A 288,358-nucleotide genomic window follows, 5' to 3' on the forward strand; every position below is an offset into this window, starting at 1 on the left:
GCAGTATCTTCAAGAGGCAGGTAAGGATGTGAAAGGAACACGTTAATGAAGCAGTAATGCTTCCAGGTATCAGAACACAATATTAGCACTTGGGTTCCTATTTAGAAGCTCCAGGAGTCAGACTGTGTGACACCATTGCGGCTCAGACCTCTCACTCCTCAAACCTCAGGGTTATAAGGTATGATCTGAAGTGAACAAAGGCATTAAAGGCTGTCTGACACTTCGTAATGTGGCTATAAATAAGTTTGTTTTGGCTAATTGTTAGTGACAGTAAAGCTATTTACAAACTACTCTAAAGGTCAAGCAAGAGTTGCTTCCTTTTCTATATGGAAACATAGCAAAGAAAGAGGCAAAGGGAACATGTGATAATCGCTTTCTGAAATGGGAAAATATTAGTATTACATGTACTGAATACTCATCATGTTTTAATGCCATTTCACTCTCTTTTTGACCTCAGCATGACCTTAGTAATGATTCTATTCTGAACAGTTTTAATGTCTTCCACAAAGGCTGTGGCTCACTGTGGTTTTTGTAGCTGCTGCTTCTCACTGATTGCACCTTTTATTGTTGTAGCCTTGGGAGATGCTCCCGGCTGTCCCTGGGGCATTACACATCTAGTTACCTAGTGCATCTCCCATGCTTTTTAGTTACTTTTCTGCAACTTAATGAGATCATTTTTCTATCCCTTCCATTCTTAAAACATGTGGTGTCTCTGCACATCATTTGTTTGAATAAAACATCAGAAAGTGTTTAAGCTTGCACAGGAGGAAGTCTCCCAGACATCACTGTTAAGGTAACATTGTTCCACACTGACACGACTTCTTCCCTTTCATTTCAGAGCTTGCCAAGCTCAGATTTTGCCGACAGGCAGATGCTTGGCAGGAGCAGCCACCTCACCCAGCTCTGCTGCGGGATGCACTGCCAGGATGCTGCTGAGAGGTGGGAGCTGCAGACATTTCCCATGGATGTACAGAAAAAAACATAAATGAAATGAGAAGCTCAGCCAAGGCCTCAACCCTTTTTTCTGCTAAGCAGGGCAAGGTTAGAGGGCTTATCAATTACGCCTTTCAAGAAGCTTGCATTTGTTTTGATGATGAGGAAAAGAGCATTCCTTCTGTAGTCTTCTTCTACCACTCCCTTCTCTGACAGGTGAGACTGCAAATCAAGGGCTTTCACTTATCTCTGTTCTCTTTACCTTAAAGGAATGGTGCCTCTTACACTCCTCTGTGAGGCTGGGATCTCTTGATGACCAATGTCTGCCCACGCCTCTACAGATCACTGCAAGAGCTCCCACCTGCTGACATTGTAGCACTCACTCGAGTTTTGCCAGTGCAATGCAATGTTCTTCCAAATGTCACATCAGGGGACAACAGAGGAGGCTAGGGGCTGAACTATTGAGTGGAAGGGAACATATCATGCAGCAGCAATTCACTGGATTTGAATAAATGCTCTGATCCTGGGCTGCGCTCAGTCTGCAGCTAAGTGAGCTGCAGCACTGTGATTGCTGGGGCTGAATGCAAATGCATGTTCATAAGGACCAGGCTGAGACCAACTGCTTTCATCCCATTGAAACAAGATTCAGCATACAAGATCTCAGCTTCACCAGGCTTTACATGGAAGGAGCGGTCTAAGAGAATCAGTCTGTGTTCTCACTACACCCTTACCTCATGCTGCTAACACTGTAAAGTTAAAGTCCATTTCTACAGAGGAAAAATTGATTGTCAGGTCTAGTGCTTAAGCAGTCATTAATTCTTGTGTATAGCTCCTATTTTTGTGTTTTGCTTAAAGTCTCAGCCCCAGACAGTTAACTGAACCAGTATATTAGAAGACGTGTAACAGAGATGGCTGAGGTTCTGCTGGCATCTGCAGAGTTGATGGGCAGCTCAAGGGAAAATGGGAAGATTTCATGCAATGCTGACCCATCTCAGAAGAGACCAAATTCCTGTCTGTGACCTTTTCAGGCAAAGAAGGGAAGCAGTGGTGTGCCTGAGCCCCTATAACAAGAACAGGCTGCAACGGGCACACACAGCAGCACAGCTAGAGAGAATGAGCCGAGTTCTTGTCCAACTTGTAGAGACATAAACGAAGGCAATCGTGGGTCTATGGAAGAGAAATGAATCCTCAGTATGGAGACAAATAGTCAGGAGCCAATTTCCTCTAAACTGCTTTATGGTTGGCAAGATTAATCTCACTTCCATGTGAGTGTCTCATAAATACAGCAAAGTGTTTGTTCACATTTCCGTAATGGTCAGTAGAGAGGTCTGGGCCTCATCAAGAGGACAGTTCATCAACCTGACCTCAGGTGAGGAGGAGTCACTGAGGAATGGCATTTGTCTCTGTAGGAGGGAGAGACCCTTCGACATGCACAGCTGAGTGAGATAAACTCTACCCTAAATTCAGGTACCAATTTCTGGTAAGGAGGACAAGCAAACTGCTGCACATATGGTTTGTGCAGGGTCACTGCCATGTGCACATCATCACAATATCAACCATCCTTGACTTCAGAAGATCGCTGTGGTTTAACTGCTACCCACAGGTGATACTGCAATTACTTAACAGAGGTTCCGTGTTGATCAAGAGATTAAGTGCGATGTAAAACTGGCTGTAAAACTGGCTGCAGGTATCACTTGCTGCTGACTAGCAGCTGTGTAATCCAGGGATACAGCAAAGCAAAACAGAAGAGCAGGCAATGATATGCATCCAATGAGAGAGCAGCAGAACTGTTCCCCAGGCTGTAGTCACAGCCCAGCTTGCATTTTTCCTCTCAACAGTATTCTATTTCCTCGCTGCTCATTTTTCCATATTTCCATATTCCAATCCCTGCCTAAAGCAAAGGCCACGTCCTGGCTTGGCCTCAGACCCCACAGAAACCTGTGCCCACCCCCTCAGCTCTGCACAGTGCTGCTGCGTACAGCACAGGATTTTTTGGCTGGGACCTTCCTAAGGTGTCACACTGGACCATTCCTAATCCTCTACACAAAGAAAGCTGTCACATGAACAATTAATTGCTCATGCAAGGACTCCCATCCATTAATATGTTTCAATATTGGAAGATTTCTGGGGAGACAGAAATTTAATCACGGGAAGCAAAGCAGAATGAAGGCATGGAGATCAAGCAGGCTTCTTCGTGTGCTGTCACATAAGACAGACTCTGTTCTCCCCAGATCTTCCTACTTTTGCCTGCAAATGCATGTCTCACTGTTTCCATCTATTTCTGGCAAGGCCAGAAGTCCCCAAGAGCACTATAATTATATCCATCAGAGATGTCAGAAGAGTTTACAGCTGAAGTAGATGTTTGTTCCTAACAGGAAAATCAGGTACACACTCCTGTGCTGAGGAGGTGCAAAACCAAACTGCTGCACGCAGTGTTTTGTGGAAGATTGTGGAATCTGGCAGTAGCAGAGGGAGAGATTCGTGGGGAATCTCTGCTTTAGGAAATAAAATAAGTCGTATGATCCTTCTGGGCTTTAACTTTGAGCTATTAGGATTGAGTAGGACAAACTAACTTTAAATGACACCTTGTTGCTTCACCTGTTGGACAGGATGAAAGTGGATAAGCTCCTTAATGCTACTGCAATAATGAGGGCACCCCAGCGATTCTCTCCCTGTGTTTATTGCAAGTTTTCATTTCATGTACTACAACCTCTTTGCCTGCAAGTCTGAAATAAGTGAGTTGCTTGTAATGAGAAGTCTAATTTTCCTATGGCAGTGTTAAAATACAATTGCATTGGGTTGTACGTGTAACGGAGTATCCATGTTCATGAGTGAAGATATTTTCAACAATACACATTGTTAAAAAAATAAAAGAGAAACATTACTGAAGAGGATCAGCCTTGCAAAGATGTCTTATATCTTGCAGGGAGGTTAATGCCTAAGACCTAGGTTAGTGCCTAGTGAGTTTGGACTGGGGGAACACAGAGCACCAAGCGGCGCCAGGCTGCAGCAGGTCTTGTGGGCACAGAGTTCCTCTGGGCTGGGCAGGTGATGTTGGGCTGATACAATCTGCCAGCACCCACTCACAGCAGAAGCAGATTATCACCCTACAAGCTGCCAAATGGTTTCCATTGTGTACATAGGCAGCCACGTGAGCAAAATACCCACGTTTCATTGCACATTCTGCTACATATTATGCTCCATTATTTTTGAATACAATAGTTCTCTTGGCATTAGTACTAAATGAACGGCAAGTTCATCTCATTGCAAAGGCTAAACAAACAGGCAGCAACAATGGAAATAAATCAGATTGCTGCCGTGCTTTCAAGCAGCTGGTAAAAATAATATTTTAATCGAATAACTCAACTGTAACCACTGTGAACTACTGGGAAGGTTAAGGCTGTGGCTCAGAATCCTAGTGAGAATACACACAGCATTATTCAAAACAAGCAATTTCGTCCCCACTGCATAAAACGTAGGATAAAGTGTAGGAGATGGCAGTCTGAATTTCTTTCCCTACTGCCAGGCGGAATCCACCAACAGGATAACAGTTAATGCAGTATTCTGGAAGACAAGACTCCTAGCAGGAAAATACAGCGTTATATAAAAATAAAGGCAGCCAGGGTGGTCTGATTCACTCCAAAATAAAGCCAGTGAGAAGGAGAATAAGTCCATGTTTAAGACTCTGAACAGGTTAGTGAGAATGGAGAGCTTGGCATGGCCCGCCTGCCTCAGGTGCTTGCCCATTTCATGGCAGCACTGCCAGGCAAAAGGAATCAGACAGTGTGAGCTGCTCTGGTACTGTGATACTGAAAATCAATGGGAATGCTATGGGTAACGCTGTTCAGATGTGCTCCGGTGGCCCTGTGCCCCACCATTTGGGGTCTCACACAGCTCAAGAGGCACAGATTTGCTTAAAGAAAGGAGCAAAACCGAGGCGGAAGTTCACAGAGCTTTGCTCTCCCTTGGCACCAAATTTAAAACAACCGTGAGCACAAGAGATCCTCCCCTTAACCAGAGTACTCTCTATTTTATTGCAAGCTCTGTCCCCCCGAGCTGCCTTCACTGACCTCTGAAACACAGCATCACCAGCCAGGCATGGCTTCCATAGGGCTCCAGGACAAAGGCAAATCCCAAGCTTCTCTTGCTAGATAACAAAGCCTGGCACCACTGGGAAGGCAAATAATTAACAGTAACCTTTACAAAGAAGTTGCTGTTAACAATTCTTTTTCCAAAAAGTTGTCCCAACCTCTTGCCTACCAATGAATCAGCACACAATTTTCAGATATCAACCATGCTCTGCATTTAGGTACAAAACAGTCTAAACAGCCAAATAATCACGCTACTCTCTCAATACATATAAAATTTATGGATGCTGCAATATTTCAGCAAAGGCACTTTTCGAAGGAGGAACGGTCTGCAGAGCAATTAGGATGAAAAAGAGTTTTGGCTGCCTTTGGCTCAGCAGCTCTCATCTGTCACAGAGGGAAATTTATGCTGCTGCAGAAGCCTGCATTAAGAGGCTGGGAGGAGAGCACAGCCCCATGGCTCTTGGGTGCTGCAGCGGCCAGAAGCTTCTCTGCAGTGCCAAAAACACACCCATGGAAATGACAAGCTTTTGTCAGCACAGCCCTCAAACACCAATAAGAAAGTATGATTTTACTTTACCTTGCTTGCCACCACAACTGGTTCTTTCTGTCTCATGTCTCCTATTTATGGTTGTTGCCCCAGCTGTTCACAGGTATTAAGAAGTCCTTCTGCTCTGTCTCATATGGTTTCCTCCCTTCTGCAGCTCCTGCTCAAGACCTTCATTGCTAAAGGAGTTCAGAATCTGACTTATCAGCTGCAGCTCTGTCCTTTCAGGGACAGAAACTCCACTGTTCTAAGAAAGCATAGATATCAGCAGTAAAATTATAGCTTGTTAGTTGAGAACTGAAGTTACCTCCAGATTACTGTTTATTTTCCAGGTGAGATATGTACAATTCTCCCCTCAGGTGTTTTGCTTTGCATGATGAACAGCAAAGATAAATATAAGGACAGTAAGGTGAAACTCAATATCTGTTTTACAGGCATTAGGTAAACACAATAGGTTTAATTACATACTAGAAATGATAAGCACCTGTGGTTGCAGAGCTAGCACCTAATCTGGAGAGACAGTTCACCCCCAAGTGTCCCAGCTCAAGGCACACTTCTCAGCAGTGAAGAGTTGAGTCTTAATTGGCAGCTCTGTCCCACTATTTCCTACTACTTCTGGGATTTTTACAGTTTTATTTCCTCACTTCTGTCTTGCAGCATAATAAGCTGCTCACAACTGCAGGGTTTCCAGCAACACCCCCAGACTGCAGGCAGGATCTCTCAATGTTGAGCAGATGCTCCAAAACCACACAAGATGTGATTACCTGAGCCCTGAGCGAAGGGGGAAGCCCTTGGAGCATTAAAAAGGAAAAAAAAAAAAAAAATCATGCTGTGAGCCTGATCTGTTGCATTAGTGAAAAGACTGAAAGAGCAGAGAAGCTGCAGTGTGTTTTTCAGTGCTAGTAAGCAGGGCTTTACATAGCCTGTCTGTGCGTATCCACACTTTGTCTGTACATGTGTGTTCTTCCTTTGTTCAACACTTAATTGTCCTGAGTATTTAGTGCCCATATCTGCTACTTGCAAATGAGGTGCTTCTAACAAGTAGACTTTTTTGAGGGGGTGGGAAGGGGGAAAGGGGATCCTAAGATCAATAGATCAAGGAAAATAGTTCACAGCTATCCCCTTTCACAGAAAACAAGTCTATTCCCCCAGCTCTCCACGCCCCAGATTGTTGTTGTTTTATTATCTGTGTGAGCCAGACATTGGCAAGGGGATGAGAAAAGAAAAAAATGACAGGACATTGTAAGAGAATTTAATGAAGTGGCTCCAAATATTGTATCAAAATAAATGAAGTGAATAATGCAAGAGCTCATTCCAGCTCCTTTCTACAACAATAACTATTGTGTGAGCAGCACATCTGAGGAGATGGGGATGGATGGGTGAATACAAAGGTGCCACTCCAGAACATTACAGAGTAGGGAACAATGGGCAGCTTGAATTGCTAAATTTAATTTCAGTAATTCTTTGAGTCCAGATACTCAGGTAGAAAATAGCAGGTGATAAAAGAGGAGGAGGAGGAATTATTATCCTTTCTGGTCTCACTTAACTATTTTGATTCTGCTTAAGATGGAGGGAAATGGGCTGATTGCTCTCCTGCACCTTTGCACTCCCGTGTGAGCCATCTGCACCTCGAGCAGCTCACCTGCAGCCCTGTTCAAGCAAGCAGCCCACAAGAATCCTTTGCTCTTAGAGAAAAGGATCTGCACTGCTCTGTGCTGCCCATAGAGCCTCTCCTAACCCAATTGCATTTCACTGACAGCTTTTCTTGCAAATTCCCTCTCTGCACAGCTCACGCTAAGAACCTTAATATTCCTGCAGATTCAGAAAGGGGATTTCCAACAAGCATTAGGAAAATTAAACTTCTCAAGAGCCATCTCAATCTGACAAGCTATTCCTAGCTCTTCAAAGTACTGTAAGTGAAAATATTGAAGTGGGGGATGGGGAACTTGTAGTAAGAAAAAGATGAATTAAGGCTAGAAACGGGGACAGCTTAAGTCTGCTTTGCACATACATAAAGCACAGGTACACACAGATAGACATACATGTATTTTCATGCTCCCATTAGAGACGATGCTCTACCACGCTGTGCTTCTACCCAAAGCTAAAACAGCAGCTGTCACTAATGAGTGGGGCATTTCCCTCTGAGATTGGTGCTTTGCAGCAGCATGAAGCACAGGAGTGCCATCCCCTCTGGCAGTGCGTGGGGAGCTCGGGATTCAAGCAGCAGCTGACTCGGTACTACACCAAAACAATTAGAAGAGATGATTAATATCCTATTGCTCTTCAGGGATTTGCGTGGTTGTGTGAGGCTTGGGCGGAGCGATGAAAAAAATCTTCTGGAGCTTTCATTTGCAGCCTGCCAAAAATGCATCTTGAACTGCGTGAGTTGGCCTTGCAAAAGAAACACTACTGAGTGTTGTTCTGAAGATGTAGTCCAGCCTGGGGAGAGCTGGGTACAGGGCTAGATCAATAATTGGGATCTTTCAATATTGTAAAATATCTTGAGCTAATACATGACAGCTTGATGTTATTTAAGGGAGAAATACGGAAGGGGCAGACTCGACCTTGGCATCCTGACTAGCAGAAGAGAATGCAATGCCAAATGCTAAGAGCAAAGCTATCGATTAGGATTGAGAAGGGCGACTGATGAAAGAAAGCTGTAAAATGTTACGGAGGGCAGAGATGAGCACAGTGATTTGGATTCAGGGCCTGATGAGGAAAGAACGGATAATGGGTGACCTCTGTCAGTCAGCCAAAGTCTTTGCTGCAAAAACAGGGAAATGAGATGAGTACATGTGGGAGAACCCTTTTCCCTTTCCTGCTGTTACTTTACACAGTGAAAACTGTCCAAGGAATGCGACCAAATCTCCCTCTGCCCACGTGGCTCTGGGAAGCACTGTCATTTTGACATTAGAAAACACTGAATGCCTGCTTTGGAAGTGAAAGAAACTGTTCAGGACACATCTCCGGAGCAGCTGATACTTGCCAGTCCTGCAGAGGGGTCTGCAGGCACAGCACAGGGCTGCAAGAAGGGCTGATGTGCTCAGCAGAATGCCTGGGCTTGGTGGCACACCAGAAGATGCTCTGTGCTTGGCTGCTGAGCATCCCCATGCAGGGCAGCAGCTGGGGCCCCCAGAACCAGGTCCAGACACTGGTCCCTGTGTAACCAGGCTGAAACACAAATGTGCAGGAGCAGATGGGGGAATTAGCTACAGCAGAAAGCTGTAGCCATCATTCAACCTCTGTTTCTGCTGAAGGGGGCTGGAGACTGCCTCAGAGCTGCTAAGCTGAACCCTAATGGAGAGCACAGCCCCTTTACTACTATTTTTATTTCTCTTTCCCTCTTTCAGTTCATCCAAGGTTACTGAGCACTGTAAAATGTTGAAAATGAGAATCTCTGTCACATTTGCAGGCACCTACCCTCAAGAATGAACAATGGAGCTCTTCGGATTCGTTTCTGGATCATTAATATCTGACTTCAGGAACCACGAATTTAACTATTAGAAACAAAGATGCAAACATGAATAAACAAAGTCCCTGTTGCACTTCAAACTCACAGCTTTCTGGTGCTGGTATCAGTGGCTTGAGTTCTGCCACAAGCTCAGGCACCAGACTGCTGAGATCCAGCTCTGCCACCTCAGTGTGTGTTAAGAGAAGTGGCTGTGATTGCAGAAGGGAAATGCAACAAGAAGCCTCATTTGCACCTACCAAAACCAGGAGGGGATGAGCTCTGGTGGACGGTTCAGGCAGTGTGGGTCGGTGCTGAACATATCCCTCCAGGCTCACAGGGAGGTTTTAAGGAGACAGATGCAGGAACTTGTCGTATGCAATCTACCAGCCATCTTTAAAATGCAACGGGAATTTCTTAATGAGCATTGGCAGTACATAAAAACAGAGTAGCAGTGCTGCTATTCCAGCCATTAATATTACATAGGTGGGCTGCTTAATTTGCTGCTCCTCACAGAGCCTGAGCAGGAAGCCTGTATAATGGAGGATTTGTTGACAGAGGTTTCCCTATCAAATCAGCAAAGAGGTGGGAAGTGATCCCAGCTCAGGCATGTTAGTTAGACCTGGGCCTGTCTAGAGCTCCTGGTTACGGGCACAGTGTATATGGCTCTTTGTTCTTTTTAGGCCCTTATTGCTGCCACTTTTGAGCTTCACCCATGATAGCTTTCACCAAGAAGCCATGCAGAGCAGTAATGCTCACTAACTTCATGGAACAGAGACTTTACTTGCATGGGATGAAGAGGATGGCTGATGCAGACCTAGCAACCATTCAGGGTGTTAACCACAGGCTTAACCACACACCCTGTGCTAAGTGCAGAAGCAACCCCTCCAGAGTGTTTTCAAAGAGCGAGGAAACACCTGGAAGCAGAACACAAATCTCAGCACCTCACCAGCCATGCCCTGGCTTGCTAAAAGCTTGCAGGCCAAAAGAGTCTGCTGCTTTAAATAGGGACATTCTCTTCTACTCCTCACGGTATGGGCTGGCAGTAATACACAACTGGCTTTATATGGCAGCCATTGTACTGTAGGCAATGAGATGAATCACTAAATGCAGCACTGCAGTGCTCTGAAGCTGTGCATGGAAGGAAACACAGTGCTAGCAGTATACAGACAGAAATATGTGACATAGCTCTTGGATTTCCAAGCACTAAATAAATTAATCTCTGAGAGTATTTTGAAAGTGCTTGAGGCATTTTCTAAACACAACATTTGGTGACAATTGCTGCTTGCCTGAGTTAATTCCTCAGTGATGATTATCAGACTTAGCTTGATCGATACACATGTGAGTCCAGCCGAGTTCATCTCCTAAGTGACGTGAAGTCTCCTGTGTTGTAGCACATGGCTCCTTTACCTCTTGTTAAGGCTCCTCCACAAAGAAATGTCCCCACAGACGCAAGGGAATGCCAGCAGGCAGTCTTGGAGAAGCTGAGCATACCCAGAACTGAACTGAAGTGTCTCTAGTGTGCTCATTTCATTTATGTTTCATTCATTATGGAAACGAGGTGTGAAAGTAGTTTCTAGAGCTACTTAGCGCAGGCTGCACATCAATTTAATACCTCTTCTGGTTTTTCAAGTCATTTACCTCCATAGAACTCTTGTTCCAGAACAACTATTTACCTGCATTTCTCAGACCTTGAATTTGCTGGTGTACTAATGGAGCTCAGTCTAAACCACTATGTATATATATGACTGCTGAAGGGGAAGCCCTTAAAAAGAAGAAAGATAGTGAAGAACCAGCTTACCTGATTTATAGAACAACTGAGATTCTACTCCTCGTATTTATGCATAAAGCATCTAAAAAAAAAAAAAAAGCCAAACTGCATCAGACACGTTTCCTTTTGTTAAAATGCCTGTACCAGTCTATCAGTCTAGCTACTCACATACAAAGAGGCATCACATAAAAGGAGACTCAAATATGAAAACAAGGAAGCAACTGCAAAAAAAAAAATAATATCTCTCAGAGGAGACTGCTTGCTACAGTAGGGCTCTTCAGGCTTGAGAGGTTGCCAATGGGAGCCACAGCTGCAAAATGCTCACAAAGCACCAACATCCTACCACTGCTTTTATGACAGGGAGCAGAGTTTATCCCCCTTCACTCACCAAACAGGATTCTTGTCTGATTGCCTGAAACACAAGTTTTCATTCTTGATATGCTTCACGGTTCAGAAGTTTTCACCTGAAAGTGTTGTGAGAAAAGCAGATACATACATACACACACAGACAGCATGACAGACAGATACATACTTACATATGTACAAAAATCTCTACAGAAAGTTATTAACCTATTAGCAGATTAATTGAGTCTGCTTGCTTGCATGCTGACAGCCACAATCCACTCTGATTTCTCCTTGAGTTGAGCTCACAATCCTGATACATTGAAAAGCATGCGTAGGAACGATGTCTCCGTTTGGTTTTGCCACAGATTTCCTATGTTATTTTGGGCAAAACACTTAATCCCAGTTTTCTCCATGCCAATAAGGAATCCACCTTGCTCAGAGCACTTTGAGATCTACAGACAGAGCACTCTAGTACTAGGCATTATTTATAGTATTGCCCTATGGATAATAGCAAGCTGCAGCTGTTAAGAGACGTTAGGGATGTCTGAACAAGCAGAAAGGCATAAATCTGAATGTCAGTATCCTTAGCATCATTGCTAGTGGCTGTTTCATCCAAGGAGAACATTTCAGTGGTTTGTGCTACCAGATGAACTTGCTGCTAGTTCTCCACGTTCCCCAGAGGCAGCTAACACAGAAATCTGGATTTACCATTGCAGCTCATTGGTAAAGCAAGTCTGACAGCCTGCTCGCAGCATGGCTTGTACCTGCTCCTTCTGAAGGAGGAAGACTGGCCACAGAATGACGCTTTTGCAACGCAACCCTGCACGCATGCATGAATCTCATCTGCACAGACTGCTGGCTTGCTGAAATTCAGCCACCTTTACCCTGACCTCCACGTTACTGAGGGTGAGTTTCTGTGGTCACAATTAGTGATGTGTAAAAAGCACCCAAAATAGCTCAGGAAAGGGAAGCGAATCAGTGGGCTAGCAAACTGCTGAACTTGCTGGGAAGCTGCAGGGCTTTTCGGCAAGCCTGAAGCTGCTTCCAACATGTGAGCACTCATCCAGAGGCAGCCTGGACTCTGCCTCATGCTTTCCTCACTGCTGCAGCCAGTGTTAAGCTTACATAGGACTCAGTAATCCAGGCTTTTTTTTTTTCAAGATCTTGTGTGGAATTATACAACACACGTCTCCAAAACACAGGTATTGATCTCCGAAGTCTTCACCACATTCGCCCTTTTTACAACTACTTACTCTCTTAGTACTGTCTTCAAATGCATTTAGCCAAATATGGATCTTTCCAAATACATCCAAACTCACACATTAGACCCTCACACCAGGGATATGCATATGGATTTATTTGCATCTAGTCTCAAGCCTTGGAAGAGCGACTTGGTGCAAATACATTTGTTGTATAACATGCTGTTGATGTTATACCTTTTCCCACCAGCACTGCAGAAGAATGAAAAACTTTGTAATGAGATTGTGCCAAGAGTCATAATTCACCATTTCATCGGAGGACAAGTCTCCCTGCTGCTGCCAGTCTCTTTTAGGGTAAATGTTCTGACAGTGAAAGGAGAGAGGCGTTCAGAGTAGGAAAAAAGATGAAGCCACTAAAATGCAAATTTTATTCACAGTTGGCATATTTATAAATATATATATTACATTCTTACAATCTACAGTACATTCTAAATATAGAGGGATTCAATCTAAGTGTTTGTGGGAGGGTGGGTGTGTATTAAACAGAGCAACCTAGATTCAATGACAGAAAGAGACTTAATAATAAAAGAGGGGCAAGGACTCACTCTGGAAAGGAAAGGAAAACTTGAAATATAAGCCAGAATTTAGTTAATGCTTTGGCACTTTGCCAACGGTCACTGGAAACCGCTTTTGGACCTGACAATAAATGCTGTGGTTTTAGGGCTGAAGGGTATACCAGACTCAAAGGGAAACCACTGAAATCTTACCGTATGTACATCCTTATCAGAGGAAAACAAAAGATAACCATCACTTCTGGGAGAAACAAAACGTTATCTACCAAGTTTAGCTGTTCAGATTTCAACAGTGTTGGCTGTGCAGCTCTTCTCCGTGGCCTTTCAGTGCCCTCTAAACGTGCTGGGCAGGGGACTAAAGAAGCATGAGCAGAAGGAACCAAACAACCTGACCTCTCCCAGGGAAGGGGACGAACAAGGAGACAGCTGCTGTTTGTGTCTGAGTCTTGCACAAGTCATACTTACCCAAGAGAGAGCGGTCAACTTTGGTAAATGACAGCACATAAAGCAAGTACCAGCGTGGTACCAACCCTGCCTGTGCTTGGAGAGAGCACACCATAGAGAAGCGAGTGTGCATGGAAGGGGAGGGAGAATCCTCCATGCTTCCAGATATGACTGATGCTAGCAAGTGCCCTCAGGGTTCCTGGCTGGGAGTGCTCCAGGGAAATGGCAGGGAATATAAATTTGAAACAGGACAATCAAAGAAAGTGGGCTTTTAAAAATAGCTTGTTCCCTCAAACTTTCCAAAATGGACCTTCCTTTAAATGAGTGGTATTCTGAGTATAGATTCTATCTTCTTCTATTTTACAAATTAAGAAGTACTGAAAATTAGCTGGCAACATTTATTACCTTGGCATCTACTTAAAAAGACAGTTTCGGTTTTAACTGTATATGTGTATCCATTCTCAGTGCTCGGGAGGCAAACGTGCTGGTTTGTAAACAGCCCAGTTACTCCATTTTTCCCATCAGATTCTTTGGAAACTCATGACTTTGCATCACTGGGAGCTGCTCTGCTCACATTGTTGATTTTTCTCAACTTTAAACTAACATTCTCGGATGGATATGCCCTGCATGTGGCTTGAAAGACATGCTCTCTTCGTTGATCTATTCGTATTCACTCCTAGTCCAATTTTTTTGCTTTTAAACAAAGCTTGCAATATTGAACAGTAGAGCTGAACAAACTTTGTAATATCCAAACTGCACTGGAGTTTGTTATATTTATTGATTTCCTGGGGCAGCTCAGAGAAGGAGACCGTATTATTTTGCTAAGTTTTTTGTCATGTTACCATGAATCAAGAAATCTCACACATCTCTCACTCCCATCTCTGAGCACAGAGAAGACTTGTATTTGTATTTTAAGAGCTGCCCAGGATCTCTGGTCTCCCAGCTGCTTTTGGGTGGCTTTTAGGGGCTCCATGGAGTTATTATCCATCAGCTGATTCTTGTGATCAATACAGCATTTTGCCCCACTACCCAAAATTAAAGGCAGAAGGTGAGTGAAAAACAAATGAACAAACAAACCAAACCAAGTAGTCTTTTGTGTCTTATTACACATTTTCATGTAATCTCTCCATATAGTTTTTAAGTTCTTTGCACTCTCCCAGGTCCATATCCTGGCAAACCCATTTAATATCATCTTCACTGTTCATCAAGATTGAGTTGACAGTTGGACATCCATCATCAGAGGAGATGGTGGTAAATGTGGTGAATTTAACCCGTTTCCTCTTAGAGGTAGGAGAAGTAGTTGGTTCACTTTTCTGTTCTTTCCCTTCAGTGAATGTGGACTCAGCAGATCTAAAAGCTTGTCCATTAATATTCTGGGGGGCATTTGTGTTGAGGAGATATTTGCTTTCTTCATAGTCCACTCCTCTATCAATGGCTGTAATACGTTCGTCTTGTTGAGATGAGAAATTTATGTGATTCTCCAGAAGTTCTGTCCTGTTGCTCAGCCCAACCCAGTCATGAGAGTGGCTCAGGCCTTCTTGTTCTTCGAAGGGAACTTGTTTGTTTCTGTACTTCAAAGCAAAAGTGACACAGTTGATAAGGAAGACCAGAATTGCCAGGCAAAAGACTCCCAGCAGAGCATACATTCCTATCTCCAGATCACTGAGCCCCCTGGGGGTCTGTACCAGGTCATTCTCTTCCAAGTCATTGTTTCTTGGCAGATCCACCTGTGCAGGGAAGCTCGTGAAATCTATTGGGATGTTCTGCAGATGACTGTCATCATCCAGGAGGCTCTCTCTGTCTTCTTTTTTACTTAGAATAGACTTTTGAGTGGTGGTCCCTTTGCCTTGCTCTTGGCCCATGGAGGAGCTGTAATACTGGCCATCTGGCCCAGCTCTTTCCTGCAAAGTGGTTTTTTGACGCCGGTCGCCGGCATGATTTTCTAGGTGGACACCAGCACCTCTGTGTTTACTATCGCTGATATTAGGGTTGGCATCACTCTGCCCAAACTTCACTTTAATGCTACCACTTCCGACAGCCAAGATGCTCTTCCTTTTGGATTTCTGGCACGATTCACTGATCACCATCTCCACCTTCACCAGTGTCCCCTGGCCTTCCCTCTCAGCTGCAATCACAGGCCACTTGAACTTGGGGTCATGGTGAATGGAGACCACCTTCTCATCCAGAGATGTAGCTGATAAGGAGAAGTCTTTGGAGTCATAAATATCCAGGGGCATGACAGATCCATCACTGAACTGGATCCAGCAGCTGATGGCTGCTTCCTATTTTATACAAAACAAATATACACACACTCAGAATAAACATCGAGGGAAATACTTTCTGTCCTGGTCTATTTCCTCCTCCTCACAAGATCCATATACCATTTATAACCAGAAAAGAAATAAAAAAGCAGAGCAAGAAAATTAATGCTAGGAGAAATACTAGTTTAAAACACTCATTGATAATAAGATTTCTTTCCCCAAAGGTGCTTAAGGGAGCTGTATCCCCTGGGCTGCACAGAATCTACAGCACCATAATAAATTGCATGTCAGAAGGCATTACCAGCTACTGAGATCATTTACTGTTGTATATTTAAATGAAAAAATATATTGCATTATTTCTAAACTGCTTAAAATACAAAGTCTCCTCTTGTTACACGCAACACATGTTAAAACATATCTAATATAGCAAATAGACCCATACATGGCTTCAGACATCCAGTCCTTGATTTCTGTCTCTCCAATGAAATGTTTTGTAGAAGCAGAGGAAACAGACCAGTTACTTCTTGAGGAAATGGCCAGAGTAATTTTCACGCTTGTTAGCGATTAAAAGCCAGACAGTAATGAAATTTAATCCTGTGCAACACAAACTGTGTACTTCACAGTACACAGAAGTTTATGGAATAGTAACTGGGTCAGACCTGGGTACTAATTCTGTATTTGTGTGTGTAACGTCTTCTGGGAACCTTGGCTTTTAGCTTCTAACCAGGATATTCTAAAGAATTCTTACATTTCAGAAAACATGCTGTCACCCAATTCAGAAGGTCTGATCCTCTAAGGTCCTCTCGATTTTGATTGGTCATGCTGCCTGAGAAAATCTTGGTGTTCACATATATATCACTTGTGGGTAGAATTCAGATAGCTCCACTGGAATCCAACTCCTGCTCTGGACGGTTTGACTCACTCTGTTTCAGTCGGGATATCTGCACCTGCTTAAACACTGTAGGTACCATACCAGAAAAACTCCTGTCTTGATGAGTGGATTCTATGGTGTCCAAACTGATGGGACCTCTTGCCCGGAGCAGCTGGGCTCACCCTGCTCAGATGGACAGACAGACAGACAACCAACCAATCCACTAACCTGCGGATAACCCTACTTGCTGGAATGGCATTACTGGAGTCTTGTTTCTTTAAATAAACAGCTTTTCAGACAGACTGTATTTACATTTTAACTCAGCATACAGAAAGAGAATAAATATTTATCATTTCCTGTTAAATCATTTCCAGCACATAGTCGTTTACCTGTTCAAATCACAGAGGACAGGCTTCCAGTCTCTGGGGATTGTGTTGTGCATAATCTACTGGCCTGATTCCGAAATCCTTACAGCCATAAAGCTCCCTATGCTTCAATGGGAGATTTGCTTCTGTCTCTATTTCAGGACTGAGCCCTAAGACTTTGCTGACACTGTCATAAATCCCGGCTTTGTGTTTATTAATCTTTGGATGTTTCTTGAAGGCCGCATAGAATTTATATCATCGGCTCTCATCCTCCCACTGTGTTGCTTAAACCTGCATAATCATTTAATAATTTTGCATTGCTCTGCTTATAGGGATTGTTCTCTGGACATCGTGTACTAAGTGATGGAAGGAATCAGATGTCTTTCAAAGTGGAGTCAGTCCTTGGAGAGCAGAGGGTGCACGATTCCTTGCTGGTTTAGTACTGATCCAGCGCCGTTCTGTCTACAGTCCTATAGCAAGAGAAGCACTCATCTGGACTCCATTTCTGGGGGCTGAGCTGCATACTGGGACTAAATGCCATCAAACACAGCTTTTGGGTTGATTTCAAGGTAGTTTGTTTAACTCTCCATGTCAGCAATGGATTAGCTCAGTGGCCTTATTTCTAGCTGCCTGGCATTGATTTCTTAACTCCTGGAAGACTATGGGAGCCTGATTTTTATCACCCTATAAAGATGGCAGTTCTGCATTATTTCTCATCTTACATCCCAAGGATAAGACCCAGTGATGAATTAAAGCATCTCAACAGTTGGCCAGATTTCAAACGTGTATGCCGTGCTCATTTACCTTTAAAGCTCAGATCATGTTTAAGAGTTAAGAGCCAGGTGCATCTTTGACATTAGTCCCAGAGTGATGGATTTGGTTGAAAAAAAAGTTTGAATTTAAAATCTAGACAACAGCACAAGGACAACTGTTGAGCAGGACCTGATGGAGAGGTGATAAAGTCCAAAAGCCCTTAGTGTTTTTACCAGCATATGGATGGCTCAGTACAAGGATTTCAGATCTGCCGGAGCTTGAACAAGGCGAAGTTTGGTTGAACCATTCTTAGCGCCAGAAGAAAAAAGAGGGGAAGTCTGGTATTACTCACAGAATAACCCCATTGCAAAGGTAGGATCAAAGGTAATAGACACTGGAGAGAAAACTCTCCCATTCCCCTTTGTCACATGTCAAAATTGATCATGTCCACGAGAGCCTGTGAAGATCTGACTGAAGAAAAAGGGAACATCAGACAACAGTGATCACTGATACAGGGACTGAGAATAACTGGGAAAAAACGATTTATGTACGTATTTATGTTTAATCATGTATCATATTCTAGTAATGACTTAGAATGAAAAGGATGTTCCCCAGATACTTAACATGGTAAAAATATACATATATATATGGAAGAGTCTGGCACTATGCAAAATACCTTCTTTTTTAAAGATGGACTTTAGAACTGATTTAGCTGACTTCAACAGGAGGCTGAACTCAGCAATGCCACTGGCATCATCTCCACTGCTGTGACAGGAGCTGGATGGGACAGAAAGGGGTGTGTGTGTGTGTGAGGTGACTTCTGTTGCTTATTTATGACACATCATTGAGTTGCACGGGTTATGCAAGGGCTGCAGCCAAGACAGATGTGGCAGGCTTGTTTGCTGACTTGTGTTGTTTAGTCTTTGCTATTTTTGTGAGATCTTTGTTTTTCTACTAGGGCACCTGATGGTCTTTGTTAAGAAGTGCCCATAAAGAAAATGTTTTATTAGTATATTGTTAATAAAAATCTGCTCCATCACCTCAGCTTTAAGATTAAGTGTAGTGAATCAGAGCAGCATCCTTTCACAACAAAGTACATGTGAACAGTAGTACCTGTTTTGGAGACTGGAGCAGCTCTTGTGCTACTGCTGTAGCAAAGATGGCCTTATTGCTTCCTGGGCTGAGCTGCAGGGAGAGTGACAATCCAGTTACCAGCTGCACTCCCAGGTCAGTTATCGTCACCTTCTCATCCAGAACTGTCACTGTCTTCTCAGCCAAAATAGCATCTGAAAGTGGGGACAAGATCTGAAAAGAAAAGTCAAAATTAGCTACAGCCATTCTGCATAGCAGAAGAAAATGCAAAGTAAAATGGTGATGCAAAGCTATTGTTACACAGATAAATGCTATTAGCTTTTAACAGACACTACTAAAATATGATGAAAAATGAGCCAGTCACATTGTATAAGTCTTCTGCAATAATAGGGTGCTTATAACATCTTTTATTATAGTAATTATAATCAGCTATGCTATTCACATCTCTGATATGATAGCCACACCTGTTTCAGATACATTGAATATTTTAACTGCAATCTTTATGTGAAAAGCAATTTTTTTTTAACGATAATGTCATTGGATAGCATGTGAATAATGCAATCCATACATTTACATACAGTCCTTAGAATAAACAACACTATAATTATTCTGTTGCATATTGCTACAAGGAACAGTCACAGTACCATGTACAGAATTGACAAAGAAAACTAGTTTTAGTTAATAAAGCATTCATGGAGATCAGTGAACTGACATATGACACCCAAAGATGTCCATTAGCAAGTAAGTTTAATTTAATTATACAAGGTATTCATTAAATGGAACTTGCTCTCTGCTGTTTGCCATTGGACTTTTCTTTCCAAAATTTAATGTGCATTTGTGGAAGCCTTAGAAGTCCCAAATCTCTAGAAAGTCATTTAGAAAATCAACAGATTTTGCAGAAATTCATAATCTCAAATCCCATTTCTCCAAACCTGAAAACACGTGTTATCAACTACTGTGATGGCTGTTTTCTGGTTTGATAATGAATACATTTGGAGATGTAAGATTTTTCTTTTCTTTTTTTTTTTTTTTAAAACTGTTCCAGTGCTTCTTAACATGTTTTCTACTTCTTAGTAGCAATAAATTATCCTTCTCTTCTCTTCTCTTCTCTTCTCTTCTCTTCTCTTCTCTTCTCTTCTCTTCTCTTCTCTTCTCTTCTCTTCTCTTCTCTTCTCTTCTCTTCTCTTCTCTTCTCTTCTCTTCTCTTCTCTTCTCTTCTCTTCTCTTCTCTTCTCTTCTCTTCTCTTCTCTTTTCCTTTTCCTTTTCCTTTTCTTTCTTTCCCCCTCCTTTTTTTTTCTTTTTTTTCTTTTTCCCCTCTGGGACCCCCATTTCCTGGGCCAGTATTTCTCTGCACGTCAGGAAGAACATGTGAAAAGATATGTGAAAAGCTGCCAATGACCCAATGCATAGGTTTAGGTGAGTTGCTTTTGATGGGGAAACTGAGGCACAGTGGCATTTACTGGCCATATTGGCTGAAACTGATGAAACAAATTCTGTACCTCTGGAGAATACAGCTTAGTTGTCACTGATTGATCTTTTAACATCACCCTAGAAGTGCTTGTTATCATTACTGCTTTATGTGTATTTGGAAATGTACCCTAACGTTCATGTTTTGTAACACTGCTTGAGCTCAGGAGGCTTGTGGGGATTCATTGCCATGTGACTCAGCCTTGGTTCCTCAGCCAACACGAGTTAACTTTGCCTCTACCCTTTCCTCTGTCGCTGTAGGCTTTGATTAGACAGATGTTCCACCAGCTGCATGCCTCGTGCTAGCCCATATGTTGGCTCCATGTTCAGCAATGTCCTTAAACAAAAATAATCATAACCTGCACTTACACAGGCTGGGCTAGATTTCCTAGGACTGCAGTCTGCATATTTCATGGCAAAAGACATGCATAGAAAACAATCTCGTGTCCTCCAGACCATTGGTTCAGAGGCGATGGATTAACAGAGGAAAGGGAGTAAATAATTAATTTTTCCTACCTGAATTGTTGTCATTCCAAGCTCCTGCCCAATCAAAACCTGTCCATCCTGTAGCTTAGCAATTCTTGGCTCCTCTACCTGCATGAAGTCGCTCACCAGGTCGGTGATGTCAATTTGCCAGTCAGAACCCAGCAAATAGCTCAGCTGGCCACCAGGCTCCGGGGCTTCGGCCACAAACTGCGTGAGGACCCGGACCATTGCGTGCTGGTACTGAAGGGCACAGCCTCTTCCCTTCCGTTCGTCCTCTTCTTCATCATCGCTGTCCCTGGCTGGTCTGGTAGATCATCAAGAGCCAAAAATTAACAAAAATTGATGCTAGGGGAGTTTGGAAAAGGAAAGTTGTTGCTGACATCAGTCTGTAGCATGGGTGGTGGAATATAGAGCTGCTGCCCTTCCCCCCGACCCCTCCCCAACGTCTCTGTTGAAACTGCTTCTGTCTGCATTTCTGAAATCAGCCAGGCCACCCTGCTTTCATCCCATTTCCCTTGTTCACAGCTGAGGCCTCCATGTTACAGCATGGCCTCGAAAATCACCAACCTTCTAAGCTTCACTGCTACGTTGTCCTCTTTGAACCTCTCTCATGCTTTCCAAACTTAAGTCTTTACTTTCAGGACATCCGCACTTTTTTTGTTCTGGATCTGCCCATAAACATCTTGGTGTTGCCATGGAAATCTCCTCTGTTTACACCTACTTACATATCTTTTTCTGTATGGCATTCAGGCTGAAATCACTTTTCCACAAACGTCCTCACCTTTCTGCTTTGATATTAACAGAAGCCTGGTAATAAGTGATGTTCTCATCAGCAGGTGAGAATGGCAAGTTCCCACTTTATCCATTTGTTCTTCTGCTTTACAACACTGACAGCCTAGATCTGCCTGTATCCACTCACCATCCTGTCCTCACTATCTGTGGGTGCAGACAACAAACTTAAAGCCTTGCTCTAGCAGAACCCTGACTCTGGGACATGATCATTGTCACTGGATCCTACAACATGAGTGCAAAATAAGCATGCACCAACTGTTTGCCATTAAAAATGACCAAATTACCTGGCAGGAGCTGTGGACCAGGTGGGAGCCTGGCCAGAGCTGGTCAGTATGGGTGCCTCTTGCTGCTCCCATAGCCAACCCTGCAATTGACTCTTTTTGTTTCACTCCCTCACACTATAAACAGAAATTGATTTCCACTGAAGGATCATGCAACCTGCATCTTCCATTTCCCTTATAAGACCAGTGAAGTAGCCTATTGAATAAATGTCTGATGACCTTCAAATTTACACTGGAATTGCATTAAGGCCAAATGAGCATGTTCAGATCCACTGCCTCTGACAGGTCTTTGGCAAGTGCACAACCCAGAATGAACATCCTCTAATGAAACCTACCTCTTATTAGAGATGATGGGGACTCTCCATCCCTTGATCTGATTTAGTTCTGTGTCAGAGACCTCTATCTGCAGCGGGAGACGAGGAACCCAGACTGTCATTTCTAAAGGGGCACTCAGATGCTGGTAAGTAAAATTAACTATGACATTCACTTTGCCTTTCATTTCCTTCCCATTGACAAAGACGTAGTCACACCTGTCAGAAACCTGGAAAAAAAAAAAAAAAGAGGAAGAAAAAAAAAATTAATGAGTCTCCTCACAAATTATAAAGTACATCACAGAGTGAGTGGGAGGGAGAAAAAGAATGTAAGTTTAAACTAGCTCCAAGTTCAGAGGACAACTAGGAATAACAAGAAGGTTGCCTGGTGTGACCGTAAAAGGCTGGGTAATTTAGCATCATTTTAACAGGTAGGCTTTCTCTGTTATAAACATTTCTAGTATAACCTGAGATAAAAGAACATCTTTCTCTCCTTACTTCCCATTCCATACTACGACTGTCCTGAAACAATGGTTTTAAGAGAGGATTCTTCTTTGTCCTCTTTGACTTTGTGGGCTCCACAAGGAATTCCTTGTACCCTGGGGGAGGAGCAGGTGGATAATTGCCTGATTATGCAGATCAATAGGGGACAAATTTGTATAGTCACCTCTGAACTGGGACAAAGAGTTTTTTGCTATGGGTGGCAAGTGGGGTGATTGCATCAGCCCAGTGCTAATGGAAAGGGATTAGAAAAGGAAAGGGACTCACACTGGAAAGGGACTCACACTGATGTGCCCAGTGATGTTCATTGGGCCAAGCAGCTCCATCTCAACTGCAAGCCCAACAAAGGTCTTACACACCGTGCTGCTCAAGCTAGTCCTGATGTCACTTTATTTATAGCCTGCAGCTCTGGACATCAATATTGCTGAGAGTTACTAAATCTCACTCAAGCAATTTAGCAGCTATTGCAAGCATCTAGGTGAGCTGACAAGACCTGTTCATTACAGCTAGTTAAAATATACGAGTAAATGTACACGTCAAATAATTTATTAACTACCACTTTACCATGCTGATGATGTGAAGGAATGATCTATTAAATCCCTGAACTCTTTTCACAATCCATTACCAGCCAGGCCATCTATTCCATTCTGTGGATGTATTTAATACTTCTGACTCCAGAATGCAGTCTCATCCTCATCTGAATTTAATGCCATTTTCTACTTTTCTGTTTAAATGTTAAATAAATTTAAATCGTATTTAAATATCAACAGCTTTTGTGGGGTAATTTGCATTTCTAATATTATTATCTTTAAACAACAACAAACCCCCCTTGCAGACAGTCCATAGCAAATCCATTTCCATCCTTGCTTCTCTGATCCTAGGTAGTGTACAAAAAAGGTTATCACGACTCTACCAATACCTCCCTTGCAAGCAACAGCTGTCTTAAGGTCAAAAACTTGCAGCTGCTATTGGTTTCAGCAGGAGAATATTGAATTTATTTACAGCCAGAATTATGTTGTTAGGGATATTCTCATGTTAGCATGTTTTACAGGAGCTCTTAACAGCTCCTATCAGGATCCAATCTCATTGTGCTGTACAACAAGCAAAGCTAGTTGCTGCCACAAAAGCCTCAAGGCATGGGTGAATGCACCATAAGGGCCTCACAGAAGGCTGGAGCACAGAGTAACAGCCATAATGCTGATCCAACCTGGCTCAGCTGAGAATGAGAGTGCAGGGCTGTGAGAGAAGCCTCAAGTGAGCCTGCAGAAATGGCCATGGGAAAGGCTGGAGGCATGAGCATGTTTCCCTTCTGGGAAACGCAGGAGAACAGACATGATGCCCCTGCATCCTTACAGAACGCACACTAATGTGAGTGCAACACTCAGGGCAAGAACTACATCCTACTTCCCACCTGCAACATTACCAGAATGTCCAGCAGGCAGGCACAGAGCTTCAGGCAGTGCCTGGTACATCTGCTCCTTTTCTCACCCCATATTACCTTGCTTCTGCAAGTGAAAAACTTCAATTCCTTGCTGGTGTTGCAGTTATCCCTGTTGCCTTTTTCTATTTTAAATACTGCTCTCAGACCAGACAACTTTCCCATGTGCTATAAAGCAATGTCTGCTGCTTTTTATACCTTTCTTCTTTTCCCTAGGCTGCCAGCAAGAAATACTGGGCAGTCGCAATGTGCTGATTTCCACCTGTGAGGCAGCTGGGTAACCTAAAGAGGAGGTGGCCTTGAGGAAAGCACTGAGCCTGGGGCTGATTGCCCTGAGGTCCCTCACCCACCTTTGTGAGCAGCAGGTTGGACCACACTTGTAAGAGAATGGCCCGAAGACAAGGATTTTCTTCAGAGCAGCACAGAGCCAATAGGTTTCAGTGCCTTGCTCACCACTTCTGCTTCCAGCCAGCAACACCTTGTGTTTGTGAATCTTAGGGAGCTAATGCATTTGGCAATTAAATGTCCCCCTGGGTGATCAGCCTCTGGCTGAAACCATTTCCTGGTGATTTCAGATGCCTTGCAGCACAGAAATCCTCTGCAGAGCAGAGCCCCAGGACCCACAACCCTGCTGTCCAGCCCTCATGCAATAGGGCTTCTGGCAGGCCTCCTGCCAAAGAGTCGTCTCTCTGGAAAATGCTTCCCTGTAGGAGCAGCAGCCTTTGAAGCATTCCTGCACCACGCAGGTGGGGTTTGGCTGTTGCTTTCATTGGGCTGCCTGTGTGTGAAGAGCAGATCTGCACACAGGGGCTGCAGCAAGGCTGAGGCTCTCCCAGGCAATACAGGGAACTGCTGTATTACTCCAGTAAGTGATGGGAATCCAACTCGGATTTTAATTCATTAATGCTCAAGCAATAGCAAGAGAAAGAACATTTGTCAGACAAAGAGACTTCAGCTTCAACTTTATCAGAGGTTATTAGGAGTGAGTTAAAAAAAGAATCCAGCCCTAAAAACCTACTATATGAAAGATTAAATTAATACCCTGACCTTGTGCTTTCAAGATAATGATTTACAAAACAAACCGATGGTCAGAGAAAAAAAAAGACTGGGCTTGGGATACCCACTTACTCCCATTTCCCTTTCTGTAAGTGAAGACAGCAACAACTATGAGCTCATTCAGCTCCCAGCCAGCCCTTCACTGCTGGAATGAATAAGCATCACTGTTCTGCTGCAGTTTGCATGCAGTCCTAACAGAGCAGCATCAAAACATGGTGCAAAATACAGTACATTTTCATAACTCGGGCCAGGACATTCAGAAACAGGTCATCAATAGAAAGGCAGATTAGCTGTGCCTGTGTTGCTGCAGACACATCCGAACCATTCATCTTCCACCACAAGAGAAAGAGGAAAAAGATGTAGAGAAGGAAGAAACATCGAGCTCCTCTGTCTCTTTTGAGACCGAGTTTTCTAAGCTGTTTGTTAGAAATGAGTGCAGATTTTGTGGAACAAGCTGGACAGGGCTCAGCCGTGGCTCGGCAGGACAAACACTCACACGCAGAGCAGAGCAGAGAGCTGCAAGCACAGCCCAGCAGCTGGTAGCCCCAGGCAGCCCTGCAGCAGCATCCCCAGTGCCCTGCAGCCCCGGGCTGCCCCACGTCACACTGATGGGGGCACAAGGCAGCCCTGTTGCCACTGCCTTTCCCGAGCATGCTTGGCTCTTCAATCTGAACTGGATTTCCACCCGTCACTCCATCGAGCAGCTCCTTTCTTTTGCGTTAATTCACACAACCAGCCTTTAACCACCAACCCTTCCTGCACCGCAGCTCTCGCTTTGCACGCCTCACCACACACAGCAGTAATGGCTGTGGCTCAAGTTTATTAAACGCATGGATGGAGTGGCTGCACATACCCTCGGATGTGGGTGCACAAGCGTGTGAGCGAGTCTGCACTCTATCAACAGACAGCTCCCCAACAGCCTGCTATTAACTACAGAGGCTTTGCCCCCAAACAGAAGACTACTAAACACACTATAAAATGCAACGGGAGCTACAAAGGGGCTGGAGCAAGGTGCAGGGAAAAGCGACGTGCTGTGGTTCCAAAGTGCGGGGACTCTCACCATCAGTCTTTTCTCTTTCCCCTGCCTTTGAGTTCCTATCTCATGGGGATGGCCACTCCATGGTTCTCAGGAAAGGTGAAAAGGGCTCCTGAGGGAAGGAGTAGATTTTCTTTTCCTGCTAATGTAATGCTGGAATACATCTCTGCATGCTGTGGCTGTAATACAAGGACATTATAATGCCATTAAATTCTTCTGGTGCTGTGCTCCCTTGCTAAAGCCTTTCTGGGCTTTGTGTCACAGGGGCCTTTCACACATCTACGCTGAGCTGCCTGCTATTAATTAAGGGCAGCTGTACTCACAAGATGCTCTGCAAATTCTCTCAACACAAGGGGACTGTGGGGACTTTTATCTCTGAAGGGAGATGAGATCTGAATGGCTTTTTTGGGAACAAACTTGGTAGGATATTAAAGCACTTCGAGTTTTGCTGGGCTCCTGCAGCTCCACCTCTTTTCCTTACATCAGTGAACAACTCCACACACACATTTAATCTCCATCCACTGGGGCAGCAGAGGTCAGAGGTCCCTTATTGGCAGCATAGCACAGGATTAGGACTTAGATTGGTAGGTACGCCATGTCCATACCAAGCACGTGGCTCTGGCGAGCTGGATGTCAAGTTCAATCATCAGCACTATAAAATGTGCAGAGAGGATATTTCAGCTGTGCCCAGCACTGCATTCAGCTTCCCAGCCCTATTCTCTGAATGGGAGCAGAGCGAGGGCGCTGCCGATTCCTGCCACAAAATCCTCATCATAAGCATTCACTCCTCAGCCCCAAGTGTAGTTCTGTACACCCAAAGCTGTGCCCAAAACTCAACTAGCAGCCCTACAGCTGTGAAAGTGATGCTGCTGCATCACTTGAACACACAAACTCTGTTTCCTTGGCAAACAATCACTGACCAGAAAGGAGGGGTTCCTGCTGCACCAAGGCTCTTCTTTATTATGTTTACTTAAAACGTCTGTTTGTTTTATGTGTAAAGATGCCAGCTCTCTCTCCTTCAAAACACCCTACATTCTATACTCTTCAGGTGTGATCACAAGGAAGGGAAATGAGATTTTATTAATTTATCCTCATTTCACGGTTTGAGAGGCGATCTGTGGAAGAAAACACTCAGCCCTTTGAAGCAGAGCTGCAGCCAGTCCGGGAGAAACATGGAAAGAAGCAATAAGGTTGCTCAGAAATCACACATCCTCCCTACCCACTGCCTCCTGCAGTGTATATTGGTCCCATCCCTTCCCTAAAAGCATGTTAGTGCTCTTCCCATTACCCTTTTGAAAAAGGCATCTCTGGTAGGTAGGTATCTCTGTAGCTGACTATTCCTTCAAGACTGTATACTCTATGTGAGGTTTGGGCTGAATAGCAACTAAAAATCTAACCGTAACTCCCAGAAGAGGCACACAGTATTTCACCATTAGCTCTCAGAAATAACTGGAACTGTCTTCTCTCACTTCATTATCATTAGTAAATTCCCATGGGACAACAGTAAAATCCTTACAGGAAACTGCTTTTCTGACGCAGTAATTGTTGGACCCCTTACAAAGTCACAGCTAATAAGTCTTTGAAAATTAAACGCATCTGGAGCAGTTCTGGTTTAGCCATTTCAAGGGTGGCCAATTAGGAAAGCAAGTCTCTGTATTTTGGAAACACACTGGGACTCTGCCTCCAATCTGTGCTTCTGCAAGTGCTCCTTCCCCCATGCAAGCACTCTCCATTTCTAAAACATGCATCAAGTACAGCCTTGCCACCTTGGCAACCTCATGGGATCTCTTCTGATTTAGCGCTGCACACATTTTCCTTGGTCTACCAGCATAAATGGTGATATTTAGTAACGTAAGTTATGTTAATGAGTCCTGCCTAAATCACCACTGTCAGAAGAAGAATGGAGGAGTCTCTTATAACCATTAAAAATGAATGAGGAGGGAAATAAATAAGCAAAAGCAGCTCATTTGAGCTATAAAAGACTTCAGAACACAAGCTGTGTACCAAGGTACAAAAGGATGAGGCTGTTATTAGCTCCATAACTCACTTAGAAATGACTCAGGGGAGGCGGAGCCACATTTAATCACCTGTGCTGGAGGAGTGCGGTTACCGCGATAACCCACTGCAGCCTGAAATCAGGCAATGCAGATAAATGGCCGCAATGAAGCAGCAGCACGGGGCGTAGATCTGCCCTAAGCCCATTGTATGTCTAGAGATGGGAGATGTCCTGGTCTGGGATTTTGTGAGGACCCAGAGGATGTGAAATCACCATCCTGAGATTCAATGGCAGCAGATCTGTGAGCCACTCTGGATGTTGTTGGAAATAGGAACCACTGAACTGCTGCACTTAAGGAATAATCCCAGCAGCTCCTGTGATGAAGGGGCACACCTTCAAAGTATCCACACTTTTTTGCAGCAGTTTTCCTGTAGCAGCACAGCACCAGAAAGTGCTGCTATCCACAGCTGCATCCACTTTTATTACCCAAATGCCTTCCTAAGAGCTTGTTTTCTGCCACATCTCCATAGCATCATGCTGCAAGCATTCCTGACAATGCTTCAGAGGAAGTTCAGCAAAAAATAGACGTTAGCAATGAGATGTGCAATTGAAGAAACGTCTCTTTGATAGTTTTTTTTACTGCACTAATCCGCCTGAAGCACATTATAGGTGATATTGATGAAGAGAGCTCTGATGCTTATTTATTTCTAAGGAATTTTTAGTTTGTTCTACAGCTCTGTGGCAAATATCAATATATTATCCTCAGCAAAATATACCTGAGCAAAATGTAAAATAGCACATTTCAAAACGACTTACAATTCTGGGCAAACATCCAATTTTAGCTGCAAGTTTAATACTTCTTTTGTGAACATTATGGGTCTGACATAACGTTTGCAGCGTGTTGGTGTAACTAACTGAAAATCCCCTCATTAAAAGTGTCTCGGAAGAATCAACTTTAAAAAAAATAAATAAAGATTGAGATTTGGAGTATATAATTTTGGTGGATTTTTTCCCTCCAAAGCCCAAGCTTTGCACTCACTTTGAGTGCTAAGAGCCATCAGATAAATCTTTATGCAGTGGATTTGCACAGCCATGTGTTTTTCAAGGATGCAGTGAGAGAAGAGCAGCTTCTTCCTTGTCCCCACTGAGCTCTGGGTCTCTGGGGGATGTGAGGTGGTTCCTTTCCCCAGAGCTGGCAGTAAGGCTGCCTGCAGCACGAAGCCTCACTGTAACAAGCCTTTCAAGACACCTATATATGGTTTCATTTTTGGGTCATGAAATTCGGTTTCATTTTAATTTCAAATGATTAAAATTATGTAAAAATACCAGGAGATCAAGAAAGAAGTTATTTTAAAATGAAAAAAATCAAAACATTTCACTTTGCAAATGTCAAAACAAGATGTTTCTTTGACACAACAGGAACCTGTTATCGTGCTTTTTTTTTTTTCTTTTTTTCAGAGATGAAATTCCAGAGAAGTTTGCATAATTTCTTGAAACTGTTTTTACAGAACTACAAATTCTGAGAGAATATATCCTATCAAATTTTCCCCAATAAGCTTAATCAGCTGGGGCCACAACTCAAAGCAAAACCATCACAAGAAAACTCTGCTCAATTAAAATCCAATCACTTCATGCAATCTGGAGTATCTTTAGAGAAATGAATAGTGCTATTTTCATTTGCAGAAAGGAGTGCAAAGGCACAGGACAACCTCTCTGGAAGTCTGGGATTAATTCCCAACCCACGCTTACAAGATAGCTGCGTATAATTTATTGAGACTCGTACTCTCAAGGATATTGAAGTCTTTACTCCCATTGAACTCAGGGGAATTTGGTGGTTAAATCTCTTTAAGAATCTGGGCTTGAATCAGCTTGTGATGTATTTGTAAAATGAGGAATACTCTCCCCTTGTTTTACAAGGATTTTGCAAAGCTTAATTTATAAGAAACAAGGTGCCGGGGTTACACAAGTACATCTTTCCTCTGCTTAACATTTCTTCGTAGTTAGAGAACAGTCCTTCCCTTTTTCCACCCATTCTAGGAACCAGCAGCCAACGAGAGCCCTCCATCAGCACAGCACAGCTTGGTGGGATGCACCATAGGGTTCCTGGCAAGCAGGCAAAGCCAAGAGGAATCAAACAGCTTAATTCACTCCTGCTGTCCTCTGCTCCTTCTGTGGCTGCAGCCATCCCTATTGCTGTTGGCTGTGCTGCCGTCCCTGCTTTCCAGCTGGAAAAGGAAGGTGGTGCCTTCCTGCCCACCTGCTGCTCCTGGTGTTGGGAGAGCAGGGATCAGCAGGAGGATGCTCTGTTAAAAATCACTGCTGCCAGCACGCGGTCAGCAGGAGGATGGAGCGGCCTCAGCACCGGCTGCCCTACATCATGGGGACATGAGGATGTCAGTGCTGGCACACAGAAATGCCAACGTTCCATTAGACAAGTGCTGTCTGACTGCTCGCCAGTACTGTGGGCTCAACCCACCACCTTGTGCTCAGGTTTTAGAAGCCACAGTTGGCTGCAACAAATGTGACAATGCTTTCTTGCCAGTGTTAATGAAGTTACAGCTTCCTACCTCTCTCCTGATCTGAAAACCACATGAACTCCATATCACTCGCTGTGGTTGCCCAAGCAAAGCAGGAGAAGAACGATAAACACATCAAGTACCCTATGGTTTGTCACTACACTGAGAATGCCATTTCTTCCCTCCTTCCATGAAAGCTTAAAGAGGAATAATGGCAGTAGAACAACCATGCTTCACGCTCATGAAATAATGGAGATGCTCAGGCTGCAATTATGATAAATACTGGCTGCCCAGTGAAGGAGAGCCAATGCAGGGACAAACAGGACGGACCACACACTGACACAGAACCAGGGGACAGACAGTCTCCCATTGGTCAGCTCAGGTCAGTGAAGCAGCACAGGGGAGAGGAAGGAACTGCAGCACACAGAGCCTGAAATAGCCTACTGTAAGGTCTCTGTGTATCATGCATGAGAGTCCCCTTTGGGGGAGAGGAAAATGGGCAAAGCCACATGTGGCAGGGATCTGAGAATACACAGAGAGAGCAAAGTGCTTCAGGTTACTCCTACATTCTCCCGTGGCAGCTGAGGGAACAGAGGATATACTGAAACTCACCACATGCAGAAAGGGCAGGTGAAGGAGATCCGACATGCCTAAGGCATCACATAATATTTGTAAGCAAGTCAAGAAATGGACTATAAAATGCCAGGGCTCTTCTAGAACGATGTTATTCAGAACCAGAGCACCACTCTGCCAAGGCAAGCTCTGTCCTCGGGGCAGGTGTTTCCTGCCTGCTGCCTCCAGGAGCACTGCGCTGGTGCTACTGGCTCAGGCTGCTGCCACCTCCATGGCTTCTCAAGGCTTCAGCAGCCATGGGAACTTTTTCTTTTGGGGTGATACCCCTGCAGTGTAACAGCATGGGCAGTTGGAAAGATTGGGCTGTCTCAAACTCTGCAATTTATATAGTACAGTATTTCCATTGGCTATGTTGAGTTCTCTTTTTTGGCACTGCCATCACATATATTACAATTATGTTAACAAGCCTGTCCTAAGGAACTCCTATTTTTCTCTTCATTACCCTGAGACAAACTTCCAGTCATTTCTCATCTACCCTTATCCAGCCATTTTTGATAGACTGTACAAGTGTAGAAGCAGAACTCTACTTCATGAACAAATTCAAATGACTATTACATTGATGCTGCTCTTAGTGGCATAGGTAAAATGGAAACAAAGCATGCTTGCTGTGCTAAGCAGCGTGCATTGCAGCTCCCCCACACACCCAGCTGTGCAGTGCAGGATCCCACTGCCAGGCAAGACACGGGACTGAGCTTCCCTATTTCAGATGGAACTTCTAAATCAGGAGTTCCCGAAGTCCTGCCTAGATGACAGTGTTACAAACATATCTGTTAAGCAACACCTGTAGAGAAATCCCCTCCTCACCAGCTGACCAGTTTCCACCCTGAAACACGTGCAATGAAAGTCACTGTCCACCTACAAAATCTTCATATCGTATTCCAAAATTTGCATGTTACTCAGCACTGTGAACAAGCTATGATTCACCACTGACTCCAATTAAATTTATTTTTTCCCTTGAAAAAATAAGACTCTCTTTTAAAGAGTCTCCAAAACTAAAAAATGAATAACATCTAAAGATTTTTTTTGTATCAGCTGATGCAAAAGGAATTACCACTGTTACTGAGGCGTTAAGCATGGCTGCTATGGTTTAGTAAAAAGTGAGAAACAGAGAAACCATTAAAAAATAAATTTTGTTTAAGGCTACAAGAGAAATGTAAAACCTTCTAAACTAGTTAAGACTTCTAAACTGGTTAGCAAAAGGCACTGGGCTGATATATGCTCTGCCTCCTTGGAATCACTCATCATTCATCTCCATCACTGCATTGCAGACTAGAAGCGTTGCTATTTTTTTTTAGAACATTCTCATTTTTTCAGCTTCCAAAAAACCTCTAGACAGGGATTGTCAGCTCTAATTATGCAGCTCGTGCTGCGGCGACAGGTGGTTACCAAAAAATCAGAAATGACACTTTGACTTTTGCAAATGGATTCTGAAGTTTGGGCCATGTTCTTGACGAAAACAGCCATAAAGGAGGGAAGATAGAAGAATGCTAAGGGCAGTCATATGAAAAGGAGAAGACTCACTATCCTGGGCATTTCTGCACCTTGGCATGCCACAGGTGCCATGAGCAGGTCATGTGCCAGGCCCTCCAGCAACAGATTGAATAGGATGCTCAAAGAATCACTCTTCAGTAGAGTTTCAATCCATTAAGTGAGGACAACAGCACTTATTACCTCAGAGAATATCATTAGTGGTTGGAGCCCCAGGGACGTAATATTTCTGCCCAAGGATTTCATCCAGACCTCAGACTTCATTCTGACTCTGGTAGGCTTTGATCCTACCCTAAAGGGCAAGCACTTCTGCCCTTGAACAAGAAGAGTCCTGTTCAAATTTCTTTCCAAGAAGCAGTGGGTTATCCATAAATTTTAATGAGGTTCACCACCAAGAACTGGTCTGACCCAAGCCAAGCATGAAACCAGACCTCCACTGACTTAAAGGTGGTGAGAGCCATGCAGGAGAAGCAAATGAAAAGACCCTGCAGGGAGAAGAGAAGGCCATGATGAAAGCAGAGTAGAGAGTTTGAACTCTTCAGTGTTCTCAGACTTTAGTGTCCCATGAGCACAGATCTGCAGGCAGCTTCTTGAGTTAAGCCACAGCTCAGCTGGTGGTTAATAGAACAATGACCAAATGCTGCTGAAATTACTTTTGTAACTTAGACACCATCCTGAGCAAATGCACTGCACTTCAGTCACTTTAACACAGGGAAAAGAAGGGAAAAGAAGATGAAATGTGTTTAGCAATGGCAGCCTTTCGAGGTTAGTGTTACAAGGACAAAGATATTTCCATCTTGGTGATAGTATGGTTTCAAAATGTCTTGAAGATTCAGCCCTCCTCTGGCACTGAATTTGCACAGCCAAAGCCTAGTTCTCTTGCTCTGGGAAGCAGGCAGATATCCAACATTACCACTTAGAAGAAAAAGGAAAAATCTGTTGCTATATACATACACTCATGCATGCACGCCAAGCTCTGGAAAGCTGGCCAACACCTTGCAGTGACTGGAGAGAAACAACGCAACAGTAAAGCATGAAAAATTTCTCACAGAGACCTATGGCTTTTTAAGCCAAAAATCATTTGCAGAGGAACATATAAGCAAGGCAGTGCTTCAACAGCACAACTGTACCCATAACACGCAAGTATCAGACAAAAGCTGGCATCAGTCAGCATGGACAGACTGAAATGGCAGAGAGTGCTTTCCAAACCACATTCACTATAAATGTGACTGCAAAGTTTGTATTAGAATGGGAGAACACGTCCTTTCCCACCAGAGCTGTGGGCTAGGATGTGAGAGCAATGAAGAGATTTCTGTCCTTGCCTGACCTACTACCACAACCTTCTCTTATTAGGGATGCCTATTTCTGAACAACTGAAGATAAATCTCTTTCTTACTGGTTTGCAAAATGGCACATTGCTTTGAGCTTGCTGCCCCTCACACCAGTAAGGTGTGGCACACAGATGTCAGGCTGTGCTGATGGTTGGCCAGCTAGTGGCCATGGCTGGGGGTTCACTGCCTGATCCACCAGTTTTTAGCAAACTCCTCTCCAAAAAGCTGTCCTCAGCTTGCTTGTTATCAAGCAAACTCCATGCAGGCTGCCTGCTCTGCCTCTTCTACTGGGTGCATGCTCTCTTTGCAATAATTTCTGGAAGATGTCAAGTTCTCAGTGCCCAGTGGTTTTGTCATCATTCCACCATATCTCCAACCACCTGCAAACGTTGCTGCTGCTAATGTTCACTGCTCATTTTAATCCCCACAGAAGCCCCTTGCAATGGTGCTGAGCAAAACCCAGGCTCCTTCAGCATCCCTCTGGGGACAGAAACAATCTAAAGCCACTTGCTCCCCTTTGTGAACAAAGGTCATTATTTTGATAAATTAGTTAAATCTCTCTCAGTCAGCAACAATGACTCTGAATTATTCAGCATGCATCTGTCTTTTCCCTTACAAAAATGGCTTGTAAAGCAATAAGTGTATTTCATTTGAACCACTTCTAAAAGATGTAAGACAGTTTGGGTTCACTCCAGTGCCCCTTGAAGTCAATGGGAGTCTTTAGTTTAATTTCCATTTAATTAATTTCATTAAACTTGCAGATCATGCCAAGCGGGGAGGGGTATTAAGTAGTTCAGTGAACAGGATTAGCATTCAGAATGATGTGATAGTATAGAAAGTTTTCTGAAATAAATAGATGCAATTCAAGAAAGATAAGAGCAAAGAAAAAAGTTGGGTAAAAATAACAGAGTAGAGGAAGAGAAAAGAGAAAAGATGAGTGTTGTGACAGCAGTGGGGAAAAAAGGAATGGTTTCCACACCTGTGCCCCCCTCAGCCCATTTCAAAACCTTTAGCAATTTTTAAGCTATTTATTCAGGTATGAACCACATAATGTACAACTTCTCTGTCTGCAGTGTATTTTGGACACTAAAAGACGATGTGAAAGCCACCCCTTCGAGCTCTTCTGAACAGGAGCCAAATGTTCCCTTCCTGATGACTTAGAATGAAGTCTTTGCGGCAACATAATTAATGCTCCTCAAATGCAATTAAATAAGTTTGCAGCACATAGACAAAGCAAATGCTATTTCATAATCTCTTCTTTCCTAATAAGATGTGAAAAAACACTAAGCATATTACACTAACCTGTATTTATAGCAAAAGCGACAATAACGTACATTGCTTTTGTGTTCTGATGTGCAAGACAAGACATTGCCTGAAAATTGATTGCATTTCATTAAATCAAGAAAATTCAAACAAAAAACATATCAAAAAGACGGGAGCAAAGGCATCTTATTTTCCTCAGGCAGCTAAACAAAGACCTGATTTAGGATCAGTTAAATTGCTACAGATCAATATTATGTCATTTCCGCATCTCCTTCTTGGTGCACTCAAATAAAATAATAATAACAATGGTGATGATGATGAACATTCTACATTTGAACTATTCCTATTATCCAAGTGTCTCAACATTTTGCAGGAAAAAATTCTCCAATGCTTTGCAAATTACATTTGCAAAGTGAGAGTGAAATCTCAAAGCTTAGTGGACATAAGTGTGTGTGTATGTGTTTTTTCATACAAATATATGTTTATATGGCATAGATATTATTATCCTCAATGTGCAACTGAAGGAATGCAGTGTTTAAGTGGCTTCCCCTTGGTCACAAAGTGCTACATTGCAAATGCTCTCTGGGGCTGGAATTGAGGTCTTGTTTGTCAGAAATTTGAGAATGATCAAGCAAAACATGAAAGCACAAATAGGAAAGCCAAGCCAGAAACTGGTTCCTCTCACACAGATCCCAGAAAAATTTATGACACAAAAACACTGACAGAATGGACAGAAGGCCAGCTGAGGATTGGTGAAGCAATTTCTGTTTCTCCTCTGCTGTTTGACTTCAGAAAAGGTTCATTATCTGCTCATTTTGTTCCTTAATGTTTTACTTCCAGCTGTTTAGATTGTCACAGGACTATCAGCAACAGGGAACTGCAGTTCTTGGTCACTGAAGTTCAATACTGCTGGGAGACAGAGGTGCTATGTAATGTAAGCATACAGAAAGAGACAGTCATAGATGTGCTAAGAGCAAGTATCCGTGCCTCATGCCTATGGATCTTCCAGGGCAGGAAAGAACAGACCAGATACATGGGACATAGATTGTGATGTGCTTGGGGCTAACAGTCAGCAAAGCAACAACAGTTTTTAAAACACACAGGAGGTGGCTGTGAGATGAGAAAAACTTTGGCTTTTGTCACTATAACCAAAGAGAAAACCAAACTGTGCTCTAGCTCTTTCCCTGTCAGCCCTAATGTAACTAATGGGGTTACATGGCACTGCAGTCAAGGTGCATTTGGCCTTCAAGTTCAAAACAGTTGATCTTGCTGCTAACCTGAGCCTACAGCTGCTTTGAGCTTCCTTTCACTTTCAATGAAAGGACAATAGGGACACATTCAATAAAATGTACCAAGAGCTGGCCTCCACGAGGACAGGGAATGGAAGGTAAAGGACAATTTGTAAGCATTTTGTAAGATTTCAGTTGCTTGTTCCCCACTGACTTTGATAGGAGTCATGCTGCTTTGATCTTCCAGATGCTTTCACACGCTTTCCAACCTGACAAGCACTCACACATTGTATCTGTTCACTGTTAAATCAAGGTGAGTCCTGAATTTTGTTACCTGAACTATCTTCAAACAACCAAAAGGAAAAACAGCCAGGTTGTTGGCATCTGAAAGCACACTGCCCCGCTGCCCTGACACATCTTGCATGGTCTAAGTGTTTAGAAATGAATTATATTAATAGTTAAATTGAAAAACCTGATCAAGTTCTGCAGTGCCCTGGACAGACCTTCACCTCCTTTCAAAGACAGTTATATCCACCTCCAAAGAACCATTTATGAAAATATTCATGAAGACATTCCTGGGAAGGTAAGAGTGAGAGGAGCTGCTTTCACAAGGATCTTCAGGAATTTCACGTTCCAGATTCTGATGGACACGTGATGCCTTCACTCCTTTACAGAGCTCCCAACTCCAATGACAGAGCAGCCTGTCATATCTCTGGCATTGCAGATACTCTTGCTCTTTTACAAAGACCTCACGGCCAAAACCCAACAACATGCACGTATTTAGCGTTGATGTTGTGCCAGACATGCTCAGCTTCATCAGACTTTACTGCTTCACTTATGCTAATCCACAAGCGCCCTGCAGAAGCATACCCTGGCCTGAATGGCAGGCACCTGGAGCAGCTGGGCAGCTGTGCCTTCTCTTGATTTCCAAACAATGTGAACAAACTGGACAGCCCAACTATACGTAAAGCTCCCTGGAAAAATGCACATATTAATGCCAAGCTCTGAGCATGGCAAGCTGGCAGGAGGCTGCCCTGGTTTTATCCTTCACACTCATCAGTGGGCTGAGCAGACCACAGATGACAGGGCTAAATATTACTGCAACTGTACAGAGCCCAAACTGCTACTGCAATTCCAATTGATCGCAGACTTATCTTTTTCACTCAAGCAGAGCAGAAGCTGGGCTGATTTGGTATCACTGTGTTGGCTAAGCATACATTTGTCACTGGCAGAAGAGTAGAAATTTTGTTGGTGCCCTGCCAACTATCCTCTTGTGCCATTGCTCATTTACACTAAGCCTCAAGATCTGTTATGAAAGAAGTTGCATGCATTTGATGATTGCTGCTCATCAATTCATAGGGAGGGCAAGACTGACAAAGAGGGATCACCTCCTTACAGCAGGTGGTGTTCCACAGGCTCCACACAACCTTCTGAACGGCTCTGGGAATTCATTATGTGCTGTGAGATTTGTAGGTGAGCCATTTCACTTCCTATTTCATCCTCAGGTCAATGAGGGCTGTCTGCCCCAGGAAGATGATATGAGAGACTCGCTAAGGTTATTCAGATTTTATTTACTTTTTTTCAGAAGCAGAGGTGATCCTCAGCATGAAAAATCATAGAAAGAGAAAATTTCAGGATATGTACAGCTCCTCCCTGGGTTCCTCTGGGTTCTTCTGGCTGTGCTGCAGCCAGACTCTGTGCAGGTATACGGACTTTTCCTACTGGCACCCAGCTGTTAAAAGCCTTCCCAAGACTTTTGTTTCTGTTTGTTTGAAAAGCAGAATTCCATATAATGAAGGGAAAATTAAAGACGCAAAACTATCAACAGAACTATGACAGCTCCAAAATCTCAATGTGTAGTTACTCATGCCTGTAGGACTGATGAGAACCAAGCCACACTCCAATTTATTGGCTGCTATATTCTTTTTTACACAAACCAGTACCAAAAAAAGAGTTGTTCTGTCACTCTCAGCTACTGTGAGGAGAACTTAGCACAGTTACATCTGGAACTTTGAGCCTTCTTCCCTCAGACATGTGCAAACAAGGCAGATTTTAGCTTCTTTGCAGTGAGATAGATGGGTGTGTGTGAAGCCTAAAAGACTTTCACAAGTTAAAATAAATCTTTCCACATTAGCAGACACTTAAATGGAGACATCACTCACATGAAATCTGTGCCTGTCCTACCTGTTTTTATGTACAAAACACCAATCACAGATGTAGCCTGGCCAACTTACTTCTCTAAGATTGTTTTCTTCCAAATCTTTGTAACTAGCTAGCAGGGAAATGTTTGCTATTTAGACTTTCTGAATTAAAACAATTTCTCACTCCCATATCTACATTTAAGTCTTCTATCAATACAGGCAAGAAAAGATAATTTTCCAGTGGATCAATATATGCTTCTTCCTCTTCTGCACGACTTATTAATGAACTGTGTGTGGAGCAGAAGCATGTTTCCCCCAATACATTATTCCTCATACAATTTTAAAGCACGTTCATCTACTTCAAGCAGACCTGGCTCTTTCAGCTAGAAGTTCTGCAGCCTTAGGGATGCTTTACCAGATGAGCCAATGATCTTTTTAACACCTTGAGTTTCTGACATTCATATCTTGCATTAAATCAATCTCCCTTTCATGATTTTTATTTATACCAATGCTCAATTCTATTACAACCATCTCTTCTGCTTTCTCAATTTCCTCTATTATTCTTTTTTTGGGTCTATAATATCATTTCAGTGGCTAAGTCATAGCCTGTCACTTCACATTTATGAACTGAAACATGAATGTGCATTATTACTTTATTTTTATGAAAATCCATGATAACTAATGCACTGATTGAATTTCTACCCAGAGGCTTTATGTCTGGTTTCACGATATCTGGCCTCTAACCCCCATCCCTCCAAACAAACTTTACATCTATATTTACATACCGGGCTCATTATAGTTCTTTATCTCCCTGCTCCAATCACTTCAGAAGCTATAATGGATCTAGGCGGGAGCTTAATTAGAAACTGCTCTTTTCTCTATTTTGAGCTACATTTCACGTGAAAGGGAATAATATGACTCTAACAAATGAAAGACTTGATGCAACCCCACAAAAGCCCCAGGCAAGTTAGATAAGCGTTTAGTGGAACAGACAATTAGACAGTGGGAGATCATGGTGGTGCCCCATCCCCTATGAAAGTGGCATTCATTTTATTCCCATTTCCACCCTTATAACAGAACCACTCTCAGTAATCTGGCTCTGTTTTATGATTGTACCAATGCAGGCAGAATCACATTATGTTCAACACTCTCTTCCTTTGTTTCCCTTCCTAGCTAAGCAGGGAACATCTCAGACCTAGGAGATGTACTCAGTTGCTCTTGGTCCCATAGCTCTGGCTCACCTGCATTCCTGTCATTCTATAAAGAGTACAGAAAATATAAAAGGTGTTTTCACTTGTAAATAACTGGAGTGGTCACTGCAGTGTCAGCTTCTGACAGAAGAGCTTCGGGGGCATTCCCAGGAAGAGAAAAATGCCAAGATCCAGTGAGGCCTGCCTGAGTGATAGTCTCGTTAACATTTAGCTCATTAAAACTCATTAAAACCATAGGGCAGCCTTGAAGCACCCATAAAATCTGAAAGCAGACAACTGATCTATACAGACACCAGGCTCCAGAAAACATAAAAGTGTTCCTACTAATTCCATCCTGTGTGCTACAGATAACAGGTGGGGCTGAACAGAGGGTTTGCATCTGAATTATTTTGAAAAAGAAAAGAGTAATTATTACATATTATTATTATATTATTATGATAAATCTGAGGATTCAGTAGAACATCTTCAACTTATTGCAGCTGTTTGGGGAATGAGAGCTTTCCTGAGAGCTGGTGGGACATGGCACTCTTGCTGTCAGACTTTGCCAGGGAGAAGCACAGATTTCATCTTGATCTTGCACCTGAAATGATCTCTTGAATTATATTTGCCATAAAACCTGAAGCCCAGTGCTCAACTCCTGTTAAACGATGCAAGCTCAGTGACCTCACATCACAGACAAAACCTCAATATTATAATCCAAGTTGTTTTTCTAATTCTTCCTTGGATCATTTCACTAAAAAAAACAGAGTAAATGACAGAACAGACAAAGTCAATTACTACCAAATCCAGAGATATCCATGGGGGTAGTTTATGGCCTTAGAGGATTGTCATAGTCTTGACATATTACAGCAACCTCTGGCAAAAGTATCTGACTATACACAATTTTTTAAACTAGAAGTTTGCAAACAGCTGAGCATTTCACCCTTGACTGTATGTAAAGCATATGACTCATATTTTGCTGATGACAGAGTGGGAAAGAGACTCTTCCACTGCAGATAACTCTTATCCTCCCAGCACAAAAAACATTACCTCTTGATTTGCTTCCTGTGCTGCTAAGCAAAGGACGTCCTCTCTCAGTTCATCTGGAATCATCTTGATTCATGCCCTCTGGTAATTTCCACGTTCTCTTTTCTACATTTTTTCTGTGGTGGGCACACGTTTAATTTCAACATCTTGTTTTATGTCTCAGTTTTCTCAGAGTCTCAACAACAACAAGAAATCCAATCCAGCCAATGAAACAGGAAACTGTGAGATCAAATGATAACTGTTGGATCTGGATACTAAAAATGCAGGAAGAGGTTACTCAAACCTGTGCACAGCTTTCCCACAGCCTGAGATCCAAAGAAATAAATATCAATGAATGTAGCCCAGCTGAATCTACTTAGAAGAGTGAGAGTGGGAGATGGGATTCGACACATACATTGTTTAACCTGGCAACAAAGGGCACAATTTGGAAAACTAGTTGTCAAGGTGTCTTCAAAAATTAGCATAGTATGTACAGCAGTATTGCCAGAGGGACTGCTTCCTATCCTGTCTACAGAACTGTGTGAAATCCTCGTGATGAAATTCTCAGCCCTAGGGAAACAGCTGCTTTCAAGATTTCTTACAAGCTTGAAACTCAGCTCAGCATCATCGAAACGTGTGAAGAACTTTCAAGGAAACATGTGCTGACTTATGGCTATGGCACTGAAACAGCTAAAATTGGCTCGGGCTGATCTTTGCTTTCAGCATTAAGCTGATGCCAAACCCTCCAGTGATGGTGAGAGCTGTACACAGACACAAAAAATATTCTCTGCAAGGAACAGTCTCTTCTGATCATCAAATAAAGTCCAAAGCAATCTCATTAACTAAACTGCATTCACTTCGGATTTTTAGTGGCAGAAATAAGATCTAATCATCAGCAGAAATTGTATGTGTGTGTGAGACTGGGCCTGACTTCTTTCTTTGAGCGATAGTCAATTGCAATTAAATTGAGATTAAACAGAAAGAAGAGATTATATAAGTTGGGAGAAAATATAAACTTTCTCTGAAATCCCATCTGCTCACAATTCATGTTTGTACTTTAAATAAACTTGAATAACCATTAAGAACAGTTATGGTTAGTCTTTAGGTTTGTAATTTCTGGTAAAATCAATTGGATTTGGTGCTTAAATAGCTCCAATCCAACAATAAGTTAAAGTAATAATGCAAAATGTGGCTGAAATTGGAAAGTTGTTCAGCATTTCTATGGGTAGATGATATGAGATAAATAAAAGCATCATGTAAGCTCCTGCAAACAAATACAGCACGCATGCCACAACCTCAGAGTATGCAGGAGACCAGATCCTCTCATGTGTAAAGAATGAGACTGTTACAGATAATTATTTATTAAAAAAAACTGGACTCAGATAACCCCTTGTATTCTGACATCTAAAAGCATTTTTCAGATGTGCTTTACTTGTTTACCTTCTCCTGCTCCTGAAAGTCTTTCAGAAGCACTACATCAATGTTATAAATAACTGCAAAGAGAACAAGTAAGCAGGTAGCTGAATGTCAGAATGGGAAAGCAGTGAAGAGCTGAGCACGCAGGCCAGGACTGCACTGCACTTGATAGAAGAAAACCACTCCACAACATCTGCCTCTGAAACACAGGGCTGCTGAAGTACTTAAGGACAGCATTTGTTGTTTTTTTTAATTTGATTATTGTACAGCAAAAACATCTCAGAGAAAGGATGAATTGGCCCTTCACAGGATACCTTTGGACTCTGCCCAAGCTTACCTCGCTCTCTAAGCAAAAGTTGAGACCTTCTTGAATAAGAAACTGCATGAGCTATATATGGGCCTTAGGAGACATCAGGATACCACTGAATATTTCATTGTCTGGAAGTTTTCAGAAAAAGTTACCAACGGCACTGATACAAGAAGGCTAAAAGCTGACAACTCAAAGGGTAGGTAAGGACAGGAAAACAGAAACGTATTTAAGAAACAGCAAGGACCAAATAATAGACAGTATTGAACAACTGGATAGCTACTGCAGAACCACAAGAGGAGTGAAAGATGAGGCTGAGTTAAGGGCTGCATACTGCTAGCTGGGTGTTAGTCATGTTGTTAGCATCAACAGAGACTGGAGAGAGAAGTCTATCCCATCTTGCCTAAGACAAAGTTGTTTAGTTTGTGGCCTGATGTCCTTATCTGTTCAGCTCCACGAAAAGAGTTGCAAGATTACTCCTAGACATTAATGCAAAATGGCCCACATACTGGATAAAATGGAAGAAATTTTCAGTCAGCAGATCTGCATGTCCTCTGTTGTAAAAGAAATCTGAAAATGTTTCTAAATCCTTACTCAGCCAGTAATACTATGTCATGACACTTATTTTTATGTGCTGTGATTAAGTTAAGTTTAACAGGAGTGCTTCCTAAATAGCCTGTGCTCTGTCCTAGTTAGGGGTATGTATATTATTAACAAACATAATGATGATGCTTAGAGGGTACATTTTATTCAGAGATCTCAAAGCACTTTTCAAGGATTTAATCTTAATGCTCTTTATCTGTCAAGGTAATTCAAAACCATTATATATCTTTTGTATGTGTCTAGGCTAAGATAGATCAAATAAATGGCATGCCAAAGACCACAATAGCACACCGATGTCACATCTAAAAGCATATGCCAGAGCCTGCACTACAACCAGCACATTTCAATATAGCATCTGAAAACCCATCCAATGGGTTCTCCAATTGTTATCTAATCTTATTAAGGCACAGGCAAATGAAACGAAAATCAAAAGTCACACAATGTATGCAGACTGAGCCCTTATTAGGATCTGTAATGCTTAAAATCCCAACCCAAGATTAACCACTCGTGAGGACTCTTTATTCATTACCTATGAAGAGAGCACTAGAAATCATTATAAGTCCTGAGTTCATTATGTCCTTCTGATCTCAGCCTACCCAACACTTACAGGCAGTGGCTGTGTCCCCTCTGAACCCTGTGTGCACCCCCAGCTCCTGACTGCCAGGGTAGCACGAGGCGCTGAAGCATCCCTGGCTTTGTGCAGCACTGTTCAGCAGCAGCTACCAGAGTGCTATCAACATTTTTCTCATCCTCAATCCAAAACACAGCTACATAGCAGCTTCTAGGAAGAAAATTAACTCTATCCCAGCTGAAATCAGGACAATATGGCATCTTGTAACTATTTACTAGGTAGCAATAAAGCAGCACATGATCTGGAGGATGGCTTAGAGCAGGCACCAGGAGTTATAAAAAGCACATCTTCTAAAAGAAAGTGGCAGACAGGCACTGCAACTGAACAACACAATGAGTATTAAAGCTAAAGGGAACTTTTTAAAGAATCACAGGTTATAATGATTAATGTCAGGTTCAGTTTTGGAGATAGGTGCTGTTGGATGCTCTGAGCCCAATTTAGCTTTCATTTATATCAGTGCAACATCATGCGCCTCAGTAAGGCACTGCTGGCTTAGCCCAGTGGAATAGAGAAGAAAATAAATTTCTTTTCGCATTCAGCTTGTCTGCTCCCTACTTTGTCTTCACATCAGTCCTTCTAGAGGTCATCCAATCTCTTTTTATTGAGATGATGGAGCACTTCTCAGCGCTGGGATACAGCACACAATGAATTGAGTTTTGAAAGCAGCTGAAAAAAGTAAGACACATAATCCCCTTTGAAAAGGGAATTGATTTTGACATTTCTACATGGGTGTTGTTTTTTTTTTTTGCTGTACAAATCTGACTCTCAGAAATAGGCAAAACACTTGGAAGAACATATTCCCAAGAATCTTTACTGGAGGGATTCATAGGCACAGGACCAGGATAAGCCTTCCACATGGATGGCACCAGACTAACGATATGACAGCAGGGAAATGCCTATACAGTGCCAGCTCATTCCAATGCTCAAGCTATGAAATCGAACGCTTTCCAGAATTTCAAATCTTCGTACTCAAAAGCTACCTCTTCTCCACCAAGAAAAAATAGAAGAAGAAATTCGAAATTACCTTTCTGCAAAAAGAACAGCTCTACAAACCTGGTCATTATAGTTTCTTTCGAATCTCTCACAATCACTGCTGACTACTAGCTGTCTTCCTCTCATCATAAACTGTTCATATCAGTGACTAAGAAGTGAAGCCATGAAGCCATGATCCCCAACTCCGTATTCAACATAATTCCTCACTCAGATCCTCTTTGACAACTGTTTTGGTATTCTTTAATTTTGTCTTGTTCTTATGTATAAACACATTTGTCCCCACAATGTAACAGAAATACCACAGAAAGAAAGATTATCATCATGGCTTGAAAGGAACGCACATCCTTTCCCATTAAACAGACTTGTTGGTATCTTCTGCAGAATTTGGAAAAAGTTCCTTTTCAAGAATTACACACTCAACTGTCCCACTCATACTGGGATTTTCAATATGGGTGATGAGAAGAAGGCAAACAACTCCACCAATAAACCTTTGGGTGAGTTTTGGATGATTGCTGAAAGATGTGGGACTGTTACATCACTTCTACATTCAGAACTCATCTTTGCCATGACTGCTCTTCATACCAGAGAGATAATAGCATTGTTCCTTCTACCTTGAAAACCAACATCAGCAGCACTCAACTTTTATTTTGAGTACTGTGCATTTCTGAGTTTGTCCTGTATCCTCTTTACTAGATCAGACCAGGAAAAGTATTTTCTTTCTCACAATTGCTTCCTCCTAAGGTAAAGAGTTCAGAAAGATTTTGATGTCAGGAATACTGAAATTGAGCTGAAATGACAGGACATGATTTCATCATTTTCTATCAAAATGAAATGTTTAGACGTAGCAGAAAATAAAAACATCCATTTGCTGACTTAAATCAAATGTTTGTTTCAAGACAGATCAAAGTTATTTGGAATGAAATAAGGCAGTTCAGCTGGTGAGAAAAACCACATTATATTGTGGAAAACCATGGCAGATTGAACTTGATCTTCACCCAAACCTCCAGGCAAAGATTTATTTTTCCATAAATTCAGCCCTAAACAACCATATTCTGTGCAAGTGTTCAATCTAAACAAAATCCCATTTGCTGATGGGAAAGTATCTTCTTTCATATCACACAACAAACTACATTGACCACATCCACTTTTCCCTTCCACTTGGATGCTCTGAACCCTGAGCTATAAAACCTCTGTGACAACCTCTCCTGAATATTTCACATTGTGGTTAGCTAGTGGAATAGACTGTGACTTCTGAAACAGGGGCTTGCTCTTCTTTGCTGCTCTTCATCTTCTGCTCTGCTCTACCCCCATTGCAGGTTGCATTTCTCCATCTGTCCTCTCCTCCCAGTGACTCACTGGACAGACACAGGCCAGGATGAATACAGGCTTCTTGCTTTGGACCAGGTGAGCTATTAAACTCAATCAAGCTATAACACACAACTCAAACCACTCTTACTGTGGCTTAAACTTAAGAAATAGGAGGGAAACTGGGATTCTTCATACACTTGTTTCTAAATACTGGTGCATCTTCGCAACACCTCCATTTCTGTGGCCATGTCTTCACCTGCACACATGGTGGTTATCTTTTCCAGCTGAAAACTTGTGTGATGATGTGTCCAAAATTGTATTGCAGAAAGAATCTCAAATGAACTGCCCTCAGCGGTGTGCATGACATAAGCAACAGCACTGAGACTGCCAACGCTAAACCAGGGAGCAGATAAAATCCTGGACCTGACTACGTTCTCCTCTGATTTTGTACTCTGTCACTCCACCAATTTTAAAAGAACTCAACTTTCCCCTGTAGTGCACACAGAGTAAGGAAGAAGAGAAGCAGCTGCTGAAAGTTTAATGCTTTAAAACACTGTTTGCTTCAGGCTGTTTTAGGTGCTCTGATACTTCACGTTCTATTAAGTCTATCACTTGGTCAGAAAGATGTTATTTTGCCACAGATAGAACCAGGCTAAGCGTTACTGGAAGTTCTGTTTATCTGAAGTAATATCATAGAAATTGCCATGCGCTTTGTTACCTCCTTCATATATTCCAAAGCAATCAGAATAAAGCAGCTATTAAGCCTTCACCTGACTGGGAGTAGCTACCTACTACTACTACGTGGTTGGAACAGTTTTGTATCTCTATCTGAAAAGACTGAAAATGCAGAGCATTGAAAAGTGATGCTTTGGATATTTCTCTGCTTTGGTAAGGCTAAAAAAGGGTCCATTCTCATTTGTGAAGCAGTCTGTAATTTGCCTCCCTTACTTTGGAATGGTTACTCCATCAGTGTAGGCTAAATCATTTCACGCCATCTTTTGCCATTAGTGATATTGTTTAAGTGGACTAAATTCTGTTCTGACTTTTTCAACCAAGTTCAGGTAGATGCAATTTGGTAGAAGTGCTTTGAAATCCGCAGCGAAAGAAGTGAGTAATAAATGTGGCTCCTGTAACTAGAAGTGGAGATACTAACATCCAACAGGGAAAATGAGCTTAACGTCTTCATCAAACAACACGAAAAACAGAAGGAATAAAAGATGTTACGTGACAGATGTGTTGAAAATCCTGTAACAGTGAAGACATAGAAACCTAAGACTTTATATTTCAGTGGGCATTTAGAGCAGACATTTTCTCCCATTTTTTATTTCCTTTCTCTAATGCCCAGAGAATAGAAACTCTAATTACTGTTGCATGCTGAAGGCTGGCCACTAATTGTATAGCTTTATCTTCATTACATAAGATGTCTGTGAATAAGGCTTGGTCTGAAACAGAGCAGGTAAACTGAAAACTCAGACATTTTCAATTAAAAGCTCACTTTAAACTGGTGACTCATTTTAATGCTCTTGAAATCTGCCATTCTACTGCAGAAGAGTGAACTTTAGTGGGATGTTTGTAGAAGCCTGGAACATCTTTTCTCTGATTAGATTTTCTGTCTGCTGTAGGTCTTGTCATTAGCATCAGTGTGAAAGGGTATATATATCAAAAGCACATAAACCTTTATAGGTACATTAATGAATTTACAGATGACAGATACATACATAGGAATTACTACCACTTTAAGTTCTTTGCCAGGGTAAGAGATGAACATACTATATACCAAAACAGTTGGAGGTTTATATAGGCCAAAACAAAATGATTTGATAAACAAGAACTGCAGAAAATAAAATTTATGTTTAAAATATATTCCAGATGATATATTTGCTTTCAAATTATTTTTCCAGTTCTCTGAATAAATTGAAAAGTTAATTAATTTATGTGAGTGAAGACTTAGCTCATTAACTTCAACAACACAAGGCAAGAAAAACAAATTATTTCTTTATATTTTAAAACTTAGATTCAGTTCATCAATTTGCTGTATTTGGCAGATTTATCAGATTCTAAGGGGCTCCATAGAAGCAAAAAAGTTGTCTAGATTAAGACAGTCAGAAAGACATTTAATCAGAAAATGCCAGCATGGTGGCTATTCAGATAAATAGAAGACCTGAGTAGATTCTAAAATGAAAACATAAGTGAAGATGGACTTCTAAATTGCATGGGCTCATCTTGTGTAAAAGAAATTATCATGAAGAAATTGCTTAAAACAAGTCCAATAAGTATCAACCTTACAACATTTTGACAAAAAGCTAAATCTGCTTAGAAAAAATTCAAGGGAGATTATTTAAATCCATACCCAGCTCTATTCTTCAATTACCCTGCTCCAGGTTGTCATTCCCTCTGTGACATAAAGTTACACATCAAACTTCCAACAGTTCTCCCATATGACAGTAACAAATAAGCGCCTGCACTCTTCTTTTCCTTTAAAGACAACTACCTCCACCAGGAAGAGTCTTTTTCAGCTAATGGGGCCCAAAGAGGCCTGCTTGGAGATAAACAGTATCCTCAGCCATTTCAATCTAAAGTAAAATGAACGAAGGTAAGATGAAGAATGCTTAGCATTCCAGTCAGTTTTAGTCTAAGGCAAATTTCACAAAGGCCAAGTCCTCAATATGGTGCAGTTCACAAAAGTTAATGGGAAAACAGTGGTTTCCAGCAGCTGGAGGGGTGGCATGGAGTATTTTTAATCATTTTGTGACATGCTGGTTATGTTAAAAAAAGAAAGAACGTTTATTTGTAGCCACGTCTCTTATTTTGTCTTCTCATGTGACAGCCATGCATAAGTTTGCAAAAGCATATAAGCTGCTGTACATGAGCCAACGTTTCTGTCACCATGCTGGAATGCCTTCCACTATCTCCAATAATCATCATGGTCGACTGTGACTTCCACTGCAATTAATGTACATGAGCCATTAACTAACCTGAGCAGAAATATTCAGGGCTTCTTATAAACTTTCAATGTTTACTGGTACAAGATGAATGTCTTCATGAATCAGTACACCTCTTGAGGGTCCATCCTGACCCTAAGATTTCAACAAAAACGGTGGCTTAGAAATCTTCCTGCAAGATATCTCCTCATCATTTACTGAAGAAGCATACACTGAGAGTAAAAGGTACGAGTGCCATTATATTGTCTGCTGTTGCTGCTTATCTTTCAGAGATCAGCCTACATAGCTGTTGTACAGAGTAAATCCATTGGTCAAGTGTCTTATCAAGTAGTTTCCAGTCCATGACTGGCAGGCAACGTGCTTTCTGTGGGGCACTCTGTTAACTGCAGAGAATCACAATTTCAAAGCTAATGTTTGCAGTACATGACCGGCTTAGTACCAAGAAAAGACACGAGCTTTGAGACACACAATTCCTATACCAGTGTGGCAAACTAACTTCAGAGGAACTACTTCCTTTTCTAGAAGATCAGCTGCCAACTTTCCTGACCCCACACAACCCATATAACTGAAGAGTAAAAAGCAGAGGTAGAATGAACTCTGAAAATACTTTTCAAAGGTGGGAAGTGACAGGCAGTTCCAAGTATTTGACACGTAGATTGGAATATATGCAATTTCCTGTTTGTTTCATTGCTCCACCGAACCAATCTACACATAACAGTGATAATAAACCTTAGTTTCTTGGCAGTATAACAGTTAGAAAAAGAAAGAACTTGTCACATTAGAGAACATGACTGTTTTGTTGGGCCTCTCCCTTGGTGCAATGAAGCAGTATGAGCCTACCTTAATGACATCTTCATCTGATGATCTGCACTCCACAGATTCCAGAAGATCAGTCACAGTCCCATCATCTTCTACAGAGATCACTTTGACAGGGACAGCCACTGTTTTCCCAGTGAGGATAGCTGTGTTCAGGATCTCCGCTTCCTAAGAGACAAAAAAGCCCTTTTGATTAGCATATTTCACTATTACTTCATTAATACCACCTAGAATCAGCATTACATTAATTTCTAAAGACAATTCTAAGAATTATTCCCAACACGGTAGGCAGAAAGAAAAAATGTCCTCCCTTCAATCCTGGAACCAAATTTCCAGTTCTGACTTAGGACTGCTAAGACATTCATCATACACTCGTTACTCTTTCATGAATACTCATCAGGTGTCAGAGCAACCTGGCGCCCAAGGCATGATTCTGTGCCATACTAACAAGACATTTCTTGCTTCTAGCAACAGTGAAGACTCCATCCTGAGCACACTAGTGACCATGCTGATCACAAAAAAAAAATAACATACCTTAAGTTTGGCTGTTTTATCCAAAATACACATATAAAAAAGAAATTCTAGCCTTAAATGCAGGCTTTAGGCTGGTCTTGAAGATGCAAGTTGGCAGATCCAACTCATGTCCCCTAATTTACAGCTAGTGAGAATGGCTAGTGACAGTGCCTCTTGTGACAGGAAAGATCTGGGTTCTCTTGCTCTACTACCTAGGGAATTAGAATGCTGCCTTTCTGGCCTCATCCAAAGGACTTCATGCAATGCAGGGCAGTAGGGAATCAGACTCTAGCCAGGCTTTTTAGGATTTATCCTTGCTCATGTTGGGTAGTTATGGGCAAGAACTGCATGCAATTGTTTCTTGTCCATGGTAAGGGAGTTGGAACCAGATGAACTTTGAGGTCCCTTCCAACTCAAGTCATTATATAAATCTATGATTTATCTATTAATGAGGCTCATGCAAACCCATCCTCTCTCAAAAAGGAAGGATGCTGGGAAGGTTTAGGCTCCTTAAGCAAATTCTGCAGTGACGTGTTACAAGTATGCCATCACTGTGAGGATTATCACAAAATCTGCACCTTCCATTTGATTTATTACTTCTAGCACCAAGTTCTGATTATGCGAAGAGCCCAGGGCTAAGCAGCACCCTCAGTTACCTGGATGTTATGTCAGTCGTGCACAGCAGGAACTGCTGACTTGTGCCAAAATACACAGGAAGCCCAAATTGGTCCCTGAATTCTTCATCTCCTTTTTGTAGAATATTGCTCACTCCTGGAAAGGTCTTCGAGCTTTTCAGAATCATGCCTGCAAATCACAGACTATCCCATAGAACAAGAGGCTCTTGATTTCAGCTATCTCTTATGAAATAAATGCTTCCAAAGCCCCCCAAGTGCTAACTGCTCATTACCTAAATAGCTCACGCTATGAGCTTTGAGATTGACCTGATTTCACTCATGGAAGACAATAAAGTAAGAGACTGAAATTGAGTTACTGGGAGATGATGACTCCCCCTACTGCCTCTTGGGCTAAGGAGGAGAAGCTGAGACTTTTCTCATCTAAAGGGTTTGGATCAAAGAGACCTTTTCTTATCACTTAAAGAAATAGAGATACTTTATTCCGACTCAAAGCAATATGTAAAGAAAGAAAAAAGCTCACGTTCTTTTGATAGCTGCTTTGCTAAAGTTTTCCCATCTTCCCCGTGATCTTCAGGGGAGGGTGAAATAGGATTTCACAAAAAGAGAATTTATGAAAATCCTCTCCCTCCCTCAACACAAAAGCCCTTCAGATATTTTGAAATTATAATTTATATCAATATGAGAACTGTACTGTAAGGCCCATCTGTCATGAGTGCACATTTGTGCTCAGAAGAGGATATATTACTCAGGCAACCGAGATCTTGGGAAGATTTGCAATTAAGTTTCCAGATTCTCTTATTTATTTCAGATCTGAGCTTCGCAGCGAAGCTACCACATGCAGGTTATTTAGATCCAATTGCCACTCTCCTGTATGCTCCACTGAGCTAGAAATGGGGCAGTTTGACAGAACAAGTGCTATTAAGCATCCATGATAATTACAGAATCCAAGCATTAGGTTCCTACCTCACAAACATTTTGCACGAATTGCATTTCAGTGGGACTGTTTGAGGCCACAGCACATGCCTAGCTGCTTGCAACTAGTGCCAAGCTGAAAATACCTGCTCCCCCAAGCAGAAATGCCCTTCTTCCCCCAGTCAGTATGTTACAAAATGAACCTTGTAATTATTTTATAAAGTAAAGAGAGATTTAATAACTAACCCTCTGAAACAGTATGATTAATGAGGTCTGTTCACCAAAGGCAAATGTAATTTCCCATGGTAAGAACTAGTAACTGATAACGTTCCTCAAAAGCTTCATGAATTTGTGTTTCCAAATTCTAAGTCCTGGCTTTGGACATTCTGAATATGGACTACATCCTAATGTACACGATACCTGCTGCTCCCTGGAAATGCATGCAAAACCAAGTTACTCAGTACATCAGCTATGTCACTGTCACTAGCTTCTGTTCCTTCCCAGTCACTTTTGAAAAGCACATCTAACACACAGGGAATTTCTGCATGCCCAAAGTCTCAGCTGGCTTGAAAGCACCATAACATCTTGACATCTTGCCCCCAGAGCCACGGTCCAACTGAGCTGAACTTCAACCAATCATGGCAGTAATCCTGAAGACATTAATGGGAATGCTTAAATACCAGGGGATGAGTATGTACATTGCTGATTCTAAGAGAAGGAGGTAAATTCATGTTTTATTTCTAAAACCAAAGGTTCCAGAGTCGAGGTTTTATAGCTTTTGTCTGTATTCACATTCTAGATGTATGTTCGCAACCAAAGTGTTTATGGAACTGTGCACAGCCCCATGAGCACAGTGTTCAGCATGTGACAGTGCTGCTAATTCTTAGGCAGTCGTAATGATGTCCATGCCTTTCTTGTCCGAAAGAAAAGAGGGGTGAAAAAAATTATTGTCTGGAGTTCATGGAAATAAACACAGTGTTTTTCTATCAGTAAGTGCGTGCCCAGTCCCAGGAAAACAAATCACCCAGTACTTCTCTAAAGCAAAACAAACACAAAGCAAGCAGGCAATGTCTGCAGCTGTGCTGGACTAACTGAGCTGTACATTCTGTCTGCAGAGTCTTCAGTATGTCCACACGCAGGGGTCTGGCGGATGATTTCTTTAAGCACCTGGTTTGCATCTCTCCCTTCAACGTAGAGGCATAATAACAATTTACACCAATTTATGCAGCGGGGGCAGAGCAAAATGTTTTTTCAGTCATTTGTTTAATGGTAGAAAGGGCTTAATGTTCCCATGGTGAAAGCGTATGAAAATTATTTCATTTGAGGAAACAAACATGATGCTTATTTAGCTACATAGAGATTTATGGATCAGAGTCTCAGCATGTAAAAGCTATAAATCTAAATAGTTTCTAATTTAAAAGTGTTACTTTTTGCTGCTTAAGTGATAACAGAATATTCTGAAGAAATATTACTTTCTTTATCCATAACTAACACAGATTATGCGAGATATCATGTTAGGGCATTGCAAGATGGGAATACTTACAGGTTTTGCAAAGCTATAGAAAAGTACTCAGACCACATAAGGTTGCTTCCTTGAGCAGCTATTAAAAAGTTGCTGATCTTTCTCTAACCATTACATAGCATAGCTCACGTACACGGATCTCCTAAAATAACCAAAGGAAATAGGAAGAGCAATCAGGGAAAAACATTTTTCTCTCACAATCGAAATGGAAGACCAGGTAATCTTTATTCTGAAATTACTACTGCATTCAAAAATGGTAATACTGTCCAAGTAGATTCTGGAGTGAGCGTTCTTTGCCTGCTGAAGAGATTGATAATAAATAACTGAGCATATTAAGCCCTCCAGCAGAAGCACATTCAGAAGATGCACACAGTAAGTATCTATTTAAGTAGATACACAGAAGGGAACACCTATTAGTTTTTCAGTTTCAATTGGTAGCTTCTGTGCAATTTAATTACCTTTGGATATCTCCTACCTTATAATTCCTGGGGTGAAAGAAAGAACTTTAACAATATCTTTATAACTCATAAGGCATTTCTCTTCTTCCCTTTGTTCTCCCTCCATAAACATTGTTTCCTAATGTTTGTATTAATGATGATTGCTAAAATAAATAAATATACAACCGATTCACGCTCCTCTTTGAGTCTCCACATCAGCTTTGTCTCAGAAACATTTTGTCTAATAGTAAAACGCAAAGAAAAAGCTGGTAGTGATTGTCAGCATTCTTTTCCAAGAGCGTTTAGCAAGGTTCAGGAGGCTGTAATGCTGAATCCTTGTTAGCCCTCACAAGGCTCACAAGCAGCAGTAAGACACCAGCTTGCTTTCCAAACAGACCTCCAGACATATTTTTTCAGAACAACTTGGGCTGATGTGCAGCTCGTACCCTTCAGGAGGAGGAATATTTGTCCTATCATAGTAAACAGGGAAGAAGTATTATAAAGCCACTGCAGCTCTACGAATCACATTTCATAAGCACAGCAGATCTCCAGTTGCACTTCTGATTACAGTGGTAGAATACATTATTTCCAAGCTAAACATCTAGCTTCTAAAACGATGCTTGGTTCTTCTTTTTTTTTTCAATAGCTATCTTGGCTTTCGAGTTTGCCATCGACAGATTGCAATAGGGAAGAGATGAAAATGATCATGGAAATCTCCTGAAGCACAGGGCATGCCAGCAAGAGGGAATGAATGGCTGCCTGGAAATCTGCCCTGTTTGGACACAAGCACCTTCCATTTTCCTCACAGTGTTGCTGTTGCTGTTGTTTTCATTAATCAGACATTAGAGCATTAATCCAGGGTACCATCATGAATATATCCATTATTTATGTCTAAAGGCCCAGATTTTCCACCTCTTCAGCAAGCAGCCATCCTATTTGTATCAGAGGATCCACGCCTCAGTCATGCATAACTAATTTCAAATCTTATTTAGCATCAAGTCTCAGAATTAAGAAGCTAAGTGACAGCTGTTTAATTAACTCCTTAAGCTGATTAGAAAGCATTACCGAAATCCCCCCAAGGAAGAGTTTATAACTGTCAAGAGAGCCTAAGGCCATGCTAATGCTTCTGTTTAAATTTAGTAAGCTTCTAAACCAATAAAGTATAAATGCTTGACATCCTCATGGATGTGGTCAAACTCAGCTTTTTTTTCCTTATGCTACCACTGCAAGGGTAGAAAATAAGAACAACAAGATAGGAGGGATTTGAGAAGTCAGAAAGCAGCAGCTGAGCAATAAAGATGCACCTCTGAAGGAGCTGCTGAGAGGTCACAGCACCCAACACTTGGCTGCACTGGATTAGCAGCCGACACAGGAGTAAAGCTGAGCTTGCACCTTAAATGCAGAGTCATCTCCCAGCTTCTGGTCGCAAGTACAAAGGTTTGTTCATAGGTTCTTAAAACTTAAATCCACCTTTAATGATAAGATTATGGCAGCTGAAGTACAAGTTTTAGAAGCAGCTGGGGAGGCTAGATACACGGTGGTAAAGAGGAGCCGAAATGCTCCAAAGCAAATTTCCTTGGTTGTATTACATTATTGTCAGATCTGAGCTTGCAAACAGCTTGAGCTCAGGCCTAAAATGTCATTGTGTTTGGTCTAAAAGCTTGGAGTAAATGAAAGAACTCTGAATTCCTTACTTGCCTTGTGGTTCCTAATCTTTTAGGATGCAAAAAAATAAAAAGGAGAAATTGAAAAATTAGATGCAGTTCTCCTGTGCCCAAAGGAACTGTGGATAGAAAATAAAACACACACAAAATAATTTCTGAAGTCTGCAATATAAATGAAAGAGCTGACAGTGTTACCAGTACGAGAATGATGAAACCTGAATGCAGAAATGCGAGAATGCTGACACGAACATCAAAACCAACTGTTTTAATGTGTGCACTTCTCATTGTGAAGAGTGGAATCTGAAGTGGGAATGGAAGATCGGAGAGGAGCATATTAATTATGTTTTATTTAAGAAATTGCTACTTAAATGGTTTTTGCTTTTACTCAGTACCAGCAAGACAGCTCAGATGTGCTCAGCTTCAGGACACAGAGTAAAAAAGAACAGAAAATGAAACCCAGGTGTGTGCTTCTCTGGATACATCTACCTGCTGACTCTGAATCTTCAACACAGCTGCTAGACAGGGAAAAATGGATTTTTTTTAAAACAGCAAAATGTGATTGCAAAACCTTGGCTGATAAAGAAATGGGTGGCAGAATTTGTCTGAATATATTTTTTCTTCTTTTTTCAGGCTGTGATCCCTTGAAAAGTTCATAATGCCGTGCAACGGGGGGTGTCTCCTCCAGCCACTGTCTCACACCTCCTCCACTGGGGCAGAATCAATGCTTATACAGAGCCAGCAAGATTAAACAACCCATGTGGCCAAAAATCAATCTCTTCTGTTGCTTTGGGGGGTTCTGCCAGATCCATACCCTGTTCCGCTTCACAGCACCACTCCTCAGATGGAGTCTGGACATGGGGAAGGTCTGGGGAGGCACAGTTGGGGTGAGAGGTGGGGGACCAATTTCCAGGCTGTGTTTACATTGCCTGGGAACGTTATGAAACTTCAGCTTGAGCAAACAAACAAATTTCAGGTTGCTTGCAGTTGTTTCAAAGCCAAACAAAATCCATGTTTGATTAGCTGAATTATTTTTCCTACCTCGTTTACATATGATAATAAGCCTAAAATTGTTGGCATAGAGAGGAAGTAACACAAGAGTCACTTTCTTCCAAACATTACACCCGTTTAACCTCTTATTACTAATTAATCCTCTCATCCCCTTGGTTTGTAATCCTTGATCTCTGACACGATTCAGGGACTCAGGTAAGATTTTTGTCACATAGCTGAGATGTTGTGTTTTGCTGTCTGCAGAAGATGCAGCATGAGACCCAGCTCCTGGGGAAAAAGGACCATCTCATACTGCTGTTCTGAGAGGTGACATTCACACCATTTCAAATTTCAGGGCAGAATCTGAGAGTCAAGACTCAAGGGAGTTTTAGGAAGAGAATAACCAAAGACACAGTCTCCTGCAAAGGCAAGGGGAGGCTGCTGGCTTCATGACATATGTTGCATTAAAATGACCTCTCTTATTGATACATCTTATTCCAAAGTGAATTTCTCCTTTACTAATCCAAAAGTATACACAAAAAGAGGCAAGTGCTGAATTGTAAGAGCAATGCATGCACACACATCCTCCAGCCAGCCGTGCACAAATCATGCACAAACTTATTCCAAACATGAAAATAATTTCCAGCCCTGCTACCCTGTTTTATAATGCAATCCTCCCCAGACTTGTCAGCTAAAAGCATTCTTTCAAATTGCCTTTTCAGCTGAAAGTGTAAACAAAAATAATGAGCTTAACTAATAAATTCTTACTAAACAATATTAGCAATGAACTATTATGGACTAAATCCAATACAAACCGCAAGATTTGATTTCAATTTTCACAGAACCACGTATTTTCTGTAGTTCGAAAAAAATAACTTCCTTTAAACACCAGAGAAATCAGTGACATTAAAATCATAAGTCTCCTATCCAGGTTCTGCAAAGGCTGCTAAAAGTTAATGATGAAATATAGCTGCCTCTCCAGTAGGCCTGACAGATAATCATTTTCTTCTGAGAATCAATCACCACCTTTTCAGTGATTTACAGGTGCCAAGACAATTATACTACAGGCTAAATATTGTCTATTTAGTTCCTGTTTCTGAGAAATTGTGACTGCTGGGGTATTACAGTCTAGGAAATACCACAAACAAAGGAATTAGAGGGAAATTATAATAGCAGCCCAGAAGGTCCAGGAGGAGTGCATGTTTGTCTTTGAAGTTCAGTCAAATATCGATGGGCCAAAAAGGTCACACAGAAAACCAAGCTGGTGGGTTTCCAAGAGTCACCACGAAAATTCAGCAGAGCAGCTGCAGCCTGACCAAGATATGATGGTGGCTCAGCAAAGACATAGGGCCAATTTATTAATCTTGCAGGCAGGTGCATCCTCACTGAAGCCAACTTATCAATATTTGCTTTTCTCAGAATGAATTAGGCTCAGAGGCTGCAGTTCCACAGTGGGATTTCACAAAGAGCACAGCAGGCATACAACATGGGCAGCAGTTGTTTCCAAAGCTGAGTATTATAGGCTATATCTCACTTCCTAAATTAACATGAACAACTTCATTTCATGCCATATCTGACATACAAGTATTTCCAAACCGAGTTTGTAGCAGTCCTAGAAAAGTAAACCAATGGCCAGTTCTTTCCTGGCACAGCAGGTAGCCTCTTTGCAAGACAAAAATGAAAACACAAACTAAGAGCTCGACTGGCATATTTACTTTCCAAACTTTTTGATTTTGAAGCCTTCAAAATGTGGTCTTTCTTGAAGCTAAGAACATTACTGCATTGGAATGGGGTTATGATGGAGACAGAGGAGGTTCTGCTCCAGAAATGAACAATTTGGTGAGGACAAGCAGTGAAATGAAGCTGCATATAAATACAAAGCACAGCAATCACAGTGTTCCAGTTAAAAAGAGAGAACAGCCAACAGCTGGGTTGTGCTGTAGAGAAATAAGTAACATGGGATAATCACATAAGGCTGTCAGTCCTTCCAATTATCACACTGTTTGGTTTTTGTATTTATGCAGTGTCCAGCTCACACTTCTGCCCTGAGCTCCAGCTGCTGAGCCAACCAAAACAGGTAACTGCTGTCATGGGGGTGAGACATGGCAAGCACAGACTATCACTGCAAGAACAAAAAAGGGGTGATAGGACATGCTGCCTTTGGTGCTCTTACTTACAGCCTTGCTACTATTCAGGAATGGAACGGTTTGTAAGAGTACCAGGAGGCTGCCCAAGTCATACTGGATTCTCTTTGCTCTCAAGCAGATGAGGGGTCAAATTCTTCACATTGGAGGTCACTTTTTTTCCTATCTATAGAGTAAATGCAAATTTTAGTTTACTTGAAATGACATTTTGCTTTAATGTCTAGCATTTAGGAATTGTGTTAGCTTGCTTTTGGCAAGTCCTGCTTTGTTTTTTGATGGTTAGCAGTGCTACTACGATTGCAGGAAGCTGCCATGTATGTTGCCTGTTTATCAAAGTCAAGCAGCTACGAAGACTATGAATTGTCAGGCTGCAGTTCTTCAGAGAAATTGATAATTAATTCACAGGCTCCAAACTGTAACTCCATGAAGCTGTGTGTGCATACTTGATTTTGGTCTCTCAGCAGACCGCTTTAGCTGATAATCAAGGTTTCCTCAAAAAGAAAACCAACAAAATTGGGTAGGGATTCCTTGCTTTCCCTGAGCAGACATCTTTGCAGGGGGGACAGGGATGTCCTGTTGCCAAAGGAGGGTCTCTCAGAGGAGCAGGGCTGGGAGAGCTGGGCTGAAAGTATGCAATACACTGTGTGCGATGCTATTGAATTGCTGAGACTTGAGAGACTGGTAGGGACACGTCATGCAAAATTAGCTAAGCCCAATCAAAATTTCACACATAGGGTCAGCATCTCAGCTCCCAGATTGACGTGCCAGCATGAAGGCTTTTTTGATTCTCAGGCCTGCAGTGGAGGAGCCAAACGTCTAGGTTTGTGCCTGCAGGGGTCTGCAGCTCTGTCAGGGGCAGACGATGGGATATGATGTCAGGATTTCCAGCAACAAAATGAAAGCTCTAGGAGATCACTTCAAAGAAAAGATGTCAATAAGATTCTTGCAATGCAATTTAGCAGAGTAAATATTTGGTGCAATGTGTAGCAGAGCCAGAATAACTGGAGAGCGCTTTGCCTTCCTGGAGGGAAGTATTAAAAATCCCCAAACAAATCACAGCCCTTGTCTAATATATCTTCTCTTTCTTCTTTCACTTGCTTTTGTCATTCCTGGACTGGATTCAGAGCTGCACATCAACCCTTTCCCTCTTCCACGCAGCACTAACCCCCATGCATTTGGTGGGTTGAAGGGAATACAAAAGGGCACAGCCATGGAATCCTGCTCCCACCTGCCATACAGCTCCTTGGGGGCTGGCCAGCAAGAAACAGATTACAGCAACCATTGTGATGTGGACATATACAGCAGACAAGTCTGACAGCTCCTTTTTTTGTCACTCTCTTCTTTCCAGAGCCACACAGTGATGACATTTGTGTCCTTCCCTTGGCCCTTTCACCATGGCCGTCCCCAGAGCAGGGGCAGGGCCCTGGGACAATGAGGGCTCCTTGTTGTCTCAGCTCTCTGTTCTGGCCACAAACATATTTCTACACTGCTGCAGCTAGGAAAAGATAAGTGAAAGAGAGCTGAGGCTGGTACTAACAGGAGATGGGAAGGCAAGTAGGCAGGGATCTCCAACAAAATACCCTCACCTCCATGCCAACCCTTAAATGAGGTGTGGGAAGGGCTGGATCCTGGCTCCACCCCATCTGAACACTTAGGTGCACTGCTTGCACCTAAACTCCCCTGAGTTGGCCTTCCCTTCCCACCAGCTTCTTCATCACTGCTTCAGGTCATGACTTAGCATTTCCACTATGCTGCTATCTGTTTTCTTTCTCCCACATAACAATATTCGCCAGCTTCTGCACCAACTGGAAATATTGATACACAGATTAGGAAGGCATAGGTGAGTCAACAATCCCACCAGTTAAGTCAAAATATTTTTCTCAGAAAAAAATATTTCTGAGTGCTTATCACAGAGGTGTAAGTGATGGCTATATCATGTACAGCAAAGCAAGAAGCCTCCCTAGACGCAGGCCTTTTGGGAATCATGCCCAGCAGAGCCCTCTGAGATAGGCAAAACAGATGGAACAAAAGGAGATTTTGTTTTCTGAGCATGCTTAGACTTTTCGGCTGTTTTATCAACAAACGAATTCACACCTGAAAACAACTTCAATATCATCTTGTAATGTGGGATGATACATCTGCTGAGGTCCGTCTGTCAGTGCTTTATGCAGTTTTCTTTGTATTTTCAAGCCCTGCTGGGAGACATCTAATTATTTTCACATACCAGGTTACTGCCATGAGATTTGCCTTGGTGACTCATACGTCCTCCGTTAGCCGCATGTTTACAGTGACCCTTCTGAATCTGCATTCACATGGGCAGAGGTATCAGCAGACACACTGATGCAGCTGTCATGATGATGGATATCCACACAGGACTCCCCTTCGTGCTGCTTTGCCCAGCTCTGCCCAAAGCTCACACACCCAACATGCATCACCGATGAACTTGGCGTTTTGAGGAGCTTTGTAACCTCCGCGCACAAGGCAAGTGCCTCATGTTTAGCTCAAAGGTGACACTTTTGCCCCATCCCACCTAGCTGCTCTATCATCTTCTACAATTTTCCCTGCTTTTAATACCTACCAGTCATCTCTTTCACCTGCACATCCATGTTTTTACCCAGGACACGTGCAGAGCTACTTACGTAACAGTGCTCTTTAAAACTCATCTCTGCCATAGTGACTACAGAAAGTTTCAAGTCTCTAAAATACATTTGTTCCTCTCCTCTCATCTCTGACTATTGGTTTAACTCTGTGAAACCAAGCAAGATCTGCCAGCAAAACAATTAAATCAAAGTGCACATGTGGTGTTTTTAAATGCATACATAGATTCAGTTCCCTTGTCTACAGATCACTTCTCAGAGAGGAAAGAGTTTTATGAGGAGCAAGAGAATTCATGCTGTCCCGGTCACCCTGCAGAGGAGAAGTGACTAAGTTACCTATTTTGATGCTTCCTTACAGATTGGCTGTGTAATTTTAATAGCACATTCATTTTTAGGAATGTCAAGTAATAAACAAACAGAGCTAAACTGGGACCATCACAGGAGCCTTGGAAACCTGCCTCAAAACCAAAAATTCATTCATGAGCAGACTCACAGCAGGGATGCCTGCAGCCAGCCGGTTCGGTCAGTAATTAGCTCTTCATTTGAACTTTTAACAGAAACACAAAAATAAACAACAGGGACATTCAGAAGAAAAAAAAACAAAAAAACATATAATGTTCCAGCTCCCATATGGCAAATGGGGCCAAAGTCTGCTCTGGGACATGTGGCCATGACCTTCATAAGGACACAATGGTGCTCAGGGGCAGAATTTGGGTCACAGTATGTCCTTAGAAAAAATTCATGGCAGGGAACAAATAAGGACAGTGGTCTCTGCTTGGGCAAGATGGAGGACAGTGCAACTCATGCAACTGTGAGTGAACTCATGCATTCCCTGTGCCATACGTTGAGAAGGGCCCTGACATCTCTAGGAACAGAAGTAGGTGAATGCCATTTACCTCTGGAGTAACACCACCATCCCACAGTTGAAGAGCACTGTACCTCCCACCACTGCTATCCCCAGACCAGCAACACTGGTGACACAGGTGGATGTTAACCCACTGGACTGCAAATTCTAGCTTCACTGTCATCAGTTATAATGTCCTTCATCTGCCCTCAGAAACTTCCAGCATAGAGAACACCATGGAGGCTACAGGTCCTGATGTGGGGCTCAAAATTCCATCTTAGCACATTTGGTTTTGGTCAGGAAATTTGGAGACATACATATATATATTTGATATGGCTCAGAAACCAAAATCTTATTACCCCTAAAAGACTAGTTACAAGCCCCATGCCCATGAAGATGTTTCAATGCCTGGATTTTAGTGGCACTTCTGCGTCAGAACCTTTCGAGAATGATTAGCTTGTGACAACAACTACTGCCAGATCCTCTGTAGGTCTATTTGGATACAGCTTCGCTGATGTGCCAAGAAACTGACCATACATTCATTTCCCCAGTAATATGTGGAGAACGTTGCACAGGGCACTGTAAGACTTGAATGAAGACAGAATATTTTTAGATCTGGTGAAGAAAGAAGAGAAAAAAAGGAGTGAGCCCACAAGCTCTGCTTTGAAGGTTTAGCTTACGCAGATTTGTGACAAATTGTTTTTTCTGCATGAGTTTGAATTGATACAGATTTACATGAGTGGTTAAAAAGTAATACCAGTTGGGAAATAAAATCCCCAAAACCACCACAGCAAAGCAATAAACTTAAGAAGCAATTAGACAGACAGAAGAATGATCAGAAATGTTTTACAATAGAAAAAAAATATTAATAACAGAGAAAAAGAGAGCGGTTGGACACTTGTAATGCTGGTTGTGGCAGGCTGAAAGCAGAGAATCCAAAAAGCCATTAGAAAAAAGACATGAAGAGTCTTGTAATAATATCCTGGGGAACATGCCTGCTTCAGATTCAATGATTTTAAGACTATATTGTACATTCTGCAACAATTGTTTAAAGTCTAATCTGCCCAGAATGATTGGTAAAGAACTTATGTTAATGTCAGTCCAGCGTCCTTAAGGAAATACATTCTGGACTTGACATTAAATTACATATTCTGTAACCAGGACATTTGAAGTATTTTCCTAATCTGATGGATGCAGAGATCTCTATCCAATAATTCTCCCGATGTCGTGCAAGAGCAGCAGTTTCCTTCAGCTTCCTCTTATTTAAAATTAGAGAAACAATCACATATTAACCACTAGTCGTTCTGTAATAATTATGAAGTTGTGAACCAGGATAGTTTCAGTCTGTAACACAATAATAATTAATATTATAATCTGCAGTGTTCAGTGACTGCATAGGAGGCTGTTTCCAAGGTCAGACATATGGAAAGGAGTGGGACCCGCACTATGTCTGATGGCTTCAAAGCAAAAATTAGCATAAGCCTGAAAACTAAGATGACATTGCTGCAATATGATAAAGTGTAACTTTGATCAAATACAACTAAAAGTACCTCAACGTATTCGCCATTTTTGCAAATTTTGCAAATTAAGTACAAAACTCTTCAGGAAATCTTTCTTCCTTCCAATGTGTTCAGAAGAAAGCTTACATTTAGGAAGGAAAGGGAACCCACAAAGCCTTTCATGAAGAGTTTATAAAGCACTTGATCTGATAAATAACCATGCCAGATGCCAACATTGTGCCTGGTGTGCCTGTTTATCACCCTGTTACCAGCCATATAGACTGCCTGTAGACATTTGCTCCCGCAGGAGGCAAGTTGATAAACGGCTGCAGTAGGCTCAGCTCTGGTTTGTGACAAAATTATTTATTGGGTTAAAAAAGAAAAAAAAAAGAAGAAAATCTTTAGATGACAGCAATAAAAGCTTGGTTCTTCTTCAAGGTGCTGCCAGGCACATGGGACTGATACAATCTGACTTTGGCTTTTATTTGCTTAGGTTCTCCTGTTGGTTCAAAATCTATGAGGATTTAGAGGCCCTGCAGCTATAACTGCACACAACTTCTAACCTATGCCAATAAAATAACAGTTTTGCTCAACAAAAGGTTGTTTTCAAGAATCAAAGTTATTGTGATGGCTTGTGCTGGCTTCAGTAAGATCTGGTTAGAGCAGAATTTACTAGGCTGAGCTGGTAATTTATCAGTGGGTAAATGGTAACCACAATCTCCCCATCAATCAATGCTTCTTTTATGCCTTTCTGCTTTCTATATTAGAATTTCCTCTCCATGAAAAGCAGATTACCTTTTTTTGCTTTTCTTTTCGAACATGCTTTAAGTTTTTTGCTATTCACATTTAGAACAATTGAGAAGGGCCCCAAAAGAGCCAGGTATAAAATAAAGATGACTGAGAGAGGCTGAGAGAAGTCCATGGGATGGTCACTGGTCTGGAGATGGGGAACAGACAGCCTCCACCACATCCCAAAAGAGAAAAGAAAAGCTATGAGGTAGCAGGCCTCCAAACAAACAGAAGATGATTTTCCACATAACAGCTAAATCATGGAATTCATTGCTGCAGAGAACAGGAACGTTTGCATAGATTGACATAGATTGCATAAATTTAAAGAGCATTTAGATGAAATCATGAGGTAATAGAACAGATCACACTTCTGGATCACAAATATGCAGAGGTACATAGCCTTGAAAGCTGCTTTCCTTGCTCTTACATTATCACGATGGAATTTGCTCTCAGTCACTGTCAGACCTGAGGAACTGGATCTGAAATATTTTTAGCCTTAGCCCGTGCAATTCTCTTGATAGGAACAGTACTCTGTTTGCTGTAATTGTAGTTTAAAAGCAAAATTAAAACTGCTTCCCACAGAGTTGTCCATCGATTGTCCAGTTTTCAGTCTTTCATAGATAAATGTGAAGAACTGTATTAGCGGAATGGATTTTGGTACTATGGAAAATATAAGCCCTCAATATAAAATATTAAATTATTGCTGATTAATTCTTTTATGGGCTTGGATTGCCACTGATTTAATACTCTTGGATAATTACTTCTATTATAACTGTGTCTTTGATTTTTAATTAACCGTACAAAGTTTCTCATTCAAATCTAATATTACCTTTGTTAACACTGTTAACTCTCTGTTTAGATATTCTTCTCACATTAAACTATAATGCCCAGACCTTAAATTCTGCTTTTTTATAACTATGTGAACAGATTCCATATGAGGCTTATTTATTCTACATCATCACCTACCAAAAACCCCTTCTTCAGTAGCCTGAATACTGATGTCTGCCAAGTAAACCCATATTCTCAGCACTGCCATTCTCACATCACCTCATCAGACACATGTGGTTCCCCTGCTACTAATTTGGTTGGTCATTTCAGTAAATATATATATAAATGTATATATATATTCATACATATATGAAAAACTGAGAATCTGGGTGTCAATTCTCAGAAGTTTTGAAGACTTCCTCAGGACGTATGAAGATCTGGTAGAATTTCTGGAGATTCTGATGCTCTCAACTACTTCTCCATTGGGATTTCCAAATAAGTTCAACTAAGAATGAAAATCTTTGCAGCAAAACTTCAAAACAAAAACTAAAGAAAAAAACAGAAGAAGAAGAAGAAGAAAAGACACAAATGATGTGCTGCAGCTCTACTGCCACCGTTGGAAGCTCAGCTGTGTTTAGAAGCGTGAGGTCTCGGCTGTGCCCTGATTCTGCCTGGTCACTGAGCTGCCTCTGAACGCTGCTGAATCCCAGAGAAAGGGATGCCACAGCCTACACTGTGGTTAATGAAACCAAGAAAACGGAGCCTAAAAAATAATTATTTTGTGCTTGAGGAAACATGGAAATAATCATGAGCTGCTTCAGACTATCTGAAACTAAATTATTTGTATTCAAATATGTGCAAAACCAATGATCATTTTTGGTTTTGATCAGCTCAGCTTAGTCTGTACTTTAGGGAAATTAATTTGATGCTCTGGGTGTAAACATCCTTTCAAAATGCTTACCATAAAGCAATGTTTTCCTCCTGCTCTCCAGAGCACCAGAGCAATTTTCAAAGCATTCCCATTGATAATGCAAACAAAACACAGACCACTTCATCAGGAGGATGCAAAATTGCAATCAGAAAAGTAATACTCAAAATGAAATTTAATCTGTATTCACATTATCACCTGGTTCCTTCCAGGCCATGTGTGGGCAGTGTGCAGAGATTTCATGCAGGTTCAGTTGTGTTTATGGTTGCTAAAGGCTACAAGCAGACAGAAACTACCCACCCAGATCACACTGGAAGCAAAGAATGGTGTCAGGAGCACTTTTACAATGAACCAATATAATCTTTTTCTAATTAAGTTAGAGGGTCAAAGCATTTACAGACTCCTAATACTAGAGGCATTCTACCAGAACTCCATATCACATTTGGGTGTCAAGCTGACTGCAGTATCTTTAATGTCCTCTTACAGAGTGTTGTTCAAAGAGAAGGAGATGTCCTTATTGGAAATGGACATCTCTGAAAGCTGCCCATGAATAATGCTGGAGCTGAGCTTTGCCTCCCTGCAAATGTAATGAAGCTCACAAAACATTTCCATGTGCTGCAGTGTGCCGGAGTGACAGCAGCACCATGCTGGAGATCAGGTGGGATGGTTTGTGAGTTCAGCCCCAGCACCTTGAAAACTGGGCCCACAGCTGTTTAGAAGTGGAGGAGAGATTAAAGCCTCGTGTTTTGTGACAAGGAGACACGAATCTGAAATCCTTCCTGGGAAAGTAAGAAGCACAGACCAAGCTTGAAGGACAGCAAGCAGGCAGAGCTGAGGCCTCGGAGCACTTTCTCCTGCAGCAGCTAGCAGCACTGAATTTCATGTTACTGTGAAATAAGAATGTAAATCTTCCCCAAGGAAAGCAAAAGAGAACCACAGCCCCATCTCTATCCTAGTTCTCAGCCCCTGTGTGGATCAATTGTCCCTGCTGTACTAGCAGAGAGTGAAGCAGACTTTCTTGCATTAATTTTCTGTTGACTTAGCTGGAATGGCTCAGCTTTGGGTCTGATGAGGGCTGAACCCCTGGACAGGAAGTTATGGCAGGGAGACTGCTGACCATGCATCACAGGAGGACTCACTCTCTTTTCTTCGTGGTTGCTGATGTCCAGAGCTATTATTCATCTTCCTTCATTTTCCTTTCCGTCCTTCTGTAATTGCTTGGGGATATTAAGGGCTGCCAACTTTGGGGTCATTATTAACCCTAGGCAAAATGCGCATTGGAAGATGAAACTTGAACCCCACCTGGAAGCTCTAAGTAAATGAATGACCGATGAAGAAATAAAGAATCTCTAACAACAAAACAACAGCATTTGAAGAAGAAAAAGGCAAGAACACCCATGGTAGAAAATTAAAAATATGAGGCCAGACTATCGATTTCAATACACTGGTCATCACCCTGCCTATTCAAATCTCATGAGATTCCAGCCAGCTCTTGATCAGTGTCATGATGCTTCTCAATGACATATGGAGAAGTTCTGCCTTTGATCGCAGCTACTGCAGATGATGTACGCATTACACTCTGACTAGTTTTATTCTGATTTTGTTCTGGTTAAATGAACAGTTCTGAAACAGGCATCTAAAGAAAACTTTTCTACTATCACAGAGTAAGCAGAAAATGTACAAGAATCAATTTTAAATCTGACAGAATGATTAATTTATATCCCCAGATTTTTCCATCTGCCAAAATATCAGTTCAGTTCCTATATAATGCCGCAGGTGTGTGACTGCTGGAATTGAACACTGCTAAAAGTAACTTGGAAACTTCAGAGAGCAGTCCTGTGCAGGGATTCACTATTTGACAGCAGAAACTGTTACTCTCTTTGACAATAACTTTAAATGCACTGGCATTTTGGCATTTTTTTTAAATACACTTTCCATTTTTAACATGTTTTAAGGAAAAAAAGAAATGGTTGCTTGAAAGCAAGTGACCCTAGTCATTCCAGAGAGGTTCATCTATTAGACTGGCAGAGAATGTGACTCCTAGAAATTTCTACTCTGCACAGGTTTACATTCCATTAGAGAGTAGGTCTTCTACAACATAATTTCAGAGCAAGCATGGCTGCAAGAAATCCGAAAAGGCAACCTGTCAATCTAGACCCAGCAGGTTCTCCCTCCAGCCTCCCAGATAGCTTTCAAGGACATCTACTACAAGCCTGTGAAAAGAAAGCTACTTTAAGGCCTGGGATTTATAAAAAGTGCTGCCTATTTGTGCTCTATCTTTTGTCAATAGTATTAAGATTTACAGTTTGCACTGAATTATCCAATGACCTAAATCTTACCAAGTATCAAAATCTGCTTCCTAGATAAAGTCACGCTAATGTTTGATACATTTATCAGTTCCAGGAACACAGTAGTGCTTACAAGCATGGATATTTCTCAAGTCTTCTTCAATAGCAGACAAAAGGGAGGCTACAAATGAATTACAACTTATTCACACCAGTGCTTTAAAATAATTACCAACTGCTTATTGTCTGGAGACACAATAATACAATTCCTGCCTCCTGATTTCACACAGACTCCTGAATATAGTAAGGCACCGTTTATTTAGCTAATGTAAAGTATCCAACTCTAGTGCTGACACCTCCAGAATGATTTATTGTTCTTTCATTATGCTAAATACTTGGGATAGATCATGCCTCATTATACAAAATATAATCCACTGCCGTTCAACTGAAAGAGACTTGATATGGGAGAGGCAGGGGGTGCTAATTGTCAAAATAGCTTCATTGTGACATATTCTTTCAGTTTCAGAGTTCAAGCATTTGACGTGGTAAGATTGTCTGTCTTCACTTCTTTCTAACATCAAAAGAATGTTGCTGAAGCTCCAGGAAGTCAAATGGGAGTTGGAAGGAGAACATTAATTTTCAACTTTACCCATCTCCTTTTTTAACCCAAAATACACTATGGACTATAATCCTGATCCCATAGGGCACTTTCAGGAAAGCTCCTATGAGCTGTGTCTTACCAGGTAGGCTGCCTTGCCAAAATAAGAATATGAATTATGAATATAGCCAATAAATTGGGCATAGTGTTTTTCACACTCTGCAATTACAGTGTATTCTAAAATAAAATTTGCTTCCAGTTATTTCCTAAACTGGCAAAGAAATGTGTGCAAAGATTGCTAAAATAATCAACAAAATTGATGCCAAACAAAATCTTCCAAACTAAAACCTACAGCCATGTTCTCTACTATAAGCATCAACAGATTTATGTCACGTACAGCTCAGGCTCAGAAGGAGTCATCTGCTACTACACATCTACCAGTAGATTTCACATCTGGGAAGAAGACTTGGCTTACCACATAATACTGACAGGGGACAAAAAAAGTTTTCTGTCCTGAACCTCCAGTATCAAACTTCTCTAATTTCAACAGGAGCTTGATCACTTGGCCCAAGCTCCTTTAATGCCCAGTGCTGTGTCTTCCTCTGATACCCAGCTGCTCTCCCATCATCTGCCCTCAGCAGTGAAGACACCTTATTGGGGCAGCTGATCATGCCTTGGGATAGTGAGAAATGTACCAACTTCAGGGGTCAATTAGAAGTCACAGAAATGAAGAAACAATAATGGCTCCAATGTGCACAGAAAAGGGAAATCAAAATGAGAAAGATACATCCCTGTAGTGATATAAAACAACTCCTTTCATATTTTTCTCCTTCTGGGCAAATTTAATCTGTATTATAAAAGGCTCCAGCCATCTGAGGCACTGGGAAAGTCCATCTAGTAGCAATGAAGGCAATGCCGAGCAGATAGAGCACTATTAAAGCCTTCAGCAGACACAACCTATTAAAGCAAAGCTGCCACCATTCAGACATTTTGCTAGACATGAGCCTGAAGGCTGCTGGGCTCTTGGGGTTTTTCTCCAGGTTTTGATAGAGGTCGAAGAGCAAAGTCATAAAAATATCCCTCTCTCAGCCACCTCAGGGAAATACAGTCACCCAGGCAGATGAAATGGAAGAAAAGGAAGAGATTTCATTGAAAAAAACCCTCTACTGAGAATTTAAGCTTTTTAAGCACCTGTGAGAGATTGTGGACATCATTTGAAGCTTTCTAAACTCTAAAGTCTGTCTTAAGCTAGGTTTATGTTACATAAATGTTTGCTTTCAAATTCATGATTATTATGAAAGATACAACATGAACATAATAAATGATTGCGGTATTAAAGCACATTTGACAGCATCATCTTGAGTGCTGTTTCCCTTAATGCTCTACTTACATGGCATGGAGGGATTTGCACAGAAACTGCATTAGGATGAACAGAGTTCAACAGTACAGCCCATGACATCTTCTTCCCTTCTCACTGAACAATTCATAATAGCCAAAATACTGTGAAAAGTACAACTTCAGGTTTGAAATACGGAGATGCTAGTGCTGGCCTGCTGCTTGGCAGAAAGGTGATTAGGACTGGAGGCAATATGGCACTAAAGCTCCTGGCTTTAATTTTATTCCCACGGCCTTTGGCTCATGCTTGAAACTGCATTTACAAGCCAAAGCAGAAACACGGATTAAGCAAGAGAAAAGGCACTGAAGACAAGAGGTAGATATATATAGAGAAAGAGATGAATAAAATTTGATCTTGACTAGAATGATTCTTAGATCTAAGATTTCATGGCTCCTTTGCTGTTCACACTGCCAAGAGCATTTTATTGCATTCAAGTTATAGTCAAATGGATACCTTGTAGTTTTGGTTCCCATGTAATCTAGACATTTTGAACTACTTCTTGTATTCAAGCTTCAGTGTAAATGAGATGCCTAAAACCAGCACCCTCTATGTTACTTAGAAGAGAAAGGAAGAAGAAATTGAAGCTGAAATTCTCAGATCATTTTTATTAGTGCCTCATTGTTCATGGTGATCCATATCTAACCAGTGCTGCATCCCACTGCAAACTGAAATGATCAGAGAAGTTCAGAAGGTGACATAAAAGCAATCTGTGGCACTAATTCATTATTTGGAAGGTAAGTTTCAAAGTCCAGTTTGAAGGGATGTTTCAGAATAACTCTCATTCTTAAAAGTATCAAAAAAATACAAGCAGAATTTTGGTTTCCAAGATACTGATTTGTTTATGAATTTTGTTGCTCTTGCTTATTATGTTTTACTTTTTAAAAATGGAAAATAAAATGTAATTGTCCAGGAATGCAATTATGAAATTACCTAGCCTGCCTATAAAATTCAGTAATATTACACATCATCAAATAAAAGAAAGACTGAGTAGTATCCACTCATCTTCTAACAAATACATTTTAGATACTAGGCTACGTTCCCACAGACTCCTTGATTCCTCCTGCTCTTCCCCATATCTAAGCTACTTCTGATGGCTATAATGGTCCCTATAGATAGCAAATTGTTGTGATTAACTTGCAGCATTTACATTATTTTTTATTTCTGTTTCAGTTAGAGATGTCACCTATTTCTGAAGTGTTTTACTTTTAAACAATTAAGGCTTACTCAAGCAGTTAGCACAAAAAATATTTGAAATGTTAAACCAGCATCTCAGACAAAACTGTTGAACCCAATTTAAATCCTGTTGTTCCTTAATACTCTGTAAAATACGATAGTGTCCACAGCATACTGATATATGATATATGATATATATTCTTTCTGTGCAACAGAAAGAAAGAGGCCAATGTGTTACATGTGATGGTTATTAAATGGAAACGCTGACCGACCTTTAAACGTGCTGAGGCTGGGCACGCTGATTTAATGAGAGCAATAAGGGGCAGGTGGGTTTAGAATTCCTGCTGAGATTAGATCCTGAGCAGCCAATGGTCTTTGGAAAATGTTTTTTAACACAAGCTGTACACAGGGCCAGGTTTTGCACTACAGGAAGAAAAGCATCTTTTCATTTTAACTTTATCAGCCAGGCTTCTAACAGCCTCGTGACTAACATATATATACAGTCAATGCCTTAATGATTGGAGTTTTTTGAACATGTTTTTTTCTCTAACTACATTCAAATGCAGAAAAAAAGGAAAAAAATCTCTTGCTTTGTGTCTTATCTCTGGAGTTACATGCTTTTCCTTTTTTTTTTTCTTTTTCCTTAACAGATCTCATGCATTTGGGCCAAATTCAGTAAAACACATTCTCAGTACACAGCTACAACTACTCAAAATATGCTGAAATAAAGTAGCTGTGTTGTGTCTATGACACATTCCTAGTGCCTATTGTACTCTGCCAAAACTTCCATGAGCCATTCAACACTGAGCAAGCACATTTTCAAACCAATGTGCATATCACTGAAATGACAGGATGAATCTGGCTCTGCCTACCAGTGCCAAGCCGCTGAAGGAGCCGTCCTTAACTATGGCAGGGACCACACAGAAAGGGCAGAACCACTCAAGCATTCACACCCCTACCAACCTGACCAGTCTGCTGAAGAAAAGCATTGCATAAGCCATACTCTTTCTTACCTTCCCACATTTAGTTCAACTGCTATTCATTGCTGCACCGATTAACCCATGATGACCCATGTGCAGCAAAACAGCAATCTGAAATCAGACCCTTGGTTGAAGGCAAGCAGCTGGTCCAAGAATGATCACTTGCCCCAAATTAAAGTTAACTCCTACTGGAGCTACGAAATGCTTTTACTGGGGTAACTATCCAAGGCAAAACAGATTTGAAAGTATGTTGAGAAGGAAAAGTTTATCAGGAATGTGTATGTTTGCGTTCTCGATTGATTAATTCTGGCTTTCTCACCCTAGAAGCAGGTGATGGATGTAGAATTATTCCTAAATGCCAAGACCAAATGTACATTGTACATCACACGATGAAATACTGACCCATTTTACCCATGTTCTGTGGAAGCTAATGCCAAACCCTGTTCTCAAAGAATGGCAAGGCTCAAGATGACTAACTTTCCATAGGGCTAGAATCATTCCTGCAGCAGAGACACTCAGCCCTGAAAAAGCAAAGGGCTGGAAAGGGGACTGCTGGGGAACTTGCCTTACACTCCTCATTCTTGCTTCTGCAGCACTGGCAGAAGTTGAAGTTGCTGAGCTTTTCATTGCGGAAATGTCTGGATTTTTCTTAAAGGTACATTTTTCTATACGAAGCAGTATATTTTGCTGCCATGATGTACTACAATCTGAATTTATCTCCCTCCAAACACCTGGTATTCCATCCTCCCATCCACACGTGCTTTCTCAGTCTTACACAGAGAGGTTACTGCTAAAAATGGTGCTTCCAATAGAAGGCAAAGCAAAACTGCAACAACCTTGCAGTCTCTCTTCATCACCATGGTTAGTATTGTTTTAGAAAATGATCAAGATTTCAGAGGTCTGCTATGTCACCCTGATTTAACAGTGTGTTCTTGGGAATTGAAGGCAAAGAGAGGCTTATTATCCTGTACTACTATTCACAGTGAAACATGTTCAACAACTCAGGATGTGGGTAAACCACTGCGAATAGTGGCAGCAATGAGTAGAGTTGCTAAAAGAGTCTGTAACAGAAACACAACGGACCTGTTATTTGTATTTGCATCCTGGTATTTTTCATAGAAGGAAACCAGTCCCTAAGCCCTAATGCAAGTAAAGGGAAGGAAAAGAGATGCTGTTAAGGGCTGCAGATAGTGCTAGAGCTAGGAGTTTTAGGATTAAAATGGATAATGAAAATATACACTAAATGTTGGGAAATACTTCTTAACAAACACCTGGCTCCAAAATCCCTGTTCAAAAGCAGTGAAGTCCCAGTTGTCTCATACACATTAGTGTAGACTAGATATTTATGAACATTATGTAGATATTTATGAACACCTAGGGATATAACAACCATTGAAGATTTGGAACACTGCATACATTTCTGAAGCATTTTTGCTTCTTGAGCACTAAACTATGCCCTAAAACTTCCTGGAAACGATTCTGCAGTTCTGCTATGAGAACATAAGAAATATCATCAATATTTCTCAGGCATAAAAACTTAGAGATGATTGCAAGCTGTGGCCTTTGAAGAAAACATAGCTGATGGAGAAACATCCACCTAAAAATGGTTTTCTGGCTGCTGCTGACATGTGGATGCATGTCAGAGATGCAAACCTTGGCCAGTTTATGAACAGCAGCTGGCTTAGAAATACTTTTTACACCATATTTCTTTTCACAAGGTGCACACATCTAAATGCACTCACATTTATCAAGCACTCACACAACCAAACTACATGACTTCATAAAGGACACGTTAGAGTTATCTTCTGCCATCAGATCATTTCATCGTATTTGAAGTTAAGTACGTTAATGTATCTTGAATTAATTCTCCTGGTGTTAAAGTGCAAACTGGGCTAATAAAAGTGACACATTGGCTTTTTCAGAGAATGATGTTCAGCTTATGGAGAATGTCAGCATAAATGAAAATTAGCCTCAAGACAATGTTAATTACGTTTTATCCATTAGTAGGAGGGTAATTGAGCCACTCATTTTCACTGTAAAGAAAATCCTTCTGGCTTCATAAAGGGAAACTATTGTATTTAATGTGCTAATTAAAGTCTAACAATGTAAAAATATGCAAAAGAAAGAAAAGCAAAATGCAGGTAATCTATATCCACAATGTAGTGTAACGACCATCCTGGACATAAGTTTCAATGCCCTCATGTTCTTACAGGGACTTCAAAATGCATGCCAGAAAACTCAAACAATGGTGTCTGAAGAAGCAATCAAGACTTAATGACATGAACATGAAATACCCTTAGAAATATGTATTCAAAGTGAAACAAAGTCTGGATGTAAATTGGAATAGCCAAAAAATAAGTAAATAAACAGCCAAGAACAAACAAGTAAAGACTGGCCAATCACCTGTGATAAGTCGGGAATCCATTTCTTCAGTCACTACATCAAATGTTACTTTGACATCTGTGAATAGTTACGTTGATTATTGATAAAGGATACATTAATAAATACATGTTTGGACTGCTGCGCTGCTCCTGCTGTGCACACGTGCTCTGCCCATGGAATGCCCATAGATGATTAAGAAGATTCATATAGCCCTATTATCAATCTCTATTTTCTTTCCATTGCATTTTATTTGTGCTAGACTCACTCCACTGAGAAGTTACTGGCAGAAGAAATGTTTTTGTTTCTTTTTCTTGGATATTTTAAAGCAAAAGATGTACTTTGAAACTGTTCAGAGTCTGGAAAGACGGTAAGGTTGGGTAACGTGTTACAAGGAGAACTGACAGATAATGTTATCAAATGTCCATGCTAACAGCTAATTACACCATTTTATCAGGTATACAATCACTATAAACAGAAATGAATATTCCCTATCGGTTTTTAAAAAAAAATCAAACAACTGTATTATGGAATGCAGAAATCCAGTGTCAGTTTACCCTCACCACAGATGGACATATTCTGTACAGCCTAGGTCAGAATGACTGAGACGCTAAGTGAAAGTAAAAGATTAGACAGAATACTTGTTCAAGAGTCTCACTGCCATTTTGATATTATGTCCTTCCATCTGCCTTTGCTAATGTCAATAAATTAGACAAGTGCAACCAGTCCTGAAGTGACGAAATCTGCTTGTGAGCAAAGACAAGAAAAAAATCCTATAAATACCATCGAGTCATTTACATCAGCCAGAAAAAGTGTAGGGAAATGTCTGGGCCAAGATTCAGTTGCAGACAGCATTATGGGGTACCTGCTCACTGTGTTCAATAGAATCCAAATTAGATTCTTGAACTTACTGACACCAAGGGCAGCATCTAGGCAGAGGTACAGTGAATTCAGAGTTCTCGCTTCCATTTTATGAATTAAAAGCCAAAAAAATGTGCTCTATCCAAAAATAATAATTTTGAAATCAACCTTTATCACAATATTACCATGAGCATTGAAAAGGATTATCTTATTACAAAAATGAAATGACTTAAATTTATCCTCATTATTGTTTCCAAGGGAAAAAAAAGGTTGTTTTTTTTTTTATTTCATTGTGAATGAAGCTGCTATTTGCATTTAAATGAAGACATCTGAAGGAGAGGACTAACTAGAAAGTTAGGGTGGTTTTTTTTTCCTTTTGAGGAGGAGATTTCATTTCATTTCAGTATTATCCTATAATACAAACCTAACTCTACTTTCTACTTCATTAAATAGTCAATCACAAACTAATTTCCAAAAATTGCCATAGAGAGTGAGACTCTGATTATTCCCAGTTGAGGTTTTGTAACAACTGTTGGTATCACCTAAAATCTGACATCAGCAAACAAATGAGGCATTTCCACATTTTCCGTATAATATGAATTAAAAAAAATTTTTTTTGGCTGACTTATCGGAATGGATGCATTTTAACAATCTACTTTCTTAATGCTACAGCCAGAAACGGGCTTACAGCAAAACAAAGAGTTTACAAGCCATGCCAATATACTCAATCTGTCGTAGGGAGCGTCTCCGGTTACCCCATTATAACCTCAGTAGAAGGGAGTTCTGGCTGTCTCCTTTATCTGTCCACCTTACAAAGATAAAAAGATGGCTTGAGCAAGGCTCTAAACTGGCAGTAGCAGGGCAGTGGTTGTTGATCGAAACGTTCATCAAACAGAGCAAGCCTAACAAGGTCTCACGCCTTGCTGGAGGGAGTGGGTAACATGAAGTCACACCAGTGGGAGTCAGTGCTTTAAAACAAATCAATCTCTTCTAGTCCACCAGCTGGCTCCAGCTGATTTGCTTCACTTGTGAATTCAGCTAGTTCTTATTAGCTGAGTAGAATCCAATATACAGGTCTGTGATCTACCAAGGTATAAGGCTGATGCCCAAATTAATACATGGAGCTCCTCCTTAAAACTAGAGATGTTGGGCAGATTATCTGTGCTTCATTTCTATGTACGGAAAAGCACAATGTCCTTCTAATTGTAACTATACAGAGACACAATTTCTAAAGCTGTTGTATCAGCTATCTGCCAGGTACACACAGAATAAAATAGAGAAGATTTATTGCACCGTGGCAGGCATCTCACTTAAATGGTTTTCAAGAATAGTAACTTTAAAGAAAGCATTACATCAACTCAAGAACCTTTCTATCTAATGTAGCAGGAATATTCCAATCAGACATAATAAAGAAAATACAAACTTAACGTTAGAACCAAGCAGCAAGCTGCAGAGAAGGAACTCTAAGGCTGAAATCCTTCTGACATATGTATTCATGCACAGCCTATCAAAGTCAATGAGAATTCTGTGTGCATATTCAAGGACAGAATTTGGTCTGAAGGGATGAATTTTCAAAGGATGCCGATTTTTTTTCCCTCACACCCAGCATTTGCATAGGCTCATTAACATTTGCAAAATGGGTACCTGTGCCCTTAAAGAGGTATTTCAGAGTGCAATTACTCATTTTGCTGGCATAAATGTAGGATTCTTTTTGGTGCAATTTTTCAATGTGGTCCATATAAGAATACAGAGAAAGGATAGTGTATTTATTGATATAGTCAGAAAATGGATTTAATATGCGCTGAATCCTTCAATCTATTCTTCAGAAATGCCCAAGAGAAACATCCTACACCCAGGTCACAGTTCATGCTTTCCAAAAGCCTTCAAAGAAGAGCACTCACTTTTGTATATGCCTAACAGCACTGACCAGCTGAAATAAATACTGCATCACTTCACTAATCAAATTCCTTACAGCGAAAACCTATTTGTAACCCTTAAAGAACATCCCACAAGTACTGTTACAGAAGCCTCACCTACAGAAATGCTGATCCCAGAAGATCTGTTGCCAGTGCTGCACATCAGTACTTAGAAACATAACTAAGGCTGTTTATAGAAATAATGCATGAAGTAGGATTTGTTTTATAACTAATATCAGATATAATGATGAAAATGTTGAAGGAAATGAGAAGTGTGCTCTACAAATAACCTGTATCTATAGTTGACATCTGTAGCAGACAAGAACAGGAGCATTAAAATTCCAAGTCCTATGAGAGGAAGACTGCATTAAACATCTTACTAGCATATGATGGTGAATAAGCATTTTAATGGACAACAGACCAGCAACAGCTTTGCCTCCGGAGGGCAGTTACAGCTAGTTGCTACTGAGATGTAACTCATATATACGACTTTATTCTGCTTTTGACTCTCTAGCACAATCTGAGTATGTCTGGATGAAGCCAATAGGGGACTACGTGCCTTCTCTGTGCCCTGTACCCTCCAGGACTCTTGGGCTCACTACAGGTAAATGCTCTGTTTTTTCTTGGCCATCCCAACCCACTCATCACCTCACCTTTATCTTTTATATGAATCTAAAGACATTAGCAACAAATTTTCCACAAAGTAAGGTTGGAGTGGAGTTTCTCTGCTTTGCAGACCCATTCAGAGAAATCTAAGTATTATTGCTTGTCCAAACTGTGGTTTCGTCTTAGACATAGCAATAACCCACCCTACATACAAAATACACACACACTTTGGAAGCTCAGGTAATATGGAGAGCAACTGAGAAGCAGCAAAACAAATGATGCTCTCAGGAGAAAAAAAAAGAAAAAAAAAAATCAATCTTTTGGAATAGTTTTCTTCTTCCATCTAAAACATCCACCTACTAATTATATAGCTACAATTTTCTTGCACACTAGTAATGACTTTTTTACCCATTTGCTAAGTTGTACAGATAAAAGCAATGGAAAAGCTGTGGTCATTATGTTGCACTCAGATGTCCTTGGCAGCACTTTTCACTAAATACAGTAGTGCTCAATGCAGAGAAGTTAGCCATGGTTATAAAAATTAAGCATACGATACTCTCTGAGTGCTGAATAGAAAGAAAAAAAACCCAAAAACACTTATAAATAGACAAAAGTCAGATGTTTTATGAGTTCTAAATTCCATGGTAAATCCTTTAATTTCTTAGCATGCTTTCTGGTGCAGACAATTGATAGTTGGAAGAGTATTTTTAATATACCTTGAAGAACTTGTGATGATCTCTCAATTCCCTTCCACATCAGTACCCAGCAAAGGCAGGGCATCATTTTCATCATTTAAACACTCAGCTTACCTGAGTAAGCTGCCAGTCTGCCTATAGGTGTGTTCAGAAGTATCAAGAGGCTCGTGGCTTACAGCTCTGATAACGATATCTTTATTAACAAACTCATTTTCATCTCTTCCCAGCAAATTCTGAAAATCAATCCTTTTCCCCAGTACCTATGAGCAGTTTAGAGAAGGGCAGCTGCAAGTGATTTGTGCAGCCATAAAGAATTGTGGTCACATAGTAGTACAGCTCCTGTGGATCTCTTCTTACATAAATAATTGCATTTGCTCAGCATTGGGGATTTTCCAGCAATATGAACCATTTATACAAGCAAGGTGTGAAATGCTCGCTTTGGCTTTCTCTCCTGAGTTTCAACCAAAAGGCAGAAAATTTATGTGGAAAAAGAATCAGACAGACACAAAAAGGAGCAACAAAACAGAAACAGCTTCCTGACCACAGAGATCTATCTTGCTTTAAATAAAACCAATTGGAGCCCATTAACAGATAGTTTTTTCCTTCCTCCACAACCCTCAAGAATACAGTGAAAAGGTAAAGTGCTCGCAATTGCTGCAGCTGGATTAACCCTTGTTTTCCACAGCAGTTTTTCTTGGGTTGATGTTTAGGTTATTTGTCAAATGCCCCAAGTGAATCTCAAACTACAGCCAAAATCAAAGCCGCTGATCCTAAATTTTCCATGTTTTAGAGCAGCATCAGTCTGTATTTAACCACTGCTCACACCAATTTCTTTTCTTCCAAGATCCAGCAAATGGGAAGAAGTTTCTCAGGGGCTTTTTGGTGTTGAGCAGAAAAAAGGAACGTGGTTTCTTTTTAGGATCATCCCATCCTACAGGGGGCCATGGAGACACCAGTGCTACCAGCTCCTTCCCAAGGTGCCACTCTGTGCTCTCTGATTCACCTCTCAACCTGATGGGCACTCCCCTGGCATCTCAGTTGTATATACTCATGTTTTACAGAGCTCTACCAATATCCAGGTGGAAAGAAAGAAAGAGTCAGCATTTACCGTGCAGAGGAGCTCCATATAGCATGAGAGAGAATCTTTCACATTAAGTGCTCCATCTTGTGATACCATGGAAATACTGCTAGGGCAATCCTTGTGAAAAGTGGGCAGGTCTATCAAAGATCATAACATTGAGAGAGTTGGAGAGTTATTTAGTAAATGCAACATGAGCATTTGTTAGATTCTGCAGGCACTTACTGCAAGAACTCTTCAATATTACTTGGTATTAAGATTCTTAAAAATGGGAAATTAGTTAAACGCCTTCTTTGAACAATTTGTGCATAAAGCAACTCTTGATTAATCCAATTAAGACAAACTAAAAGAAAAGGCAATGAGAGCCGAGTGGCAGGTATTTCTAAATGTCAGTTTGTTAATGGAACACATCTTAGTTACAGTAATATTCCTGTCCTTCCTTTTCCTGGCTAATTCCAATCCTTCCTTTTATTACTATTGCCCCTCAGTCCCCTCTGTGCATTAATTAACACTACCAAAAGAATTAAGCAGATGTACAATTTTGAGTACATGTAGTGTCTTTTGAAGGGGAACAGACATTCTCTGTTCTTGTTACTTTGGGTGACCTTTCTGTTGGTCAGCAACAGTGCAAATCAGACAAGTAAGGAAAAGCAAATAGGAAGATATTCACGTGTGAACTGCACACAGTGAACTGCATGCAGTTATATCCGTGGGAAGGTGAGATAAGGCATCCAGTAGAGGGCAGTGGGAAGATAGGCATGAAGTTAAAACAGTTAGTGTATCCTGTTTATGAGAGTATCCAAACTCTTCCCCTCTGTCCTCAGCATTTCTAGAAGTTTCTGCTGGAGGAATACAGGTAGCTTGAGAAATATTATATAACCACAACTAGTACTTCTTCAAAAGAGAGGAACAGAACAAAACCCCATGGAATCCTTGTTAGACAGGTGAAGAAGTGGATGCATAGATGGGCCTGCTGGGTTTAGAAATGATAGAATTGCTTAAATGCACTTAGAGAACCAGGTTTTGGAGGAGGAACTGAAATACCTTCTATTGATTCTGCAACTGAAGTTTTCAAGATCTGCTTCCATATCAATACTTGAAATTATCTAATTGATCTTGTCTAAAAAATGACATCCAAAGTTTCAGATAGTTTCTCGGAGATTACATACTGCTCTTTTTTGGTTTGTTTTTTTTTATGCTATTAAATCCTTGTCTGTTGTAATTCAGATTTTATACGCTATAGCATAGCTTTGACTGCATATAAATATCCTCATTACATTAAGGATATATTTGTTCCTGTCCAACATTAGGATTGTGAAATACAAACCTACACAACAGCCTTCTACCAGATACACTGTTTGAGAGTCTGAAAACACCAAGACCACCCAAATGCAATGCTACCAGCAGAAACTACAGCTCTGTTTGTGCAGCCAAACTGCTTTCTAATGACACGGCGAAGTAAAGAGGCCTTTACTTTGTTAAGCTACGAGCATCTATGGGCATAAACAAGCAGCCCATGTATCTACAGACACTGTACCATGACATACAACAGCATTACTAACAGTTTGGCTAGTTATCAAATCTTTTTTTAGAAGATTCACATTTACTAACTGCTGTCAGACATCATCAGCAAGAAGTCTTATAATTAAGATCTGCTCCCTACTGGAAAGAGAGCAAAAATACTATTACAAACTCATTGACATTTAATATGCATCCAGGCTGGACACTTCAGAAAGTAACAAATAAAATCTGTGAATCCACAGAGAATATAAATAGAAAATCAGCAGATGATCAGAGCAACACCTCATGCTGCATGCAGGAGATAACAAAGCAGGTGATCTTGTTCTTGACAGTGCTGGATCGAACTCTGCTCACAAGGGAGCAAAAGCATTTCTTGGCCTGCCAGATGTTGCAGAGGTGATAACCACCCAGCTGTTTATTTGGGCATGCTAAACCATTCAGTGCCACAAGCACAGAAGGGGGTGCTTTGCTGGAATACAAAAGCAAAAAAAAAAACAACCAAACAAACAAACAAAAAAAACCTGGCTATCAGGTTGCGTGCTGCCCAGAGGGAATTTACTACAGTGATGAAATCAGGTCAACTCTCAAGGTCTCTGGAAGAGTATTGGCTTCCATTTTATTCAGATTCTGCTTGTAGCAGGGCAGGGAAAGGTGATAGCGTTCCACATAGAAACCTCAGTACCACTGATAAATGGGATTTGCAAGAAAAATGATTTCAGTTCTTTCTTTACTCTGAGATTTCTTTCTCAGCTTCTCAGCAGGGTACATTCTTCACTGATATCCCTGTGCAATTTCACCAAAATAAAGAGAAGCGCATACCTTCTGACCTTAATCTTTGAAGTCTTTTGGGCTACAAGAATCCATATGAGATGTGCAAAACAGTGAAATCTGCCTCCTCAATTTCCTAAAACAATCTCTGGTGGTGCTTCCTCCTATTCTTGTTAATCTGGATTATTGGGATGTATGGAAGTCAGAGAAAAATATTTTCTGCAGTGCTTCCCAATCTTTTCCAGTTATCCAGTATGTCCCAAACTTACAGAATCTTAGTTTCTGTGAGATCCAACCTCATCCTTAGCTGCTGGGATGCCAGAAATTGCCATCTCAGCCTGCACTGCAGAACCACTGCTTTCCTATGTCTCCAATAATTTGGCTGAATTCATCTTGAAAGAAGAATATCATCTTTCAGCTGGAAACCCTTTCTTTCTTTCTTTCTTTTTTTTTGTATCTTACTGCTCTTCTAAACAGAAATGTCATAAAAACAGGCTAACTTGGCAGATTTTCCTCCTGAAAAGAAAAAGGTAAAATTTATGCCTGATGACTAATCACGTTATATTTTCCTTTCATAGCACAGATGCCAGCAGACAATACAGAACAGCCTTGTGCTGGGCCAGAATAAGGGCAACCAGAGTGATCCGAGTACATGAATTTTTCAAAAGGAAAACAAACAAACATAATTGTCAGCCTGGATATTGTCACATTTGCATGTTAGACAACAGGAAAAAGCTGATGCTGCTGAGAAGTAATGAAGGTTTGGGGCTTTTTTTTTTTCCTTCTTATTTTTTCATCCAGATGAGTTTATTGCTCAGATTCCTAGTAAAAATTTCTGTTCACTGGGTCTCATAATCTCAGGGTCCCAAATTACTTCCTCAAGTCCTTCTGCAAAAAAAGCAGACAATCTCCATTACCTGAGCTTACTCACATATGGGAAACAAATAGGATGAATTACTTTCAGAATGACCAATGTTTATTGACATCCTGGTTGCATGGGGTCCTGGTCAATCTGATCCAGTACTTGATTAAGTGGTTGGGAACAATGCCTGTGGCAGGGAGTTGGAATCTGACGATCTTTGATGTCCCTTCCAACCCAAGCTGATATGATATCCAACCAAAATCAGAACCATACTGTTACATACACGGTTTACAAATATATAGATATATAAATATATATAGATATATAAATATATAGATACATAAATATATAGATATATAAATATATAAAGCAGTCTCCTTCCCAGAAAGCACACTGCTTGCTAAGAAAGCAGAGACACATCTAGATGAAAGTGGAAGCAAGGAATGGAAAGATCATCAGTCTCACAGAACAGCCCAGCTATACTCCCACAAAATACCAACAAAAATGCTCATTCTTTGTGCATCTCTTCCCATCTTAATAAGGAAAAGACAAACTAGAAGCAAAGAGCATTGGAACTGCACTTTTCCTTTCACCTAAAGACCTTCCATTCAATCTGTAGGCACAAGGAGAACAAAGTTGGGAGTTACAGAAATAAAGGTGAGAACCACTTCAGAAGTTTAAATTCAAAAGTAATTTTTTTACAATAAGAACTTAATGAATCATTTAACAGACCATGGAGTAAAACATGCCACTAAATTACAGAACATGACGGTAACTTTTACTACATCTGCTCAACCAAGTTCCCAGTGTAGGAGAGCTCTGGTTTTCTTGCCGTACCACCTGCAATACACATTTATTCAATTCTGATTTAGTTTATGACCAAATTAGATGCATACTTCAGAATTTTTTTTTACATATATTTTTTCTTCTCCCTGTTTTAAAAGTTGGAATGCTTGATTTTCCCCTCAAGTCTAAATGTCTGTTTTTGTTATTTTTTTAATGCTTTCTGTTATTACCAATTCAGCAGAGCTATATATTAGATTGCACCCAATTATGACTATGAAACTTAGCTCCATCTTCCTGTTTTTAAGATAAGAGAGAAAGCCCACACCTGAAAACAAAACACCTTTTTTCCATTATAACAGAAAGAATAGTTATCAAATTCAAAGATAATTTGCCTTACAAATTCATAAGCAGAAACTGGGATTTTTAGAAGGATTTACAATGAAAGTACTGTTGTGTACTTTATTTTAAAGTACACTTTATTTGTGTACTTCTTTTCTATATACATGTAAAATTTTATTTTAAGTACTACTGATTTTGAACATCTGAAAGTCCTGTAACCTATTTTCAATTTGTCAGGACTGATTTGCATACAAAATATAGTGGTTTAAATACTTCCTTTCACACTGTCTGGGGCTGACGGGTTTAAGAAACAGAAGTTTAGCACTGCAGAAAAAAGTCACTTTGAACTGTGACTACTGTATCTCCAGGGTAGTAATTTTGCAGAATCCTACTCCAGGGTAGTGATTCTGTTATGTTATGATAGAGCTGCAAGTAAGTGGTATGAAAAAGAATGTGATTTTTTTTTTTTAAATTTTGCATTTACATTTCTTACATGCCTACAATTTAGATTCTTTAAATGTCAAGGTTTTTTAAAAGAACACTTTTCACATTTTAAGATTTTCAGTTTCTGTATTCTCTTCACAATTACCAACGACATCAGCAATTACAAAACAACATGTTAGGTACTCTGAAATCTCTGCTAGAGAGGTTTAACATTTTACTTTGATTTTCCTCATCCCTTTTTGAAGGTCACAATAAAAATGAAGCAAACAACCTCTTACACATTCCTTTTCTTTGCATTCAGTAAACATGAAGAACTGAGATCTTGGTTCTGCATGGTTTGAGTCCATGCCATCTACCTTTAAGCCAAGTCCCCCTGGTCCTGGTTCAAGATGAGCAGAACCACTCCTGAATGCTATGGGTTTATACTGCTCCTTCTGATGCTGCTCAGCAGCACCTGAACAGATCCTTCTGCACAGTCCAGTAACTGAATTTCTCCCTAGGCAGTACAGTGCATGACTCAGGCATCCAGCTGGATCACAGTCTTCTGCTTTGCTTTATCCCTTCCTAAACAAATGTATTTCCCCTTCTGGGACTCTGCTGTCCCCTGCAGAAAGCCAGCGTGAAAGAAAGGAGAAAGGCAGTACAGGACCAGAGAGCTCCCTGAACATAAATTCTTAATTAGGAAGAGAAGGTTCAGACACACACTGCATATAAACTCAGTTTCTCAAATTCATTACACAAAGCAAAACAACAAAAATCACCACAAAGGCAACACCTCTGCTGGCTGCGTGCCACAGATCCTGCTCTGGGAGAGCAATGTCCAGAATAGATTCCTTTCCACGTGCTGCAACAACACATGCCCTGTCCATATCCAAATACCCATCCTTCTCAGAAAGAGCAGTCAGCACCAGCCCTGGAAGGTGATGGGGCCACTGTCCCTGGAGGTGCTCAGGAACCTTGGAGGTGCAGCACTGAGGGGCACAGTGAGCAGGCACGGCGGGAGCGAGTTGATAGTTGGAACTGGTGATCTCGGTGGTCTTTCCCAACCTTGATTCTATATATACAATTCTATATAACAGAGGTTGAAGTTACCCCAATCCTACAAGTTTTGCCCAAATTTTGCTCCTGAACCTGTCATTTCCAGAGTGGTACTGGCTGAAGTGGCATCTGCCACAGGTCAAGCTGTTGGTCTTGTATGGGTGGGTGACAAATCAAGGTGAGGAACCAAGCTGGGTTTAGAAAGATCCAGTGGAAAAGGGAGAGATTTTCAGCTAAGCTCAGCTCCTCAGCCCAGTCCTGCAGCAGCTGCTTGAGTGTTTGTAGTAACCCAACTGAGAGCCAGGTGGGGTGAGGAGTAAGCATTACTCAGTTTAGCAATGCTGCTGAAGTACATGATCCTCACCTGGTCAGGAGCCAGCATTCGCCTTGCTGTCTACCTCCCATGAAGCCAGCACCTCTCAGACCCAGCAAACAGTCAGCCCTCAGAACGAGAGCCAGTTACACACAGTGCCCACTGCTTCCATATCCTGGCCCAGTGTTTAATCCACTGTCCCTCACCTTCTTTGGCTGGACTGCTGCGTCTGAGGATATCCCACAGAGAGTAAAGAATTCTTAAAACCATTGGCTGACAATTAAAAGGAGGATGGAAGAGTCAGAGAGTAATTCTCTTAATTGACTACTCTTCTTGCTACTTGTAATCTAGAGGAAATCTAATTAATTCTGCATGAAGTACGACTATTCTGTAGTGAAGTGTAATTCCTGATCTCTGGGGCTTCGGCTTACCAGTTGTCAAATTATCCAATTACACACTTGTTAAAATCCATTTTGGGGAGATTTCCATGGCTTGTAAATAAATAATTTCAAAAGCTTTAATCCTCAAAGGAGAGGGGAAAAGGGGAAGCCCTAGCCCCTTAAAATCACAAAACAGATGAATACGATGTCAAGAAGCTGAAAAGTGTGGTGATATCTGCCTGCTTTGCTCTAGCAGCGGTGATGTGTGTATTTCAGCAGCAAGAAATTTGCTGCTCCTTTTTCAGCAATGTTTTATTCAAACCACTAATCTGAAGGGAACCAATTAAGGCAACATCCCTTTCACTATGCCAAAAGGGAAAAATCTTCTCATAACCACATAAATTAAGAGGTGGGAAACCGACAGGGGCTGCAGCTCAACTCAGGGATATTGATGGGCTGGAGCAAGGCCAGCATGGGGCCACCAAGCTGGCCCTGAGAGTACATGGTGCAAAGGAGGAAGCTGAGCCTGTTCAGCCCAAAGAGGAGAAGGCAAAGGGGAGATGTGTTGCTTTCTGTAGCCACCTAATCAGAGCATACAGAGAAGATGAAACCATCCAGCTGTGCAGGTAACATTTGGGGCTCCTTCAGCCTCAGTTACACTGCAAATCTCACTGCTTTTCGGAAAGGCTTGCTCCAAAGGGAGGGGATGGAGGTGTCATATGCATTCAAAGAAAATTTCTTAAAGCACTGTAACTCTGGATCCTGATGTGACCAAATTCACTGAATCTGAGCACAGAAGAAAAAGTGGTGATTTTTTTTCAGTGAAAGTAATTTATCAGTCAGAATTAAAGACTGTTTTGAATATTCACCGCTGCCTTGTATGGCAGCACTGCTAAAAATCCTGTGAGTGAAACCTGACGTGAAACAAGAGGAACAGAAGGCAGTAATCTGTCTTCCATAAACCGAATCTGACTACCTCTGTGACAGTAAGCAAACACCAGCCCTCATTTTAAAAATTAAATAAAATTTAAAATCTACAACTTTCAAAATTTCTTTAGTATTGAGTCTGATTATCTTACAGATATAAAGGTGTTCAAAAGTAATCCAGATTAGACGCTGTGAGGCTTTCAGTGCTTACCAGTGTTTATCATCCTGACTGCTCAGTGTGGGGCACTTTAGAACATCCTGACTTTAAAATCACCTGCCTACTGAAAATGAGGTGCCTTTCAGCTGTTGAAAGCAGACTGCTTAGAAACCTTCAAATACTTCTGAAACCTTCCTTCTGAAAACTCAATTCACCACCAAGCTGCATCTGTTTTAAACGCACAACACTTTAATGCCAATGGCTTTCCAGCAGTGTGACAAGACTGGGTCTGTGATGGACAGACCACTTCCTCTAAGTCTGTGTCCACCAAAGCAGAGACAAGCTCTGGATGGAACTTGCAGCATCTGCTGTTTTCCTGTACCTTCTACGTCTCACTCAGCCTCAGAGCAACACAGAACGACTGTCAAGAGCTGAAGGATTGAGCTTATTTCACCCCAAAACAATCGCACGCTTCTAATCAAGAAAAACATACGTAACTTGCACTTAAGAAAAAACAGCAGCTGTTATGCAAAGCCGTTTTTCTTAGGCTTTAATTCATAAGAAAAATATCCTATGTTTGTTTCTGTTACTCTAGGGAACCTAATTTTCGATGTTCCGCATCAAATTGTTTGGCTGTCAGCAGCTTTGCCAGCAGCCAGTCTGAATCCTCATTACTCATTCCCCCACTCAGACAAAACCAGGGTGACAGTTGCCTGCTATTATTACAGGTGATTACAGTATTAGTCAGCTAGCAACTGCAGCTCCAGATACAAAAACAAGATTTCTAACTTCTTGTCTTAAACAACATCATCCTTAAGATCTTTCTCCATGAACCCATAGTAACCTTTGGCAAAAGAAAAATGTTTGATGCTGGAAAACTTGCTTAATGGCTTTCTTTGCTCAGTAATTTATGTAGCAAAAACATTTGCAATGAACCAAAGTTACTATTTCATTGCGTGTTCAAGAGGTCGATGGAATATTTAATTGTAAAGGAAAATTGATAATGGTTGTTATTTCGAATATTAAGAGACCCAGTGTCATCAATAATTCTAGAAGGAAAAAAAAAATCAAAAGAATATGGCAATCATCGGGGAAGGAGATAAGAAACAACCACTTTATCAAGTGCTTGCATTGTTTTCTCATTCTCCTCTCTATGTAAACCAAAATTCTATGCTCTTGTGACATGTGCATCTGTTGCTGTGTTGGTAGTTAGGCAGAAGAAGGCTGCCAGAAGCAAGGCCAATGTTTAACATAATAGTAATAATAAGTAGAGGACTGAAGTTCTTAACAGGCAATTGTAATGGGAAAATAAACTCTATACATCACTCCCTTTGCAATTGAATATATTTTCTTCTTAAACAGTCATGGTGGAATACCAGGACTGTCACTCCAGATTGCACTGCTCAGCTCCCTGCTTTGTTGTTTGGATACAGATCAGTGCCGGTATCACAGGCTCCAACAAGACATAAAAAATTTAAATCTACATGAAGCAAAAATGTCTTGTAGTTTCCCATATCTATGATTCAATTAGTTTCTGAAGCATAACGGATTATTGTGTGTTTACTGGATAAAACATTTTTCCTATTAGCTGTACAGGCTCATTACAGTTATTAGAATATGAAATGGAAACTAAACGGACTCATGCATCACAGAAAGACTAATTAATTGGCTTTTCAATATTTCCTGACAAAGTGTCTGAACCACAGAGGACCAATCCATAGAGTGGGCTTTCTGAGCCAGGTAAATCTATGGCATCAACAGTTACAGTGACAACCTGATCTGAAAAAACTGTTTTTTGAGAAAAAAACTGGCCTTGACCTACCTGGTTATGGAGGCAATGGAATATGCTTATGAAAAGAAAATGATTACTTGCAGTTTCTCCCTTTTCCATTAGCAGACTTTGTCTCAGATTTACTAATATCTCAATTGAAAAGGTTCTTCTTGAGAAATGCATGCCATTAAACTACATTTTTAAAAATCTGACTAATACTGTAACTCTAATTTAAAATCCATGGATTAAGAAGGTTAACGTTTGTAAGTAGTATGTAGACATCTCATACACAAAGCTGAGAGTCAGCACAAGTGTTAATGGAAGCTGCTCTCAAGAGAGCAGCTGGTTTTGGCTGATGTGATCTCAACTATATCGTGCACGTGGATGGGAAGAGGTCTCAGCTCTTCCAGAGAAAAGCCTTCAGTTCACCTAAAAGCATCCTAATAGCAAGCTTACGATGGTAGATAGTAAGGATCCTACTTTGGTCCCTCAGCACAGCCCTCTGCCATCCTGATGATTGGCTTCGTCTATTTATCTTCTGAGTTCTTCAGAGTGAGGCTATAATTAAATCTGTATTTGTGCATTGCTGAGCACACTGGTGGCTTAGTCTGAGTGTGTTATCAAGGCTCTACCAGAAAATAAATGGCACTAGCTAAAAATGAAATCTTTAATATTGATATATTTATATAGGCATTAATACCATAGGCATTTTAAATCTTGCAGTGGCTGCTACTGCCATTACATCTGATTCCTGCAATTATTAGAAATTATTTTAATATGGGAACACTTCCTATATAATAGATAACCTCTTTGTTGCAGCAATTTATTTTATTTATTTATTTGGTCTATTCATCCAGCTATTTATGCTGACGGTAGAACGGTTTATATGCTGTCAACATTTTCATTAAATGTTTATAAAGAACACCACAAGCAAGTTGAATCAATAAATTATCCAAAAGGTATAATGTTAAATTTGTGTTCAAGTTTTGGGTAAAATTTATTTAATATGACTGCCATAAATATAGCTTCTCACAAGCCAAAATGGGCCTAATGGGTCCAAGGAAAAGAACATATTCATCTGCAATGGGAGACAGGGTTTGTACTCAAAGTTTCTCTGATAACTCTGCTGGAATATATATATAAGTGGAAGGTTTTTCTTTTTGTTTGTTCGTTTAACCAAAAAGTATTTTTCTGTATTCTAAGGAAAAATGAAGTTAACACCACATTTTCCAGTTAAAGGAGTCTTCTAATAAGGGATTTATCAGCCCTAGTGCTTACACATCCCCCTGTGAGATTTATGAAGCAGAGATTTTGCCCTGATTCCTCATCATTGAGAGCATGTACTAAATTTATATATTAAATAAAGTGAGGGCACCAACAGAGTAGTTTTGGGACACATGTACAGCAAAGGCAAGTGATTTACAGGTCCAGAGCTGGTTCAGTTAAGAACCAGGCAAGGTATATTTTTATTCATCATTTTTGTTATTATTATTTACAGAACGGATTTCAACTTATCCATTTACCAGTATGTCATATCTGCCCTCTGCTTTTCTCATTAGGGATTATCTTGTATGTATACAGATGGCTACAGAGCTCATGTGCCTCTCATCCTCACCTAATCATTAAGGTTCAACAAAAGGTGAACACGACAGTTATGAAAAAGCTCACAGAATATTTAAAAAACAATAAGAATCAATAGCAGCAAATGTGCAATTTGAGTGATTAAACCCATGCCATTCATCACCTAGTGAAACAGGAGAGAAAAAGAACAGGAAAGAAACACCAGAAAGAAGTCAAATAGGAATTGGAAGCTGACTCTTTTGTATACCAGTAAAATATAAAACATCATTTTCTAGAAGGTTCAAGCATACATTCTCACTTGCAGTCACATTACATTGCCCATCCTCAACTCAGAAAATCTCAGTAGTTCAGCATGTTCAAGGTAGTTAATGAACAAATGGACCATATGCTTTTTTATTGTCATATTTCAAAGTTCTTAAGAGGAGCTAGGGTTTGTATCTCAACGTGTATCTTATCTTTTTTCCATTCTTCACTATGCCATTACTAGATTTCTTTCCCCAAAGTGTCAAATTTGCAGTAATTACCATGGAGTAATTTACTGGCATCCCAAGTCCAGAACTCTATCATTCCTGTATTGACCAGCATGTGCTTAAGACCCCTCTTCTTCAGCTCTTTAAACACATTTTACCAATAGACACAGACTCTGCAGTGAGAGAGCCAGCAGGGAAGTGGGAAGGGAGTAGACAGTGGCCATGCAAGGAATGCATGAATGACGGCACAAAATGGGCTTGTGGAGACAATTATGCCATTTAAATACTCCCAGTGGTTTAGTGGGTGGCTGTACACAGCACCACAAAGCAATCGTGGTAAAAGGCCAATATTTTTTTATAACCTTGGATAAACATCATTGCCTGTATTTCGTTGGACTTAAAGGAAAAAGGGATCATGCACTGCAAATATCCAGACAGGTGCTCATAGGCTCTTTAGATCTTCCCAATTTAAACATCTTTTCCCATGCCATCCCTGTTCTGCTAACAAGGGCTGTCTGGGGTCCCATGCACAGCATGCCAAGATTGTTCCAGGATGTACCAAGATTCTGTTTGTTACAATTCATAATTAGAAAAAGCGTTATCAAAATGTCAGGAATACCAGCATTTATGGTACCCACACATCCTTAAAATGCACCCTACAGATTTTATCAACATCTTAGAGTGTTCTGCTGCATCATGTGCTGCTGGTATTGGGGTAGGACCCTCCAGGGGTATCAAAATCACAGCCATGGGCATGGCTACTAGATCTGACTGCCCAGGAACCCATCAAGCCTGTCCTTGAATGCTTCCAGGAATGGGGCATCCATACCTCTCTGGGCAGTGTGCTCCAGAGCCTCAACACCCTCTCAGTGAAGAATTTCTTCCTAACATCTAACCTAAATCACCCTTGTTTCAGTTTAAACCCATTCCCCCTTGTCCTGTTGCTATCCACATGAATAAAAAGTCAGTCCCCCTTTTTATATAGATAAAAAAAATAGGCACTGTTGGTGTCTCCTGATATGGATATTTAAGTCCTTCTGCTGCAACATTTTACAAGATTTTGAAAAAAAGAAAACAGGAAGCTCTAAATTGGCCATTCTTCTGCTTTGCAATTTACAAATCCATAATAGCTGTCAGAAAAGACTACAGAAAAAAAAGATGGCGCAGAGGTGGTATGTGTTAGTCTATTAAAAAACAAACAAACAAACAAAGCTCTGTCTAATGTTGAAGCAGTAAAATGGTTCTTTTGAAAAATTAATCTGCAATTGAAATATTCAAGAGTATTTCTTTTTGGTGCTTTTAAACATGAAATTACGTGTTCTGCTGAGAAGCCCAGAAACACTAACCCAACTTAACCCCAGTCTACTGAAGGAGAGAATATAGTACATTGCCTTCACAGTGGTTCCTCCTAAACAGAATAAATTATTCTTTATTACAATTATTTTAAATTTTAAATTACAAACCAGCTCTGCTAAGTTCACAGGGAAATCTGAAGTACCAAACTAAGCTCAGTTACACATCTTGAAAGGTCTGCACCTGAATCATCATTTCTTGAGTAAAAAGTGTGGTGCCACATATTTGGAGATTTGTGATACTCCAGAGTTTCTTCCCTGACACTCCAGTTAATGCAAATAAGGTTAAAACTATTCTGAGTCTGTCAGTAATTAGGGGATCTCTGTCATTTATCTTTGCTTTCTCTGTTACCCATTATTCCAACACCTGTCGCCTTGTAAAATGTCACCTACTGATAACTTTATAGACTTTATATGACCTTTGAATTTTGTGCTTCTTGAAATTGGGCTAGCTTTTTTCTTCTTTTAATGGAAATGAAGACAGTGAGCTGATTTGTAGCAACTTGCAGGAGAATCTGTCTTTGTTCTTATTAGCTATTTTTGGCTACTGTATTGCTTTGTACTAAAGAAGTCAGGGATCATGGACATGTGTGAGAAGATCCAGTATTTTCTGCAACCATTAGTGCCAAAAGAAAAAAATAAGTTCCTTCATTTTTCATTTTTAGGAGACTAACATAACCAACCCCTGCACAATTTGGGTTATGTAAATCAGATCACCTCTGCAGCCTTAGTCCTCAGCACTCCAGAACTCATGTGACTGCACATCAGGGTCCAACCTGAAGACCTGAAATCCTCTTCTTTTATCAACAAAACAACAAAGATTACCTACAGCTCAACAGCAGGAACTAGTCCATAAAAACAGTTGTGTGAAACAAAGATATACAGCTCTGCTTTGTTAGATGGCCATGATTCAAGATGGAAAGAGCTGTTTCAGCTGTGACATACAGCTTGGTAATGAAAGCATGAGTCATTACAAATGGGAAGAAATATCTCTAGTGAAATAAAGCATCACAACATGTGAGTAGTTATAAAGTTGGTAAATTATAATAATAGCCATTATCGCTTCTTTGAATCTGAAAGTGCATAGAACAACCTCATAGCCTTCGGTAATGGCATAATTAACAGGTTATCACTAGGCAACCATCCAGGTTACATTTTTTTAAAGACTCTGAGATTGATTTTTGCTTTTCTTTTCACTGTTAAATAACACTGTGTCAATATTTTTAGTAGATTGTCTAAAAACCAAAATGGAGCACGTCACTCAATAGACTGCTAAACTCCATCCCTGACAATGCTGAAACACAGATGGAAGAAGCAGCTCAAAAAACAGTTTTTACTTGGAATTTGGTTACCTAACATTGTTATTTTTCAGATAAGCTAAAGTGTAAAGAATCAGGCATTTTTGAAACCTTATGGTTTGCACTGGGGTGGTGAAAGAGCCCATCTGAATACATTTATGTAAAATAGAAGTCTGTATACTATACTTTGGGTTCTCCAGACAATTAAAAATCACTCAGAAGTCATACCATGACTTTTACTTTTCTTATTCCAAAATAATCCTGGAATCAGAATTGAAATGCAGTAAAAAAATGTGATTTGGGGAGACCTTAACCCTAGAACAAAGGTAAGATTATCTGTGACTCAACTAGCACACACATCACATTGAAATGTTTGTCCAGGGATGCTATTCCATGAAACAACTGTGAAGTCTGAGCACTGGGAATGCCACAAATTCAGCTCCTGCCTCCAAGAAGTCAGTGCATACAGCAAAGAGAGCATAGCACTGCTTTCCACAAGAAGCTGAGTTTTGCCCTCAAACACTGTGCTGCTATGTAGCAAATTTCACATGATAGAATTTGTTTCTCAAGGAACTGAAACCATCCCCTAGGCTCTCAGCAGATCACTTGCACCCATCAGACTCGAGAACTGTAAACCACTATTCAAAACTTGTAGAATGCCAGACAATCTCTTACCATAGCCAAAGGGAGAACTCCTACCAGGTCCTTCTGGCTGACATAAATCTTGGAGACTCCGAGATCAGATGTTGTATCTCCAGGATATTCTACCTGCCATGTGATGAGCTGGGTCTCAGGTAGGTCAGTAAGGTCTTCAATTTCAAAATCAATCTGCATGATTTCGGAGGAAGGACCATCCGCACTGGAAGCAAGCAAAAAAAAAAATAAAGGACCCATTCACATGACTGATAAGACAGTAATATAATTGCTTTTATGGTAATAAAACATTGGATTAAGGCTTTTCCACAAAGAGGATTTGGTAGATGAGGGGTTTAATAATGAATTAATCATTTGAACTTGTCCTAAGATCTCAGAGTATTTTCCATACATTCAAGTGACTTAGTAACACTCTGAGACATGGATCGCCAAGCACAGCTCCATTTTGTGGTTACAGAAACAAAGGCAGTTCAACATAAATTCAAGGCTAAAGCTACATGCAAGTTTATCTGCACAGATCAAAAAATCTGACTCCGAAGCTCTTTCTCCTTGATGAGCAAATTGTTATTTCCTCCCTGTTAAAGCAAAATATAATCAGATGTAAAGCAAGACAGTCATTGAAATGGGGAAAGCACTGCATTAAAATTATCGTCTGCTTTTTGAAAAAGAGGAACACAACAGAGGTTAAAGCTCTGGATGGGATCTGTAAATGTGGGCAGTTCAGAGCAGAGGGTCAGAAAACACGGAAATGATTTTTTGCTACCTTGAGAATGTCTGCCTGAAGCTCAGTTTTGTCCTCATCTAAACCAAGAGTATCTAATATAACCAGCTGTGGGAGAGTTACAAAACAGGACTGTTTAGTATTGGCTAATCTGGCCAGGATCCTCGAGTCAAAACACCAGAAAAGAACAAAGACTTGAGACGTGATTTTCCAGGATATTGGTGTTACTGACAACTTGTCCATGTTACTTTGTCTTTATATGCTGTCCTTCATAAAAGGTTACACAGTTCTCGTAAGTGAATACCATAAAGCAGAACTGTAAAGAGAGGAAGTTAGAAAGGGGCTCAAAGGTGCTGTTCCTCCAAAGCTTGTAATAAAATCAGCTACTGTATAGAAAGCAATGCAGTAAAGTTTCTATTGCGTATCTTGGCAAGGTGAGCTCTATAGTCCAGTGGCATTTATAGAGACATGAAAATACTCAATATACTGTAAAGCTGTTGGGGAATGCAGAAATTCTTAATGGTGCAGAAATCCAGGGAACACTGAGAATGACAGTGCTTTTACTTTGGAAGCACTGAAGGCCAAAAAGATCATCAATGTTAGTGCTGAGGGAAAGGAAAGAGCACGATTTCTTTCAGCAAGATGACATTCAAGGAGTGAAAGAAGGGGACAATACTGAAGTGTCGCAGCATAGAGAAAAAGAAAACATTTTTCAGGAACTGATTAGAGAATCACAAAAAAAATGTGCTCAAAACCCAGCAGGTTTTTTTAGCTGATGTGGGAAATAGCTAACATTAGGCATATTCTTTATTAAGGCTAGTTTTGACAACAGCCCCTGTTTGGGATTCTTCCCAAGATACTCAGAATTTTTATCATGCTGGCTAAATTCAATGCTTTATCTAAAGCTGCTGCTTGAAGAATTTAATCTGATCATCTTTAAGGTTTGTCTTTTAATGGATGTATTGAGTCCTTTGCAATCCTGGGAGGAATTTAAAAGGAACCCGTGTGTTTCCAAAATGGAATACATTGTGTTCAATTTCTCATTTCTTCATGTAGGAAAAAAAAAGAAAGAAAGAAAAAAAAGAGCACAATTTCTAAACGAGCACTGAATGCAGTCTTATTTCATGCTGACCAAGGTAGGATCATACAGCTGTGGCTATGGAAACTCGGTTACCTTAATTGTATGATTAGGAATGGGCAACACATTGCCTATAAATACCTAGCAGCAGTCCTGTTTAGTACAGCTTATTCTGTCACAGTTTCTGTGTGTAAAGAACTAATTAAATCATCATATAATGAACCTTGCTTTTGAGATTCTATTCGGGCTGTTTGCCTTTATTTTTGCATTGGTGTCTGCTGCTACCCGTCATCAGCACTGCAGAATTGGTGCTGTCACCAGCAATGTGTCCTGTCACAGCAATGAGATGCTGCTGCACAGGAGAGAACCGCAGGGCAAAACATGACAGAAAAACTTAAAACTGCCAGGACAATCATCAAAAAAAGTGATCAACTTAGTCCTTTTCCAGGTATGTTAGAGATTAGAAGAAAAAGAGAAAAAAATAATTAAGAGACAAGAGAAAAGGGGGAAGAACACTAGGAAAACAAAGGAGGAATGAATGGGAATGGAAAAGATGGTAAGAGAGAAGTGGAGTATGATCTGCATATTCTTAAACAACTATTCCCATGCTGTGCAACTACAAAATATTAACCAAAATGCTGAATGTGTTTTCCTTTAATTTTTGGCCAAACTCAATGGTTCATGACAGCAATCTAAGCTGAGGTGAGGAGTGGTCAAAGTGGAACAGTTCTTGATGATAACCTGAAGACCAGTCCTTCACTTTGGAGTTCGCTACTTCATAGATTTACTGTTAAAGTGTGACAGAGCTCATCGTGGTGCCAACAAAGTCTCCTTGTTGATAGAGCCATGCTGAGCCATGCATCACATAAACCCACTTAGAAACAGCCACAGTTCAATGCAAAGACAAGCAAAAAATCTGGGACAACAATAAAACAGGAAACTTGATTGGAAGGGAATAGGCTGGTCTTTCCTCCTGTCAGCCAGGACACCACAAGCAGGTCTACACTGTAATTCTTAAACAGCCTTTTGTTTCCTGTCCAAGAGATCAAGCAGTTTGAACAAATTAAGAATGCAGAATACTGTCCTCTCTCCAGGGGAATATTTCCTCCTCTGCAGAGCCATTCTCTATCTTTTACTTCTGACATCCCCAAATAAGGCCAATGGTTGGTTGGGTTTTTTTAATCTCTTTTCTGCCCTTTTGGCCTGGGACTCCTTTTAAATCAGACAGGCTGGTTTCAAGGCCCAAGGCCAATTCCTAACACTTAAGTCATTATGCCAAGATTCTTTAAGGAAAGAACCAGCCACTCCTCTGGGTCTCTAGGGCTGGTATGCGCCCTGCAGGACAATTTTCAAGCAGAGACCCAGTAAATCCAAGAATAGCTACTGGGTGCTGGCAGTTAGTCAATTCAAGCATCCCATTCATGATTTCACTAGTTGTGGTATCAGCTTTGGTCTTTATATAATGCTCGTAGAACAAGATTTGTTCTGAATCCACTAAAAGGACTGGGCATTTAATATTTTTCATAATATGACATGCAAAGTTTTGTCACTGCCTTTAGAAGGCTACAGCAGACATGAGAAGCCTAAAGCCATGAATATGCTAAATAAGATATATCATAGGAATGATAATGAAAGAGCCTCAAGGGAGAAGAACTAAGGTTTTTCTATTTATTTTCTACCTCCACACATGTACCCATATCTCCAGTACTGCTCTTGCAGGGTGCTGAAAGAACCTGTGGCCTGAAATGCTGCACAGGTCAGGCTGAGATGGAACAGCAGTGCTCAGAAAAGGAAGAAATGTTTCCATGGATAACTGCAAAAAACTTTCCAGCATGAAAGAAGGCAGTCATCAGCACAGCTGACCCTGAGAGACCTCAGGGAGTTTGTGAAAACTGTTATTCCCATTTTATAGGAGAAAAAAATTAAATTGAAAATGACTTTCCCATATAAAAAGGAAAAAAAATGACCCACCACAGAGCAGTGGCTGTCCTCAACAACTTCAGAAATAAAGTCATTTCAAAACAAGTACAAAATTTTGGGTAAAAGTAAGATAATATGCTGTTTTGTCATAGTAGATAACACACCATGCTAGCTGTTTCCAGTTCTATCAATTGGGTTGTGGAAAGGGTTTATGGATGGCTTACTGTCTTGCCACTGCTCAGATTCAGCAGCAGCAATATGTCTTAAATTCAACTTCATCTTCATTCGAATGGTGAATAATGGTCTTAAACTTCACATCCACATTTAATATTTGTGTGCATGTTGTTTTTTATATTTTTCTTTGTTTGTTTTATCTTTAACCTCAGCAATCAAAATGTACCACCTTCAGTTTTCCTTTGCGAGTCTACTCTAAAACAATGCACACAAACACGTCTGCTTCAGGCAAGATTTGAACTCTTCAATGCAGTATAGGAGGACAAAGCATTCTGCTACTGATTTAGAGTTCTTGGAAACTTTGTTTCTGGGATAAGCTTCTTTTACCATTCTTCCCTGCACAAAAGCCACAAGCTAAAAGCCCTCAAAACAATCTTACAGGCAAAGATATATTCTTTGTTTTAACAAATCTGATTGCCTTTTCCTTCCAGTTTCTGAGCAAGAGTGCAAACAATGAATATTTTCAAGCTTTACTGGACAAGTATCCATACAAGAAAAAATTGCAAAATTTCAGTAAACGATTTTACCCATAAAACTGAGATGTAAGGCAAAAATCAAATATTGCAAGATTTGACATGAAATAGCACAACAACATGACGTTTCTTGCCGCCAGCTGAGGAGCTGGCTCAGCTGCTGGACTCCACACATCCAATGCTTGATCCACCAATCCATTCAGTAGATATGATCCTAACTGGCAAACAAGATTTTCACCCCTCCATTCTATTGAAGAAAAAATGCTGGAGTTCACAAAACGTTTAGACTTCTGTCAAAATAAAACTAAAGAATTTGGTGCAATTCCTGCAACATCCACGACTTGTAAAGTAGTAGATGTGCTGAACACATCAGCCCAATAACAAATTGCAAAAAGGATGAAATATTCTGAACACAGACAGGAAAGACCAAGGCGTGGGGTTCTGACCTTCCCAAGGTGAGAAGGAATTCTAACAATCTGATGTCTCTAGAATCAATCCCACTGTATTACAGGGAAGATCATTAATCAACACTGATACATCGAGATAAGGTGATACATAGAGTACTACATTAAAATTTAATTGTATTCATTGTCATCTTAGTATTAAAAATTCAGCGATGGGTAAGATGAAAAATCATTTTTCTTAAGGAATTGGTGCATAAGTGAACCAACTAACAAGAAAAATTACCAAGTGAGTCTGCTAATCATGTAATAAAGTTCTTTAAAAAAAATTGATTTGTCTTTATGGAGCATGGCATCAGCAGTGCTGGTCGAGAAACATTTGCTGAATTATTTATTTGACTTTTTTTTTTGCTATTTTCAAATAAATTATTCACTATACAATTACCCAGCTGTTGATAGCACTTTTCCCAAATAATTAAAACCATTCAAAAGTAAATAAAATTTAACAATTTTTAAAATATAATATAAATCTAAAAAGTAATTCCCCACTAACCTAGCATTTCAGTTCAGAACCATCATTCTGAGCATCTCTTGACGTAATAAATCCAGTAATCACTTACTACATTATGCTTAGGGAATGATAAATCAACATTGACTTTATTACATCCAGTCTAATAATCACTCAATAAATTATTCAACACAGTCGTCAGTAAACATCAAGCACTTTTGAAGTAGCCCAATCATGAGGCAGTGGTAGAAAAATCACTGTTTCTATGCAGGTGGGATTGAATTGCTGGGTTAAGAAAACAATTTTACTGACAGCACTAAGCCTAACAAAACCCTGCAAAGACATTGTCAGTCTGGGTTTCTCTACCTGCTGTTTTTTATTGTCCTCAGCATAAAAATAATGATAAATATAGCACAACTCATACATGTGATAAAGCTGCAAAAGAGCAAACCACATATATAGGCAAAAAATGATCATTATTAATTGGGAGAATTTCTACAGGGTCCATCTGAGGCTCAGACACTGCTGTACAAGTCAACTGCAGAAACTGATGATTGTTTTCTGAACTGACAAAAATACCAAATAAGAGAAAAGTAACCGATTTTGTGAGTAGAAAAACCAAGTATAAAAGCCACAATTAAATAACTCTCTAGTACGTACAGAAGTGATGTGTTACTTGCAGATTGCTGGTTTTTCTGGGACTTGTAGAGCTATAGGAGTTTAACTCCCAAATTATGTCCCATAAGCCCAAGTCCACAGGCCAATACCAGTCTTAAATGTTTCCAACAGAAAAAGCCTTGGATATCTCATTCACATTACAAATTCCCAGGCAGTTACCAATGTAGCTAGCACTTCAACATCACTGTCTCACGAAAATGAAAAAACCCTTTATTGAGAGGGAGCTGCCACACCAACATAGTGCTCACCAACCAGCAAGGAACCAGACCCAGGACGTTCATAGTCAGACGGCACAGGCACGGCGCCACAAATACTTGTTCTTGAGTATTCCCAGCATACAAACTCACGACAAAAAGCACTGCTGCCCAAGTAGCTCAAATACCATCAGGCAAAACCACACTGAGCAAAGTTATAATCCAGTCACTGATTTTGGTCCTGTGAGCCCTCTGCAAAAGGTAGAATGCATATAAGCAGAATTAATTCTGTCTCCTACAGAGTGCCCATTATGGAGTTTACAGCATTTTCCAGGTAGCGATCACAGTCTTGGTGGAAAGTAATCACATAAGCTATGAAGCACTGAAGAGTAAAAATTTTACTCCCCTAACTCCACCTGTTATTACCTTTCATGATTGCATCTCTTGCGCATCTTCAGATGAATCTCTGAGATAATCTTATCACTAGTGCCATTGATTCAACATTTATTTTTATTTTTCTAGCAAATGTAACACATTTAAAAGGTCAGGAAGAATCCCCAGCACAAGAAAGTTGGGAAACTTGTCTAAAAGGTACTTCAAGAATGAGTCTCCCCAAGAAATGACACTTCACAAGGCTGTTATTATTTTTGCATTCACAGCAAGGGTGCAGTGTTTTGGTACCTTATGATCCGTGTTCCAAACATCAGCTGTTCTCCTTGATGCCCACTCGGGCTATAGAACTCTGGAATCCAAAATAATTTGAAAATTATCTCTCCTAACATGTTTTTATTGTTGAAATTGTAATCTTATATCAAGACTGGGAGATCCAACATCTCAGCACATAGGCTCCTTCTGTCTCCAAGGTTAAATCTGAAACATATCCTCTTCATGTCTCACTTATTAGAGCCCACACTTGTTCAACAAATGTAATTATATATGGAAGCAGCACTACATTTCACAAGACTCTAAGATTCATTATATTTTAAAATCAGTGCCTGTTTTGGAATATATTCAATATATGAAATTAGCACCCTTGCTATAGGAATTTCCTCTGCAATGAACTGTTGAGCAAGTGTTTCTGCTGAACTCAAACATCTTACAAAAGTGCAAAGTTCATTTCAGCTAAAAAAAGAAACCATATTTTCTTTCCCAAATGTTTGAGTCTAGAATTAAAAAAAGATATGCTTTCCAGCTTCCTTGATATTAAACTATAAGAGCTTCAAGTATCTTTCTAACTTATTTTTAAGCATTACTGTGAAAAAAAATTATAATAATAACCAAAGAGAGAATATCTACAGTTGCCTTTTCTCCTCTCTTCTGAAAAATCTTTGGGCTAAAAGACACAAAAAATATAGAATAATCCTTCTTGGAAAGGGACCTCTGAATGCTATTTGGTCTAAGGCTCTGTCAGAGTGGGACAAATTTCAAAGTTGGATTAAATTATGAGAGTTTAAATCTTTGCACATCATTTTCCAAAATATAGAACTTAGATCCCTTTCTGTGATAGGAAATGCTGGGATAGTCTGAGCACTGACATTAGTGTTCATATATATGGGCACAGGAAGAAATAAGAATGGAGGCAGCTCCACTTCCGTCAACTCTTACAGATTTGAAACTTGGCTTACCAGGTAACCAGAGGTCATCTTGTTGCCTGTTGGCTTCTGTTCTCTTCTACCACATGTGATTTGACAAATAATTGTGTTCAAGTTAAAATGGAAGAAAGTATTGATATAAAATTATTTATAAAAAAAAAAAAAAAGCTGCTTTCATAAACAAATCCTTATGCAGAAAATAATGGATCAAGAAGTATGCTCAGAAAGGTGCTATCAAAAGACTACATTTACTAGAACATGAAAATTATTAAGTGCCAACCTGTTACTTTTGCTTTTCATCCGCTCACCTTCACAACCACATTTGTGAGCTGCACAGCACTCACAAACTTCAGCACGCCCAGTGTTTAAATGTAGCATCAATTTCATCGTTGTCATTTATATCTGCTACTCTTTAGGGGGAAATGAGAACTTCATGAAAGAACCGTACAATACAGGAGGAAATGTCCTAAAAACCTCATTCAGAACCTAAATACTGAAAATCTTGTGAAGTATGTAACTGTTTGGGTGTGATAAGGACATACAGAAAGCCAGCTCCCTACCTGTTACAAAACTTGTACTGTTTCAATGAAATGTGTTGTTTTCCACTAATTCTTAGCAACCAATGATGACTGCAAATGCACATACAAGTATGCATCTTTGGTTTGTTTATTTTACAAGTTAAAGAGGGCAGCATGAAATAAGTATCTCCAGAATTGTACACTGTTCTGCTTTAACTACGTATTAAACATGGCCTCATACGCAAAGAGAAATGCTCACAAAATTATTATAGCTCCAATGATACAATACCCTTTCTCCACTCCAGCTATGGCATAGTTTTCGTATTGGAGCAGATGTTTACCCACTGTACACTCTGGGATAATCTGGTAGTCATGACGAAATCATACAGACAGAACGTTGAGAGAGGTTTGCAGTTGAATTCTAGGCTCTGTCAAAACAAATCATTACTTTTGATGTTCTTGTGACATTAAAAGATGTGCTAGTCAAGAAGTTCACAGAACCCACATCCTCATTAGCACAAACTATTCCATTAAATCAAGCAATATCATCATTTCGGGTTGCACTCCAACCACTGTTGACACACCTGACTTTTCACACCTCTTTAGGCTCAGCTTCACCTGAGCTGAGGATTAGTGAGATATAAGAGGAGATGTATGGCTTGGCAACCCTTGGACAGTCTCTGAGGAATTGCAATGAAGAAAATAGTAAGGACAAGTTATGACCACAGCTATTATGCTGCAGAGAATTATCCATTAGAAGGTACTCTGAGATCAGCAAACTACTCCCAAGATAATTGTGAATGTGTCTCCAGACAACAGAAACAATTTGCATTGATTTATGCACACAAGTACACTCAACTGCTATCATTTGTTGAGGTCTATATTTTCTATCTGATTATTCAGCAATTGATTATTCAGCAGTCCTAACCTTCTATATCCAAACAGTCCAGGAGCTGCTAAAGCAGACACGAAGAACACATCATGTGAATATGAAAGCTATGATCACTCATTCTACATTAAAAGCTGTCAGCACAGGAAGGAAGACAGAGCTGCACTTATATGATGATCTGGGCAGGAAGAGATCTTGGTCCATATGGATTTGTTCCTTGCTACTGCAATCATATAATCTCTTGATAAACTTATCAAGCTCCATTTTACAAAAGTACTTACAGCTTTTTAATCCCTCTATTGCCCTGAAAGTCTCCTCCAGAACTTGATTATTCCAATGGTTAAAGCAGTCAGAGGAGCCACCCTGGCTGGATCTGAAGCCTTCCATGAGCCATTCTTCAGAGCAACTGGATCATAGCATGCTCCAGACACTCAAATGGACATTGTGGCCAAACGCAGCTTCACTTCCTACAACAAGTCCTCATAGCCAAACATTAAATAAGCCTGCAGACCTTCTGGAAACATGTAATGGCTGATAATAGCTCTCTCGTTCAAAATTATTCCTTCCACATTTTTGCATTCTCAAATGACTTCCAGCCTCCTTCCTTACCTCAATTTAGCTGTAAACAAAAGAATTCTTCTGCAGATAAATTTAAGAGGGCTTTGAAAACCCACTGATCTAACTAGGCAGGCTGAGAAATGGTAGGTTCTCATTTCCTTATCTCAGTATGTGGTTGGAATGCAACACAGCTGTTTGCCATTTCCAAAAATAAAGCACTTTTTCAGTAAAAGCAGTAATATGATCAAGCTGATAACTAGAAAACTGGAGGAGAGAGAGAGAAACAGACATGACATGAATTAGGGAGATAGTTCATGAAACATAACCTAACGAGAGAATCCCGTGTCAAGGCACATGTATCAAATCATAAATGCTTCATTAGTATCTGATAATCTTCAATTTAATATAATTTGGACTTTTAAGTCACTTTTATCAATATGTTTGAAGACACTCATCTTGGATCTTGAAAGTAGGTTCTCTAGGAAACAGCCACCAACTCTGGGGCCTGGGCAGCAGTACAAATTGCACTGCTCCCACTTGTAAGAATCTCACGACTGTACTTCAAAAATCTTTATATTTGACAGAGGAAAGCTGTGCACCTAGTTCTCTAAAAAGAAATATAGATTTTAAAGAACTGAGGAAAGGAAAGGGAGACCCTAATTATTAGAATTTTGAATTCACTAATGCTAGCAATCATTAATATTTTCAACAGGTTCATAAATCATTCACATAAATGTGAAAAGCAGTGAGTGAAGATCAATATTCACTCAGAGGTGTTGCAAAATTTGGCCCTTTTATTAAAATTTGTGAATTGTGTTTCCTTTCATAAACAGCACAGCTAGACGTGAAGATGACAATCAGACCAGAAGGGAAAAAGTCAAGTATCACAGGCAGGATTTCATTTCATGGTAGCTGACTAAATATTAGTTTGCTTGAATTATAGACTCTTCTTTGCTTTATACTTTCACTGCTATTGCACTATAGATTCATAGTCCAATTTCAAGTCTTTAGTGTCTCAAATGAACCTATAATCTCTTTCTTTCCAAGGCTAAAATGAAACAACTGCAAATGTACATGACAATCTTCTTCCATTGTAATGGAAAATACACCAAAGTGCACTAGCTGGAAAACACAACCACCAGCAAAGTATAAATTTGAAATATTACCTCAAAGCAAAAAAAAAAAGCTGGAAAAAATCAGACAGGCCCTACTTCAGACCTTCAGACCAACATGATTCTTGGAGAAATTCAATGGGAAGCTGTTAGGAATTATAAAAGCATTCAAATGACATGGAGAATTAAAACACAGCACTGACAAAATTTTCACTTAAGCTAGATTTTTAAGCATGGTTTTACTTTTTACTTTACTCAAGCTTCTTGACTTTAGCTTTGCTTTCATTGCACAACAGAATGGTGTATGAATAAGAGTCCCTGTAAGATAATAAAATCAAAATATTCTTATAAAATCACTAAAAGAAATAATGAGTGGGATTTTTGGAGGGCCTGAATGTGCAGTAATTGCAGTGATACGAAGAGCAGAAGGTAGATCTCGGGCCAGACAAGGCTCTGAGCTCCTGATCAAGCTGTAGACATCCCTGTTCATTGCAGGGAAGTTGGGCTAGATGACCTTTAAAGTCCCTGCAGCTCAAATAATTCTATGATTAGAGTGGCAATACAAAAAAAAAAACAAAAAAAAAAACCAACAAAACAAAACAAGTGAGGTTTAGAAGGCAGAAAGAACAGGATGTGCTAACTTTCCACAAGTATTTAAGGACTTAAGTGTCAGGGAGGGAAAACTGCTAGAGCAGGTAGGTAGGAGAGTATAATTAGAAACAACAGGAAATAAGGAGCAAGTTCAGAGCAAAAAGACAGTTGTAGAGTCTCCAGAAAAACTGGCAGACACCATAATTAGAAAGGTTTGCAATTACATACGGTAAAATACTTAGAAAAAATACTGGGTTTTTTGCAGTGGCAGATATGACTCTGATGGGCCTATTTTGTTCTTAGCCTGGTTCCTTAAGAATTGAAGGATTATGCAATCAATCTGCCTGTCTATCATTCCTTCCAACAACATTTGACCAATTTGAACAAAATTTGGACAGAAGGTTGGTGGCTGAGGGTCATTAAAGTTTTGGGAAGCAGGCAGCCAGGAGAGGAACAAAGAGGAAGCAGATAATCCTTTGACAGGAAGGATGCTGCACCCTCCCTAAGAATTGATATACACACTCAATCCAAAGGAGCAATTACAGAAAACCAGGCTTCAATCTTTTGGCTGCTCATCGAAACACTCCGTAATGCGCACGGCCAACTACTTTTTCTTAAAGCCACAGTACAGAAGTTGATCCCTACTCAGCAAACCACTGAAACAAGCTTGCTCAGTCTCCTATGGGTCAATCTTGGTTTATATAGTGAGCATCCATGTAAGTACTTTATTAAATAGGAATGAATTTAAATATTCTGCTGAGCTGGGCTATCATTTATCAGCAAATTCGCCAGTTCAATTCAGTAAATTTACCAAATTACATGTGGAGAGAATTACTCCTGACCTTTGCTCAATGCTGCAAGAAAACGACCCCTGAAGGAACAAAGAACCCAGACCAAAGAGGTCTGCCACATAATTAAGAGCATGACCTACACTTTTGCTCCCAGACATCCTGACTATATAAAGAAAGCAGTAAAACAAACTTCAGAATGCCATCACGAACACAAATCTCCCTCTGACTGCCACGCTTCTCAAAGTAGAGTACAGATGGTATACGGTGGGCTGCTTATGAACACCAGCAAAGCTAACATGGATTTAAAAGGTAATATGGATTATTTTCCACATCACAGCATGCTCGGATACACAACAAATAGCAGTATCTCTGAAAGGTAAGGAACAGAAAAGAGCAATTTCTTTTTCGTTATAAAAAATAAAATCAGTAATTTCTGGTTTGAAACCAAAGTGAACCATGCATTTCTTTGACAATTCCCAAAGAAAAAGAGCTACCAAATATGTTTCTACCTCTTACTGTTTTCTTAATAATTTAATTATTTTCTTAATAATTTAGAGTTCTTACTGTTTGTTCATAAAAGAGACAAAATCTTTTGCAAAATTCAAGGAGAAGCAAAATTAGGAGCAGCAAATTTAAAAATTACTGGTGCCCACCAGCAATTAGTAAATAGTAATTTAGCTTTACCACTAAATATTCTTAAATGTGGAGCAGTCGAGGATTGACAAGAAAGTTTTTATAAAAATGTGATAAATGTGCGAATTGTGTGGAGAACAGATGAAGTAGAAACAACTGGGGAATGATTTGTGTAAGAAATAGAAATGAAGAGTACTGAAGCAGTTCTCAGATCCATAGCAGATATTCCTCCCTTAAGTATGAAAATGGTGATACCTTCACTAGTACTAATGAGCATTAACTAAAGCATGCTCCTATTTTCAGAATAGGTTGTATGTTGAAAATGTATTGATATTTTTGCTAAGGCACTGCAGGGCTAAACTGGGATCTGCAAAAAGCAAACCTTGATCATTGGTATCTTCCACATAAAGATATTAAGGTTTTGGGGGTTTTTTTTTTGTTTTTTTTTTTTAGGCTCTTTGTATCTGGGGACTGTGCAAGCAGTAATTCCAGTCCTCACCAACACAGTGGTGAAGACGCCACCAAAGTTCAGCAGGGGAAGGGAACTGTGATGAAGAAGGAAGGCAGTAATTGACAATGCAGTTTTCTAAATGACTGGAAATGTAAGTTGCCTATTTAGAGAAGTTTGGTGGCACTTAATTTTATAACTAGATTCGGTTAACTTAACAGTAACACCTACAGTAGCTCTGCCTGAAACTACAACAGAGAATTTCTAGCTGCGCTTCCCATTCCTAGACAATACAAAGCCCACAGTGCTGTGGATGCTGCTGGCTTTATGAAGGTATAGATCATTTTGATCTGGCTGAAGCAACCTCAGCGAGGAGCCTGTGACAATTTGGTGTCCTTCCTTTCCTACAGTTAGCACACATCACTCATGGAGGCATGCCATAATCCACAGTGACACACACAGAGCAGGCAGAGCAGAAGAAAGCTTTCAAAGCATCTCAGCTCTTCTTTACAAAACATAAATACAGGGCATTGAATTCAGCCACAGCACAGCTTCCTACGTTTGACAATACAATCCACTCTCTGTAACTGAAATATTTATTCAGACACAATTACCATATAAGATTAATATTTAAACCAGGAGCAATTTGTTTTCATTATTACTCTTCTTTCTTTTTAAACAACAGTTAGGATTATAAACCAAATTGGACAATTTATTCTTGAAATGGATCTTTAACATTCTGCTTTTATTAATACTAGTCTGAAATGTTCAGCCATAGATCAAACTGTGTATTTCCCACAGCGGTGGCTCAGAAAGAAAAAAAAAAAAAAGCCCAGTCTCTGAGCTCTACATTTTACAGCCATTACTGTCAATTATACACCTCACTGTGGGAGCAAAAGAAATCTTCATACACGCCAGCTGCAGCCTTACCCCTGAATTTTGCAGAGGTTGCAGTTATTTCAGACGCTGAAGGAGGGAGCGACATAAAAAGAGCTTAAAAAGAAAAGAAAAAAAACTGAAGCAAATTAGCCTGAATACAGATTCTATCCATATGTTCACGCATCTTGACATATGATTCTGACCATTTGTTAGAAAATGTTTTGATAGTAGCAATAATAATTGTAACATTGACGTCTGTCTAGTGCCTTTCAAGCATAGAACTTAGAAGATGCAGGTATAGCCAGCAGGCATTTCACACACTGCAAAAACTACAAAACACAGAAACACAGTGACTTGCACATCTGGGAACTTTGCAGCCCTCAGTGGAGCACAGACGAGCTGCTGGTGACTGCCTGCCATCAAGACTGGAAGCAGCACTGGCCCAGGGGGGCCAGCCCTGCTTGGCACCTCACTGGTATTCAGTGTAATGCTGGAGCCAGAGCAGATTACTAAATGAGCACGGAGAAGAGGTAAACCCCAGTCCCTACTGAAATAAATGGGAGTTTTGCCATTTCAATGAGGAAGCAGTTTCCACTGTAATAGCCTTGACTCCTTGGACTGCTGTCGTATCCATCAAACCATGCTGCAGTGACACTCAAGACCAAATCTGAACTCACCATCACCCTCAAGAAATGCAGGTCTGGTGCCCTTTGATTCCACTGCAGTTCTTCATATTCTGACCCAATATTCTTGGGTCATTTCCAGACATAAAAGACACATCACCACAATTCCATATTTCTCCTCCTTTCCTGTTTAATTCTTTTCTCTTTATACCTTATACCTTTTGTTTTCACACTAGCTAATACATTTTTTGTAAGTTTGCCTGCCTGCTTTGAGTGAGGAATGGCCCAGCTGGAGATCAGTGCAGACAGTCAGGCATAAAGCTGAATTAAGCTGCAGTGACTTATACCTAAGATTATCCTTCCCCCTGCCATGAACTCTCCTTTCCAGCTGTTATTTCTACCAGAAGGCTTTTCTAAGATTATGCAGCACTGTCTTGTCCCAGTGGAAGATACAGATAATCGGAAACCTCCTTAGGGTTCCTAAAGTCTGCAGGGCTCAAGCTAAACCCAGTCAGCACTTCCAAATGCTGCAGTGCTCATTGGGTTCCAAACCATCCCATCAGCAGCAGCAGTGCTGCACAAAGTTGTCACGTCTGCAGTTTATCACTTCTAGGAGAAACAGAAATGAAGTCCTTGGCCACAGTCCTTTTGTGGTCTACCGAGATACTAAGCTGTTGTGGGTAAGTGGCTCACAAACATAAATCAAACTGAACAATCTGAGGTGTGGGATATGAGAATCTGAGGTTTCTGTAAAAAAGAAAAAGGAAAGGTTTTGCAACTTGTACCTGTGGAGAAAAATGTTCTTCATTCCTATTTCCAATAGCTGACGTGAGATCTGGAATGAAACCAGAATGAGTCCAGATCCTGAAGGCACCAGTTTCTAACTCAGGTTAAAGAACACATCTTACACACCTTTTACTTCACTTTTTGATATAATGGCATTCTACAAAATACTGTGGAACTTATTAACACTCTTGCCTCTTCTATTTTTCTCTTGCAAACTGAGCCGATTTTATGAGATCCTTTAAGTCATTCACGTATGCTATTTCTCTCAATTCCAAGGGCTGATTATTTTGTGCTCTTAGCTTCCCAAGAGCTATCGCAAAACTCTTGGAGGCTCTTCAATCCCCTTCAGAGCTGCGGTTAGAAGAGATGAATGAGTTAAATCTGAATGCCTTCCAAACACCACAGCTTGGAGGTTCGCAGAAGGAATTTCCCCAAGGATTTGAGGGTCATACCCTGCTACGTGCCTGGCTCTGCTTCTCCCTGTGCTTAATATTTTGCAGTTGCCTCACCGACTTGGAGGAGGAAAGGAGAAAAATGCAGCATTATGATTTATAGAAAATATATATACTGCATGTTACTTGGAGGAAATGTCAAGAGAGAAAAATAAATGCTTCCTGACAATTGCTAGTCATTTTGTGCCAGCAGCTAAACAACACGAGAGCTATGCTTTCCCTCCCCAAACACCAGAGCATGGTGTAGATGAATCACTCCACTGAATTATCACTTTCAATAATTTGTGGTGGTAAATTGTCACTGACTTTACAAAAACAATGTGTAACCTTCAGATTTGATTAACAGATAGTGGAACAACGCTGAAGTGCACTGTGCTAAACAGCACCCAGCGCAGCCCTCATAATGTGCCTGATGTGCTGGCCTCTCAGCGTGTGTCAAATACCACACTGAATTCTGCCTGTTAAAATTCACTTACTTTTACAAACTGCATTTTTTTTATTATTTTTTTTATTACTAACACAACATGAAGCATTGCTGTAAGTTATATGGGCTAAATGCAACCAGGAAAGTATCAGCACACACTAATGCTTCTGTGGCATTGTCTTTGCTTGGCTAATGTATGTTCAATAAACTATCCAAATGCCACAGGCACTCATAGGTCCTGAAATTCACTGACACATGGATGTCCACAGTGCCCCTTGTCACACCAAGGCATGCTCAGCACGGGCCACATAAGCTCTGGTTATCCGTGCTGTGTGATATGGTTTAGTACTAGTGGTGGCAATGGTGATGAGGATCCAGTTGGACTGGATGATCTTATAGGTCGTTTCCAACCTTGTGATTCTTGTGTGATTCTTGTGTGTGTGGTTGCTGGATGAATGAAATCTGTCCCTTCAAAACTCACAGCGTGTAGGGGGTCAAAAGCCAAGGTAAAAGTTCCTGAAAGTAAGGTAAACCTGTTTGGTTTTTTTTAATTTTTAGGAAAGAACATTGATCAATTTTTTTAAAAAAGCTATCATTTAAATCATTTAAATTATTTAATCAGGTGTGATATCTGCCAGATGAAGTTTTTGTTAAGTATTGTTATTCTTTCAAGGCATAATCTGTTCCTGGAAGATCCTAAAATCCTTAGCATACTTCTGCAGATTGTTTGCTTGTAAATAAATAGGGCACATATCTTTTCTCTACTCTGTCTCTTTAATAAGCTAAGTTAATAAACATCTTATGTGAAAGAAGATGAGCAGGGCAACTTCATTTTTGAATAGCAAATACACAGCACAAACACAGAACAGCACAGAAGAAATGCAGATTCTTTTGTAAGCAATCCTATTGTGGAGTTGTCCTTACCTTAGGAGAGGAATTACTTTCACCTTGAGGGTGAAGCTCTAAATCAATCTTCCTGAAGCCTCTTCAAATAACACCACCACATGTGGCACATTTCCTGCTGGGCAACTATTTTCTTTCCTATATCCCTGCAAGGAAGCAACATGATGCTCCCAAACAGACTGCTGAGACTGCCTAGAGGGAACCTTCTCAGCACTTAACAGTTGAGGAATACATTCCCAAAAGAAACATTACTCACTTATTCACAGATTGAAACTTATAAAACAGTCACCAGGAGACTGAAATGGATAGTAGAAATCCAGGATGGAGGTAGGTAACACAATGTTTTTACAATCCCTCAGCGAACCCTCCTTCATAGCTGGGCTTTTGCAGCTTAACATCAGGGCTCAAGTAGAGGAGCAGCTCACCCAGCAGCACAAGTTGCACTCGTTAAGCACTGGCTCAGCCCCTGTGCATTACATTCTTATTTTGGTCTTTAACATGCAAGTCCACATTAAGACTTACTACAACATAGATTTCTTTTTTCATTGCAGTGATTTCATTTTGTTTTAAGCCATATGGGAAAAGCAGTCCATCTGCTTAACCTATATTTTCCTCACCGCACAGACAGCAGCAAACCTTTGTGGTGCAGAGCCTCAGGTGCTAATGTCCAGGATCAGTTCAGACCAGGAACCAAAAGGGAAAGGCAAAAAAGAAAGCAGCAAAGAAAGAGGAGGGTTTGATGCCTCCCAGCAAGACTTACACTACCCCTCAGAGCAAAATAATGCTTAATTGCCTACAAATCTACAATACCTGTTGTTGATGTAGAAAAAAACTTTTATTATGAATGCTCTCTGGAAGGTCAGCTTTGCACTGCTGCAACTTGTTCCTGTGCCAGGGAAGGGGAAGCATCTGCAGTGCCACAGAGCTGCCATAACCCATTCAAACAAACTACCTGATGCTGAACTCTCTTGGATTCACTGTGCAGAAAAGCCAGCAAAAACTTTAAGCAAGTATTTAAGCAGTGCAGATGATTTCAACTTAAGACAGTATTCATGTGCAAAGTAGTTCAAAATTACAAGCTTAAGTCAACGTCCACTTAGAAAGACAGCATTCCTCTGGTTAAGCACATCTTTGTGTCGGAGCTGTGTGTAGCAGCAATGCTCAGTGCATTACGGAACTGAAGGCTCAGCCTACTGATGTTCTCACCAGCTGATTTACCGAGAAGACATGATGCTGAAAAGCCAGAGTGCCACGCAATCACATTTTCACAAACAATGATCAGAAAGTCTGCAAAACAAATCTGCTGCTCTAACTCCCACAGCAGCTATACATACATTTATATTTATACAGAGAGAATTATACCTCCTATCTCCCCATTTTGACACCCACCAGGGATCACAGGAGATCTTGTCAATGAAGACTAATGACACATATAATCTATGATAACCAAAGATTTCTTTTTATTGGTTTCTGCAATCACTATCACTATTATCTTTTTTTTTTTTCCTAAACTGGTTGAAAACATATTCTTAAAACAATCCACACAACTCCTTCAGCACAGCAAATAAATGCCCATGTCTGCTGAAGCCACGTAGTAAGAATTCACAAACAAGGCTGCAAAAATAACAAATAACTGTGAAGTGTATAAACCAGTGATGACTTTGTGAAATTCCACTGTTTGAGGTGAATATTTTGCTCTGCAGAAAAAGATTGCAAACTGCTGCAAAAAGTGTTCAAAATCACTCCAATATATATGTCAAGAAATAAATTAGTCTGAAGCCTGCTGCCCTGGTTTAAAGAGTTACATAAATCAGCAAATTTCTCACTTCCACTAAAATCCTAATTAAAATAAAGCAAGAAGAACATTATCATTTTCCATGGAAAACTTGCCCTGGCCTCAAATATTTGCAGTATTTCACAGAGTGCAGTGACAAAATGCATACTGGAATTCATCAAAGCAATAAAATAATTTATCACAGATGCCCTTACATGGGAAACCCATCCATCCTTCTGGGCACCTGCCTCACCAATGGACACCATCTCCTTGTACTGCGAAGTAAAATATCCTCTCACCACTGAAGAGATGCTTTCCCTTACTTTTCTTGCATTATAAAGTTAATATTCAGAATCAGTTAATTATTACTGAGAATTATTGTATGATGATTCTTCAAAGCTTGTTTCACAGAGAATTCCCATACTGCAGCCCAAGAGCTGGCATAACTCAAATGGCAGTTAAAGTTAAACAGTTTAAGACAAACATGAAGTCCATTCTAGCCCAGAAAGTTGCTCAAAGAAGTCCTGGGCAATCAGAGAACTTTCACCAGGTTGCAGAAAAACTATTTCGTTTACTGCACTGAGACTTGTTTTCCAGTTGACGTTACAGATTTGATCCAAGGTCCTCTAGGATTAAGGAAAGATTCCAGTGGACTTTTGCTCAGGGTTACGAAAATTAATTAGCAGCAGAGATCGGGATGGGAAATACCTTAAGATTCCTTTGTGGGATTGAGATCTCTTCATGTGTTATCTCAGCAAGGTGTCTTACATCGCCACCAGAATCCTCCTTTCACCTTTTCCTTTGCTGACCTTCATATTCCTCTCTGGTTCATCTTTGACTCAGTGAAATATATTTCTTCCTACCATCACACTCATCTACCAAAATCTGCAAAACCTCAGAAGTGAAGGAAATGTAAAAACACCAGCTCAAAGGAAAAAGATCCATGCTTCTGTGCCAGAAATTGACTTGCTCACTTAGAAACCAACTGGATTTTATGTTTTGGAAGAAGCTTTGGCCCTCAGTTCAGAAATAGATGTTCTGATATCCCCGCTGCTGAAACAGCAGAAATTGAAAATGCAGGACATTTATCTGCAGCACTTCTGTGCCAAGGCTCAGGAATGTTTGGACCGTGGCAAAAATCCTAGTCTGAATGCAAAGCTCTCAGAATTTCATACCAAAAAGCTGTTTTGCTGAAATCTCTCTTTAAAACATGGCTGAGCGCTGAACTTGAAAGGCAGGAAAAAAAGATTTGCACACATATATGTTCAAGTCATTGTATCTACACTGAATTTAACCAGTACAGAGGCTACATATGCTGTATGTGTTCACATTACACAAGTCAGCTAACCATAGTTGTACTTTATATATCATGTGAGAGTAGCAGTTGGCAAATCACAGATGTGCTGCAGCATCTGTATTTATGGCATAAGAAGGAAATGGAAGATTCAGTTTAAAGGGATTGTATGAAGCCTAAACTCCTGGAGATAGGCAGCAATGAGCATTGTAAAAGCAAAAAACAGGTATTCTGGCAAAACAGGAATTTTACCGAAGCATTGTAAGACCTAATCCTATGGTTTAATACCACAAACCCATTATCATGAGCATTTGTAAAGGGATTTGAGGCTCCATAGTCCCAGATTTCTAAAATATTACACAGAAGAAGTAGGATTACTTCTACCAAGACCTCCTTTATTTGTACAGCACCCACTTAATGAAGCATGAATTTTAATTTAGTCTGGCACTCTGACATATTTTTAGATTTGAATTTTGCACCTTTTGTAGACAACCAAGAGATGTGTTACAGGGTGCTAAACCATGCACACTGAAAAATCACTTCTTCACATAAGCTGTCACATAGCACACGTACAAAAGTTCATCCAAAGGAGGAGGCCACAAGCACAGAAAGCTGGTCTACATGCAGATGCATAGATAACTTCAAATCTAAGACCTGCCAGTTCCTTAGGGTTTATCGACAAAGGCATTTGCCAAATGGTATATATTTTAATGGGGAGATTTTCAAGGTTACTGTCTGCTGCATGCACATCTGAGGTACATAAATCTTTGTGTGTTACATAGATAGCTTGGACAGTACAACTTTATTATGAAGCTATCTTGAAAAGACCCAAGTAACTGATCATAAATATACAGCAGCAGAAGAGGCAGCTGCAAAGGGCTGGCTTGGAAAGTAATAAGTATCACACGTGAGACAAACTTTTGGAGAATTCATACACACGTTTCCTCATTTTCTTGATCCATATACAGCTTTAGAGCAGAGGGAAGACAAACTTGGGACGGTCAGGACAACAAATATTGCTATAGTTCACAAACCTAGCCTATTCTCTGCAGTACTTCAATTCCATGTTATTTTAAGGCAAATGAAGACCTAGTAAGTGAAGGATAAATGCAATAAAGGCAAAGCTAAATTTAAAACCAAGTACTGCCACTCACTGCAGCAAGACTAGAAGCACAGCAGCGCATCTGATTAATGCTGCTCATAAAATTTTTCTCATCAACAAATGCTCCCAGCAGAATGCCCAATGACATGGTTAACTCATTTCTGCACTACTGGACATACATATACTTAATTATTCATTTTTGCTGAGGTCATGCAGAACACGGCACAAACACCTGAGCATGGTAGGTGTGGTAGCAAACGCAGAGCAACAGATGGCTGCTGACCCCAGAAGGCTGCAATGCTATCATGAAAAAACAGAACTAGCCTGCACACAGACTAGGAAGCACAGGAATGATACAGGATAAGGGAAGAGGCACAGATCAGGTCTGGACAGACAAGCTACTTAATCTACTGGTGAACTTGGAGAGCTCTTAAGGTGAGGCTTTGAGGAGGATAACGTGACTTAGAAATATTCCTGAGAATTATTTTTACTTCTAAAGGATAATGAAAGAGAAAATCCAGAAGCAGCACCCTATAAAAGTGTACGTGGTCACCGTGAGCCTATACAAAGTATAAATAGTTGCTCTAAAGTACAAAAGGATAAAAACAGGCATCGAAATATCTTCTAAAGTCTTTGATTACTCTTAAAACTGAATGGTTTCTGAGCCCATTTGAAACTTTAGGTCCTCTAAATGACTCTACAATCAAGAACATCCTGTGCTTGAAATTAGGTATAGAAAATGAAAATAAAATAGATGAAGTATCTGTTCACATATACTGCATCTGTTGGTGCTTTGGTTTGGTTTTAATTCACTTTATGCTATTTAGACTTAAGTCTACTAGGCTTAAGTATCATTTCTTTCCTGTTCAAGAATTTCCAGTTAGATGCAAGGACATCATTCTCTGCCCACAATTCAGTAATACTTTCAGATGCAACACACGGTGGCATATTTTTGCTAATCCACTGAAGAGTCAGTTGCCCCTCAAGACCTCTGGCATTAGATGTGCTCTCTTAGTTATTGAAGCATGCAATCGATTTTGCATCATAATATTAAACCAAAATATGCCAGACAACTATGTTTTACTGTTAAAGATTTGAGATTTCTTTTTTTTTTTTCCACTAATAAAATACTTGGGAAATCTGAAATGAGAAGCACTACACGAGTTCAGAATTAATAGTACTGTGTAAATAATAATCCAGTTTTTGTAGTAACATGGTAAGGATTAACGAAATGCCCCCAGGGTCTAATTTACCTAGTGGTGTGGACATAAGGTAACCTTTCATGTCTAGATGATAAAGTCAAATCCAGTATTCATTGTGCCTTTCCATTCCTATGCTTAGCCATCATGATTGATACCAGGGCCATTCAAAACTCAGCAGCAAGCTTTGTGTTAGGGACCATTTTTGCACAGCCACTGCAAATTAGAGTTTGCACAGTACACAGCAAGAAATGGTTTACACAGCAAGTAACACGTGTTGACCCAAACCATGAGGCTCCCACTGGGAAATCTGCAATATGAGTAAGGCCAGAAAACCTAAGTCAATAAGCCAATTAGAAAGCCTAGAATAAATTTGCCATGGAATTACTTTATTGTGACTGAGGCATAGACTCTCCCCTCTCTACTTATAGCATTATGCATAAGTTAGCCTCCGCACATTCCTAATTTCCGGGCGCTCAAGTAAATGACAGGTAATGAATATATTACCAGTATTATTGTGTTATATGTTACAGTGGTGGCAAAAGCTGAGCACTACTGATTAAATGTAGGAAATTAAAAGCTGCTGTCAACAGTTTCTTTCTGTCTCTAAAGGTTTTATTTCTTCACCATTCTTGTTCTTGTTTCTTTAAGCAAGAAAAATGCTGTGGTAAGTGATTTCTTTATTAGAAATGTCAATAGGGTCTGCCAAACTTTAGTCAGCTCACTTGGCTGTTATACCAGACTAGCATAAACTTCCCCTATGAAATAAATGCCCATGCAATCGAGCTTACTCTTAAAATATCACAAATACCACAATGTGTTGAGTGCAGTGTTATCTAACTATCAGAATCTAAATTATGTTAATCTTCATAGACTGAGAACAACTTGCTGTCAAAGCCAGTGCTGGTGACATTCACAATGCAAACTCTCATTTTTAAAAAACTCCTCATACATTTAAGTCTCCTATGTCTACTAATTTAAAATCAGCTGTAGGTAACCTACCAAACAGTAACCTCTCAGAGGAGCTGAGAAAACTGTCACTTGACAACTTTGAAGTTGACTGATCCTCTTTCTTACCATTGTCCCTGAGGTATTATGTCCTCAGTGAGAAAGTCTGCCACAATAGCCTGGTCTAAGACTTGACAGATTTATCTCCTACTGGTCACCCTGAAAGCAGATGACAAATAGGGGAGAAAATTTTCTTCTGTGTCTGTTCTATACCATCACTGCTGAAAAACAGCAAAAGGAAAAAACTGGATAAAGAATGGAAAAAAAGAAGGAAGATTCCTATTCCGTTTGGTTAAGGTTTGTTAAGAAATGCATGATGTAAATGTGCTGTCTGGGACACTGTGTCTGATGTTTTTTATTTTCCTACTCTCCTCCACATGGCAACATTCAAGCATTTCTGAAAATCAGATATCTATTAATTTTCTACATTGAGAATGACAAGTTCAATGCAAGCTAAATCACTACTCACTTTAAACAAATCTTTTCATGTTTATTGCAGGACCCAACAGTATTTTAGAGCTCCAAGGCTGCTTGTCCCAATGGTGCTGATGCAGCAACAGCCTGTCTAAAGTCTAGAGGAGTCTACTGACCTAAGTGATAGTTAATCCAGACTTTGCTGCAAATTAGTATTATCCTATTAAGTAAAGGATGTCAAATGACTTAATGTAGCTAAAGATCCTTACCTGTATCCCTTGACATAAAATCCTTGCTGCTATGATTCCGTAGCTTGTACTTTTGTACTTCATCGTCATTGTTTTTTTTCAATTTGTCTCCATTTTAATACAAATAGATGCTTTTAAATCCACTTCACCAAAAGATTAATTTTAAATAAAAATTTCAAGAAAGCATCATGGTGAATTTGAAGCAAGTCCTACTGATGGCAGTAACATTTAAGACTATGCTGAACTACTTCAGTGAAGTGGAAGCAAGAGGAGAGATATAACAAATGCTGAGGGTTGGCCTCACAGAAGGCTACCAACTTGTAAAATTGGCAGTACAGTAACTACGTAAAAAGCAGCTTTCTAAAACTTAATCTAAAGGAAAATGAGCTCTCTCTTTTTGGTTAACTACATCAGCCTGTGATGCTCTGTGAAGGGCACTTATTCTTCCCTTTAACTTTACCATGGTTTTATCTATTGTTTACAAGATGAATATTAGATTCGCTGGCTAATCTCCCACCTCCTCTTGTGTTGTAGCAAGAGCAATCAAGAGGAGACTAAGTATGTGCATGCTAATGAATTAAAACCAAATAAAATGAATCATGCCCAATGCTAACTGGAGTGATAGGTTTTTCTGTTCAAAACCCCACCAAATATTTCACAAACAGAACTTCTTGTGAGGCTTATCATTAAAACAAGTTAAAGAGAAATAGTTTGTGAATTCCACAGTATGAACTTCATTGCTTTGAGACTGTTCTTTGAGGTTGAGCTAAAGGAAGGAAATACCATCTTCTAGCCTTGGTATATTCTTCCTAGCTACTCATTTCCTGCAAGACACTAAGAAGGAAGCATGACAGATGACTCCCTTGCACAATCCATTTGGCCCACTTTTACAGAAGACCAGAAAATTTATTGGATTTTGCCTGGAAAAGAGACAGCTTGCAATAACCCTTTTCTAGAAAGGATAAATAACATGCCGAGTGGATGTAGAAAAGCACCTTATCTGTTAATTGCAAGGAAAACTGTAAAATCAATATGAATATAACAGATCAGTCAAAGCAAGTTTCAAATTTCAGTATGGGGGTGAGCAATGAAGCAGTGCCTATTTCCAAGAAAGAGGTCACTCCTGTCCTTTTCCACGTAGACAGTGCAATTCCAATTAGTCCTCTCCCACATCTTCTACTGTGTGTGTGTGTGTGTCTAATTTGTGAGGTAGATTTCCCCTATTTTCTGCAGTGGCAACAGCTGAAATATCCCATGGACCTCCGGTCTGTTGATTTCTGGTCCCCTGGCGTGCGTTAGAGGATTAGGTTACTGCTTACTCCTACTTGTGTTCTTCAGAGACCTTGCAAAAGCTCCTTCGATTTTGAATAGGAAGAAAAAGAGCAACAAGCTCTTAGTAAAGAAGTACACAGGATTAATTCATTAAATGCTGATTCTCCAACCAAGAAAACATGTTTAGAAGTTTTAATCTGATTGCATCCAGTAGGGTTAATTACCTGACAAGGAATTTTAGATATTGCCCCAAGAGGAGAGGAACTAGAATGTTCTAAATAAAACATGGTTATAAATGGGGTGGAAAAAACAACTTCCCTTACACATAAAAGACGTCTCATTCAGTTGGATTTATCTAAGAGAAGGGGGAATTCATATAAATTCTAAATTAAGCACCAGAGGGTATTCACACTGTCCTTTAAATGAAATTAAACACCCAGACAGAGCTTTGGCAAACAAATTAATGTTACAAGTGAACACAGAAGAGTGTTTTTGAAGAGCTCTGTGGGCTGATCTATATAAAAGAATGAGGGTTTTTGTTTCCCTTTGCGGGGCGGGGGCTGGGGAGAACTTTCTCCTATTCCACAACCACACACAAAAAGCTAGGCTAGCAGAGGTTAGCCTAGGGCTTTTAACTTTCAGAGTGCATTCCATTTGAATCTGCCCAGTGCGCACCAACACGTAAATGAAAAAATAAGTTTAGTAAAAATTGGCTGTGTGATTGAAGTCAAACAAGGAATGGAGCGCATATGTTTTTTCAGGCGCATATTAGCTGCAGTCTCAATTTTCAAATTACACTAATCACAGAAATCAAAGCAACTGGACTATGACTGATCCAAAGCCGGCCGTGCGGTGAAACTGAGCAGCCACTGTGATGCTCATAGTGATGATGAAGCAAAGAAAATGTCCTAACTATTTTTTCTTAACCATTCCAGGATGTAAAGCTGGCCAAAGATAAATCTAATTAATTTAACAATAGCTTAAATTATTCCTTTTGAAACAGAAAATGCCTGTATGCACAATAGACTTCAAATTAAATGTCTTAATTCCTACTAACTGTAATGGTGGCATGGAATAATTCCTTCGACTCAACTGCTGCTATTAAATTAATTACACATCTAGCTTTTATCAAAAGGAGTTTAAGTAGAGAAGAATAAACAGATCCAATATGAATATCCTATCCAACAGAATGGTGCTAAAAAGTTAGGTGTACTCTTTCAGCCTTTGGGAAATAAAGAACTCCTTTCTGAAGTGATGCTTAAAAAAACTTGGCCCCAAAGTTCAAGCAGATATCTTGATGCCAATTCATTAAGGGGTCAGAAAAGTACAAAATAGCATTCATAACAAACAAGCCAACCTCGTTAATAAATTACACCAGGCAAATAGAGAAACTCAGGGAATCCCCTGTCAGAGTGACTCTAGGGAACAAAAACAACAGGCAAGGCAAAGCAGTCCATTAGTGACATTTCCCACACAGAACATGACAAGAAAAATGCTGCACGGGTTGCTGAGACATTAACAGCTATCACAACCATCTGTATTTTTGGTAGTGCCAGCAAATGAGCTCTGTACCTATATTATGAAATGTCTTCTCTTTCATTTCAAGTTTGCTACATTTCATAAAACCAAATTTGACAATGTCATGTTTTTTTTAATTAATCTTACAAAATGTTATGAGCCAATCTTTCATTTATTTGCCCAAATTAAGATTGCCTTTGCTCAAACACTCTCTGGATAACAGCGCTAACCATTTTTGTTTTCCCTTTGTTTCAGGCCCTTTCCATCTGTTCAGTTTTGTTTTTCGTTTTTGTTTTTTTTTTATCTACAGAGGAAACCAATTTCAAAGCAGACAGCGATGCTGTATGAAATGCATTTTTGCATTTTGTGCTTTTACTTTTTCTTCCAAGTCTTCCCCAAACAACATATCTATTCAGCTATGGCCCACTGATAGCAAAGGACAGGACCTTCTAAGTTTTCTTTGAATAATGCTGAAAAAAAAAAAATTTAATATAGAATTCCTGTTGGGATTCTGTCTTTGGCAAAACTCCACCTCACAGCAATGAGATTCAGTCTCACAACCCCTCTTCAGGCAAATTCAGAATCCAAACCAAAAATGAAAACTAAGTCTCATGTTTTACACTTAACCTCCTACAGTTTTTGCTCAATAAATGAGGACTCCAAAATCCTCACTGGGCACTACCATATCAGTAACAGGACGACTCGTCTGCATGAATCTTTCAAATCATCTTATCTTCTCTTCTTTCCAGCTCAGTCTATCAAATGTATACGTATCTTTGGTTACATTTATGGAACGTAGAGCATCGCATCAAAAAAATCTATCCAAAAATCCATCAGATCAAAACATCATAGAAAACAGCTATCAGCTCCCAAGGACTACATAAATTGTCCTAATCATAAGCAGCAAGAAGAACCAGATGTTTCTCCTTGTTTTTATCCTGTGTTTCCCATGGAAACAATCTTACAGAGGCATCTCGTCTGCCCATCTATCTGTCACTCCCATTCTGACAGCAACAGAATCAATTCAGCAAAAGATGTTACCTGCTTGTTTGGATTCTAATGAGAGAACGTAGAGAGGAGCAGGAAATTTTGGAACAAGGAGGAACTTAGGAGGTACGTAATAAATACTACAAGCATTGCAGAAGGGCATGAGGTTGAAAAAATATCCAAGCTCATAACTATCTGAGTTATTGAAGTACTGCAGTTTAGAGAAGGACCACTATGATTTTTCAAGAAAGCGCCTCTGCTTTCACGGTTCTGACCTCAATACATTGTTAGAGAACGTGATTATCTGAGACAGAAAACAGAAAATAATAACAGATTGTTCAATACCAGAATGCATTTTTTGTTAATAACATGTAAAACATGCTGAATTGGATGTCACTGATATATTACTGCTGTATACTTTTCGCTTCCCATTTTGTATTTAGCAAGCAAAGTAATTTTTTTCTAGCTTCAAATATTTTTAATGCTTCATGCACATCTTTGTTACTCTCCAGATGACTGAAAAATCACACCAAACCAGTGTCTGCTAGCTATCAATAAAACCAAGAGTTCACTATTCCATTTTTGGGAATATTTTTCTTATAGTTCTCTTTCTCAGTCTTCCTCAGGCAGATGTTTGGGAAAGCTTATTTCATAGGCTTTACAGCCAGCCAGACATCTTAATCACATAGAACGTCTCAATTTTTTTTTTGCTGGATCTTCTGTGATTTCTTTTTTATGAACTTCTAAAAGAATTCAAATAGCACCCTGTAAAACAAAATTCCATCTTGCCAGGTTGGATATTATTCTTTTGAGGTTATGCTTTCTGGTAGAAATTTAACAGAACTACAGAGAATATACCTCAAGATCTATTCCAATAACCCGCCAGGAATGGTGCAGGAAACATTCTCTTAATCTCATATCTGAACGATTTTGCAAAGCCTTTGTACAAAATGTCACAGCATTCTACTTGGCACGTTGAAATCTGCGCAGCATTTTAACCAGAATAACTTTTGATCTCTGCGTTTCAACCTAGGATGAACTATTCTATGCTCCCACCCCTTTCAATATGCTTAGTCTCCATGGAGACTGGAGGGCTATCACTATTTTTTTTAATTAACACCATGGCCATATGCCACTTGAGTGCAAATGCAGGGAAATTTTCATGGGCTTTCCACTCCATTTCAGTAGGATTATAGGTCAATGAACCTTGAGCTGGGAGAGCTTAAACACAGTGCCTCCTGATAGACTAGAAGAGAAGTTAACATGCCTATGGAAAAGACTAACACCAATTGTTGAGTGCAGGACTGTAAGACTTGCTACAGAATCACGTCCACTGTATACTTGGTTTTCATATACCTTTGATTTAAGGTTTTCAAAAGCCTTAAAAGCATGTAATGCTTAATATTATTATCCCAGCCTTATGAGCTGGAAAGTATTATTCTCCCCACTCTACCCCATGAAAACAATTAAGCCATGAACTTGTCAGCACGTATCTGAGGTCACACCAAGCATTATGCTGCTAACTTGCTGCTGCTGGCAGGGCTGGACTCGCTGCCCCTGTGCTCTCAGACACTGCTGTGGCACTACATCCTTGTGGGCAAGCTGCTTGCCCAAGTCCCAGTCCTTCTCCTGTAAGCTTAGCTAACATGTCACATTCTGCAACCTCCTGCACTATTCTTATACATCTTACCAGTAACTTTCTTTCCTAAATATTCTGAGTTTCACCATATTATTGTTTAGCTATCTAAACTACACATTAATCTATACTATACACCTTAAAGTGACCAGTGCTGTTCTCCGGATAAGAGTAGCACAGATGCTATCAATCAATTACCTTATGAGATCCAAGTGTCACAGTGTAAGACATCTGTGCCTTGAAGAGCTTATAGTTTTAATAAGGCAGACAAAGAATGGGGAGATTATCTTACCCCCCACTACAATTCTGCAGTTGAGGCATATAATTTCTTAGCTTACTTAAGATCTAAGTAATTTGACCATATATGATCTGTATCATGCACAAGCATATTATGTCACCTGTGTTATAAGTACAACAATACCATCTTGCATGCTTGTTTTTCTTGTCTTCATTTTAATTCAGTAAAAGAAAACACAAAAGGGTAGAAACAGTCTCAGCTCAATACTTTTTGTGAAACGAAGCAAGAAAAGTTAGGAATTTAAACCACATCATTTCTTAACAGGGAAAGACCCCAACACCAAAGCGCTTTCCTCCTCTCTCTGCCCTCTTTACCATATTAATAGGGGTTGTAGTCTCAAGTGTTTGCAGAAATGCACCAAGGAAAGCTATTGACTATGTTATTTTGGAGAGGAATGAGGTGATAGTGCTTTGCTTTGTCTACTGCATGTGAATCAACCGAAGATCTATACGCAAGACGCAACAGGGTTGATCAATCTTTATTCCTAGACAATCAAGCAAGGCTGCATCTTCAAGTCCCTTTACAGACAGCTCATAAAATGATGATATTGATCACAGGGCCTAAATTTGTGGTTTTGACAATAAAAACAATTTGTTCAGAGAGGGAAATAGTTGTATGAGGTGAACGCATGTGGTTTATTAACTTCCAAAACTAATTCTTCTGAGCAATAATGTGAAAAGTGACCTTGAACATTTGACTTCTATCTTCCCCCTGCTAAGACATTTGCTTGTGTGAAAATTTGCAGTTCAGATTTTGGAGTCACATGGAGCTAGCAAGCTGTGTCTCCATGCCACTGTGATGTTTGAATGCTCTTATGAAGCTCCTCACAGTATAGGTGGAACTGCAAGATTCAGACACTACTGTCCTCTGAAGCATTCCTCCTGACTTGGTCAGTTCTTTCCCCTTGCTGTAAAGGCAGGACTTCACACAGCTGCTGTACCCAACAGGCTTTTTATCAGCCCCAGGCTTGACAAACTTAGTTCCACCACAGCTCCACTTTGCAACCTCCTGAAACACAGAGGGAGTAGCATACACATTTCCTGGCTAGAGGTATAGGCTGCACACTTTCCTGATCACAGGGGAACAGGCACTGGTAACTGCCAGGAACGTCCCATCCCTGGAAGGTGTTCAGGTCAGGTTGGACAGGGCCCTGGGCAGCCTGATGTACTGCTGAGTTTAGTGGTTGGCAGCCTTGCCTGCAGCAAGGGGGATTTGGAAATAGAGAATTATCAGGTCCCTTGTGTGTCCAAGTCATTCTAGGATTCTACAATTTTCCTAACCTCATACAACCCCTTTGTCCTGAACCACTTCATGTGGAGTGACCCCAGCACTTGTGCTTTGGCCCATTTCAACTAAGGTCAGTGACTGTCCTTGTAGGGGCATCCTTTGACTGGGTTTATAGACATTCACAGTGGGATTAAACTGAACCACACTTTATCAGCTCTCAGCTTTGAGACTGCAACAAGGAGAGATGCACCTATAAATAAATCCCATTCGTGGGAAAATGGGGAGAGGATAAAAAGGGCAACTGTATACAGCACCAAAGATGTTATTCAGATTAGAATCCAACAGCAGCACCTGTTGCAGTAGCCAGGTAGTTAAACTCTTGGAACTGGGAGCATTAGGCTACTGCACTCATGTTCTCTTCTAACAGGGATCATAGCCTAATTCCAGCTGAGAACAGAGCCCTCCAAGCACACTTGTCCCGGCACTGAGCAAGAGAGCCAAGGGCCATGGAGACACCTCCCTTAAATTCCAGAGAAATGAGATGTTCACGTGTGGTTTCCAGAGCTGTGGCTTCTAGCTTTTCCATTTTCTAGCTTCGCACTAGAATGTTAACAGTGAGGTAAGACACAGACTGGATTTCAATCTAATAATTCCCCCTCTTCCCTTTTAGGATACATAAAAGTTGAACCTTTACTGAACTCCAAATCCAACCTACCTTATTTCTGACAAAGGGCTCTTTCAGCACTGCAACACCGCACTGACAATTGCTGTGCACTGAAGCCAGGCCTGCACCATGGAGAACAGATTTTCGGTGAATAATATAAGCATGAAAAAGCAGCTTCATGAAGATGGAGCCAGTAAAAGCTGGTATCCTACAGAGCTTTGTCTCACAGTTGATTGACTCTCATGCCCAAGAAAGTACAAGCTGTTATTGAAGATTTTTCCATAATTAGCTATTGATAAGAATTTAGCTGTCTGGGGATTCCAGTGCCTTTTTCCTCTACTGTCTGTCTATTCTCACGAAACATAAAATAACTGTCTTTCGGTCAGCTTTGCGGCTGTCAAACTTAAACCACACATGCACAGGCAGCGTGATACGATAAGAGTCATTTACTATGAAATCCTGACCAAAATTTACCTTTTTCCCCCAAAGAAAAACCAATTAAATTCAGAAAAAAAATTGACCTAGCTGGAGTTACTTGCTTTACTCATTAAAAATGACAAACATATTATTGAGATAGCACTGATAAAATAAGCTATTTATGGCATAAACGAGCATAAATTCTTTCCTTCATGGAAAAATATCAGATACACCTATTATTAGCAATAGATCTGCATAGCACGCTCAGGTACCTGAATATATATTTGGCTGCTGACATTTCTCTAAAATAGCACATATATTAAGTTAAAAATAGAAAGCATGAATATTGTTGGCGTGTAAACAAAAACCAAAGTAATAGCCACAGAATGCAGAAGCAGTGTGTGAATCAGGACCCAGTGTAGCTACAGGAAAAAATCTCATTTTAGGAAAAAGAAGTGCTCGAAAAGTTAACTTGACATCTTTATGCACATTCATTGATGAACTGGTCAGAACAGCACAAATTTTAGGTGAGTTTAATTTAAAATATGTTAAGAATGGAACTAGCTAATATATAAATACCTAAAATATATAAAATATATAAAATACCTAAAATATATAACTTAGTTCATTAATTTTATCAGCCATACGGTACTCTTTTCAAACTGTTACACGAGTCTTTGGGAGGAAAAAAAATAACCAGCAAACATTTAATACCCTTCATTGTACACAAATCACAATTTTTCCTTGAAAATTTCTGGGGTTTTCCATCCCCTGACCCCTCCATTCAAGTTTTGTTGAAGACTATGGGAATTCAAGCTGCTTACGGCCCCTGCCTTCATATCTGCGTAATAATACCGCTCACAGCCAGCCTGTGCAAGGACACTTGCTTCAGCTACAACAAAAGGACACCAATTTTTGCATAACTTCCATAATAGTAAATCCTTCTCAAGTACTGTCCATATAAAGTCAAAAGCATTAAAGTATTTTCTTAATGCTTTTTTCTAGGTCTCTGCTTCATGACAGACCTCCCTCCGCGTTCCCCTTCTCCAGCAGCACCTTCCTCTAAAGTGACAGCACCTTTCAACAGAGCACATGACTGCTAGCTTTAATGTCTGAGTTTTGTCACAATTAGGAAAGAGATATTCAGAAGAATAAATTAGAACTTGACATAGTACACTATTTGAAGTGCCCTTTAATCTTCTGGATGGTTTTAAAAGTTCAGCTGATTATTTCATTTGGAGATCAGAACAAAGCAACTCCCTCCACCCTCTCCTCTTTTTCCTCTTGTAAAAGACTGAGACAGCCTTATGAAATATTGCCTACCTTGGTTCCAACCACTGCCCTGAAGGTGTAAAGCTATAGATGAGTTCAGTACACTTTCTTCATTGCTAATTTCAGAGGGTAGAGCTTCTTGTTCCCCTGGCTTAACAGTAAAATTGACATTCTAATTTTAGAACAGGAGAGCTCTGCACACTCACAGATCAAAAATGCTACTTTTCTAATTGGCTTAAGTATAGATTTTCACTTCTTAAAGACATAGAATCTGAGCGACTTAAGACTTGCCATTAAAAATTGGTGTTTAGAAACATTTCCTCACAGTCAGATGTTTAAACAACAATCCTCAGACTGCTTTTTCCCTGGGAGATGACTGTTTAAAATGGCTCTGCTTAACCTTCCCTTCAGCACTCCACACTGCAGCTGGTAATTGCCCTGATTCCAGAGGAAGACAGCAGGCAGGCTTACAGCCTATCTACTTCCAATGGAAGATGAGCTTCTCACAGCCTGGCCATGAGGTTTGTGCATGCTGTGATCTGCATCTTACATGGCCGCATCATTAACTCCCTCTTGTACTGTCAGGAAAGCGGCGTTTCCTTCCTTCCCACTGACCTACTTCCCAATTGCACTCTTTGGCAGTGCTCTGGCAGTGTTTTGCTTGCAACCAGATTTGCTCTGATAAAATCCCAGTCCCACCAAAAAGGTAAATACAGGAAAAGAGAATCAAACAATGCTCAAACACATACAATTCCAGTTCCCAGGAATCCCTCTCTTTGACCCCAGCTAAAAGTAAGGCTCCAAATGAGTGGGAGCACATCTTCCATAGCTCCAATGCTGCAGCACTGGGGAGCCTGAGCAAGCAACAAGAGTAACATCCATCAGTACAGTATTTTAGCAATTAAAATCAGGTTTTTTTTAGTTGGACATACAAACGTATCTGTTAAATTATTTAGAATTATGACTTTTTTAACTAAAAAGAATGTTAGGGTTGCAAATCAAGAAATGCAATTCATGAATTTAATTATAAGGATCTTCATAACACGCATATCGTTTTCTCTCTTCACCTAAACGTTTGCTTTCTTTACTCTGCCCATAGCAGAGTAACGTCTACCTCCTCCACTTTTAAAAGTTCTGTTTCTTGTATATTTGTGTTATGGAAAAGCTAAAACTTAGTACTGTAAGTGAAAGTGGGGTCAGCGTCAACTTTCACCCTAGCCAGCCAGTAAGCCTGTATACATAGGATCATGCTTGCCAGTAAATAATTATCCTACACAATAGCAGTTTTCAGCTGTCTGGTGCATTCGTCATTAATTCATCCTCAATTTCTATGTTGGTGAAGGAAGCACCCAGATTATCATTAGCTGTTCATTAGGACCACTCTCAGTAAATTTACAAGCTGTGATTACAATTGTGGAGTAAGATCCTTATTTGTGGTTTATCCAAGGCAGAAGAAGCATTTCTTTTCATAAACGAGATTAATCCTTTAAATCCCTGCACAGGAGATATTTAACTAGGAGAGTTACATAAGCATAATGAGAGTGCCAAAACACTGAATACCGAAGCAAGGAGCAAAAACACTACCTTTACAAAACAATTGTTGATGCCCACCAGCTCAAAGGTTGATCAGAAGGCTACGTTTCTGAAACTCTGCATGCAGAGACAGCTACAACCCTCTCCGTTTGTTCCTTAGACTCACTGCGAACAATATTTATTTTCATGTCATTCTTGAGAACAAAATCTCGATTTTTGAACAAATAGTAATTTTTCATCAAGACATTGTAATTCTCTTTGAGACTCTTAGGGACTAAATCAGGGGTTTATCTCACTGAAATACATAAAATAAATGTAGAATACACCCACGCCCTCACTCTTTCACTGAGCACATGTTCTTGGTATTTAATGTGCATAAAATCATATTTGATTCAACTTAAAAGGATTGAAAAATTGCAGTATGCAGTGAGTGTGCAAGTGTATCTCTAAATGAAATAGAGTAATCAGTGAGAGTATGGGAATATATTCCCTGTGCTTTTGGCAGCTACAAGAATAATTAAAACCATTCAAGATGGTTTGTTGTATAGTTCTCCATTCATTAGCTGCCAGTCTTGTGAAATATTGGGGGGAAAAAAATCAAATAAAAAGTGTAACCACATAGCCACGTGCTGTGGAGTTTGGGAGAATGGCTTTTCTCACACCAGAAAATGTTTAGAATGGAAAACAAATATAAAATTGAAGAACTTCCTACCGGCTTTATGCTTCCCAGAGAGGACTCAGGAACTGGCAAGGCAGGAAGTCTTTGGGTATTTGGACAAACTTGGGGTTTTACATGCAAATAGCAAAAAATGCATTTGCACTTTCCCTTAAGAAAATCTGCCCACATGTTTTTAAACTGTAAGTCTCAAGGAGAAAAAGAAAGACATTATTTTAAAAACACACTATATAGAGACTTGCAAGAGTCTGTCTGCCAAATTCTCCTCGGCCCAGAACCCTATGGAAAAAATACCATGTGTTCATGTAAGTAAAACATTTTTTAATGAATATTCATATGAGATTAATTCTAAGATGTCCTAACTTCTGAAACTTTTGAAAGTTTTCCTGTTATAGATGTTGACAAATGCACAAGATGCATAGATTATACATATACATTATACATTTTACCCATTGTATTTCCTACATTTAGCATTTTATCACAATCATCTTTTGTTCTTTCCTGTGCCTTTCATTTCCCTCACCTTAATAACCTTACATAAAAAACTACATGTTTGTAAGAAAATTAATTGCCTCAGCAATTAACAAAAAAACACATCTCAGAGGAAATATTTCTTAATCGATTCATTTCCAGGTACAGTATTTGCCACTTACGAATAAATTAATTGTATCAGAAGTTATTGAAACTAATTATTTTCTTTCTAGTGTAAGATTAAAGGTAGGTTTTAAATAAACTGAAAATGAAGTACCACCACCACTCGGCACTGTACATTCTTGTGAGCCCACAGTGACATGCCATGTATGATACAGACCTATTTGCTACAGTGCTGTGAGCAGGGCTGGGTGGAAGCAGTCCATTTAGCTCCACGTGGCACTGCTCTGTGCCACACAGACATGTTTCTAGGACTTGTGGTACGATGGTCTCCACCTTTATATGGGATAAGAACCCACCTGCACATGCCAGCACCACTAAATAAACGTATGGAGACTGCTGCCTTAAGGTATAACAGAAACATGACTCGGGATTGATTTTACAGTTGATTTAGAAAAGCAGTATAAGAAATAAAAGATGAAAGCAATATTGTCTCACTTTCTACATTACAAATTGAATATTTATCCTGTTCCACAGTCCCCATGCTGAAGTTCACAACACTAATATTTTTGAAAGCTTCCAATAAATAGAAGCATATAACAGACAGTGCCTTGCCAACATTGAATGTATCTTGTCAACATTTAAGGTATTCTGCAGATAGTTCAGACAAATCTGAGGAAAGACAGGCACGTTCATTTGCAAGATGCCAGAGAATTTGAGGCAAGAAAGAATGGAGATGATAGTCACCCATTCAGCTAATTGCACATTTGATTATTATCTTCAGGTAATCCCTGAAACTAAGAATAATACTAATGCACATTTACATAAGTGCAAGCAATCCTTCAACCATCTCTCTGACAGTGAATTTCAACCATAAAGAAATCACAGCCAACTAATTCGCTTCTTATTCTTTGTATTGTCAAGATGAATGCAGAAATGAAGAGACAGACATGTTCTTTGTCTATGATTAAATTCACTGCTGGACTGTGAGGGCATCATGGAAAATACTTGCAGAAGGTGGAATGGGATGGAAGAGGTGGAAGTATCACTTGCTGCTGCAGATCACCAGGCAGGGGGAGGAATGAATCACATTACACACTCCTTTCATGTAAGCCAAAATACTCAGTAATCACACACAGCTCTGCCTGTGGAATCAGACACCTTCAATTTTCTATCCCACCGCTGTTTGGTTTTGCTGTTTGTTTGTTGTTTTTTGCTTCTTACAAATATACGTGCATGTGTGTGCATGGTCGAATCAGTGACACCCACAAAGACTCCCGCTCTGTCAACACCATGTGCAACCTTGGGCAAGTTATTAAGGCTTCCCCAGTCACAGCGAGTCATAAAACAGCATGCCATTGACCTCTGCATTGCCTTAGTGATTAGCTCAATGCAGCTCCCTGCTCAGGGTATCGACTTTTATGCAATTCATTCTAAGCCCAGCTACATAACCCTATTTCACTCCATGCCCATAAACCCCAATAGGTGATTCTGTGCATTGCTATCAGAACTGTCCTTAAAGTTCAACCCGCTTCCCCTCTATGCCTCCATCAATCTGCATCCTTATCCTATCCCCACAGATGCAATTAAAGACTGAGAGGTGACTAATTTGAAATAATTAAAAGATAAGTTGTATCTGCATCATCAGCTCATATAAACAACATACACACCTTTAATATTGCAATCCTGGCTCATTCACATAAGCAGTAAATCTATAGATTCAGAGCTGATATCTAAGTCAAATGCCCAGTGAACTTCATCCTTGTACTTGCAGGAATAGCCTAACAATTTATGGAGATGCTAAATTGAATTACATAATTCTGTTAACCTTCTGATCCAAGCATTGTTGACATACAAGTGACAGCTAGTCTACACTGACCTTTTTTCATTCCCAAAAATGGGAATCCTCACACTTCAACAGTAACTGGCATATTCTCAGCATAACATTTTAGTCTGAGTAATTAGTCTTATTAGTATTACTTCTTACAAGCTGTTCTCCAAGGAGCAGAAAATCAACAGCACCGTCAGAGATACTTTCACAAGACACATTTTTGCATTCAGTATTAGATTTTTTAGTAGACAGAAGATTACTCAGTTGCCTTTTCCTTTCTAATAGGCAGCAAACTGTTTCTGTCCCAGTGGAATTGTTATTTTGAGCCCTGGGGCTGCTCAGGCTTTAAGGATTCCTGTGATAAGTACGGCAAACAGAGCAAGCATGATGATGATGAATCCTTAAGGTTCTTAAGGGAAATCTTTCCTCCTCAGGTTTAAAATGATATTTATCATGGATAACACCAGGGTAAAAATAAAGACACTAAATATGCATGAGGTTATCCAGACCATTGGAAATGTCCTTTAGCTACTCCAACACCAGGCAGAATTCAAGCCCTACAAAATCAGCCAAGCCTGGGCTGCTGCTGAATAACACGGCTCTCTGTCCCTTATCTCCTCTGACCCAAATATAACCTTTAGAAACTAAGGACATGATGGCTATGTAACTAAAGCTTCAATTATTCCTCTCAGTTATCCATATCTAGGGCATCTGCGTTTACCTAACAGTTGTTCATTAATATTTCACCTTTTGATTTGCCTTACGATAATAACTACAGACCTTTTGCTTTAATTAGGGTATTAGCATTGAGGATGGTTTCAACAGAAGCACTGCTTGATAAAATGTTTTTAAGAATGAAAAAAAGTGGGTCACCGTGTACAAGAGTGATGCACTGAGCACTGGTTCACACAAACATATTTTGCCTTGACATCTCAAAGGGCAAATTCATCTCAGAGGGCAAATTCAAATTTTAAAATGAGAAATGAGAAACAGAATCTTTGCTTTCAAATATGTGAAATATAAGCACGACTTCTGAGATCATTCGTACTTTCACATCGGCACAAAATATGAACTCTTAGAAATAAAACTGTATGAAACTCCAGAGCTAACCAGAATAAATGCCTTTACAGCTAGAAAACTGGAAAGCATAGGAGGAGTCAAGCTCTGCTATTTCAGGGTTAAACTAACATATTATATCTGCCTGAATTCATTGATGCTGAAGGAATGGCCAGTTTTTTATGATAAAATCATTACTCAGAAAGTAAGTTTGAAGCCATGTAAGATATCTGTTCAGACCCTAATAATATAAACCAGAAATAAATGTTTTGTTTGTAATCATACACATTCCCACATCACTTAATATTTTGAAGATATTTTGCCCTAACAAACATACAGACTAGCTCAACCCTTCCCTCAACTTTGATCCTGCTTGTCCTGATCTAATACCATACTTGCAGATAACCATCTGAAGACAGGCTTGATTTTGCTTCAGTTTCTTCATGACAAATGATGAGTTTCTCATGAGGAAACAACACCATGTGATGATTTCATGTAATTCATGCTGCAATGAGGCAACATACACTGGAGCTTACATTTGCCTCAGTGTGTATCACTTCTGTAATTCCAATGAGTAGGAAAATTTATTTCCAAAAAATAACATACCTCTGGTTGGTAAAGGCATGTGAACACATGAACAGCAAGGAGAAAAATAATAATGGTAATCTAAATCATAAAACTGTGTGTATGAAACATTTTTATGACCACCAGCAAGACACAGAATATAATTATTGAGCCCATCAGGCTGTTATTTATGTCACATTCATTGCTTTTGTTGCAATAATCAGAAGTATTTTAGAATTATGGCATCCTTGAGAGTCTGTCATATGTACTGGCAAATGCAACAAGTACGAGAATGAGGCAGCAGCTCGCTGCTGTTACAGCATAAAAGCATGACGTTAAATAACTTACCATGAGATTCCATAATAGAGGAGAAAATGATAAATATAGAGAGCATTAAGGTAAAAGGTATAAACATCATAAAAATAAAGCATTGAGCAGGAAAATCAAAGTGAATTATGCCGTATATTTTCCTGCCTCCTATCTAACAGCAAGTTACTTTCTTTTATTATATATGATAGGAATATTAAGCATTAAGATACAGTATAACAAAAACAATGAGACACAGGGGAACAAATGAGGGATATAGCCCAGGAAATACTGTTGATAGTTCTTATTGTGTCAGTGTTATCACAGATTGAATCAGCCACCCTGTAGTTCACAATCAAAATAAGTTTCCCCACCAACAGCACGACCAGCATCTAGCTCCCAGCAGTACAAGCCAATAAGTCCTTTAGTGCCATAGAGCTGTAACCCAAAAGCATAATCAGGAATGTGTCAGATGAAATGCCAGCTCTGTAACATTTCCAACAATAAGGAGAGCAAAGCTTATCCATGATACAGTTTGGTTGCATTTGGAGATAAGAAAATAAACAGCCATATTCAAAGATTCTACTTGGTGGAGGCCAAGCTTTGCCTATTTCTTATGTGCTTGGATGAATGGTCTCACTCTTCCACAAGCACAGAAAACAACAATTTATTCTCCCATAAACTGGCAAACATTTGTACTCTGAGATCTAAACACAAAATATTTTAAAAGCATCATTTTAGATATTAGAATCACATCAGAGCATCCTGCTTATTGTCCCCACAGCTACAGATAATAGGAAAGTTATATCAGTAGTGTTTACCAAATAAGGGACTGATGTCCTTGAATTTATCTTAGATGCTTCCTGAAATTATTCAAAGTTTGTTTTAGGCATGTCATAAAACCTACTAAGACTACATCGTCATCTGCCTTAATGGTTTTCCAAATCCTTTGCACCTGGTCTGCTTCCAATCAAACAGGGAACAAAAGAGAAGAGCAGGCAAGAATCCAGATCTCACATTTTTGCCAATTCTTTCATCAGTTCTCACTAGAGAGCTGAGCAGGAACGCTCAGATTCAGAAACACTGAGAAACAACAATAATCAAGGAAAACATTCTTAAATTGCAGTACTGGATCTTATCCTTCTATTCACCTCGTTAAGGAGAACAAATATCAGCCACCTTCGAAAAGAAAAAGCAAAGGATGACGCATATTGGGGTTCAAATTCCCTGATTCAATCATTACTTAAATTTTTCCCAAGTCACATTTCTGAGCCACTGATTAATTCACATCACACAGATTTCTATCTGGTTTAATGGCTGTCTACGTGGAAATAGAGATGGAAGATAGATAGTTCTCAAAGGAGAACAAAAGAGCTGTACAGATGATGCAATTATTAAGCCCATTTAATAATATCATGGGTCAGGATTTGGAGTGTTACAAAATTATCATCATCTGAGAATGAGATCAGAAGAATTGGGAAGAACTTTGTAATTGCTTCACCAGAAATCTGGAACACTGTCACAAATTCACAACAAGCAAGGCTCTGAGAACTTCAAATCATATTTGACAGATGGGCTTAATTAGTTATTCTCCTACAAACTCACAATATTTGCTGTTAATATTCATTCTAAAACACCCTGCTGGCTGCGATAATATTTATGTTAATCCTGTTATGATAAGCTTTAGGTGCCAAAACCTCTCCACATAAAATGACTGATATATTTCAAACTTAGATAAAGAAACACTTGGGCATCCTGGTTAAGTTTGTCACTTGCACACATGTCTCCTTAATCTGTGAAATTACACCTGTCACTAAAAGTCAGCTTTATCAACACTATCTTCTGATCCATGTAAAAATTATCAGAAACACTAAAGCATTGAATCTCTTCGTTAATTAACATTGCCACCTATGCATTCATATGATCAGATCTCTCAGTTTTAGGAATTATTAAATAATATGCAAATAGAGCTTGTAAAATTTGTAAATGAACTACAGAGGCAAACTATTTGGTAAAAGGCATTAATATTTAACTGCTATCCACTTGTGCATATGTAGTGTCATCAAACATTTCTGGAACTGGGAAAAATTGTTTCCCGTAAAACACTGATCATCCTTCCTAAAATGAATAGTAAAGCAGGCATGACTAAACTTAATGAGAAAAGCATCATACTGAATTGCAAATATGCTTGATGATAGTATTTGTTTACAAAAAATAACTAAGTTGTTTTCAAAATGCAAAAGCACACAAAGCTCAACTGGTGAATTCACATGAAATAAGTTAAAACAAAAGTTAAATATGAGTTGCATACATATGTATGATGTATGATCTTGTCTGCTCCTGAATTTCCTTCCAAAATATATAAGAGCTCACATATATTTTAATAAACATGAAGCCATGCTTGTATTCAGCACATGAAAGTACAAGAAGGGGTCACTTTGAAAGCTTGCTCTTGAATGATGAATATTGAAGAGAAATAAGATGCGAAGCTTCAATTCACCCATGATGTTGCATTATATTTTCCTGATGAAGAAGAGAAATTGGGCAAATGCATTCCATGGACCCAACAAGATAAAGTGTGATGGGAAACTCATTGTTGATATAATCTTTGGTTCTGATCCAATGCCCATTTCAGTCAGCAACAATATTCACGCTGTCTATATGTAGTTTTGAATTGGAATTTTAAAGAATGCAACAGGTTGTGCTGGGCAATAGGAAGGTGTGATGCTGACACGTGTAAACATCTCTTTAACCAATAACATTTAGGTCAGATGTCTGACAACAGATGATAGATCATAATTATTCTCATCTCCTTTTTACGACATAAAGTTTCCTACTTATTAGGGGATATTTATTTAAAAAAAAATCAAAAATCCATTACAAATCCCTCAAACCTGTAAGATTTTGTAAAGTGTCAGAAGCAAATCACAGCAAAATTGGAATTTTCATGTCGTATGGTAAGTTTCCTAGTGGCAATACCAAACATTTGCAGGCAGTCAGATCCTTGTAAACACATACTTGACATACATTTCCAGAAGCAATGGACAAGCAGCAGAAAATGATATCAAAATTGATTCACTACAGCATTCAGTTGTGACTAGAATAGGAACATCCACCTCCCAGTTGATGGCTGTTTGAGAGATCAGGGTCCTAGCAAAATGCTTGCACAATGGGAATGGAAAATGGAAAACTTCTATTCTTCTTCATGTTAAAAACTCATATAAATCACACTGGGGAAAAAAAAAAATGAGGGTTTCATGCTGTTGGTTTTAGATTCCTCTGCAAATCTTTGAATTTAAAATAAGTAAATAAAATCCAAAACCCTATAATTACCCATGGTATAATGCCTGGCAGCAAATAATTTGAAAAGATTAAATAAGTCACAACCAGATGCTGAGATACAAAACACATTCTTCCAAATACTATTTGAAAATGGTATTTCCTACTAGCTTTAAAACTTTCTTTGGGCATTAAGACTGAACAACAATTTCTGTTCAAAACGCATGCGGCGCGATTTACAATCACTACAAAACAAAGACGGCCTCATCTTTTCCAAAAGCATTTTTATCATTCTCTATAATAAAATTTATTAAAACTGTGCCACGGTGCTTTGAAAAAGGAAAAGAAAAGCCATCCATTATGAAAAGGCAGAATGCTGGAAATGACCTACCTGTTTTCAGAGGCAGCAGACTTCCTCTGGCAAACAATAACAGCTGGTGCATATTTCCCCGTATAATCCACACTCTCTCTGATATCCCACAAGTATGGGCTGCTGGCTCTTACGCTGAAAACATTCACACCTTTCTTCACCTTTGCCCTAGGAGGAATAAGAGTGCAGTTGACCAAGCTTGATCTGCTACTTTTTGCTTCACTTTCTCCTTTCTGCCCCACAGAAAATGCTACAGCTCAGAGTTTGACAGGATTACAAGGAAAAGAGATGAGAGAAGTAATTAAGCATTACACATTTAAAAAGAAATAATACCAAGATAAAAATCTTATTGAACTAATGGTTGTGGGTTTTTTTCCTTCCAAATCCCATCATCTTTCTGAATGCAGAAAATTTCTTCGTTGTCCTTCAGTAGTATTGAGTTTAAATGTTGTATCAGTTCTGGCCCTAAAAACACTTAAAAATATTCTTTCTCCAAGAGAGAGCTGTTTCCTTCGAAGTCGATCTCCACATATGACAAAACGTTACAGCCATGATGACTGGAATGAATTGTGGTTGGTGCATACTGACATAATTCTTTTAGCTTTGAATACTCAACAAAGAGGAGGAATCACATTCATATTTTAAAATATCCGTTTCATTTTTTCTTAGGCAATGCTGTAATCCTTAATTCTTTTTTCTCCCCTTCTTTAACCAAATATCTCAAGGCACTACTGAATTATTCCAGGATGTAACGTTGGCCAATTTGCTGAATTAGGAGTTTCAGTTATTGTTAACTTTTTGTTTGCAGATGTGTTTACAAAACCACAAAGCCCATTGTGGTCAAACAGCCTCATACACGAGCTGTCAGGAGATGACAGTTTAATTGTTTTTGCTTAAAATCTCATACACAAAATCCATTCAGTGTTAGGGCAAATTCTCAGTTCTGGGGGAGAAAACAAGAACATACGTGATTTTTTTTTGTATAAACTGCTGCTGCCATGCAGGAATGCTAACATCAGCCAAACAAACACTATCATCTCTGCCTACTCATGAAATCTTTGGAGGAAAACATCACACAATTTTGCAGAATAAAAAGCCAAAGTATTTCTTCAACCACATTGGGCAAAAAGTATTTCATTTCTTCTTCCACTAATTCAACAGCAGTAGCTGTAATTTCTTCAGCATACATGGAAGAAGGACAACGTGAGGACCTGCCAATTTGTGCTCAGGCTGTTTCTGTGCTAATATTACAAAATATACTTTAAGCAGATGCAGTTCCTAGACCATGAATGTCCCTCAGGATGAGAGACCAATGGTCAAAAAATGGAAATTGAACAGCATCCCTGGCATCAGAGAGAAAGGAAGGGAGATGGAAAAAGGCCAGATGGTCTGGATGAAACACATTTCAGCATATGGCTGCGCCCAGTGCCAGTGACCTGTATCTGGCCCCATCTTCCCATTCCACTTCTAGAAAGGAAAACTGCTGGGTGTCAACTAAGATCCACGAGAGAAATACAATTCCCACTTCAAGGGAAACAGAGGTGGCTCACATCCTTCCAAGCTTAGATGGCTGTGCTTAAGAAATACTTCTAGGTCTGTAACGTGGTCACCGTCTCTCCAAAAGCTGATTATGGGCAATAAGAAGATGTCAGTGTGTGATTTCAGCTGCTGAGCTGAGCACGCACTTATTGAACAGCCAGTTGCCCCAATGGAGCCAACTCACAGCACCTCAGGGCAACATCCATTCCCCTCACAGCCAGACACTGCTTGTGACAGTGCAAGGGAGTAACTGCTTGCATTTGAACTTGTCCGTACATTTGGCTCCTGGGGTTTGCTGTGCAGATAGTCACTGTGGATGTAGCAGACAGCACATTTGTTGAGCTGTGATGTCCCTATGGTCTGCACATGAATATACCTAGGATTTCTGTATGGCATGGTGCCTGGTCAGGATGCACACATAGAAAGCAGCCTTGGGCTTTTCATACTCTACCTTGCTGTGCTGGCATATATGCAATAACTTTATCTAATGGAAAAGGCAATACAGGGTCTCAATCCAGCTAATTGATGAAATTTCTCTCTTTTTTTTTTTTTTTTTTAATAGCGTTATAGAACAGACCAAAAGAAGTGTCCAGACACAGTAACTCATATCATCCTCTTATTTAGTGTCTGGATTCCTTGAAATGCCAGTGATGATGTAAACCAGCAGCAAAATGGACACAAAACCAGAAAGCCAAGCCACGCGTGCTTATATTTGACACTCACATTATTCAGTGATTGTCATCCAGAACTGATTCCTAACATTTCAATTAGATATATTTAGGTGTACTCCTTACAATAATTGCAGCCTATGGGTCAGCATTTCTTAGAAGAGTTTTTGATAAGGTCTGCTTTAGTCATCTAATAAAACCCAATCTAATTTTATTGAAAAAAGTAACAAAATTAGTGTTTTCCACAAATAGAGGTAGCTCTTCTTGGAAGAATCACTTAAATATCCCTCTATATTTAGGATTAAAGTTTCAGTTCCACGATCCCAGGAAAGACATTTTTCTGTAGCTTGCCTTGATGCTGTGTTTGCTGCTTGTAGGAGAAATTGCAGAATTTTATTCACCCATTTTACGATGGCAATAGCACTGAGCAATTACCAAAGGATGACCTGGATGAAACAGGGTTAATAATAACTGAAGGTATGTTATTTGTCAATGGATAAAATTGAAGATACCTGAGATGAAAACACTAGGGCTACTGTCAGGGCTCAGCTACTGTCTTGCAAATCTGCTTTATTGAATTGCTTGGCTGTCACAGGGCAAGCTGGATCTTCAACCTGTCAGCTGCTCCTGAGAGGGCTCATGAGGCAGCCTCTTGGTTCAGGCACAGTTCAGAATGGCAAGATTTCCCAAGTGCCATATACATAAGAGGCCGATGACACAGGTTTTTCATGTATTTGCTCACGGTTAACAGTTAAGTACATCTCATTGCACGTTTGCTTAAAATACCACGGCTGGGCAGCACAAAGTAAAGCTGTTGGATTATTTGTATTCACCACTTTACTTTGGGCCAGATTTCATACTGGCAAAGTGGAGGAAAGAAAAGGCTTACTAAACTTTTCAATTTTTTTTTTTCCCCCCAAAACAATGAGTTTATTCAGCTAAATATATTCATAGCAGTTTCTACAGCTTGTTATTTACCTCTGGAGCAGTGTTCTGAGCCTTGTAAGTACCTCAGTCCTTACCCCAAATCAATCACAGCAAACAAAGCCCCTGGGAGCTCTCGATCCCTGAAAACCTGTCAAGGCTGACAGGATAGAAAGCAAGGGAAGGGAGAAAGAAAAACGTAGAAGGAAGTCCCACAGTCAATACATCACACCTGAAATCAAGCAAATACATTCCCTAAGTGCATAAAGATAGCAATTCCCAATTCTATCTCATGATCCTCAAACCACAGTTTACTCTGGTGATAAAAGAGGCTTCAACTCAGCTGATTTGAACGCAGGCGTTGTCCTTTTCCATTTATCAAAGCATATTTTAGCTTCTCCCTCTTTTTGCAGCTTACAACCAGCGAGCATTTAGCTTTCAGCCCGTGTCATTACTGCAGGCTGATAATGGCTGTGAAATCGTTACTTAAGTGTTGTATAAAGTGGAACAGCTGGCTGGTGAAAAATAACAGCCTTACAGCACGTGTAGTGCTAAGTGCCATGGGATACTGCCGACAAAGTGCCTGGTTTGAAATAGTACAGAGAAGGGAAAGACAGAGCCAGAACACACAAATTCACCCTCTAGACATGTCAGAGATGAAAGGCAAGGAGTATGCAGGAGCTGTGTGCCACAGGCACGGCTCCCCCTCCTCATTTCACTCCTGACTGTGTCCTGCATGCAGCACACAAACACCACACACAGCTTCACTCCAAAACAAAGTGTGTGTAAACAGAGTGTAACCCTTAAGCAGATGTAAATAAAGGTGTTTTAGATCCATGACATTGAATCTAGCTTTCTATTCCTGCAAGCACTCAGGGCAAAGATACACAGGAGCTTTTCACGCTCCTTCTGAGAAAGTGAGCTACTTTTCACGTTAAAGCAAAGGCAAAAAAAGAGAGAAAGACTGTTAGCACTGGTACTACCCCTGGTTATCATCCTGTTACCAGTGGTGTCAGGAAGGTGGCAGATAAACTGTTTGCAGAAGGGTATATTTTCAGGAGCTCCTAGGCACCAAGCAGACATCGCTGCCACTTAGCATGCTCCGGATTTGACTCATCACCATGGCTGCTGAAAGCTCTTCAGAAATAATGTGAGGGAGTTTCTATTTATCTTCAGTGCTTTTTCCTGCCCTGAGCCTAATCTTGACCCAGCAATGACCACGTGATGTCTGTATGCCAATATTTCACCTCCAGAAGCAATCTCCTCCCTTTCCAAGGTCTTAATTTTGCTGAACAACCTCAGCACCAGTTCTATTCTAATTGTAGATATGGGAAAATATGTCTTACAACCCAATCCTTTAGACTGCTGCCAATTATTTTCCCTTTAGTTGGATCATATATCAGGAGACTTCATTCTAACCATCTGAAGACCGAGCTTTTCGTTTTAGATCAACCTTGACCCAGCTTATAAAAATGAGGATTTGGATGCCAGGATATAACATACAGAGTGGCTCCTGCAAGGCTTTCTTGCACTTATTTTCCCCACTGACTACTTCACGTACCAATCAGTGCTGTCAGTTGTTTTCAGAAGATACCTCAAAGTTTCTTCAGGTTACACTAATAGTTTCACTGATTGAAAATCCACAACAGAAGAGAATCGGGAGTCCCTGAGATACTGATGGAGTTAGAATAATTTATGGAGAGCGATCTAGCACAACATAAGCTATTTAAAGCTGTATAATATACAATATACCCACAAACTCTTATTAAGGTCTGTGGTTTTCAGCCCTGTGAGACAGAAACCAGTTATCATTATGCATCACCATGAAAGCAGATTAAAATTAAATCAATCTGTTTATCTGTGGGTTTGCAATGCAGCTTTTCCTAAGTATAACACATTCCCCACCTAATTAACGTTTCAGGGGGAAAAACCATTCCACCCAGACAACAAAGCACCTTCGTTCAAATGGAGATATTACCAAAAAATATATAGTCCAGGTGGATTTATTTCAATTAGTACTAGGGCACAGTACATATTTAGGATTCAAAAGCTGAATTTTGCACACCAGGAGTTAAGTGAAATAGATCTCTCTGTAATACGTATCTCCAGGACTTGAGAAAACTGCCCATAGTGTTTGTGGTTTACATGTATGCTGTCGTAGATATATGTATAAATGCAAGCACTGCATACAGATTTAGGTTTTATGCCTGTGGCTTTCAAAATGGAAGGCCATATTAAATTATGCAAAATACACCAGTGTCTGGAGAATTAAAAGTGAAGTACATTTACAAATCAATCTGAAGGAGAAACATACAGTCTGTAGTCTGACCTCTATTTGGTTTATTAAGCAGGTCACGAGAGACCCCAATTCTCAGTAGGAACCAGAACTTCTGATGCTCTGCAGAACTGGATCTTCCTCTTGTAGACGAGCCCTGAGTCAGAGCTCAGGAAGCAAACCTTAGAAGGTGTGTGAGTAATAAGAATAGCAGCACTGTGCCTCCCTGGAGATCCCAGCAGCTGTCATTCTGGGACTCCCAGCACAAAAGAAAAGGCTTTTCATGTACTTCATGGGTGTGCAGAAGTCTGGCTGCTGCACCTTCCTGCTGGTTTCATCTTGTGGAACGTATGCAATGCCAGATAAGTGGCAAAGCAGCAAGAAGGAAGAAAATAGCAGTGATGTATCCTGAAGTGACACTATAGAAACAGAGGCTACCAGCAGGCAAAATCTCAGTAACAGGATAGATAAGACACCACTATTACAACTGGAGACATTACTTTGAAGAGTTGTCCTAAGGAGCTACTATTGTACGGATGGACAAGCTGGTGCTCCAGCCTATAGCCATATAACAGTACAAATGATGAAGCAAGCATAGAGATGCTGAAGGGGAGATAAAATCTGAAGGTTCACAGTTTGAGAGCAAGGTGAGAAGGGAGTCCACACATTGTTTACCCCAAGCTACTCACCAAATAGAGTATTGTAATGGAGCAGTGATTTACTGTCACCTCTCCAGGCTGTATGGCACTTTTTCCTACAGGAATAGAAAACTGAGAAATAATGAGCAACAATGCTAAACTAAATATTTATGTATTCAAGTATGTGAAGGAAGCTGTTTGTTTACAGAAATGAAAGAAGAAGATGAATAGCACTGCCTGCTGATTTAAAGTGGTTGGGAGCCCAGACTGCTTCCAACTATCGTTTCCAAAATAAATGCAAAATATGATGTAGGGTCTGAAATGTATCTTTCTAAATTGCCTGTAAAAGGAAAACAATGCAACACAATTCCTTCCTTTCCTGACCAGGCATCAGCAAAACAGCTAACAGCACAGCCTGTACTTCAGACAAGTTCTTTAATAAGACTTTGCTTTAAGAAGGGGGCGAAAACTTACCAAATGACTGGAGATTTTGTGCACGGAAAAATCGAGTGTCATTTACCTTATATTACAGGTGCAAAAAACAGCAGGTAACAGCTACCAAAGCAAGCAAAGGGAGCTGACTGTGAGCAATCTCCAGAGAGTCATCCAGAGCACAAGGCACACATAATGAGGGATTATCCAGCTACCCATTGTAGGCTGAGTAAAACCAAGCAAGGAATAACAATGTTTTAATGGACATTTATTTATATGTGTGCCTCTGAATGTGCATACATTTTTATGCTGAGCAGACACGCAACAAGAGAAGGAGCCCTGGATTCGTTTAAATTGGCTGAGAATGTTAGGAGCACAGTGAATGAAGCAAAGGCTGACGGACCACACAGCATGAGTCTTCCAAAGACAGCAGTTGCAGAAATATTCTCTGTATCTACCAAGAATCAATGGGATTACACTATGACAAGGGATATTTACACATCAAGAAAGCTTTTTATGACTAAGGAGGATGGCAAAGCACTGGAACAAATTGCCTGGTGCTTTTGTACAGTCTCAGGCATCAGAAGAGACTGTACCTGTCAGAGATGCCAGAAGAGTTTCAGGTTTAGCCAGCAGATGGAATAGATTCCTCAATGCAACAGCAGTGTGTATCAATACCTAAGAGCCTCAGGAAATCTCTGGACTTGCTCACAGAGAAAACAGCTCAGATTCAACCTGCAGTTGAGGCTCCTGGCAGACTTAGAGCTACAGCAAGCAGGTGAAAAGCTCATCTCTCTGAAGGCATCTGGGCATGCTCTATTCAGAGCAGTTACCCTGAGATATTCATCCACTTGGAGTGGTAAGACTGTTTCTTTGAGCTTACCTGTAAATCAGGGTCTGATGCAATAGTGTTTTGAAGTCAGCCCCAGCTCTGAATTTGCCCTTTCCCAACAGTGACAACTTGAGAGTCACAGCAGTCTTAGTGAAAGATGCAGTACTTGGATGTGGTACCAATTCATTACTGGAAAGCTTACTTCAGAATCTGTAAGCGGGACAGTTCTGAACTACTTCCAAATCACATCCTAATGCAAAACGAAATGACAGTCACTGAGTAAGAAATGAGAAGATTACCTCGGTAGTGCTAACGAAGACCGATCAGTGAAAATGAGTTAGCAACGTTCCCTAGCAACTTCCCACAGCTGCAGACAAAATCATCTTATGGACATCACATGGATTGCGAATACAGTTACTTTAAATACAAATTCTCTCATCCATTTCCTACACGCAGACCCCTCTAGGAGGTAACACAGGAGCAATTTACAGCAAGCTATACCATAGCATTATCTTGCCCCAGAATTAATAAAAAAGACCCACGGATCCATATGAGCTCTGTTTGTCCTTCACTCAATGACACACATGTCAGATGTTCAAAGAACAGCATCAGAGAAGCAAAAAAGCAGCATATCACATCTTAGCAGCAAAATCCCTGAGTCTGCAAACCCTTTTTTCAAAAATGCGTTTCCTCACTCGTGGGAGCAATTTTGCTGATTCCTAATGGCATTACTTAAGGTTTACTGATTCAGATCTATAGTAAAGAAAATGTAAACTAATGCATAATTAAAGAGTTCCAATTCTTTAACAGAGAAATAGCCTGTGTTGCTTCAAAGCATTGCTATCAGCATTAAATGGATATTCACTAAGCAAATCAAACAGTGGTTTTTGTTATACACATAAAATCTAGGGCTGTATGCTATACATCCACTCTGACACATTTAACCACTTCTGTGCCACTTGCACAAGAGGCTATTAGAGCAACATTTGCTAAATAATAGCAAGGAGTTCTGCTGCAGGCAAACCCTAACATCTCAGTGCAGCCACTGATGCAGAAGGGAGTTCAATTAATGCAATAATGACACTGTTCAAAATTATTCTGTCCTTAATGTAGCATTGCCTGTATCCAGCAGCAGCAGCTAACCCTGGTGCATGTCACAGCACAGTTCTGGTTCTGATTTTTATGTGGGAAGAACCGAAGAGGAGGGCTGGGCTGATCCAAGTAAGCAGAAACAGAGATGACTTGGAATTACGCAAAACCCTCCTTGTCAGCTGCTCTACAAGATAGAGCTATTTTGCAGGAACACAAAAGCAGCTGGTAATCCTCTCCACATGTAAATCCTGAAAAATTAATAATTGCACCTCCTCTCAGCCTCAGATTTCATGCATTTCCATGGACTGATTTATTCTACTTGTGCATTTTAATATAAGAAAAATGAGAAGGATGTGGAGGCTTCTCCTCACTACATGCAATTGTTCAAATGAACCTGCTGTAGAATGAATGGGTAGGAAAACACTACTGCCCACATAGCCATGGTCAAATATAAATGCCATAAGGAAATCAAAACATCAACACTATGGATGAAATGGCCAAATGACAAATTGCTGAGAGAGACAGAACAGAAGGGGGCTGAATAAACCAAGATGCAGAGAGAAAATCTGCAGAGAAAGGATCTAGGAAAATAATTTCAACCATGAGTTTATCAGAGATCGACTTTCTCTCATTCTTTAAATCACGAGAAATGTAAGCTCTCGTTTCAGGAATCCCTACGCTCCTATTAGAAAGTAAGGATTTTACAACAGAGCATAACACTACCATTCAGCATGGGAAACCCGTATGGTTACAGTGAGAAGGAAATTAATAGTCTGCCTGGGGATTAAGGCATCTTTCAGATCTAGTAAAACCCCAATGTATGCTGGCTAAGCCTCGCCTCTGATCAATTAACTTCTGCTCTCCTGCCAAGTGGATTTGCAGAACTCAAACCTGCTTTTGGAGGAGGTCTTACAGTCGTATTGACAGCACTGTGGTCAAAATTAATGTTCAGAAAAAGATCAGAGCACACTAGATGAGGGCAAACGAGAAACTTAGAGTATGCTCAGGATGCAAACTGAACATTCAATAATGCTTACACATCAAATCTGATACCAAAAAACTACGTGACTGAGTATTACCCATTTAAGAAAATACACAAAAATAAAAATTATTTTCCCAAACAAGATACCAGTAGCAACAGAGATTTGTTCTCATAATAGGTACTTTGAGGCATTCAGTATGTTCTATTCCATGAAATGTACTGTACAAGCTTCTGCGACCAACTGAAGCACCACAGACAATTGATGTTAGCAGAATATAACAATAGTATTTTGACAACTGGGTTAAAATTGACATTAATAAGAAAACACAAAGCCTCGTGAGCTAGCACAGCGGACAGACGTTAACCTTGGTTTCATATTTACTGAGGAGACTCAGTACAATAGTCCCATTGATGACAATGGGGCAGTGGAACCACTCTGATTTAAAAGCAAAGTACCCACATCCCACAGATCCCAGGTATAACACTTCTCTGGAGATTTCTGGTGCAAGAACAGAGCTAACCCATCCTCACTTAGCCTTCAGATCAAGGTATTCCCAGGTAATTGGTGAAGAGTCACAGATGTTACTCTCACCTTCTTTGATATATTTTTTTTCTTAAATGAGTTTAAGGGAAAGGAAAGGCAGGTATGTTTTCCATAAAGAACATCTCCCTAGCAATAGCTGGAACCTCCATGTAAATAAGGTGTGTACAAGGCTATCATTCTGAAAAACACACAATTATACTCCCAAATACAGAGGTAAACGAATCAATAAACATTGGTAATGAAAAATTAGGTCTGCAGCTCATTCAGCCTCATTGAAATTAGCAGCTCATGAGCTACCTTTCACAGATTCTTTATAGAAAAAGTTCTCTTTGAAGACCTATTTCAAGTCCACAATAAAGGTAGCTCTGTGCGTCACGCTCCACTGCACGATCCTTTGAACAACTGCCTATGCAGCTTGAGGCACTTTGTAGAGGAACTAATTAAACAATGGCCCCTGCCACCACGGGTCCTGCTGTGAGAGAGCTGATGATGACGTGACACACGTGCTGCAAGCAAAGAGCACAAGCAAGCAAACCATGACAACAACCAAGAAATCAAAGGGTTGGGGGAAGGACGGCAAGTGTGGTTGGTATTTAAATGTATTCCTTACCACCATACTGTGCTGTGGTGAAAGAGCCATGAAGGGGACTCCGAGGGGGCTGCACAGTCACACAAGGCCAATATAGGGCTTGGGAAAAAAAGGTGCCTTTGCACTTACAGAAAGAAAGCAGCAAGTGGCAGCCTCCAATCTGTGGCTACTGAGACTCTCTTGGAACTGCTATTTTTGGCCAGGAGACATGGAAAGAGAAGCATAATTAATGGTATAAAAAGTCCTTTCTGGTTGACAGAACTGCTGGTTGCCTCTACAGATTGACAAAAGGACCATTTTTCTCTTGACATATTGCATTTGCAAGCAAATATATTGAAATAAAGATGTCAGGCATAAATATTTTAGCAATCATCATCACAAACCTCTCTTATTATTAGGATTACTTCTATTAGGATCTTATAAAATTCGTGGCAAAACTTGTAATTCAGTTATATCTCAGTGATCAAAGTCTCCTATAGTTTTTTTTTTTAGGAATCACTATTTGCTTGTGTTGCAAACATCAAGAAGCTGCTTGTTGCAAAAGAGCCACTTTGGGTAAGGATGGCATAAACCCACCAGTCACTACATGTAACATAACCTACTCACTGCCCACTCCATGGGGATGCAGACAACCTCTCTGACTGGAGAGATTGTTTCCTGTGCAAAAACACTGGCACCTCAACATCTTTATTTGGGCATTTCCTACTCAAGTGTTAAAAAAAGATGCTATCAACCAGAATACACAAGCATCGTGGACACACTGGGTCCTTGTGCAAGATGTGGCACACAGAATGATTGCATGCACAGAGTAGAGCCAAGCAAGGCATCTTCACTGTAGGGGGGCTGAGGGGAGGGGAAACTGGTTACAAAGGGCAAATAAATCTGCCTCAGGTTTTTTTCTAAATAAAGAATTTTTTCCTTTTCCAAAAATATATGCCTGGAAGTCAGGGAGTGACTGCTGGGGAGATTTACTAAAATAGTGCACACTCGAAACAAAACCCCCAACAATTTAATCTGACAAGGCCTCCTGAAGGCAATTTGAAGACCTTCCCTCTAGGAGACTTTCTGACAGAACTATCACTACATATACATACACACACTGCAACAGCATCAAATGATGCACTAATTAATTTTCAGTCCACTTCATCAAAAACCAAACCCACTCTGAAGGGAAGAAAAGCCATTAACAGCACCTGAGAGTCAAATATGAGCAGTGTGCTTAACAAATTCTCTTTGTATTAGCAGGGAGACAATAGGTGTGGTACATACAGTTAGAATGAATTATCTGATGACAAATGCTCTTTAAGTTCTTCCTTGAAGAGGAGCAAATTTTGACTGTAATTTGGAAACTGCAGCACTCAGCATAGTACTGCATATCAGAGGCATTATCCTTTTATGCATTGACTGACCAGAGAGCCTTAAGCTGTCTTTGGATGTGCTCTTCTCAAAACTAGGGGCTAATGAAACAGACTACCACTGATAGCAGCATTGCAGAGAAAGACTAACTCATGAAGAAAACAGATGCAATTTACATCTCTACAAAAAAGCAGTTTTCAACCCTCTTTCCTACATCTGCACTCCCAAGGAGTTCTCTGCACCAACTCCATTCCACTTTCAGCATTTCTTATCTTGCTCTATTCTGCCCTTTTCATTTTAGCATTCACCCGATAAAACTATGAGATTTACTCGTAGTTAAGGAACTCTCTACCCATTACTCTTTCTGGCTTCCTTAGAATTTCCTTTAGAAATTCTAGCCATTATTGTTGACATATACTGGAGCTGCTTCAAAACTGTGCTACCTAATAAGATAACAACCCCTGCAAAACAGCGCTAGCACCAGAAGAATTGACAAAGGCTTTTACTCAAGAGCACCGAATTGTGAAGCTGACATTACTATTGCTAGAAAACTGCCCATTGATTTCATTGGTCACTGAGGATAGCTCAGGTTCATTGCATACAAGTCTATTTTAAGACATTACTGAAACAGCACTGTACTGCAAAGGTGTGTTAAATCACATGGCTTTACTTAGAAAGATGTGTTTGGAAATCAAAGGGTGTAATATACATATTTGCTCCTGTTCTGCACAATAAATTATTTATTAAGCCCGTTTCTCATTTCAAGATTCCTAGACAGGTAGTTAAAAATACTTGAAATGATTTATTCAAGGTTGGAAACACCTGCAGCATCCATAATGCATCTCAAAACAAGCCGTGTTGCTTCCAGAACACACATCATTTTCACCAGTAGTTTGAGACGTCTATAAAACTTCTGAAGAAGTTTAATAAATCTTCCCAAACAGATGCATATAATTGATCTTATAAATTTCCCATGGAAACAGGAGGAACCACTCATTTTTTACACCCTGAGAGGTACCGTGTCTATTAGCTTTCCAAAGGTACCAAACCTTCTCCACATTCATTTATCATTCAATAATTTTGCACTTCAACCTGCTTTTAGCTAACTGCTTTTCTCACCCTCAGCTCACCTGTTAGATGCACCAATCCACCCCTGTCATTTTCAGAAGCGTTTGCACAGCCTATCTCCAGTTTGCACTCTTGAAAAGGATCTGCTCTAGCACTGTTGCCACATCTTTGTTGATTTGTTACTAGACCACTAAGAGGAGTTACTAATTACTGCTTATGAAAGAGAAGTACAATTTTTGACAGTGCAAGGAAGTACATAATTTCCATACGAGAAAGGGCTCTTAGCATTCACAAAGGAATGTAGAAGAGATGGCACTACTTGTATTATGAATATGCACATTACTATTCTAAAATTGTTGTCACTAATTCACCTTTCCAATTATAAGCCCATTTTTATACTTTATATCACTAAAAAGAGAAACACTAGTTGCGAGTTCTGCTTGAAGCAGTATTTATTAATAACAATATAAATAATACATATGTAAGACTAATTTTAATTCTGTCACCTAAGTTTGGGGTTCCAAGAATTTCTGACATCTAATTGCTCTGTATCACTGCAATGCATTTGATCTGCTTCAGCCTCACTTGGCACGGTTTGGTACTGTGGTTTATAACGCAGTAATTCCCAGTACACAGTTCTAAATAAATGTGTCTCAGTGAATAATATTTTTCAAGTTGCTTCTGTTAAATGGTAGACTACATGTTCATACATTCTAATAAATTATTTTTGAAACCTTTGAGAAGTTTCCTAATTTTAAAAATATGCATTGTCATATTGAAAAGAGGCATTTGTTTATTAGTAGTTTTATAGATTAAAAGGGTCAAGTTGGTCCTTAAAGAACGCGTCCTCAGACCAGACATTTTTCTGCTTATTCCTACTGGCCCCTGGAAGGCATCATTCACATGGACAAAGTAACCACATGCAGACAGTTCTCTGCTGAGTGAGGTCCTACAAATGCTGGCTCTGTGACAACCTGAGAAATCCCAACTATGCAGCCTCCATTCTGACACATACCTTAACCATAACACAATTTCATGAGCTTATGAACACAACAGGAACACACCACCATTAGCAGTCAATAGGATCTAGTCTACAAAACAATTTAGATACTGGAAAGAATTCCAAAAGCATTACGCCTAAACGAAAGAGAAAAGAATTCCACATCCACAGTCAAAACAAAGCACATTCAGGTGCCAAACCCATGGCACATCCCTTTCCAAGTCCAGCTGCAGCCTATCTGAATGACTTCCATTTGCAAAGTGTGCCTAAGTGACTGGAACAGAAAGAGGAATCATTTTCTACCTTGGTAAAACATCATTTTTCTCCTCCTGTGACTGTACCAAGGTTTGAGACAATCAGTTCTTATTTAATAGCTATAGGTTTAATAGCTACAATTATCACCTAAAAAGAAATAGGTAGCAATCCTGACGCGTATCTGAAATTAAGTCCTTTTTGGTGGGATTGGAATACACCCACTGTCTTCTCTCATTGTTTATATCCAGCATTTGACTTCATGCCGATTTTTCCCTATAAAGCACAATGATTTAGTGGTTGCTTTCTGAGTTTCATATGGCAGCTGGCCAGGTTTTAATTCCCCCAATCAGCTGATAATGTATTCTTCACAGATTAAATCATGATGTGCCAGGAGCCAAAGAGAAGGGTAGCATCTGAACGACTGGCTTCTGCTTCATTCTGTGAAATATTGATTGCCAATAATAGTAAAAATAAAATAGTATACTATAAGTTCTGAGAAGCAATTCTCTGTAAATTCCAAACCTTTAAACTGTAATCATTGTGAAGGAAAAGTAATGCACATCTTAAGGATCTCAAATGCTGCTTCTGATACTCAGTCACTGGTCAAATCTGAATCTAAACGGCTGTTCTCTTAATGCCCACAGGATACAAATGGCCCAGTTGAGTTTACAGCAGTAATAAAGAACAGACTTTGAGACTGAGTGTAGACTGATACATACAGCAGAGTGAAAAATAAACACACTAAAGCTGCTACATAATTCTGTCAAGCATATGGTTAAGTTACGATTTTATTTAGAAAACAGATTGTGAGAGTGAAGTGATGACAGATGAGGGTATGTTGGTCAGTCATAAATAAGGGTATTCTAATAGGAATTGGGCTTGCTACTGATTATATGCTGCCACACAGATTTAGTGAGATCTAATCAGTTAGAAAATATGGCTTCTTAAACACAGGCTGCAGCTCATTTCCAACTTTTGGTTGCTCACTTGAAAATCCATGAACATTACACTGCATTCAACCTTTGAGAGAGTGATCAGGGAGTTACATTTATAGACTCGATTAGGCATCCTGGTTCCTTGTAAAAGGGCAGGATTACTCCTTTAAGAATGGCTTTCCTGATCCCCAGTGCTCCGCACAGAGATGACTAAACCAGACATAAGGAAATGCTAGAGGCAATCTTAAGTCCTTTTTCTGACCCAGCTTGCTCTACAGCGCTTAGATAGGTATCACTGGCTGCATCAAAACTAAGAGACCAGGGAGCACTTTCAAGCTATTCCAGGATGCTCCACCTACACTTGAATTTCTTCTGGGACAAAACCTAGGTGTATACGAGCTCCTGTGACTACTTCTGCAAGGAAGGAAAACCAAGTGTGTGAGCAAGAAGAAAAGCACAGTGTGCTCCAGCCAGGATCCCAAGCACCCAGAGATGCACTCTTGATATTGCGATAAATTTATGCAGACTACCCTTCTACTCCAGCTATCTGGAGCAGGAGAGAGGAAAATCCAAGCATAAACCTCTAGCTCATGCATTCCTTTTACAAGACAATACAAGAATCATTCATTCTAGCAATGCAGTGCCACCATCGCTGCTGGAGGCCCTGAACAAACAGCTTGTGTCTGTTAAACTTTGTGCTGAAATCAATGTTATCAAAGCACTATTTCTACTCATGCTTTGAGAGCATCATCTGCTTAAAGACCTTTTCACATTCTTAATCCTATACCAGGTGAAAAGATAAACCAAGCGTGTTTTTCTCAGAACTGAGATCTCTTAGTAGTAGTTAATGCCAAAAAAAAAAAAAAAAAAAAAAAAAACTGGAACACAATACATTCTTTCCTCTTCTGAATCATTTCAATCAAACTGGTTACAGGCTGAATGCCAGGTGCCAGCGTAACTTCATGTTTTTCAGCTCTAAGTAACTGAACTTCATGGTAGTTTTGAAGTTAAGTGAGGCTTTATTTCTGTCTCACTCTGTGTTCATTTCTGAGATTTGGCCAAAGCCTTTGTTCAGAATTGCTCTGTTCGTACTTGTTGCAATGCAGCTCATTTCTCAGGAGCAGAGAAAAATTAAATAATGCCACAGAAATGGAAATATCACATATCTCTGTGAGAAGACAAAAACTATACTGTTAGAGCATGAGCTGTCTCAGAAAACATACAGCAATTAGCGAAAGTAATTTTACAGAAGCCAAAAGACAGATAAAAATGTAATCCCCTGCATGTCCCTCATACACAGTAAAGAAACAATAAAATGAAGCCCCAGTCACCTTCTGAGCCCCTCTCCTGCAACAGCCATTGCCAGCTCATCAGCAAACCCTGCCAAAGCCATTTGCTGCTGAGGCTGACACACCTGTCCCTAATGCATATGAGGGATGCCTATGACTTTTCTTTTGTATTTTCAAAGCCAGGAAGGAATTTCACACCTCTTAGAATGTCACTCAGCCTGAGGTAGGATCACTGCAGCCACAGAAACGTCTGTGAAAGCAAATTATAACTTCTCTTTTCCTAAACTCCTCATGGCTGTAGCCTCAAGGGGAAGAAACATGAGTTGAAAGCTGCAGCACTGCTCTTTTAGCACTGCTGATCCTTGGAAGCTGTGCAATTGCTTCTGATAAGTTCTTTGCGATACCAGGCAAATTGTTGTTAGAAATATCAATAGTCTTACATAGGAAAAAGTTGACTCACCCAGCTGGTGATAGGGTCTCTGGCTACTGAACCCTTCTTCTCAGGAAGCGGCCTTCATTCAGGAGATGTTCTCCTAAGCTAACCCTTAAACAAGCCACGGAGCTCATTTGGGTCCACTCCTTCCAGTCACGTGAAAAGCACAGGTGAATTGCTCGCATCTGTGCTTCCTGGGCCAGCCATTCCCTCCACCAGGTGCTCAGTCATCAGTCAAGGCCATGACATAAAAGTTCCCTTACAAGTACAACCTGGCTTGGCACTGAGACCTTGAGCACCCACAGAGGCAAACTCAGGTCTCAAGAGGAATATACTTACAAATGCTCTGAAGCAAATTATCCATGAAACTGCTCTAGAATATCATGCAGTGTCCTAACTCTGCTACATTATATATGTGATCAACTAGGGATGGGTGGTAAAAAGCAAGAATTTAATTAGAGGCTACTGTTCAAGCAACATGCCAAATCATAAAGTATACAACTGGGAGAGGAGCTACACCTCAGCACTGCAAATGTTTAAGTGCCAGCACTGTAGCAGCAGGGCCACTCTCAAATACAGAGCTCATTTTGACAGCCCCAAGCCAACACCAAGAGGTATGCACCTCTCAGGCACAGGACTGCTTTGGTAGCAGCCTTCAGAAAACAGAATCTGTGAGCCCCATTTTTTCTGCACATCTTGCAACTCTATCTTTGTACTTAGACCACTGCCACAGGAGAAATCATTCAGTATTCAAACTTTCAAACTCACTTTGGAAAGATAGAGGCAGTTGATAACAGCAGCTTATCTGTTCACACCTGAGTTCCACTGAAGAATTTCAGCACATGAAAATAAAAGAATAATTCAAAAAATAGTGGTAGTGTCACTCAGTGAAAACATATAATGTGAAAGGTAACCTATACTGCAGTTCCAAGTCAATCCTCAGCAGTTAGTTGTTCCAAATGGCTGTAACAACAACATGCCTGCACAGTGCAACTAGGGAACCAGATAGCTCATTTCTGGTTTGTCTGTTCGCTGTTATTCTACTAATTATCTTTATCTTTTTACCATTGTTATCAAACATGATGTTAATCAACTTTGCTGAACTGCCTTTTCTTGGTTTACATCTCTTGTGTTCAAGCACAGGAGCTTGGGAGGGTCAGAAACAGAGAGCTGCACCCTTTGTGCATCAACCAGAAAGCATGGCTTGCTCTTCCAACATTTTTTCTGTGTGGCACATATAGCACATGAAAAGGATACATATCTTGGACCACAGCTCGATTCAGTGCTAAATTTTGTTACTAACGTGGTTAGGTATTCAAAACAGCAATGTTCCAAGCTGCGTTCACAGAGCACTGAAAATGGCTGAGAATGCTGCATCTCTTTGTTCAGTTCCATAGCAAGGATAAGAGAGGCTGATCAGAAATCTGTCACTGGCCCACACAAAGATTTCTCGGTGTGTGGCGTGTACCTGTTACTGAACACAGTTATGTAGGAGAGCAGAAAAATAACTGATAATTACTAGGCTTTACATGCCCGTTAGGTTAAGGATTCTTGCAAGTATGTTCATCTGGCATCGCATTTGCATTCTGATAGAAGAGATAAAGTGGATATTAAATCTATTGGTTCTTTTTGGGAACAAACAGAAGAGAAGTCTGTTAAATGGACAAAGAAGAAAAAAATCCTAGCTATTCCCCATGTATTGTCTGACTTATCTTCAAAACCTGCTGGTGTGCTTAATATATCAAACAGGGAGGCTGGAAGGCATTCTGGTACAATGAAAGAGGAAAAATAATCAACTTTACTCTTGACGTGACACTGGGCAATTCAGCCACACGTTCTTTTCTTGAGTCAGATTTTTGTAAGTCTACAAAGTTTAACATTGCTTGTTGCTATAGTTATTGCTGATTTGAACTAGACAGATCTACAACAACTATCATATGGCTTTGAGTTTTGGATAAAATGGATAAATAATTATACATAGGAAAAGAAATAACATTAAGTAAATTCTAAGTGGAAAGCAGTGAAGGAGGATGAGATCAGCTTTAAGTAGGCTGCTGTTCTGTGTGAACCTTCCATTTGATTACTATTTATCAAAGCAGCAGCACTTAGTCCCATATTAAAAGTGCCTGAGAACACTCAGTACAAAAGCTTTGGTAACTCACTCCTCTTGAAATTATTGAGCCACTAGAGTCATAATTACACTGTCATAATGAAGAGGAGAGAAAAAAAAAAAAGCCCTTCTAACAACTACATTCCCGTTGTAAATTGCATTATGAAAGTGGTAATTCCCTCTGAAGTAGGCATTATCATGTCTTACTGCCCATGTCAGTTCATTATGGCACCGTTGCTATCCCAGTGGAGCCTTCACTTAGTAAATGAATGTTTGGGGACGATATTGCCAACTGGGGACTTATTACTTAATTGAATATGGAAACATTTAGGCCATTAGCATACATTTAAAAGTGTTTTATTTCACAGATGTTAATTTATCTTGGGGAATGCCCTTCTTTCTTCTCCTCTTTCGCTCTCTTAATTCTTCTCTGCAGCTAACTTATTTATTCAGTTAAGTCCTACACTGTTCATTTGCAACCCTGTGGCAAATAGTTTCCTATTTTAAAAAATTCACGGGCTCACATTTGGAACCTGTTTTCCAAAAAAAAAAACCAAAAAAACGAGCAGCCAAGATCTTTCCATCTTCACCCACAGCTGAAAAGTACCATCACATTTTGTTCAGTAAGAAATGAACGTATTTCTGGAAAGAAAGAAAAAAAAAAAAGCAGCTGGAAATTGCAGCAGTCAGTCTTTCCAGATGAGCGCTGGTAAATTCTTCCTATGTAAGGTGGCCTAAGGTTGAGCACCTTCAATCCTCCCTTCTCCTCCCCTCCAGTCCTCCTTGCCCCTCACAGTATTTTATAGCAGTGTTGAATTTAACACTTGCCTAAATGCTTTGGCACTTCTAAAAAAGGGTTTTCTGCTTCTCCAGCATCTGTATTAAAGATGGAAATGATAATGGAGGAGAGAAAGTATTATCACAGAAAGGCATTTTAGTCAAAAGGGGAAAAATCTACTAGAATACATGATACAAAAGAGTCAAATACAATAGCTGCTTTTGCTGAAACCCAGCTGTAAGTTCATATTGTTGCTTCCAGCAGCTTTGATGTTTATTGCTCTTCAATTGTTCCTCCTTTCTCTTTTAGCACATATCTATAGCTCACCTCCCTCCCCCTTCCACTTCAGCAGTGGAAGGCCTATTTAAATGTCTCCCTGAACTACAGTGATAATGCTGAAAATTGACTTTCTGCATCTGGGTTTGAATCTGTCCACAAACAATTGCTTCAGCTGGTGGAGACTGACATTTTTCTTTTAGTTTTTACAGACTGCTCCAGCCTACAAACTGGCAAAGCAATTACTGCGTCTGCAAAGGCTAGATCACAGGCACATTTTTGAAAGGGTATTTTAACATAGAAGTTTTTCTATTCTACATTGGCAACGCAAATCAACACCTATTTCCATTTCTACTCGCAGAGAAAAAATGCTTTAACACATGAACACTAACCAGTGGCAAACATTCCCACCAACATATATATATATATATATATATATATATATCAAAATATATATATAAAACAAAGCAAGGAAACAGGGAAAAACCCCAATGATTTAAAGCCATTTTCAGTATCTATTTGCTTGAGTAATGAAGACTTGAAATAAATAATTCCTCAAACAAGAAGACAATCTTTATACACAAACACTTCAAAGTTTGGGTATTAGGTTCAGAGATCTGTAAAGAGAACTTTTTGTTGCTAAGTTTTATAATGCACATTGCACTCAAATTTTCAGTACCATTGAAAAAGGAATAAGGCCTTAATTACAACAGTAGGAAAATAAGATTTCCCTGCATTACTTCCACATATCTCCTTGCATTTCAGATAAATGCACAGTCACATAGATGAGTCACAGAGAACCACTTAGGTAGCTCCGCAATATTTTGCTGGTCAGACCCTCTGACTTCATTGTAATGGAAAGCAGCAACTTGCCCAAGCTGAGGATCTCTCCCCCATACAGCCTGCATAGCATCAAATCCACTGCACTGTCCTTGCTAGAATCTGGGAAGAATTGGCCCTTTGGTCTTGCAGATTATGAGAATGTATTTTTTGTTTGTTTTTTGAACAACCAATGGAAACAAAATACCACTTAATTTGGAAACAAGCTCTAAATACGTCAACCTCAATCAAAATTTAGAAAACTAACATTATTCTCACAATAACTCTGTAGACAATGCTATGAAATACCCATAAATATTGCAGTAACTGTATGCTTAAGTAAAGAAGCTTCTAGGATCCGTTTGGGCAACAATACAAAATATCTAATCTCAGTATCTGGTGCTGTTTTTAATATTCTGATGGCAGTACTCCGTGTGTTGGAATTCATTGTTGTTTAATTTCATCATTTAAAATTAACTGTTACATATCTAGATCAGACTTTATCTACTACAATACACTTCTAATCAATTATTTTGTAATGAATATCTACCATAAGCTATTATTATTGATACTCTCTGTGAGTTGAATAAATCAGCCAGAATATATGCTGATTTCATAATAATTGTTCTGCTCTCCTCTATTCTTACAGGATTTGAATGCCATGGGCCATAGGTGTTGATGAAACAATGTGAGAAGTCAAAATATTGCAATAATTTCAAATAGAAGATTTTTCCTACCCTCATGAAATGCTCTTGTTTTCCTCAACGCGCTTTATTTTAGAAAAGTGTTTTTGAAAATAGAAACAAAAAATCCTCACCTGGGTGGAACAGAGTGTTTTCCTAGCATGTTAAAGAAAGGGGAAGTTCATTCATCCAAAGATTAACAAGGTGTTTTGTGTATTTGGCCACTAGGATAAACACAAAAGGAGTAAGCACCAAGAAGAATATATGAAGAGCATGCAAGACCCAGCATCCAGCTCCTAAGCTGTCAGTAACTACAAGGTAAGTGCGAGAAACTGGAATGGATGTGTTCATTACAACAACCAGACCTGGCAAAGGGATTCTTGACAGACATTTGGAGGGCTGATAAAAGACTTGTATAACTTTGTCACTGGGTGACACCACATCGCAACTGGGACACATCAGACCTAGAAAGAAACTTTGAAAAGGGTTATGGATAAGCCTTGCTCTATAAATAGACATCCAAAGATGACAAGAGCTCAGCACTGTGAGCCTCTGAACTTCCTCAAGGGTGCATGTTTCCCTGTCCCAGAACAACATGAGTTTCATTCTCAAGAAACAGGAGGCAGATGGGCAGCGACCTACTGTGAGAGCTGTCCCTGTCTCCCTCAGAAAAGTCTTAGGTGTGAAATATATAATCCCTGGTCCTGATAAAACAATAAGAAATCCTCACACAGATCAAACAGCATTAGGGGGAGCATGTGCACAGCAGAGCAGAACACACTCTGTATGTTATCTCAAAACACAATGTTTGATACTTCTTTATCTGTATTAACACACCTTAAAGTCAGGCTGCTCCCTGTAAACTGCTCTTACCCAAGTCCTTCTTCCTGCTGGCTTTGCTTTATCCGTCAGTTGGGAATTTAAGTACATCACAGTGACATCTCCCACTATTAGGTGAAAGTGTGATGGATGACAGGAGCAGCACCTGCAAACAAGGCAGCTCACACATTGTCAGTGCCAATCACACTTACCATCTGTCTTCCATTTATCTAGCACAGACCTGACAGCCTTCTTTCATATTGTTTCATTTCTTACCACAAAGGAGCCTCTAATGTTTTCTCAATTGAGAACTGAGAAGTTCTATGGGAAGAAAATAAAACTCAAAGACATTCATTCCAGAAATTTAACTCGTATTGTCCCAAATCTCCTCATTCCTAGGGAAAACAAACAACAACAAATATTTGCGTCCTACAGCCAAGTTAAGCTGAGTTCTGTGTTCTTACTCTCCCTAAATTAATGAAATTTATAATGAAAAAAATGCTTATCCTTAACTAAACCTCCTAGTGGATTGAAATGCACTTTTTATGCCTTTTAAAAATCACAGACATTCAGCCTCTAACTTTAGACACAGGAATTCTAGAAGTTGCTAATAAGATACAGACTTTCTGGCCTGACAAGGTCATATTGCCAATGGAAACTTCATTTTCCCAGCAGTACCATCTCTTGGTGAAGAGATTACAGCAGAGACTCCCAAAAAATGACAGGGCAGAGGAAAATGTGCAGCTGGGAGAGCAGGGGCCAATGTCTTCTGTCTTCATCAGGCCAGAAGAGTAGTTGAAAGGGAAGAAAAAGAGTCAGCTGCATATACCACAGAGAAGATAAGATTTTCATATTTTTGTTTAATTTCTAATGCAGACAGGGCTGCTTAAATAACAGAAGAAATCAAAGCTACCAGGGGAAGAAAAAGATGCACATTAGGATTCTTTTCAATCTGGCAGAATATGTACATATTCAGGGCTGGGGATGCCATCAAATAGCCCTATAAACCTAAGGCGTAGAGAAAAGCCCATCTCATTACACAGTTTTATGTGGCTGGTAACCTTCCTGATCACTAGTTACTGCCTGATTGTTTCTACCACTAAAATATGATTTAATTCAGCACCAGGAAAAAGAAATGATTTAGCTCAGAACTAGAAGAGCATACAAGCAATTTGATAAAATGTCAGTCTTGTTCAAATTTTCTTGCTGTATAAATTGAGTGGTAATGATTTCAGTTCCGCCACCCTCGTGTATTTATGCAGCCTTTTTCATGTTTGCTGGCTTTTATTGATTGCTAGATAAAACGAAAAACAGAAGTTCATGCAACCAAAACTCCAGGGCCTTTTAAGACAGTTTATCCAGATTATTGATGGACATCACTTATTCACTACCACAATTTCACACTAGTCACTGCATTCACACAACTATCATTAGAAGGCAGACAAACTCTTTATAAAAAGAGTGCCCAGATATCTCTGACTCCTGAGTTTGGTTTATAAATGTAGTAGTATCATACACAAAACTTGAGTTCATCTTTTCAAATAGCATCAGTGTTTCACAAGCTTCAAATATAATCTTCTTTCATAAGAATAATGCTGCTTTATACATTTTACTTATTTTTTCTGGAAATCCAGTGATAGATTTTGACAGCGAAGCTCAAACCTATATAAAGGTTAGAATGGAGTGGACCTGCTTAGTATAAAATAGGACATTTCTTGCTGCTAGTGAGGCTAAACGGGATTTGCTCCAAATGAAAATAATTTCCAACAGCTACTCACTCAGCAGCAGCATCTAAAGAAAATGAAGGCCATAATGCTACAAACATGACAGAATACAAGAAATAAAGGCAAGATTCTTTAGCTGAAACCCATTCCATTATCTTTCACTTAAGAGTTTATTTTCCTTAGGAATTTTTAACATCAAAAGAAAGATGCTATGAAAAGTTAAACATTCAGAAGTGTTGTAATTCATTGGCAATAGGATATATTTCTCTCTCAAATTACAAATAAAATTTTGGCCAATAATCAAATCAGTCACCACTGCAGAAGCAAGCGTGGTTCTGTGTGGTTTGGGATTATAGCCATCCTTTCTACTTCTTGAATACCTCTGAGCCAAAGATCCCAAGTTCTCATTGATATCAGTAGAATGGGCTGCTTAAAAATTGCTGATTTCTTATTAGCAGATGAGAAAAAAGTCAAAAAGTTCATGTTTCTAAACTTGTGGCTGAATGTACTTCCATCCTGAGCTTCCTGTGGCAGCAGCCATGATGCCCAAGGCTTCCCCTTGTAATCCAAATCACCATGCAGCAGCAGTTCCACCACTGCTGCCATCATGGCTTTGGCCACAGTTTGAGACTCCTCTGAAAGTTAATTTCAGAGCTCAGCATTTCTTTAAAGCCCTCAGTGTTTTCTTGTAGGTTACAAAGGACAGCCTTTCTCCAGCCATCAGCATGTAAAATAATGATAAAACAGTTTCAGTGACAGCATAGACCACATGTCCAGAGCTGGTCAGTATCAAGGAACTTTGAGGTTTGCCTCATTGAGGAAGGGCTATGGGCTTCAGAGCTGCTCTCTTTGGGCTGGGATATATTAACACTGACTCCACATACAACCCTCTAGGTGGCCACTTACAAAGAACACAACAAACAATTCGCATTCAAAAGAAGTAACAGAATAAAAGGCACAGGATGTTTGATTATTTCTTCTCTAAAGGCATTTAACACTGCTTCACTGGGAAGATATTGCTCATTCCTTGTATACAACATGTTATCTTCAAATACCTGTTTATATTAGCAACGATAAAATGGCTTCAGAGAAGATAAGCGACTTGGCTAAGACCAAAGAGGAAGCAAGTGTGTGATATAAGCTGAGAAATCAGTTTCTCAAGGCTCAGTGATCCAGTATAAGTTAGCATTTTGCATCTTCCAGAACGATCACCTTGGGGATCGTTTCCCATGAGAAGAGGGGATAGAGTTTACTCTCAATATAATTATTCTGAAACAAAGAATTTTCAGCAGTTGTGTGTTCATTTATTTTTTGCTTGTGGTTGCTTTACATTACTGTTGCTTCTTTTTTGACCTGTGCATCCTATATTTTCCATCTGTTCAAGTCATAATTTCCAGTCCAATGGAGCAAAAGCAATGGTAAAAGCATTTTGCCAGCAGCCCTTGGCCTTGCTTTATGAATACAGTTGCCAAGTCTTGCTGCCACTCAGGCTAAGACTCCTAAATGTAAGAGACAGTTTCAAAATAAAGATTAATACTAGTACAATTTTCTCATAAAAGTTACATCATGAGGAAGTCTTTGCTTTCCTTTCCTTTATGAGAGAGATCAGCACCGTAAAAGACCAAGTAGATGCAGCATGTTCTCACACTATTGATATTTGCAGCATAGGAGCAGCAAACATGGAGACGACCAATACCCATCACCATGCACACACTGTATGCCCAAGGAGCTCAGCTGTACTGCAGCTGCAGGCAGAGGCATGGAGCAGTCGCTATCACCAGCACCACTAGGTTAGAGAAGAGCAAAAGGAAGAGGCAGATAGATTAACTAACTGGCCTAAAATCACACTGGAAGCTTTTGGCATATTGGGTACTAAATCTGTCTCCTAGATGAAATCCAATGTCTTCATCATATAGTAATGGCTGGCAGTGAGTCTCTTGTACATATTCATCAGATATAACATCATTTATGTTCTTTGCCAACTAGGGATCTAGCAAGATTCCCCTTCATTCCTGAGGTTCTCTTCCCAGCCTGGGAGCACTGAATTTGGAAACAGCCAGAATCTTAAAACCAAAAATCAAATACATTTTGTTTCAGAAAATAAACATTAGAAGCATTTATTTAGAAGGTTGGTGTTCTATTTTCATCCCCATTTAAGCAAGATTTTTGAAAATTTTATTAACCTACATATACCAAAATTATCTTAGTTATAAACCACCTCTACTTTTAACTGATCACAGTTCACAGAAATACGGATGGCTTTGAAGTCAGATTTCTAAGACACTGAATTCATGGTGTATGAGCCAGTGAAGATTTTTTAACCTTATTTCCCTGAGATAGAAAAGTTTTTTAATATTTTAAATGCATCTTCAAATGTAATAGCAGTCTCCATGTGTGTTTGAAATTGTATCCTTTTAAAGTCACTAGAATACAGAAAGCTAGAAAGATGTCCCTGAACACTTACAAACTCCAAGGAATTCAGATTGTGTGTTTTGAAACCAGTCACTCACAGCAACCTGAATCTTTGACAGATTGACTCAAAATGAAAACCTGCTATGGTAAAGAGAGTGGATATCCTCCTGGCGTTTATCTTCTACCAGATGAAGAGAAAATAACTGTCCTCAAATCAGCCACCAAGCATTGTGGTTATTTGTTTTATGTATCACATATTTATAGAGGAAAAAATGACCTGATTTATATAGCAAATCTCTTTCTCCAGAAAACCCATACAAATCACCACCCCCCAAAAAAAAATTTTAAGAATGAAAAGATTGAGCCCTGAAACATCTAGGTGAAGAGAGACAGATTTTTGGAGTTTGAGATGTATGAACACCAGAGGAAAGAGAGTGTGTTTTGTCTCAAGTCCGAGTAGGAGCTGATTCCTTAGGTGAAGGTACCCAGCACTTCCAGCCTCCTTCACAGCCACCAACTGTGACATTTGTAAAAGGGAGCAGTGAGCTTCCCATGTTTATGAGGCACCTCGTCTTTGGGAAGCAAGATTGTGTGCCATTGGGAACCTTGGCAACAGTGCTCATTTCCGAAACAAACACTCAGGGCATGGCAGTCCATCTCAGTAACCGCAGTACAACGCAGCTCCACTTCTGACAGAGCTGCTGTGACTTGCTAATAAGGGCTAAAAGAAAGAAACCAGCTCTGCACCCACTATTCTTCCACAGTACTGTCAGATACACAGCAGTGCTGGCACGCAGAGCCTCAGGTTTAAAAAGACAACCAGGCAGTTTCACTTGCATGTAATGCACAATTGCTCTCAGTTTACCACAGTGTAGCCTTTGATCTTGGATTATTTTGGATATGTTTGCTCTTGGATGATATCAGCAGTTACAGTGAACTTCCCACTAACATTCCAAACCTTGGAAAGTGGCACTTTGAGTATAAATTTAAAGTTATACTCAAAGCAGGTATTTTTCATTTCCAGACTTGGTCTTTGTATGTCAGTAGTAGCATGCTTGAGTTTCCGAAGTATAAAACAGAGTCAGGTCTACAACAAGCTGTGGGAAGGTATTTAAGCATACAAATCCTGCTCAGATGCCTAATTTTTACTCAATTCCTATAAATACCTTTGTGGATTTGAGCTTTACTAATTTTAACATGAGTTCAGTGAGAGATTAGGAGTACCACAAACCTCAGTTCTGGAGAATTTACATATTATCTCCTATTAGCACATAAATGGGTCTCAGGTCTACTAATTTAATATTTTTAAAGTAGTATTCTAAGGCCCTTTGTTGAAATTGTCCTTTCACACTGAAAAAGATCACATCTCAGCAATTCATACAGTATTAGACTGATCAGTACACAAAGAATCAAGTCAACCAACTGTAATTCAGTTTCTATTGAGAAGGAATTGAAGAATTTTGGTAAAATTCATACATGAGGAAGTGACTTCCCATAGCAGGAGTAGGGGAGAAAAAAAAAAACAAAAAGGAAAGGTACAGAAAAAAAAATAGCCTTACCTCAGTGTGAATTGATCTTCTGTTGAATTTTTAGCAATAGATACAAGGAAAGTCAAGATGTCACCTTGCTTGACAGTCTTTGGTGCATACCAAATGGCAATATTATTATCCAACCTCATTTCATTTAAGGAAGGGACAGCATGTGTCTGGTAAAGGAAAACACTTCCAATCCTCTGCAAGGGAGGTCCCGACTCATCAATGTCATTGCGCCCTGGTCGGATGCCATTACTTTTCCTAACATCCTCCTTGGTGCATTCCCCTTTCTCATCTCCTGGTTGTATGGCATAGTACAGCTCCACAGGACTCCCTTCAGAATGCTCCATTGGTTTCTTACGGCCAGCTACAACGGTGGGGGGGTTAAACCAGCCTGGCAGCAGTTCCAGCTCTGCCACACACAGCCCCAGGTCCCCCTTCAGCCTGCAGCTGCCTCTGACTTCCCGCGTCTCTCGGAAGGCGAACACCCGCAGGCAGGGCAGCCTCTCGGTCGTGCTATAGTCATCCCAGTCCCTGCCCACAATGTAGAACAGGACCTGGACTTTGGGCTTGCTAGGGTAGATTTTGTCACTCATTATGAAGGCCTTAAGTTTCCAATTAAATGAGAACTTGTTGGTAGATTCAAATGGATTTGAAGACAACATTAAGTCCTGGGGCACTACTTGTTCAATGGAAAAAGGTCCATAGCTGGCATTTAGCACAGGTGGCCTCTTGGATTTGTAGATGAGAAATGACTCCACTCGCGACTGCAAGCTAGAATTCCTCATAATATCCTGGTTGGCTTCCTTAAGAAAGAAGGAAACATCTGCATTGTGGATACGATATGTCACAGGCAAGTAAGTTGGCAGTAAAGAAAACCTCTGTATGCTTTCCAGGATCCCTCGACTCTCAGTCACTGTTGAAAGGAAAGGAAAGTTTAAAAGATCAAATCTTCAAGTCATACTGTGACATAACCTACCTGACTTTAATGGAGGCTTGGCAATGATGTGGGTGGTACTAGTGGCAATAATAAGCATTATCAACTCATGCAGAAGTAGCCCAGGTAAACAGTGATTTATCCAGCTTGCTTGGAAAGCAGTAGGGTTTTCTACGTTCTATATGGCAGACAGATAAAAAGAGCAGCTTGTATAGGTTTACTCGTGCCAAAGGTCACATCTTCGCTTGCAATATACATTTGTTATTGGAGAGCAAAATTACCCAGTCAGCAATTGCAGCATAAGACCACTGCACACATTTAAAAAAAGATTTGATCATTACGGCAAGCTGCACCTACACAGGCAATCAACATCATGATTTATATCAAATGCTACACATGGACCACTCAGACTCCACTTCAGCAGTCTTTCCAGCAGCGTCAAGCAATGCATGGTCATCAAGTGGCTTCCTGCACAAAGCTGAATTTCTCCTGGAGAATAGTTAGCACAATAAGCAATGCACAAAAGCTCTGCTACAAGATTTCAAAAGGAGTTTTATTTATTTGCACCCCATTTATGACCCCTTCTGTTTAACTGCATTTATGAAAAAGGGTGCTTTTTTTTTTTCCTCCAGTAAATTACCATCAAGCCTCATATCACTGCTGTTACCCAACCTTACATCGTTCCTTAATACAAATGCATTATCTGTAGGTTGTACACCACTGCACATGGAAAGAACATTTTCAATGACACTGAGCCTCTCACTGTGAGGCATCTATTTTAACTGTGCCACCAAGCAATTACCTGAGGCAGGCTATCATATTAAAGAATCAACTCTCCATTCTTTCTCAGAACTGTCAGTCCCAAAGAGCAAAGACATACACTGTTAAAAAATACAGATGTAAATACAATACGACCTTCCCTGTTTGAACATCTGACCTTCATGCTCATGTCTTCACAGTCCAATTCTGCTGTAAATTGCATTATTTTTCCACAGTAAATTCAAATCTGTAACCTTATTCAGAAAAGTGACAAAAGGTTTACATGGATGACATCCAAAGCAACCCAATTTCCCGAGGTGTATTCCACAGATGCTTTATTAGCCCTTATTATTTGTTTGGAATCTGACCTAAATATTTATTGCCTAGTTAGGAAGTGCAGCAGCCTAACCTGATGACAGCTTTGTCTAGCTACCAATCTCTCTCTTATGTGCTGCAATTCACTGTAAAACGGCTCAAATACGCTTGAGGAGGCTTGTTACTTTCAGATCCTATAGGAAGGTATTCTTTAAAAACTGCTTTCAGACTGCTCACCAAAAACAAGCTGGAAAATGCCGCTCAGAGCAACAACCATCTTCTCCACCCACAGGCAGGATGACCTGAGAGGGAAATTTGCCTTTGCAGGAGATGAGGGTAGAGGAAGCCTGCTGCTGCTCCCCATCACCAGTGTACCTCCACAACAAAGCAGCCAATGCAGATCTCGTTCAGATAAGAGCAGGAACATTAGAACTGTTTTGAAATCCAAAACTTTTCCTCTTCTAAGAGTAAACCGCAGCAATTCTTTGGATGCAAAACCACCCCCTTTCTCTAGCCTTGGTCTTTGTATCATTTGGCTTCCACTTTCTCTCTCTCTAGCCACTCCAGTGAGTGACAGCAGCTGAAGTTTTTAAAGACCCTCTCCTAAACAATCGCCCAACGAATATCTAACAACTCTAAACAGCTTTGCTAGTACTTGGAGTTACAGGGATGCATCTCTCCTATCCAGCCCTAAGGCAAAATCTGTTCTGCTGCTGTATTTCCTCATATCACCCAGCCCATAACATCATTCCTCCATCTAATGTCCCATTTATAAATTCCATGCTCATTTTGTCCTCCTCCCAACAGCTTGGCAAAGCACCATTAAACACAGAGAGGCATCAAGGAGGCAACTTAGAGGAAAAAAGCTCAGGGTATTCAATTTTTTATTTCCCTTATTTTGATTGCAGCTCCCTCCCTTGCATTCCACGGGGAGAAGTACATTATTTTTATATTAAAACTAACAGAGTGTTTCGCCTCATAATTTTTTAATCATTTATTTTAAAGCTTAATTACCTAAGGGCTTAAAAATCTTCCCTCTATGTTCCCCATCTCCATAGGACAGTGTTCCTCAGAGTTTGTAAATCAGTGACTGGTCAGAACAGAACAAGTGCTTACTAAAAAAAAGAAACAGTCCCATCAGATTGAGAAGGGTCCGTTTGTTTTTAAACTCCTGAGCAACTGCAAACTGGTCTGCTCATGGCTGTGCTTTGCCCTACCAGCAAGCTGTCACTGTGCACTGAATTCATATTCATGCTGGAAGCTGACAGCAGCTTTCCAAACAGCCAAAGGCCAAACATTCAAACAATTTTACACTTTATCTCGGAAGAGTTATAATCAACACAAACAGAAAAAAAAAATGCTCAAAAAACTACTCTGAGTTCTGATGTACCATCTGGATTTTGACCATGAGAGTTTATTAAGGATTCTGAAGGATAGGAAATTAAACACAAAGACTACCAGAGTCCTTGATTGCAACCATGGCAATTTCTGCACACATTATGCATTTTTGCAGCAAAAAGGAAAAATTGCAGAAGATTACAATTTGCTGTGTTTTCAGATGAGACACAGATTCAAAATTTTCAGTTACACCATCTACCCTATATATTACATCAAATCTTTAACATCATAATTACAATTCCACAGGGATAACCCAGGGAAAAAAAATACATAAAAATCAGTGGTACCAGGTCAGAACAGCCTTCAAGGAGTTCAGTCCATCCACAGTAGGATAGATTGCCAGCATTCAGATGCAGTTCACACAACTTGGAATTCATTAGTTGTAGCAAGCCTGATACAAGATCAGTTTCTTAAGCTGAGACATCATAGAGGAAAAAGAGATTCTCCCAAGGGACTACAGCAGGCAATGTTGGGTCTTGAGGGACTGCTGCTGTGCAGCATTACTGAACTCAAGGGACTGACCCTGCCCTGGGAATGCATGATTTGGCTGCTCAGTCTGCTGAATATCTACTGAACTTGTGGACTGGTGTTGCAGTACTCTGGTTCCAGATGAACCGCAACAGTTTGAAACAAGCCAATACAACCCAATTCTGACACTGCACTTATGCCAGGAGCTATTATTTCTCAACCCCTAAAAACTATATCTGTATTTGATCTCTCATGCTGTGAATGGTTTGTTGAGGATTTCAATCAGTGCCCACCTGGGAAGAGATGCTGGAGGATGGTAGATTTCTTTCCTTTCTCTTTAGTAAATCTTCACTGACTGATGCTGTTTAAAAAGTACTTGTCATTGATGGAAGAAGCAAATTCCTTGCAGGTCAGTGAAGTTTTAAAAACCCAAGAAAATAGCAGCATATTCAGTCTTCTCCCTCACATCCAAGGCTTGTGCATGTGATATATCCCTGAACATGACACTGTAAACATGCTGCATTTATCCTCCAAGAGTCAGACTGCTTCCTTGATTAGGCTATTAACTTTGTACTGCAGTCTGGCTAAAAAATCTTAAATCTTTATTTCTTTAATATCATGTAACAGCAGCTTTCGGTCAATGACAAAATCACTATTCATAGCTCAGTTTTACTGCAATGTTATTGACCATGGCTTCTGAAAATTGAAGAAATCTGACAGACCACTAACTTCATTCTGTATTGTCAGATCCTTGGGATTTCATTGCCCTAACACTTTATTTCTAAACTGTTCAATCCATGACCATACATTTACGATAAATAAAACACTCTTCCAATCAATTATATAATATTACTATTTACAAAAAAATAATTGCTTTTTTCTTATGACTGCTGGGAATAACTGCTTAGGAAAACTGCCTTACCAGCTGCAAGATCAGACTGGTAATAAAATATATGAAGTTTACTGCTCTATCTCTAAGATTGAGATAGGTGGTTCTTTCCAGTTCAGAAAGAAAGTCTACATTTTAGTTACTTTTGGACATTGAATCTTCCGAATGTCTCTCCTCTCCTGCATATGTAATGCCTTGGAATTTTGTCTTTGATCTAATACTCCACAATTCTACAGGCTTGGGGCAGTGGCTGGACAGCTGTGCAGCAGAAAAAGATGTGGAATGCTTGACAGCTGGCTGACCATGAGCTAGGAGTGGGACCAGGTGGCCAAGAAAGCCAACAGCATTATGGCTTGTATCAGAGAGTGTAGCCAGCAAGACTGAGGAGATGGTTGTTCCTCTGTACTCAGCACCAGTAAGATTGAACCTAAAGTACTGTTTTCAGTTTCGGGTCCCTCACTACATTTATCATGCTCTTAAAATATGATTATCAGTCATAAAAGATTTTTGACAACAGCTGTACAGTGTGATGGCAATATTTTCTTGAAGTATCTCATTTTACTGAAGTTTGTAGAAACCTCCACAATTTTATCATTGATGTCTGAACAGACTACATCCCATCATTTACTAGGTGAGAGATGAACAATCCCAAAGTTATTTTGTTATTCATATTGACAGACAGATAAAAAAAATCTTTTAAACAGAAAGGCCCACAGAGGCTTTATATTACCAAGTGATACAAAAACGATCAGAGAGAAATCACATAACAAAGGAAAGTTCCCACCTGAAAAGGCAGCAAAGTAATAATCACAGAGAAAAATATTGAGATGAAAGGATATGACAGTTTCACACAAGATCGGATGTCAGCCTGAACATGAAAGGGCAAAGCAGTGATGGACACCACAAAGTTTACAGTAAGGAAGAAAAAAATACAGTCACAGTAAGTACTGAGGAATGAGTAACTAAGACTTCTCCGTAGCTCCAGATACAAAATATCAATAATCACAGAGAGGTGCCCCCAATCCATCAGCTGCATGTGATACGAGGATCAAAAGGACATGAAACATAAGATGGCATCACACCCCTGCGTGTTGATTACAGCAACTCACTGGTCCACCTTCACACACACACACACACACACACACCAGGTCTTGGCCTTCTCTGTGATTCTGATGCATTTAATAAGTCACGAAGTGATGATCTCTAATGATTTAGTACAAGTCTATGTGCTGTAACAAAGGGCCCCAGCACCCTAGTGGTGAAAGAGCTAGAGACAGGCTGTAGAAACATTAGAATGCTTCTAAAGGTTTCTCAGGCTCTGACCAGAGTTTTCAATGGCAGTAGTTGGCCTCCCCTTCCCTGCCCTCCCATGACAATACTTATAGAAGAAGTGACTGTGTAGATGCTGCAGTTCTGCTAACAGGACTTTACAGATGGAAAGAAACAAATTCTATGCATCAAGTTAACAGCTGACTTGCAAAAGTAATAAGCCAGTTTCTGCCGCTGGCCAACACGACTGTATGCCCTAATCCAATCCTAGCTGCATGTGAACTTGCAGCACACAAGTATTCATGCCTTCTGGATGATCGTTCTCCTGCTTTCTTAAAGGTGCTAGAGCCATCAGTTTTCTTAAAGAAGAGGAAATTTAAAATTCATTTTAAATTTGTTTATCCATATTAGGTCTCTACATCTTGCTGTAGGCTCTGTGTCTAACACTGAATTTGTAAAGCCAACAAACGAAAGCAGTTAATGTTAGCAATGGAAGATCAGTAACGATTAAAAACTAAGTCTCATTTAAATAACTATTTTACTGGCATGTGCAATATATTTCCAAGAATGTTAAGAAAACTAATGATGTTCACTAAATACATACCTATTTCATACTCACTAGAAAAAGTGCAACCGAAACATCTTCAGTGTGTTCTCAGAAGGAAGAGAACATTCCTGACTACTTCCAACTTTGTCAACTAAGCAGGGAGCTAACATCTCTCTCTCTCAAAAAAAAAATATTGAAATTATCTTTTCATAACTCCAAAGTATTTTTCTCCCAATGCAAGCAAACTGAAGGCCAAGACCTCATCTAATATTCATTTAACCAAACCTAGGAAAAGTTCTTTGCTCATGCAAATCTCCAAAGTTCTATTCAGAAATAGATTCTACCTTTTAAAATCCCCTTTTAAATAGGTATGAGATGGAAAGAAAAGTGGTTTGTAGAGAAGCTGATGAGGATACAGAAGCTACACAATTTGACACTCCATAGACACATAAAAATAGAAAGATAAACTGGAACTTTTCCCCTTCCCCTGCCTGATAAACCCTCCAATGTTTTCTTTAGCACTTCTTTGGGAGTTTGCTCTGTCAATTTTGAGCCAGTTTCACATCTCTTCGCAGATTTTAAAGGTCATATTAAAATCTGCCTCAGCTAAATATTCGTTTTTTTGAAGCCTGACTGGAAATTGGAATGTTATACCCTTGGTGTCACAGACAGACTCCTCCAAGGAGGATGCTGTGAGGCATGGAGCTGAGGACTCTGTCTATTTAATTGCAGGGATATTTCTCCCAGAAAACATAGAGGATCTTTGAAATTCAGCAGCAATGAAGACTGCAGGGGAGCTGAACAAGAACCACTGAGAGCCCAAATTATTTTCTCTACCCTGTAATTATCCTGGATACTTAAAAATCCCTGCTACACGGACATGAATAGTTCTGCATTCTAGTCCCACTGAGAAGCTTCGAACAAAAGATTTCAGAGGAACTGGTGAAAAGCCTACAATAGAAAGCTCAGAAACAATAACAATCCTACATATAAAACAAATTACAGATACATTTTCTGCCAAGCAGGTCTTCACATTTACAAAGAGCACAAATTGAAGTCCCTGTCGTAGCAAGCTCTCAGAGTCTGGTTCTCTGAGCATTCAAAATAATTATCCTCACCACTGTCACAGTTCATGTGTGCACATGTGAATCCACACACACACATATTTAAAATAGTTGAATTCACTTTTAATATCTACATTTGTGTGGGTATGTGCAAATCCTAATGCAAACATCCTGCTGTATACGTTAAGTCTGTACCAGATGGATTCTAGAGTCATATAAATGACTGATGCTTCCAATCACTGCTTGTAAATAACAGATTGAAAGATGAAGTCCTCTAATTGAATGTCCTCAGAGTAAAGAGCAGCATCTACTAGGTAGAGTAAGACAGATGGTAGGATTTTTCTATGAGCAGAAAAGCAATAGAAAGGCATTAACCAAATTAAGTTGCATTTAGAACTTGCAATGGCCACTAGATCTTATTCAGTAGGAATAATTTATAGACTTGATGCTGCAATTTGATATATTCTACTCTAAACTCGTGAATAATTTATTTTTCAGCTATCTAGCTAAACTGACTCAAAAAAAACCAATGATCTCAAGTCAATTCAAAGTGAAATTTTCTTATACCTCATCAATATTGAAGAAAAACCATGAAAGAAAAATCTAATAAGGCCTCAAGAATGAATATTAATACAGTAATGTATTCATATAGATATATTTTACAGACATATTTATATAAATTAGAAATACAAAGCCTTTAACTTTTCTTCTCAAAATCCATCTTCATAGTAACTTCCATGGGAAAGCTATTCCTTCAGCCTTCCTACGAAACAGACATCTAGAAGAGGTATCAGGCTATTTTTAAGCTCCTAAGCATGCAACAAAGGTAAGTCTTCCAGAGTTGGAGAGGAGTCATTCTTCAGAAAGCATGGTTGAACACGTTAGCTATCTCTCATTGACCTATTTGGATAATAATCAAATCACTGGATAAATGGAATAAATAGCTGAGCAGATATTTCTATGCCTATTTACCATGATCCACAAGCCACTATCAACTACTGTGTTACTAGATAACAAAGATAAGGATTAAATCTGTCTTGGGAAGACAACAAACGTAATTAAGACAGAATAGAAAATGCAAAACTATATTTATAATTTACAGTACCATACTTGGTTTAAAAATTAAGTTAGGCTTTGCATATCTATGTCTAAAGTCTACAGATATGTAGATACGATTCCTTTCCTAGTCACAGAAAAAATGGTTCAAACTGCTCAAACAAATCACAGGAGTGTAGAGACATTTACTGGCTGGCAATTTAGGAAATATCCAGGAATAAATCAACCAAGACAAACCACTGAAAGTGAAGGAAAGCAAAAGTATTAAAATGATATATTAAAAGTGTTCCCCAAATTACATATGGTTCACAGAGATGCCACATACAAAATTTAAGCCTTGAGGGTTTCAAATTGGGTAAGTAGCAAGTAGCATTAATGAGACTACAAGCATTGAAACTGAAGACCTTTGCGTATGTTAAATAATTTTACAATACAGCCTGAAGAAGGAAGGCAGATAAGGTTCATTGGTGATATCTCGGGAGAAGTTATTTACAGCTGGTGGAAAAGAATCTCAGCTAATGTACAGAAATAAGATTAACGTTCCCAACATCATCTTCATCACATCCCATGAGAATTAGCAGCACAAGCAGACAGACAGCGTGCTGAACAGTTCCATAGCTGGTCTTTTTGGGTTGATGTTACATCTCTGCTGCATGTGTGCAGTGCAGTTCCTTTCTCAGTAAAAAATAACTTCAATCCTGCTTTGCTATTACTACAAGGCTTTAAAGTAGCTGCAGCAGTTCAGCATGAAATGTTTCAGATTACACTTATTATGACTGTGAGTCTTCCTATGTAAATACATACAGATCTGATCTTTGGAAAGACGACTGGCATGATGTGATCCCTGCTTAGGAACATGTGTTTTCAGTAATAAATTCCATAGACCAAATGAATGAGGGCAGCAATATATCACCTTTTCTTGTAGATACAAAAATTGTCAACTCCCACTCTTGTTCATGCAGAAACATCCCTTAGGGCTTATGCCCTCCGGTTTCTTTCAGTCTTTTTAAAGGTCAGGGTCTGACATTTCAACAGTGTTAGAAGTCATTGTCTTCTTTCCTGTATGTGTGTCTCTGCTTAAGCATTATTCCCTTCTAGTTACAAGGCCGAAGGCAAGAAATTACTTCTCCATAAGACTAGATCTGGTACTGCACTTGGAGACTGATTATAAATAAGTCAAGGCAGCTCGGTTGAAATAATACTAGATGCAAAAGGTTATGCATAAAACCAACAATCCACAGGAAATATGAAATTAAAATAGAAGATACATTTATTTAAGTGAAAAACAAAACAGAACATGAAGTCAGTCTAATTGACAAACCAAAACGACTGAGGCCTTTTCTATAAATGCAAATAGTATGTCATTATCAGTTACTACAAATAGCTCAATTCAAATCCTGAGATTTCTCCTGTCTGCACTCAACCCTGACCAGAAAGTGAGAATAAATTTGCTTTCAGCAGGATCTGCAGCTAATACATAATAGGTTGTCCTTTCAGAGCTATTGTAACTGATAGGTGAGATCGCTAGGTAGGATGACGGGGTCACAGAGGAACTCAGTACTTAATTAGAACCCACTCCAGGGGATGGTTTAGTTAATTGCATGACCTAGCAAAACTCCAAGGCTGCTCTTGATTAAATTAGTTTGTGAGGGTCTTTCATAAACTTTTTTTCTTACAGTATTCATACTCTGATGCACTCCAGTAATGCCTTTCCTGACACCTCTTTCCACCCAGAGTTATTTACCAGAATCCTCCTATGAGAAAATTCTTTGAAATTGTCTACCTGGCATACTTGGATAGTAGTGAGAGGCCTCAGCAACACAAGGAAGACAGGGAGCCACCTTAACAAGCTCTTCTGAAATCGTACTGGCAACCCTAACAAGGAATAGTTAAAGTTTGAGAGGTGGGGGGTGTTCTGCTTTTTGTTTTGGTTTTTTTTGTTTCTTTGTTTTTTTTTTGTTTTTTTTTTGTTTTTTTTTTTTTTATGGAAGAAAAATTGCAGTAAGGTTGTTCTTAAAAAAAAAATAAATCTGCAGCTGTAATTAGGGAGTGCATCACATTTCTCCCAATTAGCTTAATTAGTATGCAGGCTGATTGAGACCTGAGTAGGAAAGGTTTCTCATTATTTAAGGGTGTGGAACAACAGAGCAAAGACCAAAAATTCTCATAAGATCACTAAAGGGACTAAAGACTAGAGGAAGTATTTTACCACTGCTCAGAGTGAAGTATTAGTTCTCAAAGCATTTAAAGAGAACAAACTCCTTAGAGAGTTATTTCAGCTCCACCTTACTAAATCCTAACCCAGTGCTAAAAACAATATTTTTTTTTTTTTAACTGGCCCTACTATGATTTCATCAGAAGATTAGACAAAAAAGAAATAAAAACTTGTGGTCCTCTTGGTATTAATTGAAGCCCTGATATGAACTGTAAAGAAACTCAGCTTCATCAGGACATTCAGAGCACATACAGGTAGCGCATACCTTCTGATCAGAGGATGGATCTGGCATCGGACCAGAGGAGGTCCAGTACTGCCCACTGCCTGTTCGATCTGGAGTGACAAACAGACTGCTGCAAAGTAGTGCAGAAGTATTTATGTGATTCTTAACATTGATTTTATACAATCCACCGTAGAATAAAAGTCAGATATATTCTTCTCTTTGCCAAACGATATGGATTTGCTGAGTGTAACTTCCCAGAGTGTACATATGTACACACAAATGCTCCATCATAATTGTGATAAGAAATACATAATTAAATCACTGTTCACAGAAGATTCTTGTCTATGTGAACATTAGTCTGCTCTCTGTTACCCCAGTGCTGAAAGAAGTACAACTCCTTACAATTCTTCCTCCAGTTTTTGAAGCTCTGACATAACTGAGAAAAGTTTTCAATGACCTGGAGTTTGGCAATGGGTAAATTGATTCCAAGGAAACCAAAAGTGAATCCACTCACTCAGCAGAGCATCTTTGCCATAAGAAAGATCAGAAGATCAAGACCAGCAGACATGACAGTGCTCCATGAATGCATATGTATTTTATTACTCCACATCTTAAACTATCTTTATTATTTGTGCTTTGATGTACACAATTGACTTTTTCAATGACTACTATATGCTGGATTTTTGCATCTCATGCAAAAGAAACTTCATCTAAATCAAACCCAATTACAGCTATTTTTTTATTTTGAAAAAAAATTAAAAACTATGGCCAAGCAGTCAAGATCCAAAAATAATTCTCCTTTGATTGAACTTTAGCTAGAATGACCTCTTACCATTAGCATTCTGCATTCATAAGAAGTGAGTTAAAAGGAAATAATCTCTGAAGACAAAGAATGTAATCAAAGCTACAACCCATAAGGGCTTTCTTTAACAAAATACAGCTCAGTTCACATCATTCTTTCTAGTATTTAATGATCTGCAGTCTTTTGTACAGGAGATCAATTAGCTGATCATTGTACCATGGTGAAATGAAGTTTAAATACAGTTGTTATCCTATGTTCATTGGCATATATGAAAGTTTTGGTCTTTTACCAATTCACAATGGGCAGGTATGATAGTAGCATGAATGACTGATCAAAACCAGACAGTAATCTTTAAAAAAACATGTTTCTTTTGTGCCAATCCTGCAACAAGCTGTTGTATGTTTCCATGCCAATAGCAAGTCCAAACAATATTTTTATAATTAAAGTTACATGAAAATAGAATAAAAATCATAAAAACTCCATAGCAATAGAAAAAAAAAAAAACAAATACTAAATTACTATTTACATCCCTCATAACTAAAGGCCAGGTATACCCTACTTAAACACAAGCTGACCAAGCAGAGAAATGGAAGTGATACAAGCAAGCAGAGGAGCACTTACTTATAACACCCCTTTTTGTCTGTAAGTAAAATAGAAATGAAGAATTTAAATGTATCATAATTATGTGAAAGAATAATTTAAGACTTCCCTATATTATTTTAATCTTCCTCAGAAAGCGTTATATTGCTCAAATCAGCAAGAAATTTCAAAGGGGCTGTTGGAATTTCTATCATTCTGACAATTACACATTTGCTAACCAAGGTGTGAGCTGTTAACTAGTAGCTACTTCCATTCACATGAATGATTCACAGCTACTGCATAACAAAAGATTTGAATATCCAGAAAGTAGATTTAGCACATCTATTTTATGTGTTTACCTAAGGAAGAGGGAACCACACAACATGGCTTCTGAGTATACAGCACTTTGCTCACACAGGAACAATGCACTGAGTAGCTTTTACTTGGAAGGTTTCTGCAGTTTGAAATTTGAACATTTAACAGAGTGGAAGAATTTCATTTTCTGGGGCATAGCTTCTCACTAACACAGGTACTCTTAAAGGAGAATTTACAGAGTCCATTACCTTCTAACATAGCAAGTAATGAGAAATGACCATGCAAGAAAAGACATTATAAAAGACTTCACTTAATCTGAGATTTGTGGGAGTAGAGCTCCAGTTTAGCCATCAGAAGCTAAGTTCAAAGTCCAGCTGAAATAGGATCTGCAGGAGGATGGTGTGTAACACCAGGAGCTGCTCTGCCCACCTAGACAAATCATGACTGGAATTCTTACACAGTCATTACACAGTGCCATTTATCTTGCTTAGTGTCTCGCAGGAGTGGAGAGGACGCAGACATTGACAGTCTGCAGGAGATTCATTACCCTGGCCACTGAGGAGGGGAGTAAAGAACAAACACAACGCTTTTCATCTCACTGTGACAGAGTGGCAGGGGTACAAGTAAAATATGGTCAATACACTCCTGGGAATACTAAGAGGTAAGCTCACTTCCTGCCTTAGGCTGGAAAAGCAGCCCTTAATTGGAATCAGATCGCATGCACCACACTTAAGTAGAGAACTACTTGGGGAGTAGCTCAACAGATGTCAGCCAGGCTACGTGAGAAGTAAGGAACCAGACTATTCTGATTTCCTCACACTTCAGTGGTATTTTCTTCTCTTTGGGGCATTAAGAATCTTTCAAGTTTACACATGTGGATGAAGGGTGCTAGACTGATGGAAGTCCTCTCTTTACCCTAAGAGCCTACATGTCACAGGCAATCAGCATAAAATTCCCATTGTCAAGCTCAGCAGTGGTTTTCACCTACAGAACAGGAAACAGAGCTGTCATGCACTTCTCAGGGACCTTCACTCATCATCAGCAGTGTGCCTAGATTCAAATACTTCAAAGCTGTTACTTCTGATCTGTTATTCTGTGATAGACTCATCAAGATATAAGCAGTACAGAAAATCGAAACAATCACTGTACAACGTAAATGCTATCTAAGTGAGTTGTGGCATCATAACACTGAGACAGTGGTTCCTAAACAGGAGCAAGATACAAGATCAGTGAATTTCACTAGGTTAAGGGCATATGGTAGAAGTCAATCTAACTCTTCAATTTTGACCTCATTATATGTGCCATTGATGTTCAGCCTGAACTTGCAGATGGAACCAGATTCTGGGAGATCCTGTTCAGGTGCATAAAGGAGTCTGTAACTTACAGACACACAGGAAGAATAATTTGAGGCAGAACTGCGAATACTGTCAGAACTCAAGAAACAACAGATTTGAGATTTGTTTTGCCCTACTGAAGTTGATAAAGGCACACCAAAAGGAGATATGCACATTGTGTCTTACTCTACAGTGCCTGAACTGCAATAATTAGCACATCAAGAAAATATTAAAACATTTACAAGCACATATCCTCACTGAGGCAAGAGAAAATCCCAGCTTCAGATAGGAAGTAATTAAACCCAAAAGCTCACCTAGTTTCCCAGCTTCACACATGGGAAGCACCCTTACAACAGTAGATTCAGTCTTCAAAATGATCAGCTGCAGTATGCTTCAATGATCCACTAAGTAAAGAAGCTCCTGAATGCTGGTAAATGCCATCCTGGGTGGAGATACTGTCTCTGACTGCTTGAAACAGGACAAATTACTCTGGTAGCTGTGTAGAGTGCTCTGCAACTTTGAATCCCTGTCACAGATTCTGCTGTTGCTAGCACTCTGCCATAGAAACCATGGCTAATTAACTAAGAAAGTAAAGCCAGAGCATACATAAAGGTGCACAGGTAGATAAATACATCTTCCATGTGTTGAAAAAATTCAAGAGATGAAAAGGATAAAGCCCACCATAAGCCAGCATGCAGTGGCAATCTGTCAAAGGTGCTCTGACTTCATTATCACCTCCAAAGTACAGTTCTCCCATTGTGTTTCAGCCACGAATGTAGCACAGGAAGATTTTAGGGCAGATAAATTAAAGCAGGTTTTTTTTTTGTTTTTTGTTTTTGTTTTTTTTTTTGGCAAAGATCCATAGATCTGAACCTTCTTTTATGCTGTATTTGGTTTCACTGATCCATTTGGATTTTAACAATACCATAGATAATAAGTGAATGTGTTTCACAAATTGGTAAGGTAACCAGAATGCCAGCATCTGCCTAATGGGCCTTATCATCAAGTCCTAATGAATTTTACTGCTGTGTAACTTGAATGGTGCAAGAACCACTGAGAAGATATAAAGATATTTAAGAAGGAACAGTTTGTGTTTAACATCTTTTTCAAAGAAAAGGGGATGGAAATAATCTTTAGTTTGCTCAAACACTTGTATTACCCACACATTAAATTTAAGTGAACAAGATTATGTGTAAAAGGAAATCTGTCACAGAAGTAACACTGCAGAAGTAAGGCTGCAGAAATCACAACAAAAGTAACATTCAGAAAGCTTTCTTTATGCACTACCTAGCTAAAACTCTGTAAAGCAGTTCTGAAGAAGTTGTTTTCTGTAACCCAACAGGAAAGACTGGAAGTTATGAAAAACCTAATATCTAACTTGAAAAATATTTTCCCCTGATCAGGATTGGAGCACAAAAGCCAGAAAAGTCTTCAAATTTTTTTCTCTCTCTGCCTCTTTGATGAATATCACCTCATTCAGATTTCAATTGGAAAAGCAAGTAGAAACAAAATTAGATCAACATCAAGGAAATACTTTTAAGTCTCCTAAGTCTCCTCTTTCTGGAAAAGTTTTTAAACAGAAGAATAACAGATGAAGCAAACAAACAACATACTCTCACAGAAAACATTATTTGCAGTAAAATATGTAATTCAAACACCTTTCATGAGTACCCAGAGACTGCTCTCAAATGCTGAAATATATTTGATGACTTCATAATAGAGTAAGGTTCTATATCTACTTATGCAAGAACAAATAATTAAGAAAAAAATATCTTTTTGCAGTGCTTTGCCAAGAGGTAGCTGTTACCATTTTCCAGAAGAATATCTGGACAAGATGAGCTTCTAAGCACCATAGCTGCAGATGTCATTTCAGGAAAGTGCAGCTTATATATGAAGACTTTCCAAAATCCTGTGAAAATCTTTGAGACCCTGAAGATTTGCAGCTCTTGTGGGTGAACTTTCAAGAGAGGCTACAAGTGTGTAAGACACGCTGTGCAACCGTACAGATGGGACCACAACACTTTCTTAGTGTTTTCTCGATGCCACTGCCATGGTACATCCCCAGGTGGGGCTAAAATCACATTAAGCAATGGAGCCTTGAAAATATTCTGTATTTTCAAAACTAACACTCATATAGAGAAATTCCAGCCTGACAGATGTTTGCTTGGATTTCAAAGCACGTTCTTATGTAGATAGTTTTATACATTAGGTTTCAATACACAGTTTCTTAATTTAGACCACATACCACTGGATTGCTACATGCAGACCCAATAGAGGGGAAAGCAAAAACATGCCACAAAGGAAGACGTTAATGGCATGGTCAGGAATTTGAAGATTCTGATATATGTTATAAGTTTGAGCTTTCTGAATATTTTTTTAATTAATTTAAAGTAGAAGTCCATAGATGTTGAACTTTATAGTAATTCACTTTATAGCAGTCTGTGTCAATATCTTAGCTGGGTCTGCTATGCTACTGTGATTTTATATTATTGAACAACTTCAAGAAAATCAAATGAAACTTAATTTTATGCAACCGTGTGTGATTTTGACACACGCAGTAAAAAAATACAGTGTGATCCAAGCGTCCACACAGCCAATTAAAAGCACTTCCAAAAGACTCCATCATTTTTAGATCAGCTTCTTTGTCTAGGATTCATTCCATGATACAAGCCAAGACAACAACTGATTGTCACAGAACTACTCTGTATACTCAGTGCTTCACAACAAAGCTCCATGATGCCAGAGTTTGGCATCAGTAAGAAACACAGTTCTGCTGATTCAGGAACATGAGTCAAAACCAATAATTGTTATGACAGGTATGCTCTGGGCTCTGTTGGGATTGCATGTGAAATAAAGGCTTTGTGTTTCTGTTGTCTAAGGAATGAGTTGCACCTTACTGCCAGGACTCATTTTATACCAGAAAAAATATTCAAATATTGGAATTCCAGTAATTGAGAGACTTACAAATATTTCAGCTTTGCCAGTACACGCGCTAAATTAAAATAAATAATGTCAGAGGAAAGATTTTGATGTTACCACGAAGTTCTATTCCTGAATTTGCTGAACAGAATACAATTGTCTTTACTCAGGTCTCCTGTTTTACACAAGTTTGATGCTTGTACAACCTGGCAGCTTTTTAGCTCAATCATATAAATGTCTTAATACCCTGCATTGATCTGGAATCAACACAGTTGCCAACACATGGATAAAAAGCACCTGGAGAATTTGTCGGTTGTTATTTCAAGCTGTTTATTATTCCTTGAGGACTCATATGAACACTCAGAACTATCATGCCTGCATTAATACTGCTCTCCTACACCTCTGGGTACAGTAACACTCTGCATTAAAGATGCTTTATAAAATTGTTTGTGAGTTGATATTGCAGTGGGATTACTTTGTATGGTCTACAGCTTTGCACTAAATAAATACTGGAAAGCTGCATGCTGTGAAGTAGGCAGTTTGAGCAATTCAGTCTGGCCTTTGGACCACAATTAAGAACAAAAATAAAGCATTGATATGTACCAAGTTGTATTTTAAATCTTGGATTTGGCAAACTTGTCATTAACACAAACTCAAGGAACATTAGTAATACTGTGCTTACAAACTGGTACTGAAAACAATGGTCCACAGGCTGAGTGAAGGAGCATTTAAGCAAGCTGTCCTTGTTGCTCATGCAGAGGTTGAGATATCCATGATATATTTTTGCTATTTTTCTCTTTGAGTGACTCTCTTGTAGTTATTTACAAAACACTACCTGGAGTTTTAAGTGATTGATTTAATGAAGTCCTGATTCAGTTTAATTTGCAGACACTCTGGTTTTTTGCATTGGAATTTGTTGGCTGCATTTTTGGAAATACTCCAAATATTCCTAACTCCTCCAATATGGTGTCCCCAAGGAAATCAAATTGAAATCTAAAGCCAATCTATGGACAACAGTTGGTTTGTAGTGGCACTCTCCCTGAGTGAGATGTGTACTTACTGAGAACAAAGAGCATATGGGAAATTCCCTGGATAGACAAAACGTTCTAAAATAATTCAGCAAAAGGTTCCATTCAAAAGAAATTGCCTCTTTTGTCTTGGGCACCGATTTTCAGCAGTGACTAACTGAAGCTGTATAGGTAAAAAAACAATTCAACATTCCAAACCCTGAGTCTTCCAAAGATTTTTAATGTTGTGACTACAATTATTTTTTTTTTAGTATAAGCCATTATAATGATTGCTTATTAGTTTCTCTATCCATCCTAGTTTCATATTACTTCATATATACATAAATCCACAGAGTAAGTAGACACCATCCATGTGTCTATCTCATCTATTATTAATCATACAAAGGGGGAAATTAAAATAATTTGCCAGAGATTATTAAAATGTCCAGGTCATTTCATCACTTACTAAAGAACGTACATAGAAGATGCTACGTGGTTTTTAATATTTGGTAAAATTACTGCTTGAGGTAATTTTGGAAAACAACACAGCCTTGAGCCTTTGGAAAGTCAGTTTGCCAATAAAATTGCTGGAAAATTGAATATTAAGGAACACATTCAACATTTCTTCTATGCCTTATCTGACTCAGGCTCACTAGCAAGAAAACACGACGCTTTAAGCAAAGATATGGATTAAAGAATGAGAAGATGATCTGGTATGGCAGTGTTGTTTGGCCTTATGATAATACCTCACATTAAAGGATTTTTAAAGAATTTTCTGCACCAGTTAGCTCTTTGAAACAACCAAGCATTAGATCCAGTTTTAAGTTCTGGAGACAAAAAGGGGCCTTTTACAAACCCAATGTAAAATGCATCAGTTCCTGGGGCTTATACCAGATCCACAGCCAGTACGAAGGGTCAAATCTTGCTTGACTTTTATGACACAGACCGTTTCTTATTTCCAAAAAAGTTCTTCTCTGATCATCAATCCAATTGCCCTGGAGGTAAGCCTAGATGATGGAAAAGTTTTCTGTGAAGGTATATGAAAAAGTGATTTTATATTAGCTTTCAATCACTTTCCATGGATTACTTTTTTCTTTTTCCTCCACATCTTTATTTTGTCTGTTTCAAAACAGGTTTCCAATTCTTATTCTCTGCTGGATATTTTACTGTAATTACCTGTAATTTTCATCATGTCTGTCTTTAGATTTCAGAATTCTAGTTAAGAGTCCACAGCAAGATACAATCAAATTAGCTTCATCTGTCTGCTGGAGCTACGATAGACAAAGCTGTAAAAACATCAGCAGTTTTAACCTCAGTGCAACTAAGACTTTAGACACTGTGCACAGAGAGAGTGCTCCAGAAGTGTAGAAAAGATGCACCAGAAAAGTGAAAAATACGCTCACAAATAAAAACTTTCCTTATGCCTTTCAATAAAAGAAAATATCAGTTATCTACAGCATTTAAAGTGGTAAAATTATGACCGGCCCTGTTGAGTAAGAATATAGATTTGTAGTGAGGCTTATTTCATAGTATCTATGTTTGAACAATACTCAAAGGAGACTGTGTAAGTTACACTAATGCTGTAGATTAAATAAAAAACAATGCAGGCACTGGAGTACCTTTTCTCTCTTAAAAATCACTTCTCCAACTACACCTTGCTATGGAGAAAGACTTGCTTTTCAGACAAAAGTACTTGAAAGCAAAATAAGTTCATAGCAGAAATGTTGTACTGCTCTCTAATCAGTCATCCATTAGCTCAAGCTCAGCAGCTCTTCTCCCAGGAGGTAAAAATAAGAGCTGGATTTACAAGAAAAATCCAGTTTAATCATTCTTTCACGACCTGGAAGAAATATATGCCAAGAGAATAAATTGTTTGTTTGTTATGACAAAATTTGGGAGAAACATGCTTTTGCAGTGTCATAATGTCTTAAAAATACTGCATAAAATGAATAAATGAGCCTGATTATGAAATCTGATAGTCAGTGAATGAAGCATCTGAACAATTGCATTTTGGTTTAATGTTGTTTTTTTGTGGGTTTTTTTGTGTTTTTTTTGTTTGTTTGGTTGGGTTTTTTTTGTTTTTTAAACTAGACAGACAACTTGTAAAGGAAGGGAAGGAGATATCCATGTTTATGCAAGATCTATATGAAAAATTGTAGCATGAGTCTTCTTGATTCTTCCATAGCTTACTTGAGTGTGATGCATCTCATTCTTATCTGCGTTAAAGACATAAGAATGATGTAAATGCAGAAAAAGATGCAATTCAGGGAATCCACAGAAGGAAAGATATTAGAGCCAAGACCCCGGCATAGCACCAGATACTTAGGAAACTTTAACAGCAGTAAAATATTCTACAGAAACTTCCCAGGTGTCCCTGGGAAGAAAATAAATGCTTGGAGTAGATACACATACTGTTTGCAATTTCAAGTTTGCAGTTATCTTTCAAAGCACTTGTCTGCACAGACAAAAATGAAGTCAATAACCAAACAGTATAACATGATGCTATGTTCTTATAACACTCCTTATTCAAGGATGCTGATGGCATTATAATAAATACTGTTGTCTAAATCAACTTGCAGAAAAATAAACAAGGAGCTAAATAGCCAGCAGAAACTTCCATTGTCCTTCTTGAACACCTTCTACAATCCAGAACAAGTTGCAAAGAAAACAACTGTAGCTCTAATGTTTCAGTCCTTAGAGGCTTAAGAGTTAATACATCTTATAGGAGAAAAACAGACTTAGGCTATAGCTGCCTCACAAAGAACTGCAATAACTTACACAGAAATATTAAGGATTTCTTTTTATTTGTCTTCAGATAAAAGCCTTAAAGACTCAAATATGCTCAGTTTCTTCCACAACTACCTAGGTTTAAAGTTTTTTTAATAAATGAAAGTGGGGTTCATAGCTAAATCCGTAACTTCTGAGCAGTATCAAATATCACGAGATGGCCAATTCTGTGGCAGCAGAATATAACCATACTTCTAATCGTGCCTATCAGTACTACTGCACATTTTCCAGTAGGATATTCACAACAGCCTTTGGTAAAATGGGAAGAAACGCTGTGTTCATGCATGAATGATCACAGCTGTTAGAAAGGATTTTCTGTTTAAGAGCAAAATATGCATGATATACAGATGGACAGACAGCCTGTAGAGGGAGAAGACCTGAATCTGTTTTGCAGATTCCACAACCCAAATAATACTGTGCAAGAGAGAAAACATACGTTCAGAGCTACCAGCCCTCTTCAGATGTTCTCTGAGGAAGAAGAATCTGGAGAAAAATCTCAAAGTAGGGGGTGAGATGAACAGTGGGAGGGAGACATGCTTTGCAGTTTCACAGAGAAATGAAAGTAAAGGAGAAAAATGATTTGGGACTGCACTGCTCCTCACTAATACCAAGAAGCAGTAAATTTACCAACTAAAGGCTTCAGCATATTCTGCAGCTTTCCAGTGGCTTTAATGTATAGGACTGGTACCTATGTCAGCTACAGGAAAGCCATATCAGGTTATCTACCCCTGCTGCAATCATGCACCCATTTTTCCAGGTTCAGCACATCACAAATCAAACAAAAAACACACATAGCAATGACAGTGAAGACTGAAGCATTCCACACAGGTAAGTGAAAGGAATACTGTTTTCAATATATTACCTATACTTTCTCTTATTTGTTCTTTTTGTATGCATCCTATTTTTGTTGATTTTGCTGTCATTGGGGTTTTATGTTTTTCCTCATAATCCCCTCCTAATCTGGAGGATCAGTGGTGACTCCTTCACATTTGCATGTGGAAACATATGTGGAAACAGAAAATATCTCTTAAAAATAAAATAAGCAGAAGCATGTGTTACAACCCTTACATGATTTAATGGTAATCTTCACGAAGACATGTGCTATGTATTTGTTTATATTACTGTTAATAGCTTGCAAACTAATGATAAATGTGTGATAATTTATTCTAAGCGAAATGAAGTGTGCCCTAAAGATAGATAGCAAATGAAAGCTTCTGCTTACACAGGTTCAGAGCACGTGCCTTATAACCACGTATCTTTGATGCAGAGAAAACACTGCACAAGTGATACGTAAAGGCAGAGCAGGATGGGGAAAAAACGTAGCACAGGGGCATGTATAATGCTCTGCAAACCATAACAACTGCCATGCTGCCATTCCAATATTCCAAAGTCTAGAAATGCAAAATACTTCCTAGCTCATGACAGCAAGCTCTTTAAGTTTTATACCTTTATACCTTCAAACTTCTGCGCAGTGCAAGTCAATCCTTTTACCTTGCAAAGGCCTATGAGGACTCCATCAGAGGATGGTAGCCACAACCAGCCTGCTCCTCCTCAGTTAAGATATTGTTCCTCACATCACAGAGCCATGAACTAGAGATGTTCTTGTTCCCCTCTGGTGTCATCTTCCTAGTACTGTTATTTCAATTATGAATGTATTTTGAGTCCCACTGTAACACAGCCTTTACTGTTGTATGACAAGGGAATATGGCTTAGCAAAGGCTGATACACCATTAAGTTCTGATGTATCCTAAAATTGTGATTGAAGAGAAAAAGGTAGCCAGAATATTCCCTTCATTCACAGTAAAATTCCGAGACATCTTACCTAACAAAATCCTTCCTGTGTAACAGTCAAGGAAGAGCAAACCCATAACTATCAGCTAACAACTTCACAGTATTTCTTTCCATAGATGTGTCTATGATTCTACGTGTGGAGGGATGCTGTCATCTCTCCTTATGCCAAGTAGCCTTTTGATTGCCTCTGGCATCCGTCAACAGAATATCTCATCTCTGTAATTTGTGTTCTTACAATAAAGGCTTGTGAAATGCTGGAAAGCAAACAAGAATGAAGTTATTCCTGTAGAAATAAATATGGGCAAGGCCACACCAGGGAAATTTAAGTATAGGCTTGGAATTAAGTGAGAATGGCAGAGCTGTCATGAAACAATTTCTATCTATTGAAATTATTTTCCAAATGAAAAATAACCTTTACATTTATCCTCCATCTTCTTCCCTTTCCCTCTTGTGTACCTTCACTCCAAACCACTTCACACTGAGCAAAACAACTAGGTATGAAAGAGCACAAAACACAGGAGTATTTAAAAGCAGAATTTCATTAAGCAAAGTTTTAAATTGGTCTTTTACTTCCTTCATGCTCACTTCACTACTTGCTTGGATCAAGGCCTTAATCTCACAAAACTGTCCTGCTCCCACTGAAGTCAGGTCTTGAATAGGAACAGGGACAAACCTGTACAGCCACAGGCTTCCAGAACAGTGGGCAGAATCTGTTTTCTTCTCCCCTCCTGTTTGCCTCCTCCAGATTAAACAGAGGAAATTCATCTCTAAACAAGAAAGATAATCAGCTACCATTATTCAGAGGTTTGCATCACCAGCTCATAGATTTACTCCTGCCATTTGGCAAAGCTCTACTGCAGGCTCAGCAGGAGATTGTGATTTTAATAACCAAAACAAAATTCTTAGCAAATAATCATCTCCTCACTTTGCGCAATTAATTCCTTGACTGCTACAGAAGGATACTGAAAGAGTGAAAATACACTTGCAGACTATAACAATTATGCTAATCTAGTGAAGATAAAAGATGTGTCGTGTATTAATCAAAGTCCTGAACTTAAGTTCTCATTGTTCTTGGACTAATTGATCAATACAACACTGACTTATACAAGTGCAGGAAGGCTGCCAGAGTTTTACAATTCCCTTATGCAAGCGAATGAAATGCAACATAATGAAGGGTTCCTCAAGTAAGTTGAAAGGAGTATTTTAGAGGAAGATCACTGTCAGAAGGTACAAAGCAGACAGCCTAACTGGTAGGAAGGCAGAATTTCCATCTTCGTGGAGGCCCTGCTGTGCCTGTTCTCTCCCAGCTGTCTTTCAGTGTCTGAAAGATACATGATTACTTCATCTTCATCCTGCTTGTCACACAAATGGATCGCACCATAATACAGACAGCAAGGATTTACAATACTCCACAGCTTGCTATGTAGGTTAATAGCTGATTTCAACTCCCACTGTATGTATGGCTCCCATTAGCACTAATAACTCATAAGACAGAGACAAATACGTTCCCAAAATCTGAATGAGTTATCTTCAAAAGCTTCTTTTGTTAACAGAAAATCTGTATGTATTTTTCTCTAGCACAGTGCATAGAGATCAATAATTGTTGTACTCTAACCAGTAGGGAATAATAAGAATTACAGATATAGCCATTAACAAACTAATTAAGAGAGCCATTAATAAATCCATCCAAATTGATTTCAACCTTTCCAAAGAATAGGAAAAATCACACAAAAGAATCTTCTTTGAGTATTGTGCAAGTTTGCAGGGCAGATAAGTGAACAATAGAAAAACAGTTGTGATCTATGTATTTGTATTCTTCCATGTGTGAACACACAACATTCTTTAACCACTACAGAACAGAATAAAAAAACCCAAATGCTAACACCAAGCTTGCTTTCCCTTCTACTCTCATGAGTAAAAACACTGAAGTTGGTTTAATATTTCTGCAATTAATAACACCTGTTTTTAATGGAACCTCCAGATCAAGAGTCAGATTCATAACTGGTATAAACTGGCACGTATTTATCTCACCAGTTAATTCTAATGGTGAGAAATGATCTTACTGAATCTCAGGAAATTCAGTGTTGTATTACACTTTCATTCTTATAGCCATTCAAGAATCAAATTCTTCTTGCACTCAATCCAGAATGCAGTGAATTCATTGCTCTATCATCAGATCAAATTTTTCTGAGGTGTCCTTCTAAAACGTCTCAAGAATACATTCAGCTTGTAATTGTGTAAGTATGCATTTAGTCAAATAAGTTTCCATTCTAAGGACAAGTCATTGTTCCAGTAATCTTCAATTTCCTGAGAACAACAGAGCTTAATTTTTTGTAATTTTTCCTACTGTCATTGGAGAACGTTAATTTTCGTGTTATAAGCTACTTGTACTTTAAACTGTTACCTGGTACAATTATTTCATAAATTGGCACTTTCACTGAAAAATAATTTTTAACGTCCATTTTTTTATTTTAACAAGAAATTAATTTTATGACTGTACCAAAGATGTTCCCTCCAAATAAGAAATTCATATTCTTTCTTTTTTGATACACTGGAAAGACGAAAACATAAAACGGGCAATTCAAACACAAAGTTTTAAGGTCATCTTTAAAGTCAAAAACAGATGCCAGCTTTTGAGGAATAGATTCAGAAAAAGCTTAGCATATCAGGAAATAGAACCAGGGAAAGCACAAGTATCAAAGGTGTGCGCTGTGAAGGCAGAAGTGATTCTAACTAAAGTTTCTCCTGTTAAAATCAAGGGAATAAAATCTGTTTCCTGTTAAGGCAAAGTAAACCCATAGTAATTCCACAGAAACTGCTCCACCTTCACATAAAGATGAGATGTAGCTGAATTTAGTAGGGGTCCTTTGAAAACCAGATGAAAACTATGTTCCACGAGTCCTACCTTCACACACACAGCATCCCATTTCATAAAAGACCGTCCTGTTTTCAACAGAGTATGAGGACATGGGCTCAAATACAATTCAGATATTGTTAATAAGACTTCAGAAGCGCCTGGTTCATTAAATGTGTGCAGAATGCCCTGGTGCACTGAAAGCAGACTGTGGCACAAACTGGAACATTAAACATAGAGCATTCAAGTTCTGGATTTAGGCAAATCAAAAGCATGGAAGCACTTCTTCTTAAGGATCCCCTCCTATCTCCCCATTTACTTCATAATCTGAATCATAAATGCTAAAGAATTTGTCTTCTATCCGTATGTAAGTCTGAAAGCTCACAGCAAATTTGGAATATCTTGTCTCAAGATATGTGAAACACACAGAATGGTCTCATGCAACCTGCAAATGAGAAAGTCAAGTAAAATTTACAATTCAGAGGGGCAGAACTCCAAAAGCTTTGAGAAAGGCTAATTTAATACATCTGTCGTATACAATTACACAGTCAACTGTAGTCCAAAACATCCTTTTTTTTTTCCTTTCCAAACATAAAAGAGGCAATTGCCCAGGCTCGGAATTAAGCATCTGTTTCACAAAACAAAGTTATTAACCTCCAAGGTTTTTATGAACCGATAAAATTTGATCATTCAGAATTGCTCTGTAACAGTTGCTTTCTCCATTACACAAATTACTACAGCTGATTCCTGAACAAAAAGCACTACCACAACTGGACACTTAAAGGTAGAGGGTGGGCTATTATTAACAAAGGGTTGCAGGTGCTTATCTTAAACATTTTGCTGCTGTTTCTGTTAATGGATACCTGGATTAATCTAAGTTTTTTAGATGTGAAAGTTTCAATATTACAGTGAAGAGAAAAAGACACAAGTAGCCCTACATTTTGGAAAACATGGAAATCATGTTTTCAACTTAAGATCAATGGTAAAACACTTATTTCATTGTTAGAATTCTCAAACATCCTTTGAACATCAAACCAGCCAAGAATAAAACACGAAGCACTCTAACCTTCCATTCTTTCAAGCACACCTTCAAATTTGTGAAAAATAAGCCAATCAATCCAAACTTAATGGATTTTAACCAGGCTCTTCAACATGAAAAGAAAGCTAAATTTTCTAAGAGTAAGCCAAGTTCTGACCCTGTGAACTGCCATGTAAATCCAAAGCAATTAACCTGCATCTGGAACAGGAGCCAGTCTACTGAGGCCGTGCCAGTTTTCATACCTGAATTCTTTTAGTCTCTCTGTGCATAAAATTCTTTCAGGAAATAGTTTGAAATTACCTGGTCAAAAGCACTATACTGAAGAAAGGCACAGTTTTACTCAATTATAAATTTTTGGAATTAAATTTCATCTCTGTTATATTGGCATAACCCAAGATTAGTTCCAGTAAAATACGTTTCTTTTCCTGCATTACAATTTAAAAAAAAAAAAAGTGTCATTAGTATATAAAAAAAGTGACTCTTGTAGCTCCAGCTAAGTGGCTCTAGACTGTGGGCATCTTCTGACATAAACAAGCAGCAATCTAGATGGAGCAGCACTGAGGCAATCTTGAGACAAATCAACAGGTTCATTTCCTTCTGAACATCTCTCCCTCAAAGGCATTTGATCCCAATATGAACGGTTCCCACCAGGAAGAAAAATTACACAGCAGGACTGCAGAAAGTCTGTGTGCTTTAATAGGAACATTCCCCAGTCTGTCTGTGGAAAGTTATCAAAAAGTTTGAAATCCAGCATAATTCCCTTGAGTCAAAAAATAAGTCTACCAAAATAGTTACAGACATACTCCACGTTTTAAAGGCTCCATAGAAAGCCAATGAGTGAGAAATACCTCTTGTCCCTCCACAGAACTAATTAAATAGAATATCTTTTTATTTCATTCAGTGCAGAGAATTTCTGAAATCCCACTTTAATCAAACCTGAGTCCTACTGCTCCTCTGAGGCCCCGTTTTTTTCAAAGCTGTAAACTTCTGCCAAGGCTGTGTTAATTTTGTTCCATTTTTTTCCTGAATTAATAGTCAAATTCGAATAGTTTTACACTGTCTCACATATTCTTTTTTAATATATGCTTTTTTTAAAAAAAAAAAAATTCTGCTTTGTGCTAAAACCTATCAGATGTGTTACCAAAGAAAAGAAGATACGTGGGATAGGTGGGCATTATGAGGATGGTGCAGGAGCTGTCAGAAGCTAGGAATGTAGTTTCATGCAATAATCTATTGTATTCAACCACAAGCAAGCGTTCAAGATTCATTAGTTATGAATGTGGTCATTAGGATTTAGCTCTCAACTCCAGATGACAGCATTACATGCCCATACGTATTCAGTGCAGGAAAACAAAACAGAAACCTATCAAAACCACACCTAACAGCATTAATATGCCATATTAATATAATGGAGATGCTCTGAACTGCTACACCATGTTCCAAAAACAGCAGCAAAATGAATCTCTACAACATTTTTTTCTTTCTGTCCCCTCAAAAGAAATAAAAGTAAACAAGGAGGTCTTTGGCATGTTAACTATGGGGTTGTGTAGGCAAACAGCCCCCCCAAGAGAAAACTGCCTCTGAACAAACTGCCCACTAGATATTCAATGGGAACACACAGGAGAAACTACTGAATTATTCTCATGTCTTAAATCATGTCTCAGTAGCCAGTGTCTCTAAATGATGTGTAATCAGCACACCCACCTGCAGCTCCTAAGCATTTGAAAAAATAGCAGGCCTGGGGATTTTTAAGAGGAAAAAAAAAAAAAGAAGATTTTTCCTGAAAACTGCAAGTTTGGTCAGCTTTGAAATAAATTTGACTTCACAGTATGTTATAAATTATAAGAAAGTAATGTAAGAAAGCAAAATGAGGAAAACCAAGCACCACTTTCTTTCTGGGAGCATCAATTTGAGGAAAGAGGAAATCCTAAAAAGGAAGTAGATATTGTGATATTAACCAGCTCTGAATCAATGTAGCAAGAATTAAACTTCAGGAAGCAGATATGGATTTTGCTGTACATGCAATGTAAAATCTTTGTCTGGGAATGAGAAAAAACTACCTAGCATGGTATCAGCAGTTTGCTTAACCCTAGTAAAGGAGAAGGTTGTTCAGTTCTATGATCAATGAACGTCTTAAGAACAATGAAATCAATAGGATGCTGCTTTGAAAGGACACAAGGACTTGCAGATTTTCAGTCCCTTTGTGCTGCTCCATAGAAGGCAAGAAAAAGGAAGGCTGATTCAACACAGATACTGGTCCCCACCCTCCGGTGCCACTGACAATTCTCATCATTTATTGCCATCTTGTTCTTCCTAACACTCCAGCCCCTCTGTAGACAGGACAATACTTCTCTGCTATTTTTCCCCATAATCTCACCTGGTATTTGTATTGCTTTAGGAACTTTACAGGGATATCATGTATTCCATCTTTTCCTTTTAAGCTTTTTATTTTGCACATATCGGAAAAGTGCAGTATAGTGACAAGCTGAGGTGCAGGGGATATGAGAGAATCCCCAGTTCTAGCAGAAGCTAACAGTGAATTTGAGTATACAGAGTGAAACAAAATCCGAATTAAAAACAAAGGTCATTTACAATGAAAACAATAGCACAATTTCAAATGATTCTGCACCTTTCATAGACTGGCAACCAGTTGCACTATTTACTTTTTGTCTCCTATCTTCATGCATTAAAAATTTATATAATAAAATGGTATATAAATCTCAAACAGCTCACTGAATTTCTTAAAGATCAACTTGAAGACATGAATACAGATTTAAAAACATAAAAAAGCAGAGGCTACATTTCTTTTCTAGGTTTAAGTCAAAGTACTGCTTAAATAGAGCTGTTAAGTATGAGATCATTCTCTTCTTTAAGTGAAACCAATTGAAGCCAAAACTTAAAAGATCACTTGATTAAATTTTGGTGCAATATTAATAGTTGCTAATATCATATCAGCATTCTTAAAGCCCAGCCAAGATTCGGTCCACTGAGCTGGGAATTGTAGTAAAATTTTCAGACAATTCAGAACCCAGATTTTCTGTTGCTCTGCTCTCTCAGTTGGTGTGGGAGGTTTCACAGCATTCAGCATTCACCACCTCCCACTGCAACATTTCTGGATGGACTTTCTTGAAAGCACGCATCAAAATGCTGAGACTAACTCAACATCTCAATACTCATTCTGGTACCTAAGTTCAAATTAAAATGCTTCTGCAAATCTAGCTTTCGTCTACAGAATGAAGAAATATAATCTCTAAGTAGATGCATCTGTACAATATTGTTATCTTAAAGAAGTCAACCAATTAGAGAAAAGTTTCTGCCTCAATAATTCAATAAATATTATATACTCCATGTTTTACTTTTATTACAAGGAAGAAAAAGATATTTTAGTTGAAAAAAGGCTACCATGGGCTGGGACTGGAAAGCAAAATCCTTGAGCAGTTCCTTTGAGGACTTCACCAAGTCTGACAACTGCAATCTATATCTATTGGGTATCTTTCTGCCCATTGAGATCACTATTAGCCAGTAAGCTTACCCTTTCAATTCACTCAAAGCTGCTACTTCAATCTATTCCATCTGTGCTCTCTGAACCTTTCATTTCCAATAGGCTCAGACTAATTCTGAGCAGGCAGGGAAGCTGACAAGCTCCGTCTTTCACATCCTTAAGGCTACATGCTGACATCTTAAAAAGAGTTTAGAAATAAATATAACGATACTGCTTTCACACAACAAAAATATTTATTTGCATCCCATCAAGGATTAATTAGGTATTGGACCATGGCTCAAACAGCCGCTTAACCCCACACTGGTTCAACCATTCAGCTGTAATAAAATAAAACTCTTGTGAGCTTTCAGATTTTAAGCAAAAAAGCTGGATGCCTCAAGAATCAGGACGGACATCATTTTAGAAAATTACTACTCCAAAGCAGATTAGTCAGCCCTTTTAATAGTCTTTGCATCTCTATACACACAAACTACAGCAGTAACGCTGGTGACAGCTTTATAATTCCCAGATGGCATTTGTCTACTAGTGCGTACATTCTGGCAGTGGAAGAGAAAACAGGTCGGAAACAGGAAGCCCACACAAGATATGATGAGCCATTAAGACTAAGCGATTTAGTCACAGCTCTAGTTCATAAGGAAAGAAAAAAAACAAGTGACTAAGAACTGGGAACTGCCTGAGTGATAGGCAGATGTGAGAGATCTCATACAATAGTAGTCTGTAAAGCTCAATACAGAACAAAAAGCCAAAGAGAAATTGCTAGGCTGGCCCGGGTCCATGATTATGAAAAGGGGATGCTCAGCTTTTTGGAAACACTTGAAACAGCAGCCATTGGCGGTAACTGAAAGTTATCACAGCTACATGACTGAGGCTAGGAACTGAAGTCCAAATTTCTTCCCAGAAACACCCATGTGATCTCCAGTATCACACTGCAGTCTCTTATCACTGCTACAGAATTTTGGCCGGATGAAGAATATGAAGATGTCTTCAGAACCTTTCAGCTCGCTCATCAAAACATTCAGCATACAGCCAAGCAGTGTCTATTTCAGTTTGGAGTATTATAGCTGAATCCCAAGGCATAAAGATCAGCGATCACATTATCAACTTCCTTGGTGGCCTTTCCTGCCCCTCTCAAAATTTCAGCTAAGTCACAGAAAGGAATATGCTGAGGGAAAACTGGGATAGTGTTTCTTACCGATAGTCATGTCTTTATCTAACTTGAATGACTTTGCCTTCGTTATTCTAATACTTCTTTCAAAACTGTTGATGATTTGTTGATTATGGAATGTGAAGTTACTTTGACAAGGCTAATCAATCAGCTGAATACAGCAATCACAGATATTCCAAGTGATGAATGTCACGCTTTTAACCATTTAGGATTCATTCCCATGCCAATCTATAAGCTTCTACATCTGATTTCTCTAATCACAGTTTTTCTACAAAGGAATGAAAATGAAAACGCCAGGGAACAGATTACTGGAGGTGCTCAAGTACAGTGACAGTGCTATGCCTGTGGAATGCAGTTTTTAAATTCTAGGGAGGTCTTCTTATAACTATTATCCACATTCAAATTTCATCATTTCCATACATTTCCTCTTGAAATCTGGATCTTGACTCCAAAAGATTTATTGTTTCTATATTTTCACAGCATTTAACAGTTTTAGTTGAGTATAAAATACTACATCATTTCATTATCACTTCCTCCCAAGTTGCAGGGTGTCTGTAGGACCTCACAATGCAGTACCACCTTTTTTCTTTTCTTTTACCAGAACCAGAGCAGAAGGCAAGGTCTATTTGCAAGAGCTATGCAACCTCTGAAAACAAATTTCAACTGAGGAGTAAACAAAAACCATGTCAATATCACTTTCTGCCAGCGGGTCAAGGAAGGACATCAAGGGGATTTGCAAAATGTAAGAGCTTCTGTTATGCAAAGAAAGGAATGCTAAAAAAAAAAAAAAAAAAAAAAGACCAGACAATTATGGAAAAAAAAAAGCAGAAATCTATTTTATCTGCTTGCAACATGAGTTAAGAATAGATGGATGGAATTAAGTTTGATCTGTGTTATGATAAATTCTGACATTTCAATATTTTGGTTTGAAACTAAACATTAGAATTTCCATTGTCCTCCACCAGAGATGTTTCACCATTTAAGAGTTTCAGAAAATTTCATTTGTTTTGCTGAGGAGATCAAAGCTCAATAACAGAAGAGACTGGCCAAAGTTCCTTTCATGAGTTCTTCTCAAACAGCACTGCTATCCTTCCTGTTTGCATCTTATTCATATGAAGGAGCTTAAAATAAACCCCAAAGACTTGAAGGGGAACAGGAAGAATGCAGTATTTCTAACACCAGTACCACCTTCAAAAAAAAAACCACAGGATTAAGTGGTTTTTGACATTACTAATACAGATGTTTAAAATCAGGTGGGTTTCTTTAACAGATTAGTAACACAGCTTATGAAAGGAAATAAAATCATCTTTATGACTACTTTTCATAAAGAGCTTTGCTTCCTATATACCATGCCACTGTCTGAAAAGATTTAGATAATTTATTAATTTAACATTAAGGGATGGGATCTAGGTAAGCTCTACAACATATTTAACTGCAGAGATGCCTTTATCTCATTTTTATTGTTTTCCATTAAGATGCTCTTATTCTCTATTCTAACAGAACTCAGAGTTCTTAATGCTGTCCAGTGACCAGGGCAATCAGAATGCTATGTTCCAATTTGTAACTCAGACACTGAGAAGTAATTAATCACTTCTAACATGGTAAAATGTACATCTCATCTGAGAAGAGGGTCAGGTGCTAGCTAAACAGCAAGTAAACAGATCCTTCTCTAATGAACCTGCATTCAGAGTAGACAAAGGGGAAGAGAAAGAGAGTTGAAGTAATTTTCCAAAGGTTACAGAAAGCCAGCGGGTACCCTGACACCTAAATCACCATAGCAAAGCACTGCATTCCTCAGCTTTCATAAGAAAGAAGAGAATGCCAGTGAGGGGAAACTACTGCATTTCTGCAAATGGACAGTAATATCTGACAAAAAAAGGGACAAGAAATAATGCTTAATAAGATCATTAAAAGCAACAGCAAAGCAACCTAGCACTATCAGTCATTTTCCCATCAAAAAGAGATATTTCTGATTCCAGAAAATCAAGTGGTATGTAATCATCATTTTTCTTGCAGAAGCCAATGTTCACAGATAGATTTTCTAAAAAGATTCTGTTTATTTTTTAAGAACAGGGAGCATGCTGTCAGGGCTGTAGTACAGCCTGGCTCAGTGGAAACCCATTAAAACCACTTTAGTGGGCAGATGGTGTCAAAGAGTCAGAAGTATATAACAGCATCCTACTGTGCACAAGTGTTCTGTATGCAAGAAATCATCTCTTATCAGACAAGTGCTGCAGGGGACACAGTCAACCACAAAGGAGAGAGCAGAGCACAGCTGAAGTCATGATCCCTGTACAACTGTTTGCCCAATGGTATGGACAAGGGTATGGAATAAAAGAGTCTTAACTGATAAACCCTTAGTAAGCAAGGGAATGATCTATGGAGAGCATTGTATCAAGCTTTAAAAAGCAATACTTGGCTTCTGTGAATCATTGAAGGCATAACAACTGTTTCACTAACAAGGACACCACAAAGCTCACACCAACTAAATGTCCATTAAATCTTGGAAAAAGCACTCTTGCCACTAGAATCTAGATGACAAGATCCAATCAGTCATAAATCAGATGTGTACCAACTCACTATACTGGGAGATACCTCCTTTGTATGTGTTCCTTTTCCAAACTCTTCTATAGAGGCTAGGCCAAGTTCTTCTGATGTTTACATTTGAGCCAAATTCTGTAGGCAAACAATATCTAACAAAGAGCCCAACTCCTATGATCTGAGTTAAAAGAGACCCTAAAGCGAGTAAGACAGTAACAATTGGTGTAAAGATGACAGGGCAATGAAAACTCTAGAAGTCCTCATCTTGTGCTGCTTACAGAGTAACTGTGTGGTAATAAACTTACAGAATGCACACGCACCTCTGCCCTCCACTGGACAGAATAGGATTTGCTCAGTTCGCCCTAAGTCCCGTATTGCTGATCATTTCAAGACATCCTATGCCAGATCGAGGGGGTACACGCTTCTGAGCTCAAGCAAGCTTCTGTAAATGTGCTAAAGATGACAAGCAGGTAACTGATAATGTGGTTTTGGTTTGGGTTTGTTGCTGTTGTTTTGGGTGGTTTTTAATTTCCTTTTTTTTTTTTTTTTTTTTAACATATTTATTACATTAAGAAGTGTTATCAGAGCTATTTAGCTCCACATTGATCCTTGCCCACTGAGAGCCTCAAAATACAATCCACTGAAATAACACCAAGACTTCTTTCAAGTCAATTCTAAGAAACTTTAAAAAGGGATCTAGAAGGACCGGTGAGAAAGAGAACTGACAGCAGAAGGAAAGAAGAGGGCCTACATTTTGCAGATTTAAAGTATGGCATTGTCCTAGCTGAGCCACTGCCAACCATTTCTACAAGGACTGTACAAGAACCAAAAATGAACGCAATCTTGCTGAGCATCTTTCATGTAGGCAATCAATCATCTGCAATACAGAAAACTACCTCCAAAATCTTTCTAGAAATCTTAATTTTTAAAAAATCTAGTCTAGGAGTGTGAAAGCCAACATACATCCTCAGAGAATACAGAAAGAGCCTCTTAGGAAGTTAACTGACCCAGCAGCACAGATGTCTGGTTGAGTTGCTCATGACTACTCCTACCTTGCTTCACTGAGCCACTATTCAATGCTGATTTTAGCAAACCTGTGCTGGAGTAGATTAGAAATATTCACATTATCAACTGCTGTGTCCAATGTATTAAGGTAATACCAAACTGTTCAGAGAAATGTACTTTAAATTATTGCAGTTAGCCTCACTACAGTGGTTTTTCATCAAACCTTTTTAAGGACAAGAGCAAACTAACATTTCTGAAAGAAATCTAGACCATCTTGCACAGTACTGTCACAAATGTTTTAGCTTACAACCAAAGAGAAACCAGGATGTACTCTGAATGCATCCTTGCTACATTTATTTTCTCAGTGTTCTTTTCTAGCTTGCACACATGAGATGTCTGGCACTGGTTTCACAACACTGCTCAGATGTTCCATGAATCACCACTGCTGTGTGGGCCATGGCTGAAAAACACTGCACCAGAAAACTCTGTCTACACTCTGAATTAAAGCTTGCCAGAGGCAATGAAAACATGTATACTGATTTAAATATGATCTGGGATCACACCCACAGTGGACCTACAGCTGGACCCAATATCTTATATCACAGACCTAGAAGTTATATCATCCTTTTGTGTATGTTGCACTACTAAATTGCAGAATGTGTGGTGCTTGGGCAAGCCTCCAAGCTGTACTCTTTGGAGTAGGAAGGCTTTCAATCCATCAGCTCTGCAGGACCAGACTAGCACCTTACATTGGAACCAAGCCTATTCAATATAAGAAGAAATCAATTGTCTTTCTAGAGTAAAATTTCTCCCTACACAGGAGGCTGAAGCAGCCTAACATACTCAAATATGAACCTTAAATCCACTCATAATAATCAGCATTATCTAAATGTCTCTGAAGTATTTCAAATCCACTTCATTCTGAATTACCATTAATACTGCAGCAGGCAACATTATTAAGACTGGTGAAAATCAAGTATTTTAATGTAATGCATTATAAACCAAGCCTGCAATGAATCTCAGGTACCTCTTGAGCTTTTCTGCAACCAATCTGTCTGGAGTCGGGTTTGTGCATCCTAGGACCAGTGAGACTGTCACTAAACGTGGAATCCACAACCACCTCAGGAGGTTGATTTAATGTGAATGCAGCTGAAAAGTCAGGTTATCTTTCGATTCTTTTATTAAATAAAACTCATCCTTATTGAATAAAGCTACTTTTATTAACATCTAAAACATTGGTTGGTGTCACAAAGCCTGACAGTCCCAGGGAAATAATAACAGAAAAGACACAAGTAAAAAATGAGAACATTACAGGGAAATACTAGAAGCCAAATCACATTAAGCGAGTACTGCAGCTGACAAATAAAACATGGGGCTAGCTGTAGAATTTTTTGGTTTTGTTTTGTTTGTTTTTGTTTTGTTTTTACAGAATTTATTATTTTTCTAAAAGAAACCAGAACTGAGCTTCTCCCAGAAGTATGCTGGCAAGCAACAGAATGCAATGTGCAACTCAGTTTCTCCTTCCCTCGCATAACGCCTGAAAAGGCAGCGAGTTCGGTGTAGCTGAGGCAAAGAACAAGAACTTTGCCTTTATGGAAACAGCTTGAACACTAAGCTAGGAAGATTTCTTCTATCTCTCGGATTTTCAGGTTAACCTGTTTTGATTTCTGCATACAGACAGCACCTAGGAGAAATGCTCTTACTGACCATACTGGCACTTTATGATCACCTAAGTAGCAGCCATCTGAAATCAGCATGCAGTGTGTTTTCTATACATCCCAATTGCACAGCAAGAGCAGCAGGTGCCTGGGAGCAGTCTGCCCACAAGTACTGTCAGTGCAGTTACTTTGAGAAAAGCCACATGTCCCTCATCATCACCATCAAAATCTGTCAACACGAATTGAAATTCGATTCTGAACTCCCATCTAGGCACCATAAGGGAGGGTTGGAGGAAATATATCTTAAATCAAATATAATAACCTTCAATTTTATTCTCACGTACAATACCATTTTCCATCCCTGTGTTATCTGTGTTCCAGAGTAACGATACAAAGTAAGCAGTGCTGAAAGACAAGTTGTTGCACTCCTCAGCTTCTCATTTTCCATTTCTATTTACACTGGGTTCACAGCACACTTCACTGTCACTTCAGTCTGCACACAAATATCGTCAAAATGGCCTGCAGCATTCTGAAGATGGAACACACCCAACGAGCTCAGCTGCCTTGCATTTTGTGCAGCACTGCTCCCACTGAAGCCTGTGGATGTACAAGGGAAGCTAAAAGGAGGACTATGGCTTCCTGTACAGCTACAGTTCACAAGGATGCAATGCACTGAAGTCATAATGAATTCTTTCAGCATATTCAACATGTTCTGCCATTAAGTATCATCACAAAAATCAGTGAAATAGCAGAGAGAAAGCTTGGCCATAGCAAGAGAAAAACATTCTATAACATGAGAATCCATGGGTTCAAGAGGTTTCACAGAGTACTAAAATATACCAAACTAAACCTTTAGGGGTTGGGTTTCTAGGAGATTTCGCCCCCCCCAGCCTTCCCATAACAGATGATGGGCATCACTGTGAACAGAGCATCCACAGCCTGTACAGAGCACTCTTCAGCGCATGCAAGGTAATTTTGCCCAACACATTTGCCAAGCCATGCTTTTATAAAAACCAAGGGAAAAAAAAATGAGAACAGCAGCTATGTGACCTGAGATCTCATTGAAAAGAGGCTTGAAGGAAAATTTCAGCCCAGGATGACAAAGAACATGGAAAGCTCATCAGAACGCAGGCTGTAAGTCACTACAATATTCTTGGTTTTGCTGCTCTCAACTTCAGAGCTGAAATTTGAAATGAATATTTTAATTTGACAACATATATTCATAATGTAAAAGGTTCCTTAGTCTTAAGTCTCACAGTATACATTCTATGTGTATATATATATATAGGATGTATAAATATTAGGAGATTTAAGTATATAATAAACTTGTACCAAGCATGGAATTTAGTGTTTACAGTACAACAATTTTTGTTCTAGCTGAACAAATCTAATGAGAGATCTTTCCCTTTAGCAAGGGACCAAATGCCCACATTATGGAACCTGTTTATATTAGTGAGTTTCCACATCAGCTGGGCCTGGCTACATTTTAAATGAAGGTTTCTGGGGAATCTGTTTCTCAGGTGACACCAAATAGCAACAAGCCCAGCTGACTGAGGGCAAGCAATAGCCCCCTCCAACTGGTTCAGAAACCTTCCAGTCAATGACAAAGCTGCAAAATGGACCTGTGTCCCTAATTACAGTTATATAGCCTTACAGCCTCTCTTGGGGGTAGAGAGATATGTATGCATGCATGTTTATATTTTAAGGCTGAAAACTTATTAAAAAGCAAGGATTATATCATCAGTGACAACTTGTCTGATAAGAACATGAAGCTCTTTATTGAAAACAACATTTCACTTCTCAGGCTGGAGCTATTTTCTTTGTATACAAGATAAAAGCAAAGCAAAACTGCAATAGAATTTTCAAGTCTTCAACATCATTACCTGAAACTGCGCAGTGAGAAGGTGTGTTGCCATGGTTCTGAGTAATCAGCAACAGACCTGTGCACAATAGACAGCTGATTGCTGTTGTAGGTTAGAAGATCCTGTATCTCTTTAAGAAAACTTTGTTATCGTGTCATAAATTAGAGTTTTTCTATTAGTAACAGAAAGGCATCAAAGAAACATGCCCTGTAGCAGTAAAAAGTATGTCCTGTTGTTGGTTTTTAATCTTTTTCAAGGGGGCAGAGGGAGAATCAACCTCACACACTGTCTATTTCATGCTGTAAATCTCCAGAGCACTCTGGTCTTTTCACAGTGTGCTAAGGCATAGAAGTGCGGATAGAGTCTGTTACCCAGCACAGACATAGACAATTACATTAAAGATAGAAGATATCTGTATTACTGAAGAGCAGGAAATCCCTGCAGTCATACAGCAGCATGTAGATATCTGAAGTGCAAAATAAATAACACAGAAGATGCCAGTAATTCTAAGGGGATCTTCTGTATCCAGTTTCAAGAAATATTGGATTTAATGAGACTTCATAATATCCAGGAAAAAAAACCCTCACCCACCAGTTTCTACAGCATTTTCTTTCTACCTAAGAGACCTCCTATCCAAGCTCAATTTTCTGCCTGTTTATCTTTCAAAGGAGACGTAAGTAACGTCTAAGAACAAATTTGTATCTGAATGTTATTGTTGCTGAGATGGCAGTAAAGAAAGCACTGAACTCTGTGGGACTGCAATGCCTCTCACACTCTGACATTTCAGTAAGCTGGCATCGCAGTCAAACACTGTTATTGCAGTGTTAAAGCTGCAAACTGAAACACATTCACACACACAAAAAAAAAAAAAGATGAAAAACTTCATGTTCTTACTGCGTTGTTAGCCTATCTGAAGCACTGATATTGCTTATAATGAAGTACATGATTTATAGTCTAGCTGGGCAATCAAAAGCTTCTTGTGTGCAAAGTGGAAGCAGTCTCAGAGTTCCAACTCCTGCTGCTAATGCATTTCCAATCACAACTTTTAAACTGTGCTCATGTAGGCACTGCAGTTAAGTTACATTGGAGAAGACTTATTTTGTTCCCTTCCTTCTCAACCTGTTCTAAAGGAAGAAAGGGATGTGTTCTGTTTGTTTTATAGGGAACCACCAGAGAAATAGGCAGCTGTGTATTTTCCCTTCTGTCAGTTCAGTTTTGGGTACAAAGTAATGAGTAAAAATAACTCACTTCATCAAAAAGGAAAGTGTTGACATCTTAATATATGAAAAGGTGTTACAAGTAAGCAACACTTAATTTGATCAGTGAGCTCTCTCGGTGCAGAACTCCTTACCAGTATGTTTGAAAACTCACAGATTAAATGCATATGCTATTATTTCTTGCTGAAGACTGAGCACATGGTGGGAGCTTCCGATTTTGTTTCCCTGCCAGATTATAGCTGTTAATGTACAATGCCTTCTCAGTACATTTGTCCCAACTTACATCACACAGGAATGCTCATCTGGAGTAACTACTGCAAAAAATGCGTTCACCTTTTGGCCGAGGCCATCACCCAGAAGTTCAAAAGAGGCCCACACAAATGAGTACATTGTATACATGCTGGTTTTCTCTACTGTAAACACACTTGAGGGTAACAAGATAACACGGAGTCCTCCGAAGTCGTGCTGTCAGGACAGTCAAACTCTATTCAGTGTGCAGAACACCAGGCGCCTGCTTCAGGCTCACATCACAGCTTTTAAACATTTCAGCACGCACATATTTCTCTGGTTCAGCAAAACACTGCCAAGCCTGAGATATGGGATTTTTAATCTGAAAAATTACACAGCTGATAACAGCAGAGCAGCAAACTCCAGCAGCCCATACCCCAAAGATTTCAGATTTCAACAGAACCCTTCACTATCCAAAACTGAATTACCAGCTCATGTGATCATCAGCATCTACAGGAGCAAAAATGTACCCTACAGGCAAAAAATGTTCCAATAAAGGGGTACAGGAAGGAAAAATCTTGCCACTTAGGATTTCCCATCAAGATATGTTTTTTTTTTTTCTTTACTAACACTTGACTTGTCCCAAATCCTCCAATCATTAATTGTCAGTAACAACATTCAAGGCATCACAGAGAGATGGGACAGAATCTGCGTATAGAAAATAAACAAGATGCAATAAGACAGACAGAGATGGAGACTTACCTTTTGAAAAAAGTGCTGCCAGGCTCAAGAGGAGAGGTGACAACAGATGCCCCATATTGCTAATCCCAGCAGTGCACATCCTAGGGTTTGTGGGAAGTTAGGGCTCAGTTTCACACACTTCCCAGTCAAAATAAAAATCAGTCCGCTGGAGAGGCTGCATTTTCAGAAAAGGTCATGTTGAGCACAAAAAACATTTCCTTCGGAGAGAGGACTGACTTCTTCACCTCGAACCCTCCCCTAGCCTCCCTCCTAGCTTCAAGACAGATGACGCCGTGAAAACCCGCTCCTTTCAATGCAGAAATAGGAACGGCTCGGCTCGCAGCCCGGAGCGGTGCCACTGCACCAAAGTTTACCTCTGGCTGTTGCTGATCAGCCCAGGGATCATCCGAACACGGAGGCAGGTTTGCTATCGTTGTTCTCCCGGCTTTTTTGGCGTTTGTTTTTTTTTTTTTTTTTTTTTTTTCCCCCTCCCCTCTCCTGAAGTTCTCAGTTCCCTCATAGACTTGTCTGACTTTCTGCACGAGAGGGAGGGGGCGAACGCGAATCCCCTCCGAAGGCCATAGCAGCGGACCGCTCAGTGCGCTCGGGGCCGGCGGGCGCAGCGGCCGGCGGGGAGCTGCCGCCCCAGCGGATGCAGCGCGGCTGGAGCCCGGCTCGTGCCGCCCGCCCCGGCCCTCCCGCCCGCCCGCCTCCGCCGGCCCCGGCCCATCCTACGCGAGCCGCGCTTGCTATTGACAGAGGCAGAGATTTAAGTCGGGGAGCGTCGCGAAAATAGCCAGAGAAAAAAAAAAAAAATGACGACGAGGCAAACAAATAGATAAATAAGCCCACCGCCCAAGCCCCGCCTCGCACCGGGCAGCCCGGCAGCCCCAATCCGCGGGCAGCGGGGCGCGGAGCGGGGCGGAACGGGGCGGAGCGGGGCCGCCCGGTCCGGCCCCGGCCCCCGGAGAGCCGAGAGCCACCGCTCCCGCCGCCCCCTGCCCAGCTGCCGGGGCTCCACCCGCCCGGAGCCGAGCCGCAGGAGGCAGCCCCTAGCCGGGCGCCCAGAAGCGCCGCTATGCTGCCGGCACCCAAACGACCCCGCGGCTGGGGCTGCCGGAGCCGGCCGAGCACGTTGCTTTGGCACGGTGTGCTGCAGCACGTGGTTGGGCTTAGAGCTCTCTCTCGCGTTTTGAGCTCTCCCTCGTCCACCGAATCTGTCGTGAGCCGAGCAAAACGCGCAGACAGAACGGGAAAATAACGTGAAGACTCTTTAGTAAAGTGCGCAATAGCTATTGCAAGAACAGCAGAAATAATGCATACAGTTACCTAAATAGTGTTCACAAAATTACAAGAAGTAACTGCTGAGGTTTCCCTTTGCAGCAGGTACGAATGCTAGAACAGTTCTGCTAAGCCAAACCTTTAGTTGAGCTTAATGAGAATTGCATTATGCTTGGCAGACAGAAAAGCAGCAAAACCCAATTTACTGCAGCCAACTCTAAACAACATAAATTAAAATGTAGCTACAAGAACTTATAACCACTTTGTCCCTTCATAGAATACATGCCAGGGAATACAAATATTTTTCTGCAGTAACACCTGCTCTGCTGAAAGCTTTAAGGCTGGTCATTCAGAATAAACTTTGAGACTACATGCTTTGCTAGCACTCAGAAAACGCCATCAACCACACAATGAGAAAATGCTGTGTTCAAGTGACAGTACAGATCTGTTCTGTAAGTTAGTGTCAGTTTCAGAAGTAGCACCGATCCCAGAGAAGTGCCCAGAGCTAAATGAAACAAATCTCTGGAAATGGCATTGAGGAAGCAGACAGACCATCTCTGAACATGAACTCTCTGAAAAAAGACAGAAAGTGCAATTGACACAACCTACAGCCAAAATCCTTACAGTGTCATCCAACATGAAGAGAACAGATCTATAGTAATTCTCCTATCCAAGATAAAGCAATCAGCTTTTGGGGTGGAAGTCAATGCCCAGCTTGATTCAGTATGCAGGTGGACTGTGCCAGCATTACCTACCAGTTCATCTGCATTCCAAGGAATAAAGCTTCACGTATTATACAAAAAACAACAAAAAAACACAACCTCACACAAAGGAAGAGTTCTCTCTCCAGCTGTGTGCCATGGCAATGTGTTTGTCACCAGCTTTTCTTTGAGGAAAAAAAATCTTCTGCTGGACTAAAAAAAAAAAAAAAAAAAAGTTTTTTCCTTACAGTTTCTGGCTCTACAGCCATCACATGGTATTTGCTGTTCATACAAAACTGGGGATGGTTTGTCCTACTGCCTTCCAGTCACAGAAGTAACAAAGTGGACAAAGATAGAACTGCAGAAGCAGTTAGAGAAATGCAGAGAGAGAGCAAGTTTTAGTACCATACTGCATATTGCATATTGCAAGATCACGTTATCCTTCTTGTTGTTCTGCAACACCATCAGTGAGCCAGCAGAGCTGGAAGCACTGTTTAAGTTTCCAGCAAAAACATTGGAATCCAAGGAACCAACTCCGGGATGTTACTTAGTGCACAGATGTATTTCTAAATTCAGTTTCATAAATTCAACCTATTTTTTTATTTCCTTAATGTTTGTAAAAGTCACTTTAAAAGGTCAGTAACTAATGATTCAATTCTATGCCTCACTGGCCTTTTCACCTCAAAGCGCTCTTCAGAAGCTTAACTTTTAGTAGGAGGTAACGCACACAGTGTCCTGTCAACACCCTCCTCCTCCTCCACTCTCTCCCTATCCTCATCAACCAGCTCCATGCCCCAACCCTTCCAAGGCTGCCTTCCTTATGAGCATTCTGTTGCCTCCAGATGCTAAAGACACAAGGACGCAACTCCTGTGCAGTCACCCTGCACTCCCTGTGCAGTAGATGTCCTCCCTTTGCTTCAGTGGATGTTTTACCAAAGGGCAGCTGAAGGTGAGGCCACTTGCAAAGTTTCACTTTGTGTTGTGTCCCAATTCTGATGTCTCACCGTAAGCACAGGTGACAACACTTGAACAATACAAACTCCAACCTCGGCATCTGATGCTCTGTGATCAGTGATGGAAAACTTTCCTAGATGGAAAAAGATACCAATTCCCACTATTCAGTAATGAGGAAAACCTCTTGTTTTATTAGCAATATGCAAGGCAAGCATGCCTAAAATTTTCTGGGCAATTAACACAAGTAATTGTGAAGGAAAAACAGGCTTTAGCAAAACAAGACAATGAAGGGGGACAATGAAGAGTCTTACAGAACTGCATCTCCACAACCTATGGCTGACTAGAAAAGCAGAAAAATCTGTATCTGACAAAGTAATGGGAAAATCCATTGTTACTCTGAGACAACTGTTTCATTGTCAATGCAATATATCAATGGATAGATACGGTCTGCTTATGTAATTAAAATTACTAATTCTTCTAATCAGTTCACTGATTCACCTCCTTTTTCTGTTTGTTTGTTTTTTTCCCCCTGGAAGACAGAACTGCAGGGGTTGGAAGAGACCTCAAGAGACCACTGAGTCCAACCCCCTGCTAAAGCAGATTCCCTACAAGAGATCACACAGGTTGGCATCCGGATGGGTTTTGGATATCTCCAAATAAGGAGACTCTGCAGTCCCTCTGGGCAGCCTGCTCCAACAATGTTCCCTCACTAACAGGATGGAAATACAAGTCTAGCAGAGGTCCTATAACACAGCAAAGAGCAGACTTAAGAACAGAACATAGCCAGGTAGGTTGGGAAAAAGTATTTCTCAGCCCACTTTTTTTTCGCTCCTCCGTATTTGCACATCAGTGGAGAATTTTGCTCAGTATTTAAGTATTTCAGAAGCAGAAAAATATAAATACATATTTATACAATATATATATATGTAGGAACAGAACACGTCCATGATCTAAGAACAAACAAGTAATTTCAAAAGCCAATTGTATTCTAATAATTCTCTTTCTGTCCACAGAGCTGAAATACTGGGGCATGTTAAGTGGAGCAGGAGCCTTCTAAACAGAACAGGTACACATTTTTCTCCAAAAACTTTCCATTAAAATGAGAGAAAAATCCTCTGCACTGAAGCCCCTGTATACTTGACAATTGATTTTTAGAAACAGATTTTTATTCCTCCCTCTTACTCCCTCAATTGCTTGAAGAGTGCACAGAGGACCTTGAAATGGATTATTTGGGCTTGTTATTGCACAACATTCAAAATAAAGAGCAATTAGAATTATAGACTCAGAAGATGAAAAGGAATCAGCATGATCAGTTTGACCTCCTGGCAATTTTATATAATTTGATGTGTTGTCTTCAAAACATTTAATAGTCATGATGCAGTAGCTGTAACTGTAACTGCTGCTCATAAAACAAAACACAAGTTTCTCCACTTATGGAAGTTGCTATTTTGTGCATCTATCAGTCATTTCTTCATCACATCCATCTGTTTTCTCTTCTCTCTGCTGAGGTTATGCAGAGCATTTCAGGGACTTCCTTTTGTCACATGTGCACACTGCATCTCGGCCAGCTGAGTCACAGGCAGCAGCTGAAGGCTCTTTGTGATGCTTCCACATGAACAACATGAAAATCAGATTGTGATAATGGAAGACACTACAAAGACCAAACTGAATCACACTTTTCAATTTGATATTAATGTCTGGATCTTACTCCCTTCTGACATTAACCAGCACTTAGACTTTTGTTTCAGTGAAAGCAAGATGAGACATTAAATCTTTAATGCCTTTAAAACTAATTTTCATCTGTTCACTCATACAACACAAGAAAATAAGAAAAATGAAATCACTTTGTTTGCTTACAGTGCTTTTGTTATATGAGAGAGTCAGATTCAGTTCAAAATCTTTGCCAGGCTCAAAAATACATTTGACAGCTTGTAGTTCTACTGTCAATGGCAATACCCATTGGAGTGCCTATCTCTTTAATGATCAAACACTAACCTTCTTGGTGAATAGCATTCCTATCAGGCTACTTTATGTTGCTGGGCTTGCTGTCAGCTCACAGTAGCTGAAAAAGTAGATGATGTCAGTCAGTTTGCACTCTCCTTTACTTGTTTCCAATGAAAACTCAGAAATAGCTTGGTTCCAAATGAATTCTACAAGCGACAAAGAACCTTATCACGACAGTCTGGCTGTTATTAGGCCAATCAGCAGCAGTCCAAAAGACAAAAAGTGTATCGAGAGCCTTTCTTTTAATTAATGAACTAATATAGCAACCTGCTTCATCTGACAACAGGATTTTAAAAGCAGCTTTGGCTGCAAGTTACAATACTCACAGTACCATTAAATGCACAGATTTACATGCACAAAATCTTGTAAGACACAGAGGCCAACTCAAATAAAATCTCAGTAAATAGGCTAACCAGTAAGTGCACACATCAGACAGAAAATCACTACAGGAAGAAACACATAAGGAGGAAATTAATAGGCACAATGAAAACTCCATCTGCCTGGTTATATCCAACTCAGGTCTCCATAGCAGTGAGATGCTATGCACTAGTATGAGTGCTTTGGAAGTTACAAGAGATGAAACAACCTAAACAACAAATGTGTGCCAGTGCTAACATGGACAGTGTCCAGTCTGTAACCTCATAATATTCTCATTGGTGTAACTTTCAAATAGAACAGTGCTTCATAGCAGCAGAACATGAGACAGTAGCACTGAGGATGTTACCATGACTGCTCTGAGACATAACCACAGACAAGCCGACATGATGTTTCACAAGCTGCTGAGGGGATGAAGCCCATTTGACATGACTGTGGGATGATTTTAAAATTTTCCTGCAGGCAATGAGAGTTTACTTGGGTTTTTTTTTGCGTGCCTTTGTTGATATCAAATGAAAATGAACATAGGAATGGGACAGATGAAGGCTCTGTATAGCCTGCTGTTCTGTCTCCCACTGATTCAAAAAGCTAACGCTTTTTGCATGCACAGCCGAGAACAAGGCCAAAAATAAATAATTACCTTAATGCTCCCTCAGCATCCAACACCTGAGCCACAGGTGGGCTTTATGTATTTGGGAAACTCTGACAACTTTTCCTTTCATAGGTCTCCCCTTGAACCCTCAGTAACTTTTGGCATCAACGTTCTGGCCCTCAAGCAAACCATGTCCCTAGCTGAGCTGCACCTCACATGCAAGATCATTACCCACAGCCCACTCTACAAACTTCTCACCCACCTTCTGCTGGAAAAGAGCAGCAATCAATCAATCCCCAGTCACTTTTTCCACGACATTTTTCATTTTACAGTCGACTGCCACATCTCTTCTGTTATTAAGGTTGTAATACCAACTTCTGCTATATGCTAGTGTTGTTTTGACAAGGAACAGGACCTACCCTATCATCCACTAACAGCCTACAGTGTTTTCAACATGAACCAGAAATAGAATATCTGCTGTTTTAAGATGTCCTTATCTTTATATAGGCTGAATGAGACATCTAATCAGAACATCCCAGCATGTGGCACATTAAAAAATAGTTATTTCCCATCATCCCTGCTGAATTCCATCCCAGCAATTTTTCACATTTAATTAATAAGCTATTACTGATAGTGATTTTGATGACCTACAGGTTTTTGTTTTTTTTTTTTTTTAATTGAAGGTCTAAGTAATGAAGAGGCAAATATTGAAAAAAGTAATTTTTATTAAAGGATTCAAGCATGTAACTTCGTGCTTACTCAACTGACAGTTTAACGTAACAGTCAGGAAAAACACTAATTATAGTTTTGTTGCACAATATTGTGACTAGGGCCAGATAACTGGGGAATAAAATAAATGAGTCTAAGCTCCCATTTGGCACTTCTCTCCTAGAACTCAGGAGCAGAAGCACAACATTTTCTAGTGCCACATGCTGGGAGATGGATTTAAAAGGTGTGCAGTTTCCCAAGACTCAGGGAAATGTGGTACAAACACTTAGGGGCTGACTGCATATTAGAATTAAATTATAACAAAACAAAATACAACCCAAGAATTTGGCAGGGACAAGAAATCCAAACACGAAGAAAAGCAGCTCTGAATTGTTTGTGATCTTTTGTAAACATGTCTTTGTAAACACATATGGTGTCTACTTATGCGTATACATCAGACCTTAAAACGGTTGCTGCTTGGCAGTGCAATTACCGAACTCCACAGCACAACGAGCTCGTTGCTAAGACCCAACTCAACCACGTTTTGCAGTAGGTGCTCACTAACGATGGAGCGCTGGTGACCTCTAGTGCTACACACGTTGTGATGCGTGAACAAACAATGGCTCATTAGTACGAGTCAGAGGTGCAACTCATTTACTTATCTAAAATCCAATGATAATTGGCATAACAGAAGTGTGAAGGTGTAGAAACAGTAAAACAAATCCATTAGGGTAAAAAGCACAACTTCCAGTTTGTAGATGGATAATCAATGTAGCACACGGAAGCATGCTGACACCACATTGCTTAATACGGTTTCCAAAAAAATTAAGTTTCTTAAATCAGCTAAGCAAACACTGTTCTGATAGATACAGATAATACTTGCTTCCCTTCTTGGATCTGCATAAGATCATTAAAAATTTTTGTTCCTCGAACTACTAGCAATTAAATAATGCAATTAGTTTGAAATATTTTTGTCTGTGTACTGAATTCTAGCTCTCCTAGACTACTTTACATTCAGGGCTGAACCACAAAGCCTCAGTCTCCAAAAGATCTTTAATGAAGGATGAGCAGTGGTTATGTAAGCTGGATACCACTACCTGCCTATAGCTAGTGTCTGACATTTACCTGTTTATTATAGCTTTTATAATTATACCCACATTATAATGATTCCACAGATTATTTATTGGTTTTATTGGCTCTCTTTAAGATATTTATGAATGGAAGATTAAAATAAGTGTAGCAAAGCAAAAGATACAGGGAGCCAAGTTTAAACCTTCTGTATAAGTGTACCTTTTAAAATGTATGATCTAATTTGCAAAAATTTTCCACTACCATAAGACAGAACATACACACTTCAAGAGGAAAGCAAGAGGAAAAGTCCCTAAAACACAGAAACTTGCATGACTTAACATGTTCCATAAAAATCATTTGAAAGTTAATCAGTTCCTCTTACACTTAGTGGTTTCTTGTTGTTCATAAGAGCATGCAGTGCAGACATACATAACCTCCTCCTGCTCTAGCCTTACCTACATTGGAGATATGAGCTGTAAACAGAGATGGGAAGCTTTGTAGGTAGTCTTGAAGTTATGACTTGCATTTCTATTTAAAATATTTTTATGGTTTATCCTTAGCAAAGGTCCAGAGTGTTAACCATCATTGAAGGCCGCCTCCTCCTATCCAAAAAAATCACTTCAATCAATTGAAATAACTGCAAATCATTTGCCCCATTTCAGTTATTGAGATGTATTCAGTTTTGCTAATTTTTACAGGCCTCACAACCCTTATTTTTGTGCAGCAAACTCTGGAATAAGCAGGGCATAGAAATAGTCATGATGTGTAAAACACATGCATTTTCCAAGCATATTTACAAACATATTTACTTCCTCCTTAAGGAAAGGAAACATTGCACACAGTTCAACTCATTCTTAAGTTTTTGCCTTCCCCCCCTCCTTCCAGATCCCTCACTCCTACCACAGATGGGAGAACATATGGTAGGAAGCCATTAGAGTACACTGGAAACAGCTTCCACATTATAGTAGATTTCATATTGAAACCACAGAGTCAGTAAATAGGAGGAAGCAAATGAAGATATCTGGAGTATTCTAACCTTCACACTATAAACATCGGTTTTCCTTGCAGTTGAAGCTGCTGGAGAAGGAAATGGAATGAGGGAAATTACACTAGCCCTATGAACATTCAACCCCCAAGAACAAAAGAAAAGCACCTTTGAAAGTAAGTCCTATTAACAAGAATTAAAATCACATAGAAAATTGAGAAGCTGAGGCATTAAAATTTACAGTTGAAAAGGTAAAAGAGAGAATAAGATGGTTTAGGAGATAATAAAATCCAGCTTCTTGTTAACATCTTGATCCTAAATAAGGTTTATAAGGACTACCTTATGATGTTCTAAATTCCACCTGAAGAGAGTTGCTGACATTCAGTCTGGAGACACTGCTGTTCTAATTAGCAATCCCCAATGCCCAGAAGTGGCACAAGTTTGCTGGTTGTTACATTTCTTTTGTGAATAAAAGCTGCGTACCAACTCCAACAGCCTACAAAAAGCCCATATGGAGGAAGAGAAATGTTGGTTTTCTCTTTCAGTTTCTACCAGAACAATGAAGTGTAAATATTTAAGTCCACTGAACTGAATTGATACTGCACTCTAGTGTATCATAGGAAGAACAGTACTATCATGGAGCCTGGCTGACAGGGAGCAAGCAAATGAAGTAGTTAAACTAATTTTCCCGTGGAAGCAGATAATATAAATCAATGTACTGTCAACTTAGATGGGGAAAAAGAAAAAAAGATGAGTTAGTCTGACCTTCTGCCCCTTCAAAATAACAAGATTTCATTATACCCTGAGATAAAATAAGGGATATCTATCCAAAAGAAAACCTTCCATGTACATCAACAAAAATCTCCAAGTTACCAAGCATCAGGCAACAGATATCTTACTGTAAACAGCCTGTTGTTCTGTAGTAGGGAAGGCCTCTGTCAACCAACTGAAAACACGTTTGGAAGAAAACATACGATAATGCAAATGACTGATAAAGCAATGACTTTCTCCACTATGCTGAACAATGTTAATTCTGCTGTATATTTGCAGCTGCAAATTCCCTTTCTCCACATAGCTTGTATTTTCATTATTTGAGTGGCCACTCATTGTTATCCATGCAGTTACACACAGCTTTGAGAACTACAGCATTTTCTGTAGTGTTAGCTATAAAAAAAAAAATGGCACATTATACTTATTTTCTCATACCACTGAAAGAAATGAGTACCTTAATCACCAAAGCTTGAGCAAGTTTTTATTTTGCAATATAAAGATGTAGCTTTCCAAAATACCAGCCTATCCATACCCTACCCTGATTCAATCTGCATTAAACCAGTCAGATGCCCAGAATCAAGTTCAATACAGTAATTAAACATAGACTAAAATTCCTGTGGCATTATTCCAAATACCATTTTAGGTTCTCCATATAAGTGGAGTGCTACACTGAACACTCATCTTTTAAGTTGCCTTTGTTCCATCAAGGTCAACCATTTCTGATGGTAGCTTCTTGAAGATAAATTCATTTACATTTTCTGATACGTCCAGAATTGCATGTCTTGTGCATAACACTCTTGGCTTTGCTGCCTCAAAAGTAATTCCTCTCCAGATAATACTGCCCTGCCAAGATTCCTAAGGCTTTACTTGTAACCTATGGCTCTCTCAGGGTTTGAAATTATCAATTTTTAATAGAATCTAGATTTCTTTTACAGGAAGTTTGATTCAGTCTATGAGGTAAGGAAATTAACTCCATGCAAGTGCCCATATTGCAGTAATGTGAATGCAAAAATAAACTCCTCTGGAAATACAGCAGTCTGAGTTCTTAACTATCTGCTCACAGCATACTGAGAGCAAACACAGCTCAGAGAGCACCTTAGTGCCTAAGGCCATTAACAGCAAGCTTTTCCTGAGGTTAATAAACAGAAGCAAACATCTTCAATAGCATGAATGTTCCCAGAAATACCCCAGCCATGATCATTACTTGATCTGTATACATTACTGATGCTTTGCGTTCAATTTATAGCATTATCCATTTCAATATGGCTTACAAATAAAAAGATGTAAGAAATAAAAATTCTGTTAAGAAAATGGAAATTTTAAACACCATGGGAAATGAAATAACCAAGATGGGTTATGAAACACCTTACCAGAGTTAGGAGCAAAACCTGATTTTTCTTACTTCTGTATAGCCTTGAAGTGCTCTTTAAAAATAATTAAGTATTGTAGCATATTTTCATTTTTCTAATTAGCTTTATATATGCACCTAAGCTGTGCAGAAGACAAATTCAATTCCAGAAAGGATTTTACATTCGATTCACTCCATAACAATCTTTTCTTTTGTTATCAACTTCTGTAATACCAAAATGCTCTATTAAGAAAATGAACCCATTACAAACTTAAGGACAAACACATCTATTTTCTGCAGATCCAACTACTCAATATTCTTTCAAAAAAAAAAAAAAAAAAGACTTAAACTAAATTGACCAAGTCTCTTGAAAGTCTTCAATACTAGCAGAAATGAATATGGTTCCATTTATGTTTCTCTCACTAGTGTGAATGGTAGTATGATAGTGATGAGCAAGACTAGAGTCAAAGAGAAGAACACAGGGAAAAAGGTGCCTGAATGAAAAATATATCCTGGCAGATTCTAACTCTCAATACCTAAAAGATAGATATTAGAGTCATCGCTTATCTAGCTTTTAAAAACATCAGTCCTGTGGTCACCAGTAGACAGAAATCAAGTAGGCATTTAGGAATGCTGATAATCAGATGATACTATATCCACAACAGTGCACATACACCAAGGAAAAAGAAATCCCCCAGCTATTTCAGAAATTTCTGACACTCACCCAGCACCACCTCTGAAAAACTGACCCTCCCAAAGTCCTGACTGTTACTCAGTGCACTAATTAGTTACAGCTGCTCAGAGTTCATCAGCTGTAGTTAATCAGGTGCAGATGAGCCTAGTTAAACTGTGAATGTAAAATGGGTACAGCTGCATCAAACAACAAATAGTTTGCCAGGTGATTGCTAGCATTCAGATTGTTTCAGAAACACGATAAGTAAACCTAAAATCCCAAGGCAAGGGTTTTCTGTGCTTTTTTTGAGATTATACCTAAGTTCCCCCTTATCCAAACTGTGCTTACTGAGCTACACTAGACCACAATAAAATAGGAGATTACCTTCAGGAAATGAGAGTATAATCATCTCTGTGATACTCTCCAACACGAGGAGACTTTCTCAGGTTAATTTTACATTCAGTGCTCACCAGTAATCAGGTATGCAAGTATGTGAACTCCCCATTCTGTCACACACCCCAATCACTACAGTTTAGCTCCTTTTTATTTCTCCTTCTTCCAGGCTCATGCATTTTCCATTCTTGAATGTACTATGGCTTAGTTCCAAAAAGAAAGGTAGACTGGAATTGGAGATAGCAGTGTCAATCCCTTAAACCTAGGAGAAATATGGAATCTCGTCCATAGGACTTGTCTGGAAACCCAGGAAACTTGCTTTTCCTTTCCTTAGTCTTAGACTTCAGCCACAAGTCCACAAGATTAACTGTGGACTTCAAATTTGTGAGACACTCAGTCTCTACCACACAGCTGAGCTTCTTGCTTATTGGTATCAGCTTAGCTTTCTTTCCTAAGAGATGTATAAACTTTGGATATGCTCTTAGCATTTGTTTAATCCTTCAGTAGTTATTCTGTAGCACACCAGACTTCTAAAGTCTCATTTAAGGTCAAGAATTTGACCTCTCTGCTTCTGTAATGAACATCAGCTCATACAGGTGGTTACATGTAGGTAAAAAAAAAACTCTTTGTATAATTGATCATGAGCAGGAGTGAGAGCATTCTGGTACTGATTACCAAACTGCAATTTTAAAAATATAAAGTCTTGTCTAATTTCAAGTTGTTTTAAACTCAGAAGCTTAAACTAACGTTAGTCAGACTAGTGTCATCATCATACACTGAGCAATGCGTGTTTAGATGATTTAATCAAGCAATATCATGCCAGACACAGAATGATATAAATTGCATCAATTATATCTGAAATGATGTTCTACAGGAATGAACACTTTTTCCCTGCTTTCTGTCTTGCTGAGAATCTTGTAGCTGTGTAGTGCAAGGAAAATAAAATTTTGCTTATTGGGCTATTTATATAATAGAACCTCTATTCTGTCACTACCTTCTTTTCCCCCTTCACTTTTTTAGAGTTAAAGAATTCTTTCCCAATATCTCTTTCACACACAAAAATAGAGCCCTTTTCCTGGACCATTATTGCCAATTTTTAATAGCCGCATTTAATCTTTGTTTAATAAGCAGTAATCCAGAAAAAAAAAATCACAAGTACTTGTCAGAAAACACAGCAAGATCTTGATGTGTCATTAGGGATTTATGTTGCTGGAACACATTGTCAGTAATAAAGTAAAATAACAATTGTCATTACATTAGGGAGCTTGCAAGGTAAGCTAAATCCTTTAGCAATTTATATTAATGCATTTAATAGCAGCTGATTTCACTTCCATTTACTAATCCTGCTCTCTCTTCACAAGGTTAGTACAACATCTTCACTACAGAATGTGGCAGAACAAGTTCAGAAAAAAAAAAAAAGCCAAAAACTGTGGTAATAAGAAAATCTGGGCTACACTGCTTTTCAAGCAAGATACATGGGAAGAACTACTGCAGACTACCCAACTAGCAGAAATTCAGCATGCAACAGCCAAGAGAATTCTGAAGAATAAACAGGACCTGTGTGGTTGTTCTGAGTTGCACATAGCTATCTGCTACCAGGAGGAATATAATTCATCAAGATAAAAACAAACATCCATTTTAAACTTGCTTGGCAACAAGGATGTTCTTATTTGCATAATGATGGTTATTTGAATACGATGAGAATTTGCCTGAGCGAGTCTCAAGCTTGAACACATTCAGATGTGATACAGTCTGTACAATTTTCTCAAGGATTGCAATTTAATACTATTTATCTAATGAAAGAAAAATAAATATTGGCTGTAACATCCCATTATGCTTGAGAGCTGGTTTTAAATTACACTTAAATAAAGTAACTGACTGTGGGATGTTTGCATTTCCTCAGGGAACGGTAACTTCTCAAAATGGTGAATAATATCATCCGTTTCCAAGTAGCCTCTATCTCAATAACAGGACTGCTAGATAATTCTGTAAGTGGGGCCTATTGCATTTTCAACATTGAATATCTGCAATAACAATGAACCAAATGGCATTTCACATAAAACAGTATCAAAGAGCCCTAAAGACAACTTGACAAAAAGACAAAGTATTTAGAGACTGAACCATTGGCAGTGTTTGTACTAGAAATTACACAAATAACAGAGGGACACTGCATTGGCTGTTGGAAGCATGCAGTAAGGGTAGATGCAGATGTGACCTTTACTACACCCTACATTCCTGTTAAGCCAGGTGAGGGCATTTTTTGGACTAGGACCATTTGTCCAGATGACTCAAAGAGATAGATGAGGTCTTTTCAGGTTTATGTATATTCCTACATAGTGGTGAAAAAAGTTCTGTCCATATAAAGCCAAACAACTACAACTACAAAAGCTACAAATACCTTAACTCTTATCTGAAATTGATCCAGATATTGTGACAGCATCTGTTAGAAAGGACAAACTCAAGTCTTACTTCTGAACACACCTAAAATCTTGGTGAGGTGTGATATGCCAGACTAAAACCATCAAGAGTAAAATGAAAAAAAAAAAATCAGGCTAGAGAGAAATAAAACAATTTCAGGATTTTCAAAAGCACATAGCAATGGGAAGCGTGGGCACCAATAAGCTGGTATGGAATGCGTAGTCACTTTGCAATAGAGGCACCTACAGGTAAGTTCACCAAATCAAGCCAACATCAAGTCCTTGGTAATTTAAGATGTCAAAGTGCTTTTATCAGAGATGCAATTTTCTGATTGTGGTCATACTTTTGTCCTGCCAAACTTCAAGCAGCAGAAGAGAGTTCTGTGCTACAGATGCTGTGGATAATTAACTAGCAAATCCATCCATGTGAGAGAGATTATTTTATTTGTGCCTTCAAAGGAATAGGAATAAAATACGTCTAAGCTTAGTTCAAAGCTGATTCTGCTATTATTAATATCTGCAGGCTTCTTTGCTGCTAAGGTTAACCTAAATTGACTTAATTGTTCTAATTATGTCTTGAACAAGACTGTAAAGAAAGCTTTGTTCTTGTAAAACAAAGTCTCCTTGAGAAACAATTGAATTACCTGAAACTATAATCTCGAGAAGCTAATAATACACCTCTAAAAGAGAGGATTCAAACTGGTATTTTTATTGTAATTCTAGTAGTGTCACTTATGAAGTTAGTAAGACAGATTCATTAAGTGAATTTTTTTTTTTTTAATTCTCTTTGATGCGTTGATATTTTTCATTATGTGCTTCATGGATTTTTATCACAGTCCACCACGTCACAGGCCTCCGATTCAAATCCCAGAAGCATTCATGGAAAGCCTCCACGCATTTCAAAATGGCTGTCATCCCGCTACATGTAAATGTCTCCATAGTAAGTCATCTCAAAAATGCTGGCTATCGTTTTAAACTTATTGTCAGTAGTTCTGGCTTCTTCCCTTAAAGCTAAGAATCTCTCTTATTTTTGTGTTAACTTAATTCATTAAGATCTACAAGCAGGCCATTAATAAATACAATTATAAACCCTGTTCACATTTCAGAGAATTAATTTGCAAAATGTAACATCTAATCTGAAGAATAGTTTGACATTATAGGAATTTACTTAATCAACTCCAGCACACTTGAAAATGAAAACAATTCTTAATACCTTGTGCTTAATGTTTTTTAATCTTTTTGCATAAGATGAGCCCATTGGCTTTCTCCACTACAGTGTGCAGAGTTCATGGCTCTGTTGGCAATTAAATTTTAAGACGACATTTTGATCTGTTTCTACAGTTCAGTAGTGCTGTTATTAGGGCCATTATCCTTGCAGTTACCTCTGGAAGAGTTGAAGGAAACAGAATTTCACTCATGCTTGATAAATTATCTCATTAAGAGAAGAAAGGAGGAAACAAAAAGAATCTTTCCTCTCACAGCAGTGCACCAAACAAGCTGCCTTGCTCAGAAGAGAAGCCTGAACATAAGCACTGGGAACATTTGAAACCACAGTTCTAGTTAACATGATAAAATAGAAGTGACTGTAACAGTAAAGTAGGTTAGCACTGTTTGAAATATAATTTAAGAGGACAGCCTTACCTGTCTGGAAATTAGCTTGTGAGTTGAACTGTTTATTTTAGTCACACATGAATGAGCTGTTTGCTCTTACACAAACATCAGTTCCAGTTTGCACTGCAACCTATCTGAAAGCTGAAGCTTTAATGTTTTGCCCTACGGTTTTGGTGGACCATGTGCAACATTGCCCATCCCTTGCTAACTACTAACATCCCATTTTGTACAACCTAAGCTTACAGTGAAAATATTTCAGACTTTTTTTGGATATAAAAGCTTCCAAACTCAGTGGAGGCTGCTAGCCTCCAAGTATGAAAGTATTCAGATGGCCATGATTATCTCAGCACCTAAATATACTTTACAAACTCCTGAATGTCTTTTTTTTTTTTTTAAATATCCTTAAGTAAGAGAAGCTAAGTCACTTTTACTGCCCTTCACTTTGAAAATATCAACTCCAAATTAAATTTTAGAAAGCATTACAAGCACCTGAATGCTAGACAGCTGCCTTGGGAACAATAAGTGGTACAGAGAACTTCAAAGGAAACAGGAAATCATTGTTAAATGAAGCATTTATACCAGCACTATTAAGTGGTCAAAATACAGGCAGTGGCATTACTTGAGCTTCAGATAGCTGTATTCAGGAGTTCATTGCTGTTCCAGAGCTTTTTGCTGCTGAATTTGAAAAGAGCTTGGCTTTGTCTCAGCTAGGAACAGGTCGGCTCTGTTATATGTCTGACCATCCACTGACCTCAATGGAGCTATAACTGAGCATCTGGCCATCTGTCTGCTCAAGGATGCAATCTGCAGCTGCTCAGGTAGCCAGCTACATATTGATTTGAACAGTCATTTCTTCTGGCCATTCAGCATTTTTTATTTTCATACACGCTTAAACAATCCTTCAAACTGAAGTCTATGCATAGTTTTGCCTTGTTTTTATGCAGACTTAGGAATGACAGCACTCGTTTTTTGCTTAGGACCATACCTGAGATGCTATCTTTAATTTTTAGTTTGAATCTTCCAGTCCAGGTGTCCTGTTAATTTTTCTCCCCCCTCAAGAAGTTATCGCAGGAACAAGTAGAGGGAATAAGGGAATAAACCGTGTGACAGTTACTGGAGAGTGAAGGTATCAGGTAGAGGTAGTTAGATTTGATTTTTTAACGCGTATGTAGTTGATCTAAGTCATGGTTTATACCTAGCAAACATAGACTGTATAATAAAAGAAAAATTTCAAGTATCTACCAGTTACTTGCCAGTATCACAGTTGACGTGGTTTCTAACTTTTTACAACAATGTAATCATGAACTATCCAGAATTACCATTCCATCTAAGCTAGAGGGAATAAGGGTAGATAAATGAATCTGAATTGCACTTGTCTTTGCAGCCACTGAGGCTAAAAAAAAAAAAAAAAAGAAAAAAAAAATCACACATCCTACTGCATACAGGAAAGTGACTTTGTCGTCCGTATTTTTGTATGGATTGTACACATGCTGTCTTACAAGCTTAGTGGTCATATTTATATTAGTTAGATATTTATATTAGTTCCTAGTATTTGCCAGTGATGTAGTAAATACAGGCATTAAAATGACCTCAAGCACGCTGACATTTTTCTTCTGACACAAAAGTTAAAACACTTAAAGTCAGGCTGAAGTTCAATTTTAGTGACATAAATACCTCCAGCATTCTTGCTATTTACCCTATACCTCTCCCTATCTGCCTTTTACAATCAGGTCTCTCTAGCCTTCCAAGCAATCAGCTCCCCTGACATTTGAATCAAACAGTCAAGTGTTTCAACAGATGCTTCTCCTGCCATGAGATTTTTTTAAAGAGCAAGTTCTTTTCAATTAATTTGGCATGCCTCACAGATTTTCAGTTGTAATTCACTTTCATTTTCCTCATAGGCCTGTAACAAAATGACCAAGATAGATCTTGCTGATTTTGTAGGAGTCCCATCATTTCTTCTACCTATCTATCATTTCTTCTAAGTTAGGTTTTTGTATTACCCTAAACATAATAATGCCTAATACAGAACAACAACAACAATGCTTACTTCAGAGAATGAAATCAAATTCTTCAGGTCACTATCTTTAATAATAGCTTATGCTTGCCCAACTTCAGAAATTTCACAGCTGGGGGAAAAGAGCAATAAATGAGCCTCCTATCTTTTTCATCTCCTTTCTGAAGAAATGCCTGTTCTTCACTGAGAGCAAAAGTTACAACACATCAAGAGACTTTTGTAAGAGAGTTTTGTGAGTTTTCATACTCATAATAAATAACTTCTAAAAACAAAGATTAAGTCAATAACAATTTAACTGGAAAACAGCTGGAATTCTGGAATAGTATATAGTGTATGTATCATGTTTTTCCTGTAGTGGTTGACAAGTTTGTGAGCGCAGTAGAAAATTGAGTAGTTTTTGAAATGCTTTTATATTCTGGTTTCTATGTATGAAATCCATCTGTCAATTAAAAGGAAGTATTATCATTCTTTCTGAAGAATGTGACATTTATGACTTTATGAGAAAATGCAAATATCACTGAAAATGATTACATTTTTAGTGTGAAATACAAGGACAGTTGTATTTTGGTAATGGTTATCTGCCATTTTGTGTTATGACCATTCCCTCCCTCCCTCCCCTCTCCCCACAGTGGTATCTGCAAAATTGTGCATGAAGTTTAGGAAAAAGATGGATTTCTCATGCGTGGGTTGACTATTACAAATGTATTAAATAGATATTTGCCTGAAACAGTACCAATGCAGGAAAGTATTATGTGTGCTCAGATTAAAAGAATGAGTAATCCCACAGGATAGGATTACCTCTTAGTTCAACCTAAGCACATTCCAAATGGCTTTGTGTAACTTCACAGTTGATGAAGGATGTTCTCTATGGCCTTTACTCTTGTTCTGGCTTTGGAAATCTCTGAAAGGCAGTATTTCTGAGGACAGGAGAATGACTGGGTACCATGGGAGCACTACCACCTTCAATCATTAAGACAGAATTTTCTAGAACAGAATTTGGATATCAAAAGTAGCTGGAGAGCTATTCCCATTACATACACATTTTTCACCAGCAATAGGAAGACAGACCACTGAATTTATGAGATTTTTGTTCCTTGGCTTAAGATTTGCAAAACAAGCACAATCTAAATAATCACTAATAAGGCTAGAAAACTAGAAGAAAATTATATACAGTTTTATCAGGGAAGAAAAAATCTGATGTTAATTGCTCTGGTTCACATTCCAGTAGTGAGAAATAATAGTTCCTAACTTACACTGGTAGGCAGAACAGGTACAAAACATAGGAGCTGTTATTTTGACCAGAGCCTTACACAAAGAAAAAGCAATAGGTATTCTTCTGTGCCTTAATTAAACAGCAAAAGCTCTATAATTACGCTACAGAGGATGTGCAGTTAATTTGATTCCAATAAAAAGCCTTTGAGTTTCCTGGAATGACTTCAGTTTCAGTAGGTATAGCTTAGAAAAAGCTTATTTTTGTGACCAAAAGCAAGACTCACTATGGAGCCTCTCAGGAAGTGTCCTTAGTGAGAGGACTGTATTGTTATATCTTAAATCAGGGCTGAGTGTAGGGGGAAAGAAAGAGTGCTTTGCAAGCAGAGCACAATTTCATAATTCTCGTGATAGCCATGAAGTTATTGAGTCACAGCTGTATGATACTGTAGATACACAAATGTTTTAACTGCATGTGGCAGCCTGAATGGCAATTCATACAGTGCTTCAGCTGCGTGTAGTAGCTTGAAAGGCAATTAGTACAGCGTTCACAATATCAAATACACGGACTGGTTGGCTTGGGGTGCAGAGCATATTGGAATGACAGGTTATAATCTTCTATGTACCAAGCCTGATTCAAAGAAACAAGGTGACACTTTTAAACTGGCTACTATTTGGGTATTTACATAAGTTCATCCAGCTACTAGCAATTACTTGTAATCCTTACGAACTCCTAGCATTAGTATGAAGATTCTTCAGCTTGCATCCAGAAGAAATGAGTTAGCTCAGACTTGAGCATCCAGTAAGCTCTTCAGACAGCTCTGCACAGAACAGTTGATTTGAATTATAGAGGAAATTACACAAAATCTAGAGTTTTCTGCATTTAAAACCACAGAAGTCAAGCCACATTTCAGACACTTCCATTCTGACTAGATCTAAACACATTCTTCTCTGAATTCTACAAATCAGCTAAAGCCAAAATCAGTAAGGGAGAAAGTGCTGCTTTGCTAGCACATCAATCAAGTTTTTGTCAGGATTTTTCAGAATGATTTTCCTCTTTAACCATTTCTACACATTTTGTCTCACTTGTATTATTTTAAAGGAGAACATAGCATAAGGAAGAATGGAAAACATCTCCATTCCATTCAACAAAAGCAAGTTGTAATTCACATTTATGATTAGGTCTGTCCTACCCAGTTGCTTGATCTTCTATTTGCCAGTGTTATTTTCACCTCTTTAACACACAGATAAAAAGTACCATCCCAAATACCTTCAATGCTTTCACCTGAAGAACCTAAACAGTTCATTGAGCTTAGGACATGGTAAAGAGAAATAATCATTTACTGTTCAGAAAAAAATAAAGATGTAAGCAAGAATTAATCAAAATACAATTACATTTGCTAGCTCATTAGAAGCTAAACATGAGATTTGTCAGAAAATGATGTGATTTCTCTGTTCGAAATAAATGCAAAACTATGGTAAGATTTATAATCCTAACTTTGAGCAATCTTACAGAAAGCCAAGGATAGCAACACAAAGGAAGTATTTGTATTTTATATTCTTACATAATCACTGAAGTTATATATTGATAAACTCCCTTAGAAAAAAATCATAATTTTGACCCATATTTTAAGAAAGAACAAAAAACTGTCCTCCAGTGAAGCTTACATTCACAAAATAAAGAAATATACTAAGACTTCAAATTTCATTTCAACTCTACATTCTATGACAAAAGTAATCATGGAAATATTTACTCATGAGTAATCCTGCTGAGTGTACTGCCTAAAATTAACCCAAATATTTTCAGCATAAGAGTTTTGATTAGGACTTAAATGTATATAAACAAAACCAAGATGCAGTTTGCTCATTTCTCAAGCACAAGTCCTTTGCATAGAAACAGGCTTGAGCATTGACTGGAAAATGAAAGGGATGAGAAAAGAAGGTATTCAGTAAATGTAATCTAATGACTGACCCAGGAGATTTTACAAAGCTAATGAGCTGAAATATTTGCAGAAAAATTGACTGAACTCTTAGCTGCATATTCAATTGTAGATATTTAAGAGCACGTAACAAACACTTAAGAGTTTCAGTGGATTTGAAGCTATTACCTTTAATTACATCTCAGAAGCCTGTTTCCAGCAGAGTAACTTCCAGGAAAAAGAAAAGAGAATGTTTCAAACCCATCACGCAAAACAATAGCATGGTCATCACTCCAGATATCGGGGAGGATTTGTGTTTAGAGGTGTGCACGTGCATGGAATTACTGCTAAGGAAAACTACCAGCAAAATCATTAATTTTGATCATTAGAAGTTTGATTTTAAGTATTTAGGGACAAAGAATTTCTTTTCAAGAAGTTATGAACTTTCTCCCCATAATAAGAGGCCTTTCTCAGTCAACTATCGCACTAAGAAAAACAGAAAGCACATGAGAGAAAACCTTTTTTCTACACATTTCCATAAGTGATATAAGAAATATCTAGTGCCTTCCATAGGAAAAACACAGCATAGATTTGTAGGGAATAGCGCAACTGTGGCTGAGCAACAAATATCATCAGTGTTATAGAAAAAGAGGGAAGCATCAGAAGTTCTCTTCCCAGAGGAAGCTCTTCTACCCTCACTGAAGTTTTAGCAGAATAAGGACAAAAACTGATGTGAACTGCACATTTGATACCTGAAGTCAGTAGTTACTTCAGCAAAAGTAAGAGAACAGAAAGAAGAAAAGGCAGGCACCAACAAGAAAAATAATAATAATACGGGAACAATACAGGATACCTCATTAGTAAGGAAACTAACAAGGGGAGAAGTAAAAAAAAACCTCGCTAAACTAAGGAAGCACTTATAACTCCCTCCCTCCCCCCCTTTAATACCAGTAGGCTGAAACTACTCACAGAATTTCACTGACAGATGAGCAACTACAAGTGCAGCGCATAAGGCAGAGAAAATAACTGCCACCAACCAGACCTTAGACTACCTAGGAAAGGAACTATCACAACCTGGCAATAAAAAAAAATATCTTACCCTTTCCAAGGAACAGAAAACTTCTATGGGAAGCAATGTCCAAGTAAACGTGCTTCTCTTTTCACTGCCAGCCCTTAAATGAGTTTGGGGGAGGAGCGACTTCTGGTCTTGCAGGTGAATTGCTCACAGCTGTGCTCCCAGGGCTGGCCTTGCTTTCACCAGGTGCACAATCACCGGCTCCAGCCACAATCTAACAGATCCTGTATGCATGTGATGATGTTGCTTAGAAAATGGGAAAGGTACAAGGCAAAAAATCACTTTTGCCTATTTAAGTTACGCTGATTAAGCTGTTATCATGCTCAAAAGATGCCTAGCATACACTGAAACAAGACATGAGTACCTTGTGAGCAACAGCTTCCAAGAGAAGCCCAGCTGGTGAGAGGTGCCGGATCTTCTGACTGTTTTACCACTGAACACCCAGCATTTGTACAACTGCACTTTTTCATGCTGCTGCATATTATTAGCTTGTATTCTCTTATCTCCTGTAGGAAGTAGCAAGGATGGCACAAGCTATTTTTCATGCTTCTGCTACATGTTGACGTATGTGCAGAAAAAGCGAAGACTTTGAATTCTTATATTCCTCATCAGAAAGGTCGTTCGGACAACCAGCAGCTTGTTGCTCACAGGAAGCTGCATTGGGTCATTCTGCTTCTTTTCCTTTTCTACCGCATTTCAAGAGCTTGCATTCCAAACTTTTTCATTTCTTTCGCGCTGAATGCAAACTTTTCAAAATAAACACCGATTTTCCGAATTTGTCAGATCGCGCTCGAAATTCCTGACGGCCAAATTTAGCAAAATCCCTCGGGTAGAAGCACCCATCTCTCCCTCTCAGCTTTCCTCCCGCTGTTTTCCACGCGAGCACCACCTGAGGAGAGCAGCGCGAGCTTGCTGCAAACCCGGCACGCGGCGGCAGCCAGCAGCCAATCAGCGCTCGGCAGGTGAAGGAAAGCCTCGGGCGGGAGCAGCGTGCGTTTGCTGGCCGGTGGCTGCAGGTGAGCGCAGGGCACTGCTATGCTCCTCACCATCTGTGCTCTTTGCTCCCACCCGTGAGAGCCCTTCTTCTGGTGCGGGACCCCGGACCCTTCAAGGGGACTGATTTCATCCATTGTAATGAGTTTCGATGTGCCTGTGCTAGGAGATAGCGGAGCAGGTAAGGCACGATCCCACATGGAAACATTGTTTCCTCTATGCATTTGCTTTGCTGGCGGAGCGGCGATCGCTGTGCGTTACCGCGATCTGCACCCTGCAAAAGAATAGGCTATCCCAACTTGATTTGCAATCGTGCTGTTTATCATGTATGATAAGCTGTGATGTTCCTGTTCGATCTTCTTTCTCTGTGTGCACTGATCAAACAAGTGTCCAATCAGCCTCATATGCTGACCTTCCTTGACTCTGGAGCTGCAAAGCTAATTAATGCCTGTTTCTACTTAGTAAAGCTTTTACAGCTGGTAATTGTAACTAATTAGTGCCCTGCTTGCCAGCGAATTAAGCGTGGTTCTATGTGGTTCCCACTTCAAACCTGATCTGAAAAAAAAAAAAGTTAAAATAAAAGCCACGGTGGTCAGTGGGAAGAAGTTTTGATTTCATGAAGTTATCTTTTGAGGGAGCAAACCGTGCAATATGCTTGGAGGGACTCCACGAAGGTTTGCATCCCTGTGTTAGTAGTTGCAGAGCTGTGTGTGAAGGAAAACTGTATTAAATTGAGGTAACAAAGCAGCCTTACCTTGTCTAGTCTCCTAGAATCTGTATTTACATTAAGTGAAAGAGTACCATGAAAGGCTGATGTACTTTGCGAAGGGTTCCCTCATCTCCAGCTATATTATCATTGGGTGATCCAGCATCCAGAAAGTATCTAAGGAAGTCTTAAGTAATTACTTCTGTCTGCCTTCCTGTTGTTCTGGAAGAACACTTACCATCAGTGAGTATTTCTCTCTTTTCCTCTAATGTATGGAAATGCCAATATTACTCTGTTCTATAAAAACTCATCAAGTAATTTTGTGTTGCATAAAGTAGTTCGTGTTGATGTGGGATGAAGGGTGATTTTTATTGAATTAGAGATTTTTAGGAAACAGGTCTTAAGCTTTAATTTTTGTGAATGAAGCTTTGAATGCTGATTATTGTACTGAATCTGAAATGTAGATTATTTTTGGAATAACAGTAACTCTGACCCCCTGGGGATAGCTGTGTGAAAGCAGCACACTCCCTGTTGCTAAACTGGCATATTTGTTCTGAAGTCTCTCGCTATCTTAGCGTGAGATAAATGAAGCAGCTTGTTCTTACTCTGTGGTTACTGCTATTAGATGGGCTTGGAACATGCCCACAGTGAGCATTCCTTTTAAAAACATATCCTTGTTCTTACACTGACTGCTCTGCACCCACTGGACAAAGGTAAGAAGCTGTATGTGACTTCAGAATACAAATTTACTCCAACTAAATAATGAGATAAGGCAATGGTAAGTTTATTCTTGCTATTTTAGGGGTGGCTTGAAGTCTGAGAACATGAACTTTTCTTTGTGTTGTTTTCTAAGAATAGTACTTTCCTTTCTGTATGAGGAAATAGCTTTTGACATTCAAAGGACTTGGGGGAGAAATTATGCAAACAATAAATGTTTTGTGCTTCATGTCATAAAATAGCTTAGCACTTTCTTTCAGAGTCTTGCCACGTTAATAAATCTGATCTATCATAATAGTATGTTTCAAAGTGAGTAGAGAATAATTATAGTAATCGGGACACAAGCAAAGCATGAATTTGCTGGGGGAATGGAATGTTTCCTTTCAAGCAGTTTTTTTTCTAGGGCCTTAAAAAATGCTTATAGTAATATAAATCATGTCAGGTTTCTGCTCTTGGAGATCCAGCAGGTGTCAGATCATCATTACATTAGAAATCAATTAAATTTCCAAGAGGGTTTGGAATTCTTAGCTATACATCTTTGTCTTATAGGACTGAGGAAAGAGCTCCCAGAGGTAAAATGGCTGCTCTGTGCTGTACCATGAGCAGAGTACTGTGCTCTGATTTGAACAGCTGCCACCAGTACCAGAGGGACACTGAAAGTAAAAACTGGAGTGCTAATGTCTTGTTCAGGTGTAGAAGCAAACAGTGGCAAAGCTGCTCTGTGATAAAGGTGCACAAGGAATAAAGCACTTTCTGCTTCTTGAGTTTGAACAGAAACCTGAGACTTATTTGAGCTATAAAGCATGAATTTGAACACCTCCTTATTTAACACTCGCATGAAGGGTGATTCTTTATTTGGTATCAAATAAATAACTTCCAATTTTTAAGAAATTTAAGTCTTGAATTTCAAGGAACAAATTTTCTTTGGCAAAATTTGCATATTGGCAGTTTCAGATGGGGAAAAAGTTGTTGTCATATTAATTAAGAGCATATAAATGCAATATTTCATTACTATTAAGTAATGAAAGTTGTATTGTTTTATTATTCCTTTTTATTGTTGACTGCATCTCCATCTCTGACAATTTGTTGTTGAGTTAAAAAATTAAAGGTTCTCACAGTAGTAGTAGAGGTTTTGTAGAAATGTGTACTGTTCTACTTTGGAGGTGAATGTTAACTGTACATTGGATTTATATGGGTATATGTGGTTGCACTACAGTGTAAAACACTGGTGAATCAGAGGCTTAAGTTCATTTCCTCAAGCTTTATTGGACACACAGAAAATTGTTTGCAGGATTTTTTCTTTGAAGATCCTCCATCAAATTTCTACTTGTAGGCTCCTTCTACCAGAATCCAATGCTTGAGATGCCAGAGCCAAATATTGCTAAGCTGAAGGTGTCAGATCACCCAGAAATACAGGACTGTGGGGACAATGTGCCTGGGATCAGCAGGCAAGAATCTAGCTTAGTTTAGCAAAGGTGATCAGTGCAACTTTGTTCTTCTCTGCTCTTCATTCTAACACACGTGTGTGTACAAGGAGTACTGGAGTTCTCCTCACTTCATTATGCAAGTCACAGGTGGCTCTTTGTCAGTCATTGCCCACAGGTGTAATTTAAAGTAGTTGGGAATGAGATTAGATCTTTGTGTGCTCGAGAGGGTCAGTAAAAACTGCTGTTGTACTCTCCTCCATTTCACTGTGGTCCTCTACATTTTGTTCTCAAGTAGTAAATTCCTGCCTGTTTCTAAATACTTGGAGTAAATTCTTCTGTTCTTACTGGAAAACTAGTTGATATTAATGTATGTGCTCAAATATAAAGTAATAAAAAGGGGATTTGATCTTGTAACCTTAAAATAATTGCCTAAATCACTTCTCTTTGAATACCTGCATTTGATTTTCTGATAGAAATTTCAAGGAACTTTAATGTTTTATGACTTTTTATTTGAACATACATTATTTTATATCACGGTCTTTTCAGTTATGCAGATATGGTCTTGTGTTAATTTAGATGTCTCACTTCAGCAATTAAAGCTTCTTTGCTGCTGTCCTTAGCAGCCCTTCTGAATCTGCCTTTACTTCTGATAGCACATTCTGGTTTTGACGTGTACAAATCTAATTTTTCATTCCAGCCAATTTCACCACTGTCCATGTGAGGTTAGTGGCTGGTTCTATATTCAGAGCTTAAGAAAGAAGGATATTTCATGTCAGAACTGCCTTAAGAGCTGTTCTGTCTCTTGAACAGGAAACGACTTGCATGCGTTATTCCTTCTACCTCAAGAAAGTCTGAGGTAACCTGAATAGATTTGTTTTGCTGTATCTACAGTTGTATATTCATGAGTCAGAACTGCATTTAAATGAGGATGAGAAGAAGTGGGAATTCAGGATGCTTCTATAATCATGCTGCCAGACTTAGGGTGGGAAATGAAAACTGCAAACATCACTGAAAGTGCAGCTTCCTGAAAGGCTACTGTAATCCCTGTCCTGGTTTAGGATGCCTCTGGTGTTTAACCCTAAGTATTCAGTAATGTTCTATGATAAATGCTAACAAATATGTTAGCTGTTCACTAAGAATATCCACTCAGTATTTGAAAAATGTAATTGAGGAAAAATCAATATTTTGTTATTCCCAAGGGGGAAAAAAGTGCTGTATGTATAGTAATTATGTAGGTGTTCCAGTCCTGTTATTTGTTGGAAATGGATGCATAATCCAGTAGGGGATTCACAAGCTGGGTGTAGCAGAAATGCTGAGTCACAGCTTGAAGCAGTGATGGAGCACCTGGTGGGAAGACAGGGCCATCCCAGGGGAGCTCAGGTGCAGGCAATGAGCCTCAGTGATTGGAAGGGGTGGAGCCAGGATCCAGCCCTCATTTAAGGGTTGGTGGGGGAGATGAGAGTATCCTGATCTCTGCATTTCTGAGGCCTTCTGAGGGTAAGCAGTTTCTTTCCTTTATTTCTGTGCCTGTGACTGCTGCATTTGAGCAAATCTTTGCTTGCTGCGGCCTAGGACCTTGCTGCTCTGCTATTGTTGCTATGCTTTCTGTTGTTTTACACTGGGTATCAGAATATCTAAAATCCTTGCTGTGGTTGGTACTGGCCTATTGGTGGAGCCTGACATACAAGGGATGATGTTTAGGACTTATGCATTTACACTAATTGCTATCACAAGTGCCTTTAACTTTAAAAAAAAAAAAAATCTGTTTACATCAATTTTTTCCATGAGACATAATGATAATAATGATGTGCCTTTCAAGAGCTTTTTTTGAAGATAATGAAGAGTTCTCACACTTGTTGTTTCTCCCTACAAAACTGGGGAGGGTTGGGGAGAAAGAGAGATTTACTTACAAACTCAATTGTTAGAGCAAAGTATGTTTATCACCTTAGAAACATAAAGGACATTAACTGTATGAGACTGTATGTAAACTTCTTTTCTCTCATAGAGTCCCTCAAGAACCGAAGTAAAGTGGTTTTCAGACTTCTGTTGGAAGGTAAGAGTTGATCTTATGAAAATGTTTTTTATATGTTAATAGCTTTTGGAGATACTCCTCCAACCATCAGACTATAACAGGTGTCTCTTTTTTAACATGTTTTGATATCCCATGCAAGAAACCAGAATTAGAGTTAACTATCATCACTGGTACCAACTTTCTACCTAGAAACTGAATAGAATATCTGGTGTTTCTAGCTTTTAGTCAAAGGGGGTGCTGTGAAGAGAATGGTGTGATTAAATATGATTTCTAGCATGCAGTCACTTTCTCTCTGTAAAAAATACTTTCAAGGGTGTTTTAGAAGTGGTTTTTAAAAGTGAACAATATGCTGGAATTTGAAGAAATTTCAATGTTTTCTATTAAGCTGTGTGGCTGAGTAAACAGTTTTTCTTCCATGAAGAGATCTGATTTTCTGAAACAGATTTGATTTCTATAAATAGTAAAAGCTTGAAAACTTATGCTAACTGGGAAGAACTCTGTATGCAACCTCTGTCATGAGTTGGAAAGAATGAAATTTTGGCATGAATTTATTGGAAGAACTGCAGTTGTGTTGTATTTAATCATTTTATATTATGATGGGTGGTAATAAATTTATCACTGAGGTCTGCATTGCCAAAATTCATCAGGGCCTCAAGCACAAAATCACTGAGGTTGGAAAAGACCTCCAAGGTCATTGAAACCTACCACCATCTTACCACCAATATTTCCCACTGAACCTTGTCTCTCCCTGTGCTTTTTAAGGGTGACCCCGTAAGATTGCAAGACTCTGAAGTATTTGTTTTTGACAGTTACTCAATCCAAAGGGGTCTAGAAAAACAGGGTGGTTTATAACTTCTGGGAAAGAAAAACAACTCAAAGTTGTTAAGGCTTTGAGTAGCACACTACTTTTCAATATTTAAAGTATTGGAACAAACGTGAAAAGGGTGAGCAAGATTTAGAGAGCAGTTACTTGGTGAAACTTCAGACTAATAATGGCATTCTGCCTTAATCCACCCATTTTGGTGATGTTCTTGTCAGTGTTAGAGCTTTCTAGATTGGTGGACAAAGCGTTATCTGCAAGAACAACTTATGCACCAAAGGACTGAATTGCAGATGTAACAGCAGCACAGCAGTTCTGCTCTGTGAGAGTTATGACTTTCTACTTTCCTGCTCCTCAGAGGAAATGAATTTACTATTGCTTTTAAAAGCAAAAATAGCTGCTTTAGTACAGAGACAGGCCAAGGTGCTGACTCTTACACAGGTGTATTACAGATGCACCTGAAATGCATTAGTGCTTGCTGATTACCACTGGCCCTCCCTTCTGTGGGGCTCTTGCTAGGATCTGTAGTTGGAGGGAAGGGTTGCCTTTTTCCTTTGAAGCTGAAATGGGGTTTATGTCTGATCGCTCCATATGCTGTGTATTCTGGACCATCCCCATCACAGATGTTTCTCTCCATACATTACAACTGGGTATCAGCTCATTCGGCTTCAGCAGTTGACTTTAAAAGGCAAACAAATCAAATCCCTTTCTTGAGGGTATAATGCATCATTTTTCCCTCTTTGACCGGGTATTATTTGCTTTTATATCTGATTGCATCATCAGAATCTAACTTCCTGCATCTGTGTTGGCTAATTAGAGCCTTGGCTTAAACCTTCTCCTATCAAAAATATACATTTTTTTGATCCAGTCAGTATTCATTTTATACAAAGAGTACTGAGCACATTTAATGAAAAGAGGAAGTGTGATGATTTCTCTAAATCAGATGAAACAAAGCAGAGGGAAAAGATTATTATCTGAAAATAAATAAAATAAACCAGGAACTTAGGAAAGGGGGAAATAGAAGAATCTTCACAGTGAGTGAGGCCAGTTCTTCAGTGCCAGCACCTGGTAGGTGATACAAAGTGTAGTGAGATATTTTCAGAAACTGAACTTAAAAATAAAAACCACTTTGGCTCAGAGCATGTGAGGATACATGGCTGCTTAATGGGGGAGCCGATCTAACTTCAAAACGTATTTGGAAGACCTGTTTCCCCTGACTTGGTTATAAGCAGAAACAAAGACAAAGTGTTCTGTAGGCTTGTGGTCACAAAGCAGGGATTTTGCTGGTGTAACATGTAGAAGTCCACTAATCTAAACAAGCCATACTGTGGTGTATCAACCACGACAATTCCACTTCCTCCAGCTTGAAAGCACTGAAAAAGTTGAAATCTTTCTTTTTTTTTTTTTTTAATTGTGGTGCTATACTTGAGCTGTAAGCACTTTGAAGTATTCTCATCTGTTTGGCTATCAGGTGTATCTAATGAATTGTAGGTGTATTCATACAGGTTAATAGATGGAAAAAGTGAGATTGAAGGCTGGGAGCAACTTAATGTTAAGTGTGTGCTGTCATCTGCTGGTTGTCCCTTGTAATCTTGTTTGCTGCATAGAGTTTTCGGTTATTTTTGGCATCAATGTTACAAGCAAATTGTTTATTAGTCCTTTTATGCAAACAACAATTTCAATGTGAATTTCTAGCAATGTGATTACCTCAGGTTTTAATCATATACTTCAGGTCTGCTGGATAGAAACTTATATAGATAATAAACATTTTTGCTACAAGGCAACGTCACAGGTGATCCACTGATGTGTTCTTGGGAAATCAGGCTGTCTAAAGAGAGCATGACTTCATTTGTCTCAATTGGGAATAATAGAGTATAGGGTCATTGGGCATAATGTATTATTGAGCTTTTATTGAAAGAGGAGAGAGAAGAAACATTAATCAACTCTTGATTAAAATGTATGGCTCAATCTCATCAACTGGTGGAAGTCAAATTCTGACAAATGAGGATTTCTTAAATGAACTTCTACTTGAAAAGATCATAAATTCATAGGCTTGCTTTAAGATATAATGTAACTCCATGGAATCTACTATACTCTAATTCTATAACAGTAGTTGAAATAGCAGTTTGGAAATGTGATCTTTACATTTTTAAAATCAGACATTTTATTTTTCTTAAAGGATTTGTGAACATTTAACTCTCCTTATTTGAGTAATGAGGGCAACTACTAAAAGCTTGAGAGTCTTGATATTATTTCAATTACGCCTTCTCTTACAGTTAATCTTGTACAGAACTATTTTAAAAGCTACTTGCTCCATTGTTCTGTATCAAAGTAAAGAGGGTTCCCTTTCAGCTCCAGATATTTCATAGCTTTAATTTCTTACATTGTGTCATAGTTTGTGACTAACTCGGTACTGAGAAGAGGTGCTGTTAATCACAATCAGATCCTGGTCTATATTTTTAATCAGTATGCCTTAAGTATTGGTAGAATAACCACACACAAAAAAAAAGATAAAGAAGCAGCAAGTGCTAGGTTATGGGTTTTCAAAGCCACTTAGCAGAGTTAGGCACTCTGAATAGGATTTGGCACGTGGCTCCAAATCTGAAAACTTTGTCTAAATTGTTACTGGATTGTATGACCTGAGAACACGACTGGCTGAGATGCAGTTATGTTCTATCTGTGGAGAATGTGCTAAGAAATAAATAGGAGTATAGTGTAAACAAGGTCTTTGGGACTGAGGTCTGCAGCTCAACCCAGGCCCCTTTTGTGACCCTGAGGATAAGTGGATGCACAGCATTACCTTACAGCAGGGCTTGGACTGGAGCTCTTAATGAGCTTCAGCAGTAAACATTAAGTGTTAGACAAATTCAACAAAGGAAAGAAGATGAGATAGACATCATTAATTGCAATTGAGTTGACAAGTATGTTACCAATGAAACTTAACTTAAACTGAGGTCTGGGTGCTTATTACGATGAGTGATCTCTTTCCAAAGATATTTGTGTGACTTAATTTTTATTTTCCTAACTCACTGCTAGCTTTGACTTCATATATTGGAAATGTTTTGTGTAGAAATACTAGACTTAGATTGTCTGCTGTGATTAGGTTTAATTCTGTGAAGAGCAAAGTACTCTACTAAAAGTGTGTGAATGTTGGCATCGTGGATTACGTTACGTATTCTCTTTTCATCTGCCAGCATACCACCTGGTAGGTGAGAATATACTTCATATTGAAAATGTGGCTCCATTAAATCACACCTTCTGAAAGAAAGATGGGTGAGGAGTAATTTAGTGGGATTAAGTGGACAAGACTTTTGACACCTAGAATAGCTTCTGCAATATGTCATGTCTGAGCAAGGAAGAATTGGTAACTTGAGAAATATCAGGATTGTTAATCAGACTGTTGATGCTGAAGTGATGTGATATAATGCTCACGGCTTGAAGAACATAGAATGTGCTTTCTCTGGATCTACTTTGGCTCAATCCTGTTTTAAAATTCAGGAGAACAGTTACGCAGAAAAGACTGCTTGGTGTCAGTGTACAACTTGACATATATATTTTTCTTTCTGTAGATGTGTGTGGGAAAGGGAGAAGACAGTGAATGACTGCCAGGTTAAACCACAGTGTTGTATGATTGTTTCTTAAGGAAAAGTCTAGCCAAAAACTTGGTGAGATCAAATGTGTGACAAATCTACATGTATGAGGATATAAGCTCTACGTGTGAAGCTATGAATAGGGTGAATGGTAATGTGGGGATGCCAAAGCTTGGTGCAAATCCCGGTTCTTCACACATGCTATCCTCAACCTCTCACTTCTTATGGGACAATACATCTAAAGGATGATGACAGTAAATGCTGACATCTAGTGTCTGTATGTTAAGTGCTGTTTCAAAGTTGAGTTATCTCAGTCATCTCGTTTTTGTAAAGGAGTGTTGAGAGGGATAAAAGGTTTTTTCAGCTCTACATGTGCCTATAATTTATAGGTAAATAACAAACTTGGTTTTCAAATGTGATTTCTTTCAGTCTTCATTGTTTACTTCTATGGGGTTTGTAGTTGTGTCCAGATAAAAAAAATCAGTTTTGTTTCTCCTCTGTAATTAATCTTAGTGTCTCATAATCTGCTTCAAAGGGAACAGTAGCATTCATAGGATAGTGACATCTGAATGTGTATGGTTATCCAACATGAATGCAGTAAAAAAAGAGTTTAAATGGTAACTGTTCTACAGGGAAGTACCCTGGTGTCATATGGAAGGCACTGAATCTTTCAGCTGTGACCCAGTTATTGAATCACTGTATGCTTCAAGATGCTGAGGTGAATGAAGCACCTAAATCTTGATGCCCAGTTCAGAGAAGTACATTAAGAAATTCTGATATCTTAATTTGATATTTTGTCAATTACTGGTGGTAGCAATTGGGGGGGAGAGGGTGAGCCTTTTCTGGGCCATGACCAGAGATGGGGTGCTGAGCTCCTGTAATTTTGGTGCAGATAGTAAATGATTATTCCTGATTAAAGGAATTGCACTGTTGCTTCCTGAAGTCTTCTGCTGTTGCATCCTTAAGTATCACAGCTATCTTTTTCCACCTTGTTGCTTTTGAGTTTAATTATATTTGCACTTTGCAGTTCTGCATAATGAATAAGAATATAAGATGCCCTAATATGGAGAAATAAGTCTGTTATGTTCTAAATGCTGCCTAAAGTTGTTTCCTGGCATGCATGAGCTGCTGATTTCAAAATTGTCTGCCTTGATTAAGCATTTTCTTCCTCTGTATTCTACCATTTGTGTCACATCAGTTTAATTTCCTTCTTCAGAAAGAAATCAATAGAAAAAGGAAATACAGAGATTGTCAAGATGCCCACTTCAGCATTTAATGCTGTGTGTGCAGAATATCTCAGCTAGCTGAAACTGGGGGTAAAAAACCCGCAACCCATATTAATGGAAATCCAACAAGGAAAAAACACGATTATATCCCAACTGAATTGTGCATATGTCTAAACTCTATGCTTTTCTTCCCTGTCATAAATGGAATAACTCAATGTTGAAATAAAAGTGGCCGGTGGTGAAGAAGGTGAAATGGAGAAGTGAGGTATACACAGAGCAATGGCACTACTAGGGTTATAGAGTCATTTTGTAGTTTGGGACTAGATGATAACTTAATACGCTTGATGTCACCGATCAAAGCAACCAGAAAAGGACATATTTTTTTTTTTATTGCAAATATCTTCTGTTTTTAGTTTGCTCGTTTTGCTAACGCCGTTGCAATACACACATCTGGCCACGAGGCGGAGCTGCATACAACGGTTAAAGTCGAATTCTGTGCCAAGGAAGACTTTTAGAGGCTTAAATGCTGTTTTAAGAATGTTTGTTTGAAGTAAAATAACAGCTGTTAGCAGCCGAGGGACGGAAGAGTATATGTACAAAAATAATTTGTCCACTGAACTTGGAGTTGTATGCAAATTATAAAAAGAAAGTTAGAGTTTTTTGATGATCATAAGAGAAATATCCATGGCCATTCAGAGAGTTCTGTTAGTGTAGTATTGAAGATGTTATCCAAAATACTCAGATTCAAGTTCCTGCCCTAAGACTGAATATTTTACATTTAAGATTGATTGGGCTCCTAACTGTCGGTGTGGCTTTGAAAACTTGAGAAGCCTAGACATAGTTTGACATCAAACAAAATAATGACTTTGGTATTTAAATAGCTTATTAGACACAAGTTTATATTAGACACTATCTGAGATGTAAAATAATAAGAAAACAAGAGCAATCTTTCAGAGGGAAGAGTTTCTGCAGAGCTGCTGTTTTAGAGCTTTGGTTTTTGTAGGCCTATGAACTTTTGTGCTTCTCCAGTGTGCTTGAATCCTTTCTCTACCACAAAGAGAGCATAATTATTTCTTAATATATATTTTGAGAAGCCTTGTTTTTATGTAATGAGTTACACCACGCATTGAATCAAGATGCACAATATCCAGTATGATTAGCATTGGGTCCCTTGTTGTAGATTTGTTTTACATTTTTCACTAGCTTGTGTGATCTTTGTCTGAACAACAACAACAAAAAAAGCTAGACAAGACTCTTCTCTCCTGGACTGCAGTTGTTTTTCAGAAAGCAAGAAAGTGATTTTTAGTGTATATTCATCTCCAGAAGCTATATGGTGTACAGGTCTGGAGAGGCCTATGTAAAGCCAATTCTGCAGTAGAGCAAATGGCCTGGGTGACCTCCGTGATCCCTTGCATCCGCAGCATTTTATGGTAATAGTTGTGTCCTCTGAAAGCTGCAATGAACAGTCTGTAACTCCAGTGCAGTGCTAGGAAGCAGCAATCCTTTGTTCCTCAGGGTACTTCTGGGTGACTTCACAAACAAGCTGGAGCTCTCAGAGTTCAGCTTCTACTTTCAAAGAGTTAAGACATGCATATGCAATACATCTGCATATGTAGTCATAGTTTTCCAAGAACTCTTAAACATATGTAAATGTTCCTCTGGACGCGTGTGGTTGCATTTAGGGTGGTTGTATGCCAACTTTTTCCTCATTTTTCTGCCATCAGCTTCATCACTGAGATGTTTGGCTGACCTTTAGCTGTTTTTCTCCAATTTGGCCAATTTTCATTGCTTGTTAGACCATAATGAGCAACTTCCAAAACAATATGAAAAATTTGAGGTAGATGTCCTTGCACCTGTAGGGTGCAAAAGATAAAATGGCCTACTGTGAAGCAGAATTAAGGTAAAGCAAGGCTGTACACACAGCAAATGGAAAGTTTTAAAATTGGCACTCACTGATTCGTTTTGCTAAACTAATATATTGATCCTTAAGCTAATATACTGATCCTGTTAAACAAATCATATCTCAGTATAGTTGTGTGGATTTCAGCCCAGTTTTACCTGATTAAATGGAAATGACCCTTCCTTGCAACTTGGTTCAATTCTGTATGTTTGTTATTGTAATCTCATGTATGCAAAGCAAGGAGTTCAAGGGCTTTCATGGTTTCCCACCCTACTTGCATTCCAAGCATCTGCTTGCCTTCAACTTGGTGGACTTCATCCACCTCCTTTTTCTGCTTCCCACTTTCCAGCTCCTGTTAAACTTAATGCTTTTCATTCACTGTATCTGGCACACACCAGTCTCTTTCATCAAAAGACTTTCACACCTGAGGCTTCCAGTCACATACTTGCAGTAAAGTAAGAGTTTAAAAGCAAATCCTTTTAAATCCTGAGGCCAAACACTGTAACAAACATATCTTCTCAAGGGATCAGTTTCCAAATGTGCTTTTGAACCGAAGTCCCAGCAGGCATTTGGCTTTAAGTGTGTGATAGGGCTTTATTTATTTATTTATTGTAGAGCCATTGTTTCCGTCTCAATACGTGCTATTTAAACCTGTACCTCTGGTGGATTCTGCTATTGAAGTGCAGATTAGCGGAGTGCTGCTGCTTGGTGAAACATTGCAGGACAAAAGATGTATCAAAACAAAATCTGATGAGAAAGTGTCGGTTACAGGGAGAATGTATCTCAAAATCTGGGAGGGAAGGATGGGAGGAAGGGAGGGGTTTAAATCAACACTTCTTTGAAAGCCTGCTGCATATGGGCTAAGCAGTCTGACTGCAGTGGCTTAAATGAAGGAGGTCTTAAAAATGTGAATGATTGTTAACATCTTTATAAAATATGCCATAAACTACTTTGAGGTGCAGGAAAAGGTTTCACAGCCTCATCACACGTGAGATATTCTTTAATGGCTGTGCAGGTTGGTGTGTCAACTGGTACCTGTAAAGCACAATACATGTCTTTGGAGGCAGAGTTGCTCGGAGTGGATAGAATGACTGCTTGTACTTACAAAGGAATATCATTAGCACGTTGAAGGGCCTGCTCAGACATGCAGTTTGCAATTAGTTGATGGCTTCTGTATTTTTCGTGGGTACTGTCGCTTGGGGTGTTCAGTCCTGTGTGAGCTCAACGGTTGGATTTTTATACATACCAGTGGTTTCAATCCGTGCTGAGTATTGCCACACTGTAAAACATGATCAACCCCGCCTATAGCAGCATGGTCCCCTGAGGACAGGGCTATGTATTGGGTAAGGCTTGGTTTTAATCTTGCTCTTGTCAGCTGCATCTGCTGACTTCTCATATTCAGGTGACTAAGTACTATAATGCCATCAATCACTTTTTTATTTTTCTCAATTAAGCACAGTCATGTTAGATTGTTATTTTTGTGTGAGGAAAGATAGAAAGTAGTCATGATGTGAAGTCTTAATTAAAAGAATGGTTGAGTAGGTTTTTTTTGTTGTTTGTTATTTATGGCTTGTAAATCAAAGCCACTCCAGAACTATAGGATCTACATACACTCCTTTATTCTGGTAAATCTGTCTTTTCATTCCTGCTCTCTTTCTTTTTTCAACAGGGTTTGCTTTTTCATGCTGTGGAACTTAAAGTCCTAAGCAATCTCAGTTCTCCCCTCTCTCTCTGAAAATTCTTTTATTCTCATTTTACTGAGAAAAGAAAGGGGGATTGTCAGTAGAGACAGAAGTTAGAAAGTCCAGGTCAGTAATTCTATGTAAATCTATCCCTCCGAATACCACTTTTCCATTCAACTTAAATACCCTTTGACACTTTCCAGACCCCTGACATAATTTTGTTCCTCTGTATCCTGTTGCTCCACATCTTCATGAAGGTGTCAGATGAAAATCTGGGTCTTCTGTACATTGTAAGGCAAAAAAAAAAAAACCTCTTAAAATTTGTTTTTAATTCAACTCTTACACATGCAAATATCTAATTCAGTTTAACTGATGCTTTAAATTCAAGCTAGCTAGCCTGTTGAGGAGAGGTTGAAGCTTTGATTGCAACTGATTTGTGATGTAATTGGCTCTCAGCTCTTCAAGTTACCCCACTTACAGAATGTAAATGTAGCTTCTCTTTGCGCACCAAAGTTTTTCAGTTTGGTTACTCTTAGCCAAGATGCAACAATTCGAAAGATGTTATTTCAAGGAAGTAATTGAAGTTAGCTGTTCTAGTACATAAAGATGAAGTAATTCACTGAGACATCGGACTGAAGTGAAGCAGGCAATTCCAAGACTAAATATTCTCAATATCAAGATTTTTTTTCTTATAGAAGGAGAACAAATAAATAGGCAACAACAATACGAAAAGCCAGAATCCTATATACGTTTTTACTGTGTAGTTTACACAGATGAGGCTTGTAAACAAATGTGCAAAAGCAATTATCTATTCCAAAACTCTTTCACCAACAGAAGGATGACTGCAGTTCAGTCCTTTCTTCTTAAGAATCAGAACCCCAAAGGCAATCGAATGTAGCCTGAAGCACGGATTCATAACAATATTAATAGCCATATGCTCCATTTCAGCTGAGTACCCCACGGCAACATGGTAATCCTGCCTGATACTGGAAGTTGCATATAAGTCTGTAGATCTGAAAACTAATATAAATTGAATCTGTAGCAGAATAGAACAGATTGTAACCAAGTTGAAAGCATGTCCTTTGGGCACAGTCAGCAGAGGGGATATGTGTGAGATATTGAAATGTAAATCAGTTGCAAGACAAAGTCTATTGTGTCATTAATTTGTTTGATAGAATTTAGATGTATATATTGGTGGGTATCATTTTCCCCCTTGTTTTATCTCATTAATCTAGTCTGTATTTGCTAAAAATAATGAACGCAGTGCTAGGTTGCTTCATATTCATTACAGTATGCAGTAGACAGTTTTCCCATAGGAGTAAGTACAGAGCTAGACATAAGCAAAAGCTTTTGGCCTCTTCTATGCTACAACTCAGATTGTAGTACCAGTACGGGTTGTGTCCAGACCTTAATACAGAATAGCTCTGTACTATCCTCATATGCACAACCAAGAGATATCGTGGGAAATGTGCTGCTTCAGTGTCTCGTGTCAAAGATGTCATAAACACATGGGATTCCTACTCTTTTAGTCTGTTCATTTTCATTCCTTTGGTTTTGTCAAGTGGTACGAGCACGTCTCCAGAGAAGATACTTCCCAGTGCCTCTTTCAAGAACAGTTCTATTGTTTGCTTTCTGCAGATTAAGATTTATTGAAAACGCAATTAAGAAGGGTAATTTTTCATTTAAATTCCAACTGAAATATTGGAAGACTAAAGCTTTCTATCTGCTACGGGTTATATTTCTGTGAAAAACATTAACTGTATAAGAAGACTCTCAAAATACAAATATCTGTTCCAAAAGTAATGCCTCCTATTTTATTATGTTGGCCCATGGTGTCAGAGGTGGATGTTGGTGGTATGGCAGTAGAGGGTGAACCTTCTCCCCAGTATTGCATTACAACAGAGAGGCAGTCGGATAGAGTGGCATCTGACACAAGTGTGTGAAACAAAGGTGTGGAATTGAACCCTTCTGTATAGGGGGAAATTCATGAAAGTGATGAAAATGCATAGGTATTTCGTTTATGTTTGATGCTATTGCATTTAACTTCACAGCTGCAAAGGCAGTAATACTTATACTGCCATGTTGTGTGAAGTGTAAAATATCCAAATTTCTGTTAGGAATGATTTTAAAAATGATGTGATAAAACAGGAGGTGACAAGGTCTCATTGGCTAGTTTTGTAGGGAGATCTACAGAATTTCTTTGCATCAACTATTAGAAATGTGTTTAATACATAACTTTTACTGCTTTCAGGAAGTCTTCATGAAGCATAACTTTAATGATAGCCTCATGAAACTATTGTAAAAAAGTTTTTACTAAATTACAGAATTAAATAAGATTTTGTGAGTGGCAGAGAGAAGGAAATAATGTCTTAGCTGTGGATGATGGAAAGCCACCTGAGACGAGTTCTGCTAAATGTTGACAGAACATCCAATAAATGAAGAGTGCCAGAAAAGACAAGTTAAAGGCCTACTGGTTTTTATTAATATGCTATTGTGGCCACATAGGGGCAGTGTTATCAATTGAACATTCTGTAAAGCTGAAGCATAAATTCCATGGTCAATACTGACAGTTGAATGATTATTACATGAATAATAATTTTTAAAAATTAATGCTTTTCCATTTTAAATTTCTTACTGTTCATGTGAGTTAAATATACCTTGGGGAATTCCATCTAGCGATACTCCAGCATTCAAATGCCATAGGTGTTAGGGGTTAAGGCCTTTGAGTAAGTAAAAATGCAGAGTATAAATTAAAAAATGAAAGATCTGTCTCCTAGTAGTGAATTTGCAAACGCTGTGCTCTCCTGTGGTTTTGAAAGTGACATAATTTCACAGATAAAGCTGATGCAAGTTAAATATCTGATAGTCCAGCCCAAAGTGCCCTTAATCCGTATCTTGTGTTGGTAGCCTTGTTGATAGCTGTCCTAGATTAGGAACTCATTTCATCTTTTTAGAATCTAGATGCGTGGCCCCTTTCACGAGGTTCTCATCTTGCTCAGATGGTGTCTCTCAGCTGTTTTGCCCTTTCTGCCCTAAACTATTGAGCTTAATGTCATTGTATTATAATGGTGCTCCCTGCCCTTGTCCTGCATTCCTTTTCCTGCAGTCCTTTCTTTGATGTAGCTCATTTTGTCATAAAGACCACATGCCAAATGGTCATTCAGTGATGACTGTTTTGGATCGAGGAATATTTTCCACTGACATTGCCAAAAAGGTACAAGAATTTTTTGCTTTTGGTTTTACCATGAAAATAGTTGTGAAGAAACAGAAATGGGTGAATTCAACAGGTAACAGTACTCTCAGTGTTGCTAGCTTGCTCTTATTCTTGGTTTTAAAACAAAGACAATAAGACAAATAGAAGGGAGGAGAAAATGTATAGTTTTTTGCTTTTAATTTTGCCGTGTTGTATTTACAGTAGGTAATTTATTCAATGGAAAGGTCAGCATGGTTTTCCCTGGGAGCCTAGAAACTGCATGTGGATTGACTTCATTAGATTAATATTGGATTTCAGAAACTTCTCTCTGTGCTACTGTTTTCTCTCTATTCCACTCAAACTTTTTTCTTTCGAATTGCTAAAGTGGTTGACATAATTAAATTAAACCCGTTTTAGCTGCTTTGTTGTCAGAGCTGCTGAGAAGACTATGAGCCCTTACCTGTATTTTCCTGTAGGCAGATCCAATAGAAGATATCACTTCTCCCTGCAAGCCTTGTATTCAGTGCTTTGTGGAGATAACAATTGGGGCAGAAGTGTGAACAAACCAACAAAAAAAATCCTTACCTGTGAGAGAAACCTGCATTATGTGACTTTGTGTTTTGAATTACCTATTTGTGATTTGCTGTGATGTTGCATGTTTTATTCAGTAGTTTTTATATGGTAGTATTATCAATAAGATCAACAGTTATTTCTTGTTCATCCTGCCTTTCCAGAAGGCCTGCTAATGTGGGCTAGCCAGTCAGCATAACCACATTCAGAAACCTAAAAACAACTGAAAACATGAAATTACAGAGGAAATCAGTTCAGACTTAGTTTAATGCATCAGAACCTCAGCTATGGTTCTGATTAGCAAAGCTGCATTGAACTCGTTGAGCTGTATCTAGTTACCACAGATAGGATTGCTACTCAAAATACTCATGGATTAAATCCAACCTTGGTGAAACTGGCTCAGCAATTGCTGTCAAACTGCAATATTTATATTAATACTAGTAGCTCCTAGGATTGCAGTGAGCGATCAGGAGGCGGTGTTAATTAGGCACAACAGAACATATCTTGTACAGTTTCAGAGTTTAATTTGATACCAGAACAACCAAAAGAATTAAAATATTTAAAAATAAAAATGCACAGTGGTAGTGAGAGAAGAAACTACAGAACTACAGTGCACTCTGAGCTTGCACGAAGGGAAGGAAGATCACTTGCCTCTAGCTGCTGAATGGCATTAAGGTGTCACAATGCCTGGGGTAAGCTGTACAGAATCAGGGTGAGCAAGAAGCTTTGCCACTTTTTGATTTTTCCATGTTATGTGCCATCCATTTATGCTAGTCCTAGGTTACTTTGATTGGAATCAGAAGCTGCCTTGTGAACAATGTAGGTACTGTGTATAGAAACATGTTTAGCTTCTCTTCACACGTGGTTGTATCCACGTTCTTCAAGAAATCCTCTAATTCAGAGAAATCTTCCAGTGACATCCAGACTTAGAAAGCACTTCAGATCCTTTATTTTATTTTTTTTTTTCCCTCAGTATCTAAAGCCTAATGTTAAAAACCTACATTTCTCTTCAGGCACAGTTCCTTTGTACAAAATCTCTGTATGTGGAAGGTAAGGGTTAGACTTATTGCACCTACTTCACACCTGTTTGATTTACTGAGCATTCCTTAATGCTTTACAAGCCAAATAAAGGGCTGAATTATTGCAGCTCCATGTGGATGGTCAAGGAGGAAAAATATCTGACTAGAACCAGGCCAGCCATTTCTTGACCTCAGCTTTACTTTCTTGAGTTTGTATTTTAAAGCACCACATCCTTCTTGTATTTACTGCTCTCTAACACGATTTTGTAAGGATGCATGCAATGTAAGTAGTCCTAGCTTTCAAAACTTCTTTGAATATCTACCTAGAAGTAGAAAGTAAGCTATCAAAATTGCTTGACTGGCTGTTTTTTAAGCCAACTTTCTGTTGGTGTGTAGAATAAGTGTAGGGTGATAATACTCTGAAAAGAAGTCCTGTCAGAGAAAGAGAATATTTATAGATGAATTGATAGGGGAAGCTGGCACTGCTCTTAACTTGTGGTGAAGTGTAGGATTTCTGTCAACTATCATCAATCTTTAAGGACAGTGAAGGAAAAATAAAAGTGAAAATTGAAACCCAGAGCTTTTAATTGGTTTTGTTACCAGTTGGTGGTTTCTGTGTGACTTACATGGCTGATCCCTACCACTGAAGATTTCCTGGATGGTCTGAAATTGAGCAGTGATGAGACAGCTCTTTCTCTCTTCCTAGGAGATGTCACCATGTGGAGGAGAGGTTAGCTATCCGCTTTCAGTATTTCCATTATTCTGCCATCTGTCTCTTTAAAGGAAAGTTTAAGAAGTTGTATGTTCTCATTACATGGAAGAGCTATATAACAGCACAGACAACACACTGCAAACATTTTCATCATTTTGGTTTAGCTGGGTATAACTGGTTTGCTCCTGGCACGGAGCTGCATTTATTTCCACCTTCCTGCAAACTACCGAGCTGTTCTCTGAATGACATAGGAAAAAACTTCACACTTCTGTTGAGCCTTTGGAGAGCTGACCACACAATTTTTGGTGCTCCTACCTGCACTTGCTTTCAGTCGTTTCAACTGTCTGCACTACACAACTGCTCTGAATAGAGTTTTTTCATGTTTTCAAAATGCAGAGTGTTTGACCACGCAATCCATAGCTTACATGTGTTCTGCAGAGCACAGTGTGCCATCTAGCAATTACAGAAAGACCAAGTATAGGGTTTGTTATACAGTGATGATGTGGTTCAGCAGATAAAGCAGGTGGATTGTCAGGACCTGGGATTCTGTTCTTCATCTAGGAATTAATCTTGGTCAAAACTCCCTGGATCTTTCCACTTCTATAGCTCCAAATGTTTGTCTACTGTCTGGATGAAAATGATGGCAAGAGGGAAGTTGTGTTATGCTAGGAATAACTATAATAGAACGCTGTCTAGAACAGAATACCCTCAGGAAGGCATTTTCAAAAATCATTAGGGAGGCTGATTTTTATTATAAATAAAACTGTGAGTTTGTCTCTGAGCAATTAAAGTTTAAATATGAAGATGAAAAGGAATGTGGAGGGGGCAGAGAAATAAAGCAGTCTGTTTCGAGGCTCACAGCAGGTCAGTGACAATAAGGATTTTTGTTCCTCTAACTTCATCAGCTGTTTATAAAGATCTTTTCCTCTGTACTGCCCAGTTACTTTGGGTGAGATTTCACGTCTTACTTATAATACGTAGTGGTGTAATATGGCAGATTTATTTGGTACTCTAGAGAAACTACTACAAAAAGTATCCTTAAACAGATGCTAATTTGTCTTTAATTTTTGGCTTCCTTTGTTCTCTGCTTACCAAATATTATTCATTAAAATATGCAAAGACTACTTAACACCTTTTATCTAGGAATACCTAGGGATGTGATAAATATCAATTAAACTGCAAATTGCACTTGATAAGTAGCTGATAATTATCCCCATTTTATAGCTGGGAAAATAAAGCAGGAATAGAGTTGTTTAATTTCCAAGTTTTTATCTGACTGGTTTGCTGTTACTGCAAGAGCTGAGTAATCCAGCCTGATTCTGCTTGGCTTTATGGTAGTGCTGTTCTTCTCAGATGCAGCAGAGGTCTTCCACAGTGTGTACATAATATTTAGGCATCACTGAAAAGACTGGGCTGCAAGTAGACTTCAGCAAGTTATGCATGGTGTTGCAGATTGAATATTAATAGAAATGTCTCTGACATGATAACCTGTTGCATGGAATTACAATGGGCTGCGGGCTTTTGTTAGAAGCTTAACAGTGCACCAGATCTGACTGCTCTCTGAAGCTTCACGCGAGAAACTGAGATGATGGCACTTAATCACTGACCATGCACAATTATATTAGCTTTGGCAGTTTATGCAAAGGTTATTTTGCACCTTGCACTGGTTCATAAAGATGTATTTAAGAAGGGAATTGAGCACTGATATGGCAAGGGACTAATTTTTGTTTCTGTTGTTCCTACATGCTGTATTTTGACCATGTAAATTTGTGTGAACTTGAATTGCAAAATACTAGAAGAAATAAGATTGCCAGAGACATTTGGGAATACTTGAATGTTTCAACCTCAGTTGCTTCAAGCTTTGTTGTTGTGCCAAAAGGTACACAACAGAGTGGAAGAAATGAAGGGAACGAAATCACAGCTATCTGGTCCTGCTGTAAAGCACTGCTGGGGGGAAGGCAGCAGGGTGGTTTCTGTTGTTTTTTCCAATGGAGGGGAAGTCTTAGGAAATGTGAACTGTACTCCAAATCTCAAAATGCAGGAAGGACAAAGTGTACAAAAGCAAACAAAGAAAATCTGGAAACCTGCTAAAGTACATTTAACCATGAATTTATCTGTGTAAACACAACTAATACAGCATATACAGCACAACTCTGTTGCTTTATTTTGGAACAGAGATGAGAGTCAGTATGAAGCTCTTTTCTTGAGGTAGCTCTCCTGCCTTTCTCTAGGTGCGTGTTAAGATGACTGGAGTTAGATCTAAAGTGTAAAACAATATTGCTCTCCACAAATTGAGATTAAAACTTGAAATGTTAAACTTCTTCAGAATACTTCTTCAGAATAGTACTTTGTAATGGTTACAAGTCCATATGAGTGTGCTACAGCCTGAGTACAAGTAGAGTTGGTTTTGCCCTTCTAGGTCATGACCTGTAAGAGACTTAAGAGTTTAATGTGGAATAGCTGCTAGAATAGCGCTTTTTGCTGCTGCTCTGCTAGAGACAAAAATACAGTGTATTTTTAAATAAGAAAACCTGCAAGTAAAACCTTCCAGCATGCTAGGCAGCTTTGAGGAACTGCCTGTGTGACAAACAAGAACAAAAAGTTTCTCAACTGCCTCTTCCTGCTGCAGTATTATATCTGGGCTGCAAGAGTCTCTCAGAAGTACAGCCAGAGCCTACAGGAGGTTACAAACAGGGACTGGAGGGAGGGAGGTGCTAGGCTTGCTGAGCTGGCAGCAGCTTTTCATTCACACCAGAACTGTAGCTGAGTTGGAAACAGTTTTCTTTCCCAAGCTTAACTTTGTGAATCCAAAGTAGGTTTATTACAAAGCATAATTAAAGGTTCCTACAAGTCATGATTTCATAGGCACAAAATCCATAACTGCTGTATTTATCACTCTCCAAAACATAAAGCAGTGGATAAAGGCTGTTTTTCTATTTTGCATTATTCTGAACTTCAGATAGATTTTGAGTGTTAAACAGATGTAGTCATATGCTCAGTATCTACTGCTAGAGGTGGTCTGAATCAGTTTTCCTCTATGTTGGAATATATATTTCCTTAGAGGCCAGCTCTTTGTGCAGCCAGTTGCCCAATGACCTGATATAAAGGAAACAGCTCAAGTGTATCAGAACAAGTTCTATTGCAAAGCAAATTATTGAAGTCTTCAGAATATCGTACTCAGTTCCAGAATAGTTTGCTTTACTGTCCACCCTCAGTTAACCTGCTAGTCTGAAGTATCAGCTCCTCCACAATGAATTCTGTACTACTCATACACAAAGGAAAACTTGAAGTTGGAAACATGTAGCCTGTAATATTTTGTTTTTGCTAATATATGTGGGGAAAAAACTAAGGGTTGGGGCTCAAATACTCACTGTTAAGAAAGAGGTAGTCTGGGCTTGGGGCAATTCATGCTCTTTGGTCCTCTTCAGTGTTGTTTTCCTTACGTAAATCTATGAGTGGAACCAGCAGTCCTTGGATGACTCCCGTTGATCTGATGGCAGTTTGAAGTGTAAAGGAGTACATGAAATGAGGTTTTGCTGCTTATCAAGCTAGTGAGATCTTTTTTGTATCAGTGGCATTTAGTAGGGGTGGGTCTGTTGTTATGAAGCAATCCTAACTTGGATCAGCAGTAGCAAATGCAGAGCACAAGATTATGCAGTCTTTAAAATTAATGTAGCTCTGTAACAATGGCATCTCAAAAATGGTTTCAAAGTTGTGCTCACTTTCTGAGATCATCTTTAAAATGAAAAATGAGCATACTCAAGTTTCAGACAATTTCAGGTCAAAATACACCTTAAGTTTGATGATTATTATTGTATTGATGATATCTGCTCGCTGACTAATTAAGCCAAGATGAGATAAGAATTTCTTCCCATTTTACTTCCTGATCCTGGAAAATTACTTGAGGCCAAAGCCTCAGTTACAGAAGTACTGTATATTCAAAGCAATAATTTCAGTAATTCTTTCTCCCCTTCCCCCATTCCTCCTCCTCCAGGAACAGCAGTCTTCGAGCTGCCTGATACTGTAGGGAAAAAAAAAGCCAGGGTCATCTTGATGTCACTTCTTTGCTATGTTACTTAGCTCCTTTGCACGCTCCTTGAGGTTGCTAGGGTTTGGCATTTGGATTTTACCAATGTGCTAATTACAAAGGAATTTGAGTATCTCCAACAGGCAGCTTTCTGACAGATCTAATTGTTGCAGCCATGATATGTAATCGTTGTAAGATTTACCTATGTAGTCCATCTCTTCATCAGTCTGTGTTAGATGGAATACCCTGAAAAGCATACTTTAAAAAAAAAAAAAAAAAAAAACCAACTTACTAATGTGCAATATAAAATCCAATAGAAAGTGATGAAATCTGGAAAGTGAGGCTCTTGCATAAAAGAAATCTGGAATCTGAAATACTGCACAGATTTTGGTTGGAAAGATCAAAATTCAGTCCCACAGACTTTCTAAGCTTTAGTAGGGAACATAAGTCTGTTCTTACATTTGTTTTCCTTTACTCAAATAAGCTGAGTTTTTGAAATCTACTGTGTGGAGTCGATTTATGGATTATTCTGGAAACATTTGTTCAACTGAGAGCTTACTCAAATGCACTGCTTAGTGCTGTTTATATTGTCATCTTCAGACTCTCCATGCTCTTATATGTTCTTGTGAAATGAGCTATATGAAGCAATCATTCCAGTCTGAAAGTCTGCATTCTTTGGGCTGTGCCTGCAGTGATCTTGACACCAAATGACAGTTCATATACGCACCTCAGCAACCTGTCATTCTCCATCTCTTCCACAATGGGAAGATTCAGAACACTTTACAAATGACAGGGTGAAGTTTCTTAACAAACCATCTATTTCTTCTTCCAGCACAAATTCCCAATTCACATCCCTTGTGAGATTTCTGGAATAAGCATTTAACTCAGCATCAGACATATTAAAAGGGATTGCGTATAAAACATTGTGATCATGCTAGGGAGCATATCTCCAAGCTATAATGTGCTTTTTGCATGCCATTTTTTACCTTTTTTGTGTGTGTGCTAATTTTGAAGATAAAGTAGAAGAGCTACAACAGTCCATTTTTTCTAAATGTAAGGATACTGTTATGTTCACTGCATATAAGCCTTGGCTATGTAAAACCTTGGCTATCTGCTTCATTTTATTTGCAGTTCTCTTGTTTTTAAAATGAGCCCCTCCAAGTAAAGTTTACCACTTATCAGACATACAAATCTGAGATGGGTTTTGAAACTTTTAATGGAATATATGAGAAAGTGGTGGTTGTTTTTTTGTTTTCATTAAAGTTTTTTAGGAAGTATGCAAACCAGGATCTGCAAACCATTTGTCCACTCATTGCCAAGCCTCCTGTTAAATTCTCTACCCGTTCTAGATATCAGGTGTGGTAGCTTCAGGATCAGACCCTTGTTGGCAGGAAACATTGATCTCCCATGGGTGCTATTAACAGGCAACTGTTCATGAATGTACATGTTAAAAGATTAAATTGTCTTGGCAAGCAAGGTAGCCCAGGGGTTAAAAACATGTCTCTTAAAACATCTGCATGTTGGTGTCCTTCAAGTTTCAGCATGCTGTCTTCAGGATTATGCCACAGATTAAAGAGTTTTATATTAGCATCAAAGTTCTATCAGTAGAATCTTTTGGAATAGGAAACATGATCTGTTTTGCTGACTGCTTAGGGGGGATTTCTTTTAGGAGGGCTGAAAATTAAAGTTCTTTGACATCCACTTTAAATCGACACTTGATATCCAGTGAATCAAACTAAGATTATAAATTTGATCTATGGAAATCAAGATAAGTTTTAATGTTCCCAATGCAAACTAGATTTCATGTCTGCAGAGTGACAATTTCAGAGCTATTGTAATGTGTATGTTAACATCCTATGAACTAGAACAAGATTTTGGCTAACTGGAGTGTTTAATGACTGTTGGTTCATCTAGGAAATCTGTGTTATCAATCCAACTTCCCTTATTTCACTATGTGAAATTATAAGATTTATATTTTTATGACAAAACTTTTTCCTGTAGGGGGAAAAAGACAATGCATGTTGATTTATCTCTGATATATTTTCTATAGCTAATGGCTTCGTAACATTTTAAATTTTAAAAGTAGTTAAAAACAAATCTAAGACTGAACATTTTAGCTTTAAAAGAAAAAATAAATGTAGGGGTTAGTTACAAGCTTAAGGATCTAGATCATGAGTGGAAAAAGTGGTAAAAATTTCTACAGGCGATTTGTGGAGATCTCAAGAAGTATTTTTACTTCTCTTTGCCTTTGCATGCTGTATGTCCACACTATCTGCCTTCAGTTCTTCATCTGCAGCCTGATTCTCTCTGGCTTGTATATAGATAGAATCACAGCTACTGAGCTGCTCAAACCAGCTCTGAACAGGTTCTGTCCTAGAAGGGCTTATTAGCTCAGACCGTGTGATATGAATGCAGGTGCACGGATCTTGCTGTCTGCTCTGATCTCTGTTCATGTCAAGCTGGGCCTAGGCTAATAAATCTACCTAGATATTAAGCTTGTTTAGGTGTGTCTATTGCCATGTGTCTGGAACTAGAAACTTTGGGAAGCCTGGTGTAAATATACCTGAGTTGCTTTTGTGCATTTGGTTGGCACTAAGCCCAAGCCTGGAAATGTTCCTGGAAGCAGCTGTTCTGGAGGGCTGTGCTCAACACACAGACTGGCCTTTTCAGAACTTTCCCTGTCTGTTGTCACTGTCCTGATAGTTCCCTTACTTGGAACGTCATGACCTCATGTGTCTCTGAATGTGGAGACCAAACTTTATTTATGAGGATTCTAGAATGTGGCTGCTTATGTCATGCTTGCTGTGCTGAATAATATAGTAATACAGCAGGTCCCTGCATATGGAATGGGCCATTGTTATTGTAATACTGCTAGTATTTTAGAAAGACATTTTTCATTTATTTGCACTACAATTATAATTATGAAAATAATTGTGGTAACAGAATTCCTTGAGGGTAAATAAGTGGAAAAGAGATTTGCCTTGTTAATAAGGGGAGAAGGGGGAAGAGAACATAAACAAAAATATACTGTGCTGAAAAATATTTAGCAAGGTGCTTTGCTGTGAAGAAACACGCTTGCAAATGTGTTTATTTAAAACCAAGCACAAGTCTGTCTCTTTATATAACAAATGTGATATTCAAGTTGGCATAGGACATTTTGACATTAATATTTTGTGTGCTGGCACCACCAAAATGACCATTTACTGGTCTTAGACTACTTTAGAAAACGAGCAATTAAAAAGGGTGATGGTGAGGGAGGTGGAATTGCTGTAGTGGAATCACTGTGACTAGGACTGCTAACCTACTTTTGAAAGGTGGAGTGATTTACTGCTGTGTGATGGTCATCAGCTCATTAATGAAGCTAGAAGTAAGAGCTATAAAGACTTCAAAAAACATAACTTAGTGTAGTTCTTTCCCTGCTACCACGAACTGAGAAGGATCAGTTCTTTACAGTGGAGACAGATTAAAAGTACAGCTTTGAGTCCTTTCTTAGAGCAATGAGATGCATCACAGCTTTCAAGTCATTTGAGGTAATAATGCCATTGCACTGGTAAAAACGGTGAATTGAATCAAGTCTAGGAAAATTGAAAAGTACACATTCAGAAATTCTTGATAACTGAATGGTACTTCTGCTGTAAGCAGAGCTCCTCTTAAAAACAATCTATCATTCCATATTTCTTTCATCATATACAAGTTCTGATGAATAAACTCTATTCAGAGCAAGCTAACATAAGAAGACATAGAGAATGATGTAGTAAGTCTTCCCTAGTTTTTTTTTTAAAACTCAAGCCAAAAACACTGATTTGATTCAATGTGTTGATATGTAGGTGCAAATTAACTTTAGACGGGTTGAGTGAGGTTTGTAAAGGCCTAAAGTCCAAACTGAATGTCTGAAACTAGCAAAAGCATAAAATAGCCAGGCACGTGTTGGCATGTGTGATGATCTAACTGATGAGCAAAAGGGTAGAGTGCTTCCCAAAGCAAAAACATTGGGTATTTCTATATTCTGAAGGCAGCCTATAGGATGTGGGACAGGGAAATGTAGGCACACATGAGGGTTACAGAATAAACCGTTACTGCAACAAAACTCTCAGCTATTAGCCTTGTTAGCCATCTACCCTCCCTGTTCCAGCAGCACCTCTAAATTCTTCCCATTATCCAGACCAGTTTCTCATTCTGCAGGATATGTGAGGTTCATTCACAATTCCTGTGAAGGAATGGAGATCCTAAAATAATATTTTCCCTGCCAAAATTTCTCTCACTGGACAGTGAGATTGTTAGTAAAGTATACAAGAGTGTTACAGAAACATTTCAGTAATTGATGAGGAAATAAGAAGCTTTGTTTGGGAGTTTTCAAAGCATTTTTGCATGTTTTGTAATCTGCACATGTAATTTAGTTACATATACTTTACTTGGTCAAACTAACCATGATACATGATTTCTGTGCAACTCCACAGAGTACTGATGGTAAAGACTGTGACTCCAATTTGTTACATGTCAAGTAAGGTCCCATAAGGAGTTCAGTGCAGCATAAAGAGGTCCCCACCAATTGTCCCATGATACAGATTCTATGCCTTGGCTTCTATATCACTTATGTTCTTCTATAAAGTGAGCAGCATTTACTTTTGTACATTGGTATTGTCACAAGGTTTTAAAAACGCCTAAGACTAAAATAAAAGGGCAGGTATCATACTTATTTTGATAATGAATCATAATTGTTTGCAGTACCTGTGCTACACCCCCACTGTGTGCAATCTGTCAGGATGGCGATGGGACAATAGCAGCCCCTGCCAAATGACATAAATGGGCAGACTCTGAAGTGCAGTAGCTACAGTTAATTTTCCATTTTAGATTTTCGGAACCTTTTTAAACTCTTCCTTGGCTGCAATTTTAGAACTATTAATCATGATAACTGGGTAGAATTTTGAGTGCTTTCAGGAAACAAAAATAGAGCAATTTTTAATATTGTTTACGTTCTGATTGGCTGTATTTTCTAAAATATTATTTTCTTGAAACCCTTTCTTTTGTAGATAGGCAATTTCAGGGGTTATCACCTCTCCATTTCTTGTTATCCTTTACGTGGTACTCTCTTTGCTGTGGGCAGGGTAACAACTATGCTCTGCTCTACTTGTCATGTCCCATTTGCTGCCACCCAAATCAAAAGCAAGTGGTTTGGCACATCTCTGAGACTTTTTTTTTTTTTTGTAAAACACAACCTTCCAAGGACATAACTAGACAGAGTGCCATTCCCAGGAACCAGGCTGCTTTTCAAAGCCCATTTGCTTTATTTTATGTGCTGCTTCCTGCTCCTTTCACATTTTTCTCCCTTTTGTCTTTTAAGCCTGAACTGTAGAGATTCTCAGGGACACATTATAACTTTCCTCCCAGGTGAGATCAAAGAGGGTCTGTTAGAGGCCTGGTTGTCTCTTTTTCTCTTGGAAAAAAAAAAAAAGCAAACTTTCCAACATCTGTTACAGCCAGCACAGATGTACATACATTGTAGTTAAAGGACTTGAGATAACTTTCAAAAGCTGTTTTCAACACCTTCTCCTGCCCTTGATAGTTCATTTTAAGGGATCTGAATGAAGAATCCAAGTTTATGGGATATGGCAGAAGAATCTGCAGGGTAGGTTCTTGAGTTTATTTCCAGCTGCTTTGTTTCTGTTGATATACTAAAGAGCAAACTGATGTCTGGTTCATCATAAAATACATATTGTAACTTATAAAATATGTTCACAAATTCTGGAAATTCCACTGTTAAATCAAGAATAACAGATCATTATCTCATAGTTGTGTTATCTGGGAAAACCACATTTCTATGATTACCTTCCTGAAAGTTTTATTCCATATCCCTCTTTCATTATTCTTCAAATTATGAAGATTTCCAGTGTCAAAGGGAGCTCTTTTAATTAGGTCACAGGTAACAGATATAGGGTCTGCTGATTTTTAAAATCGATCCATTTCTCCTATTTTTTGTTTTTCACCTTTTTCCCTACCCTTTTCCATTTTTTTTTTTCCTTCCCTTTCCTCTTAGCATTCTGGCTTTGTGTGATTTATTCATCTTCCATATGGAATAATTTCCTCCTCAGAAGCCAGCTCTGACCCACCGTCACGTTAATGTCACATATCATGTGATGTTTTTCTGACATATGGCTGAATTAGCAGTTTCCAGTCTCAAATGGAGTAATGAGAAGCATATCATCTGGGCTTACCAGTAGTGAGATAACAAGAGAGTTTACTTCCCTGCACGAATTTTCCATTGAAATTGCAGAGGTGTTTGAGGATGTTGAGTTAGGTCTGTTTTAAGGTTATGGCTCATGATCCCCTGTATTTGTTTAGATATATATTCAGCAGATAAATGAACACCTGTCTCTTGACGTGACCTCCTGTGTCATATTCCTTAAAAAAAAAAAAAAGCTTTCCTAGCTGAAATCTGCTATGCACTGCCTCATATCAGCATAAGCACAAATCAACTGAACCAGATTCACTTTAATCCATCCGAAGTTCTCTGCTGGTTTATTCACAGCAGAAGTGCAAGAGGAGAAAATATGTTGAGCAAATGCCCCAAAGGATTTAGAGGGAAAAAATTACGTACACTTGATATGGAGATCATTGCAGAGTGTGTGGATTGTTTTTATAGGAGAAATAGAAAGGGGACGTGGTGAACCTCTGGCTTTGTTATCAGCGTGACTTAGTAGGAAAGGGCACGGAGACTTGAGATTTTAAGGGAACCTCTGGGAGAGAGAGTGAGGAAGGCAGGAGAAAATGAAGTAAGAAATGTAGTTGTGCCCTCACCTACATGGAGCCTTGAACAAGTTTGATTTTAGGGCAGTAGAAAATGCAATTGCATGAAAGGATTGGAGAAGGTGGGAAGAGACACTGTCAGAGCAGCAAGATCTTAAGAAAGCAACAAAGTCGTGGGGTGGCTTGAGTTGAGGAGGGCACAGGAGATGGTTGCAGTACTGTATTTATTCTTTCTCAATCATTGAAGGTCATTTGTGAGCAATCACTTCTTTAGAGCTTTTTCAAGCCATCATCCTTGGCACCATTTGTCTGGCTTCCATGTAAAATCAATAACAAAAACAAGTTCCTGCTGGACTTTGTAAAATCTCAGGGCCATCTCTTTTGGAAGGGTCAAAACTCTGCTGGGGAAAGACAGGTGAGGAGTTTTAATTTTTTTTTGTTCTCTTGTTACTCTGTAGGAGTGCAGCAGCTAAGGGGTGTGTTAGTCTGGTGAGTGACATTCTGGAGATTGAGAGTCCTTCCTCCTATGTTTGTCACTCCAGCTGAGCAATTTGTTTTATTGGTTGTGTTGCTTGGTTGTCCAGTTCCAGGAGGGCATGAAATAGAACCAGGGTGGGTAACAGAAATTCCAAGAGAATTCCAGTTCTGTAGGGGGAAAAAAAAAAAAACCCCAAAACATTGTAGCATTTAAAATAGTGATAATTGTGTTACCTGAAAATATTCTGAGAACCTTTTTCTCTTGCAGACTAGATGTGGGTATTTTTCTACTGCATTACAGAAATGTTTATAACCTGCAAATTATGTCATCCTATGTTACAAATATATATGGTACTTTGAAGGAGAATGTATTGTGTGAATTCCTTGCTCCATTTTATACTTCCTCTTCGTCCATGCCTCCCTCTGCCCTGCCCTATTGTGGTCTCCTGCACTTTTTCATTTGAGGCTTCTTTAGCACATTATACCTCAGACTGCATCAGGCAGTTACTTCAAAGTTTTCTTTGCAGAGCTATGCTACATTAGTTTATTTGTTTGTTCTGCAGCCAAATGCAAAACCTTCTCTGGCTGTGATGAGTTTAATTGAGGATCATTCTCCTGAACCTTCTTTGGAGATTCTGAATCTGTGCACTTCTGTACGCAGGGAATGTGAGGTCAGACAGCACAGAACTTTCATGTATTGCCTTTGCTGAGCATTTAACAAAAATTAGATATTTTATTGACTGTCAAGTTACCTTTATCAGTGCATCCTCTCAGTCTGAAGAAGTAAATGTGTAGTAGGAATACCCTTACTTGCGGTATCTACCTTTTGTGCACCAAAGATTCTCCTGTGGGGTACTTGTGGTAGCACTTATACACATTTCTGGCTAATCTGTTAGTTAGCTGGGCAGGGATCTCCACCATGCAAGTTCTGGGAGAGAATGTAGGGAAGCCAGTTTTACTTGTCTTCTGTATTAAGCTGATGGAATACAGATAACCAAATCTTGTTCTGTTTCTGAATTCAAACCCACATAATTTCTCTGAATTCCTGTATATAAAAGCAGTAGGATTTTCCTTGCAGATACCTGAGGACAGAATTTGGTTTTGAAACTTTTTAGACACACCTGTAGATCTTCACCCTTGATATCCATCTACATGTGGCTGGTTGTTATTGAGATGATGGTTCATGGTAAAGAGGTCCCTGGATTTCTGACTGGGTGGTCACACAACAGCCAGAAGAAACCAGTAAGTATCTGTATGGCCAATTCTCATGTTTTCACTTGTGTGGACATAACTGTTGAAGAACAGAAAGGCATTTCAACACAGTTCCCATTAATCCAGGTGCTGCATTCAGACTCAGCTTGCTAGCACATCAGTTTCTGTTGCCCATAGCAAGCATGGTATAGTGGAGCCAGTATTGCTATCTGTCTTTGATTTCTTAGAGCATGAGATGAGGTACACAAACAAATCTAGACTGATGGTTAAGTCACTTTTGGCACAAGTCCAGACAGGGCTTTTTCATGCTATTCTGGAAGAACATTTGTTACTGCAGCAACTATTTTTGATGAAATGAAAATTCATATATATGCAAAACATTGGATGCTGTGGTCAGAATAAAAGATCTGTGTGAGAAGGAAAGTAAAACAAGGCGCTTATCACAAGAAGCTCGGTATGAAAGGAATTGTAATTTCAATTGCCATTGATGCTCATTCCTAAACTGGTGATAAACTCATCTGTTCAGGAAATAAATGTCAGTGTACTTTTGTAATTTAAATGAGAACTTGTAAAATGGAGAATATGCTTCCCATTCAGATCCTTGAAAGTTTGCTTTGAAATGGGAGTCCCTTCTGATGTCGGTTTCATTTGCTTTTATTCTTAAACCGTTGTGCCACTGACATTTCTACTGAATGTTGCCCAATCATAACACTGAACATCTGCACTGGGATATAATGTCTTCCCAAGGGGATTATGGGAAACAAGCACATTGGTAAACAAAAGGGCAACAAATTATTTGTAGGAAACTTAGTCACTTTGTTGACTGCCAAAGGTTGAGGCTTACATACAAAATATTTTTGCCTTTTATAGATAGATAAAACATTATGGGGGGGGGGTTGGAGAAGCTTTTATAATAAGAACAAGGAAATATTGTGGTTTGCACTCTTTTAAAAATAATTTTCATGAGTTGGGGAGGAATTGTTTTAATATTTAAAATATGGGTTTATAACATCCTTATTACCACCATATAGGGCAAGTTTTAATTTATTCTTTCTGTGCAGTAAATGAAAGTCTACAGAAATGCCCAGCATCACATAAGATAATATAGAGATGTAAATGTCATGTATTCAGACTAAAGTTAAACCATATTATCTTGGTGCCAAAGTTCTGGATATTTAACAGTTCAGTTGATGTTTTAATTCCAATTATGGCTTTTGTGGTCAGACACTGAAATGATTATGCACAAAATTCCCATCCAAGCTGGTGGGAAACTCAAGTGTGCAAGTTTTGCAGGCTTAGGGCCATAACCACATGCAGGCTGTTTCCAGTACAGCTTTTTCTTTTGCATCCAGGCCTTTCCAAGGGCGAAACTAAGGAAACAGGTGGTGCTTCTCTCTCTTTCCCACTGTTATTTGGCCTTAGGGTAAAAATACAGACAGAAGACAAGCATAGAGTCCTGCCAGTTTGTGCTGCAGGGACAGCTGAATACTCTGAAAGATTTAACTTTGTCAGATTAAAAAACAACTTGAGCCCAGTGTGACAGTATTTCTAATGTTGAATTGATCTGACTGATTCCTTTAAATGACTACTGAAATAACCTGCAATAATTGTTAAAATATTACATTATCGCTAAAGTAGTGTTTAGGACCATTGCTGTGGAACATTATTCTTTAATTCTTTTCTATTAACTTGCATGAGATAATACACTCATTTAAATGAATGGGGGGCAATCTGTCACTCAGGAAGTATTCTAATTTTTTAATGAATAAATATTGGATGTCTTTTTTTTAGTTTGCTTTACCTCAACAATACATCTGTCTGCAGCTTCCCCTTCTCTTCTTTCCCCAAAATAAACAGACCTGCTGCTGAAATGAGAGAAGGTGTCTTTGTACGTCTTCAAAATAAAACTAAAAATACCTGCTTGACCTGTGGGTTTTAAGACAGCTTGCACTTGTGGTTAACACAAGCCCCCCTGCTGAGATCAAAGTCTGGACCCATCCCACTTGAAACACTGCTGTCAGTACCTTGTTGTTGGGCAAAAAATAGAAGAGTGTTCCCTTCTGCCATGAAAAAGCTGAGTTTATTTGATCTTGGGCCTCTTCTGAATAATTTTGCTAAATCTAATTGCTCTTGATGTGTCACATCATGGGCTTTTTTTCAGAAGCAGCTCTTTATGCAATGGGTGCAGCATCAGAGTACAGTAAGGACCACTGCATATATCTCTCATCAAGGCAAAGAACTCTAGATTACTGTAGATCAATCTGTATAAACCCCACATAAACACTGCAGCTCTTTTATGTTCAGATGTACTTTAAAAGATCCCTACCTTTTGAAAGGTGAAATACTGTAACTATTAAGAGTTCTCACGTGAAAAGAAGTCCGTTTAATTCTCTGGTTTCTAACAACTTAAGATGAAAAAAGGTGTGTGATGAAATACTTTCCAGTACATTTATTACTGCACGCAAAAATTTTATGTCACTGACATGTAAGCTCCTTGTATGTGAGATGCCTACCCTGTACCCAAATGAACTGTGGTTCTAACACAAATGATGCTCCTGCTGACATGTATTGCTTGAGTAAAAACAAGAAACTTTACTACTACTGACAATCAATGTAAAGGGCTCTGACTGCAATGGACTCTGTTGTATGGCTGCTACTCATTTTCTCCTGGCATGAAAATGAGTTATAAGCTTTGGTGCATGTATGTTAGAAGTTTCCAGATTAAACTGCATGAGAATGAAAGTATGAAGTAGAAATCTTAGAAAATTTTGTCCATTTCCAAAGTTTATTGCTGTTCTGATGAATGCTACAATCTGTGTATTCTAGATCATACAGTTAAAAACTCTTCTATGTGAGACTTAAATACTTCCATTCATTTTAAGTGCATGTGTGTGCTCATATGAAGTATGAAATCCCAGTTCCTGTGAATGAGTGTCTGCATCCAGGAGGCTGTTTTCTGTGTATGCAGGATACAAAGTGCTGGGTGACAGATTGTCTCCCTTGGGCAAGAGGGAACCAGCTGCTTGAGCACCATTTGTTCCCCCCTTCTTAGTACTTTTTTTTGCAACCAAAGTAGCAATTAAGTTAGGTATGCAGAGGACGCGATGATTTTTGGAAAGGAGTGTGATGGGAAAGCCATCTCTGCAGTAGCACTAAGAACTGTCAACCCTCTCCTTTAGCAGCAGCAGAAGTAAAAGCACCCATAGTTAGGGCATTTGGTTGCACTGTTCAGAATGTGAGGTCTGGTCTTACCCTCAGCACAGGACTGAGTTTTGTTCTGATTAGATGAATAGTTCAGTGTTCCCTTACAGGCCAGAAAGCCAACTGTATCCTGGGCTGCATTAAAAGAAGTGAGGTCAACATGTAAGTGAGGTGATCCTGACTCTCTGCTCTGTGCTGGTGAGACCTCATCTGGAGAACTGCATCCAGATGTGGAGTCCTCAGTGCAGGAGAGATGTGGGCTTGTTGAAGCCCATTAGAGGAGGGCCAGAAGAATGAGCCAAGGAATGGAAAACCTCCCATACAAGGATAGGCTGAGAGAGCTGGGACTGTTCAGCCTGGAGAAGAATAGGCTTCAGGGATACTGGAGAGTGGCTTTTCAATATACAAAGAGGGGTCTGTACGAAGGTGAGGGACTCTCTTCAGCAGGATCTGTCATGACTGGACGAGGGGAGATGGTTTCAAACTGAAAAAGAGGAGATTTAATTAGAGATAAGGAAGTGAGGCACTGGAATAGGCTGCCCAGAGAGTTGGAAGCCCCATCCTTGGAGACATTCAAGGTCTGATGAACAGGGCTCCGAGCTCCTGATTGAGCTGTAGATGTCCCTGTTTAGTGCAGAGGAGTTGGAGTAAATGATCTTTAGGAGTACCTTCCAACACAAATGATTCTATGATTCACAGTTGCACACGTGAATTTAACCTCCTTCTCTTATTTGATGAGAGATTTATAAAGACAGAGCTCTTCTACTCATCATCCTTGTCATTTGTTTCTGCTTTTAAGATTAAAATCATGGCTGGGATATCATAAACCAAAGTTAAGTGTGAAAAATGCTTTATCTTCTAAGTGTTCTGGTGAGTTGCTGTATTTCTAGGATTTTCAAAGCTCCTCCCAAAGACTTCAGTTTAAAGACTCAAAACGTTTATTAATAATGTAAAGGGCTGCATGTCATTCAAAAGCTATAAAGAGACACTGAAATCAAAGTAAAGTAGCTTCTTAATTAAAACTTTAAAAAAACATAATTTCACTACAAACTTTTCTTGCACTTAATGCTTTGTGAGCTCACTTAAATCCGTGTCAGAGTTGATAATCAACACACAATTTGCAACCAAGATGCTCACTATTGACATGGATGGTGCAGGGTGTTAAATTTAAAAAATTCTGGATACTGCTTCCAGGTTTAGTATGGGTAATTATGTGATTTTTCAACAAATATGCCTATTTTTTTTAAGGCTCTTAATTCTTGGTGTTTTAAAATCTGAGGTGAAACATCTTCAGAGCCACTGAGAACCTGTAGCTTCAATGGAGTTCCTAAGGTCTGTGAGCTGCTTATGAAACTGATGCTTTTGAAAAACCCATTTTATTCACAAATGAAATGGGTGCCTTGGCCAAGGGCAGTAAAACATGTCTAACTCTATATTTATTAAATTGTCTGTGAATCTTTGGCAAGGTGAGCACTAGAGGCTACAGCATTCTTCAGCCTTAGTGCACTTGCTGATCAACTGCCTTCCCCTGGGAGTCATTAGGAGAGTTTCTGAGAACTCTCATTAGTATCAGGTTACAAGAAAACAATGTTGGGACAACCTCAAAATAAAAGGTGGCTGACAAAATGTTTTCACTTTGTGAAAATAAGCATCAAGTTGCATTTCACTACTAATTGTTTGCTTTGCAAAGGAAGATGAGGGATTTTCACCTTGTCCTTGGGCAGCAATTTGCTCGCCTTACACTTTCTAGTGCTAAAAACATTTGTTCAGATTGCTGTGCTTTCATTTGATTTTTTTTTTTTTCTGCTGTTTAAATAGAGATTGCTTTTCAGTAAAATCTGGTGCGTTCTGTTCTATAGATTTTTCTCAGGGTGGCTGGAATATACAGTAGAAAATTAGTTCTCTTGGTTTCTTTAGGTCACTAATACTCCTGTTCAAAGTTGGTTGGGTCAATAGAAATGCCAAAGCCTTTAAACAGATCTCAGCATGACTGCTGAACACCCAGAATGCAGTATTTGCAATAAAGTCTAATTGTACTTTACTGGCTCAAGGCTTCTGAGCAGTACAAATACTGTTCTATTTTGTGGCCATGGCAAATTACATCCTAGGGAGAAGAGAGAAGAGAATGGGTCTGGCAAGGAAGCTGAAAAATTCAGTTAAGGTCTGAGGGAGTTGTGGGGGGTGCAGAGAGCAAGTTCAGTAAGCAAGCTGACAGTCAGAGGTCTGCTGTACAAGCGGGAGGCTTGCAGGGCTGGGGCACTGGCTGCATCCTTTCTCTTGGTCTGAAGCTGTATGTGATGGGGATATCGATTCCTTTTTGGACTGCATTCTCCTGAGGCTCTAACAGCCTGGAAATACCACTAAATGTAGGAATCGACTTCTGCATTTTTCTAAAATAATGTTCCTATGGAACTGGGGACCAACACTGTACCTTTTTAGAAAGATTCTTCTGCTACAGTTTGCTGGGGTTTGTTTGTTATTGATTGATTTTTGCAGTGAAGTCTTCCTGACTATCATCACTATTGTTTGCGTCCTTGTTCCTTTCAGTACTTTACATAAAGCAATGGCTGAAGCCTGCAGTTACAAATTTCTGTTCCATGTATTTCTTATCCAAGTAGAAATGCTTGATCTTAGACAATGTCATGGGAATTTCTGTACGTTACTTTAAAGATCTTTCTTCAGAGAAACTGCCTATAGAAGGTTTTTCAGATAAACCAAAACAACAACAAAAGAAACAAAAAAATCCCAAACTGTCCAACCCCCCAAAATCTGCAAATACAGAACATTTTAAAACATGGCATAAATATTCAGTATTTGAGGGTTAGATTTTGTTTTCTGGATATCCTTATTATAGATGTGCAGTCAGGGTAAGAACAGCCTATTACTGTCTTACTCTAGAGAGAGTGTTTTTTGAGGTGTAAGGTTAATTTGAAGTTACATCATGCTAAATCTTGTTAATATTTAGTAGATATCTTTTTAATCACAAAAATGCATACTTATGCTTTATTACAGACATTACCAGGAGTTTAATTCCTTCGTGTTGAAGCTAATGACACAAACACTTTTTAAGACCTGCTAAAAATATCTTCTGGTCCAGTAAGAGTTAAAACTCTTAACTGACACTTCATGATAATTTTATTGTCTTCTGTCTCTACTCCTAAGCTAGGATCAGTGAACTATTTGCTGTAAGAACAGTGGAAATCCTCAGAATGGATTTCCACCACCAGGCTTCCTGTTTGCATTGCTGGGGGTGGTTTCAGACTGCTAACATGTAGTTGCTGTTCAGGAGTAATGGTGCAATCGAGTCCTCTCGATGCCATTTGGAACTGGTAAAATAACCCACATAACAGGGTGGTCAAAGCATTGCAGCCAACTCTGCATGACAACGTGACTGCAACGTTTGCATCCATTGCTACAGAATATTCTGTGTATACAGACATATATATACATGTACAGAACAAGATAGAGATGTATTTCAAATAGTAAGAAAAAGCTGTTCAGGTTAGGATCATAAAATAATATAAGCATTCAGCTATGCTTGCCCTGTTGGATTCTCCCCATAAACTGTCTTTGGATGCCCACTTTGACATGCCTAATTCCTGGTAAACAGGCACCCCACATTTATTTTTTACCAATTTGTTTGAGAAGCAAGAGTCATAAAAGCATCACAAATTAAGCACACAGATCCAAAATTAGAAATCCTTTCTTTGTACCCCTTCCCTTCCCTTTTTGAAGCTGGATGCTGAAAGGTGGGTGATTTCTTTGTGAAAGCTACTACACATTTTGCTGGATCTGGATGATTTCAAAAAGTAGTGCTTTATTTTACATGAAAAGCTTTTAGTTGTCATTGCACTGTGTGTTGCATAAATCAGGGATAAATCAAACTAATATATTTTAAAAACTAAGCTTTAGAAGATTTTATAGTTTAAAAGAAATCACAGCAAAGCATGAGTACTGACTTTTCATCACCTCTCCTTTGAGACCTGTTTTATTTTATCATTGATGTGAAGCATGTAGCACAAAACAAGATGACCTGTTTTCATCCTTGATATAATTCCATTGAACTAAAAATCCTTATGCCAGGAATGAATTTGTCCCTGTGTAAAAGAGGTCTTCAACCTTCCCAAGAGAAGATCGAAACGGGGTTCTGTCAGTTTTCATCAGCTCTCTTTATCTCACATCGAGGGTAGCTGATTGAACACAAGGAATTCCTAATTCCAGCCACTTGTCATTCAAGCTCTTCTGGTTGAGGTTACAGTGTTTCTAACATTCTCCATCAGTTTGAAAATTACTTTGCCTAGCAGACCTGGCCCCTGTCATGTTGCCAAACGATTTGTGCATGCTCAGTTTCTGTTTGTAAGAAACAAGAATGGAGTGGTTTTGATGACTGAACATAAACAAAATCACAGTTGTGGCATTTTCTTCTTCTAAACATATTTGCAGTTTTAGAGTGAATCTTCCACGCTTCACACAGGGAGCTCCCCAAATGTGAAATCAATAACATACCAGCAATAACACAAAAGATGTGAAGGCTTTTAGATTTCAGCCACTCACTTCAACATGAAAGGATTTATGATCAGCACGAACTTCAGAATAGAATTCACTGCAGAGATCTTTCAGCATGTAAATTATAGTTGTTTCCTAGCATATGCTTGTCACTAAAGTCATGGGTATTAAAACGTTTTCTTGCTAGCTTCCATATATACAACAATTTCATATCCGTTTTGCTTTCAAGCAAGTGGAGTTTCTGTTGCTTTCTCTGGACCTCATTACGAAGGTTTCTTGCTTGTAACATACAGGTAGACTTTTACTTTTGTTTCTAGGCATTGGTAGAGGAAATATTCAGTAAAGGCAAAGGAAGCCCTCTTTCCTCTCTCTCTCTCTTTTTTTCTTTTAATAATGCAGAAAAAGCAGGAGGCAGGAAACATCTAATGTGGTTGCAGCTATTTTTCCTTGCCACATTTCCTTAATTTTTATTTCTCAGTAAAGTGAGAATCTTTGCAAAAGCATCTTTCTTAAAAACGCTGCCACTGTTTTTTGCTACAGCCAGACACTGTCATAGGCAGAAAGGGAAAGTGGTTAAAGTTGATAAGTGAAACTTTCAGAATGTTCACTGTTGTAATGTATTTCAAGTTCAGTTTATTTTCCAAGGGAAATAAAATATTTTAAGTCAATTAATGTGATAAATCCTCTAAATTTTTTAATAGATGTGAATATTGTTGTGTGTTCTCCTGCAGAACAGCGTTTGAAAGAGCAGATGTGAGGGTCTTTATCTTAATGACACCATAGAAGTCTGGGCAGTCACAAAGGTTTTCTCACATAGTCAAACTGTCTTGGGAGAATCTAATTTGCTGTTGAGGTATAATCCCAAACAAATGCTTTTCATTAAGGAGCTTCATGAAACAGTATCGGCCTAACAAGAGGACTGGGCCTTTGAAATGTAAACAAAGTAGCTCCTCAAGGTAACATCCATTGACTTTAATTGAATCTGCCTTGAAAACAGCAGTTTCCTTGGCAGAAGAAAACAAAGCTTTACTGGCACACAGCTTCACCTCTCTGTCTTTTACCTTACCAAATTTGGTATCAAGGGAGTTTGTAAGAAAACAAATTCTTGTTTCTAAGCGTCGTAAAATCTTATACTACTGTCATGTTTTAATTTAGCTTAGCAATGAGAAGAAGTTACACGAGGGTCTGAGCTGCATCATTCTTTTGTTTGAAAATAAGCCGTGTGCCTTTGCACTGTCACCTGCTCAGTGAAAGCTGAGCACACCTGGGCCTCGTACAACATACACTAGGACCTGTAGCTTCCCTTTGAGTCACTATGTGTGGAAGCACATTGGAAAGCTGTGGCATGTCCTGCAGAGGTGATATTCTCACTGACTCGTTAAGGCAGTCCGGCATAGCACTTCTGGAAATCACAGGGGAGAGCCAACAAATAAATAGATTCCCCGTAGACATGTAGTTATAAACCACCAGACTCAACTCCTAAACTCTGTAATCAGTAACTGCCGTGCATTAACACACTGTTCATTAACTGCTTGTAATTTGAACTTGAATGTAAAAGCGTGTGTACATTTCCACACAGTCTGCAGTACAAATGCTGCGTGTTCCATTTCAGGTGTTGCAGACTCACAATGCAGAAATAGAATTGTGGACTAGCCAGAAAAGAAACTTCTAATTATGGCGGATATTATCTTCAAGAACATCAGAATATTGGATTACCCACCACTGTGCTCTGAAAAGTGCTTGACACAAAGATGCACTTGCTTAGAGGTCTTCTCTGCTAACAACTTGATCCAAAGCCAAGTATAGTCAATGGGGATGGATTTCAGCAGATTTTAGAAGGGGTCGTCAGGTAATAAACAGGAATCAGTCACTGTCTTTATCTGCATTATACAGCAGTTAAGAGTCCTCATTCTTTTCCTTCCCCGGTTCCTCAGACTTCTGATATCTTCCCTTTTTAGATTTCCTATTGCATTTTTTCCAGTGTCGTGACACAGCTTTCAGGGGGAAAAAGAACATTCTCATTGGTGGATGTACCATTTCATTGATTCAGTAATCTAACACACCGTTTTGTGAAAGGAATTAGAAACAATCTGAGGTGAAAGATTCCAACATTGCTGATAAATTATAAGTTAAATTTCTCTTCGAAAGAAAGCTCTGCTAGATCTGGGAGTCATGAAATGCGAACCACTACACTCTAGGAAATACAGAGGTAGTGTAGAACAGGGCATTATGTAGGAGATTTAGCATCTCATAGGAAAATGCCGTTGATGGTTGGAGTGTCATTGGAAGGTGTGTTTTCCTAGTGCTAATGATGGCAAGTTCAGTGGAGTGCTCTGGGCCTAGTATTAATGTAGACTTTCATTGTGTATTCTAATAAAACTATTAGTAAGTTTATTTGTCAGTCTTATAGTTCTAAAATACAGCAACACCCTGAACAGTTGAGAACTGTGTTCCTGAATAGGATTCCCTATATTTTGTTTCGCTTCTTGTGCTCTCTTCACTGTTTCACTTTTTCAAGAATGATTACTGAAGTCAGTGAAGAGCTTCCCAAAGTGCAGTAAATAAGATTAAAACTGCAGTGAGGATATTTCAGGACTGTAATTTCCAAGTTTAGCCTCAGCAACTGGAACTTCATGTTTCTTCTCTGGGGATTTTTATTCAAAGTGTGCAATAAACAGAGCTCTAAGCCTTGGTAAGAATGCAATTTGACTAAATTTAGTTTTACGGGTGTCAGTTAAGAATACCATGTGTCTTTTTGTCAGATGTTGCTGCTTTGTACTTGGAGGCCTTGTGGTTGGCACCCTGTCAGACTAGGAGGTGGTTTTCTCTGTTTGATATATGTCTAATGTTCATTGGAGATTTTACACCTGGACCATGAAAGCTCCCTAACGAATGCAGATCTGATTTCAAGTGCAGCATCCTCAGGATTTCTGTTTGACTGAGGCTTCTATGTAAGCAACAGAAGGGCGCATGCCAGACCTGATTACAAATTCAAGATGCAAACTAACCACAGCTAAACCCAAATCTCTATATGTGTGAGAGGCAAGGATTTTCCTAACATTTTCTTTCAGCTCATTTAAATTCTTTACATTCTGCTATATATCCGATGTGCTTTTCCTTTGCTTTACGAATGTGAAGCCCTGGTACCAATTTTCTACTTTGTACCAATTTCTTACCTAATTCATGCTAAAAAGGAGAAGAACCCTGAAGAGAAAAGAATAGTTAAGAGTGTATGGTTTTCTTACACTGCAAATGAAATAAAATGCTCGCTCTGTCTTGCTCATGTTTGTATGCAAACTGACTTATTTGAGCTACTGCTTGAGTTCTGATGGGCATCTTTGGCTGGGAATTTAAACAGTGAAAGCCTCGCAAACAGAAGGTTCTTAGAGAAAGAAAGGAAAGGATTGGATATCTGCAGCACTATGGGAGGTAGGGCTCAGGCATAACTTAGAGCAGCAAAAGCAGATAGAAGCTGAATTGTGTGCATACTGTGAGCTGGTGCAACTTTGAGCATAAATAGAAGTGCTGCTGATTCAGGTCTTTTCTCCACAAACAGTTTATTTCGCTCCAGTGAAGATATATTTACATTGTTTTTCCTTCTCAAGGTCATACTACATTCTTATTTTTTTTTCTTTACTGGGCAAAAAGGTGAGAGAATATAGCTCATAATGCAGGTATCTGTGCTCAGCTATTTGCAGAACAACGTTTTGCCATTATATGGGATACAAGTGTTGCCACAGCCACAAAGATTGTTTTATAGTTAAGCCTCAAACCACAGCAATCCCATGTACTTTCAAATGCTGGGTAAATTTTGAAATAGTATTCCTGGAACCGAGTATAAGAAACTTCAGATTTGAGCAAAAATACCTTTATGGTGCACAGTGCATGAGAGGGGGGGAAGGGGAGTTAATCAAAGGAGGTGATGATCAAGGACCTTATTTCTTTGCCTTATCTAGTTCTTGTTGCTACATAAATAATGCAAATGTAAGTGCAATCTTTCTTCAGTTACGAATACATTGCAATAGTTTTAGCAAATTATAAAAAAGACAAAAAATACAGAAGTCTTTATTTTTGTGGACAATTCTATGACAATTATACAACTTCAATAAACCTGAATTTTTCTTTGAAATGTTTGTTGAACGAGTAACAAGCTTTGTACCATTCTGGGACCAGAATTAAAACCATCCTTCAGGCTTCAGCATTGCTGGATAGGAATGGGAAGGTGGGCAGCTTGAAAAGAAAGAACAAAGTCATAGTTCCAGTGGCTTTAATTTGTTAAAGATCTTGTTAAGGCTATAAAACTTTACTAGGTTCTGTACTTTCTTAGTTTATGGAGGCAGGCCTGTTCTGGTCACTTCATACCAAGCTGTTGTTTCAATTCCCAGCCTTGAGGTTTATAGGCTGTCATCTACTGAGCTGTTCCTGAACCATGAGTTTATTGAATATTTTTGAGAGTTTGAGGTTACCTTTCCTCTCCTTTCTTCCTTGGATTATTAGTACCTACTTAAACCTGAAATAGGTCAGCCAGATCTGTAACAGCAATTTCTGTATTCTTTGCTAAAAGAGTACAAGGTTTGTTTTCTTTTTCTGCAGTGCAATAATTCAGAAGAACAAAGCACTCTAGGAGCATGCCATCTTTTGCTTCTTCTAAGCAACACTGCCTTCTAATAGTATGCTTAATATCTCTGGCATTCATCAAAGGATAATTCAGCCTGTAGGTGTGATACTAATTATATATGTGAAGATGGATGTTAGGCTGGGGCTAGAAGTCTGACTTACTGGCGATGAACGTAAGAAGATAAGGCAAAGCCAAGGCCATCCCAATAAGACTTTTGTTCTACACCTCTACTTTCTCTTTGGAACTCCATTTCCATCGTGGAAAAACAGTCATTTGTTATATCCTTAAACCGAAACATAAGGTCTGAATCACAGATAGCTCAAGTAAGTGAAGGGACTGTCATTTCAGCAGGCACTGATCAGGAGCATATCTTACTGCAGAGACAAGGACAGCAATGAGTCAAACACCATCATTCTAACTCATAAAAATAAAACTTGCATGAGGACAGATACAGAGAAACAGGGCAGCAGAGTTAGCTTTCTAGGGTTTTTTTTGGGGGGGGGGTGAGGGGGCGAGTGGAGGGAGTTGTTGGGAATGGGGAAGAGGATGAATTGTCACATAAAATAACTTGCCAAGAGTATTCTCCCAGGAGCAACAACCACAGCTGTTAATGGACTGACTTGGCCTGACTTGGATCTGCCCAGTGAACAAGTTACTGTTTAGGCTCCTTTCTGTATCATGGATAATGAGACCTGCATGATTATGCAAAACACAGCAAGTACCTTTAGCCAGAATGCGAGCCTTTTGGTCTCAGTGGTGGCGGATCTTGCACAGTGCTTCTGATTTCAGAGAAAAAAAAGCCTGGTGGGTTTTTCAGGACCTTTTACAAGTCTCTTGAATTAAGTTCATAGCCAGTTGGAGCAAATGGAAAGATAAATCTCAGAAATTGTTTTGAAGAAATCTATAATGTAAGAGAAATTCATATCTGGCCTTTGGAGGGCAGAGAATGGAAGAGTTTTCCTAAATTCATGCCTTTTGCAAACATGTGAGTATGTTAGCTTCAGAACAGTTGCAGGAAAGGTTTGCCCCATTGTTTGGTAAATCTTGCACTGAGGTTGGAATTAGATGCCTTAAGCTGCCACTTTAGTTTCCTTATCATCTGTTTTTAAAGAATTTGACAGTCTGTGTTTTTAAAGTATTATTAATAGGATTTTTAAATTACACTTTTGCTCGAATGAACTAAATGCTTCGACATGACAAATTGATATGAATGCTTTTAATAAACAGAAAATGAGAAGTAGGTTCATCTGTCCCTGCAGGCTTAGCTGGTTCCATTCATTCTTTTTATTAAATCTTGTCTGCTTGGCACCGTCGTTTGCACTGATTGATTACTTGCCTTAGCCCATAAAGCTGGGTGGGTTTCTCCTGTGCTACCATTTCATGAGGCAATAAGATCTGAGACTCAAAAAGGATCTCCACTAATAAAGAAGATTAATAGATACTTTGTGGACCAAAACTTTCCTTGGCTACAGTAAGCTAATTCTGAAGGGAGACGGGACAGCAACAGATGAGTCTGAACTGCTACAATTTAGCTTATATTTTGTCTATATAAATCCCTTCTAGCTCATTCATCTGGCAAGAGGTTAGCAGCTAAGTAAAGTGAACTCCACACTTTTTTTCTTCACCTTAAAAAAAAAACAAACAAAAAAATTGTAAGACCAGCTGAATACTCCTAAACTAAATTATAGAATTCCTCTTTTCTTTCCCCTTTAACAGATAACTCCCCTAGATAATAACAGTCCTTTGTTTGAAATAAATGCTTTAAAGTTTATGACCTGTGGCAGCAAGCATTCATCATAAGAGCTGAGAAGGGATGTGTCTATTCTCTGCTTTACCTTTGACAGAGCATTTTTTATAAACACTTCTATTAGAACTGTAAGGAAGATTCTGCAGAAGTACCTGGGAAAATACACTGGAAATAGAAAGATTATGGTATGGTAACTATATTATTTCACTGTTTTGGTATGGAAAAGCAAAAAGGGAAGTAAACCAAATTGATGATAAAATTATATTTACTCCAATAACAAACAAACAAAAAAATGTATAAAGATAAGCACAAGAACAGTGAAAACATTAAAACATTAGACTAAATTCTAGACTCCATAATTGAACAAAATTAGTGCTGCTGGAACAACTCTGCATTTATTTCATGGACTCTGAATCACTGTTGACTTTTTAATGTATTCCACTTTAGAGACAATATAAAATGGGTCCCAATGCTCATGGTGAAATTCTCCACTGTGCATCACTGAAACAGCTTACAGCAATGCAGAGACCTTGTTCAGGCCCTTGAAGAAGAATGAATTCATTTTAATTTATAGTAGATGAGTTATGCCTGAACTCAAGTAAACCTTTTTAGATAATAAATTGCATAATTTGGATTCTCTTGTCACGTCAAGGAAGATGTGCATCAGTGTCATTACAGTATAGAATGCAGATGTATCCCATCCAGTTGTACTAGTCAGCAGGGATTATAAAGGGGGAGGACATGCTGCCATCATTTCAAATTGCCTAAATATTGATTGGATTAAAGCCCTTGGATTGACTGTAGATAGCACGTAACTAAGGGAGCCATTTAAATTATTTTGATTTTATTCATAGATAATAATAATAAGGTGACCAATGTTCTTCACAGACATCAAAGGTAACTACTTAGCCAGGTATCATAGATAGAAATGCTTGTGTTTATATAACAGAATTTATCTGCAGCCTGTAAGGGTGGCTTAATGGCCAGCTCTGTTGGATCCATCGCTCGCCTTTCAGATGTGGTCTCACTGGAGGCACAGAAGCTTCATTTGAAAATGACTTCTTGGGCTACAAAGTCCTGGCTCCATTAAGTCAGCAGGAATTTTGATGTCAGTTACAGAGAAAGCAGTTTTGGCCTTTTCTGTCTCACAGATCTGTACCCCAGCTCCTCAGAACGCTCCCACTCATTGCAGGGCATAGCTGAACATTTCCTGTGGCTTTGCACTTTTACTGATGCTTGGGCAAAGCAAACATCAGTTGCTCTGGAAACAGAAATTCAATATTTTACACTCACAATATACTCATGTATGTGGACATTCAGTGAAGCAAGAGCAAAGTGCATCAGGCTGGCTGAAAATAAGTAGATTGAAATTGTAAATACTACGAGTGTGCACTTTGATATTTGAATGGTAGTTTGCCAGCAAATGTAGTGGAATGGCATAATGGAAAAGATGACAACGTCAGGACTGTTGTGGCAACGTCTGATTGTTATTTGTGTGTAATTTAAGGAGTAACCTAATATTCTGTGCTAACACACATCAAAGAAGCAAGAAATCAGTACTGTCAAATAGAGGGCAGTTTTATAATTTCCAGACTGTCGTTCCTATAACACAATTATTGAGCAGGGTATCATTAATTTTATGTACAACGCACATGCTCAGTGTAACTCACTTGCCTTCTCTTCACAACTGTTTCTCCACTAGCTTTCTTCGGGTCTTCAGTTTCATGTTCTTTGTTTGTCACTGATAGCTGAAGGATTCCATGTGACACAGTTGCATTGAACAGATGTAAAATGTAATTCAGTGAATACATACGAAGATAAATAAGATGGTGCTTTCGCAGTTACATTTTGTGCAAGATATGGCAGTGACCAACTGTTTTCAAAACACTGTTCCACCCTTTTTTAAATAGTATTTACCAGTTTAAGCTGAAAACCACCTTAATAAGCAGGACGTAATCAATCCCAGACTAGCAAGAACTTACAAGTATCTACAAGTAGTTCACCCATAGGGAAAAGACTCTGTAGGCATTCCAGTGCCAGATATGTCTATTTATACATATGCAGTTATTTATAAAACTCACATTGTTGTACATATGCTATATGTACATACATTATGGTATTTAAGTAAACAGCTAATTCGGTATGTCTTTTATTGCTGTTGGAAATAAATCTATGTCTGAGAACAGGTTTTCCATGGGCAAAGCTATGCAATTTACCTGTGGCATTAAATAAAAAAAAAATGTTTATCAAACTAAAGAGGACTAGCTCTGGTTCTCAAAGGATGTACTGCATGACTGTTTGAAGTAATGCACACGTGCATAAACTCTGAAATGCATTTCTGTCTTACATAGAAATAAATGACATGTATATACATACATGCATCCACACTCACAGGCCGTGTGAGAACGTGCCAAATCCAGAAGAAATACCAGCTTGATGTTATACACTGTTTTGGTGTCATAAATCTGTAAATATTTTCGGGGTTGATTGAGACATCTCAATTTCCTGCCCTGTTCACAGCATGACCTGGGGAACAAAGCTTGTTAGGTGCAACACGCACCCAGCCTGGGAGCAGCAGCACGCAGCAAAGCTCCTTTGGAGGGACAGAAGCTACTTGTTAGGTCCGTATCGCTGCTGGAGTCGGTGTGTGCTCCAACCACAGCCTTGAAAATACATAAGCATGCTTTAAAGTACAACCATTCTTTTGCATATAATAAAGGCATTCTGACAGCATATTGGCACACCCACTAGGAACAAAGCTTAAACAGGCACTGTCAGCTGCCCCAGGGAATTACATAAGAATAAAAGATTGAAAGGTGTGCTGTGGGGATGATTCATATACCTGAGGCTTAGACCAGGTGCTCTGCAATTAACTGCATTAACCTGCAGCTGGAGTGAGTTCAGAGTGAAGGTTAGCTATTCTCAGTTCAGTTGGTTTAAAATCTGTACTAAGAATTATATTCAGTTGTTTATATGGCTGTTTGTTGTTGCTGTCTGGTTCTGCTGCGAGGCTTAAAAAGAGTGCTGTCTGTATGTTGAGTTCTAATAATATTTAATGCAGAATATGCAGGATTCTCCTTATAAAGTTAGAGGGAGGAATCAGAAAATGATATATTAAGTTAGGATGACATTTATTTTGGAATATCCATTGACTTGTGGAAGGTAGAAAGAGATAGATGGCTTTGAAAAGTGGAATGCTTAGAGGGATAAGCCTTTTTCACTTTTACAGAACATGGCAAGGCTTAAAAAATGTGCCTGACTTAGCGCATGGACAGACTGCATGATCTCTTTTGAAATCTACACAGGATCTTTTTACCCGCTGGGTTTAATTTCAGAATCCAGTACAGTCATTAAAGAAAATAAAATTATGTTTGTTCTTTCATCTGGAGCACAGAGCAGTATCAATTTTTCATTCCCTCCTCCTTTGCAATCCCTCTTCCAAAAAAAAGATGCATAGATGGAAGAATTCACCCTATAGCTCCTCTAAAATTTCTGATCTTGGACAGCTGCTTTGAATTGATTCTGTATACTTGGTTGCCTAATGTCTGCGACATGTAATGCTCTTTCTGTGCCCCTGAGATTGCCAAAACTGGAACACTGTGTGTCCCAAACTCACAGCCAATCTTAAAAGGTCTATCTGCATCGTCCCAAATGTCTGAATTTTCTGATCACCTTCTCATGACGTAACAGAACACCCCAAACTACAGCATCAGAGCACTTCCCATTTACTAATAGTAGAATATTCTTCATTTTAAGATAGGAGGAACAAAGTCAGACAAAATGCTTGTGTACACAGAAGCTTTTTCCATCAACGCTTATCATTATAATTAAATCATTGCTGTTCTGACTGTGCAGTTCATTCAGCAGAGGCAAATATTTCAGACTAAGAGGTCCTGTCTTCCACCATATTTAAATAATTTCCAAATAATAATAATAAAAATAAACTGGGGAAAAAATCTAAACAGCTGAGAGTGATGTAAATGTAACACTTTCTCACTGTATTTCATGCTGGTATAGCCTCACTCTTTTGGAAATCTTTGTCTTATTCTACATCCTGGACTAGAGACTCTAGCTCTAGAGTTAACCTGTTACAATTGTGGCCCACGTGTGGGCCAGTGCTGTGATAGCACTGCAGATTTTGAAGTATGATGTAATTGGAAAGACAGTAACTGCTTCCTTTGAAATGTGCAGCGAAGACTTTGCTTCCAATAAAACCCGGGTTTAGTCCTAACAGTGATGGTTATCTACTGTTTGGGTAAGAAAACAACAGAGTGAAAAAGCATGTGTGATCTGGCTTGCTTTGTGCTGGCCAATTCAGCTGACAATGGCCAGCAGAGCTCATAACTGTTGAAGGCACACACTTCTGTAGCTGTAGCACCGATGCAAAGCTTCAGTGTGCTCTCATGCTCCTCTTGTTTTCATCAATTCTTCTACATGCTTAACAAAATAGCTGAATTTTGTTCTATATCCTGAAGGCTGTTAGATGAGTTTGCAAAGCATGTGTAAGCAGTAGTAAGTTCAGAGATGTGCTTTGTACACACCTATACTCTGCTAATGATGATGCGCATGAATTTACTGTGTGGCTGCAATAGTTAGAGAAATCCATGGTTGTCTGTCAAAAGCTGTTCCCTAACACTGACATGCAGTGATTCTCAAAATTGCTCTGCTTTCTCCCCTTTGCTTAACAAGAGGTACATGTTGGGCAGCACGCTATTAACTGTACAGCATGATGTTAATATGCAACAACCACATTCTCTGTTTTGGTATCTCAAGGCACTGTTTCAAGGAGACAAGAGTCAACTCTATCTGTACAGTGCACACCATATTTGTCTTTCAGACCTGGCTTGGACTGCTCTCCAGCAAATGACAGCTCTTGGTAAACATCTGAGAAATGAAAAGATTTATTTTCTCTGTCAGTGGCAGCTGGGTTGGAATTCAAATGGAAGGCCTGTATTTCTGTGACGTTCTTTCAGTTTCTGATGCAGGTCCATATTTTGTATCATAGTTTATTTTCTTTATGCCAGGTACAGAAGCAGTTACCAACAGTACTTCACAAGGATTTTTAAAACATGAAATTACACAGTAATAAAACATGAACATTAACAGTTGCAAATCACTGAGAGACGTGGGTCTGTACTGCAGCCACTTTTAAAGGGCTCTGATAAAGAAAACTGAACTTGAAAGATGAAGGCATTTTATGCTAGGATTCTATTTTCTGCAGTCTAAGACAGCTGATAAATAAGGCTGCTCTTATATTATAGTGGTTGAGAGAAGATGTACTGCAGATTTCCAAACTTTTTTTTCCCTCAGAGTTTTTAAAATAATGTTAGAGTAAAAAACTTTCTGAAGAGGTAAAGTGATAAATCAAAGAAAACCAGTCTGGTAGCAGGCAGGTAAACGTCCCTTGCCTGACTTCTGAAAAATGATTTGAAAACCTTTATACGGAACTTCAGAAAAGGGCGTTATTGAGGCTGCCACCACCTTTACTGTGAAGTGCAATGCAATACAACATGTAGTACTGTAAAGGAACTCTGTTGGATAAAAAAGCTGAGATATCGTTATTGTTTAGCTAACAAACCTGGTATCCACTACGGTGGGCAAAGAGCTGGACTGGCCCTCCCAGGATCACATAGCAGCATCAAAGATAAGGACAAAGGGAGATATGTCAGAAAGCTACTGCATTTCATCTGCTCTAATTGTCTCAGGAGATGGTGCTGAGCCAGAATGGCCCCTGCATTAAGTTGTGAATCACCTTCCAACCCTCTCCCAGTCTGCTTTTGTTCCTCTGAGGTTTACGGCCAGTAATTTGACATTAAAGTAGAGATGAAAAAAATGAGTCGTGGAATGGTAAAGGTTAAAATTGATGCTGTTGTAGAATTGTGCAAACAAAAATGACCTTAAGACAATAGCAAAGCTAAAAATGGTGAAAAAAACATGGGGGTCCACATAAGGAGTTCTGTAATTTTAGCCTACCTCCCCATCTAGAATATCATCTTAAACACACTTTACATACTGCTAAAACAAGTTCACAGTGTGTTGGCTTTCCTATGAGAATGTTTCTGAGATTTCTGATGAAATGTAAAATTGTTCTCTTAGTGCTTTTATGGGACAAATATATGGGCAGTAAGAACTGAGGGACTGTTAAAGTAAAAAGAAGACTTCTGAATTGTAAAAGGCCATATATATAGTAGCAGAATAATGAATGATTTTGGAAGATACAGGATAAGAGAACTGAATTTTCTATTGTATCTGAACTCTCTGCTGCTCTACAGTTGATGAAAGACAATGCCATCTTCTTATGGAATAGAGATATTTCAAGAAGCAGGTAAGAGAATTAGAGTCTAGCTGTCACTGATTTTCAGTGAAGGAGATTTTTCAACTTTTGTAGGTCAAAGCTTCTAGATAGTTTTTAAACCATTATACTCCAAGAACTGGAGAAGTCCAAAACCAAGCTGATTTCTAGTTTATTTGTTTCTGGATAGGTGTATCATCTCCAGCAAAAGAATATGTGATCCTACTTAGTGTCTTCTATGTGCACAAATTAGGCAAGCTTTAGAAAAGTTTAAATGTCATTTTGATGTAGAAAGTGTTGTGAAAATACAAAAAAACAAAACAAAACAAAACCACTTAAGCATTAAAGTACTGATAAAAGTTTAAACAAGTAAAATAGGAAAGGAGTGGTGGATACAGAAAGACACTTTGTGCCATCCTTGAGGCATTTTGAAAGGAAAAACAACACTTCCTTGTCAGGGCACCAGCAATCTCCAGCTCATATTTGCTTACTTTGGCACCAGTCTGACAAACCTCATTCCCTTTCTAATTGCATATTCTAATTCTTTACTTCTGGCCAGCCCCCAGTCGTTCTGAATATTATAGGCTGGGTACAGAAGCTGGGATGTGACTACTTCAACAGTTATAGACAGCTGGAAATTATCTTTTGCATCAGTGCCCACAGGCAATTTCTTCCACCACCAAAACAGCATGAAGTATTAATGGAAGAGAGACTAAGCCTCCCAAACTTGCAGTCCTCAGGCCTGTCTATAACTACAACTCTCCCCCCCTCCATTCTTTTCATGGAGATAGCTTTCAGGCCTGAACAGCATACATCAGTCCTGGAACCTTCACAAGAAAGCCTGATCTTTCCAATCAAGCTTTCGCATGAGCAAAGCAGAGTGCCTCTCAGTCAATTGGGTTTTTGTAAATTGCTCTGGAAGTTCATGAATGAATGATAGTTAGTATTAGGGAAATAGACTTTTCTGTGCTCTACAGTAATAAATACATTTATTCATCTTAATTCTGAAACTCCCTGCCTAGACCAGAGGCACCCAAAAGCCTTTGGCACTGCATAGGCAATTAGAAGATACAATAGTGGGAAGAAAGCTGAATTGAACGATATGTAGGTGATCGAATGAATGATGAGAAGGAAAATTACAGCATTGCAAAATTTTAACAGCAAAGAGGGAGATTTCCACAAGATTATTGCCTAGCTGGGAAGGTCCTTGGTGGACCAAGGAGAGCCAGACACCACATCTTTGATCAGCTGCAAGCTCTGGTGAAATAGAGTAACATGCATAAGTCAGAAATATTGCTTTATAATTCAGACTGCTTTCATCTCCCAGTCACCTTTCCATAATCCAGCTGCTAATTTAGAGAGACACTGAAACTACAACGGGGAGCTGCAGGCACTAAGAGTATCTTCCAGACAAGAAAAACTCAACTTCATTTTCCAGCTCTCTCCAAGCTGGATGCTGCAAATGTTTGTATTGGAGTCTTATTGTAAAGATACTTTGTTGATGCTTTACAAACAGCATGAGGAGCAGAGATTCTTCTGCAGCAGACCTCCTTGTTTGTTTTTTTCTTACACTAGAGAAGATTAAGGAACGGAGATTATCCCTTTTCTCCTTTGCACCATCCAGGAGGTACAGAGTTAATGTGGGTTATGTAAAACAGTGACCAAAATTGGGACTTCCTATGCTGAAACACCTGCAGTGTCTGATGCAAAGCTGCAAGTGCAGAAACAGTCATCCAGACCTTGGGATCTTACTGCTCCTGCCTGCTCATAGCTACTTAGGTTTCTATGAGTGAAGAGGTACACGCTCATATCTGGAAACAGAGTGAGGGTGCCATTAAAAGATTGGTTTTTCCCTTGGAAAGCAAGAGAGGGGAACTTACAGGTAGAAAAAAAAAAAAGAGTAAGCGACTAGAACAGAACTAATTAATCTCTGCTATCATATGTAGGCGTATGCCTTTGGAGTCTAGATCTGGCTGCAAGATATCATGCAAACAGTGCATGCAAAAGGAATGGCGAGTGAAGCTTACTGGGCAGTGTGTATAAGGGAAGAAAATGTGTGTGTGATTCCTTTTTACTGGGCCTTTCCTTTCTTTAGTCCCTACAGAACTTTCTGCTGTGGCCTGTGCTTTAGGACGATACTGGCCTGGTAATATGAGAGCAGAAGTGAGAAGGATATTCTACTTTTACATACTTCTAAAATTATTGCATTTATTTCTGAGTAGGAATCTTTTATTTATTCTGTTTTGGCTTTGATTTTCTTTCTTTCTTTTTTTTTTTTTTTTTTTTTTTTTTTTTTTTAAGTTGCTGTTTTTGCTCCAAACAGGAGAAAAATACTGTATCTTTAAATTAGAAGTAGCTGAATAATGAATCTTGGGCAGTGAAAAGGCTAATGTGCTGTGGAAGAGAAGGAGTTTAATCTAATTTAGTTGGAGGGTGTCTGTCTGTGGTGTTGTTTTCTGGACTGTGGGAATAGAGGAGGGAAGCTGCCCCAGTGAATGGTTCCTCCTGAGCCAGAATCAGTGGGGAGTCCCTTAGATGCCACTGATCCGAAGCCAGGCCATGAAAAGGGGATTAAAGAAATGTTCTGATTTGCAATTCACACTAATGCACCCCGTCGAACCTTTGGTAATATTTCAAACCACATTTCAAGGGAAGTGCCCTTAAAATAGCCAGCTAAATTGTATTAGAGCAATACTATACAGCCCACTCATCCATTTATGATTTGTTTTTGTTTTTAATTCTTTTAACTGTTGGTGGTGGTGGCTTTCTAAGGTAATTAAAACTTTTGTGCATTGTGAATATTCGCACTTGCATGGGAATATTTCTCAGTATGCCTGTCCTGTTAGGCAGACGTGTTTATTTAAATATTGGAGGAAAAGTGCTACAAAGATTCTGTGGGTAGGGAGAAATGAGCTCATTTGGTTTAAAAAGCAAACATTTGCTGCGTGCCATTTAATTTTATGAATACGTAGTGGAAATTCAGAAAGGAAGGAAGGCTTCTCAATTGATAAAATTGCTATCAGATTGCTTTTGTGGGTGTGTGATCTTTTTCTTTTACAGTCAGCACCTTTTGTATGGCTTTTATACATATGTGTCTGCATGTATGTATACATACATATGTGTTACACATCTCATTTTGGTAACAAAATCTAACAGATGCAAACAGTTAAAAGGTGTCCGGATGAATCAGCACCAAACATAGAGGAGGAGAGGATTATTGAATAGGACTAACATTAAACTCATCTCTTTTTTGTGATGAACAGAGAGCACAAAACATTAAATCTGAAATAGTGATAGATCCAGAATTTTTAAACTGAAGGTCAGCAGTATAAGTTCACATTCCGTTATGACACTCTTGTTATAAGAGCTCGTGTATTTCGTTACAATTTTTTAATGTATTAATTAACTCTTTAACTCCCCAAGCCTATCATTTCATTTCTCTTTTCTGCTGAAGCGTCAGAACATTTTATCTCAAAGGGATTATTTGGGTTTTCTTTAATCCCATTTCAGAAAACCTTGCCTAGCACTGCAATTTCCATTGACTCTAACATGTATAGAGTAGATGCAACTTTGATTTTCACCGTTACCCATATCAAAGTATTTTATTACTCTGCCACTGTTGTAGATTACACAGCATTAAACTTTGCCATTCCACGGATGGGGGGAGAGTGGGCTTTTTCTTGTCTTGTTTATGCTTTGCTACACCTACAAAATATTCAGTTACGGTTTAAATGTTGAGATGCCTTATTAAACATTCAGGTTTTTTAATCTTTTGCTTATGGGACAGAAGATGAGCTGGACTTTAAATACAGATGATTCCTCTGCACATTTTGGGGAGGTGTGGAGATGGATGGCTGGAGGGAGAAACGTATCTTTCCTGCGAGTTGGCACATTATTTGAAATCATGTTTAATTATAAAGTTTCATTAAAAATCTTTTGCTTAAAATTTTAGAAGCCTAATAAGATTTCCATTAATTTAAACATATCGCTATTCCCACAACGGCCCAAATGCTTTCTTTTTCCTCTTTCATCCATGGTTAAATATGTAAATAAAATGTCTAAAGTCATTCTTCAAAGAAGACAAAAGAAAAAAGAGCTGAGGGAAAAGACAGCCATAAAATTCCTCCCAATTCTCCATAACATTTGCCAGAGGGGGGCCAACTCCTAGCCAGGGCCTAGCAGCAGGGGTGCCTGGCTGCTCCATAGAATCACACATCTCAAATCCCACACACAGGAGAAAAAAATAAAATAAAATATCTTTTCAGCTGGAGCCATCAAAAGGCTCTTTTCATTTATTAGTTACAGAGGTATCTTCCAGTTGCTGATTTCTCAGCGCTCTCATTTTTCTATAATAACGTTCTATTTGTTAGTTTCACCGACTCAGGCTCGTTGAATGGAATATGCTCCTAGATGGCTCTTCAAAAATATAGGAAGTGAAATAAATGATCTAAAGCAAGATGCGATGGCTAAAATAATGGCTAGAAAAACAAGGCTGATTTAAATTGGCACATAAAAGATCAATTAAGAGAGGCACAACTACAAAGGTTTGATTGTGGGTTTTTTTTTTTATCCCTTTCCTTTTATCCTCATTTTTATTTGTATTTCTTTTGGCCACTTTGGAGAAAAAGGCCTCTATGTGCTATAGAATACAACACACTGGGTTTTGTTTAATGTGTTTTTTCTGGTTTTTTTTTTTTTTTTTTTTTTTTAATGAGAATGGTGATACAAAGTGCTCTACAGAAATACTTGTTGAAAATAGGAAAATCAACCTCAAAAACAAGCTGAACACAACCAATATTTAATAACTTCATCTTAAGCAATAGGGAAGTTTTAAAAGGTGGTTTGTCCCTTGTGAAAGCTTTCCCCACACTTCTCTGCCACCCCCAGCTGAGCTCTCCAGAAGAGGAATTGGGATGCATACAAATACTAAGAAAATAGGCTTAGATTAATGAAGAATGGAAATGCCCCAACACACACTCGCTCTCACACACATACATACACACAGACCCACTAAAATAAATACAGCTTATTTTGCTGGTAACACTGCCTGCTTTTATAACATTGCCTAAGGAATCTCTGAGTGCCCAGGAAAGGTCAGCCCCAAAGACCACTGCCTCATAAGTGTGATCTCTTCAATCCACCCGAAAGCCATTAAAACACACACATATATACTGTTTTAAAACAAATTTATGATGGCTTTTACTCCTGAGCAAAAACTAGCTGCATCTTCAGGCTTTTCAAAGACAAGCCCTAGCCTGGTTTGTTGTCCTTGCCTGGATCCGTTTCACCCTTATCACAGCTGAGGAAGCCAACAGTTTCCTTTCTAGAGGCTGGTGGGGTATTAGCTCTGACCCTGCGGGATTTGGTAGTTTCCAGGAGAATCCGTGTTCGCTCCGATAAGAAACAGGCAGTCATGGAGAGGAGCCCAGTTTGTGTGGGCGAGCCTGAGTGAAGAGAGAGATTTTCCTTCTTCATTAATATGTTCGCTAAAACTGAGCTCAAAGTAAATAATAATAATTAAAAATAACAGTAAAGTAGGGCCCATCTTTTGACTTCTGATCACTGTGCTCCTTTCGGTCTGTACATCTGTGAATTTTAGCTTGGCTGGGGCTTTAACTTCTTCCTTCTATGTCTGATGGACCAATAAGCAGTGTAAA

At 39.2% G+C, this 288,358-nt stretch overlaps 1 protein-coding gene across 5 annotated transcripts; it reads right to left on the minus strand.

Moving 5' to 3' along the window:
* Window positions 1–12,736: 12,736 nt before the first annotated feature.
* Window positions 12,737–228,448, minus strand: TMEM132D (transmembrane protein 132D). Of its 5 annotated transcripts, none has more exons than XM_052690816.1 (9): window positions 228,405–228,448; window positions 166,728–167,616; window positions 138,718–138,864; window positions 94,776–94,959; window positions 49,912–50,055; window positions 22,052–22,257; window positions 20,674–20,947; window positions 18,711–18,902; window positions 12,737–15,629 (listed from the first exon to the last, which is right to left on the minus strand). In XM_052690816.1, the coding sequence occupies exons 2-9, from the start codon at window positions 167,486–167,488 to the stop codon at window positions 14,451–14,453; spliced, it is 3,087 nt and encodes a 1,028-aa protein (XP_052546776.1). In that variant the 5' UTR covers window positions 167,489–167,616; window positions 228,405–228,448; the 3' UTR covers window positions 12,737–14,450. The 5 variants fall into 5 exon arrangements, with proteins under 5 accessions (XP_052546776.1, XP_052546775.1, XP_052546777.1 ...); XM_052690815.1 differs by lacking the exon at window positions 228,405–228,448 and adding an exon at window positions 207,208–207,846; XM_052690817.1 differs by lacking the exons at window positions 166,728–167,616; window positions 228,405–228,448 and adding an exon at window positions 207,208–207,843.
* Window positions 228,449–288,358: the final 59,910 nt, after the last annotated feature.

The sequence above is a fragment of the Tympanuchus pallidicinctus genome, unplaced genomic scaffold (genome assembly GCF_026119805.1).
Source record: "Tympanuchus pallidicinctus isolate F22 unplaced genomic scaffold, pur_lepc_1.0 scaffold28, whole genome shotgun sequence".
Classification (NCBI taxonomy): Eukaryota; Metazoa; Chordata; class Aves; order Galliformes; family Phasianidae; genus Tympanuchus; species Tympanuchus pallidicinctus.

What these genes read in the sequence shown, in the direction of transcription:
- TMEM132D (XM_052690815.1), bottom strand. Translation starts at nt 207,286, where the DNA reads ATGTGCACTGCTGGGATTAGCAATATGGGGCATCTGTTGTCACCTCTC. An exon ending in TCTGCTGCCTCTGAAAACAG is followed by an intron (nt 94,960 to 138,717) that starts GTAGGTCATTTC and finishes GCTTGCTTCCAG; the next exon opens with TGCGGATGGTCCTTCCTCCG. An exon ending in GAGTTCTCCCTTTGGCTATG is followed by an intron (nt 50,056 to 94,775) that starts GTAAGAGATTGT and finishes TTTGTCTCTTAG; the next exon opens with GAAGCGGAGATCCTGAACAC.